At 41.0% G+C, this 288,358-nt stretch overlaps 4 protein-coding genes and 1 long non-coding RNA gene across 8 annotated transcripts in view; 2 read left to right on the top strand and 3 right to left on the bottom strand.

Moving 5' to 3' along the window:
• Positions 1-11,980, bottom strand: part of ERCC8 (ERCC excision repair 8, CSA ubiquitin ligase complex subunit) — a 29,683-nt gene extending 17,703 nt beyond the window's left edge. Inside the window, exons 1-6 of one of the 3 annotated variants that reach the window (XM_075411216.1) lie at positions 11,860-11,980; positions 9,700-9,795; positions 9,458-9,559; positions 4,845-4,968; positions 2,745-2,826; positions 2,037-2,105 (exon numbers count right to left, since the gene is read on the bottom strand). In XM_075411216.1, coding sequence (XP_075267331.1) covers positions 2,037-2,105; positions 2,745-2,826; positions 4,845-4,968; positions 9,458-9,559; positions 9,700-9,795; positions 11,860-11,936 — 550 coding nt within the window. In that variant the 5' untranslated portion in view covers positions 11,937-11,980. The other 2 variants (XM_075411217.1, XM_075411218.1) reach the window with 2 other exon arrangements.
• An 84-nt stretch (positions 11,981-12,064) lies between these two features.
• On the top strand, positions 12,065-81,191 carry NDUFAF2 (NADH:ubiquinone oxidoreductase complex assembly factor 2). Its single transcript, XM_075411231.1, has 4 exons — positions 12,065-12,225; positions 57,380-57,469; positions 66,166-66,206; positions 80,634-81,191. Exons 1-4 carry the CDS (start codon positions 12,099-12,101, stop codon positions 80,889-80,891), a joined length of 516 nt encoding a protein of 171 aa, XP_075267346.1. The 5' UTR covers positions 12,065-12,098; the 3' UTR covers positions 80,892-81,191.
• Positions 81,192-83,268: 2,077 nt separating this feature from the next.
• Positions 83,269-84,084, bottom strand: SMIM15 (small integral membrane protein 15). The gene is made up of 2 exons (XM_075411230.1): positions 83,884-84,084; positions 83,269-83,520 (listed from the first exon to the last, which is right to left on the bottom strand). The coding sequence occupies exon 2, from the start codon at positions 83,491-83,493 to the stop codon at positions 83,269-83,271; it is 225 nt and encodes a 74-aa protein (XP_075267345.1). The 5' UTR covers positions 83,494-83,520; positions 83,884-84,084.
• A 49,021-nt stretch (positions 84,085-133,105) lies between these two features.
• Positions 133,106-160,142, bottom strand: LOC142358913 (uncharacterized). Its single transcript, XR_012761944.1, has 3 exons — positions 159,996-160,142; positions 133,618-133,675; positions 133,106-133,450 (listed from the first exon to the last, which is right to left on the bottom strand). It is a non-coding gene; the product is annotated as an uncharacterized LOC142358913 (long non-coding RNA).
• Positions 160,143-160,742: 600 nt separating this feature from the next.
• On the top strand, positions 160,743-271,403 carry ZSWIM6 (zinc finger SWIM-type containing 6). 2 transcript variants are annotated; one of them, XM_075411560.1, is made up of 14 exons: positions 160,743-161,247; positions 221,960-222,316; positions 231,639-231,787; positions 232,309-232,459; positions 246,736-246,915; positions 248,494-248,670; positions 248,950-249,096; positions 252,102-252,248; positions 254,371-254,631; positions 257,838-257,973; positions 262,882-263,039; positions 263,532-263,695; positions 268,104-268,185; positions 270,528-271,403. In XM_075411560.1, exons 1-14 carry the CDS (start codon positions 160,743-160,745, stop codon positions 271,388-271,390), a joined length of 3,477 nt encoding a protein of 1,158 aa, XP_075267675.1. In that variant the 3' UTR covers positions 271,391-271,403. The 2 variants fall into 2 exon arrangements, with proteins under 2 accessions (XP_075267675.1, XP_075267676.1); XM_075411561.1 differs by lacking the exon at positions 246,736-246,915.
• The last annotated feature ends 16,955 nt before the right edge of the window (positions 271,404-288,358 follow it).

The raw sequence follows: 288,358 nt of genomic DNA, 5'->3' as shown, positions 1-288,358 counted from the left end.
TTAGTTCTATAGCATCAACTAATTCAGAACAATAATCTAAGTTGTAACATGAATTTGAATTTTGTGGAAATATGCATTTTGGGCTAGAGGTTATTTCTCTTTCTTCCTCTTGCTCCAGTGGGATTGCAGTGATCTGAAAGTGATAGATTAAGCATTACATGTGTATAACTTTGGTAACGAACATGGTTTTACTCATGCAATACACAGTCACAGCTACTGACTTAAGTACTGTTATTAAATTTTGTGTTAGCACTGGGGTTCTCACATGCAGAAGGAACTTTCCATTTGTTTTTCTTCAAATCCTTTCAAAATGTTTAATACAAAGTATATTTACCTTATGCACTTAAGATTAAACCTTTATTCAGGTCATGCTCAAATACTCTTGTCCTGAAAATGGGGTATTTTTTCCCCTAATTAGTCTGAAATATTAAGATATTGATAAATGTCTTCTTAGGAATGTCATACCCAGTGTGGCTTAGTGGCAAGTAATACATATAGGCACACACACTTCAAAACTCGGAAAGTTGTAAAAATGTTAAAGAAATACAGACAATAGGAAGTACAAGGTGTCCTAAGCGGAAAGACTGCAATTGCATTTCATGTAATAATAGAAACACATTGCTGAAACATAAACTAAGTTATACATTTTTGCTAATGCAGTTCAGAGCTACGTGAACCACTTTGTTTCTGGTACATCTTCCAGTAGCTGGTTTTCCATTACCTGAAGTAATCAAAGGGCTGTGACGCCCAGGATAATGGAGAAAAACTCCATAATACAGGTACTGCAGGATACACTGTGAAGGCTCAGGGTAGACATAGTTATTTGGATTTCTTTGGTAAACTACAGCCAAGCGTTTAGCTCCATTTCAGCTGCTAGAGTTCGCCTACGTGCAAAATATTCATACCTATTTTCAAGACACTACTGAGTAAAAATTATCAGATTATGTTTAGTGGAGGACATAATCTGCTTCCACATGTTCCTCTGATATTGCACTTGAGGTAACTGTCCCAGGCTGTGTACAAAGACACAATAAGCTTGTGCCTGGAAAGCACTAACTCTTGTTAAAATCAAGAGGCCCAGCTGAAACCAAACTGATCCTCTAGAGAACTATTTTTGTGCCTGCGCTCTCTGGGGCTCTCAGTTCTACAAATAGAACGTTGAGACGCCCATAGTGGTTGACCGAGTTCAGAAGGGCTTACAGGCTTAGGCTCTGCATCACACTAAAGCACCTAGGCTGCTTTCAGACTTGCACTGGCTAGTGAAGAAACAGAGCCATGTTTGCACTTCAGTGTGTCTGAGTTCACATTTCTCTACAGTTTCTAGATCAGACCTGGCTCTTGCCCTGCTGGTTTGAAGCATGAAGATTCACCTTGTAATCGTCTTTACTTGAGTATGTGTGTAAGTAGTCCTACACCAAAAAGTAAACATTAGAAGAGACATTGAGGACAAATTCTCACCAAGTGCAAAAAGTAATGGATTATGCAACAATAATTTCCTATATTTATTGAAATAGGTAAATGCAAAGGATTAGATACCGTCCTTCTACAGCAAGCAGCATCTTGCCTGTTATACAGAAACTTCTGAACAAATCCACCCAAGCACCTCCACAGAATATTTTCTTAAAAATAGTGAAGGTTTTTTTGTATTGGTGTTAGGTTTTCTTGTTTGGTTTGGGGTTGGGTGTTTTTGTTTGTTTGTTTTTTAAAAAAGCAGCACCCCATATTGAATTTCCATGAACACAAAAACAATGCCTATACTTAACCATGTAATAAACAGTAGTTAGTATTGATTGGGTCATGAAAACGCCCAAACTTCTGTAATAACTGTTCATTAATTAATACTTGTATTCTCCAATTCATTAGCACTAGACTAACACCCAGAAGAATCTTCTGCCACTGTGTAAGTTTCACAACTGACAATAAATAAATTAATCATGTCACTTACAAAGAATACATTGTATACAGCGTTTCTTTACAGGACTTGTTTTACTCAAAGTAGTTATTGTTTAACATTTATGTTTCAGATTAAAAAGTACCCTGCAGAATGTGAGAACAGGATCCAGACTTCAAGTCACAGAGCTGTACTTTGGGGCTTTTGGTACCAACTGCAACAAAAGAAACAAAAGACAGCTAAAAAAATCCCCAGCATTTGAGAGAACAACAACAACAACAATCTTAGCAATGACAAAGAAAAAGAAGAAAAATGTTAGCTGCATAACAGTTCATTTAGTCAGCGCAATGAATTCTATTAATAGATTAGCATTTTCAGTCAAAGTAAATTTACTACATAAAAACCAGAATTTAGAAACTGGGGGTAAACGGGACAGTACTTACGAAACTTCAACATTAAAAATATCTCCTTTAAAATATTTTTTTTTGCTAAACATGCTTACGTTGTGTACATGTAAGCAACACACAGCTCCCCCCTATTTACACAATTTACTATGTTCAGGTCTAATAACCTTCAAATGGTAACTTCTGTAATGAAAGGTAATCTAATTAGGGCTAGTAATTTTTATCTAGAAGAAGAATTGATAGATGCATTATTTCAGAAAAACAAATGTTATATTCTCATTGACATCACCAAGCTAACTGATCATATTTTATTTTACCAATGACCTTATGTCTTATGAAGACTGAAATTATGTGAAAATAAGACAGGGGAGGGCAAAAAACCCTACCGAATATTACTTGTTACTATAAACCCAAAATACATAGGACATTTCTTAAAACCACACACATACCTGCTATTAAACAATGCTTTGTAGCAACTGGAGACATGTGGTGGCTATAGACTGTTCCCTCAAAGTGAAATACATCTGCAGGCTGATAATAAGAATAATAAATTAATCGTAGTGCAAGTATGTTATCAGAACGTAAACCCTCATTATTATTTTCCAAGTAGCCACTGCAAATGAGGCTAATACAAATATTACTATTTACGTACTAACAATAACTCTCCTGCTTAGAAACCAGCTCAGACAAACATCGCAAAGTAAGTCCATTTCCAACACTAGAACAACTATGCCAGAGCTCTGAGGTGACCCAAAAGACAGAAGAAGAAAATTGGCTAGTCAGAAGCATGAATGGAAATTATTAAAAAATTATCAAAAATGCAAAAAGCTAGCAAGAAAAAACAGCAAACAAGAAGTTCTAATATAGAAACAGAAGTCAACAGGAAAGAGGTACTCAGACTAAACCTAAAATGTCCTTGTCATTCACAAACATCACATACTATCTTCAATTCCCCATAAAAACCCCAAACCACACAAAGTTATTAGCTCCCTTGTGAGTGTCAACCATTAATGAAATATAATATTGGCTTTAATAATCACAGAATGGTAGGGGTTGGAAGGGACCTCTGTGGGTCATTTAGTCCAACCTCCCTGCCGAAGCAGGGTCACCTACAGCAGGCTGCACAGGACCTTGTCCAGGCAGGTCTTGAATATCTCCAGAGAAGCAGACTCCACAACCTCCCTGGGCAGCCTGTTCCAGTGCTCCGTCACCCTCAGAGTGAAGAAGTTCTTCCTGATGTTCAGATGGAACTTCCTATGCTTCAGTTTGTGCCTGTTGCCCCTTGTCCTTTCGCTGGCCCCATCCTCTTGATACCCACCCTTTTATAGACATTTATAAGATCCCCTCTGAGCCTTCTCTTCCTCAGACTAAACAAGCCCAGCTCCTTCAGCCTTTCTGCGTGGGAGAGGTGCTCCAGTCCCCTCATCATCCTCGTAGCCCTCCACTAGACTATGTCCAGTAACTCCTCAGCTTTCTTGAGTTGGGGAGCCCAGAACTGGACACTTACTTTCAGGTACCATTGCTTTTCTTGTCTCATTCTAAAATATTGTATATAAAAAAAAAATCCTTTAAAACTAAGTTGTCTGTGCTTACAAATACACCCTTTGGTGGCAGAACAGGTCAGTCAATAATATTCATATGAACACCCTGTCTTTTAAGTGATGGTCACAGGTTTCACCTGGAAAGTGAATTGAACTTTGCATTTATGAGAAGATTTAGTAACTTCACACACAGCTTCACATCTCAAAAAAAAAAAAAAAAAAAAAAAAGAGGTCAAAATGTATTCTCTATTGTGTCCCTAGGATGACATACCTCTTAATTTTTAAAAATTCTTTCACTATGCATGAAACAACATCCAAATAGCATCAGTGTAAATCCATTTATATATTCATATTGGAAACAGGATAAACTGCAGTCATGCATTCACGTTTCAACAAATAGATGTGAGGACTGGTGAGTTAAAGCAACCTAAAATCCTACAGAACATGTTTACTTCAATAACACTAAGGCAATGCTAACCAATGTAACTAATGGTTCCTCTATTTCTCCATCAGCTTTTAGAAATGGTGTCTACAGTGCTTACAACAGCGGAATTCTGGACCTAATGACCCTGAATGCCAAGACCACCACTCCTTCAAAAGCAGTATTTAGGCCTTGGTTACTATAAATTATCATCCCTGCTGCATACTACCATTACACTCAACAATCCCCAAGACTGAACTTCAGACTGGTCATCGGTGGACAAGCTTACATAGCATAAATTCAACCAGCAGTATTCTTGTTCACAGCAAAAGCAGGAAGTAATTGTCCCACAGGTTCCAAGCTCTTGCACAGTTTAGACATTCCAGTTTTCAGAAACAGACAGGTGCACACCAAGGTAAGCGTGAATGCCAGGACCATATCACCCTACTGCTGCACCCACAGTTCTAACAATTGGCTGGGTTTCATCCTCTCAGATGCTTGGTCCTGTAAGCGCTGGGAGACCTACGCATGCGGAATGAGTAACATGCATACAAAGAAGCCTAGCAGCTGCAGAATTTCTCTCTTACCTGTAAAGTATTTGTATCCCATATTTTCAAGGTTTTATCAAATGAGCTGGATGTGAACATGCCAGTGTCGTAAGGATACCACTGGACTGTCTCCACACTGTATCTGTGTACATCAGGATGGCTCCTAAAATCAAGGAAAATATTCCAATTGGTTAGACTCCTGATAATCATCTTATAATCGTCCTGATACTTGATGACAATCTGAAAACATAGTTTAAACTTTTTTTATTCTATTTATACTGAAGTTTTCAAGAAGAACTAGTTGTTTTGGTGCCTCAATTTTCATCCAACCAATGCTGATTACTTTGAAGAGCCCTCATTTCAAGAAACTACAGATCATTTACCTTTTCAAAATATGGTATCTGTAGCATATCTCAAGACACTCTGTCTGAGGCACAAAAGGCAATCATGTCTTTTGAAATTCTTAAATTCTAATGTTTAAAGATCTAATTTTTAAAGTGAGGGCCTAACACTACAAAACTTTTATGCTTGTGGAATCCCACTGTCTTAGAAATGGATCCACTGAAAAATACAATCACATATACAGTTCAAAAAATTAATGATCATTAACTAATAATTACAGCTACACAGTTATTGGAAATTCATGTATACTGAAGTCACCAGGCAGCAGCAGACTGAGTTACTACCAGCTAATTATTTTTGCACGCAGAAATGAAAGAGGAAGAACAATATGAAACGTTCAACTCAACTATGCATAGTAACAGAATGTAATATAATTAATATACATTAACTGTGGTGGGAAGAAGAGACACTAGACCCAATCTTGACAGCTCCAGGACATGACTCAGCTGACCAGGTTCTGAACAACATGGGTTGTTTCACATACCTGCTAGCACACTCATATCTGAGCTGGATCCATGTGGATCCAGCTTCAGTGCCCAAACCCATGCTCCCAGAAGTACCATGCTGTTGTAGGTCAACCCTAGGCAGCTAAGCACCACCACAGCTGCTCATGCACTCCCCCCCTGCAGTGGGATGAGGGAGAGAATCCAAATGGCAAATGTGAGAAAACTTGTGGGTCAAGATAAAGACATTTTAATAAGGAAACAAAACAAAACCACTCACAAAAAAAAAAAAGTGACGCAAAAGCAATCCGTTATCACAGGCTGAACTATGCCCATCCAGGTCCTGAGCAATGGCAACCCCTGGAAAATCGCCCTCCAGTTTTATTGCTGCACATGACACTGTATGGTATGGAGTATCAGCATCACTTTGGTCAGTTTGGCTCAGGTGTCTCAGCTGTGTTCCCTCCCAGACTTTTGTCCACCACCAACCTACTTGGTGAGGGGGCAGAGTGAGGAGCGGAGAATGCCTTGACACTATGCAAGCACTGTTCAGCAACAGCAAAAACATCAGTCTGTTACCAAGACTGGTCACAAATCCAAAACATAGCACCATGCAAGCTACTATGAAGAAAATTAACTCCATCCCAGTCAGACACAGTACGCATGGGAAAATAGTCCAGCTGACTCCATCTGCAGCTAGCGAAGGGCTCACAGATTTCTTCACTTCAGCTCATATCTTTGCATTGTTCTCTCAAGTCCTGGCCTCCAAAGCAATGACTATTGCAGGGTTACCATTGTGTAAACACAGATGCAGATGATCTGTATAGATCTGGCACTACACCTAAGCTAACAAACCTTCCTGCTTGCTTGGGTTGCTAGAAAGCACAGAAGACATCTCCAAATAGAGTTAGCTGGAAGTCAGCACTGACAATACTAAGCAAGAGCTATTGAGCAACTGTGGAGCTTAGTCTAATAAGTCCTCCATTGCTTATCTCTGAGGCACACCCTAGAACGGCCTGTTACTTTGCCAGGGTGCTAAAAAAATCAACAGATACTTTGCATTACTTCTACAGGGGGTTCAAGCTAAATATCTTCAGTACCTGCAGTGCCAGGAAATCAAGCTGACTCGGCGTGAACTTACTCCTACGGAGGCATTTGTATGCACTGTGCAGAAAAATCCTAACTGATGGAACTAATTGTCCCAGAACAATAAATGTAAGTGCACAACACTGTACCGTGTTTCCGCAGTGCACTAGGGCAATCAAGTCTCCCATAACCCAGAGGGCTGAGGAATGAACTAAAAAACTCTTTGAGTAGCTCTGCAGGAACTACTTTTGATCTGGGTAGGCTTCGTAGCAGCCACATCCCATTCAGCCTGGCTTCATGTCTCGGGGCTGTATGTTATTCCCAGTTGATTCTATCTGCAGAATTTCCCCCTATTACCCAGAATATCCCAACGTTTTCTACCAAAGAAAAAGACAGAATTCTATCGATAGTAAGGTCACTGCCACCCATTCTTCCTAGCAAGGATTTAAGTAGAGGCAACTGTCTTACACACAAGCATCAACTATACATAATCTAGAAGGTGGTACTGTTCGGTTACTCTTAATGCCAGTTTTTGCCACAGGACAGCATGGATCATATGACAGCATGTAAAGCTCTGTGTGCTGACTCCTGACTGACAAGGAGAGTTCTCATTTTTTTGCAATATCGGCCCTACATTCTACATGAGGAACACTGAGTAAATCACAGTCTACCATCAGGAATTATAACCTCTGATCTTCTAACGTACTGGACCCTCAGCAGGCCCAGTTCAGTCTATTCAGAACTAGCTTCAAAGGGTCTCTACCAAGAGCCTATTCTTTAAGTACCTTCGAGACCCAGCGTTGCTTTGTGCCCTACAAACTTGGAACACAGGCAAACTTTTTGCTACATGTCATTACCATCTGCTTCAAAGATAACAGCGAGGTGGGAACTGTCTCTTAATTACAAATTCATTTATGATGCCAGGAACTCTGCATGAATAATATTCCAGTATCTGAAGCTGTACCTGTAGCTAATTAGCTACAATAAATATTTAAAACATACTAGGAACCTACATGAATACTGGGAATAAACAATTGAGGCAAAAAACCTACTTTGGTTACTTTAAGCAATAATAATAAAGCCTATCATTCAGAACATTGTGACACACAAAATCAGGTTCTGCTATGATGATTTATGCCTCTACTCAACTGATAAGAAATTGAAGACGCATCTATGCAAATTAACACCTACTCAAGAAACAGACTACCAACTAAGTTCATAAAATGAATTTTCAAGCATGGAATATTTCTACTGACCTAACTGAAGTTAATGATAGTATGATTTTACCACAGATTTGCCAGTTTTTATGCTGTGTCTTCTCAGTGTATATTTCTTCAGCTTGCTATATCCGTTTCAGAATTAATTTCAGTTTTGAGATTTGGGGATGTATAGTCATTACTTACTCTTAACCACAATTTTAATTAATTTTGTTCATGAAGTCCCAGCCATCAACACTTGCGAAATGCAGCTAGCTTGCAGCAGATTCTGTTCTTACCCATTTGTTTTTACGCATGTTCTATTACCCTTTTTCTTCCTTATGGTCCACGATACAATTTAGGCCTTTTACTGTTACAAATCTGTCCTGTTCTTGTTGATCTTACTCATGAAACTCTTAGACTTCAAATAATTTGAAGACTGGGGAAAAAAATAAGGTGAAAATGTAGCTACTAATCTTTTACACAGTAGGACATATCCTACCGTAAGTCTCAGATAAAGTCCTAACCTACTAGATAATCTTGCTGTCTAAACACAGGGGAAAAACAGCTTTTGCTGTAAGACTTAAGGCCCGTAACAGACAAACTCATACTGCCTGCAGGACAGCCTGACAAATCAACAAAGGCTTTGAGTCTTTATACAGATTACACACAGTACGGTAGTACCCTGTTCTTCAGAAAAATACACCCTTTTTTTGTCAGCAACACCTCTGTCTTCATTTAAACATGTTCTTAAGAAGTTCTGTACTAATTATTTCTGTACCTAGTGAACACCTGGTGAACTTAGAATAGCTATGAGTAAAGCTGGGAGCAGGGAAAGGGGAAATCAGAACAACAACTTCAAATCTATATTGGAGTTTTTTCTATTAGAAGAAAAGGGTTATGCAAAGCTAATTTTCCTTTTGATTAAACACATCTTTATTCAAAGATACATATATTATACACATCTAGGGTATACAAGGAATATTTCCACAACAGTGCCAAAATTACTTTCTTATGGTTACTGGCATAGAGTCATAAAATTTCAACATGAAACAATAAGAAAACTCACAGGTGAGGAACTGTGACCTGGAAGGGGGTTGGGATTTTTTAGATTGGAGTACTAACTCTGAATTTTTGTGGGGTCTACAGCAATGCAAACCTCTCTAGTTTCCATATGAGTACAATTAATACTCTCCATTTTAACTTTTGAAATCGCCAAAGATCTGCTTAAACATCAGAGAGCCATTGTACACATATTGTAACTGTTAAGAGTAGACAAGTCAAGAAAAACCAATTAGCTCCTGCTACTTAGTAAATCACATAAATTCTCACAAAGTTTCCTGCTGTTTTTTTTTTTCCCTTCACATGCCAAAAATCATAATGCATCATGATAGCCTTAAAAGATTTCTGGCACTATTTTCTACAGTCTTTTTATCCTAGAAATACGAACACATTAATCTGCAAGTTTAGTGCTAGTGACACAAGAGATATCCCCATCACTTTTAACAGAATTTTGAGTACTTACCTTCCCACAGAACAAAGTGCTTTACATGTGTAACTTGGTTTTCTGCTCAAGTTTTCAAGGTCATAAAGTACAATAACACCATCTGATCCACCGGATAACATGCTGAAATTGTTAATAAAGCACACAAGTTACAGTACTCATGATCTCAATGTAACTGAGTGTTCATCAAGCAAATAAATCCAGAGTACCAAAATACAGTGAAGTACACACATACACTTTTACCAACTAAAGTATATACTTACTATCTTCCCTCAACAGGCTCAATATCAAGGGTGTTGATACCACTCCCATGTATTCTTTCCACATCTCTATCTTTATTTAATTCCAAACTTAGAACCCTTAAAACAACAACAAAAATGAAAAACAGATATTAACAACAAGAACAACAGAATTGTAGAATGATACTATGTAGCTCTCAACAGCTAAACCCATGGCTTTGCGCTTCCTGAATGCATTTAATCCATCCACATTATTTTTTGCAAAACTAGACTTTTAGACACGATATAAGGCTGGAAGTAAGTCCCGTGAAGTTGGCAAAGAAAAACGTTTTATTCTTTATGTTGGTTGGAAGGTTAGGAGAGAAATAGATATGTAAAATAGGCTCAAAGAAATAGCAAAACTGCATTTGGGGTCAACATACGAAACAAAAAACAGAATGCAATTTGAAAACACTGAGCAAAAGAAACATTAAGCAGCAGATGTTTCTTTCACAACAAATACTAGTGACTTTGAAGCCTTCCAGCCTTCCAAGCTTCATCCTGCTTGGAACTACGGACACCTAGTGGACAGATTCATTTAGTTTAACAAATTACAGTATTTCCTCTAAGGAAACAACGTCTGTGTGTTACATTTTCTGTAGCATTAAATAAAAACTATGCTATCCGCACGATCAAGCTTCCAACACAGACTTTTCTGAGCGGCAATTAGTATCTTGTACTACTTATTAGTAGCCTGTATCTTTAAATGTGGTAATACCACATATTCAAAAAAAGAAACAGATTCTGCTTCCTTAAACCATACTACCTGATATGAAATTAGCCTTACCAGATGATCAGAACTTCCTACAGCAATATTTTGCCAAAAACACTAGCAGCAAAAACGTAACTAAGCAGATAACTGAAAAGCTGTAAGGCAGAGTGCCCCTCCCCCACCATCTTCAGCTTGAGTGGCAAAAATCTTGATGTGAGAAGATCAGGCTGCTACAGGCAGACCCCCAGCAGTATGTCTGTAGGCACGGTTCAAAAGCAGCAAGTCTACAAGATACCTAACTTCAAACTTCTGAGCTGATGACTGAATTTTAATCAAGCAATAAATCCCCCTCAGGAAGTGTTTCAAAACATCTGACTTTAAAATGCAGTTATAAATACCATGAAGACTATAGACTACTTCTTTTTAAAGTCGAAATTAAAATGTTTAGGAAGGGACGTGTTAGATAGACAGCTGTCTAAGCAATGTAAATTCTGCCCACCTTGTTTCCGTTCTTAACACTGAAAGCTACAGGAGTGCTGAGGGCACAGAAAGGGTGTAACTGTGTTGTCAAAACGCACACAGAAAGGACCTTCCTGAGCTGTCAAAACTCATGTAAATTTTAAACAGATTCTTTTTAGAATGGTACAGCCCCAGAAGCTGTAAATCGCCAACACAAATCCTGCCTGCTGATGGAGCTGTGTTAGCGACTGAACTAAGATTGGCTTTATTGGCTTTATCTCGAACTACATCTGCAAAACTGATCCTTTGACAATGAATATTATCAAATTACAACCTTTAGCAGGAATATTAATAGGCCTCTCTACGCAGCCACCACTTCCCACAGAAGCTGCTGGGAAGTTAACAAAACCCCCACATCTGGTTCTTCTGCAACCCGCCAACCGGCCAAGCTCGGAAAGAGGGAGGGCGAACCGACGCGGGCACACAAGCGCCACGCAGATCTTGTTTCTTCACACAGCAGAGCACAGCGCACAGCCGCACGCAAATGGAGAAAAACAGCGAAACCGCTAAGGTGGGGAGGGCAGCGGTACCCAAGCACGGTTCATTGCCCTGCGCCTACTCAGCCTACCGACACACCGCCATTCGGCCCGCCCCGGGGCTGCTAACCCACAAAAAACCACCCCACGGCGGACTGGGCGACAGGGGCGGCAGACAGGCGGCAGCCTCGGCCGGCGCGCCCAGGCCGGCCCGGGGGCTCCCGGCGCCCCCGCAGCACACAGCGGGGCGGCGGCAGGGCAGAGCTCGGCCCTGGGAGCGGCAGCGAGAGCGACCCCGGGCCCTACCTCAGGCCGGCCCAGCCGGGGCCAGGTGAGGGCTCCGCGGCAGGGCGGGGCCCGAGGCGGCCACTCCGGGGCTTCCCCGCGCAGCGCAGCGCAGCCCCGCCCCGGTCCCGGCTCCCCACCGCTCCCCGCTACCTCCGGGTGGACTCGGCCCGGCGCAGCCGCACTGGATCCTCGATCCCGGCCTGACGAGCCGAAATGAACCCCAACATGGCGGGACGGCGAAGCAACCCTGCGCCGCGCCGCCATCTTGGGCCAGGCGTGCCCGGGATTGGCTCGCGGAAGGCGGGCCTCCACCAGTGGCGAGAGGCTTTGCTGGCATGCCAGCCGCCGATGGGCGGGGCCGGGCGGCGGCGTCTGTGGCGCGAGGCGGGATGAGCCGGGCTCGGCAGGCGCTGCGCGCCCTGCGCGCGCGGCTGTTCGGTCCCGGGAAGGAGCTGGTGGGCACCGACCAGTTCGGCAACAAGTACTACCGGGTGCCCCGGCACCAGAGCCGCGCAGGTAGGCGCGGGGGGGCGGGGCCCGGGGGTGCGCCCCGGGGCGAGCGGCAGCGGAGGGACGGGAGGGATGCACCGAGGGTGGGCCCGCCCCGCCCGGCTCGGAGAACGCGTTCCGCCTCTCGCCGTGCGGGGAGCGACCCGAAGCCAGCCGCCAAACGGCGCGGGAGCGCAGGCCTCGCCCCGTGGTGGTCCGCAGCGAGGAAACCGGCTCGTCCTGGCGCTTCGGAGCACTCCCGAGTGTGTTTTTAGATGAGTTCCTGCCCGTGTGCGCGCTGCGCTCCTGAGGAGAAATAGCCCGGGTGCTGTTATAGGCTGTCCTCGCGTCATTCTCCGCAGATGTCGTGCTTGCGGCGCGGAGCTGCGTGTGGTTTGCTGAAGGCAGCTTCCCTGAAGGTGCCCAAGTGCACACGCTGTAATGTTTCACCGTCCTTTCTCCTCCCCCCGCACACGCGTCTGTATCTGCTTGCTGTGCTCCCTGTGTTTTGTATGACCGCGTCAGCCGGAGCACCCCCAGGCTGTGGAGACTTTATAGTTCCTGTTCTTCAAAGTAGGAGGAGAAACAGAAAGCCTGAGGCTGTACGGTCACTTAAGTCAGTACCCTTCCTAAAAGGAAAGGAGGGAAGGGGTCCACACCTTCCCTTCAGAAACATCCGCTGCCTTCTGGAGTTACTTTGTCTTCAGAGCAGTTCCTTTTGACCTGTTTTGCTGCACCACTTCATGAACAACTAGCAGGGATTTAAGGCCGGTCTGCTCGAACAAGTGTCTGGGAAGGTGATGTGGACACCCTTTGGTCAGCGGCATGTTTTTCCTCTGGGTTAATATGACAGTGTAACACTTCTAGGCTTTCTGTGTCCTGCTCTCAGCTTTTGGTCTTCTCACTGTTGGGATTCGTGGTGACTGTGAGGGACGTACAAAAGGCTGTGTCTTCTAGCGTACAGGAAGCAGTAAAAACTACAGTCGAATTTCTTGTATGTGATTATTGCAGTGTCAGTCCTTATTTGCCAGTAAAAATGACTTGTTTTATCACCAATACCAATACTGGCAATCTTTTTCATAGAATCATAGAGTGGTTTGGGTTGGAAGGGAGCTTAAAGATCATCTCATTCTAGCCTCCCTGCCATGGGCAGGGACACCTTCCACCAGACCAGGGTGCTCAAAGCCCCATCCAACCTGGCCTTGAATGCTGCTGGGGAGGGGGCATCCACAGCTTCTCTGGGCAGCCTGTGCCAGTGCCTCACCAACCCCACAGTAAAGAATTTCTCCCTTATATCTAATCTAAATCTACCCTCTTCTAGTTTAGAGCCATTACCCCTTGTCCTATCACTACATGCGCTTGTAAAAAGTCCCTCTCCAGCTTTCCTGCAGGCCCTCTTCAGGTATGGGAAGGCTGCTATGAATTTATGCTGGCATGCCTTTCACAGTGAAAGCCCTCTGCTGAAACTTTTAAGACTGATCTCTGTATTTGGAACATAATTACACAGTAGCTGTAGTGTCAGTAATAGGGCAGGGAAGGTTGGGATATAGCTGTTACATTCAGCAGGTACTCAGTGTGTGTTGAACTGAAACTGAAATAGTTGTATCTAAGAACACATTGTTGTAGCCTTTATGTTTCCCAGGTTTTCTTCAGATGAACTGTGGGAATACTGAGTGTAATACTTCAGATGTGAAGTTGTGCTGATTTTGCTTTGAGCAGGGAGGGATGGCTTTCAAATGCTCTGCAGTTGCAACTCTGGTTGATGGTAGTGAGAACAGCACTTTTATAAATCTTAAGGCTCTTACACATGAATTATGGTTTAGTGATACAGATGACACAATGCGGGTCTAATGAATTATCAGTACTCCTCTGTTATTAGATTTTCCTCTCTTTCTGCCACTTGTCTTACTTTCTTGGTCTTGATCTGTTGAAAGTTCTGCACCACCGGCTTGTGCTGATGCAGTGTTTTACTGCCACCAAAAGGGAGAGATCTCTTCCCTCTTATTTTCTTTCTCACTACTGCTAACTTTTCACTATCATTTATTTGACTTTCCTACAGAAAACTGTAATAGAAAAATGGCTTGAAATTACTCAATGAAGAGTAAATTGTAAGCTAGAACTGGCACAGGAGTGAGAATGAAGAGGTTGAACTGTAAGATAGCAAGAAGTTGTATAAGATATCTTGAAATAGAATCAAGAGCTAGAACTTTTACAGAGTCTCTTCTACTTCCTAACCATATTCATCTCAGTTTTCCTCTCTTTCTAGTGGTTTGCTATTAAGCTTTTTATTTCCTCCGATATGGCCCAGTCAAATGCATATTATCTGGAAAAAATCATGTATTTTAAAAAGATATGAAAGGGCAGAATAAGAAAAAAATATCTGACAGAGGACTGATGTTTTATTCACTCTTCCCATGCTTCTCTTCAGTCTGTGGAATGAAAGTAAGGGGTGGGTAATTATAAGTTTGCTTTACGAACTGAAATTTGAGATACTAAAGCATATTACCACAGCTTCCATAAATGTGGTCATTCACAGTCAGTTAATTCTCCCTTACTGTCTTTTTAGGTGACTAGAGAACAGAAGAGTGCATATGAAAAATACTGCTACCAGAATTCTGTGTGAAAATACTACTTTTGAAAATTCTGTTTTCTGTTTAGTTTACTGACGTATATGTGACACTGTGTGCTAGCTGTTGCTTTAGATGATCTAAATAAACCTGAGCCCCTCAGCATAGCAGAATGAAAGAGCTCTGAATGAAGTAAGCAAGACTTCCCCACAGGAAAAAGAAATTGATGGTGAAACTTTTTCATGAAAGAGTTCAGACTTTCCTTTTTGTTCTGTTGATTTGTGCTGTGTTATATTGATTGATGGAACTCACTGTTACAGTCAGACAGACTTGACCAGGAGATGTGGGGTGTAACAGTCATTAAAGAAGGAGGCAAATAGGTAGAATGAGAACAGCTTAGTTCAGGAAAACAGTCTCCAGTAAATTCAGGAAACAAGAGAGAGCCTGTGAGTGTCTAAACAGAAGAAGTGAAAAGGTGTGTAGGACAGTTCATACTTGTACCTCCTCGAACTGTTAAAAGCACAAATACAAATTACCCTAATGGGGATGAAGGCTAAGAAATATAGCAATAAAATAACCTGGCTAAATCATGAGGTTTTAGGGACCTCAAAAGAAAAAAACCCTCCATGAATCAGGTTAACTGGCCCGGGTTCTAGAAAAATAGAGGAACAAATAGTAACTCATAAGTATATTACAAGATAGTGAGTGAAAACTGATGTGAAGTTATTGGTTTGACAAGACAGATGCTTATCAAATTTGTTTTCTCAGTCGACAATATTTTGATGTTTTTTAGATCTTTCTGTGTGCAAAATTTAAGACTGTGGATTATGAATTTGCTATGTCGGTGCATAGCAGGTTGGAAACTGTTCTTGGAGTAGTCAGAAATGTTACCTGTCAGCTGGAGGGGAGTATTTAGAGGGATCTACCAGCTGTCTGTTGATGTCCAGAACTACTCAAAGTTTTTATTAGTGATATGGGTGAAGAACAAGAATATACTAAATTCACAGGCCAAACTGTGCAGGAGAAAACTGTGAGTAGCTGTGAGTATCTTATGGCAGGTCAACTGTTGTACTATTTGACTAGGGTATCAGATGAGATCAGGCCTTGCTTATTTCTAAACAAAGAGAGTACAATTCAGTGGTTAAAGGGTTTTGAGAACATGCATCTACATAACCGAATGCATTTTCTGTAGTACAGCGTGTATTGTATTAGTAGTTACAAATTTTATTTCTGTTAAACTAGATACCAATTTTCTCCCTCCGTTTCCACCTTACAGACTGTTACCAGCTTGCAAAACAGACTTCTTCATGAGTGTTATTATTCTTTTAAGAAATAGTATTCCATGAACCTGGCCAGCCTCTTGTGGCAGTCCCTTGTGACTTTGGGTTACTTGGGTGGGAGAGAGTCTATATCCGCTCGATTTCTCCACCCCCTGGTGACTCGTTTCCACTGTAACTTGTGCTTTTACTTCTGTGGATGGCGATCCTTGTGGTGTCAGCAGAGCAATGATGCCAGGTTTGTTCCAGAGCAGGAAAGTATGCCAGTCCTCCTTCAGGTTTGTATTATCTTGTGGCTGAGGATAAGTCAGTTCATTCTATTGCTGCCAGTCCACTTGCTGGGGAAATGATTTGTCCGGGGCTCGGCTGGGATAGGGTTAATTTTCACAGGAAGCTGGTTGGGCTGACCCAAACCAGACAGTCAAATGGGATATTTGATACTATGTGACGCCATGCTTGGTGTTTAAGTGGGGAGCTGACTGTAACATGGTGATTTTGCTACTTGAGAGCAAGCTGAGCATCGGATGGTGAGAACATTGTGTGCTGTATATTCTTTTTATCAGTATTATTGTTATTTTCTTCTCCCTTGCCATTCCGTTAAACTGTTTTTATCTCAACCGACGAGTTTTGCTTTTTCCTACTGATTCTGCCCCCCATCCCACCAGGGATGGGGGAGGAGTGAGAGAATGACCGCATGGTTCTTTATTGCCAACTGTGGCTAAACCACGACAGTCCCTTTTGGCACCCAATGTGGAGCATGAGACGACGGCAATTTTGTATTAGGCATGCTATAGCTATAGTAGTTATTAAGTGGCAAGCTCCTGGGTGGGTCACGGCACTGGTTGGCTGCACTGCTTATCTCTTTGTTTTGCTGGGCTTGGGAACATGTTAATACAAATAATGGCTTTGTGCTTTGCCCTGGCATTGACATCCTTGCTGTACTGCGGGAGCTATCCTGTGGAGAGGCTGAGGGAATATATCTCCCTCTCCCTATCCGGGATTTGTGTGGATGGTTTTATTATGCAGGCTCCTGAGGTCCTTGCTCACCTTTACGTGAGCGGTTTAATACTACTAATTAATACTTCTGGCATATTATGAGTTTTGTGGAAAATGGTCCCATCCTGGTGTAAGAGAAAACAGCTTTTGGGTGAGGTGATACTGAAATGTGCCCTGGAGTGGCCAGCCCCTGGGTGGTAGGGTGTGTGGAAGGATTTGGGCAGGTTCCTGGGATGGTTATCACCTCCCATAGCCTGGAATTTTACAGCTGAACAGGCAAACAACCCTGTCAAACTGACATGCCACATGATAGAAGGGTGACTTGCTCACCCTAATGAGAACCAGCAGCTTCCAGTGTTGTACTGGGGCCTGGCCTATGCCTGTCAAGCCACAGTTCAGTACTCTGAGGACTGTGGCTGAGGCAGGGACCCAAACTGCACCTGAGGACAATATGGTTGAGGTAGGGACCCAGACAACAACAACTATAACAATTGACCCAGTTTGACCCAGTAGTGAAAAGGAAACAGTGGGAGAACAACGGGTCCTCATCGTTGATTAGTAAGAGAGGAGGGAGAAAGGGAAAAATTTAATCAAGAAGCTGGCCTTTTGAGAAGGGAATTGGAGGAAGAATTGAGAGAGCTCAAACAGGAAGCAGAAACTATCTGGTCTGTGACCTTATCAGAACTTTGACACATGTGAAAAGATTACAGCTGCCAGCCAGGTGAGCAGATTGCTGCCTGGCTGTTCTGATACTGGGATAACAGTATCGACAATCAACAGCTGGAAGGTAAAGAAGCCCAACAGCTGAGATCCCTTGCTAGAAAACACGAAATTCAGAGAGGACTTGGCAAAGAAGCTGCAATTTGCTGTCTCTGGAATCACAGAATCACAGAATGGTAGGGGTTGGAAGGGACCTCTGTGGGTCACCCAGTCCAACCCTCCTGCCGAAGCAGGGTCACCTACAGCAGGCTGCAGAGGACCTTGTCCAGGCGGGTCTTGAATATCTCCAGAGAAGGAGACTCCACAACCTCCCTGGGCAGCCTGTTCCAGGGCTCCGTCACCCTCAGAGGGAAGTTGTTCTTCCTCATGTTCAGAGGGAACTTCCTGTGCTTCAGTTTGTGCCCATTGCCCCTTGTCCTGTCGCTGGGCGCTACTGAAAAGAGCTTGGCCCCATCCTCCTGACACCTACCCTTCAGATATTTATAAGCATTTAGTAGGTCCCCTCGCAGCCTTCTCTTTTTCAGGCTGAACAAGCCCAGCTCCCTCAGCCTTTCCTCGTAGCAGAGATGTTCCAGTCCCCTCATCATCCTTGTAGCCCTCCGCTGGACTCTCTCCAGGAGACGGACAGGTACCCATTCAAGGAAGATGTTCTGAATTCCCCAGGAAGGTTGACTACCACAGATGAAGGCATCCAGTAGCTGAGAGAATTAGTGGTGCTGGAAGTTATCTACAATGATCTTGATGATGATGAGGTCTCCAAAGAGCCAGAGGATGTCCTGTGCACATGGGTCATGTGGAGGCAGGTGATTCAAGGTGCCCCAGCGTCATACTGTAACAGCTTGGCAGCAATGTATTGCCTGGATATGGATGCATCAGCTGTGGCAAGAGTGTCTTCTTGGCTTTGAGGAAAATCTCTGTACCTCCTCATCCCTATGGGACAGCATCTTGGGTGTCACACTTGTCCTAAGAAATCGGTCCTCTCCTGTGCTGATCAGAGGCAAAGGGAGCCCCAAGCACATGTCATGTTGCACGCTCTGGTTCTTCCTGCATGACCAGGGGGAGGACACGAGGAAGTGGGATGGTGAACACACCTTTAAGCTGGAAGCCCATGTACGTGAACTGAGAGGGGAGGCGGTTGTTAAGAAGGGGCAACCCAAGAAGGCTGTCAGCATAGTTGCTGTTGAGACACAAGAAGTCGATCAGCAATCTCCCAGACACAGAAGATCTGAGATCACCTCCCTTGATCTTGATGAGGGGACTTCTGGTCTGGCACTGCAAGAGTCAGACAGTGAATACTCTGACCAGGAACAAGAATAGAGGGTCCCAGCCTTCGGCCGGGAGGAGGAAAGGGGTGACCGGGTACACTGGACTGTGTGGATTTGATGGTCTGGCTCATCAGACCCTCACAGTATAAGGCTTTGGTAGGCACAGGTGCACAGTGTACACGGGTGCCAGCAGGGTGTAGGGGCACAGAACCCATCCGGATCTCTGGAGTGACAGGGGGATGCTGGGAATTGCCTGTACTGGAGGCTCTGGTGAGCTTGACGGGGGACAAGTGGGAGAAGCACCCCATTGTGACCACCCAGAAGCCCCTTGTATCCTTGGCATCACTTGCCTCAGGAGAGGGTACTTCAGGGACCCGAAGGGGTACTGATGGGCTTTTGGTGTAGCCACTGTGAACACAGAGAAGATCGAACAACTATGTACCCTGCTTGGCCTCTTGGAAGATCCCTTCATTGTGGGATTGCTGTGGGTTAAAGAATAGCAGGTGCCAACTGCTGCCAGGATGGTGCACCGGCAGCAATATCGCACAAACCGAGACTCCTTCGCCCCAATTCGTGAGTTGATTCGTCAGCTGGAGAGCCAAGGAGTCATCAGCAAGACTCACTGAGCATTTAATAGCCACATACGGCCTTCACATTGCCTTGACACCTAATATCATGTTTATTTCTTAAATGTTTTAAAAGTGAGGATTTATTCTTTAAAAAAGGCAAGTTGTGCACACAGAAACTTCTTTGAGATCTGAATCAACAAGTGGTAAACAGAGGCAGCACAGGATTCACTACAAAACTACGCTTGCTTTGAATCACATCACTACTGTAGACATAGTCTCATGTATATCCTAAAATCTGAGACGTGCAGGTGAAACTGAGACCACCATTACCTGTTTGTAGTCACAGGAAAGTTGTTTTGCATTCCTGATTTTGTCTGTGAATAATTAGGTTGTTAGAAGAAGGGCTAGCAACTGGAGTGTTTTTCGTTGTGGTGTAGGGAATCATTGCAGAGGTTTAAACGATGGTATCAGCTGTCAGCAACATGCAAAGATGCTGATTTTAAAAGGTATTTTGTCGAATTTTAAAGAGGTCTCATGAGTAATGGCAAAAAGATACGAGCTTGCAAAGGTATTTTAGTTCTGCTGGGTGAATGTAGAAAGGAGTGGCAGTTTGGAGGGGAAGGGAAGGAAAATGTAAAACTGAGCTGTTTGGTTGCATTAATTCTCTTGACAAAGTGAACACTGAAACATTGAAAGTCCCTGGATTGTCAGAATAGATTGTAAGAATAAGAAGTTAGTAGATTCAGTGAAGAAAGTAATTGCTAGAAATAGAGAAGGATTTAAGAATTTAAGTGTCAAGACAGAGGGAAAGACCCTGAAAAAGGAACCGCTCTGCCCACAGGAATATAAAAGAATTCAGAATTAGTTACTTTTCTGAAAATACAAACCTTCAGCCAGGGTGGGACTGAAGATACATTGTGTGATGTTTATCAGAGACTTCTATTTTCAAGTGGGAAGAAACTGTCGTCTCCAAAGTGCTTCAGCACTATGGTGAGGCAGACTCATTTGGAAGAAAGGATGACTCTGTACTTAATAACATTCTGCAAGTGCTATTTTTTACAAGATTACCTTAAAGTGATTGCAGTGATTAAATAGTACGACTGCACTGTGGTTGTCATGAGAGGTCATCCAGCATAACTCGTTAACTGTGAGATGACTCTTCAGTTGCCAGTCCTGAAACTGGATGGGATAGATGATGGGAATAGACAGCTGGGTAGCGTTGCAGAGAATTCTAAGGAATATTGGTGAACATAAAAAAAAAAAAAAAAGTTTTGCAAGCTAGTTTTTCAACTGTTGGTGGAAAGCTAATAAACTGATTTTAGTGCTACATGTTTAAGATACTAAGGCAACACAGAATTTGAATTTTGATTAAGGAGCATGAAACCAAATTTTATGACTGAATTATTTCAGATATGTAAATAAGGGTATTGAGAAAGTGGTTTTTTTCATAGGTGGAGTTTTTATCCACATACATACACTGGCATTCGGTAATAGCTGGCAGGTACAGACAGGTTTGTCCAGCTGGTGGCAACGTTGTTTCGGAAACAGTGCAGTCCATACTGTCAGCTTGCTGAATATTGCTCTCGGGTGAGGCTACGTAACGGAGAAACCTAGCTGTAAAATAATTGTGTGTATATCTGTTTGTACAGAAATAAAGCTTGCATTGCAGACGGCCAGCTTCTAGGACAGTAATTCTGGAATGACAAAACAGCTTTTCGGTCTGGGTGATGCATTATGCAGCAAAGCAATTACACTGAGAGGAGCTCACTGCAGATCGTAAAAGCATTAATATATGAAAAACAGCATTTGGGTGCAGTGATATGTTTTTCCTTCAGCTGCGAGAAGTGAACTGACAACAGGCCTGGTATGTTAATCTTGCTGACTTGAAAACCAGGAGTAGCAATAAGTAGTCATCTGGACAGGCAGTAACTTGCATGTTGTCTGCTAATGGCCAGGTTTGATTTTCAGCGTGTGTATTGATAGTAAACTGAGATGCTCATCTTATTGAATTTTGGCTGCCAGTCTTAAGTCTTATATGCTGTACATATGTGAAGTATTGTGGTTTTGGTTTGAGAACCTATTTTGATTCTTTCAGTAGAGGTGTGTGTGGAGGTGTGACAATTTGCGGGTTTTTTGATGTCTGTTTGATGGCCAAAAATCAGATAGTGAAAAATATGTATTTTTAATTTCCTTGTGTTAATAGCTTTCTTTTTACTGTATACAGAGAAAGGAACAGTAAAGTGGTGAACAGATACGTGTTGTTAATAGCTGGAAAAATCTTACTTGATTTTGTTAATCCTGCTGACTTAAACAACTGCTACCTGCAGGGTTCAGAATAGCAACCTTTTTGGTAGTTGTTACGAACATTTCATTAGACATGTCTTTACTAAGAGTTAAAATAACTGTAGGGTACCTATGCTGTCATGCTGAAGTTGCTTGCACTCTGTTTTCCTGTATGTATATTAAGAAGTGACGTGACTCACCACTACACCATTCCATTGTAAGTTAGTGAAGGTGAGACTGTTGTGGATTCCTGGTGGCTGTCACAGAAATAGAGCTGCTGAAACTGTCAGCAGTCTTGCCCATATTTTGTCCTTGGAACATCATCACCAGAACTATGAGCGCTGCAAACGTGATCATTATATTTATCAGGATTGTCAGCATATTTTCATACCCGCTTTATGGCTACGTTCTATGACTTTTAATTTCATTATCCTGAAATACAAGGAGAATTCGATTTATTTTTCTGGTTCAAAAGGAGGGGAAAAAAATCAGTGATTAATATATGTAAGAACGAATCACCTACTCCTATGAAGCTTTAGGATTTATACTGGAAAACCAAACAACAGAATTACTATATAAAAGAGACTTGAAGTGTGCCTGTGACTGCTACAGGAAACATTTTCTAATAAGTCTGTATAATTAATTTCAGCTCATTATATGAATTTGGATTAGCAGTATTATAAATAATGCCCAAGTGCTTTGTTAATCGTGATTGTCATATGAAAGTTTTCAATGTCCACGTTTACTGGTACCTTCTTTAGTATATCTTTTTAGAAATTATTTGTTTCTGTAAAATAAGACTAGAAAGAAAATTAAAGCATTTAAATAAAAGTGGAGGGGTTACATTTTTATTTTAAAAAATAAGATAGAAGTGTAAAGAGCTGAACAAAAGAGTGCAGCTGAGAAACCCTGGTAAAAGAGGTTAAATAGAAGGAGCTGAGGAAGGTTGGCATGCTACCCTGTGGGCCACTGTAACCTTTTCAGTTTCTCTTGAAGAACGGAGAAGGTGGTGAGGAATTAGGTTTGACTTCTTCTTTGTATAATAAGTTTTTTATGTTCTTTATAGATCTTTAAAATACCAAAAAAAGTTTGTGCCAGAAGAGGCTTGGTAGTTTTAAGGTCAGATTTACAGAGATAATAACTGCTTTGCTTTGAGGAGAGGGAAGAATCAGTTTTGTGCTCTGCCTCTGGGTATGGGAGTTGCATGGAAAGGAGGAGCACTTAAAAATGAGCGTGACAGGTTGAGGATATGGAAATGGTGAAATAGGAAGGTAAAATCTTAGTTTCTAGGTATCCACTATTTGTGGCCATGTGCATGTGAAACACAAGGTGTTATCATTTCACCCTTCTTGAAGTGAAGTACTAATTTGACTGGCCTTCTCTGTCTAGATGATCTGGAGGCACCATCAAGGGGAACTGCAATCAGTATGAAATTTGCTTCTGATCAGAAGAGGCCGAAGAAAGGATGCATTCTGGCAGACTTCTGCAGGCAGTAGTCAGTGCTGTAGGAATTGAAATTGTTACAAGCATTGGAACTAATGAAGCATGTGGACTAGTTGATGTTTGTACCTGTGAGAGGGGGATATTGAACTCAGGGATGAGGAAAAGTTTGTCCACAGAACTGCAACCAGAAAGGTAGAATGTAAAGTGTGTTGGGTTTGGGTGGCAAGGTGTTGGTGGCTGTGAGAAGATGCCAGAAGCTTCCCCCATATGATGCAGAGACAATGCCAGCCAGCTCCAAGACGGACCCACTGCTGGCTAAGGCTGAGCCCATCAGTGATGGTGGTAGTGCCTCTGGGATAACATATGTAAGAAGGGGAAAAAAAACCCCTGTGAAACAGAAGCCAGAAGAGAGGAGTGAGAATATGTGACAGAAACAACTCTGCAGACACCAAGGTCAGTGAAGAAGGAGGTGGAGGAGGTGCTCCAGGTGCTGGAGCAGAGATTCCCCTGTAGCCTGTGAAGCAGGCTGTGACCCTGCAGCCCATGGAGGACCCCATGCTGGAGCAGGTGGAGGAACCCAAAGGAGGATGTCATCCTGTGGAGAGCCCATGCTGGAGCAGGCTCCTGGTAGGACCTGAGGCCCATGGAGAGAGGAGCCCATGCTGGAGGAGGTTTGTTGGCAGGACTTGTGACCCTGTTGGGGACCCACGCTGGAGCAGTCTGTCCCTGAAGGACTGCACCCCGTGGAAGGGACCCACACTGGAGCAGTTCATGGACAACTGTCTTCTGTGGGAGGGACCCCACGCTGGAGCAGGGGCAGAGTGTGAGGAGGAAGGAGCAGCAGAGACAGTGTGCAATGAACTGACTGCAGCCCCCATTCCCCGTCCTCCTGTGCTGCTCAGAGAGAGGAAGTAGGGGAAATCAGGAGTGAAGTTGAGCCCAGGAAGAAGGGAGGGAATTGAGAAGGTGTTTTACCACTTGGTTTTATTTCTCGTTACCCTACTCTGATTTGATTGGCGATAAACTAATTTTCCCAAGTCAGGTTTTGCCCATGACGGTAACTGATGACCGATCTCTCCCTGTCCTTATCTTAACCCAGGAGCCTTTCGTTCTGTTGTCTCTCCCCTGTCCAGTTGAGGAGGGGAGTGATAAAGCAACTTTGCTGGGCATCTGGCATCCAGCCAGGGTCAACCCACCACAGGAAGATATATAGCACAATGCAGCGGGATGACCACTGCAATGCCCAAGGAGTACCCTCAAGATACTAGCCACAGCAGAGTTTAATCTGGCAGAACTAATGTCCTTCAAAGGGGGTCACTTCCAGTCACTGATATCCAGTGAGAAAGTGAAAATGAATGTCCGGGACAGTGGCATCACAGCCATAAATGTTATTGTTGTTAGAGAGAATGGGGGAGCATCATTATAGAAGAGTCCATTGCTTGCAAGTTATCAGTATCTGTACAGGGGTGTTGTTTGGAATCATATTGGAAGAAAATGCCTGTTTGGCAAATAGTTGCTTATACATCTAGTAGGTTGTCTGCATTGGCTGGAGTTTTGTTTTAGTCTTGCTGCAGAACTTCCTGTAATGCAGAGTTTACAAACACCATAGTTTTCCAAGCAACTTAGACTTCCCACACCATTAATAATAACTATATATTCCCGTAAGTCATTTCTTTGTGTCATTTTAAGAAGAAGACAAAAAGTTCCAGTATGTAAATTGAGGCTTTTCTTCCAGTGCTGTAGAGTAATTGTTTCTTTTCTGCTGGGGAATCTTAAATTAAGGTGAACTAACAAGGCATCTTAGAATGGCAGAATACTACCAGTGTTTCCCAGACTCACAATCCTGCCCCCTCCTTTTTCAAGCCTTGTCTGTATACAGTATTCATATTTTTTCTCTTTTATGCTTGGTGTGTAGCAGTGACTCATTAATACGGTCAAGAATGCTCAAATTTAACGGTTGTAACAGGAAGATACTATGTAGTGAAAAAATGAATATAAATTAATTGAGCTCAGTTGCTCCTTTATATTTTGTTGAATAGAAAATTAAATGTATCTCCCACCCGCATTTGGTCAGAAATATGTATCATGTTGTGCTGTCTGAATCAGGATGCACCACCCCAAAGGCTGTTGGCAGCCAAGGTGAGGTTCTGCCTGAAGCAGGGGAGGAATTCATTCAGGAGCATAGTTCATATTTGATGAGTATAAAGGTTAATCACATAAGTTGATAATGAAATTTACTACTGCACTTTTCAGTGAGCTGAATTGTTGGTATTGTTTCTCTGAATGTATGGAGCAGAAGAGAAGAACTGAACATCTTTTTAATTCAGCATCATCAGTACAATAAATTGGCTTTCAGAGAAGACTTCCTTTTGTAGCCTGCTGGCTACTTCTGCAGGCTAGGTGATTAGGAATTGAGCAGGGGCGGAAATAAAGTTCCCAGTCATACAGAGTGTCAGAAATCTGTGCCTTCCAGTAGGATTGAACACGGTTATCTCAAGCAGATGCATCCAGCAACAAGGTACTAAAGCAACACTTGTTTTGCTCCTTTGACAAAACTGATCACAAAACATTTAATTTTTTTTTTAATAAATAGCAAGAAATTTGGAAGGCACAGCTTACAGTAGCAGTGTGTGTGGAGAAAAACGTGTAATTTAAAAAGGCTTTGCGATTTGTAAGAGCTTCAAGGATAGATGTTGAAGATAGGCCACATTTGTTGTAGTCCTTGTGAACGTGTCATGCCATGGTTCTGTTTGCTTGGTCTCTGGATCACTACTTCATTTTAGGTTGTCTTGTATCAGGTGTTTTGTCATTGGGGGTCCTGTGCTCTTACTCAAGGTGGTCCTTGCTACTACTTTTTGAGACAAGTACAGGGGCAGGGCACAGTGAGTCCAGTGTTAGCTTAGGTTGTTTGTATCTAGCAGCTTTTCTGGTTCATTCTGTGTTGAAAGAAATGAGCAAAAAAAATAAATTTAGTGACAAAGCGATTCATGCTATATGAGAGCTGTGAAGGGTTCAGGCCAAGCAAGAGAAGACTCAGAGTTGCTTATTACCCGGACACTGTCCAAAGATTGTGTCAAAATTATGGGTGAAAAAAATGTTACGGTTGTCTGTTTAGCTCTCAAATCTTGCCTACTTCTACTGGAGAAGTGGTGACTTTTTCTAATACACTAGCTAGAAATTGAGATGTTGAATGCTGATTGGTATAGCCATGACAATATTGAAACAACTAAATATTATTTTAAATTTCAGATGAACTGATCTTCTAGAAGCTTTAAAAAAGTTTGTCCCTCTCTAATTGTGGGACTATGACTCTTTCGGTTAGTGATATGACTATCATAAGCACATGTAACATATCTTTTTCTATTTTTAGTCTGTCAAGAGATGTTAGTTTGCAAATGATGACTTGATTATGGCCAGACATGTCTGTTATGCTCTTTTACTACATCAGACTTTTAAAAAACAGACTTTGAGTTTTTTTCCTCAAGAAATGAGAATAAACTGGTTCTGTTGAAGTCAATGACAGAATGTCTGTTGTCTTCCAGAATTTCACCTCTTTTGACCATTCTTGCAAAATACCTACTGAGAGAGTTCTGTATGTGAATGTCTATTAAAAATAATTTATATGGTACATGTTGGAGTTGAAACTGGTTTAAAAACACAAGCTGCATATACTTGATCTAAGCAATATGCTGACAGCACTGGACTCTAAAATTGCCAAAAAAAGAAGACTGTTCATGGTTCCATTTTGTGCAAAACTACTTCGCTATAGTAAAATTAACGTCCAGGTTTATTTCCATCATAAAGTAAATATCTGAGCTGAGAGTTAGTAGAAGCTAGTATTTTTGTCAAAAAAAGGCAGAGCAGTCATTTTCCTTCATCTGACTGCTCATGTCTACCTTCTAGTGCTGGCCTTTCCTTTCCCTCTTTCTCATAAGAAGTGTTTGTGCAGCCTTATGATGGGTCTGTTATCTGTCTAACCTAGTGCACTTCCTTTTTTCAGCAAGAGTAGTTACCTGGTGTGCTTCATGGCACAAGCTGTGTAAGGGAGAAGAAGCACTGAGGGATAAGAACAAGGCAGGTCTGCTACGTTCAGTGGCTCTTCTAACTTGAAATTCTAGTTGAACTGCTAATCCAGGTTCACCGTTCAGTAATTATAATAATTCCAGAGAATCAAGGGCTGTACTGTTTATTTTTGCCTAACTGTAAATAACCAGTGGTGATTTGCAAATTACTGGAATTTCCTTTTTCTTAGCTCATATTTGTAAAATTTTGCCCTGTTATAATACGAAGCAAAATTCTGAATTAAATCTAGTGTAAGTATTATAAACAAATGCGTAGTTTTAGAAATAGTTGTGGTTATTCTCTTATCTGTCTGGGATAATTTTTTTTTTTAACTCAGTGTAATAGTTTTGTATCTTTGTAAAAATTTCTAACGATGACATGGAGATGTTTGTCTCTGCTATGTAAACATACTTGATACTGTTGTATGGATATTTCCTGATTTTAAAACAAATAAAAGTTTGCTTAGCCCATTCCTGATTTGCGAACCAAGAATACAATATCCACAAGCAAAGCATGGCATTGCTTCAGTGTGATGCACCAAAATTTCCTAGGTTGTTCTTGAAATAATAATTTAGTGAGAAAATGACAGGTCGTTTATGAAATCATCTGTTTTTGTGAAGTTTCTGTCATCTGGGATCGAAAAGACATGATGTGTAAGCAGTTTCTGAGCCAGAGCTGGAAAATAGGCAGCTCCTGCATTTGGGTCTGACCCAGGTATATAATAGTATGGGATAAAGTCCAGAAAACTGGAGCCAGGGTCTCTTGTGAACCTGAAGGTGAAGTGTGGTTGACTCAGTTGATTCACGCAAGTTTGCTGTTGCTGAAATGGAGAGATCTTGTTCTTTCATTACTGTCTCTCCCTCAAGCTGGCAGTGGCACTCATGAGACCTTTTGCTGCTCCAGTTTGACTCAAAGTAGTAGAAAAAAGTGAGCAAGTGGTCCCATGAGCTATGACCCTGGTATGAAGGAGGAATGTGGAACCTGGGAGCTAGAAATGGTTGCGAGGTTGGTGAATATGGGCAAGGGAACCCAAGAGACTTGGCAGGGGAACACATCCCACCTTCTGTAACCTTCCATATTTTTCTAGGGTTACCTATGACATTCTGATTATTGTTAGAACAAAACATGGATCTCTTAAAAGGGAATAAAATGGTAGTATTTCCTGAAATACAAAGTTTAGTGTGATTTGTTGTTATGATTGCAGATTTTTGGCAGGTATGTTAGACATTTTTCCAGTCTTGGAAGAAGCCATTTAACCCTGTCACCAGAAAAGAAGATTGCCAAATTGAGGATTTTAACAGACTTTCCACTGACAGAAACATTCTATAACCTCTACTAATATATGACATGCCGTCAGCTGGAACAAAGGTCTGTATGATCTGTGCATATCCTGTACCATCGTAAAGTAATGCTTCTGAGGAGCTCCTTGTCAGTGCCAGCCAGGGCTTTCCTCTGCAAGGGGGAAGGAGGTACGAAGGCCTAATTTCTTTGGAGGTCATATTAATTTTTAGACTTTTGCAGCAGCCACAGTATTCCCAAGTGTCACCGACTCTGTCCTCCGAAACAGGAATATAGGATAGGACTGTAAAAGAGAAATAAGTGACACTCTCCTGAGTGACAGCTGTGCGCTGGCTGGCTGTTCTTTATGAATTGTGACTCTGTTTGTATGTCGCTAAGCATCTATTAAGCTTATGTGTAATAACCTTTTGTATGAAGACTAGTCATCAGAGTAACTTGTAGTAATGCCTTTGTAAATTATTAAAATACATAAGAAATCAGGACTTTTAGTGTGAGGTACTGTCTCATGACCTAAAAAAGACTCCGTGTTGAGTTTTAGCTCATGGTTGCATACCTATAAAAATTTTTAGTTTACGATGGGGGTCACCTTACCACAACCAGTGTAATTTTGGGTGAGGGATGGAGAAGGGCAAAACACCCATGTTGTACTTCCCAAGGGAAAATGGAGATGTGTAAGATGCTATTGTGTTGGATGTCCACTTCTAAAGAATGATCTGAGTTTTTGACCTGGACTCCTGCTGCTATGAAAATCTTGCTGCGATGGATCCTGGACTTTACCATGAAGAACAGTAGGAAGACACAGCTGAACTTTCCTGAATTTCCCACCTTGCCACCCTCTCAGAGAAGGAGAAGAATGAATCGGATGGTGAGTGGAGGTGGAAACTGGTCATCAGGGGTTTGTGTTAGTTATTCCTTGCGAGAATTTATGCATCTGCTCTGATGGAAAAACTGTTATGTTGAATGCTTCTTTTGGCTCAGAATGTTTCTAAAGTCTGCTGCAGCTTGAAAAAGTTGATTTGAATTGTCCTCACTTAAAAGTTTGGAATAACAAGAATCTTATTTATTAACTGATTGTTTCAGACTGCTTACCAACATCCATATACTTTACTTACTATGCAAGATGAACACATTTAGTAATCTGGCTTGGGGCAAATTTTTACAGCTTGGTTGCTGCTCTTTAAAAGGGGGTGTAATACAGTCGGTGGTACAAAGCTACATTACCTCTGGTAGTCAAGAAGAACTGGTGATTAAAATACATCAACTTGCAGACTGTGGGCTCTTTTGAGCCAAAAGGAATTGTGTTTTCTTCCTCAAGTGTTCTTGGATCCCCATAGATCTATTACCCTGGGTGCAGCGTTCATGAAGGAAAACTTTCTGTAGTAGAAAGGTATGGCCTAACATGAAGCAGGATTACAACTATCTAAATGTAAATGGGGAATTAAGTGGAAATAAATTGTATGAGCCAGAAGAGAAGAAAGTGATAATCTATGATAGTTGCATAGTGGAATCCGATGTGATGCTTTGTTCTGTTCAGATGTATAAAGTGCAAATGCAGGCCCTCTTTATAGATGGGCAAGGGAAGGAAATAAATTTTACCTGCTTTTCTTTAAAAATAATTTTGTTTGTATTTCTTCTGTTGAAACGCATGTCCTGAGACCAGGTATGGCTTCAGTGGCTGGCTTCATGGCTGGCTAGGTGGAATAAATGTATTAAACAGTCTAGATAAAATTTTGTTAGGCATTACTTAATGCTAAAATTACAGCTACCAGGTCATACGTTCTGCATATTGATCAGGTGTGGATTTATATAGGCTGCTAAGTGGATTATAGGGATCTTTACTCTTACACTGACATTGCTTAGTGTAATGCAATAGGAGCGATGATTCCTGGTCATTGTTTCTGGCAGCATCCTTTAGTGTATCTTGCTCCCTGAAGTGTTTCAGAAGAAAAATTAGGAAATTTCAAATATTTAATTTCCTCCTTACTGCAGTTTCAGTATGTGTATATACCTGTTTTCTTTCTCCTAAATTCTGCCAAATAAATCTGAAAAAGAAGCACCTCTTTCTGAAACTGGAAGAATACAAAAGGATTATGTTAGGAGAAGAATGAAGTTTGGTTGCTGCGTGGTGAAATGTGTTTATATACAGTTATTTCAAATTACTGACCTTATAGTAGGAAAACACCTTGCTACAGAACAGCTTCAGAATTTGCTTTACTACTGGGCGAAGAGCAAGAGCCATTTCTGTAGTTTTACGTTATCTTGCTGGCTGTGACAGCACTGTTTCTCCCATCCATGTAGTTTAAATTTATTTACAGGTATTACTCATTTTATATGTAAGTGTATTATGCTTATGAGCCACAAACCATTGTCTTGCACCTCTGAGTACCTGCTTGGTCATTGAGACAGAAGGGATAGTCTTTATCCAAAGTGTTTAAAGTTGGGGCATAAGAAAAGGTATTCTGGATAAAAATGGATAGTAATCATCATCCTCATTAGCAAAAATGTAACCCACCTGCAGCTTGACTAACTGAAGTTTTTGTTTTATACTTCATGGCAAAATAGAAGGTAAAGGAAAGTTTTTAAATTAGTTGTAGATATTCATGGAATTCTATTGTCTAGCCAAGGATGGGGGCAAAGAAGTTTGGGTTGGTTGATACAGATCTGTGTGTGATAGAAGTCCACCTGCCTCAGGCTATAGAAAGACAGAGGAGAAGGGGACAGTTTGCAGAGGAGTTTCAAAACGAATTAGCTTGTAGCCAAAGTGAAAAATAGAGATCTTGTGGAGGGTCGAAAGAGAGGATAGAAGTGCTCCCAGTTTCTCACTAGAAAAGCAATCTTTGCAGCAGTATTATAAATTCATGAGTAGGGTAGGATGCACATGCCAAGTCAAGAGAAAATTATATCATGGTAATTGAGCCTGGATGACAGATTTAGCAGTATGGAAAATCAGGAAAGTTTTACGGGAAACATCTTATGCAGAAAGAACCTGTATGTTGGAGAGATATCCTGAGTATAGAGACAAGAGAGCTCCCATTCTAAAACAATACCAGAAAGAAAGGAGAAAAGTGATGTCATTCTTCATCATGATTGTGTGGAAAGGAAGGAGAGTTAGATCTGGTTTAGACATGCTGGTTTTAGTATAAAGATCAGGCATCTGTCTGAAGGTCTCAGAGAGAAATAGATCTTAAGGTAGAAGGAATTGTTGAAATTCATAGCAGAATTTGGTTTTGCATATCAGGTGAGTGAACTCTGATAGTAAACTCAAAACAACTATTGAGAGTGCTTAGCAGTAATTTGCATTGGAAACAATCAGTGCGAGAGATTGGCATTGTTGGCATTGGTGTTGGCATGTTATGGCATCCTGTACTACAAACATTTGTCTGAAGGGTGTTTGTGTTGCAAAGAGTGCAGTGTCTCCTGAGGTGAAATACAGAAATAAAAAAATGGATTAAGGACAGCCAGTGCCATGAGGCAATAGCCTTAAGTATTGCAAGGTAATTATTAGTTACATATTTCTGAGAGCAGCTGTTAGAACAACTGCTGCAAATCCTGTAGCACACTGGAGCTTTTGAGCTTGTCTTGCAGTTCAAAATGCTGACACATCAGAAAAAGCTGGAAGCCAATGAAGTAGTGCAAGAGAGAAAATGTAACTGTAGCAAGAATGATTATGGTGGGGTTTTTTTTGAAGGCAGTATTGTTGACAGACTATATAAAAGAGGTATCATGAAAGACCATGCAAATAAACATTGGGCATAAGGTGAGAGAGGACAAAGACTTGGATCAAATCAGATATTTTCCTTTATAGTGGATGTAGTTAGAAAGAAACAGATTTAGAGAGACTGAAAAGGCAGAAAAAGCACTTCTTAGTGGGAGCTTAAATGTTGGAAGGTGATTGGTATTCAGGGTTTAGCCTATTTATAACTGCTGTTTGAAGCAATAAATTAATTTAGAGGAGGAGAAGAGAACAAAATGGTATATGCATTTGAGATGTAGGACACTCTTACCCTGCAGAGTGGGGTTTTTTTTTATTCCACCAAATATGGAATGTGAATTTTTTTCTCATTAATAATGCACTGTGCATTAATGCTTATTGTTTCTTCAGCTTTTAGTTTGAAGTATTGCATAAATGTATAATGTGATACAATAATGTCAGTTAAATCTCTGCGACATCCAGTTCATTGTTTTTGGGATGGTGCACCTGCTTCTTAGAAGGGAGTAGCTTTCATCTTAATTTGAATTATATTTGAAATACTGGTCCAGTTAGCAGAAAATGAGAAGTTCCATCTGTTCAGCTGTCATGCAGAATAAGGTTTTATCTCTGAAGCACATGATCATATCTAGAATTGACAGCATAATCTGTTGATTTTTTTTTAATTTTGTCCCATTTCCCAGGTGTTTCTTGGTACACTTTTGATTAAAAAGAAGTAATTCTGTACTTTAAACCCACCTGTCTCAAATGATGAGATTTTTTTTTTCTGTCATGTCTGTGGTGCTGCAGTGGCCAGGCAAGTTATGATATTTATAGAGCGTTCACTAGACTTCCCACCTACTTCCCCCTCACACCCTCAAGCTGTGAAGAATATAGCAACCACTGTGCTTAATTTTAATAACAACTCACAAGCAGCAATAACATTTTACCCCTTTATGAATACCCTTCTCATCTGTAGTTGGCATACCACTGAATTAGATACATGTGCTTCTTTTTCTCAGGGTAGCCTCCCAAGGAATGTTCTGTGGCTTGCCTTCTGTCATGCTGAAGAAGCTCATAGATGACAAAGCTGATATTTCTGTGAATTTAGAAAATTTTGCATTCTCAGATCAATGTTTATGGTTTGCTGAATATTGCTTTATCGTGAATCTTATTTCCCAAGAGTTACTGGCAGACTGGAACTTTACCTTACGTTACTGTAGTTAAAGTTCACGCAGCAGGTTAAATCATAATATCAGTATTTAATATTTTTTAAATGTTAGCATTTTAAAATGATGATGTTACCTTGAAATCTTGCGTAATAGAAGACCTTGTAACTACTAGATGAAATTGAAACTGTTTATAGGCGGTAATTTCTAGGCAAGAGTTGATAGTCTGCATGAGTAAGATGGCAAGCACTTGGACTGAAATTAGCATAATGGACTTCTGATGCATTTTGTGAGGAAGTGGGTATACAGAGATTCTGAAGTGTTTCTGTAACGTGTTGAGCCATTTCAGCTGTTTTCTCTGAAATTCTGTGAGATAAAGTTCATGAATGCATTGACTCTGTTTTTGAGCCTGTGGCAAGATACGTATATGAATACCCTGTAGTCCAGCTAGATGAACAAAACTTGGGGGGGGGAAAGGGTACTAAAATGAAGAATGAGCTGAGTGAAAAATGGTGACATTTCTAATTGGGAAAAGATAAAGCACAGGAGACTCGGCCAAAATACAAAGAGGAACCTGAAGCTGACTCAGAAGAAAAGATGCTATTGGGTGCATCTGAAGATTGGCATAAATGTGGATGAGTAGTAAATTGCTGAAGACAAATGAGAACTAAAGCACAGTAATTCTCTGTAAAAGAACCTGCAACTTTTGATAAAATGGAAGAGAGAATGCAAAATACATTTAAAATACACAGTAGAAACTGAATGTTAGAATGCTGGGATGTTTTTTTAAGTATGAGAAACATTAAAGATCTACAAATAGTATGTCTGCATCTGACAAGCAACAAAATACTGGAGTAAAAGGAAAGTAACTGGTAGTTTCCTCTGTATCAGTATTGAGAAGTATTTAGATAGTACACCTAAAAGATGCTTAGTAGGTGCGAAAGAAAGTCAAATAAGAAAAAGATGTTAGGAGGCACCTTGTCTGATGGTTGTATGGGTTATGTTGAATTAGTCTCACATTTCAGTTATAACTCTGTATCATATATGGGGCACCCTGATGTGAAATGTTTGTATAACTGCTCTTTCCATGTCGAGCTTCCAAAAAAGAAGGTGGGTGTCCCATCCTTCCTGCTTTTGCTGTTCCCAGTGTGTGGAGAGCCTTGGATGGAAGAATCCATGCAAGGTAGTCCAACATTCCTGTTTTCCTTTTCAGTACTCTCCTTTCTATACTTCTTCATCAGGGCAGTACTCGGAGCCTGCTATATGTGATGCAGATTAGAAGAATCGGTGTGCATTGTTGACTGCCAAATTCTATGGGACTCATGCACTCCAGGAAGGCAAGTTGGTGTAGAGGCGATGCACTGTCATTTGAAGCAACTGTGAAATAGTTTTCTGTTGGTGGTGATATGTTGTTTGTTTGTGTTTTTTTTCCTCCATTAAGAGAAAATACAAGAATAAGAGAAAGGTATTTGGGCTAATCTTTGAAGTAGCAAGTGAAAGAAAGACAGGTTTATGAAACAACCATTGAAACTAGAAGGAATTAGGAATGCAGTTGTAAATATTAATGTGCACAGTAGGTTAGGATTTGATGGCAGATACCTGAAAATTAAGTTTAGTGCTTGTCTTCTTCCTGTTACATCAAAGCTATGCAGAGTTCTCTTGTTGTGCACACAGCCTATTTAGGTTTTTTTAATGATTGTAAGTCTCGTTGTTGATAGTGCCATTGATGGAAAATATTTGAAAATTAGACTTAAAGTGTAGTATCACAGAAAAATTATATGTGCCCGATTATGCATTAATTAGCATGACCTCACTGAAGGTGAGGTTTTGAAAGCTATCATAAATAATGGTATTGGATATCACTGAGCAACATGAATGTTTACATTGTTTTGCGAAGGCTGAAACAGATCTGGGGTGCAAGCTTTTCCAGAAACATGCACACAAGTTGATATTATACTGAGAACTATTTTTGAGAGACTGGAGATTAACCATGTTTTCTTTGAAAAGATAAACCTTGTGTATATTGGGTGATGCAGTGTTATTATAGATGACATTGTCAAAGCAATGCTTACAGAATTCTAGAAATGTTTTGGTCTTTTCCAAAATGATATAATAATAATGGTATTTTTTCTGGATAAGATGAACATTTCCATTCACTTTTTAATTTCATTAGGGCTTTGCTTCGTTAATATGACAGTTTTTCTCTGTGGATCCAGCAGCTGATGGAAGCACTCTGATTCTGTTTCTTCCGCCGCCATGGGCAACAGAAAAGGAATCACAGAATCACAGAATGGTAGGGGTTGGAAGGGACCTCTGTGGGTCATCTAGTCCAACCCTCCTGCCGAAGCAGGGTCACCTACAGCAGGCTGCACAGGACCTTGTCCAGGCGGGTCTTGAATATCTCCAGAGAAGGAGACTCCACAACCTCCCTGGGCAGCCTGTTCCAGTGCTCCGTCACCCTCAGAGGGAAGAAGTTCTTCCTCATGTTCAGATGGAACTTCCTGTGCCTCAGTTTATGCCTGTTGAAAGAAATAAAAGCAGAAGCGAGATGAAAACGCAAGCACATAAGAACCAAGCTGTCTCCAAAGATAGTTTTCAAGCTGTAATGTTGTTTCTTTTATCTGTTCTTGCTAGTGTCCAAGTGCTTTTGCGCAAGCTCTTCGTGAGAGCATTCAAGAACAAAGATAACCCACTGGACAACTTGCTGCTGTTGCAGTGTTAAGCCGTTCTCTATCACTCCTGTGTTTCCTTGTTCACATGCCATAAATGATGGAGACCATGTAGGAACTTTGAAAGTTAATGCTCCCAGAGAGGGGCATATCTTTTATGCCATATGGTGAATTAATGGACAGTCCTGCAAAAAATGTAGTTTTAACCACTGTGTATTTTCTGGTTTGAAAACTATTTATTATTTGCATTGCAAGGCTTGGTTAAACTTTGTGTCAATTTTTAAGAAGACATTTTTAGAGTTCTGCAAGTGTAACTCTTAGAGTTTGTTGTGTTACAAAACACCTTTGATGAGAAAATAATTGACAAAACAAAGAGCAGAATCAAGCCCTTTTGTTTATTTTTATTACTCAGTTTGGCTTTGTCCACTTCGAATACTGTTAATAATTATGCTGTATTTTAAAGCAAAAATCAGCTTCATAAGGTGGTAGTGCTACCAACCTTTCTAAGTAAAACCTTGTTAGATGTCTTGCCGTTTACAAACTTCTCCAGTTGCCTTAGGAAGAAGATGAGGAAAATGAAGTCTTCATGAACTTATGCGCACATGTGTGCAGGAAGTGTTACTAAATTAAAAGCAAAGCTAAATCAACAGTTTAATATTATTGGCTATTGAGTAGAAAAGCCAAGGAAAATGTTGTGGTGAGGTTTTAGCCATGACCATTAAAAGAGATGAGCCAGACAAGGTTTGTAGATAGAAGGCAATATTTTTATTAAAACAACCAATTATATTTTCATAAAAAATAAACAGATGGACTGTTGAGCCCAGAAACATATCTTCAGTTGTTAGTCGGATGTCAAGTATTTCAGTCGCAAATATGTGAGTTTAGGGGCACTGCAAGGAGGCCAGTGCAATCTGCGAGTGATGTGCCTTAATGCCATAGAAATTAACGTTTTTTGTTTATTTGTAATACTTGTGACACCTTGCCAAAATGTAAGCTTAGTGTCATCCTAGGCTTATCTGACTTGTGACATTACTACTTGATGCATTTTTTTATATCCACAGATGACTGACTTCCTACTAATACAACTTTTTACATAACATAAAATTCTAAAACTGTTTCGCTCAGCATTAGGGCTCTTTACAAGTGCATAAGCTTACAGTTCTTGTTAAACATACATATGTAAGTGATATGCTAATGACCTTCAAGATTATATTGGAAGGAAAAAAGAAATCACACTTGTTTAGTAGCTGTAACTATGGTGCCAGAAGATGGCACTGAAGAAATACATAGCACATCTTAGATTTTGTGGGATCGCATTTGTTGGATTTGTACTACAGTGAGTTTTCTTTTGAGCAGCTCTGTGTTGCTTATTAACACTGTTTTCATTTTCTTGCCCAAGTTTTAAAGTACTTTGATGTTTTCAGTTTTGGTTGGAAGCCTGGAAGTTGGCATGTTGGAGGCCACACAGAAATTGGAAAATTCTGCACTTTCATGTGTTAGATGGCAGTTTAATCAGCTCCCTTTGGAAGTGCTTCAACACTCTGTACTTGAATAAAGCATCATGGCCTAGTACTTGAAAGACATGGATAAAATGGAAGTAATTGCTTTAGAGAAATAGAGGTGAGGTTTTGAAGTAACGTGAGACAAAGCTAAACCCTAAAACTGAACAGGAACAAGTGCCTAATGATGGTATATTAATGTGGTTAGGATGGATTCTTGGTGCCTGTCCTTCACATGTATTACCATGAGCTCTGTCAGTAGTACTCTGGCTATTTTGAGAAATAGAACCAGATTTTCTTGTTATGCCTCCCTTACTTTCTGGAAGGCTCCACAAATAAATGTAACCAAATAAAGCAATGTTCAAGCAGCTGTTATAATGAAAGCTGTTATAATACATTCAGCTACTGTAATACAGGCTTGCCATCTGCCTTAGCAGAATCTGTAGCTATACTTGGGTGCTGAAACTTTTGACTGGAAAGAGTGTGTATGTTACAGAACATCTGCTTCACTATATATAATTACTGGCACTAGAGAAGAGATTAGTGTGTACTTCTGTTTTGCTGTTAAAGCTAATAAATATATGACCGTGAGAAACTGAAATGAAGTCCCAGCATTGTTTGATCAGGGATATTGTGACTCAGGGAAGCAAAACCAGAGATCTGTTGAAATAATGTTTTGAGCTAAGTTGGTGTGTGTTGTTTTTGTTTTGTTTTGTTTTGTTTTTTTTGTCATGCTTAGCAGGGAACTTGCAGTCTAATAATAGCAAGTTTATAAGGGTCAGTTTAATAAGCATGTTTTAAAAGGGAGCACAGTAGTTTTCTCTGAGTGAATTGCCCCTCTGACCCGCTTATTTGCCGGAGCAGATTTCCCCTAACTAGCATAAGTTCCCTCCACAGCTGCATGCCAGCATTCTTTCCTTAGGCCTACTTTTGAGACAAACCGGATTTTCCAGATAGAGTAGTTCTCTTGTGTGGTTTTTTTTTTTTTTTTTAATAAATCAGTCATATTTAAGGTTAAGAAACCAGTCAGGGAAATTGCATAGATCCGTCCCGTTTTGAAAGTTTGGAAATACGATGAACTCTCAGGTCATTCCAGTTCACACCAAAGAGAATGCAGTGCTGGCAACGAAGAGGGGGTGTGAGGGACTTGACCAAAGAAATGCTGTAGTGTCATATTAAGATTGATGAAACCTCAGTACGGTGAAAGTCTTCGGTAAGGGAATTATTCTGTAGCTGCTCATTTTTAGGTTTATTTCTGCATTCTGAGAATTAACTGCAGGTTTGGTGTATAAAAAAGGAATATGGCCCATTGATTTATTCTGTAAACGGAAAGAAAGTCTTGTGTTTTAGAATATGGTATTTGTACTGAAACATCCAAAATCATTCTGTTCAGTGTTAGTAAAGCACATTCACTAAGCCCCCCACCCACCCCATCGTACTTGTTCCCCAGAGAGGAGAAAACAATTAGAAAATCAGGCAGTTCTTAACTACATGAATAAATTGTCTATATCAGTGAACTTATCTTTGTAAATGGTATTTTTATATATGGCAAGGAGATGAGAAGAATATGTAATAAACAGACCATTTAGTTTTCGTGCAAATAGGAAAGAGTGGTACTGTTTTACGTATTTCATGTTAGTGGCTACAAAAGAGAGAAACAAGATACTTGAGCTGCTATCATATACCTGATAGGCAGTGTGTGCTTTCCAAGCTACAGTAAGAAACACTAATTGAGTCAGAAATTGTATTTTGTTTTACTGCATTCAGAGAACAGAAAACTGTTCAAAACTGTACGAAGTTTCAGTTTTAGTCATTTACCTATATATTTTCTTTTTTCCATCCACATTTAATGTAAGTCAAGATTTAGAGGAAACAAACTGTCACTATGAACCAAACTTGCTGTCCTTGAATATTGCACCATTTTGACACTGTGGGACATTCTTTAAGTTTTATTGCGGCAAATTTCTGGCGTTTTAACATTGCAAAATAACTGTAAAATGAATAGCAGGTTCAAATAACTGGTTTGAGAGCATTTAGAATGTATTGAAGGCCTTTCTATTTTATTCTACCACTTAATGGAATAGAAAATGTAATTTAATTTTTCATGTAAAGAAGAACCAGGTCATTTCTCATGGGTTATTATTTAACCCTTTCAATGTTAGAGATAATGAAGGGGGAAATGACTTGTCTCAAGCTGGTAGGCACTATATCTGGGCTAGCTCTATTTTAGTACAGCTCGAATTCTAACATGAGAAAATTGCAGAAATTTACAATTCAAAGTGTGTTTCATCAGGGAGAAATCCACAGATTGTTTTGACACTCAGTTAGAAATTCAGCGTGAAGATGGACGTCTCATGAAATTTGCAGCTGCTGATTGAATTTATATTTCCATAAAGACCATCAACAGTAGCATCCTGCAGGGGAAGTGGGGGGAAAAATGACAAAAATTGTGAGGCTAGCATTTTTTCCTCAGCCTTATAGTAGCAAATTACTTGTAATAAGGTCCTACACTGGCCAGGATTAAAGAAAAATATAGGCACCCAGAAGGGAGTGATTTATCAGTTTAATTGATTTGAACTAAAAATGTCTGAGTTTGATATTTAAATATATGTATAGTCATCTGTATAGTATGTAAAATGCAACTGCAAATCAGAAGTGTCCTTAAAGTAAAAAATAAGACTCTTACTGGTAATTACAGGTTTATCATACAGGTAATTTGATTTTATAATAAATTCCCAAGATAGAAAATGAATTATTTTGAAATGTGCAAAAGTAGGTCGTCTTTATTAGGGGTGAAAATCTCATCTCATCTCTGGCAGTGCTCACTCTCATTCGTTCACACACACAGACTTGGAGAGGATGTGTAAGATCTGCATTTCGTTTTCTGAGTAACAAGTCTTATTACATTGATCATTTAAAAAACAAACATGCATTCACAAAAACAAGTCCATGTTGTCAAAACAATTAGTAAGAAATGTCATTGACACAAACGGTATAATAAAATTGAACAGATGTATCTTTTGTTTAGAAGGTTTTGTATATTACTGTCTGTTTATGTTTTCATGGAAGGAACGGGGCGGGGGAGCGTTAAGTATTTTTGCAGTATCTTCTTGGTTGATAGAAGCAGAATCATTGTTACCACCCTAGAGAGATTCTGACTCCCTTAACACATTTGTTTCAAAATACCTGTGCATTTTAAGACTGTGGGAAGGTTCAACATGTAGGTGTTTTCTTTCATCTCAGTGTTACAGATCTGTGCGTGCAACTCCCAGTGCACAGCAATGCAGCTGTACCCCCTGAGTCGTATTCAGAAGCATTTTCCTCATAGTTAGTAGTCTGCCCTATGCTGCAGTTCGATCATGTTTTGCAAGCTAAGGCAGGTCAAGAAAAATAAATTCTGAGCTCAGTAGACACCTAAGCGTTCCAGAAAGTGTTAAGGGAGTTCTCCGTGGCTGGACAGCGCAGAGCTGTGCTTCAGTATGGTGAGACTCAAGTCTTGTGTAGTCTTGAGATCAGTAAGGCTTCTTAGTATATGGAGACATGCGTGATATCTTTTAAAAACATGGGGATCACATATGTTAGCTGCTCAAACCAGAAAGAAAAGAGTTAGAATACTAATGAGATTAATCGAATAACTTTGCAATAAGAAGAATGTCTATGAACGTTGTTATTTCTGAGAGTTTACATTTTAGAGATTAACCTGGTAAATTGTAGTAAAGTGACTGTGTTTAATTTTACTTCTAAAAATTAAAATACAGTTTAGGAACCTGCAAGTCTTTGACATACCTGGAAACCAAATTATTTGATTGTGGAGTTTATGAGTATCACAGCTTGTTCTTTCAGTGGTTGTAAACTCTGTATCAAACACTTGTATTATGGTCATTAGAAGCTACTCAAGTCTAAAGGTTGCTTTTATTTGAAGCCATGCAAGTCTAAAGGTTGCAGTCCAAAGGCAGTCTATCTTTTTTCTTTCAATGGCATGAGAGTAAATGCTTTCACATAGAAACCTGTACATGTACTTACTGGCTACAATAGTTGCACTTGATGCTTTAGCTTCTGGTAACAGCAAAGTACTCTAAAATCAATGGACACACAACTGAGTAAATACTTATGATTAGGTACTTGTATACCCTGAAAGCATGTAGACCTCAGTATTTGCTGTTTAGTCTAAAATTTGCTTAGTTAAGCTGGAACTGTGGAAGTAGGAAGCACGAAGAACTGTTGAGTGGGGACTGCATGTTGCTTTTTGCATGTTCATGTTTTTCTGACTTGCAAAGTGACCTCAGAAACTCTTGAGTAGATAAATAGATTAATGAATTGACTCAGGTCTAAAAAGCTTTGACTTTCAGGTATTCCTTGGTCGCTGCTGTTCCAATTTATGCTGTTCCTGTTCAGGATAGCTTTGAAAGCAGATCAGACATTGCTGCAGTACCTTGGCTATGTGAAGTTTTTTTATTTTCTTCACCACGTACACCTCTCTGAGCTCACCAAAACCACGTAAAATGTATTTTTATTTCCCAGAATCAGTGTTATTGGCAGATACTTTAAATCACTGGTCAACTTAAAGAAACAAACTTTGGAAGCAGAGGTTTAAAAGTAACCTAACAATGTAAAGTAAGAGTTAAATCGGGTAAAAATTTGCAGTTGTTGAATGAGAAATGTTTCCATGTTGCTAATATTAATCCACTAAATTGTTGTGCTTTCTAGTAAGTAATGTTTAAATTAGGTTTTAAATAGTACCAGTTACCTTTGAAATACTTGTTTTTCTTAGAACTCTAACCAAGTAAAGATTTTTTTTTAAATTTCTATAGGTGATGAAATATGACATATTGCAAACTTTAAATATTAAAAGCTATTGAAGCACATACTAACGTGATCAAAGATGGTAATTAAGCTCCTAGAAGCATTAGTATAGCATTCTTTTAGTTATTTTGAAGAGTATATCACTAATTATGTTTGCAATGTGTTTTCTATTTTTCACTTCAATACCTTTTTAATAAATATTGAATAATACATGTAACATATGTATATAATAAAGATATGTGAAAAAACATACCAGAAATTTATTGTAAATATAAGCAAATTTGAAAATAAATCAAAATGCAATGACTGATGAACATAAAAAAAAATCTTACTGCACTCGTATGTCAAGTGTCAAACTAGTGAGTCAGAAATATGTTTAGAAAGTTGTTTCTAAACTAGTGTACATCCTTTGTTAGGTATCTTATTTAAAGCATCCCACTTTCAGCCCTCATACATTTTAAACAAATTAGGATACAAGGGTAAAATGGCGAGGAGATTTTTGGCCTGTTAACTGTCTACCCAGCTTCTTCTTAAAGATCCTGAGGGTCAAATGCTATTATAGTAATTAATATAAATCACAAAGAGTGGGGCATTGCCTCTGTTTTTTAGAACTGACACATTTGAATTCAAGATGTATACCCCTACCACAATGTCATAGATATGGAGTTGTCTTTGAGCCCTGTTCAGTAATGCGTTTTCTTTCCTATAGTGAAAGTAAGACACTATTTACTTATGGAGTGAGGTATTCAAGTTCAGTTAGTTTATCTGAGTAAAAAATTAAACTTTCAAGTTGGAAAGAAGTGATGATAACATACTTTTATTTGAACTCACTGCTGCAATATGTATGTGATACATAATCCTGGTACTTTGAAGCACAGGAAATTTTTGTGATAGCATTTCAGCCATCAGTTCAATGTACATGCTGCTTTCCCAGGTCAGGCAATGTCCACGTTCTTCGTTTTGTTCCAATACCAATTTTTGTTTCATCTCAAATGTAATTCTTTAGAATTGGTTAAAGCTCAATCCAAGTGAAAGATCTGCTTTTGCAAATAGAAACTTCAGTATTGTTTTATATAAAACATGAGTATAGTGTCTGGGTGCAAAAGAGGCTTGCAACATCCTGCTCTGCTGCCCTTCAAAGCTGTGGTTGTGTCCCCAGCTAGGAAGCAGTGTCCATGTACCCACACTCAGACACTGTGGAGCAGCATCATTGGTCATGTCCGTGTCTACACCTTCATAGCCCTTCAGGTTGCTTTGTCCAAGAGTTGGGGGAAAGGAGTCCCTGTTGCCGCTTTACCTGGTTGTGTCGATCCTGGCTGCCCCATCTCACAAGATGTATCTTTACCATGAGGTTGTTCATGAAAGTACAAAACTTCCTGCTAGACCCGGTTGTGTGATGAAATGGAAAATGTTTTCTCTTTTGGCAACCCTGGCTGACTCTACCATTATCTACATTGATTTCAGGTTTTGTTAGATATTTTATCTCCTTGAAGCTGTGCAGTGTTTCTCTTGACTCTAGTACTCTACGCTTAGAGGACATCCCTGCCAGCCATTTGGTGTTCAGGGTGATGCTGTGGTTGCTTGTCCTGTGGCATTAAAATTGCTTCTTCTTCTCCCAAGGAAGAGCGCTTGCTCTTTCCTGAGATCCCTGTCAGGCCTTCTTTTGTCTAGTGGGCTGTACCTCCAAATCCACACTAACCTGTTCCCTTTATCTACCTTCCTTGGAAAACGATGTTTTGGTGGTCATCACCCCAGCTAAAGATGTCAGTGAAATGCAAGACAGACTGCCAGGATTCCATGGGTGGTGTTCTGTGAAGACCACATGTTTAGGCCCTGTTTTCTGATAGTCCCCCCTCCATCCTCCCTCCCTCCTTGCGCTTTCACAGCAGTATTTCTTGTTTTCTTCCCAAAGCCGTGGTTTAACCCATCCAGCATTTCACCTGCTGGATGAACTGAGAGGCTTTTTTGAATAGAATATACACATTCAGCACATCTCCCGAGTTGACTGTGACATTTGCAGAGGGAGTCGGGAGTTCAGTCTCGTTCTAGTCAGGTTTCCAACCACACCACCAACTTCAGAGCCACATTGGCACATTTAGAGGGGGACCACCTCCACCTGCTGTCTGATATTAGGACTTCTGTTCAGTTCTTGCTCAGATCTGAACCTTGAACTTTTGTATAATTTCTTTATAGGTGAGAACGAGCAACTTAACTACAGTAGGAGTTTATTTGTTGTGTTGTATTGATGTATCTGCATCCTACTTTTTTGTCTGCATCTGTATTTGTCAGACTTCTGTTAATGAGAGGAATAGGTGGGGTAGTATATCTACACCTTCTCTTTTGTTCTTAAAATACTCTGTCTTGGAGTATACGAATAGTGCAAGTGCAGCTTCAAAGGATAATTTGTAATATATGTGATAAAATGAGTAGTGTGTAAATAGTAGGATAAAGAATCATTTTTAATGCTGTTTAAAAGAAACGTCTGTAGGATATGCATATATGTGAAATGCATAATGTATCTCACCGGACAAGTTACTTTAGCTAACCTTTCTTTCCTTCAGAAGCTGCACTCTTAGGTTGACTGTGGCTGAAATACATGAGTGTTGTCCCCTATGCTCTGCAATGAAAAGCAAAGACAACAAAATAGCAGTACTAGTATTGTTTAATCCTTGAAGTGCTATGCACAGTATTATCTGTAATTGTGTTCAGACCCTGTGTAAGTCTGGATTTTCTTTGTAAATCTCAAATGCTTAATCCTTTTGTAAAATGTATTAAAACTTACTAAAAAACAGAAATAGCATTATCTCCTTGAAAATGTACGTGCAGTTAGCTGTAATAATTCCATTTATTGTGGAAAAAAAAAGGAGATGGTAAATGAGCATTTGCAAATGATTTATAATTGAAATATAATTAATCATCCAAAGCAGACTGTAACACTGCTGTATTGGGTCTTATTGCTTAATTGATGTTCACCACAACTGTAACTTTCTTTTCATTTCATTTACAATTCATACCCTTGCTGTCATTTGCCCATTTCTCTTCCCTGCATGACTGCCTTTTTGTTTATCTTCCTGCATTATATTTTTATTTATAGAGTACAAGTTACTGTATACTTCCTGTCTGCTTTCTAAATTCCCTTTAAACATGTTAAATCCTCTTTTTCAGCCATTTTTCATACATTTACAGAAAATATTCAGTATTTAATTCCTGGATTTATTCACATTTTGACAGTAATTGGTATAAAACTGTTTCTTGAATCTGATAGACCAAAACAAATCAAAAGAACAGTTGGAAGAAAGCTTACACATGCCAGAGTACCGAGCATCCATCAGCTCTCCAAGGAAGTGGCATTTGTACTAGTATCATTTACAATTTTGTGGCAAAAAGAATGTAATGCTGCCTATTTCTAGTAAGCTTGTTGCAGATTCATTTATGAAACAGTGGTTCCTGGTAAAGGTGTAGTATCTCCTGCTTCATGCTGCTTTGATGAGGTGGAAGGCACAAGGCTTTCCAGTGAGCAGGGAACTGGTGTTGGTGCATCCTGCTGCCAGAGGAAGAGAGCACAGGGACTGGAATGGCAGTGGGCATTCGGCAGAGGGTTTTTAAATCCCTGTCCACTGAAGGAATTTGCTTCTTGGACAATCTGCAGTAAAAGGTGTTTTTACTTGGGTTAACCGCCACAGTCTCCGATACAGTAGGCTTTCAAAACATAAGGTTTGTGCGAATGTGTTTAAAAGCCATGGGCTCTGATCCTTCAGGAATTTACAGGTTCAGCGTTTTCAGATTGCTAAATTTGTCACTCCTAAGAAGAAAATACAGAACACAGAATGCCTTGTTTTATGTATATATGATACAGATGTGGGTGAATACATGTTGACAGCTCAGCAACTCATAATTGTTCACAGCATTCTAGTTTTATTGGAAGAAACTATTTCATCTTAGAGAAACACTGTTATAGTATCCCTTCACACTAGCTTGAATGCCCTACAATGACTAAAGATTAAAAAAAAAAGAAAAATGACAAATTGCATACAGAGAAGAGGGAGAAATTGACCTCCGGAAATGAGAATGAGTATGTTTAAATTCATTTTGTCCTTACATGTAGATAACATGAATCTATGTGGTTTAACTAGAGGACAGTTTTCCTTAATCCTTAGTGGGTGAGATCTGAAATGAGTGTCAAAGCAGACTTCTTCCCTAGTGGGCTTTCAGGCTGAATTCGCAAGGGTACTTTCAGTAAGTTCACTATTACCTCCCATTGCTTTTACTGTAAATAATACTACTAATAAGATAATGCGTGTCTAATTGTTAGAGGAGTGTGCAGAATAAAACCTTAATAAGGTGTAGTTTTGCACTATAATCACCTAAATTTAGGATTTGCAGTTGTAGCTTCTGCCATTTGTCTTGCTCTGACTGCACAGTAGTTTTATCAGATAGAAAGTTATGAAGCAATCATTTCTTGCTGAGAATTGAGCCATGTTTTCAGGATACCTCTTAAGTTTTTGAGGAAATGCATAGAGTATTATGTCACACAAGTATTTTGGTACTTTATAAAAGATCAAATAAAATACCAGTTCATTTTTAAAATACAAAAAAAAAAAAGGACCTAATTTATCACTGGTTAATGGTTGTGTCTTTTTTTCGTGCTTTCCCTTGTCTTTGGCCTCATTAGCAGAAGTGTTGCAAGTATTAGTTTTCTGAGACTGGTTCATAGCTTTTTAACACTAGAGTCAGAGTTCCAGTAACAATTATCAGTTTGACAGAGAGCATTTACTTGTATAGAAACTCTGAAACCATCCTCTTAATTATTAGCTGGTTTATAATCAGGTGTGAATAAAAACAACTTTGAGATGTTTAAAGTTCTACTTGTCCAGAGACTTACTAGGACAGATCTTGGCAGTATGTATAGCTCTTTACCTTTTCTTTAAGAATTACATACTTGGAATAATTATAATAATCACTTTCTTTGGTCTTCGTGACTGTAAAATATTTCTCAATATGTATGAGGCCTCGTGAATTAGTGTATACACATCGTTTGCTAATCTTCCTGTGAAATAATATGGAATAGCTGTACCAAGTATTTAGTACAGTTATTCGGACTTCAGATTGTGCCTCCCTGTTCTCTTTCTACTGGGCTTAAAATACACATTTTTAATTTTTCTGCAGGATTGGCTTCCTACTCCTAGTGTGGCGTGGAGTGTCATGTTCTGTTTGCGTATTGTAAATGTCTTGAGGTTTGTCTGCCTACCCAATAACCACATCTACAGTGAATCTGAGCCTTCTTTTACTCACTGTCTTTGGCTAGAGCTAAGGGTTTGTGGACTTTTATGAAGAGCACTGAGGGGGCTTTACTATTTGTTTGCTTATTTGGCTGTACAGAAGATACTGTAGACTATTTGGATCCAGACAATTCTGTGATATCCTTGTATTCTATTACATATAAGGCTAGATTTAATCTTGCTGCTTGGAAGGAATTTGTCTTATCTCAAAGTGAATATCCTCATTTGTTTTATAATCTCTTTAGCCCTAAACTCTCTGACAAAATACTGTGTTTATCCAAGAGGTTGTATATTTCTTACTGCTAATTAACTACCATTCCTTAAGAATAGTGTCACTTTTTCTTTTCTTTCCTTTTTTTTTTTCTTCCTTCAGCAGCACAGGTTATCGGAGACAACAAACAGTATGTTTTGATCCTTGCCCATGACCTAGCTTTCTAAGGTATTGGCGTAGTATCTGTAATGGTACGCATATCCTCAGGAACAGTGATGGCGTCTGCATCCTCAAGAAAATGACAGAGGAGATGATTTCTAAATTAAAAGCATTTGTCAGGATTCTAGACAAATAGACATGGATCATGTAGACAATAAACAAACTCAACCCAGCAGTCAATGTCAGCAATAGCAGTATTTTAATCAAATGACTCCTGTTACACCAGATGCAGTGAACTAATACCTCCAATGTGAGTTTAAGTGCATCTATAGGAACTGGTGCCACATCTTTGGATTGTCAACTCAGACCCCACAAGATGGCTTTTATAGATTTATATTGAAAAAACATCTTCTGGCTTACTAAAAACTTAGAGCCCCCTCAGCCCAAAGACTGTATTTCGGGGGCGTCTTGAGTCGAGTTAACAATTGCTATGCAGAAGGATTTCAAAGTAATATTCAGCAAGAATGGAAAGAGTGTATCAGAGTTAGTCTGTGAAATCTAACGTGGAGTTAGACTGCCACAGTGGTGGTAAGCAATGCTTTTCTTCTTCAACTTGCAAGTGTTTCAATCAGATGTTTTACTAAACTAGTCTTCACATCTGGCTGTATACCAAAAATGTTATTTTCTACCAGTCTCTAAATGGTTGTGTTATGTTCTTGATGCATTTATATATATGTGTATGTGCACATATATGTATTTTTAAACTATTCATCTCTGAGGTGATTCCATTCAGAGATGGGTGATACTGGCACATATGGTGCATGGTTTACACAGAATGTTTTGCAAACTTGCTAAAGTTTCTCTCTGAGTGATCTGAACAGTGCCTCTTTTTTTGTACAAAGATTTTATACTTTGTTTTTCTGGCTGTGGCTTAATGCCATCAAACTCAGTAGAAAACTCGTTGACTTCTGTGCATGTGTGTTTTGGCTTTATTTATCATGAAAATATCAGATTGTTCTTTGCAGATTCCTCACTGCCAAGACTAAAGTAAAAACTGACATCTTCCATGAACGATTGCTAGAATATTCTCTGGACTTTTTGATGATGGTTGTAAAACAGAAGTATATTATTTAAATAAAACATTTATTGTAAGGTTTTTTGAAAACTTGAGCTTTCCATAGCAAAAGTTGTTTTAATTTAGAAAAAAATATTGGTTTCTACTTAAGCAAACAGTTAAGAGATTTAAATACTGTTGGTATCCACATAGAAATTGTTAAAAACTTGGCAGTTGCAGCAATCAGACAGAAATACAGTTTGTAATTTAAAGAGACCAGTTTGAAAGAGAAAGAGGGACATGCATGTGTTAGTGTTTTGAATGTCTTAACTCTTCATTAATTAATTTAAAATTACTTCTGGGAGACTGTTCCTGCTAACTTTTGCTTAAAGTTTGAATTGGGAAACATTCTGAAGATCACGTTAAAGGACTTGGTTCTAAAATGTGCTAAGCTCTTTCTGTAAAGGTAACCTTATGAACAGTGATATGGTACTATATGGTTGGTCTTAGTAAACTGGATCGAGGGAGCAGTGTAGTGAGAAAACACCTCCTGATTTCAGTGAGGTCTGCTGTTATAGATCACCTTAGGAAAATGGATAATGAAATAGTTACTAGCAATGCACATTGTATAGTTGGTTTACCTCTCCTGGTGTTTTCTTCTGTTACTGGTTGCATCATTTTTAGAATATTTATTCCATCACCAGTTTCAGAATTTACAGTCTGATGTATCAATAAACCTTACAACCTAGGTATGTGTGTAATTTTTTTTTCTCTTCAGAGACAGCTTCCAGACAAATTTTCATAGTAATTGTTTGTCAACCTTGACGGATATGTGCAGGGCAGAATCCTAGACTAGGGAGGTATCAGTCTTCAGAAAAATAGACATACAACTAGGAGAGTGGAAGGATATGCGGACATTTAAAAAACAAGACAACTCAAAGGCTGCATTCTTTTATTTTTTTAAGTCGTTATTCACATTTTAATTATAGTAAATGTATTTTTAGACTCAGAGTTCTGTTTTTTAATTTCTTCCCCACTCCCATTCCACCGTAGTCCTTCCTGGCTGATTGTGTAGGTATTTTTCCAAAGTCTCATTCGTCTATGCCATGTCTTTACTATCAGCACTTTGGCTGAGTAACTTTCATTTGAATATTGCTGTTATCTGTATTATGCATGTTATGTTACTGTATTTTTTTTCTTCTGAAAGCATATTTGGGCAATGGGTCATAGAAAAGAAGTATGTGTATATATGTATGTATATACATTCAATATATCAGTGACTGGATAGATGCAATGGAGTGGTTAAGCAAAAATGTAGTTAGTATGGACTAACCACACACACACACACATAGGCCTTTTGATTTAGAAGGGGGAAAAAATTCTGCTAATTGTGTCAAACTGGAGAATTTTAGTATGCATAACTGTTTTAAAGTGTGACACAGAATTGAGTTGCAGCCTGTACATGCTATATGTCTGACAGCTGTTATAAAATTGGATTGTCTTTGCAGAGGGCTGAGGGATAAGCTTGTTCTGTGTTCTACAAAATACAGAATCTATCTGTCCGAACAAACAAAGAAGCTAACAGTGTCAAATTATTATTCTGGTTAGCAGACAAAAGATACAAATTGGTTTGTGGAATCAGAATGAATCCATATAGGCCTGATTACCCTGCAATATTGCTTGTCTTGGATTGGGTTAAATAGGGCAGGATTCAGTTGTTGCCTGTCTGGATGGTGCTGTTCGAAGTCTTTCTTGTTTACAGAAAATAGGCAAAGTTTCTTTATCTAACAGGATAAGGTGTTTACTTTCCTTACAGTCATACAAGACTACTGCAAGAACAATATTGAGCAGTTTTTCCTATTATGTGTGTGTGTAAATAGTTTTCCTGCACTAAGAAAATAATTATTTTCTCAGAAATAAAGAATGTGGCTCTGGATTCAAGAAATATATGGTCTTCCTTCTGGACATAGGTTTATTTGCCAAGTACATACACATTGTGGTAGGTCAACTGCTAGTTAGTAAGTAGTTGGTTAGTAAGCCTGGTTTGCAAAAATTCATTGTTTAGCTATGCTTAGAACAAGAGTAGAATCTAGATGGCATTGAGAGTCACAATTGTTAAGTTGACATCCTGGATTAAAATTTGGGACAAAATCAGGCTAACAATATTAGAAGCTCGTGTTGGTCACGTTTACAAGAGTGAGAACTTCTCCAGAGGACCAACAGTCCATCCTAGAGAAGCTTTTGAAGATGATTTGTATACAAATCCCTTTCCCTAAGAAACTGACAGTGGATCCTATCAAGATGGGAAAAGTCCTTGTCAGTGGAAATTTCAGAGGAGAAGCAAAGTCTTATGGGACAGCATCAAATGTGCTACTATTATGTTAATACCCATTTCTGACAAAAGATACGATGTTGGGACATGTCTCTGGCAAAGTTAGAACTCTCTCCTCATCTAAATTCCATGTTAACATTTGACATCTTCTCTGGTGACTTCATGACAATTAAAACAAAAAGCTTACTCTCCTGCGAGAGACCCAGACGTGTAAGTCTGATCTTATCTGTGTTTAAACTACTTAGACTATGGGGTTTTTTTTAAGGTACATGGACTAGAGGTTGCAGTAAATGTATACGCTGTGAGGGCTAGTGTTTCCAGCTGTGGCTGAAATGTGGAAGGCTGTCAAACTCAGAGATAAGGTAGGAGAAATTATCAAAGCTCTGTATTTACTGTGACTAGACTTCCTGGGATGTAAGTAAACTTGCTCAAAACTATCTTGGCTATCTTCAGCTTGTGTTGGAACATGAGCCTATGCTTAATTGTTTTGTACCACGTCAAATCCATTGTTAGTGGGATACAAATAATATTTGATGAATTGTGTTGGCAAAATCTCTTAGCCAAGTGAATTAAACATGGCAAACTGGTTCCACATGATTTGGCATTTGTTGTAAATGCTGCAGAAAATCAGAGTAAGATGGGAACAATTATTTTGGTACCCAGTGCGGGATAGTAGGAACAGCAATTGGTACAAAATAACAAATACTACTGAGACAGTGTGGCTATGGTGCTGGCATTGTCAAAGGATGATTTTTGACTCTGAGTACTTGGTACTTAGAGCTTTTTTGGACTTGCTTATTCATCACTTACCAAGTTTAATGCTGCTTGATGCTGCATCACGCTGAAACTGGAGATCACTGATCCTGGTTCTTTTGAGGTTAATGGAAATCAGAACTGTAGAACAAAGCAGCCCATGGCCTTACTTGCTGCTCTTAAAAGTTGAAATGGGTTTCTAATAGGATTTTATAAAGCATAAAGAGTTTTAGATTACTTGAAGTGTATAAATTATTGGAGGAAATATAATTACATGCATAAGTGATAGATATTCGGTGCAAATATTAAACTTTTTGTATTTTATTTTAGACTGCTGTATTGATTTATTGCATGAAGAAATATAATGAACTATTGAAAGTTATTAATTTGTCACCCACCAAAATTTAATTAACTTCATAGAAATCTAAATTTTGAAAAAATAAAATCAGAATTCTTTGGGACAAAAGTTGACATCTTTCTGAAGTTTAAGTTTATTATTGCAGTAATACTGGAATTCTGACCATAAGGTCATAACAGAGTCCCTCAGCTAAAAATCTGTGCAAAGGAGGGATCTAGGCTTTTACAAATCAATGTTCACGTTTAAAAGGATTGTTCTTCTCTTTCTTTACAGCAAACTTTTTTCCCCTTCTCCTCCAATGATATGAGAACTTCATGTCTTGTTGTGAAGGTGATGGGCTGCGACTATAGAGAAATAATCCACTCTTTGTTGCCTCAAGAGAATTAGTTCTTTCTCTGCTTTGTGTGAAGAACTCTTGATAGTTCACTTGCTTTGCTAACTGAAGTACTGTTTCGTATTTAGCAAAAACCACACTTTGTTGAGGTGTTCTCAGACAAGAGGAAAGAAATGGGGGACCTGTTCTGTTGAGCTTTGTAAGATACTGCTGAAAAAATTTTTAGAAACCTTTGTTTGCAGTAGGTAATGTTTATGTTGTGGTACTGATGATGAAGTAATGTACTGTTAGTAAATGAAGTACAATATAATCTCTTCAAAGTACATAGCGCTTCAGTAAATAGGTATGTTTTGAAAGTGCTTGTTTCATCATAAGCTCTACAGCAATGCTGTGCAACTGAAATTTAGCCCGTTTGTCTTACATTAACAAAGGCTGCATATTCAGTCTGTGCATTTTAAAAAACCTCAATCTTTTCTCTAAGTAAGAAATAAAGTATTTCTTCCATGGACTTCTACCATGCAGACAGTGCAAGTCAGCAAGCTGAAGGAGTCCTGGTAGTGGGTTCTCATGAACATCTGAGATTCATTCAGTTTGGATGGGAATTTTGAATTCTTGCTCTAACGTAGTAGCTCCATGCATGCACGTGTGTTGGAGGGTGATCATTTTCATCTGCTGACTGCAAAACATACTGATATTTTATAGCTGACGGGCTCTTGCTCAGTTCAGGTACCAAAAACATCCAGTTTCCTGTTGATGGCCCATTTCTCCTCTTATTCATCATGAGTGCCATAGTTTGTTATAGCTGTACACATTAGACAAACTTGTTTGGAGGTTAACAGAGAAATCTTTTTCAAATAACAATTTTATAAACAGTGAAAATCAGTCTAGGGCTGCTGGAGATCTTAAAAATAGTGTGTATACGTATTGTTTAAAGAAATTGATATGGAAAGAATAATAATTTGGTTGTAAAACAACACAAGTTTGAGATTATTCATTATTTAATTTTGTTTTTATCTGAAAGGTTCTTCAGTGGATTTTTCTTAATGCAAATATGGATATATCAGACTTAGTGACTGCACTGGCAACAACTATGAGGTTTTGTCTGTAGAAGAGGGGCTCTTCCTTAGAAGAAATGAAAAAAATTAAAATATTCATTTTATACTATCTGTGCATAGCTACAGTTAACTATGTTTTTGTTGTGGAAATATGATTTAGTCTCTAGGCTTCATAGTCCATAGACAGGGCTGTAGAAATTTAGAAAATAAGTCATTAGGTCGTTTGCTACCCGTTCACATTTCACTTACTGTTTCCCTTGCTGGCTTTGGCTACCCCTTCCTCATGCCTCCAGGCTGCCTAACATCTGTTAAACACTTTTGTTTTCAGGCTTTTATACAAATTCACTTCAGTCATCACACATTGATTTTCAGATAGACTGGGACAGAAAGGCTTAGAGAAAATATGTACAGTAAGAAAGTATATATAAATTTAAAATGTGTAAATACCGAATCAGTTGCTGGCAGATCTGTCCATTACTTAGAATTCTTTGCCGTTTTGCCTGCTTGTAACTTCTGCAAAGCTGCAAATCTTGGCTACTTCAGTGCTTTGTGTAAATGATGTTATATCTGAGTATTCCATGTGAGTATTCTATACATCTGTTAAATTCTTTCTGAAGCAGTCTGCTTTTTGTTTTATGAGTTATTGGCTGTTACTCTTTGGATGTCGTGTTTTATGTAATCTCAGCTTGAAGTATTAATGGTTCTTCTGTGTTTCTAAGATGTAATGGTCACATGAAAATGAGGTTCATTTTAAAGTTAAAACTGTAAATAGTGGTTCTTACCTTATTCTTCTTATATGCAATTGCTTCATATGTATCCACTTACAAGTGAAGTTTCTTGAGTTGTAGTAGCAAAGACCACAGTATTTGTTTGAAAATGTGGGAAAGAATTAATCAATATAACACAAAATGGGCAATATCTTTAGTATGAAAAAACACTTCTCTAAACTTCAAAGAGTTTTAATTACATCTAAAGAGGCCTCAGTGTGATCTGCAATAGAAAAATCTATGTAAATTATTTGTCAGTGGTGGTCTGCCAAAAGAAACCTAGAGGACAAAGGCGAATCAAGCAGTTGAAGCTGACTAGCGTTGTGTGTGCATCACAAATGCAGAGAGGCTTAAAAGCTACCAGCACTACTGTGTGATGATTCTTCAAAATAATATCTTTGGGAAATAGTTTTCCGAGTTTTGCTCTACAATGTGATCATAGAATCATAGAAAGTTTTGGGTCGGAAGGGACCCCTAGAGGTCATCTAGTCCAACCCCCCCGCAGCGAGCAGGGACACCACTAACTAGATCAGGTTGCTCAGAGCCCTGTCCAGCCTGGTCTTGAATGTTTCCAGGGATGGGGCCTCCACTACCTCTCTGGGCAACCCATTCCAGTGTTTCACCACCCTCATTGTAAAGAATTTCTTCCTTATATCCAGCCTAAACCTACCCTGTTTTAGTTTAAAACCATTACCCCTCGTCCTGTCACTGCTGTCTCTACTAAACAGGTTGTCCCCATCTTTCCTATAGGCTCCCTTTAAGTACTGAAAGGCTGCAATCAGGTCTCCCCGCAGCCTTCTCTTCTCCAGGCTGAACAAGCCCAACTCTCTCAGCCTGTCCTCATAGGAGAGGTGCTCCAGCCCTCGGATCATTTTTGTAGCCCTCCTTTGGACCCGCTCCAACAGTTCCATGTCCACTTCTTCATTACTTTTCTATGTGTCAGTTTATTCAGACTGTTCAGCCAGTGTAGGACTCAAATTATGGACAGTTTTTTAAAAGGTGCTGTGCTAACTGTAAAATCTAGTGACTTTCCAACAATGGAGAAGAATGTTAATTCTGAGACTTATATGGGATCAGACCTAATTAGATAGGCCTTCAGCTTTTCTGCATATCTTCTATGTGGGAAGAAAGTAATTCTGTATTTTTGTTTTGCTTTGTAGATAAAGAGTTTGTGGAATGGAATTATCTATGGTATTGTTGAAAGGAAATTATTTTAAAGCAAGTATATGAAGTATAATATCATCGGCATACAGGAACTGTGCACTTGTAAAACAAATAAGTGATATATGTTTCAACAGTGATTAAACAGATCTAATCTTGGAGATGAAAGTATGCTACACTATTTTCTTTGCCTGATGGCATATCTGAAACAGTTAAAATGTTGTATTGCTTAAAAATAAAAAGAAATATTATAAAGCTAAAGACAGTACTTAGAAAGGGAATTGCAGTTTCTATACAAGTTCTTATTTTACTGTATTAAATGCTTAATAATGAGCACTAGTATGCAGTTTAGCTATTAACCAGGGATGGGTGAATTGTAACTCCTGACTGCTATCAGTTTTAAAACAACTTCATTTGAAATACTTATTGAAAGCATACTAAAGGAGTGAACTGCATTAATCACATCATTATGAAAGAAAATATTTCATGCATATATTTCTTTGTGTTTCCTCAAAATGTCAAATTTCTCCGTATCAGCCTACCAGAAAGCGAAAAAGCTGGGGGAAGAAGCCTGGGGAGTATTGTTAGGTTTTTTTCCCTGTGAGGGATGGGGAACTTGCACATCTTTCCAGTATCTGCTAATTTAAAAAGCAGATTAAAATACTCTTTCTCTGTACAGTAGAATGATATGTGACAGTCGGTCTGCTGTGTGCTGCATCACCGGTTGAACCTTAATTCTGCCTCTTTGGCAGTAGTAGGAAATGTGGGTGGGTGTAGGTCCAGACTTTCCACACTGGCTCCACTTTCAATATACTGAATTTTCCCTGTCAGAGAGGGACCTACTGTTTTTTGGCTCTTTTAACACAGAAGATGCTCAGTTCGCAAGCATATGTGTAAAGGCTTACATGCACAGAGCAGTTGCCAGTGACTGGAGATGGTGTGGCCTGACGGCTTTGCGAAGCTAATTAGAGAGTTTTCAGTGCTGGCTTTTGACTTGGGAACAGCGTCGAGTTTCTGATCCCTCACCAGCAATGGTGAGGAAGATATCCGGGTGAAGGAAAAAATAGCTGATAGAAAACTGATTGACAGTTCTTCAGAGAAGCATTCTCAAAGGGAGGGATACACTAAGATGGATAAATTCACTTGAAATATGGTTGTCATTAAAAATCCAAGTCAACTATAGAGCATGCAAGCTTTTTTTAAAGTTCCTGAAACACATAGCATTTCAAATTGACATCTAGATGGTAATAATTTTCTCAGTATTTCAGTCCGTCATTTTTGTCCTGTAGACGTCATTGCACTTGTGTGAATAAGAACAGTTCTTTCAAAACAAGCAATTTAAATATTAAATAGAAATACTTTTAACCAACTTTTTCTTTTTTCTTTTTTTTTATTTATTTTTGCTATAGGGCAGAATATACCAGAAAGAAGATTTGTAGAAGCAATAAATTGTCAAGCATATCAGTATGAAATGGGTGACTTTCCAACGGAATGGGAAGGTAAATCCTGAATATTTTGTTTTTATTTCAAGATAATTTCACCATTGAATGTAGGTTCAGTAATTTTAATGGAAAGCCTGGGCTATGTGAATAGGTTGTCTGTTATCTTTCATTTTGAGTAATGCAGGCTTTTGTTTAACTGCGTAGTTATTGTGAATTCTTAAAGTAACCTGTTTACAAATAGCATAAATTACGTTTAGGAAATAAGTACTTTAAAAAAATGTAAATAGAGCCTGTATGACTTGCTCCTATTAAATGTGAAAATATTTGTGCCTGAGGGGGATTTGATAGAATAATCAAAACTAGATGTGTTAAACTTTGTAATTTATACCCTCAGTAGAGTGTTAATTTGTAGGTCAGCTGAATTATTGGTGGCAGAGTGATGGGGCTTTTTTTTTTATGATGGTATTTGTTTTCCTAGACTCTTCCTTGCACAGTCTTGCAGGGAATTGGAGAACCTATTAACAATTAATTAACCATTTTTTCTGACTGCTACAGATGAAAATTTTGTCTGAAAATTTGGAACATAGAAAGAAATTCAGGGATGGTAGAGAAGTTCCTTAGGATTAGCTGAGCTGCCCTTGGAGAATGAGAGAAAGCAGAGAAGGGAGTGTGTGTTGGTCCTCTAGGCTATAGGAGCTCGAGCCATGTGTGGGGTGAGATGTGGCTTAAAATCCAGGATTCTATAGCATAAGCAAGGAACTCATGAAATAGTAGTTATAGCCTGCCTGTCATTCAGTATGCTTTTTGGGGAGAAGAATATCTAGGCAACTCCCAGAACGTAGTAGGTTTAAAGTAAATGAACTTAAGTTTTAAGCAGTGTGTAGTTAAACTGTGGAATTCTTTGTCATTGAATATTCTGCTTGCTGGAAGTTTGCATGAGTTCAAAAAGTGATTTAAAGAACCCATGGAAGAAAAATCCTTCTCATACACAGACATTACTGTTGTTTAATTTGTCAGTGAGCTGCAAATTAATGGAAGCTACAGTGTGTTTTGAGGAAATACCGCAATATATTTGCTTTACCTCATTCTCTTTCCTTTGCACTCACCTCTGATGATACTGAGCTAAAAGAAAAACTTGTTCGCGTTATATCCCTTCATGGAGTTGGTAGAGAAATATCAATGTTCCCATCCTGCATTTTATCGTTGTCATTACACTGATTCCTCTGATATTTTTTTTTTTTTGTGATCAGCTAAGGCTAATATTAACAGCTAAAAGTTCTTGGAAGTGTTTCAGCCCTATTAGCAGCATTTGCCAACTGTGGCAAAAGCACACTATGAACAGCTTCTGTCTTCTACTGCCGCAGTACCCACAGTTGGCTGGCAAGTCTTAATCTTGGTTCTTCGTCAGTCCGAGATAGCCATCTCCTGAAGGAGATCAGAAGCCTGGCAGGCTTGTCCTTATGAAGTCATCTGGTGCTTGAATGAATATCTACCTAATCCAACTTCCTCAAGGTCTACTTCCTCATCCAAAAGTTCTCCAGCCGCTGCTGGCCATCTTAGGTCTGTGTGACTGTCCTGCAATCACTCTGCACTGCAAACACTGGGAAGTACATATAAAGCCTCAGGTAACTCTGCTCTGCTGTGAATGAATTCTCATCTAAGACCTGCTGATACCTTGTAAGAGTCAAAAAATACAATCCAGTAGTCTCTGTCTGCAAGTGGCTGGAATTAACAGGAAACTACATGGACAGTCAGACTGTTGCGGATGGGTGTGGGCAAATCACCTTTTGACAAAGGGCCTTAGACTGGTTCAGCCGACTTGCTGCATGAACCTGTTCGTTAGGACTGCTGGAATTGGTGTAGCACTAGTAAGCCTGCAGTGTATCTTTTGTCAGCAAACTTCACAAACCCGTGTGACTTGACAGTGTGGTGTGGGGGGGGTAGAGCTGTTGGAAGGGATGCTTTTGGCAAGCAGCAGCACAGGGTCCTTGGAGTCAAGGGTCAGGTACCCTGCAGTATAGACTTGCCTAAAAAGATGCAGCTGACAAGCCTGAGATGCACTTTTGCAAGTCAAGGCATTTTATTCAGGTTTGTTTTAAAGAAGAAAAGACAATTGGCCAGTCCCATTTTTATGAGCTGTGTTTACACTTTTAACGCTTAACTTCCTCATCTTTTTTCTCTTTGTGATTTTGCCAGCACCAAATAGAAAGAATTCACAGAGAAAAGAAAAATTTACAGTATGCACATAGGTAACAGTCTTTTCCTCATAAGTACTGGCTTTCTCTAGAAACAGAAAGAAAACATATATTCATCTTTTTTTTCCCATAGGCATTTCTAGAGCAGAAGGGATGTGTAGTGCATGTTTCTGACAGACAAAGTATGGGAATTCCACAAAAAAGGCTAACCTGTACTTTTTTGTCCAGTGCCAATTTAAAGATTACAAACAAACAGTTTTGTGAAAGTATAACATAATTTTAAAAAGCCCAAACTGGTACTTCTGCTGTGGCTATAGAGGCTATTCAGAGAACTGCTGTGCCTTTGCTATGTATAGAGGTGTGAACTGGGGACGTGGGATGCTCTGAAGTTCGGTTCATCACTAATTCTTTTCTGCCACCTGTGAAATGAAAAATTCCCAGTGAGTAAGAAATGGGAAAGAATGGAAAAAGTGAAGAGTTCAGATAATACCATAGATGCCAGTTATCTGAGTAGGAACAGTTTAATACAAGTTTTTAGAGACGCTTTGCTGAAAGGCTCGTTACAATTTTGTCCCTATTTTTGCCTTTTAAGATTGGTCTAGAAATTTACCAGACCCACAAGACCTGTGCTGAGCTTTCACTCTGTACCTTCTGCCCAGACTCTTGAAAATTTCCCGGTGCATTCTTTCTGTGGATGTTCGCTTTACAGTTTGTACTATTGTGGATGCTGAACATTCCAGCAAATAATCCGAGACTTTGCAGAAGAATTTCTGAAATACTTGCTTTTTTCTCTGAACAGTAGAAGATAAATATAAGGTTAGAAGGCTGTATAATATTTCTTACTTCTCTTTTCACTTTACTCTTTTAAGTTTTTTTGATTTTTAGTATTCTAAATCCTGTCTGCTGGGCACATGCTTACATCTCCAGGGGCCTTCTCTCCAAATCCTGTGTATGCACTTCGACATTTGCGGCCTCTCCACTGGAGTTCTGGCTGGTTCAGCAGCAGCAGTCTCCTTGCCGTCTTCTCAGGCTTTTTGCTTTAAGGACAGTGCTAAATTTTCTGTTGCCTTATTTCCTCTCCTTTTCCTTGGGATCTGCAGAGCTGGTTTCGCCTGTCCTGTCTTTGTTCTGCCAGAACTCATTTTTTTCACCTGTGGATAATCTTTAATGGCCACCTGATTTAGAAGCAGTCATTCCAGCACCCTTTCCCTCCCCGTGTTTCCCTACATCACACTGTGTGACTAGAAAAGAAAACTCTGGTGACTGAAAGGAATAAAAGTACTGTCCCTGGAAGCACTTAAGGACATGAGTTGTCTGAGGAGAACTTGCACAAAGCCAGAGACAAGGGGTTGTGTAAGGAGTGGGAGCAGGCTGTAGTGAAATTTGAAGAGGGTCTGAGTTAAATCTCATTGTGTATCTAAGGTGTTCAGCCTGGACAGCTGGTAAACTAAGGTGCTGATTTTGGCACTGTGTTTATCAAGTTATAAACATGTAACAAGGTAACTGAGACCAAGTAGAAAGCTATAAAGCAAGCAGCTACACTGATCGTCCGGATTACAGACGCAATCTGTGCAAGTTGTTTTTCAGACTACAGAGAGAATGTTTGTGTCTTAGTCCTGAGGGTTTACTGAATACAGGGCCGAGGGCTTACTCTTGAAGTGTTTGCCTGGAATTTCTCTCCTGAAGATGTTAGTTTTAAGTGTTCCACAGAACTAAATTTTGTAAGTTCTCAGACCTGTGATTTTTATAATAGTTCAGAATATCCATTAAGGCTTTTGTAAAACTGAAACATGCTCAATGTTAAAAGAATAGAATTATAACTTCTTGTGTTCTCCTTAGTCTTAGTGTCAGCTATTTGTGCACAGAAAATTAAGTCTATTTTAATTTTAAAAACCAATGGTGTGTTTACTTTTGTAAGGTAGTTTTGAATTTAGAACCATTATCCGTGTGCACAATACAAATATTACCTGTTTTTGTTTAGATGAAGTCTCTTGTATTTTACTACAAAGTGCAAGTCGTACTTTTTTCCCCAGGCAAAATGGATGCACACAACAGATAACCTTTCTGCAATGTTATTTCTGAATGTTCACCTGCTGTAGAATGTGTAATTTACCTCCTCGGGACATGTCAATAGTACTCCTGAGAGGAGATCAGTAATTTTACATACCTATAGAGATTCATGAGATCGCATGCTTCATGCAGCATTTTATTGCCCATCTACTCCTAGTTTTTTTTGGGTTTTGTTTGTTGTTTTTTTTTCTTTCCTGGTAGCATTTAGTGATTAATGGGAGTCTTAATTTGCATGCTCACTTTTACACTCATTACAGTGCAGTTATGTGCCAGTAGGAGTCTTAAAGTTCAATGAAAATCTCATGCATACTAATGAGAATGCAAATGAGTGCTGATGAAAGAATGCGAGGGTGTCAAGGTAGGAAATGTCCAGCTATCTTGCAAAATTCCTTTTAGACAAAAGTGGCATCGCAATGAGTACAGAATGCAAGCAGTGCCATCCAGATAAAATTAGAAGCAGCAGTATAATTAATTTGAAATGAAGGCAATGATTCATTTTGCTAAACCTTTGGGGGGCAAGGAAGTATGTTTTGGTTGCACTCGGTACATAGATGTTACTTTCTCTACCTTACCAGGTTTAAAACACCTTGGTTGACAATGGCGAGGGCATTTTGTTTTGTTGCTATAGAGAACAGGAGTGTTCATGTGGAAACCTTTTCACTGGACACTTTTTAATGAAGTGTATGCATGTGTGCACACTGTGTTCAAATAACATGTAATAAAGCACCTCCCTGCCTTGTCTCCATCAACAAATATTTAACTGTGGTATGAATCTGTTCAGTCATTTAAACCTGCATTGACTGAAAGTTTAGTGGAGGGTGCAAGGAAAGGTGGAGAGCTTTTCCGTTGCTAAGTGGTATACACTGACTGTATTTGACAAAGAGAACTCAAAATGTATTAATTTCAAGATACCATTTACTTGGATTTTGTTAAAATTAGTGCTAATTCAGTAGTAAATCGCTGGTTATATTTTTGGATACATTCATTCTTCCTTTAATTGTTACCAGGAATTTCTCTTATGCCAGAGTTACAAGGCGTTGGTGTTTTTCTGAATATTATGTTGGATGTTCGAAATATTGTTGATACCTCAGAAAAAATTGAAAGGCTTTGTAAATTTTCTGTCTGAAAGAGAACCACCTGAAAACTGGTGGGAATTAAATATATTAGGGTCCTTCCATTCTTCTCCCCTAAGAAGTCAGGTGAATTATTAGAAAAACGTATTGCTTTTGAAAGACTGTTAAAACTATTAGATGGTAAAGTACAATATACTAAAATATACTCAGTTCAGATTATGTTTTCTTTACTTTTAACCTTGTAATATATATTGACCTGTTCTTCTTATAGAGTATTTCAGAAATGGATTTACACGGAGGGACTATTATATATTAAAGCTAACTAACTTCATCTTATGGCTGTAAAGATATTTTAGTAAATTTTGTTACTGTATTTCTCCCTCAACTACATCACAGTGAAGGAATCTTTCACTAAATAATGATTTTCTAGTGAAGCTCATTAGAAATGTTGAAATGAGTTTACCTGTAGTGATTTGGAAAAAGATATCAAGGCTTTGTGTCAGAAAGTCTTATTTAGGGTTAAACTGAAAAAAAATCGTAGTCGTGACACTTATTAGAAAGAAGGAAGGTTGATAGCTCCTACAAAACCATGCATTCAAATGCTTGTTATAGCTGGAAGGAAAAATAGCATAATGTTGTAACTGTGTCCATTGTTTGTGTATTTAATTAGATATGGTCTTATAATGGGAAGTTTGGTATGAGAAATCTTCCTAAATTAAAGATTGTTTTGTTGTGTTTGAGTGTTGGTACTAATTGAGATCTATTAATGAATGAAAACATGTTGCATAACGCTCCTTGCTTCAGAGCTTCTGTTCATGAGGCACGTGTCATTGTGTTACCCTTCACTGTTCTGTCTATGGCTTGTTAAACGGAGGCAGATAATTAAATGATAAAATATTTTAATAGAAGTATTCCATTCATCTGAAAATCATTAATCAAGTAACTGCCTAAAAGTCCCATCTGCTATTGAAAGAAAAATCTATTGTAATCGTTATATTTCAGCAGTAGTTTCTAACTTCAATTTAGTTTTTGTAGGATTTTGCTTTTTAATAATTTTTCTTTAAGAATTACTAATTGTAATCAGTTCAAGTTAAAATGCAGCTGGTGTTTTAAGAAAATACTGGCAATTTCAAAAAATTGCAGTTATTTTTAGGTGCCGAGAGCTGTGGAGTTGAAACCAGTGGTACTGTACGTCCATGTGACAGAAGCAAGGCATGGCAAGGCAGAAGATGATACTTTTTTGAAAGTAATGCATTAAATTTTGAAGGTTTTAAAATTTAATTTTTTATGAAACATTTTAAACTACTACATTTCCTTTTTTCTCCAGTTGTATCTTTTATCAGTTAGTGTTTAGTGTACAAACTTTGCTAGACCTGATACCTCTACCACTTTCTTGCTTTTCTGGGTGATGTTGGAACTGTTGTTCAGTGCAGACAAAGATGACTTCTGTCAGGAGGAAAGGCCTGTGTGCTGTGATTTTCTCTAACAGCTTCATTGGTCCTTTCACAAAGAGTTGCCTGCAAGGCTGCCAGCTGAGAAGTGCCAGTCTCAGTCATGCCAGTTTAGTCTCTGATCTTGCCAGATTTTGCATTTGGAAATCCTGGTAAAATTTAAATGTTTGAAAGTGCTACAGGTACATGCAAAATGTTTTCTAGCCTACAGATTCAATAGAAAGTCATTTAGTTTTATTTCGGTTTACCTTAATGGGCTGTTTTTCTTTCCACTAACATAAAACTTTTGCAGAAAGGATGATGTTGACTATTCAGTGCTCAGTCACTTCTCCACAATGGCAAATTTGGGTCTGATCTTTGTTAGGACCAAAAGACCTCTGAGAAGAGCTGACAGAGACTGCTTTTAAGAAAAGATGTTTCAGAATGGTATTTAAAAGAATACATCTTCAGAAAGTGTCATCGGATAGACAAGAACCAGAAGTAATACCTTGCTCTGTATCATTACAGGTATTTTACCATTAACCTTGAGTTAAGGCTGTTGGCCATTCCAGCGTGGCTAAATTCCAAGCTATGTAATGCCATTTTGCCTCCCTTAATTCCATTCTTAAGTTAATTGGAAGCTATTCCGCCTAAAACCAGTTTCATAATGACAGTATGACTCTCTGCAGCTTTTAGTGTTTTGAACTTGCTATCTGACTCATTCCCCAGTTCCCCTCAAAATACAGCACAGATGGTATTAAAAAATTCAAATATGGGGCAGTTCCTTCTTAAAGCATTTCTGAAACTTTATAGACAGCTACAGGTCAGACCAGGAATTTGACTGGATGATAATGAAAATGTAACTTTTGCTCTACAATTTTCAAGCACAGCAACAGAAGTCTTAATTGTCCAAACAAACATACAAAAGAGCATTTTGCTGTGTATCGGCACTTGGAACTGGCTTTCCTTATGTTTGTCCTTCTGTTCATTACTGGCCACTTGCATTCTGCTACTCATTCATTTGAAATATATGAGCAGGAAAGACAAATGTCTACAAAATACGCAACTCAGTACCTATAAATTGTGTGGATTGAAAAAGCATGGGAAAATGCTAGGGTAGTGATGCTTTTAAAGAGAGATGGATATTGCCTTGTCCACAGTCAGGTAACTTGTCTAAATACTGCCTGTAGTAGTTGGAGCTGTCTCTAATAATTCGATGACTGAATGCAGCAAGATCCGGCAGAGCACCGCTTCTCCGTCTGCAGTAGGGTCCCTTTGGGTTGCCGCCTCCAGTCAGCCCCACGCCAATCATCAGTCTGTTGACCTGGATTCGTCATGGAAAACCCAAGCCACAGGACAGTTGTTGTTGCCACCGCTTCCGTTCCTCTGATGTCTTTTCCTGCATTAATTGAGTGAGGTGGAGAGAGCCTTCTCTCGGTAGGACATGGTGCAGTCAGTTTTGGGGCTGTATCTTGCATCCCTGTAAAGGAATTCTAGTTGCCACTAACATAAATAGGTTTTTGGCTTTAACAATACCTGGGGCATATACAGGAATCCTTTTTCTATGGAGTGGTGTGAGGCTCTTCGTACTTTTCAGCAGTCATGTTGTCATTTTCTCGGGGCAAAGCTGAGCTCTGTGTAGCAAGCTCAACAACAGGCCTGGGCTGCGAGCCCTGATTTTTAAGCCCTGTTTCAGCAACCAGGGTGATACGTAAATTCTGCCCAAACTCTCCCCTAACAGAGGTGTTTTGTTTGTTTTTTTTTCTCCTCCCTCCCTTCTGTGAAGACGGAGAGTATTGACATGGAAAATGACATCTTGGGTCTTTGTATTTTGGAAAATGATATGGCTTGCCAGGTTGTGAAAATTCTATTGTAACTTTTCGTATAAACATTTGCTTTCTCTTCCAAACTAATCGTAATTTTGAGTTTCAGTACGCTTTGTTGTCTTTGAAATAATCCATTTGATTTTTTTTTTCCTTTTGCAGCATGGATAAGAAAAAAAAGAAATGATCCACCCACCATTGAGGTGAGAGAGATGAAGTGCGTTTAAATTTTCACTTGTTGTAACTAAACTACAGTGATTAATTTATAGTGGACTCATCTGTCCAGTAATTTGTCACCTCTGGGGTAGTATTTAGTGTGTTGCTTGCGTAATTGATGAAATTATACACAGACTAGATATCTAACACTTAGGAAAAAGAAAAAAATGAAAATATAAACTCCAATGTTCTTCTATCCATGCGAATTCTTTAAGATCATCTAAGTAGATTCTTTAAGATAATCATGGCCATTCAAGAGTTTCTTTAGTTAAATGAATTCTGCAATTACTGCTATGAATTTTAAAAATAGGTCCTTTATGTGTTAGTGCAAGTTTTTTTTTCATGGTAGTTGACATTAAAGTGCAGGTTTCAAATCCAGTTGCCAATGTATTCATCAGTACAGGAAAACAAATTGCACTAACATTTTACAGTGCTAATGAGATGGGGGAGTTGCAGCCATGACTTCTTCCAGAAGTGGTTTCTAATGGAATGAAGTGGGGAAATATCCCCACGGTCTCTCATGCTGATGAGTCTGTAAAGAGTGGAGCGAGTTTGACTGTTGATCTGCGTATACAGACACACACACATGCTCTAATTGCCCTGGGTTTGTATTACAAGTTGCTGAGCACCAGCTAGGAATGAGTGAGTAGATGAGGCATGGTTTACTACAGAAGATTCAAACTGACACCCAGAGAGGCAGATGCTTCACTGGCATCAGTAGGAGGAACTGTGTCAAAGTCAGTGAAGCTATGTTGGCATACTGTAGCCAAAGATTTGGTCACTGAGATCTTCAGTAATAAAGTGCTTTGTGGAAAGTTTTCCTGCATGACTGTGTGTTAAGATGACTTGGGGAAGCTTGTCAGTTCATGTTTACGAGCCGTAACTCATGGAAATGACCTCCCGCACAACTTACAGCTTTTCAGCTAATTCTCTCTGCCTCTGTTTCACACTTGCCACTGAGGTTGTAGACATAATAAGGGATATAATACACCCGTGAATGGAAGAAGTTTAAGGTAAATTTGTCCTCAAAGCTTTTTAGGATGTAAAGAAAATTAACACACTGTTCTTTGCATTAACATTCGGGGAAGTATTAAGTGTAAATTTTTAAATTTTTTTTTTACCCACCTCTCTCCGCATCCTAGTTACTTGTGCAGAAGTGATACTACAGCAGTTGTTCTGTCTAAGCTTATCTCCTTTTAAGTAGCTCTGGCACATACTAACTGCATACTTACAATTTTAATTGTTGAAATTACTGCCTCGTTTGACACTTGAAGATGGGGGGTGTTGCATGGCTTTTGTCCTATCATTTCCATGAGTCAGACTGCCATGATAGTTGTGCTAAGACAAACCTCCTTCAGAGAACGCAGGCAGCCTTGGGTTTGGAATTGGTGCAATAAAGCTCCTCCTGGTGGCATTGGTTACGTTTCGAAATGGGGAACAGGGAGTCTCCACGGGTGAGAGAACTATGGATCAATAGTGTTCTAAATATTTTACCTTCCAGAAAAAGCAATTTATGGAGAAGGCACAATTATTGGGAGTAATGATGCATTCAGAGCTACAGGACTGCTTATACTCTCAGTTTCCTGAGGTAATAGATCTGAAAAATAATATAGCAGCTAGGTGCTTTACCTGCAGAGCTGTGCAGACTTTATCAGAGCAGAAGTGATATACCAGGAATTTGAAAAGCTGTTGTCTTTTCTTTCAAGTAATCTCTAAATTGTTTTTCCCTGTATAAGAGAAGGTAGTTCAAATATATGTATGTTAAAAATTCTTGCTAGTATTTTGAAAATAATGCTGCAGTCACATTAAATATGTGATAGTGCAGCATTTTTTTTTTCTGTATTAGTGTAGGGTGATATGTAAGATCTACTCTTCTCCTGATTTGAAACTATTATTCCACAAAACTTTATACCACAATATCATTATAATATAATTATACCAGTGAAGTACATGTAGAATACAGTTTTATCGCTATTTGTAGGACTGATTTGCTGTAGTGTTTTAGCTACATAAACTTTACTGGCTGCTGTTGTGTATTATATTCCCTTTTTGACAGTAATGCTGATACAGTAAACTGCTGTTTGACAGCTGTGGAACAAGGAAATATTTGTGACCGTATTTCATGTTGAAACCCTGTGTAACAAATCTCCTTGTTCTTTCACTTGTTTCTCATGAGACTAGACTATTTCTGAAAAAGGACACAAAGCCCACAAATTTTTGCATTTTTGCTTTAGTGACATTTTACTGTCAACATCATATTATAACACCACAAAACAGCATTATAGTTTCTAAAGCATAAGGTTATGGAGCTGTGCCTGTGTTCCTAGCTTTGTGCTCTGTAATACCACTTTTTTTTGATGGTTTTCCTTTTTTTCCTGTCTTTTGCCCATCAGCTATTTTTTTTCTTTCTAATATCAAATGACTTATGTTAAACTTTATTAAAATTTCTGTTCCCCTTCTATGCTCTGTTTGCCTACTCTCCCCCCTTAGCATTTTAGGTTTGGGGGTTTTTTGTATTTGTCAGACTAGTCTTACTCGGCTCTTAGCTGTGAATGATAGAGGTTGCCGAACTGCTGAGGCAGAGGTCTCATGATGACCTCTATGATCAAACTTTTACTGAAAATAGTGCAGAGATATGGCTTCACAAATCAGATCTTATGGATTTTACTGATAGCACTGATGACTACGTTTTGGGAACCAATGGTTTGGTGAATACTATAGGCCAGCAAAATGTCATTCATAATCGTCATGTCGTGTCTGTCACTTCAGTGAGAATGATTGCGAGTTGTACTTGCTTGGACTGGTCAAGGTAGCTAAGTGATGACACCAGCGAAGTCTGTTGACAGTGTTCTTAAGACTTGATAATGTTTTGGGTTCAGGCCATTCTTTCTTCCACAAACATCTAACTGATCTTTTTTTGTTTCCATTATAAAGCTTTCATTTTCCCACAGAAGAAATTGCTTTACATCTCTTTTTCTTTAGACTATCTTTTTTTTACGGTAGAATACTCCAGTGACTCATTAAGACAACTTATTCAGTGTTAGGTGTTTCATACACTTAACGGATTCTTTCCTCCCTGCACCCCTACCACTCTTTCCCTGTTTTTGGAGGAAGTCACTTAGAATTCTATGTACTGGGCTAGTCACAACCCAAGAATGCTGCTCACTGCATTGGTTATTTCTAATCTGACCAGTTACGTAAGGCATGTTAGTGGTTGGAAGCCTTGGGTTTTAAAAGCCGTCCACGAGGATACTGGAGACAGTTGGTTTCCTTTTGATTTTATTACTGCTTGAAATATGCCAGGTCTCATTCTCAGCTCAATTATGGTGAGGGTGACAACTGCAAATGAATGCAGATCGAGTTGTTTCTTATCTTGCGCTTAAACATATTCTGTTCCTGTGGTAATCAGGGAGTCCATCTTGATAGAGAATTTTGGATCATATCTGCACCCAGTGTAAGCATGCATGTGTGCATACACATACATACACACATACTGCTTTATAACAGGTGAGAATCTGAGCTTTTATGCATATATTTTTGCATTACATTAATATAGCTTCTGTGATCTGTCCCTTTATGTACATTGAGTATGGTCAAATATGGTTGGCTGAGGAAAATTTGTTGTTACCTTTATCCTTGTGCCGCTGTAAATTGTATTTTAACCAATTTAACAAGTGATGAATAATTAAGTAATTATTAAATTTCTTTGTTATGTATATAGGAAACTAGATGTATGTAGCATGTTTTTGGGGAAATAGGAAATGTGTCCTTGTCTACAGAGCTTACAGTTTGAAATTAATGAAAATGTTTTAAATGCTACAAATATCAAAATATTTTTCACGAAATGCTATTTTGTGGAAGCAGATTTAATAATTTATCGCTTTATGTGCAAATTAGTTTACCTGCTAAGCATTAATGTTGTTGGTACTTCTTAATAAAAGTTGTCTTGGGATATAGCAATTGTTTTATAGGAGTGATGTTCCATCTATACAAATTATTTCTTTAAGAGGCTATGCCCTTCCATTCTTCGAGCCGTAGTCTGCTTTCAGGATGGCTCATCAACTAGGTTGTAAGGTAAATGTAAATATGCTCTCTTGCATACACTCCTACCTCCCAGTTTTCCTTATGGCTGCAGATTTCACTCCCAATTTAAAACATGGTGTCTTTGTATTTTGGATTTTTCACATCTCAGTTGCAAAGGAAAGAAAAAATGCTCTTGGGAGGCAGGGGGAAAATCTTTCTCTTTAGGACTCCTTTTTTTGGGCTTATGTTGCTATCCCATCACCAAAGTGGAACTCGCTAATTTAAAAGATGTTAATGTAACACCTGTAGGACCACCATGGGTATGTCTCACTCTTTTTATGCACCTTCGTGAATTTCAAGTGAAGTTCTGCTGGTAAGAACTTCTCAAGACTTCTCAGCACTTGGTTGATAGGCAACTTTGCATGGCATTCACAAGCTTTGCTGCATTCCACATCTCCTGTTTTCATTCTGAGTCATGTTCCCTTTAAAAAAAAAAAAGCTTTATTTAAAATTTGAGATAGCATTATGTGAACGTATTGAAAATACTAAGGAAAGAAATTGTTATTTTATGTTATTGCAGTTCCTAATTGAGATAGTGGCTGGATGCATAAGATACTTGCAAGCTTTAGGTATGGTGCCTGTTTCAATACAGTGTCTACCTCTCTGTCTGTCTCTCATCTTTACATGGTCAGTGTGTATGTAACAACCAGGTTTTACTCCACACAGATAATGGGATCACATCAGAATTGTTTTAGGTATCTTGTGTCTGAGACACCTGGAGTCTTCAGCTTCTAAACCTGGAAGAAACTAGGCAGCATATTTTTAAGGATGTAGCAGACCCTAAAAATATCAGGCATATAGTGAGTTTTTAAGCTTTTCTGTGCCAAACTTTCATTTGATTTCAGTAGTGTTTCTGATTTCAGAGGCCATCAGATTTGTAGGGGCTTTTAAAGAATCCTGCTGTCTGTAACATGAGGTACCTGAATGTACTTGGAAATCTAACCCTTATTTTTTCCCATAACAGACCTTGTAGCTACGCAGTACTTCTGACAGTGTCCTGAAGTTCAAGAGTTTCTGAGTACTTGGCATAGTTTATGGACTTGTCTGTAGAATGGAGGTAGAAATCAAGTTACGGGCTGTCTTGGGGTGCCAGAAAATGCATGAGGAAAAACCAGAGAAGGTTCTCATGGCAATGCCTAGAGAAACTGCTATGGAGAGAAATGTGGTTTGTCTCTGAACCTGCCAATGTGATATTGTGCAGTTGCCACGTGTACCTATAGTAGCGCGACTCTTCAAACACAGACCTTTGTGCTAGAAGTCACTTCGCTATTAAGCGAGGTGCTCCTTCCTCTCCAGCGCACACAGGACTGCATAGCTACAAGTATTCTCAGTCTGAAGTGAAACCTGACAGTTGTTTTGTATGCATGGGTATGTATGTTAATATTTCACGGGAAGTAAAGCAGAGTTGTGTGTTCCTTTAATTAGTGTCAAGAGCCTGAAAATAGTTTGAAATGGAAAGCCACAGTAAATGACTGCTTTTCTCATTCATTATGTACTTGTTATACAGTAACAAAACTCAGTGGCTTCTGAATTGCACAGTTGGATATAAGGTGAAATGTTAAAAAAAAGAAACTTTTTGTGACAGCTCCTGTCTTCTTTCAAACTATTTCTAGCATTTCCATAATTATCTGTTTTGACAACCTCCTTGTCAGGGGAGGAAAAATGTACTTCAGTGAGTTGTAATAAGCATCACATTTCAATGATTTTTTTTCTCCCTCCTCCTCCCCCCGAATAATTACATTGAAATTACATTCTATTTGGTTGCCACAATGCATACCCACTTTTATCATTTATTTGATCATAAGTACTATTTATGTGAGAAAAATGGTATGATCAAAACGAGCTTTAGTCATGGAGATTAGTTTACACAGAATTCACCATCATTTAACTAGAATGGGATGCAGTTTAGGAAAATTCTTTTTTTGACAGTGTTAGGATTCCGCATTACAGTTTTGCTTCTATCTTCTTTCACATGCTTCGGTTGAGAAGTTTTAAAATGAGAACTCTGATGTGGAGATTGTACATTCTTGCATAGAGAATAGGGCTTAGCAAATGAGTATTTTACTCCCGAAGCTACTAAAAGCTTCAGAATATGATTTACAGTTCTGGGAAATGGTATTCAAAAAAGCACGGGGATAAACAGCTCTCTGAGCAAAATATATTTCACCATTGTTGCCCAGGATCACAACCAGGATTGAAAATTTGCGACATTCAAATTACTTGACTTCCACTAAATAGCATTTTGCATAATAATTTGTGCATAATTCCAGGGAGGATTATTACATGGTGTGATGGGGCAGTAAAATTTGACAGTATAAAAGGCTGAGCTACAAAGGTCTAAATAGAAGGGAGTGGTCAGAGAAGTCAGTAGAAAAAAAAAAAATTAAAAAATTGAGAGCTTGAAGAAGCCATAATCTTTTAGAGTTTTTCCGTGCTATTCGCTTTCTCCGCAGTTTTGAAACATAGCTGCTTGTCAGCCTCCACAGCAGGGTATGATGGCACCAATTTGTCCCTTACTTCCAGTTTGTCTGTGCTGCAGATCCCAAGGCTGCAGGGGAGAGAGCTGCTGATGCTCTGCTACTCCTCTCCATGTGGGAGGGAGTGCATGGAGCATTGGCTCTGTCTCCTAATTCACTGTCAGCACAGCTGAACGGGGGTGGAGGGAGAAGTAACATGTACCAGGAAAAGGGCTGGTACAGATGACATCGTATGTAGAGTAAGGGGAAAGCAAAGACCAAACCAGGACTGAGTCACAGCTACAGTTCCTTGTTTGCTCTGTGGGCATCAAGGCTATACATTGCCCTTTATTCAGGGCAGAGTGCAGTGGTGCCAGGCTAGTTTGTGATTTTTGCTGCTTCTACACAGTTTCATATCTGATCTTGAAAGTATATGTAGTTCTTGACAAAAATCTTTGCAGTATTATAAAAAGAATTGAGGCACAAACCCCTTCTGACGCCATGTGTTCCTGACATGCTTTGTGTTCCGGTGTCCGTGCCTTTTCTCTTCCTTTTGCCTCTCATTACGTGTTCTTGCCGAACACATGCGTGCTACACTGTGGTGTCCTAGAGACTGTGTCAGCTCATGCCAGAGATTCTGTAGCTCAGAAGTAGTGATATAGTAATTTAGTAATAGTTAACATTGCTTCTCTGTAGGTTTGATTTAAACAAGAATTGCTGTGAGTTAGAATTAGAATTTAACTGATTTATCTTGGTAGTAAATGTGGTATTAGCACTGCATTTAAAACTAAATATCGGGCTGTCACCAAAGCATATATTTGTAATCAATATATTGGTTTAACACATATTAATTGTGGAGTGCTTTAAAACTTAATTGCAATTTTTGTGCTGTTACTGATTGATTCCGAAGAATTAATGCACCTCTCATTTACAGGATTAGGAATCCAATACACACAAACAGCCTTTAGCTAGATGATGCTAAGGAGTTACCTTTCCCTTACACCGGAGTGGGAATCAGTTTCCTGTTTCAGAAACCTGTGGAACCATTAGAGCTCCGTTTCTGTATCTGCTTATGTTTAAGGGGTTCTTGCAGGTTGCAAGCAATCTAAAACAGCAGCTATGTTAGTTTACTAATTTGTTTGGATAGTTTGCCTGATTTATGTTCGAAGGTCAAAAAAAGCTGTTCTGCAAAGCCTAGACAATGAGAGATGCCATGAATTGTTATGTATCCAACAAAGATCATGTAGACCAGTTTACTTTTGAATTATGCAGGGTGCATCCCTCTAAAAAATCACATGGAGTGCACAGAACACAGTCCATATTTTAAGACTGCAACTTAACAGAGATTTGCTCAAAAACTAAACCTGAATAAAGCAAATCTTACACTGGTTTGACTAATGTTGAATGTTGATTGACCAAGGATATTTAGTACGTATTTTCTTTACACAATTAGCAGTCAGTTGGCTCAGTGTTTGGTTTAAATAAGTATTTCAGCAAAGCCAGATATGCCTTTCTAATTCCAACTGCTCTTCTGGTTTTTTGCCATGCACTGACACAGCCCTTCATTTGCCACATTATTTCTTACTCCCAGCCTGCCACTGCTGAGCTCATGCTCAGTTGCTGAGTTAACAGGACCTGCCCTGGATCAGAACATTTGGTTCTTCCCAGTGACGAGGTCCTCTCTCTGCCTCCTACTCTTGAAATGTGATGTAATATCCAGTTATTTATTCTTGCCTATTTAACTTGTTGAACTGGAAGACGGAGTTTAGTTAACCAGTTTGACGATATTGTAAAAACAGGTGAATTGGCTTAACTTCACAGAATCACAGAACGGTAGGGGTTGGAAAGGGCCTCTGGAGGTCATCTAGTCCAACTCCTCTGCTAGCAGGTTCACCTAGAGCAGACTGACAGAATCACAGAAAAACTTCTAGTACTTTGCTGGACTTTCAGTTAATTTGTCAGTGAAGAAATAATTCTAACATGTTAAATTGTCTCGTAACAATCAACTTTTTTAACACTGTTCCAAAACAGATTTTTTCCTTTCCATTTGTCATTTTAAAAATTTTTGCCAACTTTTATGTATGAATTTTTAACAGGCAGAGTTCAAATTTCAAGTTCATTCATGATTAAACAGAAAATATTCAAACCAGACACCAAAATGCAAGTATTCTATGAATATATAGTGTCTGTACAGTTCAAACAAAGAACATTAATCTGTCCAGATGTTTCTCAGTTCTGGCATCAGATAATAGTTGGCTAACTCTATTCAAATCAAGAGAAACAGGAGTATTTCAACATACGTAATTAACTTAGGAAGCTGGAGTAGTTTCTAAGACAATGTAAAGAAGCTGTTTTTAATTTAATCAAAATACAAACCCATCTAAAATGAAATGTGACGTCTTGCTCAAAATTACTAATACATGAAACCATTGTATTCATAGGTTTGGGAATACTGATTTTAGAAAATCGTCTGGAAAGAACAAAACCAAGACAAGTACCAGTCTGTTAAAACAGCCTTTAAACAATCCCTCTTGGGCATTGTCACACTGGTCCTGTGTGTCTAGCCACCTGCATCCCTAGAGCTACTTGTTCACAGCTGTGGGTTGCCCTTTGCCTTCAGGAGGTTGAAAATGCTCCATGACAGGCAACTGGTGTTGTAACTGATGGCTGGCTTGGGGACTGAGAAGGAAGGAGCATGGAAGTGAGAGGAAGGGGAGGAGGCATTCCAGTGATTGTGGGGATCGGGAGGTGCCGCAGGGTAGAAAGGGTGAAGCACAGGTAGTTGCCTGTGGAGAAGACTGGCAAGAAGTGTTCAGCAAAGGGTGGTCACTACTGAGCAAGACACCAGCTGAAGCAGGTCTAAGCTTGCTAAGATCTGGATCCCTCAGCACAGGAAAGACATGGACCTGTTGGAGCAGGTCCAGAGGAGGGCCACAAAAATGATCCAAGTGCTGGAGCACCTCTCCTGTGAGGAAAGTGTGAGACTTGGGGCTGTTCAGCCTGGAAAAGAGAAGGCTCCAGGGAGACCTGATTGTAGCCTTTCAGTGCTTAAAGGGGGCCTACAGGAGAGCTGGAGAGGGACTTTTTATCAGCAAGGGTGTGATAGCAGAAGGGATAATGTCTTCAAACAGAAAGAGGCACATTTAGATTAGATATAAGAAAACCCTTCTTTACTGTGAGGATGGTGAGGCACTGGCACGGGCTGCCCAGAGAAGCTGTGGCTGCCCCCTCCCTGGCAGCATTCAAGGCCAGGCTGGATGGGGCTTTGAGCACTCTGGTCTGGTGGAAGGTGTCTCTGCCCATGGCTGACGGGTGGAACTGGATGATCTGTGAGGTTCCTTCCAAACCAAACCTTTCAATGATTCTATGAAGTCTAGAGAAACCTCTTTTGTATTTAAGATGTTTTCCTACCAGGAGGAACTAATTTTATTTATTCTGTAAGGCTGCTAGATTATTCAGAATAGGAAAAGCAGTGACAGTATGAGCTCCTTTAAGAGTGAAAGACCACTCCATTCCAAACCTTCAGCCTGCAAAGCAGGTCTTCCAGTAGAGCCTGGCAGGCACTGAAAGTCCTTTGACTAGAGACAAACTTGTGGATTTTTTTTCCTTGTGTGGGGTAGAGGTGCATATGGTTTCCAGGCAACAGAGGACGCTTGGTGATACTTCTAAGCTGCCAGAGTTAAGTGAGAGCTTTAAACAAAAATGTTGTTTGCAGGAAAAGTGTAAATTTCATGAGTGGCATGAAATACAGCCTGATCCCTTTTGCAGCAACACACTTGGAAGACTGCACAAGCCTTGGACTGCATTTCCCCCACGAGCAGGCCGTCTTTCATTCTTTGTTCATGCAGCTGTTACCACTACTAAGATGTCAGAATATGTAGAAATGGTCAGTTTCTGGAGGAAAAGCAGCTGCCTGAAACTCCACATGGGATCACTTTGGCATTTCCTTAATAATAATGCTAGATTCTTCAATAAAACCTTAAAGATCACTTTCTTAAACCCTGCCTTTCTGAGGAGGGAAGGTGTGTAGCTCCAATCGTTGGAAGGATTAAAAACCTCATAGAGTTTACAGTAATTGCCAAAGCTGGATAAGTAGTTGCCTGCAGTGAGTAAAATGCCTTCTTTTACATTCCACCTAAAACTGAACTGTAGAACATGTAGTTGGACCTAGTTCTCACCACATCGTATGTACCTTGTTCCAAATGCTGGAAGCTGATGCATTTCAAGGTGAACATCTACATGTATGGATTTTAACTGGTATAAAACATGGCTGGATGTCTTCGGGCATTTTTCGTCTTTTAGCTTTGCAGCATTATCCAAATCCTTAGATTTCTCTAATAAGAAAAGTTATTTTGGACATTTCTGATACCTCTTAGATGCCATGTGCCTCTGGAGAACTGCAGGTTCAAAGGACTTAAATAATTTATTTGTATAAAGAGAGTGTTGGAAGAACAAGCTAACCCTCAGAAAACTGCAGTTACCTGGTAGATACTGTGATCTCTGTGTTGGGTAGAATGATTTTGTATTTCCACTAAAGGTCAGAGCACATTACATGTTCACATTCTCGTATTTCACCAGAAAACTTAAATGGTGTGTTTTGAAGGGCAGTTTATAGTGAAGCTAGCCATTTTATAAAATATTTCAATTCGTCTTGGAGGAGGAGAGAAGATAAATGTTCCAAATCTGCAAAAGTAATTTAACAAAAAAAAACAACAAAACATTTATCTGCCGGTCACGTTTTACAGTATATCAAACAGTGAAGGGCTGGGCGGCAATGGAGCCTCAAAGTCACACGAAGTGGCTGTGTGCAGGTGAGTTGGAAGAGCCTGTGGCACTGTGCAGATTTACAGACTACTTGTCATGGGTGCAAGAGCCCTGCAGATGTCGGCTTCTCTACCGCTGTTCAGCAGGGCATAGGAAGCCCTGCAGAGCCAGGAGGTTGTCTGGGTAGGAACCTTACCAACCAACACTCACTGTATTTAATTGTACTGAGCCGTGCAGATAAACTGAAGCCAGATTTGGAAGATTGCGTAGTGTAAAGATTATGCACATTTCTAGTGTGTTTAAGGAGAATTCCTTCTATAAGTATCTATGCAATAGTTGCATTTTGAACCAAGTTGATTATTCAAATTTGGAACCACTTGCATTTTTTATTTAAATGCCTGTAATGGCAGGGAGACTTTGGTCTCATAACAACTTCAAACTGCAGTGGCTACGGTAATTTTACCAACAGTATTTAGAAATACAATCACGATGGATTTTTTTTTTAAAAAAAGTATATGTTCTAGTGAGAACTGAGAATGGAGTGTTTGCTGGTGATAGAATTAGAAACAGGAAGGACTCAGTGCCTGTGAGAGAATTCCACAAAACAGACTTGCCGGTATCAAAGGGCAGGATGTTCATGCTTATTTGACCCAATTTTTCTAACATGCCCATTGACACAAGATTCCTGATTCACATTTTCTTCAGTTTGGGCACAGGAACCCTGATTTCAGTGTACATTTTAGTGGCATGGATTTAATGCACAAAATGGATGCATACAGATACTTTAAGCTTGAAAAATTTTTGTCCTGGTGTGGATTGTGTAGAAGATTCTGAGCAAGTCACTGCAGTATTTTTTTTTCTGTGTTTGCTAATGAGGATCATTCTTCATGCTTTTATCAAGATCAGTGTGGTTGTTTTACTAGATCACAACTATACTTTGGCCAGTGAAAGCTGATTAGAAAAGCCTTGCTAGAGTCTGAAAACCAGATGACAATGATACATCAACATTTAAAATGGACTTGGAGCATTTGTTACAGCTGCTATTACCTGACTAAGATAACTTTGTTAAAGTAATCACGGGAAAAGGTTTGATGTTAGTGAGTACCTGTTCACAGTAAGTGAGTTACATTTGTATTTTAATAAATAATTTCATGCTGTTTTAGCAGAGACTATAATGCCATCTTCAGATCTCACAAGAGGTATCTGACTGTCTTTCTTAGTAGCGGGGTAATACAAGCACCATAGGAATAATCCCCTTGAAATCAGTAAGGTCATGGTAGATTTACACAGGCACGTGGTAAACAAGGACGGAATTGAGAGGTGTTATAATGAGGTTTTGCTATACTGACTGTTGAAAATTCGACCTTGTTACACTTGGCAATGTTTTTATTTGAGTATGGGAGAATTTTCTTCCTCCCTGCTTTCAGTTTGCAAAGTCCTTTGTGTGCTGCTTATGTATTTTCATGCTATATAGCTATGTGGAGTGTTCTGCCTCTGCTCTGTGCATCTGCAAATTTAAGTATAGAGGCGATTAAGAACTCAAAAAAAGGTATTAGTTTTCATGATATCTCTAAGTTAAGGTTTTCTTTAAACACTGCCTTTTTAAATGTTCTTAAATATTCACGTAATTGGTATGTCAGCTCTTGACAGTATCACATGTATTTTAATCCCATTCCTGAAATAATGCCATGGGCTTGTACTCCAAGAGAAATGTACTGGTCTAGTTTCGCCTTAGCTCTTCCGTATACTTGTAAACCAGAGAAAGCTGTTCAGCCTTTTTCCTTCTGTATCCCAGTCTAAATGTGGCCATTAGCAGCTTCCTCATTACATGGTGTTGATTACAGTTAAGTTGTATTTGGGTTCAAAGTGTTATAAAAATTCATATCCCTTTTTTTGCTTTTATATCTAATGCTCTTCACTGTCTGCCCTAACAAAAGCACAGAGAAGTCTTATTAGCAGAAATTGCAAATCACCCTTCTAATAGGAAACACATGCTAGCAGATAAAAACCACACTTCAGTATTGTTCATGGCTTTTTTCTTTGTGTTTACTTTGGGAGTTCTTTGTGTTTTCCTCTGAACAACATGGCAAGGTCTGCTAACAGCTGTTTTTCTATTGTACCTGCGGACAAGCCAGTAATTGCACTTGCTTCAGTTGATAGCCTCAGCATCTCAGTGGAAGCAGCCAAGTCCCAGTCGAGGTCATCTTTGTTAGTGAATTTCCAGCTTTAACCTGTACCCAACCACGTTTCAGCACAGAGCTTCACGGAGTTGAATCAGCAAGTTGTACGAGCCTTCTCTGAACACACGTCCTGGGTGGGGTTTTTGGCCTCGCAGTACGATCATGCATCAGACAGTTGCTTCAGTTTATTGGGGTGGAGGTAAACCTCAAAAACCGGATCACTTTTTGAATTTTTTACCTGTGCAGAAGCAGTAGGTGTGATTTTACACCCTTTTATGAGGGCAGTGCATTTATTTCCGCTAACAGACCTTGCAGACGATGGAGTTAATGCGCGGCTCGCCTAGGCCGCGTTGCGCTTGGCATCCTCACCGTGGTACCCGGCTGCCCTTCGCCGGCCAGGCAGTCACACCCCGAGTGTGGATGCGTGGGACTCCCTGGCTTCCTGGGCCGTGGTGGTCCTTGGCCTCACTGAGACATCTGCCGAGTCTCTGGGGCAGGGTTGCCCTGTGATTTTCATCCCCCCCTCCCCACCCCTGTGTTTCTTCTTCCCAGTTGCTGGTACCATCTCAGTACTTTCAGTTCTGTCCTAGATTTTTTTCGGTTGTTACTACTACTTTATTTATTAATCTTGCATGGCTTCGGCCTATGTACTAGCAGAGTCAGGGTTGCCCATCTGTGTCTCCCAGAACTGCACCCTGGGGCACAGACAACTGGGGCCATAGGCGTGGTGAGGTACAAGAAGAAATGCCAAGGGACAAATAGCTATATAGTAGCAAGTCCTACATAGGAAACAATGTAAAAGGTAGCCTTATTTTTAATGGATATTCACATTTGTTGATGATTGTTACTTAATTTCTTTTCCTTTTTGATTCAACATGGTGTGTTGCATTTACTTCTGATTTATCTAATTATCTTTCTACTCTGTTGACAGGAGATTCTTCAGAATGAAAATTATAGAGAAGAAATGAAACAGAAAATCAAAGATGCATCCGAAAAGGACAAGCTGCTTCAGGCCAAGGAATACAAGGAAGGACTTGTTGCTGAACCAGTTCGCACTCATGTTAAAGGCCACGCGTCAGCCCCTTACTATGGAAAGAGCGAGCCGTCGCAGGACCCGACAAGCACTGCGAGTACCTTCCAGCCGGGCTCCTGGATGCCGCCAGGCAGTGGCAGTAGTCATAACAAATAAACAATTGTAATGTACAGATACTGCTAATGGATAAATACTTTAAGAGACAACATAAACAGCTGTTATATATAAGTGAGCATGCAATAAAGTAATATTAAAGCAGTTTCATTTATTTTTGCAGAACTGCTCAAATAAGCTTAATCGTGACAAACTACTGTAAAAGATTTGGGTCTGGTGAAAAACAGGGTGTGTTGCTACCTTTGTTTTTGACAGTTGCTGTTCATCAGTTACTCGTGAAATCCTAGGTAGAAGTTTTTCTAGCTAACTTGATTTTATTAAATAATTCTAAATTGTTTTTGCCTTGAAGACTCATTTATTTTTAAAATTCTTTTTTGATGTAATAAATTTTAGTTAATCAGTACACTTAAAACGCATGCCTAGGTTTGGGAAAATTTAAGATAGTTCTTCAGAACGTTTGTTGACTCCCTTGGCAGTGCCAGTGTGCTCTCCTCTGGCAAGTGGATGGAAAAGTTGATTTTGTTAACAGAAATCACTGTGACACTACACTGACTATGCACTGTATTAGAGACATTCTGGTAACTTAAAATTTAAGAAAAGAATTAACATATGTGATTAAAGTTTGATTTGCAGCCAGCAGTAAACATATAAAATCAGGCTGAGTTAAACTACATCTAACCACTATGACAGAGGTTAAAAGCACTTGGTAAAGCTGCTGTAAAATAATACAGGGTTTGGGATTTAAAAAAAAAAAAATTTAGTTTTTAACGCTGGTGTGTGTGGGGGGACTTCCCTAAATGACTAGATCTATTTTGCCATAGCGATGTCTGAGAACTTAAAAGTCAAAATAAAGACCACACAATTTTTTCAAAAAAGTATCAAATTTATTTATGCAGCGCATCCTTTATCACTTCTGCTCCATGTGTTTTAAGCTATGTAGGTATCAAAGGTGGAACACATACACATTTGACACTTGAGACAAAACAGTGGAGACAATCCTATGTATTTATAAAATGCCAAAATGTCATATTCTAGTAATGTTTGCTTTGACCAACAAAATTGGAAGAGGATTAACAATACTTCACATTTACTTTGTCATTTCAGTTAGACTCCCCCCTTCTAATCCCCCTTGGTGTCAGCCGACTCTGTAAGTCTCCTCATTTGAACAATGGCATTATATTAAGGTTTTAAACATGATGAAGGACTAGTTGCTAGAAAGCACAGCTCTGTGCTGCTGTTTAGAAATACAGCGAGTCTACAACCTGATGACTGCCACAAGCTCTTCAGACTACTAATAAAAATTGGGCTTTGAGAAATGAATCACTTCTGTTAGAAAAACATGAATTGTGATTAAGTTTAAATAATTTTGGCATATTTACAACACAAACCCCACTTGGACTTTTTCCAGTATGCCAGTATTTTGCAACCTGGAAGGCAAGCAGAGTTTCAAGGGCCATGAGCACAAAGATCCCCAAGGTCAGACAGTCCTGCATTGAAGGCAGCCAGAAGGTTAGCACACAGTAAGAGCCGCAGTCACCAGCGGGGACATCGTCCTCCTGACCTCTGCCATGGCTGCCTGCTGCCAGGCTCTCGGACACGGCCTGCTGGGCTGCATGGGCCTTTGGTCTCACCCCACTTATGGCTATTCTTTGAGGCATAAAAAATTTCTGAAGGCAGAAACGGATTAGTTACAGGTGGAGCATTCAGGTGATTGTTAGGGAAAGCCAGACAATGCAGTAGTGTATTTTGTAGAACACGAGTGGTTTCAGACACATGAAGAGGGTAAGAACAAGCAGTCAGGTTCCTGGAGTTTGAGATGAATTTAGGCTGTTCGTGGCTGGTAGTTGAGGAAACAGGAAAAGCCAAGTTAGGTTCTTTCTGCAGACAAGCCCCACCATCGAAGACACTACAGCCGCCCCGCAGCTGAATGAGCCGCAGGGCCGTATGCAGCGTCCCGAAAGGAGATGAGCGCGGTACGCTGCTACCTCGCTCCGAAGCTGCCTTATCTCTGCTGCAGGTATACCGAAACTAGCCCTTCTGTAATCCAGTTTACCGTTCACGTTTGCCCCATAATTAGACAATTTTAAGTCACTTGTTAAGTCATTGCTTAGCTAAGGAAAAAAAAATCCTACCTCCAGAGCCACCCAACAGACTAGTTTTTTAATCTAACATGCGAATTTAGAAAAGCAACCTGCCCTAGAACACAAGTAGTACATTAATTATTGTAACAAGTGCCACTTGGGTAAATTAACACAAATCATCTCCAGAGAAAAAATACATTGAAGGGATTGAATTTCATACTTCAAGAAATAACTGGATCAAGTATCAAAGGACAGTTACAACGCAAAATGTACAAGTGTTTCATTAAAAAAAGTGGATTCTTTACACAAGAAAGGCCTCCCCCCCCCCCCCCCCCCCCTTAATCCTTCTTTGCTCGTTTGGCTTTTGCAATATTCTCTTGGCGCTTTTGTTTCTTCTTTTGCTCTCGCTCCCTGGCCTCAATCATTTTTGCAAGCTTCCATGAAAGCGCTGCGCTAATTACGAACAACGGTGTAAGGGCCAAGATGACCGTGGTAAGAAAGCCGTACGGGTCCTTCGCAGCCCACTCCACGATGTACTCGGCCCAAGCCTTAATATCGAGCATTTTTTCTGTTTCTCCACCGGGAAAACCCTACGGAGTAATAAGAAAACAATCTCAGGGTGTTCCGAGAAATAACAGCGCGCGTACACAGGAATCACCGTTTTAACGCCAGTCGTCATCTGCCATCGCGAGAAAGCGAGAGCGTTTTTGCCGGAGGCAGCGCACAACACGGGGAAGGCAGCGTAACGCGAACCGCGCGCCAGCCCCACCGCCGGGCCCCGCCGGGGCAGCACGCCGGGCGGCAAAGCTGCCCGGGGGCGGAGGGCGCAAGGTCCAGGCCGGCTCGGGGGGGCCGGGGCCGCTCGGCCGGAGCCGGGCAGCCGCCCCCCGCACACCCCACGGCGGAGACTCCGCCCGGTCCCACCCGCCTCGGCCCCTGACGGCCGCCCTCACCTGCGGCGGCGGGGCCCAGCGCCGCGGCGGGCACCTTCCGGGGCTGTCTGGGCGGCGGAAGGGCGGCGGCGCCGAGGTCCCTGCGGAGAGAGGAGACGGGCCGGGGGCCGTGAGGGGAAGGCGCCCGGCTCCGCGCTGGCGCTGCCCCTGAGCAGGGGCGCCGGCCTGCCCAGCGGAAACAGGAATCAGCCGCCCGCCTCGCCCCGCCCACGTCGAGCCGGGCGCGGAGGAAGACGGGTCCACGCGCCCGTGGGGCGGGGCTTACCGCGGAAGTGGCGAGCGCCTCGTGTGGCTGCTGGCGGGGCCGCGGCCGGTGGGGAGCGGCGGAGCTGGCGGGGGCCGCGGCGCTGGCGGGGCCGCGGCGCTGGCGGGTGAGGCCGTGCGCGGGGAGCGAGCGCTGGCGAGGGACCCGGCTGGCTTTTCCACGCTGTGAGGGGCTTCTTGATGTCCAGTCTGAACCTCCCCTGGCACAGCTTTGAACCGTTCTCACGCATCCTATCGCTGGATCCCAGGGAGAAGAGCTCAGCACCTCCCTCCTCTCCACGTCCCCCCCTCAGGAAGCTGCAGGGAGCAACGAGGTCGCCCCTCGGCCTCCTTCTCTCCAAACTAGACAAGCCCAGAGTCTTCAGCCGCTCCTCACAGGACATGCCTTCCAGCCCTCTCCCCAGCTTTGTTGCCCTCCTCTGGGTGCATTCCAGATCCTGCACATCCTTCTTAAACAGTGGGGCCCAGCACTGCCCCCAGCACGGCAGGTGAGGCCGCACCAGCGCTGAACGCAGCGGGACGGTCACCTCTCCTGACCGGCCGGTTGTGCTGTGCTTGATGCACCCGAGGCCACGATTTGCCCTCCGGGCTGCCAGGGCACACGGCTGACTCCTGTGGAGCCTGCTGCCAGCCAGCACCCCCAGGACCCTCTCTGCAGGGCTGCTCTCCAGCTTCTCCCAGTTTACACTTGTGCCCGGCGTTACTCTGTCCTCAGTGCAGAATCTGACATTTCTTCTTGTTAAATTTCGTCCCGTTAATTATTTCCCCGTGCTCCATCTGTCTAGATCCCTCTGCAAGGCACCTTGTCCCTCAGGACAGTCAACAGCCTTCTCCCGGTTTGGTATCATCAGCAAACTCGCTAGCGGTGAATTCAACTCCTGCATCCAGGTTGTCGATAATTTGGACAGAGCTGGCCCTAGAACTGAGCCCCAAGGAACAGGGCTGGTGAGCGGCCGCCACCCAGACGTAGCCCCTTTCACTACAACCCTTGGAGCCCTGCCGCCCAGCTGGTTCTTCGCACAGTGCACCGTGTGCCTGCTCATCCCACGGCTGGACAACTTGTCCAGAAGGATGCTGTGAGGGACAGTATCAAAAGCCTCACTAAAATCCAGAGAAGCTCCATCCACCACCTCGCTTTATTCACTAGACAGGTGACCTTATCATAGAAGGATATCAAAGTAGTTCAGCAGGACTTTCTCTCTGTGAACCCACATTGACTGTGCCTGACAATTGCGTTGTTCTTTGAACTTCTTTCAACAGAACCCAGTATAATCGTGTCCATAATTTTTCCAGGAACGGAGGTTAGACTAACAGGTCTGCAGTCTCCTGGGTCTTCCCTCACGCCCTTCTGGTAGATTGGAATAACACTGGCAAGCAGGGACACTGGCTAGTGGGAACATGGTTGGCAGGCACCTCCCCAGACTCCTGAGACCGTTGGTAGGTATCTGTATATGTATCTCTGTACATGTGATACTCAGCCATTTACATGAGCATTTATGCTCTTAGAGAGGTTATAGGTCCCTGTTTGGTCTGTGATTTGTAAATGTTGGCAGAATATAACAGCCTAAATTTGTTGGAGCTTAGATATTCGTTCTGTGGTGTTGTATCTGTTGGTTCATTATAAAATGTTTTTGCATGCTATGTGGATAAGTTAAAAGTAGATGGGCTGTTACATAAGTGTAGCCTATTTCTGGTAAAATTGCATATCAGCCTAGACGGGACACAGTTACATTTCTGATGTGTGGATGTCGAATTCAGGTACTTATGCCAAAATAAGCGCTGAATTAGTCAACAGCTATATACAAGCTGATTAATATCACCATCTTTAGACCTGCTGCAAAATTAATCTCCAGTTCCAGTCTTTCACAAAATAGTAATAGCCTTAATCTGTCTGTCTTTTTAGGTTTTCTCTGCCATATGGATTTAAAAAGGAAAGTGCTTGATTCACTGTGGCAGGGAAGAAACAAAAAGTAGGGATTTTTAATAAACTTCAGTAAGAAAACAGATCTTATGTAATTACCATTTCTGGTGACCTTCTTATCTTGATAGCTTCTGAAGTTGTTGGCCAGTTATATTGGCAAAGTAGTAGAGGTCTCGTGCATAATAGTTCTGCTCCTTTCAGATTTGAGACAGTAGGCAGCTAGGTAGAGAAGAGAAGCCCAGGCTACAACCTTGGCTGAAAGCTGCAGTGCATCTGTGTTAGGAATGAAGAGATGTTGTAGGATTATTACTCGATGGGAAGGCTTCATTTGGGGCTTGCATTCTACCAAAATCAGAATACTTCAACCACAAAGCCACAGGGTACTTGTTTTGATTTTCTGAGTTACTCAGTTGTTGTACTTTAAGTAGTCAAAGAGCAAACAGAAATTCCAGAATTCACTACTTGAACAAAGAGGCACGATCCTTAGCACAGGATCAGAATACTTTAAAAGACCACATAAAGCGTATGTTTATGTTAATTATAATTTTGGCAGTTAACTGCTACTTCGTAAATCTGCGCTTTCTTTTACATCTCATCTCGAATTCCTTTAAATGACTCTGTTCTGGGATTTAGAGCTATGTATATGCCTGTGTGTATTTTAAGGCAGACACTCTTTAATTTTGTATCTGTCAGTTGCAAGTGGATGAGTAAGAGAATTAGAGGGCTTAGGAAAGAGCGGGAGAGGATCCACTGATGAAAGATCACATTGTTTGAAGTGTGAAAGTCACAATTCGTACTAAATGTCATAACGATTTACCTAGATGTCATTCCAGGTATCTAGGCTAGGAAGGAACTTTACTTAGGATGGAGTTAAGCTTTTTGGCAACGACGTAACCTCAATGGCAGCAGCGGCAGAAGCAGCATCAAAATATAATACAGTATGAATTTATAAACCATCAACTTTGATAAAATTAAATCACTAGTTAGTTTTTATGTGTAGATATAACAACATATTTATGCACAACATTAAAAGTTCTGTTTCAATGGAATTTCATGAGAGCATGCTGGAGGGGACAAGCATTACCGTCCATTGTCACACTTTTAAAGAGGGAGTGGGCAGAGGAATGGAAACAGCGGTCCAGAAATCCAGCACTAATAAAGTAAGATACAATGCAGAGAAGTCTCCTGAGAATGTAATACAGGGATGGAAAATGGGAGAGTTACTTGCATGAGAGCAAAGCCTTTCTCATGCCGACAGTGACTGAAGAGTCTATGAGTGTCTGAGTGTGAGTGGTGAAGACAAGCTTTGAGTAAACGTATTCATTTCACTCACATCTGTTGACATGTATTAGTGGTCCAGAATCATTCCACATAAGGAAGCTGCTAAATATTTCATGCAGTGTAATCTCTAACTACCCTTTTATAATTTGTGAATCCTGAGGATAAACTAGTTCCTTGAAGCTACTTTTTTTCTATGTACAGCATGAATTCTCCAGTAATGTTTATGTATCTTATTAACATCCTGGGCATGTTGTACCCCACCTGCTGACTATCCCTGTTTCTAGAAGAGCTAGGTGGAATTCTTGTGCCATTGCACAATGGTTGTTTTTTGAACAGTTTTGAAAAGTAATTGGACTATTGTTTTTTTCTCCAGCCTGTAAGGTCTCTAAGCTGAGAAAGCTTTATTGGCACTTTTTTGACAGTGTATGATATATCCACAGTATGTGCCATCCAGTAAACATTCTAGTTTTTATAGCTTTACTTGAGCCAACAAAACATCTTTGTACCACTGGGGATTAAGGATTATTTTTCTGCTACAAATCTTTGTTTAAAAACATTGGTCTTTTATCTTTAAGTGGATCTGCAGTATATCTTTATTCTGTAAATTGCATGAAAAACCCCATATATTTGTAGTTTGGCTACCATTCAATACAGCTAGGTCTGAGTACCTGAGACGAAAGCAGTCAAAATAATGAGTAGTACTGCTGCTCTACTTAATTCACGTCAAACCATCCTTACAAATTGTTTTGCTGCTATATACTTTCAAGGACAGAGTGTGTGTTGGTACAGTGCCTGACCCATCAGCCGAGTAACATGCTGCACACTTCTGTATCTTAAAAAAGTCATAGAAGTATGCATATCAAATATTCAGTTAAAGAACGATCAAACATTTCTGTGCTCTAGGTGGACTCATTTATGCAATAGCATAGTTTTTACAATGTTTTTTTCCTTGTGAGGAATCATATAATTGAAGCACTAGAGTGTGTCAGGGCTTACTCCGTCCTTCATTTGTTCCTATTTTAAGTCTTCTTACAGTTCAAAAAGGGAAAAGAATTATCAAAGATACAAATGGAAGTTGTTAAAGAGATCTTTTCTTCTCCTAGATCATTACTGTATTCTGAATGGTCACGGGTGATACGGGTATTAACTGGCTTGTGGATTTTCTTGGGTTATGTTAAAGGGAAGGAGAGAAAAAAAATCATCATCATTACAGCTTCATAAATTCTTGGAGGTTTTCCCAGAGCTAGCTTAGCATAGCAGTTCAGGTAAGAAACTGAAAATCATGGGATCATGTGCCAGCTGTGACACTAGGCCTGGGCTGACTCTGAAAATTCTAGGCATCTCCCCAGAAGTCTGCTCCCCCGGGAACAGTGGAGAGGGGCGGTGGAGAAAGACGGGTGCCTCTGAGCAGTGGTTTGGGCTCGTCGTGGTGCGGGTAGCTCCGGAGCCGCCCGTTCCCTCTCGCCGACTGCAGAGGGCACTGAGGACTGAGGACAGTGTTCCCGGCTGACACACCTCACTTAAATGCCAGATTGAAGTGCAAGGGACCCAAACAAACAGCGTATCCTTCGGTGAACCAAATCTGTGTCCTTATGGGTATGTAGGTGGTAATATTTATTCACTGTCTTGAATAAGGGACACAGTGCCAGCATGACTATTAGTTTAACTTTTAGGGTTCAGATTTTCCTTGATCTTGTAGAAGCTTGAGTTTAACAACCAATTTATGTCTATTATAAAGCTGTATGCAAGTAATGGTTTTAAACACAACCTTTAAACACAATTCAGGGTGTATGGGTTGGTGCAGCTCTGATACTTCTATTTGTGGTCTTACCCTATTTTCCATTACTAAAACTTAACTAGAAGTTGGTATTTGTGGTGGGTAACTAGACGCATCCCCAAAACTGTGCACAAGCAGGTTCATTTTGTGGCTTCTTTAGCAGAGAAGCCAAAACTGAGGTGACTGTTTGACAATGAGGTCTTAAATGACATTCTTTTTAGAACTTAACTGATGTACACTCCAAAGTTAGAAACTTACTAGGCATGTTCTGAGAAGAACTAGAGAACCAGAACCATACTTCTGTCTAATGCATCACATTTCCTAGAAGAGCTGAGCATAACTATTGTTTTTATAGTTTCTTTCCAAGAGCTATGGGAGGTAATGATACTGCTTCACTAAGTGTTCCAGCTGTTTCACCACGGCACACTGTCACTAATTGGAACCGAACAAATGTCCCAGGATAGTTCCTGCAAGAACCTCTTTAGCTGAATCACTGTGCTCTGCACATGGTGTAAGAATGAGGTCCTGATACTTGCAGTAATAATAATTGTACTGTATAGTGTTTCAGTGCTCTGAATTGTTCATCACATAGTTGGGGAATATGTAGTGTCCTTGCTAAATTCTAGTTCAAGTAACACATTTTCCTAAACAAAAGTTCCTTTTCGTAGCTCTTGCGATTTTGATTTCCTTCTTACAGGGTACCACAAGGATTCCTGGTAAACCAGGGTAAAAGTTTCCAGTTCATTCTTACCAAAGCAGAATGACCAAGCATGAAGGAACATTGCCAAGACTAGGACATCTGAACATCAGCCAGTCTTGATGCTGATTTTGTCATCTGAAACACCTCAACTTCAGGACCACGTGTTTAAATGATACCATATGTTCAAAAGACAATCAGAAAAGATACATGCTACACTGCTATGGAACTCTTACTTATTTCTTTCTTCCTGAAATTATAGGAAATAATGCTCCTAGAAATGCCCTCACAGCAGTGATATCTCACTGACATAAATTTACCTTTATCATAACAACAGTGGTCAGTTTTGCAAAACATATAAATATATGTTCTTGAATTCACATTGTTAATGACAAGTATATCAGTCTGGGTAACTGTCAGCTTGCCTGTCTTTGCCAATGCCAGGTCCACTCGTAAGTTTCAAACATATGGAGTATACACTTGGAGCAGGCTTCACTTAGGAAACACAACCAACTGAAGTTGTGTAACTTTGTCATTGAATACAGTAGCATACATCTGATTTGTTTAGAAGCAGCTTGGTAGCGTAGCTTGCAAAACTCAGACACTTGATGTCAGGCAACTGAAAATTGCCATTGGGATGTTTCATCCCAGCAAGAAAATCATGTGCTTTTTCCTTAACCGTGTCTCCATTCCAAGGCATGCCACAGCAGTAGGTTTGAACGCTCACCTGACTGTCCTTTCTCTTGGTAGAGGAAAGCCATTATAGAAGTGTCCTGGTTTCAGCTGGGATAGAGTTCATTTTCTTCCCAGTAGCTGTTGTGTTTTGGATTTAGTATGAGAAGAATGCTGATAATACATTGATGTTTTCAGGTGTTGCTATGAAATCAAGGACTTTTTCCAGTTTCTTACATTCCATTAATGAGCAGGTGTGAGAGAGCTGGGAGGGAGCACAGCCAGGCAGGCAGCACAAGCTGGCCGGTGGAAATATCCCTTACCGTGGACGGCATGCTCCATTTGTGAATGGGGGGGTTGGCTGGGGGGGCAGGAATCCCGTTTCCCTGCATTCGATCTTTTCCATGAGTTTGAAACCCCTTTTCTGAGTGAAAACTCACTCTGAGTGAGTTCTGCGAAATCCATGAGCTCCGTGTTTGCTGCTCAAGGACTGGCTGCACAATTGGTCATCAGCTGGTGAGAAAAATTGCCTTGTATCTAGCTTGTTTTGCATATTATTATTTATTTTTGATGTTGATGATGTTATTGTTGTTATTATTATTGTTATTATTATTATTATCATTGTTGTCTTATTAAGCTGTCTTTATCTCAACCCACAAGTTTTACTTTTTGTCCATTCTCCTTCCCATCCCACTGGGGTGGGGGGAGGAGCAAGTGAGTGGCTGCGGGATCCCAGTTGCTGCCTGCAGGGTTAAATCTGCAGCATGAAGAGATTAGATGTGTTTTTAAAGGTGGAAATATTGCTTCCTGTATGCATGCTTTTTGAGAGCTCTACCCACAGAATTAGCATAGGAATTTATTCTGTACCCTCCAAAGGTTCATGGTCGTGCTTGGCTGGAAGTAGCATGGGCAGGCCACTCTGTAAGGGAGGGCCAGCCAGGGGTCAAGGCAGGCAGGACGGTGGCCTCACTGACAGGGGTACAGTCCTACAGTAGCTGTGTTCAAAGAGCAGAGCAGGCCTTGTGATGGTAGCAAGGTTCAGCCAACAGTTCAGATCACCAGGCAAGACTATAATGATGAGACTGGTCCAAGATCAAGCCAGAAAGTCAGGTGAGCAGATCAGGATCAGAGTCAAGAGTCAGGAACGTAGAAGACCAAGGACATTCCACAGGCATTCCTGCAACAAAATTCAGGCAGAGACTGAGAGCAGGAGCCCAAGGTTGAAAGCAGCTCTAGAGTGAAGGTGGACAAGACCTCATTTCCCATAGCTTTTTTTCACACCACTCCCTCTTTCTACACAGCCCTCTGACTCAAGGTCACAGAGCTGCATGAAGCCAGTGCTGAGCTTGAGCCATAGGCAGCTAAATCATGGAATCATAGAATATCTCAGGTTGGAAGGGGCCCATAGGATCATCAAGTCCAACTCCTTGCTTCTCACAGGACTACCTAAAACTAAACCATATGACTAAAAGCATCATCCAGATGCTCCTTGAACTCTCACAGGTTTGGTGGCGTGACCACTGCCCTGGAGAGTCTGTTCCAGTGATCGACCACCCTGTCAGTGAAGAACCTTTTCCTAATGCCCAGTTTGAACTGCCCCCAAGGCATCTTCATTCCATCTTCTTGTGTCCTATCGCTGGTCACCAGAGAGAGGAGACCAGCACGTCGCCCTCCGCTGCCCCCCATGAGGAAGCTGTAGGCTGTGATGAGGTCACCCCCCAGCCTTCTCTTCTCCAAGCTGAACAAGCCACGTGACCTAAGCCACTCCTTGAGTCTTGCCCTCGAGGTTTTTCACCATCTTGGTCACCTTGCTCTGGACACACTCTAATAGTCTGATGTCCTTCTTATATTGAGGTGCCCAAGACTGCATGCAGTACTTGAGGTGGGGCCACAATCGCTGGAGAAGGGGTGCACTTGGGGCCCTAGCAAATCTTGATACACGAACTGCATGTTTATTTAGTCTGAGTTGGCTTGCTTTACTGTCCAGAAAAAAAATAATATCAACACATGGAATTTTGGGCACAGTAAGGTGAATGGTTCTGCCTATAGCTGGTACAAGTTAAGAAGCTGGCTCCCAGTGTTACTTGCCAAAACTTTTATGTGAGGGGCCACCATCCAACCTGACCTGTGTTTGCAGTTGCTCTCTAACAGTTCTGCCAAAGTTATCTGGTTTAATAGCATCTAATAAAAACATGTTCAAGATAAACTGTGTTTAAGGTGTGTTCAGGATAAACTGAGTCATTTAACAGAACTGGGTTAGGGAGCAGTTACATATACACTAATGCTGGTAGGCCTTTAGGGGAAGCAACCTCTTGATTCAAATTGACTGTGGCTAGAACAGGATGTCTAAAATGTACTTACATACTTCATGCTCTAAAAAACCTAGTTTTGGAAATTGAAACTGGAAGGTATCTTCTGAGTGGATTAGTCTTATTACTAGATGTTGTGGGAAACTGTATATTCCAACTCTTCATAAACTGGTCAAATTCAGCCTCTAAACTATTTTTTCTTGTTGGAGGGTTTGTGCAGAATTTCTTCATTCTGAAGGTTTGTAGCATTTAAATTTCTGATCGAATTTTATTTATGGCCAGCTTATAAACTTTTTTTTTTTTTTATGTCAGCATTGTCCTCTAGTTTCACAGAATCACAAAAAGATTGAGGTTGGGACGGACCTCAAGATCATCTATTCCAACTTGAACAAGGGTCACCTAAAGGAAGATGCTCAAGACCATGTCTAGTAGGGTTTTGAGTAGCTTCAAAGGTGGAGAATCCACAACATGTTTGGGCAACGTGTTCCAGTGTTTGGCCACCCTCACAGTAAGAAAATGTTTTCTTACATTGAAAGGTAATTTCCTAGTTCATGCTTATTGCCTCTGGCTCTTTCTTTGGGCACCAGTGTGAAGAGTGTGGCTCCATCTTCTCTGTGCCCCCTCTCCTCCCCCACAACCAGGCATTTGTACAGGTTGAGAAGATCCCTCTGAGCCTTCTCCTCTCCATGTTGAACAGTCCCAGCTCTTTCATCCTTTCTTCGTATGACAGATGCTCCGGGGTCTTACATCTTCATTGACATCTGCTGGACTTGCTCTGGTCTCCTTGTTTCTCTCGTATGGAGGAGCCTAGAACTGGACACAACACTCTGGATATCCAACTTTGTCTTCAACACATTACTTTTTATGCCAGGCTTATTGATAAAGAACAAACAAAACAGATTCTCAAGATGAATCAATTCTACTAGAAAACTTCTCCCTTCTATTTTCAACAATAACTGGTGTAATCTACCAGTTCTTTGCCTTCAATAAACCCTATTTTGTAAGCAGTTCTTTTTGGCTTACAGTATTTCTTTTGTTTAAAAAAATAACCTTTTTTCTCAAAAACTGTTTTGGGTAGTATGTAGCTTTCCTAAATTTGTTCTTCATATCTTTCATTAAAAAATGCTGTAAATAATTAAAAGGTACATATAAAAAGAACAGAAAAATTGTGAATGATTATTGGAAAATTTTAAAGAAGATTTTACTAGATGTCCCAGAATCAAAAAGTAGATGACACAGTATAAAAAAAAACCCATTTAGAGCATTAAATTGAAGCAGTGTCTCAGAAATAATAGATATCAAGAAAGGGAAAAATAAACATTACTTTGTATTTTAAAGCAGAAGGTAGGAATCACAGAAAGGTGGCAAGAGAGGAGGACACGCTTCTAGATGGAAAAGTTAAGGATAACTAGGAGCTTTTGGTTATATTCTTTTCTAATAAAAGAATTGGTTCAGGAACAGTTGAAATGCTCAGTAAATATTTATGATTTACTTCTGGAGAAGAGTCTTGTTTATGACTTAATATGTACGTGCTCTTAGTTATATAAGGATAGGTGAGGTTTACACATCTCAGAAGAGCCTTTTTCCAGCAAAAGAATGATTTTATAAAGAAGCAGTTCAAAGATATCTCATAGCCAGCATCAAACAGGAGGTACAATAGGTGGTCACGGGGGATTTCTTATGTTACGTATTTAGTGAATATTCTATCGAATTGAAGGTCCACGGAATGTGGAAAGAGGGACAGGTCACTTGGGAAGAATACAGGAATGTGGTCAGAGCATGCAGGGATGCGACGAGGAAGGCCAAGGCCCACCTGGAACTGAATCTGGCAAGGGATGTCAAAAACAACAAGAAGGGCTTCTTCAACTACATCAGCAGCAAAAGGAAGGCTAGGGACAATGTGGGGCTGCTGATGAATGAGGCGGATGTCCTGATGACGGAGGATGCAGAGAAGGCAGAGCTACTGAATGCCTTCTTTGCTTCAGTCTTCAGTGCCAAGGCAGGCCCTCAGGAATCCCAGGCCCTGGAGGTAAGGGAGGAAGCCCACAGAGAGGATGACTTTCCCTTGGTCGAGGAGGACTGTGTGAGGGATCGCTTAAGTGATCTGGACGTCCACAAATCCACGGGCCCCAATGGAATACATCCACGAGTGCTGAGGGAGCTGGCGGATGTCATTGCCGAGCCACTCTCCATCACCTTTGAGAGGTCCTGGAGGACAGGAGAGGTGCCCGAGGACTGGGGAAAGGCCAATGTCACTCCAATCTTCAAAAAGGGCAAGAAGGAGGACCCAGGGAACTACAGGCCGGTCAGCCTCACCTCCATCCCGGGAAAGGTGATGGAGCAGCTTATCCTGGAGGTCATCATCAAGCAAGTGGAGGAAAAGGAGGTTATCAGGAGTAGTCAGCATGGATTCACCAAGAGGAAATCATGCTTGACCGATCTGATAGCTTTCTATGATGGCATGACTGGCTGGGTAGATGAAGGGAGAGCCGTGGATGTTGTCTACCTCGACTTTAGCAAGGCCTTCGACACGGTCTCCCATGATATCCTCCTAGGGAAGCTGAGGAAGTGTGGGCTGGATGAGTGGTCAGTGAGGTGGATTGAGAACTGGCTGAATGGCAGAACTCAGAGGGTTGTCATCAGCGGTGCTGAGTCTAGTTGGAGGCCAGTAACTAGTGGTGTCCCCTAGGGGTCAGTACTGGGCCCAGTCTTGTTCAACTCTTTCATCAATGACCTGGATGAAGAGTTAGAGTGTACCCTCAGCAAGTTTGCTGATGACACCAAACTGGGAGGTGTGGTGGATACACTAGCAGGCTGTGCTGCCATTCAGCGTGACCTGGATAGGCTGGAGAGTTGGGCAGAGAAGAACCTGATGAGGTTCAACAAGGGCAAGTTCAGGGTCCTGTACCTGGGGAAGAACAACCCCATGCACCAGTACAGGCTTGGGGCTGACCTGCTGGAGAGCAGCTCTGCGGAGAGGGACCTGGATGTCCTGGTGAATGACAAGTTGACCATGAGCCAGCAGTGTGCCCTGGCTGCCAAGAAAGCTAATAGGATCCCGGGGTGCATTAAGAAGAGTGTGGCCAGCAGGTCGAGGGAGGTTCTCCTTCCCCTCTACACTGCCCTGGTGAGGCCTCATCTGGAGTACTGTGTCCAGTTCTGGGCTCCCCAGTTCAAGAAGGATGAGGAGCTACTGGAGAGAGTCCAGTGGAGGGCTACGAGGATGATGAGGGGACTGGACCATCTCTCCTAGAGCAAAGGCTGAGGGAGTTGGGCTCGTTCAGCCTGAAGAAGAGAAGGCTGCGAGGGGACCTTATAAATGCTTATAAATATCTGAAGGGTGGGTGTCAGGAGGATGGGGCCAAACTTTTCAGTGGTGCCCAGCGACAGGACAAGGGGCAACGGGCACAAACTGAAGCACAGGAAGTTCCGTCTGAACATGAGGAAGAACTTCTTCCCTCTGAGGGTGACGGAGCACTGGAACAGGCTGCCCAGGGAGGTTGTGGAGTCTCGTTCTCCAGAGACATTCAACAACCGCCTGGACAAATTCCTGTGCAGCCTGCTGTAGGTGACCGTGCTTCGGCAGGAGGGTTGGACTGGGTGACCCACAGAGGTCCCTTCCAATCTCTACCATTCTGTGATTCTGTGATTCTGTGAAACCAGTGCTTCTAGTGACAATGATGCCAGTTGATTGTGGCACCTGAAGAAAATTTTTCTCTCCTGTACTTAGGGTTTTTTAACAATAAGAAAATGTAATTTTATTGCTATTGCTTGTGAAACAGTCTTAGTCAGTAGTATTTTACATTGCATAACGATCCTCCAAATTAAGGGACAGGATGTTTTTGCTATTCTGTTTTTTTTTTATTTCCCAACAATACTATCTTTCATGTAGCATGGACGATGAGGTAGGTGTTCATGCTCCCTTCCACATCTCTGCAAGGTGTTTGGTCTGTTATTTCATGCATTATATAATGTTTGCTGGAGAAAGCCAATGGCTTTGGTGTCCTTTTTGAATGGAAGTGTTTCATAATGTGGTTGAAGACTATGATTCAGCTTAACCTTTATATCGTGTGGATATTGAATTACCTACTCTCCCTTACATTTTAAGACTCCTTCAACCTAATACAACACAATGTTCTCGATTCTGAGACTTGCCAGTAAACTGTGATTAACCAAGAAACACCTGCATAACTAGGACTGTTTCTTCCAATCAAAGTTTTTTGTAATTTCTCTCCTTGAATTCTATGTGTTTTCCTCCAGTTTGCTTCTGGAAAGGGAAGCCTCTTCCTCTCTGCTCCCATCAGGCATACATTACAGGAGGCAATGTGTTTTCTCCAAGGAAAGCTTTCACTTCATCAAAAATACCAAGGACATATTCCAAAAACAGAGGGCATACTTTTTCCTGCTCTGATTCAAAAACAGTTTTCACATTAGTCACAGTCCTTTTCAAGGCTGTGAGAGGCGGGGCCCCTCATTTTGATTCTTCAAACATTTTGAACTAAACAAGTATGTTTATACTCAGCCCTGAAGTTTAACTCCTCCGTGCTTGTTGTGTTTAATTGCTCAAACATTTCCACTGGAAATTTTGCTCTCTCCGTTTAAAATGGAGAACAGAAAGACATGTGACTTCTTGTGATCCCTACAAACTGTCCAAATAATTACATTGCCCACTCCAGAAGAGGAAAGAACACCCCTCAGATTCCTGTGTTAGATGAAGGATATTCATGAATCCTGGACCAGATTTGCCTTGCTGATGTTGGAACTGAATTTCCCCCTGACTTGATTGGAAGGAGAATCAAACTCACAGAAATGACAGTGAGAAGCAAGATGCAAATTTTATACCCACAATACCATTGCTTACGTCAGTCTAGGAGAGGCAGGTAGTGAATTGTTTGGTGTTTTGGAGGCTGCTGCTTGATTTAACACCACTGGAGAATCTGCAGGAAAAAAAAAAGTTGAAGGCAGAGGAGAAGGCTGTTTGAATTGTTTAGAGATTATTATGCTTATGCTGAATTTGCGTGTTGGTAAGTGCTTTACAAAATGCCTCTCAGGGAGCTAATGAATTGAAACAGATGCACATAACCAAGACAGGTAAAACGCGTAGGAGGACTTCTTCCTTGCACTATACTTTCATGAAAAAGCACAGAATAATTGTGTCTCAATCCTCTTTATCAGGGATTCAAATTAGACCTCTTGATGCTGGCAGTGGCTGACTTTGGAGGAGTTATTGTCAGACATTCTTTGTTCTCTTTAACATCCTGGTAGTGCCAGAGAAGTATAGAACAGCTTTAGTCTAACAGGATTGGGCTGCCGCAGTGGTAGGTTTGTTGCTTCTTTCATGGGAAATGCCTGTATTAACTTACAAACACTCCCATAAATCACAGCTGGAAAAAACTGCGTAAGTTACATTTCTTCCCTTTGCTGCCATGTAGTAGCAGTTGGGGCCTTACTGGCTATTTGCCCTTTGGAGAGAAATCAGTAATGTGATGTCTGGATATCCTCCAAGTACAACTTCTGCATTTACACTGTGCACATCCTTCGTGAGAGGTGCTAGTAAGCCACACCCAAACAATTCTTTTTTCGCAGGAATCTTCAGTCCCCATCCCAGTCAGTTCCCTAGAAACAACTTTTAACAAGACTATGATTTTTAGCAATTCTAGGTTGTGCAAAAGTTTCCCACAGAGAACCTGCATTAGAAATAAACACTATGTGACCCATTTCGCTACATGTCTGTCTCTTATGCTGTGTTTAGCATCTTTAACCCTAAGTTGAGAATGCATTAAAACAAGTGTTGAACACAATATAGTAAATGCAAATGTAATAATGTAGTGATTTCATGAAATGTTGTAAGTTTGATGCTCAAAAATAATATTTTCTTCTCTGTCCTTCGGTTCTTTGAAATGTTGGCCAATTCACTAATGTGGTCAGTAAATACAGAAAAGAACATGAGATTCTGACATTTACCTTCTGCGTTAGAGTGCATCACTTTGTTCACCATTTCTGAAATGTTCTCTGGTAGGCAGGTGGCACTTTGATCTTGGTTACACTATTTGGTGTTCAATCCCGAAATTTCTTGGACTGTAAATTAGCCAGGAGTTCTCCCATGGCCCACTTCTCTGCTAACAGTAATTCTATAGTGAAAATGGCATACAGTGGTGTGTGCTGATGTACTGTTAAAGATCTAATTTTGATAATGCATAAAGCAGGAAATTTCAAACTTATTTGCAGAGAGGTTTCTACTGTCTCTTTTCCCTTTTACAACCTGATAGGACATTGAATTGCATAATCCCAAAACTTCAGATACCAAGACGTAATACGATGCAGTCAAAACTGAACTGCACTGTTGTCTGCAATGAGACACACAGATATATAAATTTATGCATATAAATATATGTATATGTACATATATAATTGTACGCATACATATATGTATAAACACATGCAGAGTAGTGTTCTATCGTACTGTATTTGGGGATATGTATTGTGCAATCATGCAATATAAAGGAACACTTCACAGTAATGTCTATCGCTGCTATCTTTAAAGGCACTTGGTATTATGCTGTGTGAACACCAGAGGGATTAGATTTAATGTCTGTACAGAAAGTGGTAAAATAAGATGGAACTTAATTGTATAAATGCAGTTCTCAGTTACACCAAAGATTCTTCAAGATGGGCCTAATCACATTTATGCCTGCTTTAATGTCCTTGTATATTGTCTGAGTGATATGAAGGGGCCATAATGTGGTTACGTCTGTCTGTGTAGTTAGTATTCTTGCACTTACGTTAAAGGTTTTTATTGTTTTGACTTTGGTTTGGAGGGAGATTTACACATAATTATTACTTGTTTGGTTAACAGTTAAATACAATGCCTTAAATAACCTCATGGGCTGCTGAAACTAGATATAGCTCAGACCACTTCTGTTTTCAAACCATTTCAGTATTATTTTAACATTATTGTATTAATCTTTTTCAGTTATGATTTGTGGTGTTTAAGAATGTTATTCTTATTGACCAGAATTACTTCAACCGTTGCATTTTACTTTTTCTCATAAAAAAATAAAGTACAACGTAGTGGAATGCTTTCTTTTTACAGTCCACACTTTATTTATTGATTTGATTTCTGCAGCACCAATTTGATTTCTTAGTGTATAAGGATATGTTAGTGTCTCTTTAAATCACTTGTGAACCTTTTAATAGCACCCTCTGTGTTTATAGAAGCTGCCAGAAACCAGTCAGAGCAGCAGCATGCCCCTAGCTATATCTTGCATGTTTGTGTATTATTTAGTAAGTGCGGTTGTTTGGGACTCAATTATACTGCGTGGTTTCTTCATACAGTTTTTGTTGTGGAACAAGCGAAAGACATGTATAATGACCCACAACTCTAAGTACCGTTCAGCATTTAGCATGCTGAAAGCCTACAAGGTTTCAGTACGTACTTCAGTTCATCAGAATTTCCTGCTGTGAATGCTCCTATTTACATATTCTCCCACAAAATATAAAGACACTCTAGGGACCAATGTTATGAAACCCCACCTACATTTTTCTTCATATTTCCAGCCCTTCGATCTCTCACGCCTCATCCTCTCTGAATGCCTGCAAGATAACAGGGACTATGTAGCATGCCTGGAATGTTTCTAAATCCAGGAACCGGTGGACCAAAGAGGGAATCAGATTCCAGAGCCTAGGGCCTCGCACGGAGAGTATTCTCTTATTCCTAAACTCCCAAATAGTTTGGAAAGCCTTGGATTTGGGGCTCTGCTTTTAGGTCACAGCTATCTGACATAAATGTAGTGATAACGTACAAGAAATGTAAAGAAGAAAATAAAGAGTATGTAGTTCCTTTGTCTAGTATTGGTTAGCAGCTGTAATTCTGAAGGCTAGAAGATTTTTCTCTTCAGACAGAACTACATCTTCACAGGGAATACATATTTGATATGACAATGTATTTTGCTTATTAAATGCAGCTAATTAAACCCAGTGGTAAGCTATTTAAAGAAGAGAATTCCAAATGAAATAGAACAGGAGTCATTGTAAAAATGTGAAGTGTCCATCTCAGGGACACTGTGGCATTTTCTATTATTTGCCTGAGATTTACTCTTTCTAGAACACATAATGCAGTGGTAAGAGCCAAGTGTTTGCCCTGTACTTTGGTCCAATACTGCAAATGTGTGCAGAGACTGTGGAATATACAGGGTTTTTTGTGGACTTGGTTGTAGTATCACATTTTTTACACCTGTTTCCCCTTTCCCAAGAGAAATAGTTAGAACCTAGAATTTCCAGTTTTTCATAGAAGTTTTGCAAAACAAAAAATTACATGGGTTCAGGGCAAATAAACTTCTACCACTCTCATTTTCAGCTCTTCCAAGCAAATGGATAGTGCTATCAATCAGCAATATCGTGGAGGTCATAGAATTCTGCTCAAGCAGGAGTCCACAGCATCTTTTTCTTTTGTACAGCAGAAGGCTGAGGAACAATCACTCGCATTTTGTTGCAATGCCAGGAAACCTGTGCCCTGAGACATCAACTCCGTTCACTCATGTACACTGTGCACGGCGTTAAGCATTTTGTCTGCATGGACTTTTCTCTCAGGCTGCTGACACTGTGTCCCTCCAGCTAAGGATGGGCTCCCTTCCAGAAAAAGACAACTGTTCCATCCCTAATGGTCTCCCATGCCATGCCATCCTGTTCCATCCCATCTCCATCCTGGATCAGATCCCATTCCTGCAAGGTTTTACACAAGCCTCTTCCTCTGCTCCATGCACTGGATTTTTTCTTCTCTGCTTCTAATTCAGCTGTGTCTCTAACAAGTATTGGTGGAAGGATTCATCCTGCCTACCTGCTACAACTGTGCCCTAACACCTCATTACAGCTCCTAGAAAGAAGTGCGGATTTAAGGTTGAAAATTATCTGACCCAACCCAGACATTCAGTTTGGGATAAGATGAACTGTAACCCTGGAACTACCTTGCTGTTTCTGCAGTAACGTTAAAGGGACTTCATAGGAGTAGGTCATCCATAAACATCTACTTACAGTTCAGTTAATCCCAAACGTATGTGCCACTCCTCTCCTCCTTCTCCTGGTGTACCATAACACCCCGCCCACCCAGAAATTACGTGACTCCTCCTTGTCACTCCCGAAGCACATGTGGGTGCTTCAGGCGCACAAACTCTTCGAACTGGACACCTTGAAAATCTAGTATAGCAGCCTCACAGCAAAGAGAATGGCATTCAGAAGACATTTTTCCTCCACTGTAAAATGAATTTGCACTGTATAGTTTTCACGAATAGACTAAGCTTGCTTTTCACACTACATAAATGTTTAGCAAAAAAGATTCATTGCCTTCAGAAATAGACATTTTTATGTTTCTATGTTTTGTGTTTCAGTTCAGATTTTCATATTTTCTCTGCCTGCCACTTTCCAGAATGACACTGTGCTTATCAGATTGTATCATGAGCTACTTGGTATTGCCTAAACAGCTTTGAAAGCAATTTATAAACCAGAAAGTAACATCCAGGAGAACCTTTATAAATACACAAAAGGATCTTTGCATTACATCTGGAAATTAAAAGCGTTTGTATTGAGATCATATGCAGAAACTAGGTAAGCAATTTTTAACATGCATACTTGGTTAACCTGTTTATCTATAGGAAAAAATACTAATAAAGAAAGAAAAGTTTATTATATAAAAATAAATATCTTAGTTATCTTCTAAGAAAAAAGTTTTATTAATAGCAACATTCTGTGTATAAATCTATATGGATTTGAGTTATTGCACATCACATAAAGGACAATAGTCTGTTCTCTCAAGTTAGTGCTGTCCCACATAGCAATCAAATGAAGTAGAGAACACTGCAGCATCCTGGCAATAGAATCTCCTTGGAGTCATATGATGAGGAGGTAGGATTTTGTGCTTTCATGCATATCTATGAAGCAAAGCACATGGAAAGACCTTTACTGGCTAAAGGAACATCAGGGTGCCTGTCAAATTGCTTTTCTTATGATTCTGTCTCTAGGAGCACGACTCCTTCCCGAGTCCCACCACCATTATCCAAGCCCCTCTCAGGCCTCCGGGCACCCTGCCGGGTGTGCATGCTGTTGCAAGCTACGGAAGAGAATTGCAGAAGTGCTGAATGACCCATAGCTGCAAACTGGTATGCACAGGGCAATCTTGCTTTGTCTTGCCCTCACTCCTCCCATGTTTATTTCACAGAAAGTGTGTGTGCATCATTCGTGAAATTCTGTATGTTAGCGGTAAGCACTGTAGAAGTCAAATGGCACAAATTAATAGATTAACTGGCAATGTTTTTCAGAATGTCTCTGAGAGTCTCATTTGTACCTTCTCACTCAGTCCCTTGTCCAAAATCAAGGAAACACATAGACCCAGAGCCTGTACATTGGAGCTTGTATGCCCCACATGAAGGAAGTGTTTCTGTACATAATGTAGTGGTTTTTGAGTATTTCTGCAGGTGCTTAACTCATCTTCTTTTTGGAAGTCAGCAACTTCCCTCAGAATATCCTTGAGGTAGCCCAGGGAGCTGTTGGCATAAGTAATTCTTGTGCCCGGTGTACGTAATTCTTATATAAAAAAATCACGTATTTCCTTTAGGCTTTAAGAACAACTGTTTTAATTTTCACTTCGTTTGGTACTTGCATGGATAAATATCTAAAATGTCGTGGACGTTTCCTGGGGATGGATACCCTTGAATTGCATGGGATGGTTCTCACCTTTGGTAGTAAACTGTGATCAATTTTTGTTCTATTGTGCCATGTATTTACCTATTCATAAGAAAAAAAAAAGGAATCTGACTTTTTTCCTGTTATCCTACACCAGACTAAAATTAGCTCTTTGTTGTATCCATTATACTTGATTGCAGTCCTCTTGCCTAACATGGAAGTAAAAAGTTAAGAAGTAAGCATATGAGAACCTGACAATACTCGTATCTCTCTATGAATGCTAAAACTTTTCTATTTAGCTATTTTTGGACATGCAAGATGTTTACTTTAAAAAATCTGGTCCCAATTTTCTGTTGAGCACGAGTAAAGATTTGTAAGGAGAACTCCACTTTAGTGATTAAAATACAAGCAGATGTGTTTATAAGAAGAAACAACCCATCTATATGTACTTTTAAAATCAAGCAATGGTGACTAACCACATGATTCAGTGCACTTAGAAGTCAGTGGAAGGACTTCTATTAATTTCAGTGGCTGTGGGCCTCCATTTTGGGACCTCATCTGGTTTAAGCTCAGCTGTATTAATAGATATAGATGTCTTCCTGTGTTCACAAGTATAATACTTCAGTATTTTAAAGAAAATAAAGCAATACAAATGGACATTCTCTCCTGCATTAAATGAAGTTCTGTTAATATTTACTTTGAATGGCTGTTTGCTTAGTTCAGCTAATGTGGACCATAGTCTACTTTGTCCACAAAATGACATCTCCAAGTGCTGAGTAAATGGCTAAGCAATTATAAAATTAGTTGTTCGAAATCTAGCCAAAGGGATGATGCTAGTTTCTGCAGACTGTGTGTGTATTCCAGGTATTAAGTAGTTTCTATTTCATTGCTGAAGTGTAACAGACCAGTTGCAAATGGAAGTGTTGCAAGACTTTTTCCTTCTATTTTTAAGAGAAGTGTTGAATTGTGTGGTTTTTTATAGCTTTTTTTTAAAGTCATATTGAACAGGAAGGACTAAAAAATACCTCGTTGATCTTGTTTATACTGTTTATACAGTACTTTCCATGCACAAAAATATAATTTTGAATCCAGCAGTGAGCACACAAAGAAAGCAACCTGTTAGGGTTTTTTTCTTTTTTGTCCATGTTTATTTTATATCATACTGCACTTCTATTTATAGAGTAATGTTTCACAGCACAAGCTGGCCTGGTTTTGTGTAGCTTCCTCACCTATAGAAAGTTGGTTCTCCTGTGCTCACAGTCCTACTAATTTATTCATTTAATTTCTCAGCTTTCTTTTCGATGAGGAATAATTCTAGATATGTGTGGCTGATGCAGGCTGCTTTCAGGTAATGAAGGTCATTCTTACTGAATGCACTATACTCAGTACATAAACAATTGCTGTGATTTCAGATTAGATGGTCCTAATGATGCCCTAGTGTGGTTGCACATCGCATTATCGATATTCAGAATAATGTATTAATCTTTAATAATATCCATGTATCATTGTTTATATATAAAGCATGAATTTGGAGATATTGGTATGTGGTAGTAGGGCCCATATTTTGTCCATATTATCAGGTTATAGAACGTTTATGGGGGTATAATCACATAGCACTGGCTTTCAATTATTGGTGGTAGTTTGTGCTTGTCAATAAATCTGCTTCTAAAATAGTTGCATTAAGAAGCAAAATTAATACAACTGATTTGGTTATTGCTATTGCTGTTATCACTGAGTTGCATAATGAGGCTACCTGCTCATGTGGAAGATAAAAGCTAAGTTCCTGTAGAATTTTTTATAATCAGTTGCTGATGAATGTATCTTGGTGCTTCTTGTGCTCTTCTACAGGTAGTCTTTCAGTCTGAAACGTATGGCAAAAAAAAATCCACCATACTTTCAGCACCTTTTAGCTCCAAATATGATTTTGTGTTTAACACCTACCCTCCTGTTCTCAAATCCATGCTAACTGACATATCTATCTCTGTGAGTGCTATCATGGTGAAATACTGGATGGTCTATAACTACAACAACTCCTGAGTTAACTCAGGAGCAAGGAATAACCTTTTATGGGTAAGCCTGAAAATCCTGAGCCTCAGTATGCTGCAACCGCATACGGACAACGGGTGAAATCTTGGCTTCTCTACACACAAGTGGCAAAGATCCCACTGCCGCCTTCAGTACAGCCAGGATTTCACTAATTGAGTATTTGAAGTAGTAATCCCTCTAAAAGGCTGGCTATTGTGGAGTGGCATTGGCAGACCAGCAGCTATCCTACTGCAAGCCCTTTCCTCACAGCTGATGAATTGGAAGCAGCACCTCCTGTCAGGCTCTGATAAGAGGCACTGATTGAGGAGTGCTGTTTCAGGGTACAAGGAGCAGCAGCACAGATGGAGTGAAACTAAAAGCGATAGGCCTGGTTTCAATATACAGGCCTGGTTAAAAGTACTATACAGTGGACAAATTTCAATTAAACTTGAATTGAAACTAATACATGTGTTCAACAGCAAGGAGATAGGTGGGACTGACTCCATGATCTTAGAGGTCTTTTCCAACTTAAATGATTCTATGAGCAAAGAGGAACACAGTGGGCAGGATTGAGGAAAAATCATGGGCATAAGAACATTATAGTTACGATTTGTATTTATATGGAGTTGCTCTTAGTCTTTGTACTTCCTCATTCTTATTCCCGTTAGTGTAGTCTTGCTATAATCTGACACTGTCTCTATTTTACACATGGTGAGACTGAAACAATGGAGTGCTAAGGAGAAGACATATGGGTTCAAAGCTAGCCTTGAAATGTGGCTGCCTCAGAGGGATTCCTTACTCCTCCTTACTGCCTCTACGATCCCCTGTGCCCGTCGGGTGCTTGTGAGGCCACAAAGGAGGATGACTCAGGGAGCTAATCCAGAAGGTATGCAAGCCCCCACAAGTGAGTATTTCTGCCAGTTTAGCCCCTGGCTCTGTGAGGTCAGACCTATCCCAAGAAAAGCAAAAGCAGCTAGTGGGAGAATCAGGTGGGAGCAGGGCAGCTCTTTTACCAGCAGCTAGCTGGCCGATCAGTTTTGGCATGACATGAAACCTCACTCTTCGTTATTCAGAACTTGGCTTCGGATATTTATGACTTCATCCAGAGAATATCCCATCTGACTGCAAAGAGAGCTGCAGGTGTCCAGGACTTTTGAAAATACAGACTCACTGTCTAAGGCAAAGCATCTGGAATTAGAAGCTGCTTTTGAATATTTGAGCCTTTGTGATTCACGCGGTTAAGAAACAAGCCAGTGGCTCAGTCTGAAATAGATCTCCTGCCTCCTGCCTCTCAGCCACGCTCCCTGTGCAGTAATGCTCGTGTTAGACCCTGCCATCTCCCACATACTTTGTGACTCATTCTGTCCCCAAAATTATTTGCACCTGGTGTTTTATGAACGGTGTAGTGATTAAAAATATGGCCTTCAGAAGTATTTAATTAAACCACAATAATTTTCTTATCATAAATCTCCCAAGCTTTTATCCTTTGTATGTTCCCAAGTATCTATTCTTCCACGATATTTTGCCCTTGACTCTATTCAGCAGCAGTTAGGCTCACATGCACACATACGGGGAGGACGTAACGTCCATCTCCCTTACCTCTGGTTCCTACTTGGTATGCCCAGCGTAGTCTTCTTTGTTGCCGTTAAATCCATTTTTAAAATTCCTTCCTCCCATGAAGCGCTCCTCTTGTGCTCTCAGCAAAAACACGTCACTGATTTTTTTCATTTCTGTACTGTTCTGTGTTGCTAAGTCAGAGAACACTATCTTTAGAGCTGGCACTATTCTGTGTGCTTTACTTGAACAGCAAAGGCACCTATAGCCCTCATTAATATTAGTACTGCCATCGCTCCCCTGAAATCCTTAAACTCTTATTCCCTTTTACAGCATAATTGATTCCCTGTGTACGGGTTTTGTATATCTTCTGGCACAAAATTCGGAAAAGCTGAGTTTGTGAATGTGATGTGCATATCCCAGAAACTAAAAGATGGAGGTAAGGTGACTAGCTAGCCAGGTAGAAATTTCTCCAATAGAATAGCCACTTAGGATTGCTAAATAAAGGCATAATATTTACAAAGAAACATGCCTGCATAGTGGAAATATTATGAGTGTTGCGGGCCTTAAAATGAACACTGTGCTTATGTTTGTTTCACTCCTTCCCCTCCAAACATGTTTGGAGATTGTAGCTGGAGGAGAAGCACAAGGTCAATTCTGACATTTTCCATAGAAGAAGGCCTGAGAGCCACTGACCACTGCAGAATAATTCCCTTTGCTTGCTATTCTGCTGTCCGGTAAATCTTGCTTCTTTGCTTACATTGGCTTCATGTCCCTGTATCCTGGGCATTTGGATTGTCTTCTGTGAAGGAAGATTTGTGGACTTCAGCTCACTGTGGCCGAAGAAGGATCTGCACTTGGATTTCCCACTCCAGGCAAGTGCCCTAAGCGTTAGGTTGGATAGGTAAGTTACCTGTGCCACCAGGAACAGAATCTGAAAAGGATAACAAACGCAATTGTGTTTTGTAAAGGATCTCATTCTGTTAGCTTCAGTTAGGTGTGCTTGGAGAACATTTACTGGGCTGGGTTTACGTGTCACTCTCCAAGTTTCTGGGTCCTGTGGTGCTTGTGCAGTGCTTGCCTGGCCTGGGGGGAGCAGTAACAAATCAGAGAGTACTTATGGGACTCTCAAGCCCAAAGGCTGTGAACCTAATCTATAAAATGGCCACTGCGTGGATGAAGGGTGGCAATACAGATAGGGACTTAAAATGCCTCAGGCATGCCTTAATCTGATTCTTATTCTCAAATCCATTGCTAGATCTCACTAAAGCGGCACGAGGTAGCAGGCAGAGGAGATGGGAGTAGAATCCAGGGTATTCTCTGGACCAAACTCTTCTGCTCAGAGCCCCGCTTCAGCAAAACTTGTGTGTGTAGGTCTGACTACTTAAGTTCTCTCAGTGACTTCAGCAGCCTGTTTCGCTAACATAGGGCTTTGCTGCATTGTATTAGTCTCAAATTTAATTTTCTTCCTCTAAGACTTTTACCGTTTCTGATTTTGGTTCCCAGGGGCATTACAGAAAAACAAAAACATCAGTAGGTCCAGGCTGTCCACTGAGCTGATCCAAAGAGAGGTGAACTCCAGGTACCACCCAAATGGGACACAATTTATTCCCAGCGTTTCAACCCTTAGCTCTTCAAAGAGAAGAGTGCAAAGAAATTTTTGGAAAGAAGTATTTGTCTTTCCTGCAAATTCTCAGTTATAAAGTATGACATTATATGATTTTGTTAAAAATAACTGATTCATTTTCAGCTGGAGTACATGAATAACTAGCCTCAGGTGGAAAGCTTTTGGAGTGACATTTCACATACTAGAGTGCCATACTTTTACTAATGTGCTAATAAACCTTTGTTAGGTGATCTAAAAATAGCTTTGGGGATAAGGATTGGTTTTAAATGAAGTTTTAGAGACAAGTTATGTATATCTGGGATTATATTATAATTACAGAACAACGTATTTTTTAAAGTGAAATCAAATTTTGTGCTCTGGTATCTTCTGTAGCTGAGGCCAGTGAATTCAGCTCCTTTCTGTCAGTCACAGGTGATGAGGGTTTCATTCTGTTCATGATTTTGTGGACCAAAACTAGTGTATTGACAGCTCTGGGGTGCCTTGACTCCTACCACCAAGAAATCGTTCCTTTCTGGGAAAGTGCTTGATCTGAACCCTGCAGAAGAAGCTGCAAATGGAGATGAAATCAGTTTTGCAGATGACAGCTTAGCTGGCAGCCCATCTTTATTCTAAGAGAGTTGTAGTTCCCCCAATTTTACTGTGGTTTTGAGTTTTGTTTTATTTTTAATTGTGTGGAAAATACACAATACACTGTAGTGATGAGCAAAGAATGGCAAATTCCTAGACAATTTCACTAGTCCTGGTAATGGCAAACATCAGAACTACCAAGAAATGCTGAAACAGAAGAGCCACCACATGCTCTTTCCCTTGTGTTTCTTGGGTTGTTAGCTGTGTGTCCATGTCACTAGGACAAAGGCATTCTTTATTTTATATGTTTAAAATGAATTATTATGATATGTATTATGTGATTTTTCTGGTCTTGGGGCAGTGATTAACATGTGATAAGCTCTCCTGAGAGCAAAAACATTAAGCTGTTAACAAGTTGCAAACTAGAGTTTACAGTAAACTATTGGATGTCTGCCATAAAGTGTTTAAGAGTGGCTAAGCAAAATCCTGCCAATTAAAGCTACTGTAGCTTTGCCACTAACTGCAGTAGGTCAAGGTTTCATGCATCGGGGAGGGCTACTGCGAAGAATTTTGAGCAAAATCCAATATTAGCAACCTAGTTTTCTCTCGTTCAGAAACTTAACTGAAAAGGGAACTTAGTAATGTCTTCATGAGAAGTGTTTACAAATCTTGTGACAAGAAGCAAGGTGAGAAAAATCTATTGCTCATCATCTCCTCGCTAGAGGACAAGACTGGCCACTGCCCTGCATTCCAGCCAAGTTACTTGTTTTGGAGAATGTAACTCCTCTGACTTTTCCCACTGCCTGGAAAGTATCTAACAAACAAACTTCAGTAGAAGGCTTCTGAGATACTACATGCTTTCAGAAGCCAACCAGTAGTCAACCAGATGTGTGCAACCAGCATGCTATGGAGCACATGGGACACAGATGCCAAGCAGCAGAACTGACTATTTGGCTTTGACTTCCTTATTTTTGCCTTCAGAATTATTCTTTATTCTCATTTAGTTTTAGTGATTTTATATTTTTAATGCCTTTGGCCATTTAAATAAAATTGGGTCAGAATCTTCTCTATAATACCGGTTTTCTGCAGCAATAGAAAAAGAAATATCTGCAGCAAGGGTTGACAAATGTTGTCCTTTACGTAGCAGCCACTGCCTATGAAATGAAAGAGCAGTTGCCTAGTGCATTTCCTAACACACTAGCATCTCTTGGTCAGCAGTCACTGTCACTTGTTGACCAGATATACAGAACGGCTCCTGATAATGACTGGATGTTGAGACAGGCCAATCTTCTCATCTTTACATGCAGCCACTTCAGTAGCTCATGGTAGACCCCTGTGTTCTGAAAATTCTTTTGAAATTGAAAACTAAAGTGCATTCAGAAAGCTGCAGTAGTAGGCTTTGCATTCAGGCTAGCCAGGCCCAGAAAAAAATGCCCAAATGATCCTGTCATATGGATGTGTTCTGGTGAAAGGATGGAAATTGTATTTGCAGAAGCACATCTGTTCTCATGGCATGCGCAACTCAAAGCTAAATTGCCAAGACCTTCCTCTCTGGATCCTGGGGAAGTATTGGTAGAAATGTGAACCTCTAAAGAAAGCAGGATTTCTGTCATTTCAATGAATTGTTAGAAATTCACTTTGCTGATCAGATAGTTTTGCAGGTGGCAGTTAGAGATCACGTAGTACTTTTCTACAGGAGCAGATCCTCGATGTTTTACACAGCTTTCTCTGTCCCAGTGAACAGTGGGGACCAGGGGGAATCTTGACAACATGTCTAAATACCTGACAGGAGGGTATGAAGAAGAGGGTGACGCACTCTTCTCAGTGGTGCCCGGTGGCAGGACAAGAGGCAGTGGGCACATACTGAAACACATGAAATTCCATCTGAACACGAGAACACTTTTTGCTGTTAAACACTGGAACAGGTTGCTCAGAAAGGTTGTGGAGTTTGTCTATGAAGATACTCAAAACCCAACTGGACATGGTCCTGGGCAACCTGCTGTAGCAGGCCCATTTGAACAGAAGGCACGGATCAGTTGATCTCAGGAGGTACCTTCCTGCCTTTAATGATTCTAACAGTGGCAGACACTGAGGGTAGACTGTTTTCAAGTGCATAATTTCGAAAAAAAAGCCAAAAGAAATAGCAGGGTATATTTCATTTCACCAGCACTGACACATACTGGCCGCTGTAAAATTTAGGGCAATTTCACCACAACTGAAATCCATGTTATTGTGAATTCTGTACCTTGGTGGCAGTGTTAGTCTGGAATCACGGTAGCATGGCTTAAGGGGTTTTCTGTTTGGCTGGGTTTTAGTAAGCAAGATCTTAAATTATTTCTCATGTTAACAAAACTAAGATACATTACTTTTTATCCTTTAAGTGGGTGAATGACTATTACTATGCCACCAAAACAATGCTACTAAAAGCAGTTCAAAAGAGATAGGACAAAGTTCAAGAGGGGAATCACATCCTGAAACTAAAATGAAGGAATATTCTTCCTTGTGGAGGGAAATTCCATGCAAGTGCAGAATCATATTGAAAAAGCTACACTCCGAAGACACGTTGTCAAGGCAAGTAACATGATTGTTTGATGCTTACCAAGAGCGCAGCAGGAAAGGGGGATCTGCTTTCACACTGTGAATGGCTGTTAGTGAAGAAAAAATTGACTAGTGTTTAATACTTAAGAGACTAGTATGTAATACTGAAGTTTTCACGTCAGCACAAGTATGAAACATCCAGTGTAAGCTGACAGCATGTAATTCAGAGACAGACTTCAGGACAAAATGATAGTCTCACTGCTTAAGCGTGTGTTTTCTCCTTCATTTTTCCTGTGCCCTTAGTGTTTTTAGATATCCATGGATGCTAGATAGAAACATTACTATCCTTTCGAGTGTCATGCTAACATTTACTCTAGGTATCATTTATCTAATAGACAAAAACGATTTTAGGGGACATTCCAGTGTATTATTTCAATGAAAAATCTCACATCTGAATAGCCAATCTGCCGGTTTAGAAAATGACTACTCTGATAAATGCACTGCAGTGTTTACAAAAATATGTTTTATTTCTCTCTCACCCACATTTAATCTCTATATTAGACTGTAATGTTGCAGAGTCTAAGAAGACTTTCCTGGCAAGAATTTGGAGCAATTAGGCTTTGGCATACATTTCTCATGCAGATAATCTAAAATTTTCCATAGTTAAACCTTTGCAGTACCTATGAGCATTACTGTTTTGCTTACAGACTTATTTTATATTTATTTTTTTCCTCCTCCTCCCTCTCTTGTGCTCTTCTCTTGGAGGTACACCATATTCCAGAGAAACAATGTTATTATTGCCCTAGAGATTCATCTATGCATTGTAAATCAGTTTTAATGACATTTAAAATGTTCACAGTATTTTTTGATAAGTCAAATTTTCTGATAATTCTTTTGATGGCATGTGGTCAATGTATGCTTGTTGTTACCAATAAGAGACTAATTCCTCCCTGTTGTATTAACATACATTTCTGGTATATGTATTGCATACGTATCAAGTATAGATTAGTTATTTTTGTGTCTGTGCAGCTTTGATATCAAGGAGATGCTGGTAAATAGGTTGGGGAATATGTCTGACACTGTTTTGCTGCATGAGGTGACCTTTTACTTCTAGTTTACTTTTTAATTGATTGGAGATTTGTAAAAAAAATGTTCCATGCTAATGTGGCTCTATTCAGCACGCTTGCTCTGCTGTTACAAAGCCAGCCAATGAGCAAAGAGAGCACAGGCTAATAAATAATTATTAATCCCCAAATTATGTTGGATCATACATGTCTAAGATACCAAAACAAGTAAAGCAGGATCTCTTTATGTCATTCCTCTTTAAAAGGGTTGTTGCTATATTTGCAAAAACAAAGCTGGCAAACAAATGCAAGTTAATTTCAATTTTTCTGGTATTACAGTCAATGAGGAATTAAAAATAAATGCGCTAGTAATACGATTCATGCTGTAATAATAATAAAATGAAGAAAGGACCTAAGGCTAACGAATGACAAATGGAACTTTAGCATTGATGTCAAAGATGATCCTCTTGCCATCTTTGCTTTTTTAAATCTAAGTTTATTTAGAAAATTGGACAACATATGGCCCGGATTTTGGCTCCATTACAGACTTGTCCATTTACAACACCAGCGGCCAATATAACGGCAATTTAGAAATATTGTTGGGACAGAGTCACCATAGACTGAGTCTTGGATATCTTCTTCTTCAGGGACTAGTAGAAGCTGAGGTGGAGAAGGCAGAGCAGTCTCAGGAGCATGGGCCATGAACAACCCATGGGCAGCTGTGCAAAATGATCATGCAGAGGTTGGTCCCTGGCGTTGTGGGGAGCATCCTAGAAGGGCAGGCCATGTGTCTGTCTCAACTCACACGGTGTAACAACATGCACATCGGCCTTTCCTCAGGAACAGCTGAACTTCTGTTGTACCTCCTCAGTATAATACTTATTTGTCAGGTATTACAGCTCTCTCCTAGAATGCAATGGAAAAATTCTCACTGGCTTTGGTAGGCTTTGGGACAGTCTATGATTAGCTGATGATCATCTTCAGAAGATCACCATGAACATATGAATCTAATTTTCTGGTTTAGAACTGTGATCTTCCAGCTGTGCTGCAATTATAAAGCCCTATCAATTAAAAAACCCAAAACATTTCTTTATACAAAAAACAGCAGCTGATGCAAACTATCAAGTAGGGGTTTTTTAATCACTACATAAATAGAAGTTCTGTAGAAGTTCTCTTCTTCACTTAATGCATGCCAAACTTCATCAAAGTCATTGGGAGTTTGGGACAGAAGGAATGTTGTCTTGTGACATGCTCTGTCTGATGTGCTTCAGATGCAAACCCCCCCACTGGACGCTGTTGCAATAACATGCCTGTAAGGAAAAGCAAAACAGCACTTGCTCGCCTTTTGGGATTACTTTTGTAAATTGGCCCTGAAAGATGTTTCAGACATTATAGCTGGAAGACTCAACTGCATGACTGAAGTCTACATACTTTGGGCCCTTAAGGGCATCATATAAGACTAGTCAGAGTTATACTGTTAGCACATGCTCCAACCACATGCACACATGCTGCATGGTTTTAACATTACGGCTATGACAAATTTTGAACTTTGCTGTACTTGTATGTTCAGGGCAATGGCACAGAACAGTCTGAGCTATTCAAAATTCTGCTGCACACTTCCTTCTTCTCAGTGCTGTAACACAGAAAAAAAAAATCTTTTGACTAATTGGAACCTATGAGGTTTTTTCATTTTCTGAGGGGGGTTTTTTTAAGCATCTAAGCATTAGGCCTGATCTTGCTGCTTACACTGCCTTGGAGTTAAATCCTGTTCATCCTGTATTTGTGTGTTTCCACACATTCCACCAATTTCAGCAGCATGACATTTACCTAAATATGCAGTAAGGAAGATCAGAATCAAAATATGTAGAACCGAAAATAATAGAATAGAATAGAATGGAATGGAATGCAATGCAATGCGATGTAATGCAATGCAATATTTCAGTTGGAAGGGACCTACAATGATCATCTAGTCCAACTGCCTGACCAATTCAGCACTGACCAGGAGTTAAAGCACCTTATTAAGGGCATTGTCCAAATGCCTCTTAAACACTGACAGGCTTGGGGCATCGACCACCTCTCCAGGAAGCCTGTTGCAGTGTTTGACCACCCTCTCGGTACAGAAATGCCTCCTGATGTCCAGTCTGAACCTCCCCTGGCACAGCTTTGAACCATTCTCACACTTCTTATGGCTGGATCCCAGGGAGAAGAGCTCAGCACCTCCCTCCTCTCCACGTCCCCCCCTCAGGAAGCTGCAGGGAGCAACGAGGTCGCCCCTCGGCCTCCTTCTCTCCAAACTAGACAAGCCCAGAGTCTTCAGCCGCTCCTCACAGGACATGCCTTCCAGCCCTCTCCCCAGCTTTGTTGCCCTCCTCTGGGTGCATTCCAGATCCTGCACATCCTTCTTAAACAGTGGGGCCCAGCACTGCCCCCAGCACGGCAGGTGAGGCCGCACCAGCGCTGAACGCAGCGGGACGGTCACCTCTCCTGACCGGCCGGTTGTGCTGTGCTTGATGCACCCCAGGCCACGGTTTGCCCTCCGGGCTGCCAGGGCACATGGCTGACTCCTGTGGACCCTGCTGCCAGCCAGCACCCCCAGGACCCTCTCTGCAGGGCTGCTCTCCAGCTTCTCCCAGTTTACACTTGTGCCCGGCGTTACTCTGTCCTCAGTGCAGAATCTGACATTTCTTCTTGTTAAATTTCGTCCCGTTAATTATTTCCCCGTGCTCCATCTGTCTAGATCCCTCTGCAAGGCACCTTGTCCCTCAGGACAGTCAACAGCCTTCTCCCGGTTTGGTATCATCAGCAAACTCGCTAGCGGTGAATTCAACTCCTGCATCCAGGTTGTCGATAATTTGGACAGAGCTGGCCCTAGAACTGAGCCCCAAGGAACAGGGCTGGTGAGCGGCCGCCACCCAGACGTAGCCCCTTTCACTACAACCCTTGGAGCCCTGCCGCCCAGCTGGTTCTTCGCACAGTGCACCGTGTGCCTGCTCATCCCACGGCTGGACAACTTGTCCAGAAGGATGCTGTGAGGGACAGTATCAAAAGCCTCACTAAAATCCAGAGAAGCTCCATCCACCACCTCGCTTTATTCACTAGACAGGTGACCTTATCATAGAAGGATATCAAAGTAGTTCAGCAGGACTTTCTCTCTGTGAACCCACATTGACTGTGCCTGACAATTGCGTTGTTCTTTGAACTTCTTTCAACAGAACCCAGTATAATCGTGTCCATAATTTTTCCAGGAACGGAGGTTAGACTAACAGGTCTGCAGTCTCCTGGGTCTTCCCTCACGCCCTTCTGGTAGATTGGAATAACACTGGCAAGCAGGGACATTGACTAGCTACCATTCAGCTGAGACCTCCCCAAGCTCCCAAGACCTTTAGTAGATGACTGAGAGGGATCCTGCTGTAACATCCACTAGCTTCTTCAGTACTCTGGGATGAATCTCATAAGACCCCGTGGACTTGTGAACATTCAGCTGATGCAGTTGGTCCCTCACAATTGTAGTGTCCACAAATGGAAAATCACTGTTCCCAAACTCGTGTTTCACCAACTCAGAGGACCAGGCAGCCCAGGGTCCGTTAGTATTACTAAAAATGAGGCTAAAAATGTATTACATGCCTCTGCTTTTTCTTCATCCCTATTTGTCAGATGACCATCTTCAGCATGTATTGGCCTAATGGTGTTTTTTAACCTCCTCTTGCTATTAACATACTTTAAAAATCCCTTCTTGTTTTCTGAAAGAATACTGGCCAGTTTCAACTCTAATTGAACTTTGGCCTTTTGTGTCTTCTCCCTGCATATCTGAAGCACAGCTCTGTAATCTTCCTGCAAAGCTTGACCTTGCTTCCAGAGATCATACTACTTCTTTTTGCTCTTGAGGTCCACGAGGAGTTGCCTGTTCAGCCAAGATGGTCTTCTGCCTCATTTGCTAGACTTATGATGCAATGGGATTGCCTGCTCCTGTGCTTCTAAAAGATGGTTCTTAGAGACTGACCAGCACTCATGGACTCCTAAGACCTCAAAAGAAGATTCCCAGCATACTTTGCTAAGTAGCTCCCTGAATAACTTAAAGTTTGCGCTCCTGAAGTCCAGGCTAGCAGCTCTGCTGTCCTTTTTTCTCATTACACTGAAAATTTTAAACTCCACCATTTCATGATCACTGTGACAAAGACAGCCACCTACTATCACGTCTCCCACAGGTCCTCCTGTATTCACAAATACCAGAATATAATACCAGAATAAGAATAATTGAAATAGCTCCATCTTGGAATATGTAGAAGCAAAGTATTGTCCTGGCAGGCCAACAAAAGGTCCCGAGTTAGTTGCAATAGTTTTAGTAGTTGCTCTGTTCTCTAAGTGATCACAAAATGTCATGCTATTTGACTTTACAGATAGTTAAAGCTAAGAATAATGGCAGCAAATAGAGATGGGAAAGGTGTGTGTGCTGAAGGGAACAGCAAGAAACCCCCCCCTTGAAAAACATCGTCCTTCATTTTATGCAGGAAGAATCACACATACCTAGGAAATGTGGACAAAGTTTAGAAAAATCATAACCAACAGAGAGGATGGAGGTGAGCACCAAAGAACATGGTGGAGGTAGGAACACGGGCTGTGAAGCGGCTGTTGCTTTGCCACACCTTCTTTTTGATTTGGAGGCTTCTTATCAGTTGGATCTTCTTCAAAAGGTCACAGGTCACCTATGCTCTCTACTTTCTGCAGTAAGGCTCAGCTCAGTGGTTCCCCAGAAAGGCATTTTCTGTGTTCTCATCAGTGGAACTTTTTCACCTGAGTAGGAATAAGCAAGAGCCTTGACCTGGGCTCAGTTCAGTGACTGGGCCCTCTCATCCACATACCAAGTCACAGCATAGAAATTTGCTCACATTGAGACTATGATTCTGCTTCTGGCTCTGTCACTGGGGTCTTGGGTAAGTTGGGACTAGTTATCTTGTCTTTGTACCTTCCTTTCTCAGTCTGTCTGAGCAGGGTGTGGGGAAGCACAGAGGTGAGCTCTAATGATAAAAAATACTAGGTTAAGTGTGAAGCCCTGAAATTATTGTTATTTGAGCTTTTATTATTATTACTCCTATGCAGCAAAATCATTGAGTTCTGACACTACTGATCATGGATTGATTGTGTGCACACACACATTTCATACCAATATTTGTTCATAAACATCTAAAAATTGCTTTTTCAATCAACTTTAATTGCAAATTTGAGACCTTTTTTCATTAATGCTTCTTCTGAACAGTCATCGAAAGCATTTCCACAATATCTTAAAGTGTCTACTGTGAGTTTTTTGATAAAAACAGAGTGTATGTGCACATTTTCAATGTACAAACCCAAGTGTGATTGTTACTTCAAATCACTGCAATTTGAAAAGGTTATTTCCTGGTTCAGTGCAGTGTACTTTTTTTTTTTTTTTGTCCTTTAAATGAAACTTCTATCAACATTGCAATTTCCTATCAGTAAATAGAGGACAAAAACTAAATGCAGATAGGCTTCTAATGTATATAAACACAGATCAGATGTGTAGCATATATGACATCAGAAACAACACATAATCAGCCAGCCTTTTTTTTTTTTTGAAGAAAGCAAGGCAATGCCTTTCTTTGTTTTTCGTCTCTACAGCAAACATGCTATTGGATGTTTTTTTACTGTATGCCTCTCTGGTGCATGTATCTGTGTATATATATATGGATTTATATTGATATATATGGTAGGTATGGTAGGTTAGAACTGTCTCCCAAGCATGTCACCTGTTTAGAAATTATTTTTGCCTTAAAATAGCATGGATAGTGAGGAGTTCCCGCTGGAGCATTCCAAAAGGAAACCTGATTTTTCATCTTGGGAGAAATGGCTGCTACTTCTAAACTACCATTTTCATTTTTCTACAGCAGAAATGCACATTTTCCCCAACCATAAAATTTTCTCATAATAGAAATGAGCCAATCCCCAAGGGTGTGGTTATCAAAAGATAATCTCATCCCAGTCTGATTAGAGGCATAAGGCTCATGCCTCAAAATGCTCCAGGGTGTGATTATCTTATGATAACCATACCCTGTATCATGTCTTATTGATTAACTAATAAAGCTTCAGCATTATTATTCAGAGGAGGAACTAAGATATCAGCAAGAGATTGGATTCTGGAATGGGAAAGATTCTTTGAAGCTCTCCAAATAACCTCTGTTGTTCTGATTATAGCATCTCTGAAATCATGGGGTCACCAGATACCAGTTTTTGTTTCTTATTGGTGATTATATCAATGGTATATTAAAACTGAACCGTGCACAGATATATACTTATGTAGAGACACATTTACAGTAAACTGTTCCCTTTGTATTTGTATTGGCGATTTAGGTTACACAGCAGAACAGAATTACGTTCTCTGGAGAGGATTCTGTAGTCCAGACACTAATTGTGCACTTCATTTGGGGCAGCTCAAAGTTTTGTGCATGGTTATGGTGTGGAGGGATCTGTGGTCTGCCAGGGGATCGCTCCCTCCGTGCCCACACACTGTATACAAAAAGGGATGATAAAGACAGCCCTTTGGCTCCTGAGTCTCCCAGTCTGAGTCATCCAAAGCTACAGGCTCAGTACAACTGTTTGTCCCTGAAACCTCCTATCCTACACAGTAGCACAAAGAGGCCTTAAACCAGTGCTGGAGCTTTAAGTGCAAAGCCACCTCCCTCTCTCTGCAGAGTAGCTTGTTCCGTATAAAAAAACTACTTAATGATGTGGGACTTGCTTGAACAGGCAATCTGAAGGCTAATGTCACAGCCAGCAGATTCTGATCTCCTCTGCATCAGTCAAAAGCTGGAATTATTTCACTGACTTCACTGGAGCAAAACCAGGTTAATAGATACATCTAAGAAGAGAATATGGCTGGTGTATGCAAAAAGAACCTCACTAGGAATTCCCTTGCAGTGCAGCTTCTACGTGCTGATGGCAAAGGATTCCATATGCCCTCTCTGATAAGAGTCAGGTGCTTTTTTGGAAAGAAAAGGAAATATTTATATCTGTATTGCAATCTCATCTTTACACGGATATCTAAAGCGCTGAAACATTTGATCAAACCTCTCATGTAGTGGTATGTAGCTTACACCTGACAAGGAGTCATTATGCAGCATTGCAATCCACGCCACAGTAATCCACTATAATGAATTCTTTGGCAAGTTTGCTGTGTCTTTTGTGTTGCCGTCCGCTCCGTTAATGGAGAATGTTAATTTCTGTAGCTAGCTGGAGCTAGCTGGAGATTTGTCATCCTGCCCTTTCATGCCGTGTGGCAAAAATATCTTGCTGTTCCTATCGCCAGCACAGCTCTCTTTTGGCTAGTCACTGAGGGAGTGTGGGTATAGATTGGGCTCTGGAAACCATTGGCATATGCATCATTGTGTTACCTACAGCATCCAGAAACAGGTTCACATGACTAGCAGCCAAAAATATTGTTTTCCTTCAGCATTCTCACAGATGGTTCCACCACTGCGGCAGTACTGTCATTTTGAACTGGGAGTTGCTAAAATCTCTGGAAAAGACAAGATGTTAAGACTGTAACCTGTCTCTATTCAAAATTTCTTTCAGAAGATGAGTGACGTTATCCGAGGGCATGCACCCATACGAGGAAGGATAAATCACCCTGTGGAGTGTCTGTCTCTCATCGTTAACAGCAGGGAAAGGGTCAAGATGACTGGTTTGGATGGGCTGTCTAGTTTTTATACAGCCAGGTGAGACGAGGGGATTTCCGTGTTTATTATAACAAAGTCTTAACTGGAACTTGGGTTATTAATATATAATCTTCACTGTTGCACCTCCTTTTGTGATTTGTGTGGTAAATGCTGCTTTGCCAGGCTGCACACTGCGGAGCTCTGTGCAGGAGAGCTGCCTGTCTTCTGCACTTACGATTTAGTGCCAGATGCCAGGCTTGCTCTGAAGGACGGTGGTCCTGAAGAGGAACATAGAGTTCCTGCTAAAGAAATATCCTGGTAAGGAAATCTCCCCATTCAATGGTACCTTTCTGTTGCATTGTTAATTACTATGAATAGAGTTCATCATGAATCACAATATGCATTCTTCTTGTCTTGAAAGGTTATAGCCCAGGTGACAGAAAGGGAAGAGGCAGGGCAGATTTAGAAGACTTGGAAGCAACATGCACCCATAAAGTGGTCTTTTTTTAAAATGTCAAGATACTTTATCACTCTCTTTCAACTCCCTATGAAAATTACAACTCTGTTTTCCTATGATGTCCATAAAGTATTTTTGCAGAAGTGTTTCTGGTTTTGTCCATACTTCTGCAGTGGAAAATATCATGTTCTCTAAGTATAAGCCTATCTACCATGAGCTTAATTGTGTTCCAAGAACTTTTTTTTTTTCTTTCAGAGAGAAAAACCCCAAATGGTCATCCTGGCTATCAGAAATAAAGTCATTATCTTTCAGTTTTCTGAAACAGCCTAGAATAAACAGCACACCCATGCTCCTCATTCTACACCACATTCTCTACTCATGTTAAGCAAAAGACCAGTAGCTGAAGTATATATACTAAGCCTCCTTCAGTAAGATGGGCAAGGAACATCACTTGCGCTTGAAGAAGAGCTTTGTAATAGTCCCAAAGCCCTTTTGAAATTTAAGAACTGATCATCTGTTTCAAACAGAATTACTTTACATGCAGAAAATATTTAGTTGAATATAAATTCTCTACTCCCTTAATATCTGAGGCATATAATTATGAATTAAAAAATGTCTTGGGGCACTCCTTGTCAAATTCAAGCTTACATTCAATAGCTGGGCTGTTTTTTTCCAAGCTGGTCACAGATACACAAGCCAACAGCAGATGCTCTGAGAGTGTCAATTTGCCTTTTTTTCTCTACATACAACTTCTCTCCCTCTGCTCTTCCTTAATTGCCCTGGCCCTCACTGTGGGTTCCTGTGCGGTACTGGCTGCAGCGAGGCCCCCTGGGTGTGAGCAGTGAGGAGCTCAGAACCCTGTGCAGCCTGCGGAGAGCTTCAGGTAGCTGCAAGAGATTCCTGATCTTACAGGCCCCTTTGTTGCCAGTGCAGGATATCAGCAACCAAAAATGTCATCTCAGTGAGACAAGGATAACACATCTGAATCCTCATGATGCCCTAAAACAAGACATTCCACATTATCACCAGCTGAAATGTGTGTGTGTGTCTACAATCTTCAGAAACTGGTAATACCTAATTTTAAACTTCAAATTTCCCTGGCTTCTTGACCCATTTCCCCCAAAACTTAACAATATTTTAAGTACCTTGGAAAAGCAGAACATATAAACAGATTTTAATTTTCTGCATAATAATTTTTAAAAGTTAAGTATTCAGTGAAATAATTATGTAAAATAGAGACATAAAAGATTTTATATCTGGAAAATACTAATCGAAGAATCTATATATAGTTTGTTGCCCACTTAAATGTAAAACTATGCAGTTAATCATGAGGGATGATTTATTGTTTGTTTGCTAATTTGTTTAGGTTTTTTGTTGGCATTATCCTAGGCAAAGTATTGGCTTTGGTACATGGCTACAGTTACAGAAGCACTTCTGTAATGAAGGGTTGAACGTCAGTATCCTTACTACTCCCAGATGGTGCCATATTCCACAGATAGTTTCACTGATTCAGTAGGAAAACTTGCACAATAAAATATTCTTCAATATCAGAAAAGAAATGAAAGCCTGGTCCTGCACCATTTGGGACATAGTTTTGTCCACTGGAAGCTGGAGAGCATTTTTTAAAAATATATGTGTTATTTTCATCCCCACAACAGGAAATGCAACAACGTAAACCAACACTTACAGAGGCAACCCATGGAGTTAAGCATGAAGCCTAAAAGTAGTAATGCAAGAGAAATGATACTTTAAATGCTGTGCAGTGCTATTTTAAGCAGAGGTTTTTGGCAGATATTAATTTTTTTGTAAAGACCACGAAAGTGTTGTTATTGTTGGATAAAAATAACAGCTGCAAGGGAGGCTGAAATTCTTTCTGAGATAACAAAGAACAAAGGAAAGACTTTGCATCAGGATTTGTGTCAGCTTTAACAGCTAAATTGTGCTCTCAGCTCAGTGGGCAGGACTGGTAGTGAAGGCATTGTGTGATCACATTAGGCCATACCCAAGGGGAGAATTTGGCCCAAATGGATGACCAAATCCAGGGCTTAGGGCCAGCAGCCAGTGAATGAATTGTCCTTTCACTGCAGCCCTCCGGAAAGTGAAGAGGCTCATCTCTAAGTCTGCATGCTTGGACAGAGAAGGGGGCAAAAGGATGGATTTCAGCCATGTCAGTCCTCCTCCCTGGCTAACAGTGCAGCCCAGCAGACCCCAGTGCTAGCTCAAATGAGGAAGGAGTACACTGAAGCACGAGACTACCTACACTTCTCCTGAAGAAGTGGAATACACCTGAATGCCATTTGTAGAGTGCAGATTGTTCATGCTGCTGTGCAGAAAATGAGTAATATCCCTAACTGAAGTCTTTTGTTTTCAGGTCTAGGACCAAACAAACCATAATACAGTCCCTAGTACCCTAAGCCAGAAATGAGCCTTTGTGTATGATGTGTATCAGTCTGGAATGTTTATTCTGTGCAAACCAAAGAACAACAGGATAAAGCAGAGTTTGCTCATTCCTAAATAAGTTAGTACATGTGCCCCGAAGAGGTTCTCATCTTGCAGACTTTGCTCTGCTGGCTCTTTGGTCTATGGCTTCAGAAAGTTATATGCTTTTCTAGGTCTTTAACACCCCTTTTTAACAGATAGGGCTGGCTCTGCACATTTTGACAGCGCAATGTGGAATGAAAAATGCAGATGTGAAAGTTCTAAGAATGTGTTTTTTTAATTACTGGAATATTTGTTTCATTTCACTGCAAAGACAAAAGGCAGAAGGGACTAGCAATGTGGAAGTCCCTCAGAGGCTGAGGCTACGACACAATACATCATATTCTACGCCCAAACAGTGGCCCTGGGTCACACTATCACAAAGGAAGTGGCCGATCAAGCACCACCTTTACGGGGTGATAGGCTGGGACAGAAGGATGCAACTACCACCAGGCACAGTGAGTGCCAGCAGCCACTCACAGGTCACCAAAGTCCTCAAGATCAAACTTATTTGGGACCTAGACAAATGCTTGGGCCTGGGCATTATGATTCTCTTGAAAACATGTTATCTCATTTTGGAACCTACTAACATAATTTGCTTCCAGTTTCTGTGGATGTACTATAGGTTTGCATGGTTCAAAAACTTTTCTCCATTTGGGAATGAAGGACAGAACAGAATAACTTTGTGCTGGACCCCTCCCCACTCTGTGGGTGACTTACAAGTTATAGTTCAAGCACAACCTCATGTTTTCCTGACTTTTGCCTTGAGCTGGGCAATATGGACCCCTGCGAGATATAAATCCATACATGTTAATAAATAAATAAATAAATCACAGACAGATGTTACTGCTGAGCAATGTACACCTAGAGACAGGGTAAAGGGAATTAGGAGATGTGCAAATGTTTGTTTGAAAATGAGAGAAATATTTGTGGCCTTTTTGTGTGCTACTTACAACTATTTGCATGTTTTCTGATTAATTCAAAGACTGAAAATACATCTAGACCTGAAGAAAATAAACCCTTGCACCAGGGCTGTAAAAAACACATGAGCCTCTCATGAGCCACTAGCATCTCACTCCCACCCTTCCAGTCTAAGCCACCAATGCCACCAGGCCATGGAGGACAGGAGGCAAGCAGGTAGGGCTAATGAGGTACGGTAATGAGCTACAGTTTCTCCCCACCATGCCACAAGTATGGGGTAGTGGAAAGAAGCCAGGCTTGTCCTAACACCTTTCCTCTCTAAATCTAAATTGCCCTGTTTCAGCAATGATCTCCTGTGAGGGAGTCCTCCAGGGTCCATTGCACACAGCAGTATGGCTTGTTTTGAATTCTGTATACTTTTGGCCCTTGTTTTTAATGTAGCACCTGCCCTATCAATGTTGTAAAACAGGACTCTTTTTTCTTTTCTTTAGGCAGGGGTGGACTGAGCATCACGTGTGCTGCAGATTGGAAATTGTCATGGCACCGTCTGAGGCAACCTAGAAAGATATGTCCTATCGCTAGCTAAAAAAATATGAACAGCCTCTCTGTTTCTCTTTCTGTGAGGCCCTTCAGTGTCTTTGGTCTATAGCCAAAGAGAGACTTGGACATCACAATGCTGAAGGTCATAGTTCATGAGTTGTAGGCACCCAATGGCATTTCTAACATCCAAATCTGATCCATGGGTATGCTGGAAATTTGGCACCTTGGAGTGAGATTTGTGGAAGACAGCTGAGTGGGAAGCTTCCAGAGATGGGCAACAGCACTGCCAAGAAGAGAAGTATATGTTTTAAGTTGTATCCTTTGCTGAGAATTGACAGTCTTACCCTGAGCAACAAAAGATGCCGTTTTCGAATCACTCTGCTGAGTGTTCCCCTTTCTCTGAAGGAGTAGAGAACTTCATGACTGGCTTTGAGAAAGCCCATGTTGCCCTGGCGCTCTGGACACTGCTGCAAGACTCTGCAGAATTCCAGCTTGTCTCCATCAAGCCCTTCTCTTCCATGGCATTTGCAGAGGCTTGACTAAGCCAGGCTGCAGATGTGCAGTGTGTACTGCCTGACAAGCCGTCCGTTACTGCCCTTTTTCTTGTACTCCCCTCTGTGCCTGCTTATTGTCTCTTTTTTATATTAAAACTGTAAGGCCTTTAGGGAAGGATATATCATTTTTCCCTATGTTTTGCTTTTTGGTCTTTGCATGACATTAGTTTATTGTGGTTCTAGACCACGAAAGAAACGCAGACCTTACTTTATGTGTGTTCTTGCATCTATTCAGGGAATGGATGCAGTGTCACCTGATGTGTAACCAGGAGAGCAGAAATTAGGACTATTGACGGTGAGCTTTTTACAAACAGTTTCTTGGTAAGGAATGACTTGCTGACTACCATCACAGATAAGTAATTTGGAAACCTGGAATAGTAGGTAAGTTCAAACTTACTATACACATGTTTGTATGTGGCCAGCCACCTTTAAATCTGAGCAATTCTTTGTTGTCTGCTTAAACAGCAGGGAGTGGAAGACAGAAACCTTTAAGAGTCTTCCCCTGGGATGTCATGGGTTCTATGATACCTGCAATAGACTTTGATTAAAAGGCTACCACAGCACAGGATGAGAATGGTGCATTAGTTGCCTTATGTGGTAACAAAACTGCTGCTAATCAACAGGCAGATCTATAATAGCTGGTTTGACCTGTTTCACTGCTAAATAAATATTTGGCTTCAGATAATAGTTAACATTAAAACAAGAAAAAATCAACAACATTAACTTTGTAGAAGAACAGCTGGGGGATGGTGTCCAAAGGACACTCATGCCCATGTTTATTTTTATCTTTATTGCATTGAATTAATCTCACCCGATTCTTGCCGTCTGAAGGCTAGACACTCAGTTGTCTAGACTCCCTCTCTCGTCCGTGGTGAAGCTGCTAGATGGGATGAATCACCTGCCAGAGGTGCTGTCTTTAGATATCTGTCTCACATGACATTAATGTGTCTCTGAAGTGTCTGTTTCTCTCCTTTGTCTATAGGTGGAGGCTTATGACTACTCTGGCTAAAATCCTGAATTTTAAATACACACAGTTGAGTAAGAGCACCCCCACCCTTCTGTGTGCACACTCCTCACCTTTCCATCTGCTCTTCTTCGCTGGAAATGGAGAAGCTTTTAAAGTCAGGAATTGTATTCCATGCTAAAGCGATGGGGTAGCACTACGCTACCCTTCACTTGCCAGCTCATTGTAATCACCAAGTCTGGGCAGGGAAGCGGAGTCCTGGGCTGAAGTGACACCCCATCTCCGACGAGAATCAGTGGAGAGTGCCAGGGCTCCGAGCTGTGCTGGGTGAACCAGCAGCCCTTGGTCTCGCAGGGCTCTGTCTGGGATTGGCAGAGGTTCTGCAGGTTACTTGTGGATGTTGGGCCAGATGTATACATATGTGCCACAAAACCTGAATGGACTAGAGGAACACGTGTCAGATTTGCCTAGCGAGTAAGAAATAGATTCCCACATGTAAATACTGAGACAGACATGGAATAGACATGTTTTTCATAGGAAGGAGAGACTGGCAGAATGGAAGCTACATTCTCTCCTGGTGAGCTCCTCCTTTACCCCGAGTAATTCCATCTGCAGCAAAATCCTAACTTGGGTCCCTTGTAGGAGGTGTGGAAAGAAATGAGGCTGTGGCTGCCTCTTGCTTCTGCCAGTAAAGCAAGAGTCATTCAAGTCATCCATTCTTGTGTTCCATGCAATAACAATCAGTTGTGGGCAAGATGAGATGATTGCCAAATTTCAATTTTCTTGCAAAAAATTTAATAAACAGTTTTGTGAAGCTCATATAGAGCTAGCCAGCTTAACCAGCTGCCAAATCCTTCTCAGGAAAGAAAGCAGATAAAAAACAAATACATTATCACTCCACCTTAGCTAGCCCACACCACAAACTTCTTTCCCTCCACTTGTCTGCCATTCAGACATTTCGACAGGCTGTCATTATCAGCCACCCGCTGCCCCAGCTTTGCCCCAATTTTTTTAAGCCCTACAGCACTGTCATTTGATGTGTCTGGCGAGAGAATTAAAGTAGATGAAGACTGAGGATACCACTCCCTTAGGTAATGATGTATTCTGATTCCCTCCAGCTATCTTCCTGACAACCTAGTCCTCCTCATCCTGGCCTTCCTCCCCTCTTCCACAGACTGAAGAATAATTAAAACTCCTCTACATAAGGCATGGCTTCATTCAGCATTCAGTTTAGACTCTGTTAAAAAATGCTTGTGACAGATGGGGTATATTCTGTGCCATAGCAATAAGTTAGTTGGCATGCAATAGCCAGCAGGAAAAGCAGACAAAAATACCTGGCATGCAAAGGCCAGGAAGAAAAGGAGACAAAAACACTGAAGTGTTATATACTTTTGAAACACAACCTTAAATAATGCCTCATAAATTTAAACAACAAATGGTAGACCTTGAAATTATTATGCAGGTACTATCCTGAATACATTCGGCAGAGATAAAAGCACTGAAGTATATCTCTTGATCCATGAAGTATGCAAGATACCTTAGGATGAGATGGGATGTACAGTTATTTTGGAAATTCATCAGTACTGGAACTCATGAGAGCTGCATCTTGGAGGTCAGCATGAGTGGGTCAAATTTCCTTGCTCCAAACTGTATTGGAACACAAATGGGAGATCTTTAATTGAGCAAAATATAGTCACCTCATGTCGCCTAATAAGGGACCTTTGGGAAGAAAGTTTCTAGAATAAGCAGTTTAAATACCACCAGGTTGTCAAAATGCGCATCTGGGCTGACCCTGGAAATCTTCATTTTCAGAACTTGTTCTTCCTATCAGCAGTAGCACTGCTTGTCTCTAGTATAATTAGTCACATGTTTAGATGCAGCATTTGGCACTAGGAAGCTTCCTTCCTATCTTAAAAATGCAGGCAAGGAAATCAAAAGCTGTGTCCAAAAAATCCTACAAAACTAATTTTTAACCCACATCCTGTCATTCTGACAAAATGATACTCTCTCAAAAAAGGAAATCTCACATGACTTCTGATATTATCACAGCCTTGGAATGTGTGCACAGCCTTACTTGCAGAGGTACTGGTACTTTTCTTAATTGTATTAAATAGTTGATGGATCACATGCTATTGTAACAAGAAAAACAGGTTTGATAGAACAAATATGCCAGTGAATAGAATGTATAGTCATAATTATTTTTTGAGAGATAAAACAGGCAAGCATGAGATGTAGGGCCAGAATAAGACTGAATGTGCCATGGTTTCCTTAATTATGTGGACATAGTTTCATGTTCTTCAAAGGTGGTACAAAGAATACCCACTGTTTTCCAGGTGATTGTTTTCCGAGCAGTTTTTCTTTGCTGCATATTGGGCAAGGCAACACTCATGGCTCTAACACAGGCTGCAAAGGGAGCCCTGGCTGCGTTGAGCAGGGAACCCTGCAATGTGCATTTGTTCCATTCCGCAAACTCCTCATCACTTTCAGTGGAACCTGAATTGTCCATTTCATATCAGGAGAGGGAGATTATCTGTGAAACTGAGAAATTCTTTTGAGAATAGTAACCAATAGAGCTGTCTTGCCTGGGCAATGAGAGGTACCAACTTGGTGAGCAAGTTTAAAAGAGGCAGGAGAATGGCAACTTCTCCAGTAAAGGGGAAGTTCTCATCATGACCAGACTGGGTGAGTGAGCACAAATACGGGGGAGCAGGAAGACTTGTGCTGCCCAGATGTACTGAGGATCCCAAAAACGATTGATTATTTTTCCCACAGCTCTTAGCTATTTTAGTTTCTTACCTATAAGTGAAATTGGTGACTGCATAGTAAAAAGTCTGTTCGTGAAGGCTGTAAATGCTCTACCTATCACATAGTCCGGAGAGAGCTGAACTGGGAACTGGAACAGCTATGCCATTGACTGCATAATCGCCAGAGAGGGGACCTGCACCTGAGGAAGATCCATAAAGGCACATGAAGCCTTAGACACAGTGTGGTGCAACTCCAGCTAAGCTGGCCTGAAAGCAAATACGACCTAAAAGGTGGATCCAATATATCAGTCCTGTGACTACTCACAGAGAAGAACTCAATCAGGGCTATAACAAGAGCTCTTGTGGGTAGGGGACTGTGGCTGAGGGTATCAGATGGTCCCAAACGTAAGCCAGTACAAGTATTGTGGGTTTTCTTTTTGGTTTCATGACCTTCATAAATTAATGTTTCAGGAGGTGTGGTTTAGATATCAGAGGTCATACATCAGCAACTATACACTTGATTAAAATTTATTAGCATGTAGAATACTATTGCTGTTTCACCACATAGTTTAATGAACTGTCAGATACTGTTTTTTTCCTGTTTGGTTGGTGCTGGTAGCCATAACTTTGGGTTTACCTGGTGAAGGCACTGGAGGGATCCAGCAGGATGGTGTCTCAGTAGAAGCATTGTTATTACAAAGTGTGAGGTATCCACTCTGCACACAGAGTTGTATCTGTAACTAGCCAGTTACAATAGAAAAGATAGAATAGACTGTTCCTGATCAAGAGGTCTTGCTTTAGTGGCTAATCAGAAAGTCTTTCTGCCAAACCCATGAAGAGGAGAACATATTTACCCTCTTTTCAGAGGAGATGGAAGGTGGCTTCCAAGAATGGGATCTGTTCCGTATTGGCTGAGGAAGAAGGTCTGAGCTCGTGGATATGCCTCCTAAAGACAGTCATGCTGAGCTGGCTGGACTAACAAACTCAACTTCATTCATGTGTGGACTTCGCTTTGGTATTTCCTGGTCAATATCTGACCTTCTTGCCTGACACTCAGAGGAGGTTTCATGGGAACAGCTCTGCTGAAGGTATAGATTTTAATATGTAAGCCTTGCTTGCATCTGTAACTAATAAAGGAAGAGAAGTCACTTTGCAACCTATGCACTTTACACTTTGTTGCCTGTTATTCATGGAGAGACCTGGGATAACAAATGACGCACGGAGCAGAGCCACCCTAACCATTCGGAAGAACATTCACAGCATGAAAAGCAGAGGGACTGTGTCAGATCATGGGAAGAGAGAACAGCGTCGCTCCTCAACACTGCTTTTGTAAAAAAACCTGTTAGACATGGGTGGCCTTGATCCTTTTGTTTTTTCTTCAGGGAAACAAGATACAGCAAAGCATACTGCCTACCAGTGATTGCTAACTATGCCAAGTGATGGATAAAAGAAACAGACACAAGAGGATATTTTTAAAGAAGAAAAATTTAAAAAGATATCAAGTGTGGTATATTCATGTGAGTGCATTGATCTTCAGTTTGTCCTTTATAACAGGAATACCACATCTAATTAAGTCTGAATGCATTTTTAACACATTTCTAGTTTTCTAAGCAAGTCAAAGATTTAACATGGCACTCTGATGACAACCTGAGAATATGACTTTTCAGTAAGTTGTAGTACTTTTGCTTAACTTTCCTTAGATGTGTTTGAATGTATAGTGCATGAAGTAAGAGTAGTGTTGGGATTGAGACAACACATACTAAATGTCAGAAAATTCTCCAACTTCAGGGTGCAATATTAATTTGTCAGTGTGCATCTTGTATGTTTTACAGGAGCAAGCTAATAAGCAACTGCCCCAGGCTTTCATTAGGACTGCGTGTACCATATGGCAAGAACACCTTCACGTTCCTAGGCGTATAGTCAGCCACCTGAACCATTCTGCTTATCTTAGCGAGGGTGTCAGAGAACATTTGAGATCAAATGGTTTCTAGACCTGTCTGCTTGATGTTACCTCTCTTTCACCCCTTCTTTGCTCCCCACCCACCTCTCTGGTTATGGTTTGACTGCTAGGGTTCTTCTCATTGCTCCTTCCCCAGGTGCTCCATCAGCTGCCAGAGCTCTTCAGGCTCCCTCCCTTGCCCACGTATCTGCTCTAGTCCTTTCCCCAGTTTCTGTGACAATCTCACAGCTCCTGTGGGCTCCCCTGTTCCCACTTTTAAGTTTCATTGCCAAATCCAACAAAAAAAAAAAAAGTGAGAATTGAGAAATGGAATAAAACACAAAACTCTGGGCAGAGTTGTGAATGCTTTGATGCTGATTGTGCAGAGGATCTCAGCACGAGCCCAACTGCGTAAGCTGCCTTCGGCAGTGTGGCTGGGAGTGTGTGCATCGGCTGATCCCGACTCTGGCTGCATCCAAGGCTGTGTTTATTTTCACTACAGAGATATTATTCCTCCTCTTAGTCTCTTTTTTTCATCTATCTTACACAGTGAAGTAGCAGAAGCACTTTAAGCCTTGTAACAGAACAGTGTCAAGAGAGTAACAGAGATTAATGTTGGCTGGAGTGAGGGTGAACCAGTGACAAGAGAGAGCATTGAAAGTTCACTATTTGTGATAGATATGTTTTTTTCAATACCTGAGAGGCATTTGGAGAGGTAGAATGTTAGGTCTTTATTGATGCAGCTCTAGAGGGATGTAAAACAGTGCACTCAAACAAGTAAAATGCTGCTGAAAATAATTTTGAAAACATTGTAGGGGGAAATATTGAATCATCATTCAAGGTCTCTTTTCTGTCATATGAACATTGCTGCCATTATCGGTGGCATTAAGTTTGTATCAGCCAACATGACTTACAGGGCCATAAACCTTGGGGTTAAAATTAGATGGAAGTCTTTCTAGAGATGCCACCTCAACTGCAGTTATTTTTCTGGGAGCATTACCCACCTTCAGCTGTAGCCCCAAACCTGCTGTGATCGCTACAAAACTCAGCAATGACCAAGTCACAGTAGAAGAACTGAAGTATTCTGTGTAGCTCCATTCACCTCTCTTCCTAATTCTTCTGCTCTTTGCCCAATAACAGAGGGGATCTGATGACCATCTTATTTTTAGGTAGGACATCTTCCCATCTCTGCATAAGAAATTAGTAGTCCTAGTAGTTTCTTTACCTCTGTTGTCACAATTATAAGTGCTGTGTGGTGAAAGCTGTGAATTCAACCTGTGCAGCTGAGATGAATGCGTAGCGTGGAAATGGAGAGAGCTGGTGCTTTCAGTCATGATGTAGTCAGCTGCTTGTTGACTTCCAGTGCTCTCACATAGCCAGTGATGTAGGGACCTCAGCAAACGGATGGCACCAAGTAATTCAGTGTCATGCTCTTGGGTCAGCAAGATCCATTCTAAGGCAAGCACAGGGATAAACACATGTCACACAGGTAATGGAAAATTTTAATCCAGGTGAGGAGTCCTCTCTCCGTTCCCCTTCTGCTTACTCATGCACTGTAATTTTCTTGGGCAATTACTGTGCAAATATAAACCAGTGCTGCAACACGTATGACACCTGATATTTGTATTTGTGCAAAGAAACTTGACACTGGGAAGAAAATGCAACTGTTTATTCTAATGGGCTTGCAAGAGCCCAGAAAGTGCAACAGTAGGGTTTAAATTCCCTGTAAGAAACAGGACAAGGACGCTGAAACTTGTTCTCCGCTGACTGATGGCAGTGCGTGCTGGGATGCAGCCAGACACTGTGCACCCTGCAGGCCCTGGCAGACCCCCAGAGAGCGTGAACTGAGATCGCTGGTTTGCCACTGCAGATACGTGCTTTCTGCTTCTCCAGAATGAACCGTTGGTGTACTTGGTGTCCAGAAGTCCCTGGTCCCTGCACACCTCGCTCTGCCTCCCACCATGCCTGCGGCAAAGCAGAACTCCAGAAGGGTAACATTAATGAGATGGGGTGAGAAATGTAGTAATAAAATATTTCTGTTTGGGGCAATAGCGTATGTATTTGTTTCTCCTATACACCAAACAGATCAATCTCATTTGTTCATTTATTACCGTGACTGCACAGCTGGGTGGATGTTGGTGATGTTAAAGCTTGAAAGAAGGAGCATATAACTGGTTTTTAACATATGTATATGTATATAGGCAAGAAAGACAAAAGGCACTGAGACACCCTAGCACTGTAAGGTATTGAGTAACCTACATGGCTTGATATCCACATTCTTTCCACATCCAAAGGCGAAGCTGGCCAGGAATCCAGCGCAAACCAACCACCACCTGTTTATTAAACAGGAACATTTTTAGCGACAATAGGTCACAGGAAGGATGCCAAAAGTTCTTCCAAGACTAGCCTGTGCACCAGTTCAACACCAGGTTTATGCATAACTACATTTTGCAGCTTTTTTATTTATTTTATTTTATTTATAAAATTCCAATTTCCTTACCAATAAATCTGGTGATGAGCAGGAAAAAAAAGGGAATTATTCAGTCATCCCTTTGCTCCTGTCAGGAGAAAAAATAAAAGTCAAAATCCAAATAATTATATCTATTGTCCTTTGGAACTTTTCTCAGCGCTCCACATGATCCTCCCAAGTCAAGAACTATTCTCCCTCTCTCAAAAAACTTTAAGAAGCTTTTCTGTGCGTAAAATATCATGAAACTGATTAATGGTTCACAGGTGGAAATTGTTTGGTGATTTAGACCAGATCTTGCTGCTGAAATGTTTGTAAGCTGACACACCAAAACTGAATCTCTGTATGTTAAGATGATTCATACCAGAACATCTGTATTTAAACAGTGTATTTATTAAAGGAGTTTTTAGGCTAGGTCTCATGTTTCAGTGATGCAGAGATAAGCAAACAATTTTTTTTCCCTCTTAAAACAGAGTATATTATCTTTTCTAATTATTTTGCAATGTTGTTGGAAGATGGTGCTTATGGTACGTAAAACAAGCATAGCTGATCCTAAAAGGGTGCTACTGCTTAGTAGTATAAAGGCCTGCAGTGCAGGCTAAGCAGGAAGTACTGAAATTGGGAAGAATTTAAGTTCTGGGATGATTTAACTTGTTTTTGTTGTTTTTAACTACTAAAGAAACACTTTTATTTTCTCTACAGCGCTAGTTTTATATTTTTTTTTTTTCTTTGGGGAGTGTTCTACAAATCTCTAACCAAAAGGAAAGATACTTTTGTTGCCTAAAGATGATTGTCTTGCACCAGTTTGCCTATCTTTTAATATCTAGAGACCAAAGTAAAGGTGAGAAGACCAGGCTGGGGCACTGGCTACATTCTGCAGCCCTTATCTCAAGCCAAACTCCAAGCCACCATGTCGTTATAGTGTTTTGTAGTATAACAGAAACTGTGGGTCAAAATCAAATATGAACGTCACAGACTGCACAAATAAATACCAAAATGCCAGCTCCTGTCCTATCCTGCAGGCATTCTACATTCATGACACGGTGTAACCGCTTTCAGTGACAGGAAGGCGAGGCGGGAAACCAAAGGGAAAACAATATGAGCAGGGTTTGCACAGCAGACAGGAGCCTTCTCACCTGCTTAGTTGCCATCAGCTGGCACAATTACGTAGCATCTGTTACAACTTCAGTCACTGTATTTACAGGTTCAGTTACAATTTGTTTGCATTACTCACAATGTTCCAAACCCTCAGTTGGCCCTGCCAGCAGATTAATATTTTCTGCAAAATTCTCAGTAAATACGTGCAACATTTTTTGAGCTTTCAACGAAGTTTGAGTGAAGTAAGGCTGAAATCACACTGTTCTGCAGGCTCCTTTTTACAGAATCCTTCGGACGGCTATGTTCCGTGCTGAGAAGCGTGGGGGGCAGGCGCCAGTGCTGAGGGACCTGTGTAACAGGAGGCTGCCCAGGAGCAGTGTCGGTTCCACCTCAGTCAGCTGGTGTGTGAGATCCAGACCGTCTTTGCCTCCACTGGATGGCTTGTGCAAATTCACACTGTCCCAAGCGTTTCTGCTTGTGCTTTGCTTTCCTGGCATGCTTGCTTCTCCTCGGTGCCCACCCTGCTGCCGGACCAGGGGCAGGTTACACTGCAGTCGGCACTTCTCCCTCTACACCATGTTTAGCCTTTTTACACTTGTTGGGCAAAGTCCTTGACTAGTGCTTGGGCTGTCCCCTCTTCTTTCAGCTAAAACTGAATGGATTCTTTAAATATTAATCATGTGGGTTTTCAAGTTCCAAAAAGGACACCAAAATTATGTTAAACTTGCCTTGCTGCTGTTCCTAAATGTACTGCTCTGTCCCATCTCTGCCTGGCTTGAATAGTGAGAGCAGACCAGCTTCTTTTGCAGGTTCTCACTGACGAGCACATCATCACTCTTCTTTCCAGAACAGCAGCACTTTTTTCATCATTACGATTGTCAGATTCACTTTCCTAACATAAAAAATAACAATAAACCTGAAATGTGTCTATGAAGCTCAGTTTGTTCCTCCATTGTCTCATCAGAGAACTGGGACACTGTTTAGTCCATGATATCAAACGTAAGGAAATACAGTAATTGATCTGATGCTTTTAATGATCACCTGGTTTCATTAAATTTTATTCTCCATTTGTCACGTCGAAGTCATAGATATTTTCCACACTTTTACATATTTATTGGGTCTTAAGACTATCATTTTATTATGATAAATGACAGATACTGATGAAATAGAAATGTGGAACTTCTGCATGGTATAAAACCAGAAGTGGTACACAATACCGGCAGTGAGATATTGCATATTTATTTAATGCATTTTTGTTTTGATTCTGATAACATCTCATAAGAATCAGGGCTAATGCAGTTCACATGAAATTTTCCACAAATTGTCTTGAGGTAAGTATGGAGTAATTGGGTGTTGAAAAAATCTACTGTAGAAACAGCTCTAGACAAGTACAGTCTGTATTACTCAGGAAGTGGTAACATGTAAATACTGAAAGTGCATCTTTGAAATATAATGATACATAAATTCCTAGTCTAGGCATCATCAGCACAAGGACATTTATTGGCGTGGGTGGAAACATTTTGGAGATAAGGAGCTTGTTTCTTTCTCTCTTTGTTTTGTTAGAGCCAAATATGGCACTACAAATGCGATGGGGAGCCGGTCTCGGCTTGGAGAATTCCAGAAAGCCCTCAGCCTTGTCAATGGCCTGTCAATGTTTTTGTCCTGTTGAGTCTGTCTGGAAAACAACAACTTTGTCTATGAAAAAAACTCATAATGTCTTTTATCTCTATATTGGCAGCAGGTAATTCCTTCTACGTTTTAAAGAAAACGTGTAAAATCACGCTTCGCTGTAACAGGAGAAAAGAGAAGCGGGATGACCCTGCAGCGACCGGTGCAGCAGAGGCACGGGGGGCAGGCGGGGGTCGGCCCCTCTCCTGCAGCCCAGCGCGGGCAGCTCTTCGCTTTTTCTCTCGAGTGGAGTATCTCTAGCAGGAAAGCAAGAAGGACAGCGCGTGGGTCCACGTTTGGGACGCTGGCCGGGGAGGTGGGAAAACCCTTTTGTTCCTGGTGCATCCAATGACCGGTGCGGGGGGCATCCCCTTCCTTCTCGTCTCGCAAAATCCACCCCAGCCCAGGGATGCCATTCACATTTCTGTGGTGTTGTTGCTGTTGTCAAAACTGTGACATTCCCGGGAAACATTCGGTTTTAACCAGCTGTCATTTTTAGATGGAAAAAAGCATTCCTCAGAAATGTTTCCACCTGCTGTGCTGAACATGTCCTCACTCCGGTGTGCAGCCCAGTCGTTTTGGAAGGGCTGTCTGCAGCAGTCATTATTTGTGAGATCCTCGCCTTGGCCTGGTACCCCACTAATTTAACTGGGGAAAATAGTGGCATAAAACCGAGGGAGCTGTTGTGAATTATTTGAGCGCTTCAAGCTGCCATTCACTTAAAAATCAGACCCTACAAACCCAAAGCTACTACAGACATCAAGCAGTTGTTAAAAAAATTTGGCATTTTGTCTTCAAAATTCTCAGAATTAGTAATGCTGACGACACACCTGCCAGCTTTACAGGAAGAAGAAACTTCCAACACCTGCCTATGGACATTTTTACAGAGACAAAAAATGTTTATTCAGTTTCTTTTTTTTAAATTCTATGTAAGCATGCAACAAATGAATATCATAATTTAAAATATTGCTGTCTTTGTAACAACGCAGAGCACAGCCTGCTGATGCCTTGACAGAAGCATATCCAGCCAGGAGAGGACTGCCAATGAAAAACAGAGGACAGGAGAAGTGTCCATCTCCATTAGATGCCAGCTTGTCGGGAATCCCTTCTCCCACCGGAGCAGCACTAGGGCTGAGGGGAGCACCGCCGCTTGCAAGCCAGCTCAAAGCTGGGTGCTTTGGATGAGCAGGCTGACCCCCTGCCTCCCCTGCCAAGCACAGCACTGCTCCAGAAAGGTGCCCCTGGGGGGCAAGGAGGGCTGGCAGGGTAGGAAAGGCAATTCAGCCTACTTTAAGAGCCTCTTGATAGAATTGCTTGGTAATTACAGAAAATACGTTTTGATTCAGTGTTTACATTGTAACTGGATTCATTGAGGAAAAGCATTTTGGATTTGGTTTGACAAGGTTTGAATTGCAAAACAAGCTTTGCAACTATATTAATCAAGTCAGCTTGCTAAGAGAATGACAGCCTGTTTTGCCACAGTGGGACTATTTTGTTGGTAGACTGAAGTGCCAAAATAAGCAGAAATGATGCGCTTGTTCTCTAGGGGCAAGTGTAGGCCAGTGTGTTTTCTGTTCACCCTTTGAAGGCCTACCCACAAAATGAGATAGGTGTAAGCACTGTCAGAAGCTCCCTGCAGCTGAGAGGACAGCATGGGAACGCTCTGTGTGTGGCTCTGTGGAGCAGCCAGCCATTCTCCCCATCTGCAGCCCACCTGCATGGGAAAGCTCAGCTTGGACACCACATCTGTAGGTTGGCGATGTGGCTCCTTCATTTACTGCCTTCTCAGAGGCTGACCAGCGAGCCTGAGTCTCCACAACCCCATAGCCTGTGATCCACGACCAAAACGGAAACACGTCTAGAGCAGCAATGCTTGCTTAGGGCTCAGCGGTGCTGCCCAGCCCTGCAGAAGACCCCTGACTGCTGCGTGCTGCTCGCCTTCCCAGTGCCCCATGCTGGGGCCAAGGAATTGCTCTGGCAGCCATTTCACTCCTGTCCTAAGGGCTCTGTGCATCTTCCTCCATCGCGTGCTTGGCAATGCACCCATCGGTGCCCACGACGTGACCGGTCTGTTCCTGTGGTAGGAGGGTACGCAGTACTTTCTCTTCTGACTGCATTATAATGGAAAGCTGAGGAGCTGGAGCCTGTGAGTGCCCCAACAGGAGGTAACGGGGCCCATCTCCACTAAAAAAAAATCAGATAACGCTGCCCTAACAATATAATAAGCCCTTATGTAGGCATTGTTGATGTGAATGTTCACAGACAAGAAAACATCTTTGCCAGTGTCATGTCCTGAACCCCTAATTAAAGGAGTAGTCCTGTTAATTTCTTAAGATTACTTGCCTAAATAAGTACCACTCCTGTGAAGAAAGTAGAGTATTATTTAGCCCTAAACAAATTAAGCTATGCTAAGCAGATTGACAGGTGAGGAGACCATTAAAAGATGAAAAGGGATCAAAGTCTGTTTTATTTTGAATGTTTGTTTGATTATTCTTTACATGGGTACAGAGTGGAAGACATTCGCATTTTGTTTTTATCAAAAGTAATCCAACCGTCTCCTACCCTTCATTTCAGGACGGTAAATAAGCCAACGTCTGGAAATGTCTTCAATTTGCCAGTTCCTCTCCGAGAGTGGTTGCTGTACGTCCCGGGACACCCTGCCTCTGGAAGGCTTGTGTCCCCACGCACCCCAGCCTGCTTGGCTCTCTCAAGCTCCTCCTGCGGCACAGACACATCTGAGATCATCTGGAAAGCTTCTCCTGCTGAACCCGACAGCCTTCTGTCAGGTATCCGTGCTGCTTCAGGCTACGCTGGATAACCAGCAGCTAGAAAACAAAACCTGCTTCAGAAGCGCTAGGTGCGTTGGTGGCAGTGTAAAATAAAAATCAGAGGGGGAGCATGATCATTTCTATCCGAATCATGGTTGCAGTTCCTCGTAACTTTCTGCTTAAAGGCATGTCTAAAAAAAGTTCAGGAAATATTTTTTTTTGCAGAATCAGCTACAGGGCCTCAGCGCTGGGGTAGAAATCAAGAAGTTAGCTCTCAGCGCAATGGCGGAGTGCCTCTGCATGTCACTATGAATTCTGGGTTTTCTTTAGCTGAATGTCAAGTCTTTGAAAACTGGCTTTACGTATGGCCATTGCTGATTGTTCATATAAGCATTTCCCGACAACTGCTAAAAGATCTGCACCCTGCTTTTTACCTTGTTTATCTGCACTCTGGTGTTTAGATCTCTCAAGCCAAACAGGTCCTACATCCAGATATCTTTGCCAAAAATCAAGCCTTAGAGAAAAAACAGTGGTTTTTTTTTTTTCCCTTCCTGAAATGTTGTCTTTCAGTTCAGTAACGAGCAGGGATGTTACTAGCTGGTGTACGTTACCTTTCCTTTGCCGTCACTGACTGCTCACAGGCTGTCACCTTCTACCAGAGTCCCAGGGTATCATATTTTGAAAGCTGGAGTGTTTTTTGATGAAAGGGGTTTTAGAAATATATTTAATAGTTTATTCCAATTCAGTGAGAAATAGTGTATCTGATCACTTGTTTCATTAAGGTGTGAGCCTCAGAACCAACTTCGTCAACGATACAGTACAAGAATATAAACTTTGGTTTCTAAAGAAGCAGATAGACCAAGTCTAAATTGATGGGAACAAAAGAGACATTCATCTAATTTTCTTTCTGCACAATTACTTTCTGTAATTGTTGGGGCTTTCTTTCATGCATTTTCTCTGATAGTGAATACTGTCAAGGATGTGGTGATAGAGAGTGAGGAACTCTTCCACAGCATATACTAGTGGTACTTTTTTACATATACTAGGCATATTGTTTACTCACTGTAGGTTTTTAGATTAAAACACAAATTTGGGTATTAACAGCAATACAAGTAAAAAGCCCTTCAAGGTAACTAAAAGACTCCTTTTTAACTATAGCTTTATTATAGCAGGTTTATTAAAATAATTCTCAGCAAAATTAATTTCCTTCCAAGAAACAGAACACTGAATTAAAAGAAAAGTAATTCTGAATCATGTGCTAAGATACCCAGCAGTGGTTAAATTTAATCAGTAAGCATTGCATCTAATGAGTCCAGTTGCGGAGCTACCCAATTAATGTATCCTTGTTATGGTGGACTTAGTCTGAATTAAATGCATACTACCAAGAAGGAACTAGCTATTTAATCAGCTCTGTTAAGACACTATTTTTATAACCTGTTACTGCCTAAAGCTGTCAAAAATGTATCTGTCAGTAAAGACAGGAACTTGATATCGAAGACTGAGACATCTGTTTTACTACAAGTATACCAACAGCAGGTAATTTCTCTTAAACAATTATGAGGTTAATTTTCTTCGGTATTGGTTTATCCTTACTCATTTTTTTAAAAACAAAAAAAAATGAAAGAATGGAATAAATGCTCCAGTGAGCGACTCTAACAAAGTCTGAGGAAAACTTATTAACTTAACATTGCTGAATGTGTTACGTAGCAAAGCAGGTTGGAAAACGGAGTGAGAGAAACAGAAAATTTAAAAATGCTCTAAGCTTTAAATAAAACATAAAAACATTTTGTGTGTATGTGTGTGTGTGGAGGACCATTACACATTAAGTCGCTGTTTGATATGTGGCATATAATTACAGGAAGTTTGTAGAAGGTGCCATGATACCTGTCAATTATCAGCAGGCAGAAAATGCAGATAACATACATAATTCATCAGCATACTGCCCTTTGTTGTTAAGCCGACTGATTTAGTTCCATAACATAACTGCTTATTCAAAACAAGACATTTAAATTCAAATGAATACTGTTACCTCTTCAGAATGTGTTCAGTTATTATACTGATTCAGATGTATATATATACGCGTTGCTAAATGTTAGCAAGGAAGACTACAAGTACACAAATTTATATGTGCACACAAATCTGCTGTATTATGAGGAAGAAAAAAGATGTTATCCATATCAGTCAGCCCTTATATTCTTGCATGTGAGAATCTGTTAGCCAGATTTTTCTGACTTTCAACAGAAAACAAGAATTAAAATTATTTTAATGTGCTTATTACGGTTGCTATTTATTCTGCTAGTCTCACACAAATTATTTTCATAATTGTAAATATACTTTAAAATTGATTTAAAGAACAGTGTAGTGGTCAATTCTGCTTGATTTCTCCTGCTATAGCCTTTAATTGTACCTGTCTGACGTCAGATGGATCTTAATAAAAAAGCCATCTCTCTAGATAAGGGCTAGCAGTAAGTACTGATCAGATATTGCGTGGAGGATTTTCATGCTTTTTTCTGAGTAGGAGTGCCCTCACTTAAAATAAAAAAAAAGGAAAAAAACAACATCTACCAACATTAAAAAAACACCCTAATAGAAATACAGAGGTTCTGGAAATTTTTAGTATCCATTGCTTGGGTATGAAGAGACAGAAAACAGTTCAATATTCGGATGGAAACAGATCTGAGGTACAATAGAAATTTGTGTACAGTACAAAAAACATACAGAAGAAAAAAAATGAACTGCTTTTATTTACTATTTCAGAATACAAGAAGGAGAAACCAAAAGTATATCAAACAGAAAGCTCATCAAGGGAAATGCCTTCTACATTAAAAAAAGAAAGGCTTTTGCAGTTGGAGTTCACTCCCACAAGGTGAGTGGGAGCAAAAAGTTCTTTTGCGTAAGCAGGATTTCTACAAAGTTTGAACTTTTATGAGTGATGAGTGCATTCACACCCACATATAAAGGAAGCCACGAATGTTCTCATTGTGCGCGAAGGTCCATGCTACTGCACCAATGCTGCCACAATCTGATGGGTGCATTTCCCTTACGAGGAGGTTATCTGCATTTGCCTGTGCTGGATCTGATTCTGGACAGGTACACGGACTGGGCACCTAGAGTACACTCCACCTTGTGTTGTTACTCTGTAAGCATCAAAACCTTCCAAGAGGCAAATCCTTTTTATTCAGAATATGATTTTCCTAGGAATAACAAAATCTAGTAAACCAGATGGCATGTAGAGATACATGACGTGGAACGGTTCTGAGAAGGCGAAAGAAGGTAGAAAACTGGGAAGGGGATCTGCCCTCTCCTCCTGGGTTGCAGTTAACCAAAGACCCTCACTGGCAGCTTGACCTTGACCTGTAACCCTTTCCAGGCTTCTGTATTTCCACTACTGGCCTGAATGAGGCCTTGAACAAGAACAAAATCCCTCACAGCTGAAGGGGAAATCCTACCAATTCAGCTTAGTAAAACATTTCGCATTAAGTTTTTAGAAGACTGTTGATGAGCCTAGCAAAACAATAAGCAACTGATTACATCCCAGTTTATACAGTTTGAAAAAAGGCAGGATAGGCTTCAAAACCAGCTCTGTGGGAGGAGCTCCGACTGACTGCCTTCCCCACCTCTGAAGACTCCCCCAGAGCCCAGGTACTTTCCTCCCCAGCTGCCAAGGCATTTATCCTCGCTGTGCGGGTTCTGGAGCCAACTGATATCTCAGTGGCTGGGGCACCCTTTGGCTAGACCCAAGGAGAAGCTGCAGGTACTGCAACTCATTTTGTGTTTTATCATCCAAACTCATCTCTGACATAAGATGCTGTTTATTTGTTCTAGCAAATGCAAAACTGCATATCCATAATTAAGATCAGGTTTTGGATATGGCACTTTGGTTAGCTGCAAATAAATTCAAATCAATTTGTCAGCATGTAAAACAATTCAAAGTGTTGCCATATTTGTGTCCAACACACAACATACATTATTTTTCTATCCATAGTAACATTGCAAAAAGTAAGCAGCATATTTTGAAGCACATGCAGAATAAAGAGTCACTTCTGCTAAGTAGGTAAAGCTGTACTCAAACATATGTGCTGCATAAACAAAATATTTATTGTACTCACAAATTATCTGTATACCCTACATGTAAAAATGACTGTACTACTGATTATTTCCCCTGAGTACACATAAAATAGTGCCAAAGGGCAGAACATTACCAGATAAGTTCAACCACACCTCAGGCTTCCTGCAGGCTCACTGAGATGATGATCTCCATATATTTATTTGTCTTTGTTGCACTTTCTCTCACCCCTGGAGATTACTTCACCACACATGGCCACTATGTGGGAACAAGATGGCAGGAAGCTGAGAAACCATAGAAACACAGAATGCTTTGGGTTGGAAGGGACCTTATAGATCATCTAATAAGAACCGAAAAGCAGCCGCATTTTGGGACAGGCAGAGGACGTTGTCCCTCCATAGTAAGATGGAGTCACCCATATATGCAGACAGTGGTCAAACAGCAGTGAGGGCAAAGACACCGCGAGGCCAAGAAAAGGAAGGAAAAGAGAAGCTTAGGGAAGTCCTTGTTCAAGTTTTGCCACCACCCTATAGAAAAGGACACTTCAGCTGCACTTGACGGTGTTTTATTTACTTAGGGTCAGCTGGGTAATTTTAATTATGCTTCTGTTTGCATCTCCAAAAGCCTCATGAAGAGTGAATATGTTGCTTTTGCATGTACTAGGCTCTGTTGGTTGATGCAGCTACAGCTACTGTCCAAAGCAACTAACCCCGGATCCCATGACTGTAGTAGAACCTGATACATATTGCCAAACTACCTCTCCCAGTTTGGGACTGTAAACACCTAGTTTCTTTAGATTGGTGGTTCATCACTCGTTCTGGTTTATACATTTTAAAGAAAATTTGACAATGGAGGAAAAAGCAAAAGTACTTCCCCTGCCCTCCCACCACCACCACCACCACCATAACTGGAGGGTTTAGGACTTAGTACTAGCTAGACATAAAGTATGTAGCACGGTATCAGAGAAAGTGGATGATGCAGAGTAAACACAAAACAACGAACCCTAGAGATGTACAAGACGACCTTTGGATAGCAGGAAAAAAGTTCACCTCCTAAAATCCAGCACTCTGTCACTTATCAGTGCTTCTACTCATGCATACCAGGAAAAGTCACTTTTAAGTCCAGATGGATGTAAAGTCTTTGCAAGACGTAAAGACAGTCAGACCAGTGGTTTCTGAGGAACAAGCTGGAATAAAAGTTTATTCTTTTTCTTGCTGACCTGTTAAAGGATGGGTTTTGAGCATGGACAGAAACTTCTGTCATTCACTGTAAGTGTCTCCACCGGGTAGCACTCATGAAGTACGCCTCAGCCAGGACTGAATGTGATTTACAGAAAAGGTGGTGTTTACAGCTATGCCCGGTTGTTACTAAAAGAAAAAGCACAATTGCATATAGATTTTGAAGTAATAGGGCAAATTTGATGCTTTATGGGACAACTAGTTCTTTACAAGCAAAACTGCATAACGTACTCTAGTCATACAAAAATAATGATTTGTTCTGTGTGGTCAGTTAAATCAAGAACTGTAAATAAAGACGACACATTTTCTTCAAACACAAAGTGATAGGCACTTTATTTACAGTATCACATTCTGGAATAGGTCAGAGACCATGTTTTCTATGAAACACTTTACAAATTCTTACCATATTCGTGTTATAAATAGTTGATATCCGTGCAATCTCATACTCTTTACAAGTTCAAATTGATACCAGATGTCAAGTAATGTTCATATGGCTTGAAGATGAACATAAAAATCAAAACTAAAACACATTAAAGTGACAAACCTAAGTAACTGCTCTAGCATACTGCGTATGTACAATATGGTCAGCGTAAAGTTATGACTAGCTTCTAGCAGAGCTAAATTCACAGGCTTTGCTGAGGGCGTGTTGGCTTTTGGGTCCCCCAGCAAAGTTGCTGTCAGGGACTATGGCAGTCTGTGTTCAAATTTCATTTTTGATAAAATACAGGACACAATCCCAGTTACTCAGATGCAGGACAAAGGACTTCAATTCTCCTACACAGTGGTCCACTGGCAGTTGAGTAAGAGGTATTAAGATAGCAAGAAACAAACATACTAGGCACTTACCATTTTTTCAGATTAGTTAAAGTAGCAGCTGCTTTTTATTAAAGCGTTTTCAGATGCAGAACCTCAAATGGCATAAATTATCAAATTCATTGACGTTGACTGGAAATATGATAATTTACACCAGATGAGAACCTGAACTATCATTGGAGATACAGCCTCACTACAGGAATCTTAAATGAGAAATGCTTCCTAGTGGATATAGCAAAAAGTCTGGAAAATAATTTGATCTGATTGTGTCAGTCAGCCCACACATTAAAAGCAAGGTGTGATACTCTGGGGAATGCCTGGCAGTTTATGGATATGATTTCATTGTAATTTAAAGTGCAGATTAGACTCACCGTTTTGTAGCAGAAACAAGATTATATCTATGGACCTGAAACAACCTACAAGAGTACCTCAGTCAGGAATACGTTCAGTCTGGAAGAGCAATTAGATTGCTGCTACGAACAAGTGACTGTTATCACAGTACCTTGACATAAGCCTGGTGTGTATTCCAGGAAAATCTCGTTAGAAGTCTAAAAGACTTGGGCTCTTTCAGAAGAGAAACCTCCTTCAGTGCAAAGACAGAAAGCAAAACTGTGGAAAGGAGGATGGAGAAGGTTTTGCCTTCTTTCCCCATAGCCACAGATCAAAATTTGCTTCTTCAGATGCCCATGAGAAAGGGGGAAATGATGGTCAAGCGTTGTCATGCTTAGACCAGCAAATGCTGTGCTGCTTTGCAAGATCTCCCCTTGTGACCTTGTTGCAACACAAACGACAGCATAAGACACGAGACTTTGGTAGGAAAAGGCAAAATCGCTGTGGAGGTGTGAGGTACCGGCCCAATGTCTTATGACAGTTATACTTTGGAGCCTCTTGCCTCAGTGAGAGTTACCAGGCAGAGTCTTTACCATGCAGGGGACACGCACAGATCCAGAGTTAAAGATGACTCTGAAAAGCACTCAATCTAAACTGGAGTTCCCAAGGCATGGAAACATGGGACCATGCACCCAACGACATAAGGCCTACTTAGAAATGTGATGCTTTGTTTACCTGTAGATTTCCAGAGTAGCCTAAGTATAATCAAACAGCTATCTGATGCTGTCACGGTTTAACCCAGCAGCTGGCAACTATGCACTAGGCAGCCACTCACTCCTCTCCTTCGGCCCCAGCGGGTTGGAGCGGAGAAATGGACAAAAGGAAAAACTCATGTGTTGAGATAAAGACAGTTTAATAAGGCAACAAAGGAAAAACTAATATCAGTAATGGTAATAACAATAATAATTCTGAATATGCAAAACAAACTATATACAAAATTATTTTGCTTACCACTGACAACCGATCCACAGCCAATCCCCAAGCAGCGATCATGGAACGTCAAACTCATGAATTTTCATGAATTTCTCAAAAGTCCGAAAAAAACCTGAACTCCCAGAAAAGTTTGAACTCCAGGAGAAGAGGGGATTTGAACTCACAGACACAAGAAGAGCTGATAGTCCCCCACCCCTGGTCCAGCCCCCATTCACAAGCTGAGCATGCCATCTACAGTATGGAGTATTTCCACAGGCCAGCTGGGGCTGCCTGCCTGGCTGCGCTCCCTCCCAGCTCCTGCCCACCTGCTCACTGGCTGAATGTAAGAAACTGGAAAAAGTCCTTGTTTTCATGGTAAAGACTGAATACATCCGTGTTATCAACATTCTTCTCATACTAAATCCAGCAGCTACTGACAGGAAAATGAACTCTATCCCAGGCGAAACCAGGACAGATGCAAAGATGGATGAGGAAGGAGCAACCCATCATACATACTCCTCAATGAGTGGTGACCAGTGAAACTACAAAGAACATGCAAGGCAGTCTGTTGAGAATGTAAAAGAGAAAAACCACCCCTAAAAGAGAATGAAGAATCTTGTCAGTAGTAAAATACTGTTCAGGAGGTCAGTGAGAAACTGGCTTCATCTGAATAGAGGATAAGTCCTGGAGCTACTGATACCAAAGGCAGCAACTAGCGCAGCTCCCTCCTGGTCAGTGCTGCAATGACACAGACACTGCTGTGCCTCTTCCTTCTCTTGATTTCTTGACGTCATGCAATTTATTAGCTCCTTCAACACGGGACAGGAAAGCACAGTGTCCTTTGTGATTTTTTTTTTTTTTTTAAACACATCCCTTCCTCATGAATATTAAAGTAATTTAAGGAGTTGGGAGACTTGTATAGGATATTAAGGCAAACTTTGCACCAAAAGGCTTTTAAGAAGGATTGCTATCAGGTATAAGGTTTCAGCTTCAGGAAGCTTAACAGAAAAATTCAGATCATCAGTCACAAAATAAAATGAGTGGCAACAGAGATACAAATATCCAGTTCTTGTTAGGAACTACTTGCAATGCTGATCTCATTCAAAGTATGCTCCCCAACTTATTTTAAATTTCTTATGCAATTATATTCTGTTTTCAAGTTTTTGTCACTGCACAAAGGTCCCTTTTGTAGAAGTTCATATTCAGGTTGAGTTCAGAGAGGCTTCATAGCCACCAGAGACAAAACACTGTCCTTCTGCCAATGTGGTTTTGCCTCAAGCTGCAAGAAGGCTGAAGTAGTCATTGTAAGGGTTATTTGCATTTTTTATTACTTGCAGAAAGGAAGTTTTCAGCCAAGTAAGGATATCATTTTAGTTTTCTACACACAAAAAGGGAACTGGTTTGATGTAAATAATGATAAGCTAATGTTACGAATTATTTCTACACTTTTTACCTGAAGGACTGGGTCACTTTACAAATTAGAGCCCAAATACAAATTGCAAGTTTTGGACAAGCTAAAAAATCAAGTGCCAATATGGACATACCCTTGGTGCGTTTAAAATCATACAGGCATACAAGAGTTAATACACAAGCCAAAACTGCTAATCCAAAACGGTATTCTACCTTCTGCGTATGAGCACAAGCACATAAGCACAGAATCACCAGACACACTGTTAATTCACAAGACTGTTGCTCAGAAAGTGGAACTAACAAGAAACAGGAGTCCTAAAATTCCACGTATGGCTGCCTATCATCTGCATACATCTTTAGAATAGGCTTTTATGCAATCTGTATCTCTTGCCACACTATACCATTTACAGACCATCGTGCCCTTTCTTAAACTGCTGCAGGTGCACTGAAGCTTCAGTACAATTGTTAGCACCCATAGACAAAAAACTGGATCATGAAGTAAGCCCACAGAACTGAAGGAAGAACAAAAACCACCTTAGTCCGCATCAGAGGTAAGGCTAGAACATCCACGGTGACCATCCGGGCTGATCTGTTTTGTCCTAGAAGTCCCTGACTTTTCCTGAAATACTGCTGAGTTCAGCTAGAATACATATTTTAAGACAGATATCTCTTGAAGTTAAAAACTACAAGAGATACAAACCCAATTATAATTTTCATTAAACTGTTCCAGTGATTAACTGCTCAATATTTAGGGGAAATTGTATCACTGGGTTCCAGACTGATTTTTTTCAGTTTCAACACCCAGCAATCGGATCCTGTTATGTCTCTGTCAGCTAAATGGAAAAGCCAGGTATGAAGTTCCAGTTTCACTGCAGATACTTCTGGAGTGAAGTCAATACAGTTTTCTGTTTGATAAACCAAACAGAAAATCTTCCTTGTATCACACCACATGAATCAATGATTTTTCTGGCTCTTCTCTCAACCTTTTCTGTCTACCAACAGTCTTCTTGAATTCTAAACTGGACAAAGCAAATTACAGCAAAAGTTGTTACAATGCCAAACATAGAACTAGTATTGTCTTTGCAGTCCCTAGAGATTTCTCTTTGTATAGCCAAGAATTACATGAGGCATTTTGACCAAAACACCATACTTAAGCATTCATTCATTGTTACCTTCCTTGACAAATCTCTCTGCACCTCTTCATTCCTGCACCAAATCCCCAAATAAAAACTCATTAACAGAAGAAAAATTCCAACCAGCATTTTCAGTTCTTCTTAGGTCCAGCAAAACACAAATCTCTGAAGATGAAAAAGGCAACAGCAGCATTAACTTTGCGTAACGTGACCGACGATTAGACTATAAGAATCATCTGCAGACATGGTTTTATTCCCTTATTTGTTACAGCTGTACCAATAGACTTGTTCAGAAACGATCTGAGAGCTCTAGATCTAGAGCTGTAACTCTTGACGCTAGTGAAGCTAGGAAAGACAAAGAAGAATGAGTGCACAGAAAGATTAAGACATAGTTTTTTGTTAAGCCCCACTATTTTTAAGGCTGCCTTGCATAAGCTGGGCCAGTTAGAGAGCTAAAAGATCATCTGTCATGGGGATTGTCTTCATAGGGGAAAAACACAGTCTGCAAACGTGATGATGGTTAGATGATAGTGTAGTCTTGAACGACAGCAAATATATATACACATGTGAAAAGGCTACGCAAGGCAGAGAAAGGGTAACAGCAGCAGTGATGCATCTATGGCATAAGCCATATTTAAAAACACTGGCTCAAGGTTCAACAGTAGAGTAAATCTATAGCATGGGGATGTTCTAGCACTAGTCTGACATGTCAAAATAGTTTCACAAGCATGTAATGTAACTGGATGCTTTAGAAATGATCAGAGCCATGATGTACTAGAAAACCCAAGAAAACAAATTGCAGGCTTAGACTCCCCTAAAACAAAAGGCTAGGGAATTTATTTTGAGAGCACCTTGCTCAACTGACCTTCAATGGCCTCAGGTTTGGGTGTCTTCTCTGTTCTTGAGCTCTGGTATTTGGTAGGCAGAGCAAATGTACAGGTAAAAAGGACAGTCGGCTTTCACTCTTCACAGATGCATCACTTAAAAGTTAACCACACAACACTTGTCTTCTTGCACCCAACTTATTAAATAAAGTCATCCGGACTGCATCAATGACTTGTCTTTGTTGCTTATTACACCCCCAATCTTTTGGGTCTGAGTGTCATTAATAATTTTGTACAACATTTGATGTCATTTAAAACAAACATCAAACGACACAGGGTCGAAAGCAATTCTGAAAATAAACCTAATATTAATATACTTGCTCAGTTGGAATTTTCCATTTAATATTTTGTTTTTGGCCGTCAGTTAACCAATATTCTATTAATTAACAGGTCATATTGATTACATTAGCATGACATGTAAAAAGCATCACCCAGTGGTAAGTCAAAATGTTTGGAAGAAGTCTAAGTATTACATAAATACTATTGTTATGTAAACATTATATTTTTTTATCAAGTGTGTTATTTAATAAAACTGCAGTGAGATCATCTGTTTCTCATATGCCCGTATTGACCAACATTAGTTCTACTGATTTCCTTTAATAGCTTACATATTAGTTATACATCTTTTGCCTACATGGATGCTAGCCAATAATCATCTGGATTTTACTACTCAGCCGTTTTACTGCCAGTACTTTTAACTTTGTCAGATCCTCTGGATTGTCTTTCCCAGTTTCAAATTTATTGAAAACAAACAGTAGCAATACAGATAGCCATTTGGTCAGTTTGAATATAAACACTGAATTAAAGTTATCTGAATGTGTTACTTTAAACCTAGCTTTGATGGCTAACATACTCCTGAGTTGCTGCTGGAATGGGAAGTGTTTTCTCACCTTGAGAAATGATAGAAGTTTGGGGTTTACCCTTATGCTTCAAACATCGAAAAAATATTTAATTATTCAGTCTTTTGTGTTTTACTAGCAACATTTCCATCATTTCTGTAGATCCATATGATTCTTCGGATCAACATAACCCTCCCTAAATATACCACCTCTAGCCATGAGGGCAGCAAGGGACATGAATGATGCTGTGCTCTTTGCAGACGTAATTGCCGTTTACAGCACTGACTCATGGGAAGCAGTAACTCTACATAACATATTCCATCTGAGTGGCTGGTAAGTTATCCCAAGATGGTATGTTGAGGCAATAAAGAGCAGACACTGTTCTGAGCATCTGTTGAAAGGGCAGAGTCAGCTTAAAATCTAGCCAACTTTCAAAAGTTAGTTAAAAGCAGTTCTGTATTTTCCTACACTTCTCCTAAATGACTTCTAAAGTTTTCTTACAGAAATATGCTTTTCCTGCTATGTGACAGATGCATACACGAGAAGAAACTCACTTAAATAAAAACAGTGAAGTTAACCACAGATAAAGGTGCAGATAGAGTAACCAGGGAATCATTACTTGCACCAGCTGGTACGACTCAGTAAGCAAGGTGCAGTTATGTTGACTCTGCTTCTTTCAGAAAGAAGTGACCTGTGGAGACACATGAAGCAGCAAGCTATTATTCAATCCACCTTCATTCTGTCAGATCACAACTTCCTGCATAAAAGATTTCTGCAAGAACATCACAACATGCAACAACAAAAAAATATTTATTACACAAAGTTTTTCAGCAGTTTGTACCTGGGACAGCAGCAGACTAACTCAAATCTAGAATTTCCTTCTATATTGCCTTCCTTATTCCAATTCACCCCACACCTTTTTTCTGTTTATGCAGACAGTAGAACCTTTACCTTGCCTAGGAATTTTCATTATTTTTCCAAGAAAACTTGGAAAAAATATTTTAACTATCTTTGCACTACAGTCGAGCGTAAAAGGCTAGTAGTAGTTGTATTTTTTAAGTGTACTTCACACAAAACAATGATTGTTATGGGGCTAGTCACCGCTGGCTATTAGTATTTATACCATTATGCTTTCGCTCAGCAAGGTAAGATCCATAAAAATGATATCACAAATACTCTTGCTGAGCTCAGCGTAAGCCAAAGTAGTAAATGTTGTGTAATGTTAACTTTGCAGATGCTGAAGTTTATTCTCATCTGGACCGTAACCTGAAACTTGATTTTTCAGTTCTCAAGCTACTTTCAGGCAGTTGTCTTCTGCATGCTAATTTCAGTCTCCTGTTGGCAGATCCTTACACAGTATGTCATGAATGTTGCCATGGTTATACTCCGCAGTTAGTAAACAGTATGAAATAAACCCACATTCAACGGCAATAGTGCAGCTTAGACCAATCCCCAGGAACCTTTAAAGTGGTTCCTCTTCATTTATACGTTTCAAAATCTGAGTAAGCAGAGCTTGCAGTTTCAGTTCCAACTTGCCAGTATAGAGGACACCATCCCTTTCAAGAAGTGCTCAAACTTAGCAAGCGATTTTTCACTCCTAGGACCATCACCACAAACAAGGCAAGAGATTCTGAGCAAAGGGAAAAAGGTTGCCTTCTTCTCCTTAGCAGATGTGGTGACTGCGACTCATGAGCACCAGATGTAGGTTGTCACCACAGCATCAATTATTGCAAGAGGAAACTGCAACTTTTGCAAGGCCCAGAGCTATTTTAGGAGGATTTTCCTGATGCTAGAATCAGTCCGGGGTGGATCCAAATTCCCTGGCAGTAAATGCCATTTAGAGGGTGGAGTTGGAAAGGGACTGGGTTTATACATTCATCCTTCAAATCTTACTCGCATTAGTTCTGGCCTTCTCTTCCTCAGTTCTTCCACTCCTAACGCATATCCTAGTGATTTCTTACTTTCCTTTTAAAGAAAAGATCTCTAGCTTTCCTACTGAACTTCAAAAGCAGTCATTCAACTGCAGCCAGTAAACTTTTGTTTAAAAAAAAAAATAGCAAAGCCTCTATGTTTTCAGAGATAAATTGAAAGATCAGAGTAGTGTGCAAACCAACTCAGTATGGGTTGTCCAAGTGTGCATATGGAGAGCTTTGGTGCCTGCGCTGCTGCCCGGAGCAGTGAAAACTGTGCTCAGGCATTGCTGCTGCTGCTGCTCAGAACCACCTGAAACCACAGAAGAACATGCTGATTTTTTGTGCTGTCTGTAACAAAGCTCTGAGACGCACATATTAAAAGCACTAATGGGAAAGCAGTTCCCAGACAGAGTACTGAAGACATTCTTCCATCTGCTCAGATTGAACCTTCACTACAACTGGACAAACTCAGGGGCTCCACAAAGACCTGTCCCCGTCCAGAGGCTCAATTTTTTTGGAACCACTAAAAATATATATTTTACGTGAAGACAGAGGAACAGAATTCTACCCCTCCTGCTCGTAGATCACAACATCTGCAGGATAACTGATGGTGACATCTGCCTAAGCTCACAGCCACAGTATCTCCTGGAGCATTTGAACCACACCACACACAGTGCCTGTATCTATTCCTTCTGAAGGAACCTCAGTACAGCCCAGCAAAGGACAGTGTCTAGGAATAAGACAGCTGTCCCGTGGGTCTTACCTAATTTATTGAAGCAAAGAAGCATGGATATGTATTAAGTACCAAGGGGTCCCTTCCTTTTCAGAAGTAAAACTGACGAATTCTTGCAACTCCTAATACCTCCCTGGAAGACGTTCAAAGCACTAACTTTCCGGAAATATAAGAGTATTCTGTGCCACTATTATTCCAAGTGGTGAAGTGCAACAGAAGCATATGTCTCAGCTCATCTTAACCCCTGGAGCATAAAAGAGAAAAACGAAGAATTCTCTCCCTTTCTATTCAAAGCAACTTCAAAAGTTAGATGTTGTTATTCAGAGCAGCTTCAAAAGTTTGATGTTGTTTAGTGACAGACCAGTAGGAGAAAAAAAATTAAATCCTTGCTCCAAGAAAGTGATTCTGGTGAAACCGTTGAAGCTACTGAAGTAGAATCACAGAATCGTACAGGTTGGAAGGGACCTCTGTGGATCATCTAGTCCAACTCCCCTGCCTAAACAGGGCTACCTAGAGCAGGCTGCGCTAGACCTTGTCCAGGCAAATTTTTAATATCTCCAGAGAAGCAGACTCCACAGCCCCTCTGGGCATCCTGTTCCAGTGTTCAGCTGGATCTTCCTATGCTTCAGTTTGTGTCCGTTACCCCTTGTCCTGTCGCTGGGCACCACTGAAAAGAGTCTGGCCCCATCCTCCTGACACCCACCTTTAAGATGTTTCGGTAACAAAATTTTACTGCACAGCTCTAACCTTAGCTTGTCTCTATCTTCTGAATTTGATTGCAAAGTTCAGCTTGAGATATTATCTCCGGTACAATTTTCAAGACTGCAGGACAGAACAAATAGGAAGTAGGAAGGTAAGTGGATGGAAAGTTTACAGGGCATTAGTCGAGACAGAGTAGTACAGTGTACAATGAACTGGCAGCCCCAAAGTATGGTCAAAGAGAAAGAAGGGATAGAAACAGGCAAATAGACAATGAAAATACTTACAGTTGGGGTACAAAATAAAGGTGAAAGTATATCAACATCACCCAAGATATACGTCGGTAAGCTGTGTTTAACTTTGAAGGCTGACTGCTCCAAATGGATGGAGTATTCCATAGCTCAGCCACTTGGCGTTGCAGCGATAACATGATACAGTAAGTACACATCAGTCTAATTAGCACTTGGGCTACAAAAGTTCAAATATCTTCTGAAGCCCTGGGACAAATGCCCGAGTTTTACTTAGTTAAACCTAACCTGCAAAAGTACTTAAATGGCACGTTGCTTAGGGTACAAGGAGTTGACACCACATACTGCTATACCGATACAACCAGAAGATTAAACTGGGGGGGGAGGCCGGGCGGGGTGTGGAAGTGAAAACAACTTCCCAAAATGTTATACCCTTGCCTAATATACCTAATATTAGGTCTTTGTTAACTATTCCTCAGTGCATAGCCCTCTTTGACCAAACGATGCTTAACTAGATGGCACAGCGTAATTTTGCTGTCATACAGAATCTCAGTCTCTCATTTCATAAGGTGTCTGAGTTACACAGACACCCTTGTATTCAGAGCACTACCTTATAAGTTTGCCTCTGATACAACCTAAGAAAAGAGTCATCTGTAAATCCCGACCGGGTGTTTCAGTCACAGCAAGGCTAGAGGCAGGTTTGCAATATTGTTCAAATGCTTGCACACTAAGAATTTAAGTACCAGTAGGAATCAAATTTTACATAGACTGTTAAGAAAAATCTGTTAAAGTCCAGCTCAGTTTCCCCAGCTTGCTAAACACAGTCACTGGTGACCAAGTTAGGGGACGCAACACTGTACCCAAGCTTTCTGAAAGAATGCCAGTTGTTAAACAGGAACCATTTAAGTGTCGCTTAGCTGTCTCTGCCTTTTCTCTGCCTCCATACTTTCTGTGGGTGCTCAGTTATAATTTATAAAGGCAGAGAAGTTCACAGAAGACTGGCAAATATCCGAAGCGATTGCTGGCCAGTCAGCTATACCTTCCCCTTCCTTGCACTGCTGTCTTGGCTGTGCTGGTGAAGGTAAGGAGGCACCAGCACAGCAAGGGTCCTACTAAAACCCTCCGCATCTCTACAGCGTGCAGGCAGGAGCTTCAATTTCTGGCATATTTAAGCTGTTCCCTTGTAAGTACAGGTCTCTTACCATCACAAATGAATCTGGAGTCAGAATTCCTGAAATTGGAGAAAGAGGATTTTGGGGGTTTTGTTGGTTGGGTGTTCTTTTGTTTTGTTTTCTTTAAAGCCATTCTACCAGCGCTTAGCATTCTGGAAAAAAAACACTTCTGAGAACTTTAGTATATGTCGTTTCTCTTTCTTTGCCCCATGTGAAAATCTGAGTAAGCAATGCCTCTTGTTCCTGACATTAGCGGATTGAGGTTTGCATGCCCTTCTTCATGCAGAGTTTCTGCCCAAGAATTATTACGTTGTCTGCCACAGAAAGGTAGTTCTTGGGTCTAATGCAAGGAAGTCTAAGGTCAGCTGCAGTTTAAAGGGAGGAAGCCCAAGAAGATAAAAAGCAGGTTTGTTAGTGCAGGATGCTTATCCACAAGAAGGCAGTCCAACAACGTTTCCTTTTAGACCACCAGTCCACTTTCTGTACAGTATACATGCTGAGGTGTTCCTACACCTGCTGTAGACCGATCAGTGGCATTTTGCACCTGATTAACTTCTGAAGTGGCCTATCACATTTTTGGTGGAGGATGCCTGACCAGAAGAGGATAAAGCTTTGAGGAAACTTTTTGCTTTTATTTCAATATTAGAAAAATATAACCCTTTAAAATAAAGTTTACAAAAGCCTGTGAGAGGAATAACAGTGTTTTTACTTTCAATGTTAGTGAATTCTGCAGCTCAAATCTACAGAAGGTCACAATATACCCAGAGGGATGTTAAAAACTAGATTACTCTCTGAGACAGGATTTTCTGTTTTGACTTTTTGCAAGTGTTGAGTAAGTTAAAACTGCAAAGAAAGGCGAAACACTCCTATTCCTCTATTCCAAGACTTTGAAATTCTGAACCGTCTAAATCAGTCCAACATGTTTAATTTTAAGAAGCCACTTGCATATTATCATATTACTTGTAACAGTGATGCTTTTATCACTAATAACTTAGTAGTGAGCTAAACTGCCCAACAGATATCCCAACACAAGGCTCCTTATAAGGAAGAAATAATTCATTCCCAGGGTCTATTCTCAATAAATGTAAACTGAATGTGCTCATTCCTTGAGGAAATACAGAGCAGCATTAATTCACACAGCTCTGGGACTATGGCACACACGATGCCCTCCCCTTCAGTCCATCTCAGAACGACTTCATACGTCAAGTATCAAGCCACAAAAAAGGCAGAGGACACAGAAATGAATGCCAAGAGGATTTAGCTCAAATTAAGATGTTTGTCTCTTTTCATTATTCTAGAATGCTGGTAAAGCACACTTAGTATTTTAAGTACCTTTTCCTAAATGCTTTTAAATTCTAGACTCTGACTACAGTCTTGGAATCATCATGGAATTTAACTAGAATAAAAAGCTGCACTTTGAAATGGCTCATTCAGTGCTGCTGGCTTATTTTCACTTTAACAGAGAGACGCTAAAGAGCTGGCAATATTTATCCTACAGCATTTGATTTAAAAGACTAGTAAAAGGCAAATGTTCTTTTTTTAACTGCTTAAATCAAAAATAGTGTCTGAGCATACCAAGGGAAACTATTTTAAGATAACAGTGCAAACCCAAAGACATCGACCAACTACACTGTTTTCTTCATTGACCAATCTTAGGATGGTAACTTTGCTGACACTTATCACTACTGTCTGTTTTTCCTGTATTTGAATTTCCAGAGTCACTACACTGCACAGCGCAGTGATATGCAGTACTGTTACCTACAGCAGTGTTTTTCAAGCTTTCAGGTGATAAACGTTAGAATACATTTCGTATCTGTAAACCTACAGCTTTCTTCTAAGAACTGAAGTGCCTAGTTATCTAACAAGGCTTAAAAAACAGGATAAAAGACTTGGTTTAGCACTGTAAATTCAGCTGTTTCAGTAGGCCCATCAGTCTTGTATTTGATTCTTTTAGTGCTGTCACCTCAAGTAATTTTGCTTGCATTTTTTTTTTAACTCTAGCTCTGAGAACCCTCCAGCCTCCTTCCCAAGTTTCCTCCTCTTCATCTCTGACCCCCGACCCTTCCAGCATTTAGAAGTATTTTATGCAGTGCGCGAATCTAGATTCTTGTTCAATGCAGGAATGCTGAGTTTCATCTGTCCAGATAAGAAGTAACCACCAGGGTGACTTGTGTTGGCCAGCACTAGGCTGCCTGCCATCCATTTTTCTACATTTAGAACATTGTTTGCTTCATACAAAGAGAACTGTGCAGCTGCATGTGATCTTTCTTTTAAATTAGCACAACTGGTAGAATGCTCAATCCCTGTAAGTTTTACTGGAACAGGGAAAAATGACTGAAGTGGCCGAACGGTTTTAAAGATTATTAAGAAGGAATTTCACCGAGTGGTGGCCAAGGGTGTTTTTCCAAGCAGCTCACAGAACAGCCTTTGATTACATGCAGGAGGTTAACCAAGTTAAGTTTTTCAGCCATTCCTTCCTCTCTGCGTAGCTCTGGAATACAGACCTCCCAAAACCGTTAGGCAGAAAAAGAGGAAATGGAACGCTCAGCTCAGCAAGGTCCTTTCACAAGAAGAACATCCACTAGACATTAAAATACAGTTCAGGTATGCCTTTAACACATTTTAATTTCTTCCCTGGAGTTAACACATCTTCCCACTTGCTCTCAGAAAGTTAAACAAACTCGGGGGCAAAACTGGCAGGACAAAGGAACTTCAGCCTCAGACGATCATTTGCAAGCTACACCAGCACAGGGGGAGCCCGAGGAGAAGCAGACCTGGCGCTCAGGGCAGAAAGTCAAGAGCAAAGATGCCATAACCTCTTCATGTGCTCCCTAGCCCAGCAATAAAAAAGCTTCACCAGCATCCTGTGTAGCTATTAATATTCATAGACTTAATGGGAAGTAGCTATTCCCACTGAGTGGTAGATGGATGAAAGAGGTGGACCCATGGGCTTTTCCACTGGCTTTCTCTGGGATTTCTTAAGTGAATTTAATAATTTCTGCCCAGATCTGAAAAGACAGAAGAACAACTAATTTGAAATAACCAACACATGGGCTACTTCTGCTTATTATGGATGTTTTGTTGTTCATTGGCATTCCTCTCACTCTTCTTATTTCTCAGTTTTTACTGCAAAGCTTCATTACCATGATGGGAAGAATTCTTCCGGTGGCATTAGTGTGTTACTTTTATTGCAGCAGGTGGCTAAGACCTGGTGAAGAACAGCTCAGTTTAGAAGAGCATTTTTACTGACTTGCTAAACGCTTGTTTAAAATGGAAATAGCGCTTGAACAACATAGAAGAAAAATTGCTTCGAGGTGCGAACAATTATCAACAACGAGTAAGCGATAAAAAATTAAAACTAAACTTTAATTAACTAAATTTAATTAAAATTAAACATAATTTTCCTCTGCTCCCATACAGATGTAATCATGAGTTCTCTTTTTTTTTTTTCACCTGCTACATATTCTGTTTCTGTGCTCTCAGAAATACTCGAATCAATACTGTATCAACAGCAAAAGAAAGTACCACGTCCTCGTCTCCGGCCTGTAGCACTCAGGCTTCCCAACACCTGGAAAGTTTAGCTGGAGTTAAATTTATAAATCCAGCAGATCGCTTGTGAAATATGTGTCTGAAATGAAGAAGAAGCCAGCTAATACCCCAGCCAGGTGTCTGCGGACCGACGAAACCAGCACCTCGAGAGTAACTGCTCTGTGGTCCACACCCCGCACGCAGCACATGCATCACTTTGCACTCATTGCTGACCCAGAGGGTGGCTCCCACGATCCCAGAAAAAAAGCAACCTGTAGCATATACGACAAATAAACTGCACAGAGCGTAGTCTGGGCCCTGTCTATAGTCCGTGGTCTAAATTCTTGCTGAAAAGAAGCTGGTGATTTTCTTAGTACGAGCCACCGCCAGCAGAAAAAGTAAGGTTCTACACCTAGACGCCAAGCAAATATTCCGAGGAACCTGAAACGGGCGCTCCCGTCGCAGAGAGACCGAGCACGCACACAAAAGGCGCCAATTCTCGCACATTCCAAGCCACCCTCAGGTTTCCGCCGGCCTGCCTTTCAAAGCCAAAGCCACCGGGCCTGGCGCAGCCCAACCAACCCCCCACCCGCTCCCGGCGGCAGGCGCAGCCGTCTCCGCAGCTCTCCGGCCCCGCCGCTCGGTAACACCGGCTGTCGCTCCGGCCCGCCCTTCTGGCGGAAACAAGCAGCAGTTCGGAGCAAGCCCGCTGCCGCCTCTGCTTCTCGGGTCTCCGGCCGGGCGCCCGCCGCGTCCCTCCGGGCACACCTGGCCTCCGAGCCGCGGCCCAGCGAGCCCCGGTCCCCCCCCCTCAGGCCCCAGCCGCCCGCCGCGCTGCTTCCCACCCACGGCGCTTCACCCCGAATGCCCCCCCCAACACCACGTCGGGACCGGCTCACCGCGGGTCCGTGGCGCCCAGCCCTTCGCCTCGGGCTGCCGGAGCGGCTCCGGACCCGGACCAGCTGCGGAGCCCGGCCCCGGCTACCGTACTCCCTCTAGTAGAGGGGAAAGAGTTGGGGCGCGCCTCGCTGAGGTGCCTCAAGGGCTTGTTGTGGGCGCGCGTGGGGGCACCCACCCGGGCTCCTGCCCCAAAGGGGCGAAGCCCGTTTTAGCCCGCCTCTGGGGCCGGAGCCCAGGCTTTTTTGTCCCCCGCAGGCGAGAAGCACCCGCCGACAGCCATTACCGTATTTCCCTGCTGCGAAGCGCTCTCCGCTTCGCTTCCGCTCCCTTCGCCCCGCCCGCCGGCTTTTCCCAAGCGGAGGTGAGCAGGGTTGAGGCCGCGGCGGCCCCGCCCCCGCATTCCAGTCCCTATATGGCGACGGAGAGGGGCGCCGCCGGCCACGCCCCCTTTTCCCACCGCGCGTGACATCAGCGCGGGGGTCGGGGAGGGAGCGCGCGCCGCTGCCGCCACCCTTTCCCCGCCCCCCCGCCGCGCGCGGAACGCGCCTTCCTCGGGCAGCTTTATTTACGTTTGTAGCGCCGGTTTGCATAAGGCCCCGCCCCCAACCGTTGGCGAGGCGTCCGGCACCGCCCCCCGCCGCCATATAAGGGCAGGGGGAGGCGTGTCCCGGCGGCCGTTCGCTGCGTTCCAGGAGCCGTTTATAGCGTACGGCCACTTCCGCCCGCTGCTTAGAAGCGGCGCGATCATGGCGGAGCGCGGTCAGCTCCCTCCCCCCGCCAAGCGCCTCTGCTGCAGACCCGGCTATGGCTCGGGGTGCAGGCCGGGACTGCGGGCGGGCGGCGCCGGGCCCGGCGGCGGGGCTCTCTGCGCCGGACCCTCCTCCGCAGCCGCCGCCTCCGCCCTGGGGCTGCTGCCGCTCGGCAAGACCCAGAGCCCTGAGTCCCTGCTGGACATCGCAGCTCGCAAGGTGGCGGAGAAGTGGCCCTTCCAGCGGGTGGAGGAGCGGTTCGAGCGGATCCCGGAGCCGGTGCAGCGCAGGATCGTCTACTGGTCCTTCCCCCGCAGCGAGAGGGAGATCTGCATGTACTCCTCCTTCAACACCGGCGCCGACGACCCCGCCGCCGCCCCCGGGGGGGCCGTCACGGCGACCGGCGGGGCCGCGGACGCCGCCGCCGACGAGAACCGCCTGCCCTTCCGCAGGGGCATCGCTCTGCTCGAAGGCGGCTGCGTCGATAACGTCCTGCAAGTCGGTGAGTCACCGGCCGGGGCCGCGCTCCGGAGCCGGGCCGCCGCCGCCGCCTCCCCCGCCGCGGGTCTCCCCCAGGCCTGTCAGCCGCCTGCCGCCCTCCCTCCGCGGCCCCGGCGGCCGGAGCCCTTCCCGGTGGCGGGGAGCTGCCCTCCCCGGGGCCCGGCCAGGCCGAGCCCTCCGCTCCGCGGCCGTAATGCGGCCCGGGCAACTTCCTCCGCCGGTCTCTTCCCCCCGGCTCCCGGGACGCGGAGTTACTCCCCCGCTCCCTGACACGGAGACGGCCCCCGCCTGTCCCTTTAACTCTCCCCCCCCGCCTCTCCCCGTGCCCGCTCCCGGTAATCCAGCCCGTGTAATCCCGTTTGGCTCTGCCCCCCCCCCCCCTTCCCAGCGCCCACCCCCGGTAATCCGGGTCATCGCCTTACCCCGAGCCACAATAGCGAGGAGATGCCGCCCCCCCCATCCCGGGGGGACCGCCGGTGGAAATGAATCAGCAGAAGGGCGGGGGGGGAGGGGGAGAGGGGGGATGCGCCGCCGTCCAAAATAAAGACATAAAAGCGGTGCGAGACCCCGGCGGCGGGCGTGCGGGGCGAAGGGGGGGGGGGATATCCGCGAACAAAGGCATTTCTAGGGCAGCGGCGGCGAGTCGGAGGGAGGGGGCGCGATCCGCCCCGCCTGGGGGAGGACATGGGGGGGCGGGGGGGAAGCGCTGCCCTTCCTCCCCCTGGAACAATATCCCCCCCCCTTCCCCCCCCCCCAGCCCCGCCGCCTGCCGCTGCTCTTCACCCGCTGCGGGTGCCCCTGGTTAACTCCTCTTTGCCTGTCTTTAAAGGGATGCAGAGGTGGGTAACCCCCCACTTTTTTTTGGGGGGGGGGTGCTGTCTGCGGGGGGCGCCCCCCGCAGACAGCACCCCCGCCCCCCCCCCCCCCCCAGTGAGTGATGATGTTTGTACGACCCGGCCACTTTGTTCTCATTTTCATGTTATGTCCTTTTTTTCTCTTTTTTTCCTCCTCCAGTTTTCTGTCGCTTCCCCTCCTCCCCCGAAAAGGGGAAGCCAGACAAAAGAGGCTGCTGCTCGCCTTTTGTTAGCGGCGGCGGCTCGGGGGGGGGGGGGGGGACGGGGGGGACGGGACGGGCACACGACACGACGCAGGGATTTCCACCCCCTCACCCCCCCACAAAACACCCCCCCCCCAGCTCCTCGGCCCTGCTGGCTGCGGGTTGGGCTTGGCGGGCAGCTTGCGAACGTGCCATCAGTTTTGTTTTGTTTTTTCTTCGTTCTTCCCGAAGGGAGCCGTGTCCCTGCTGCTAGGCTCAGTGCCCTTCCCTGCTGCCTCGGGGGAAGTTCATTTTTTTTGTTTGATCTAATTAACTTTCTTATAAGTTTCGTCTTTTGGCTTTCTCTTTCCAAAGGTCTGAGGCACATCTGCGGTTCCTCAGGAGTGGCAAAACCAGCAGCAGGGCTTTTTTTAGTTTGGTGGCAGGGCCGAGATTACTACCCTCCCCCCCCCCCCCCCCCCACTTTGGTTGCGCTTGATTCTGTTTGCAAGCGATGAGGAATGACAGGAGTGCACATAGGGAGGGTTTCTTGGCTGATTACATTTAAGCCAGGAATTCACTGTGAAAATAAAGCCAAGGGGCGATAAATAAAAGATGCAATCTTCTCTAGGAGACAGACACCCAGCGTGGGCTTTGCTTCAGTTGCTTTCAGCAGTGGAATAGGCCTCACTGAGTAGTTGTGAAAGAAAAAAAGTAACTTTTTCTATGGCTTCATAAGGGGAGGGGCATTGAGTAATGTTGGCAAGGGTCAATGTGAAGAAAGAAAATATGCATAAATACAACTGAAGTGTTGACTGCTGCTTCTGGAGCCCTTAAACGCATTCCAAACAAATGGTATACCTGCTGCTGAAAATACGTTTGCTTTGGGGTGTGTGTTGTTTTTTCCTCCCCCCCCCCATGTGAGCCTCCTTTGGAAGCCTGCGCAAAAATAGTAGTGGAAACTGGTGATATGAAACGTGCCAGTTGTTCTGACAGAGGCCTTTCGCTTGCCTGGCGAGGGAGTCCTGGAGCACTTGGGTAGGCTGGTTCCTGCTGTAGGAAAAGTTCTTGTGTAATTTGGGTAGGTAGCTGTGTCATTAGGGCTGGCTCTTGCTGGCAGGATGTTCGTTGTGAAGCAGAAAGGTGCAACTGTGAAAGCCAATTCAACTGCAGTGAGTTATATGGGGTGGGGAATGGAACTGGTTCCATACAATACGGCTGAATACGTAGTATTGAGGAAAACTTAATGTTGAGTTTATGTAAGTGCATGTTTGGTGACCATATAAATGTGAACTTATGTTCTTTGCAGTATGAGTAATGGAAACTCTGTAAATGTTTACTATTGTACTATGGAAAAGTGCAGTTACTGGACAAAGTGCATTTTATTACATATCAGTTCCAACAGCCTCACTTGTAACCCTGAGTGTTACTATAAACAGGGAATGCAGGATTTGATTTCTGAAGGAGACACATAAATCTCAGTTTGGTGGTAGTTAAATGGAAACATTTGCTTCTGAATTTTGCATTTTTTTCAGTCTAGCCCTGAATAAACATTCAGACAGTTTTATCATGGCAACTCATTTCAAGTGAGAGAATCTAAAAAAAACCCTCGTGTCTATGCTCTACTAAAAATCTTTGTGTGATCCTGCTTTGTACCCCCCCTTCACCTCGTGTGTGATGAAAAGAAGATCCTAAATAAAAGGAAGATGACACATTAGTGGTAAGCACAAATAATGTTCTTCGTAATCAAGCAGTAAAGTTGTCTGCTAGCCTATTATGAAGTTGAATGATACTGTCCTAGCATAATAATTAGCATGACTTAATTTTGATAGATTTTTGCTCCAAAGAAGTTGGCTTCAAAATTCTGTTTGTCTGATTTATTGATGTCTTTATAGCTTTTTGATATGCTTCAATCAGACATGAAGGATTTTCTTTTTTTGTGTATATAAAAATAATTACAGAATGCAGGCTTCTAGAGCAAAGCCGTTCAACTGCATAAAAGAGAGCTTTTCTAACTAACATGTTTTTCATTTATTTCAAACCAAGTATTTTTAGTAAAAATTACAGTCTAAACATGAAAGCACTTTGTGAGTAAATACAACAATCTGGAAGGAAAATTAGAAATTGACTGTGTGTCATTTGGCCAAATTTGTGTAGATGCCAGGAGCGAGCAGACAGTTTTAGACGGTGAAGTGTATATTTGGTTTCTGAGGTTAGTCCTGAATTAGTATACAGTACTGTATTGTCGTCACAGCTGTGGCTGTCAAGGTTAGGAGGAGGTGTGATCCCTCAATAGCACGGTTGACCTGCTGAGAGCCCTTAATGCAGCTAGTCTAGAAGTAAAAAAAAAAAACCCCAACCTGGTGCCTCTGCTGGTATGACTCTTCTTGCTTAGTGAAAGACGGAGACTGCCTTCGCTGTGGGGCTGTAAAGCCCGGCTCTGCTGCTGTAGCTGCATCCACATTAGAAGTACTTGAAGTGTTTTTTTGATATGTCATAGAAGTACTGCTAGAGTATCCTAGTCTGTCTGTAATTTGAGGTCAGCTTGTCTTTGCTGCATAGGCCCTGCTTGCACATACAGGTCTTCCTTTCGGGCGTTACAGCCCTTTCCACGGTAGCATGAGGCTCTGCAATCACGGTAGCTGTGCCTCATAGGTATGAATGGCAAGGGGAGTGAGTTGGAGGGAAGAGACTCCTAAGGAGGGAAAATAATGCGAAGAATTAATTGACCGGCACTTACTGCAGCTTTAGAATTTAATGTTGGTATCATGAGCTAGAAAACTGCTGTGTCTGTGGAAGAGGGTTCAGCCAAGCAGCAGCATCGTTAGTGGGGAGCTGCAGAGTCATTTTTCCGAAGCCACTCGGTGATATGTGATCGGAGGGATGCAACCAAAATACATTTTAGAGAAAAACAAAGTAAAACTTACCACGTCTAGGATAACGGATTGGAGTTCCCTGGATGTTTCTTTCCTAGATTCTGATATGAAGTTAAAGACTTGCGATTTTTTTTCCAATGTTCTGTTAATGAGAAGTATTTATCTTCTGACTCAGAGGTGCCTTTACCATTTATTCTTACAGCTGATTTCCCCCCCAATTCCTTTTTTTTTTTTTAATTTTTAATACGAGCTAAAAGTTGGTGATTGCTTTCAAAACCAGAAGTCTTTTTTTCACTGGGAAGAAGAGGAAGCTTTACAAGACCATGCTGCTACATTACAGTTCTGATGGAATGTGATACCTATACGTATTGTAATCGGCAAACTTCACATCTTTTTAATGGATGGTGGTTCTAGTTAATTTCTTTTGTAGTCATCGTTGCTCAAAATAATGTGAAGTTGTAAAGCAAGAAAAACAAATGTAATTTCTTTGAGGTTTTAGTTGTTTGAGTGCCGACAGTATAGCGTGAAACACCTTTCTGTTGATAAAACCACACCGGGTATTTTATTAGCGAAGCTGGCACAAATGTGTTTGTGCTGTGAGTTGAAATGCATCTTCTAGCAGACATGATGAATTGAATTGTTGCTGCAACTTGTAGGAGACATGGATTTGGTAAAAAATGCTTACCTAATGCAAGCAATACTAAATTACGTGACAGAAACAAAGGCTATCATTTGTGGAGATGCAAGCACTGTGTTTTGCATTGACTTCTTGGTGCACTGTGATACCAAATTGTCCTGTTATGTGTAGTGACCTTTTCCCCAGGGGAAAAAAGTTGTGTTAAACTTTGCCTGTTTGAGGAGTAGAAGTTGGTCAGCTGACACGTGGAAGCAACAAGCATGGTTTCTTCCACAGTCAGGCTGATGTTGGGGTTTGGTTAAGAATGTATGACTAAAATAAGTAATGCAGAATTTGTTAATATGATATTGTGGTAGGGCAGTAAACAAATGGCATCTGACTTTTGGCTGGACTTTCTTTGACTTAGTTCCAAGACTACTAGAATCTTGTGAAAATACCTTTAGTGATTCGAGTTGCAGTTTGCTTTAGGAAATAATGACCAATATTTCAAAGTTCCAGAGCAGAAACTAGTAAACTAATTTTAAAATATTTATTCCTGAGAGACATCTGAATGCATTCCAGTTTCCTTGTTATATTTGGAATGCAATGCATTAATTAGGGAGCGCGCAAGCTATTTTCAGTGTGTATGCATGTGTGCTCTGATGTACTATCCTTGACCTTGAATAATTTCTTTGGAAACCCCCCAAAAAAAAGGGGGGGGGGAGAAGGAAAGAAGCTTTCTTTCAAGACCAGATTACTAAATGTGGAAAACTTTATAAATCAGCTCCTGCCTTTTTTCAGTCTTTCTAAAAATATATAGTCTGGATTTCAAGAGAAAGTAAGCACTTTAGAGTGATTCCAAGATGTGAAAATAAAACTTTTTACCATCTTTCTATGTAATTATGATTAGTAGGATATATGTAGTAGGACAGTGTGAATACTGCTCTAGAACTTAATTGTTTTATAAGGAGAAAATGAATTGTAAATCCTTTCCCATCACAGTTTTTAAAACACAGAATCTTCTTTTACAGAGAAGTTTTATATGGGGTAGACCTAGCAATATCTTTTATTGTTTCTTTTAGGTCAGTTTTTGTGTTTCTCATGTTTCATTTTTCTGCTAACTTCAAGGCTTTCCTCACTTCCCAGCAAAAAAAATTTCGTTTTCAAAGCCTGCTTTCAATTTAAGAAAGTGATTCCATCTCTGTAGATGGTCAGATGTTTTGGTATGTAGCAATTCTTGAACTTGAGCAAGTTGTCATGCCAGCACCTGATGCCTGCACGTGCTTTTACTCTCCCTGTACTCTTAAGTTTCAGAGACTAACAATTAGTTAAAAGCAAAATCTGTGTTTAAGGGTAACCTGGAACTGTTTAAAAGTCAGCATTGGACAGACTGGTTTCCTTAAAAATCGGTAGTTAGTTGCTGCATTTTGCCATAACATTTGCTTTTTTTAATGGACTTGTTAAAATTGAACCCTTACATAAGACTCTGGTAAAGTTAAAAATTTAAAAAAAAACCTACTTAGAGTGAAAAGTATATTTTCACATTGAGCAGTTTTTACTGGTGAAGTATGAAGTATATTAGGTGGCACACTATAAGATTTGTCTGCATGCGTTCAATTTTAATGTTACCTGCTCTCTGGGTAATCTAGTTGTTTTGCCAGGACAAATCCTGAAGTTTTGTAGCAGCGTTGCAAAATAAGAGTGCAAAATTGTGGTCGTACAGGAATGCAGCTGGAATCTCTTAACTTGCTTTCTCTTTAGCTGGTTTTCTTTGGGGATTAGGTGGGAGAATTTACTGCATCTTAAGAACAGAAAGAAGGACCACACTATTTTAACTGACAAAAGCTATCCTAATTTATGAATATGCTGTCTGTGACAGGAACTAATTTGAGATTTCAAAAAGCTTTCATGTGCAACAAGGGTACAGATTTAATGTGAATTCTGATTGCCTGGAATGCAGTCAGCCTGACAGCATGTGAATACTTGAGTACTATCCAATAACTGCACTTGTTCTGGGAGATCTGTCTTGTTGAACTTTCAGCTTTTCCTCTTGGTTTACTATCTAAGGCTACCTGTGTAAAACCCTTCTCTCAGCTGGGTATGTATGCAGCCCTTGAAATGGCTTCATAACCTTGTGTGACCTGGATCGCTGGAGATCTCGGCTGATAGTGTGCGTTGGTTTGCAGTCCCCTTCTAGCTGCTTGCCGATTACCGTGATTTATGTGATGCCCTTGTGGTGCATTATCGTGCTGTCCTCTGATGAAGTAGCAATATGCATCCAGTCTTTGTTGCCTTGGCCCTGCTATTGAAGACTAAGACGTCTAGAAAACTTGTGATGTAAGTTACTATCTTACAATAGTTTATTCTGACTTGATTCTGCAGAGCAGGGGAGTGTAGCCTTCTAATAGTGACTACAGTGTAGAGAATTCCTTTGTGCTTAAGTCAGAACTGATAAAAGGCCTGCTGTAGGAGCTGAGTGGTCATACAGAAGACTTTTTCTGGTTTGACACAATTCAGTATAGACTGAAGTCTGTCCGCATGTGGGGTTTCTACCTGAGCTCTGTTAAACCCTTCTAAAAAATTTGAAACAAAGTGTGAAAGAGTGGAATCTTTAACTGCGTTTAAAGTGTGTCTTAAAGTAGCTGTGATTTGCACCATCGCATGCTGTAAAAGGGAGGGCTTAATCTTTTTTTTTTTTTAATTTTTTTACTCTAACCCTCTACTCCATGTTGCAAGGCAGTGCATTTGACAGTCTTGAAATACCTGGAAATTTTTGCTTTGGAAATGCGTGGGCCATGGCTGAGAAGGTCTGACGTTAATTGGAAGGAAGCAGTAAAACCTGTCACTAAGTTTAAATTCACACTGGTAGAGCTGGCTGATCAGATAAGTCGGAAGCTCATTTACTGAATTAATGTGCTAAAAATTCAGGTGACTTACCTTTTGTCCTGCTTTATTTAACAGTCTGCTTGTTTACATAAGTCATCTTTCATTGTTAATTGGTGTCAGACCTTTAATACATTATGGGATTGTCTGAAAAATAAGTGGGAGAAAATGGCGTGGTATGAAGAAGTTTCACAGAAGCACACGTTAATATATATCTCTATTGTGTCTGATTTTTTTTTTTTGGCCAAAAGTTAATTGTATTCAAATGATCATTTTAAAGGCTGGGAAAATCAAATGTTGTATAGCTGTATGACTTCTAAGAAATGAGACACTTTGTTGTACACATGCCAAGTTTAACTGCTAACTGGTTACTGACAGCCGGTAGTAGTGCAAATACAGTGCAGGAACTGTGTAGGAATTGTGCAGCTGACTACAATGTTTAATTTATACTAACTAAAGAAATAAAGAACATTTGACCACTGAGGCCCTTAAAATTGGATAAACTGTTTTATAAAGTGTGAGACAAATTTATAGTCTGTAATAGAGTAGAGGATCAAGTTTGCATGTATTCTAGTTATTTTCGTATTTTTAAACTTGTGTTAAAAGCAGTGTTTTGGGTTAAAGGCTTTTACCAGCACTGGCACTCTCGGACATGTTTCCTTATGCTTAAAGTTTGACACTTTCTGATTTTATGCTAGTGGCCTGCCTTCTCTCTGCATAGCAGTGTTCAGCTGTGTTTGAAGGCACAGTGGCGGCATGAACTTCCTTCAGCAAATAGGCTGCTAGCTTACGCTTGTCAAGAGCAGCTGGTGGGCTTTATTAGTAGTATTTATTTTCTACATTCAGCTTTGATTTTTTGACTGACCTGAAGTTGACAGAACACCAGTCCATGCTCGGTGATATGGACAGTATAAACAAATGCGAGTAGCGTGGTCTTCAGGGTTTCGTATGCTTGGTTGTTGGTCATTTTTGCCACTTAACTGCAGCTTTGACTATGAAAGGATGGCAGGTATGATGTCTGTGTTAAGAATTCGTTAACAAATACATCTACAGATAATATTCTGGAAAATGTGAGCAAATCAGCGAAGTTGAGTGGAGAACCTTACAGTAAGCTATTGATTACTTGCACAGCAGTTGCCTCAGTGATGCACTTATTTTCCTTCTCCTGTTTGTGGAATACAGTGCACCGCTTTGAGAGGGTGAAAAGTAGTCTTAGTAAAACACTTGTTTGCATATTTACAAAGCTGGCCTCAGTGACTACATTAAGCATGGCTTGTGCTTCAAGACAATTCTGCTGAGTCTGCTGATTTTAAAAGTTCTAGAACAGGGAAAAATCAATAGCCTAAATTAATTGTTTAATTTATTAGCTAAAGAAAGAAAGCCTGTATTCTGAAGTTTTGTGTTATGACCAGTGACAACTGGCTGTGCTGCTGCTGTTGTACATGCAAAATGAGTCTCAGTTCCTCCATTGATTTAGATTGTAAACTAAAACCTTGCAAGCTGACTACAATTAGTGTGTTGGGGATAAAATATCAAGTCCATTATATTCTTCATCTGTGTACGGATTTAGCGTAGCTATATTACACAGAAGCATGAAACTTCAATTTTGCGGCTTCTAGAGCAGAGGGATAAGGATGATGTAAAGTGTGTAGCTGTTTTTCAGCTCTCTGTTATTGCGAGCAATGATATGTGAGATTCATCATGTAGGTTTCCTGGTCAAATCTAAATGCATGAATTAATAGAGGTGACTTCAGCTAAATGTGCTACTAGTAATGCATGAATGGTAGGCAGTGACTAGGAATGGGACCTGATGTAGCAGACGCTGTGGCAGTCTGATGGGATAGGGAAGCTGAGAATAACTTGATTAGTGCTACTTAAAAATCTTAGAAGCAGCGTAGCACTTAGTTTTACTAACAGTTTTCAGCGATGAAACTTTACATTGTCATGTAACCTGGCAATAATTTACAGGCTTGATTTCTAGGTAGTCATGTAGATGATAAATTTAAGTGGCTGGTGGCAGGAGTGAAGGAGTGTTTAGGAGTAAACCAGTTTGACTCATTGAATAAGGTGTACTTGAAAAGAGCAGTATTAAAATGCTGAGTTGAACTTTGTAGGTGAGAGGCTAGGAAGAGAAGTGGGGAAGTGGTGGTGCCTGAGCTAAGGTAGAGGTCAAAGACCACAGCAGATCCTGGAAGAGGTGTATTTAAGGAGGATGTAGTCTGAATGACTACTCCCTCTATATGATCTACTTTCAGTGGGTATTAGCGAAGTCAAGGAAGCTGGTAGATGCTTTCCTACAAAATGAAAAAAAGCCTTCAAAATGGGAAGTGGGCTGGTGAACTAACTTAGGTGTCGTGTAGCTTTTGAGACTGTAAAATAAGTTTAAAGTTATGAAGTGGGGGTTCTGTCATTCTTTTTTCAACCTTATGCCCCAGTTCCAATTTTGAGTAAGATGTATGTGATGCACAAAGGAAATGCTCCGTTTTCCAGAAAGTACGGACTTTCTGTTCATTTAAAGAGTGTTTGTTGGATTGTACTTTATCAGAAGCTATTTCTGTTAAGTCATGGTGGAGGCTCCACCATTAGTGGTAAAACCAAATCACTGACTTCATTTTGTACAACAGTTTGAAACATTTATTTATAGAGGTTAAATGTGCATTGGTAAGACCATAGAATACAATTGAGTTTCATTTACTATAAGTCAAATTGTGGTTTAATGCTTCTCAACAAGGCAATAGATTAATTTTAAAGCACTGTATATTGCAAAAAGGAAACACATTTTCTTATATTTTTTCCCCACAGTAGTGAGTATTTGTCGTACCCCAGACTTGCGAACAACAGAGATACTTCCCCCACCTCCCCCAAGGATATATATTGTGCTGACCTGGGAATAAGGATGGGAGGTGCAGTGAGGAAAGACAGGAATCTGGTGAGGAGTGATGCACAGCTTTATTAGGCACTTATTTGGACAAAAGTAGGAAGTAAGAAGGGGGAAGGAGGAAGAGAACTGTCTGTGTTCCTACAGTGGTGATTGGAAGGACTGGAGAAGCTTTTCCTGTGGATAACAGGCCATGTGGAAGGCAAGCCTGATGTTGGTGGGGGTAGAAGATAAATGGTGTAGGTTGGAAACTCATAACAAATGCGAGCATTGTACGCTAAGTAGCCAAGAGATCCAAAGTTTTGTTGGGTTTAAAAGGAAGGACTTGTATATGCATGAGAGGACAAGGAAGGGTGCTGATGTGGTCAGAAGAATGAATGCTCCCAGCATGTAGACTAAGCTCGAAAGGAGCAAGATGGCAGTAAGATCAAAGCTCCTGCTTCCTGGTTACTCAAAGTGTGAAATGATAGCACATGAAATGTTAGGCTGGGTGAATGGAGAGAGATGTGAATCATGGACATGCACTGTAGTGAATCCTGCCTGTTATGAGGTCCATCTTCCCCTCCCTCCTTGAATAACAAAAGGAAGTTAAGAAGTAGCGATAAAGTGTTGAGAAACATCTGCTGAAAGGAGGAAGCAGAGGAGGATGACTGTGCAATGAGACACACTAAGCTGTGATTTTAGGAAGTAAAAGGAGAACCACAAAAGCCAATAAAGGTCAGAAGTTCTGGGAGAGCAGTCACTGATTTATAGAAGTGCTGAAAGATGAAGGAATCCAAATCCTGAAACACATCTAGAAAAGATCTCCACTGGGGATCTTGGTGAGAGCCATCCCAGTGTGGTGCACTGCGCTGGAACCAGTAAAGGCCCAATGGCAGAACCACATTCCAGGCAAGGGCCTTGGCGTACTCAGTGACTTGGCCGTGGGAGCAAGAAGATGGTGATGTGGGACGGGTGATGTGATACAACCCAAGCACCTCAGGCAGAAGTTAATGGGTGAATGAGGTGGGAGAGTCAGCAGTGTAAGAGTGCAAAAAGAGGCCTGCATATTGGCCTAGCAGAACGTAGCTTAGTTGGTAGGCACTGGGGGTTATCTGTGGCTGTGTTTTGGGCCAGGCAGCCTGGGAGGGATAGTATTGCGTTCAACCTTGGAGAGGAAATGAATGTCCTGAGCCTGGGGGTGGGGTGGTGTGGTGTGAGCGGAATGAGACAAAGTTGGAGGAGATACACCTGTATTGCGGCTGATGCTGGTTTGAAGTGCCAGAAGTAGAGTGAGAAGGGTATGTTTACAGGGTGGGCTGGAGGTGGGACTGCTGCAGAGGTAGCCTGCAGTTTAATCTTCCATCAGTGTGTGGGTGCAAGTAGTGTAAGTTGCCAGCAGCATGTTCAGCACGGGCTGGAGGACCTTTGACGAGCTCATCCCCTGCCGAGCTTGGTGCCCTCGCACCCTGCTCTCGGCGCCGAGGAGCTCCTCTTCCATGGCAAAAGCACTGCTGGGCCTTTGGTCGGTTTGCTTTCCCGCAGGAATGAATGTATTTGTGAGCAGGGGGCTGCTGGGAGGTGTGTTAGCGGCGCGGTGTCTGGTGTGGTGGTTACAGCTCGTTAGCCCTGACATGGGCGTGCTGCTGCAGTGATACGCGGCCGTCGTCAGCGTGAGCTGTGCTTGTCGGCTGTTCAGAGGTTCTTGTACCAGCCTACGAAACCTGGGCTGCATCGTAAAGGTGGTGTGCTGATCAAAGGCTGAGCCTAGTAGTCTGTGGTCTTTGTAAATACAGGTTTAAAGCTAAAATACAAGCCTTTCTAAGCCGAGTAACCGTAGGTTGTCTGACAAAGATTATAAATGACAAAAGCCATAAACCTTTACTCTGTGAGAAGTTGAAACTGTATTTCCAGTTACAATTTAGCAGTGTTATCACTGTTGCCCCTCCCTTTTTCTAGGGAGTGGGCACATTCCTGGCTGGCCGAGCTTGCTGCCCTAGGAAAGCTGCTGATGCAGCGGCGCAGCGTGGCGGTGTGCGCCGGAGCCCTTCTCCGAGGGCCCATACCAACAGGCTTGCTTCCTCTTCTCACTCAGTGAACTCCTCCAAGGACAGACTGTGAAACAGGCCTATCAAAATAAATGTTTCCTATTGTGAAATATTCTAGTCATGAATATGGTAAATGAAATAAATGACTCATTTGCTGTGCCGTGACTCATTTACTGCTCTGTGCCTCATTGTGTAACTCTTAGAACAGAAAATGCACATTGCTATGCTTATGAACTTGTATTTTGGAAAGGTTTTTTGATTGTCATTTGCAAACTTCACCCACTGTGAAGACCTCGATGTGTTATTCACCATGAACGTACGTGGTTGCTTTAGGCTGACTTAAGTGCAGGCTGGTGTCAAAGGGACGCTGCAGTTCTCCCAGCTTCCAGCTAGTGTCAGGGCTTGTGGAGCTGCGTGGTGAGCCAGAGAACTGGCCTGCTTGTGAATTCAGATCTTGCTGGGTGAGTTTTACCTGGTTTATTGGCTAAGAAAATGCTACTGTTGGTTCAAGGGAGAGGAGACTGTCGGAGGGGATGCTGAGAAGGGCAGAGCTCCTTTCTGTGAGTTACGCTTACACCATCTTAAAGGGATCGTGAAGCCCTGACTGCTGCCTGGGGAAAGGAGGTGGATGCTGTGCTTAGGAATTCACTTGTGGCAAAAGGCAGCCTGTATGTTCCAGAAACAGCAGCACAGGCCTTTCGTGAGCCCAGGGTGTGTATTGGGCCTGTATGAGTGAGCAGTCTTCCACATCTCTTCATCCAGAGTGTTTTTCTGTGTTGCAAAACCATGGCCAAGTGATGAGTACGCCTCCCACACTCCACCAGTGGTTAAAAGAAAGCCAGACAAATATTTACTTTAAGAATACAGGAAAGGGGAAGGAAGAACCTAACTATTTACTCCAGTTGAATGTGGTCATGTGTCTATCTGTATCGCAGTTGCAAAAGGAGTTTTTTTGCCTTCAAAGTTCATACCTTTCCTCTCCTATTGAGATGGTGCTGAGCTTCAGCATACTTATGTATAACACAGACTTTTGAGGCAATTTTTCTGCTTGTTATGCAGTTGTTTGGTGACAAAATAATGTGTTCTCTGTTACAAATTTTCATTCATAGCTGTTGACTTCAGTTGCTAAAGTAAGTGTTCACAGCTTTTTGTCTGGTTAGGCCTGCTGAGCCACCATAGCTTAGAATGAGCTGGAGTCTCTTCTTTGCTTCTTGGACTTTGACCTGTTGCCACTCAGCAGTCTCACTGGAGACATGGTGGTATAGCAGAGACCTCGATTGTCTTGCATGTTTTTTATTACTGGTAGTAATGCCTGAGAAGGAAATGATGGAGCATAACTTGAAGAACTCAAGCTGAGTTTGTAGGGCTGGCACGTAAGGTGAAAAACACTTATTGCTTGTAAACTGAACACTTTCAGTATGGACTTCACTGAGAGTCTAAAATGGCTTTGTGGGGTTCCAGTGTCATTACTGCTTCCCCAAGTAGAACAGCAATTGAGCAGAATGTTCGTGCTTTTGTGTAACTTGCTTAGTGTGGAAGCTAAATGACAGACAGCTGCTCCGGTAAGTGAGGCATATTTACTGAAATGATCTGTTTTCAGGACTCAAAGCTGATGTGTGATCTGTTCCAGATGGACCCAACTAACACAGAACTAAGTGTGCCCATAACTGGTGGAGGGAAGACATGTATTGGAAGCCCTGCTGCACACTTCACAGTGCACATGAGTCTGTTTTCAGGGCAGAAATGACTTACCTTTACCATGAAGAGAGATTTCGTGGGGCTTTGTGGGCCTGTCTGAGAGGATGCTTCGGCTTTCTCAACTGCTTGCACTGGGGGAGATTAAAGCTTATTACTGTCTTGCTTTCAGCAGTAGCCCACTTCAGTGTGGAAGGATTGATCTGGGTTGCTCACTTCCTAGAGCCCTCCTGCAGCTCTGCCTAGATGAACGTGGCTGTCAGGCTCTGCAAGGCATGCTTGAGCAAGAGGCTGGGTCCTTGCCTCTTCTGGTTGTCTCCAGCTGGAAGGCAGTCTGCATGACCTCCAAGCCCAACTGAAGTGTCTAGTTCCTTCCTAACCTCTGCTGGTGGTGTTTATTGTACGTGTTTGTCCAGGCTCCTAAACTACATATTTCTTATTTGAGGAAGGTGGAGTTACTTAGTCCTGTATCTTTGCTGCTCCATTGCTGCACTGCTAACAGTCTTACAAAATTAGACGGCTCCTTTCTGTCAGGTTGTGCTTTAGGCTGATCACAGTTGTTTGAAGTGATGCTTTCGTAAGATGACCATGATTTCTGCAAGCCAGGCTTGTTAAAAGAAGCACTATCTTGAACTCTTCTCCGCTGAGGAGAATGAATAGCAGTCAGATACATCAGTCCTTCAATTTTTGTACCAATTAGTGTGGTTTCATGACTGTCTTCATTTTAACCCCTCCACCTCAATCCTTGCTTCCTCATTGCTATTTTGAAGACAAATACAATCAGGGGAAACTGCCTGTTGAGAACAGGGTATTGAGGTATACAGCGATGTTGCTCGAATGAAGCTGACAAATAGGAAAAAGAACAATCCCCATGAGTAACACAAGAGGTTCTTTAAAAACAGTCAGATGAAACAGAAGTGTTCAATTTTAAAGCTTGGGTAAGAAGCGTAAGAAGTATTGTCCCAGGAAGGATGAGGGCTTATGGGACTTGAGTGGGGGCAGAGGAGCAGTGCTTGTAGGCGTCCTTCGTCTTCATGAAATTCTTAAGTTATTTCTTCTGCTGTGGGTGGATGTGTGTACTTTAATTAAATATATTTGCATAAATCTGAGATTGTGACACAGTTTCAGGTTACTCTAGAAAAAGTATTTTAAGTCACATTTTATTTGTAACTGAGTATGTTTTGTCTTTAATCTGGGGAAAACTTTTTTGCCTCAGTGAAAAACGTTATTTTATTGGAATGGTACTTAAAAGAGGGTTAAAAACCTGGGATTTTTATGCACTGCAGTTGAGTGAGCCTCCTCAAACCTGCCAAACGTAAAATTTACTGGGATTGATAGTTATTAATGGAACAGACAGCTCAGAGTGGATGTTCTCATCACAGCTCTGGGGTTTAGAGAAAAAACAGTCTACCGCCAAAACCCAAAAGAACATACCTTGCTCTTTGCATACTGATTTGCTCACAAGTTCAGAATTTTGCAAAACTGGTTCAGGAATCCTGACTTGCACTTGCCACCCTTGCCAGAGCCCTCCAGAAGCGTTATGTAAATACCTCCACATCAGCTGGAGGTGAGAAAGCTGCCTGTGGGTGCATGGCCAGAAGCTGCTGCACATCAGCTGCTTGCTCTAATTTCCTCTCTTCAGACCTTTATCTTGCACCTTCCTGAAAGACAGCTGACTGCTTTCCACCAAGGGGTAAAGTCCTGTGGATTACTTTCCAGTCACTGTTGGAAGACTGTCCACAGGGCAATTTCTGTGGAGCAATGAATGTGCCAGCAGCTGTCTGTGCCTTTACATAGTTTTTGTTGCTGCAGTAGGTGTGAAGTTATACAAGGGTGTTTGACCTAGTAGAGAATTCTAAGACAACTCTTAGATTTTAAATGTTGAAGATATGAGGAAGGGGTCATATTGGGTGCAGAAATGTTTAGTTTAGTGAAACTAAAATTGTTTGTGTAGTTTTATCCACTTCAGTTGCGAATGCCTGGTAAATTGAGAAATTGAAAGTAGTGTTTCAGTTTTAGAAATACTGGCACCCTTAAAAGAAGGAAAGATTTGTATGGAATGATGAATTATGGTGAATATAGAGGTCCACAGTGTGCTTCTCATTAAGCCTCGTGATGGTTTAAGTTCATTTCCTTCTCCTTATCCCTGTCCCATGTAGAGAAGCAAAGACAAAAGCAAACCTGAACCCTGTACTGTTTGTTGTGAAGAGACAGTTGAGATTTAAACCATGAATTTGTAAGCAGAATGTGACATTGACCTCATTAGATGCAATGGATGTGAACCTTTTGAAGTCCTTCAACTCTTAATTGCTAAAATCTTGAAGTACATTCCTGATGATTACAAAGTTTTTAATATATTTTTGCATTCTAAATGCAATTTGGCACATCTTGATTCAGCCTGCTTTAATTTGATGCATACAGAGAGTGAAGAGAACACAAAGGAGAAACCTCAGCTGAAGGCTGGAATAGCTTCACTCAGCCTGGTCACTTAGGAAAATATGTATTTGCTCAGAAGACGGGATAAAGTATCTGTGCTGTATCTTGGTTGTCGTTTGAAGTTTATACCTGAAATAAAATATGAAACTGGGAGCTGTACCATGATTGCCAGGTTATTTTAGGGAGAAAAACATAGCAGATGAACGGAATCAGTGGCTTTCAACCAGTTCACTGAAAGTTATGAAATTCTTGAGCATTCCTGGAAAGGTAATACAACTTTTTTCTACTGTGGACAATGGTCAGAGTTGATACACGTCTACTTTGTTATATTTATGTTGGCCAGCCTAGTGTTTCACTAGGAGCAGGAAAAGAACCTGTAGGAAAACCTTCATTAACCCTGTGTGCCGATGATGACTGCTGCCCTGTTGCTAATGCTCCTGCATTTCACATTAGCAGTTAGCAGGGCAGTAGCCTGTTTTTGGCACTCTGAGGTTAATTACATTTATCATGCTGTTTACACAGGCTAATTTTGAAGGCTCATGCCAAATAGGTACAAGAGGGATGGGGAAGAATCTGAGTATGTTGAAATGCTTATGTGTTTTAGAGACCTACTTCCATTGTAAACACAGAAACTACTTGCGAGCTTTCATTTTATGCCAATGATAACAGGTTTTCCATACGTACGCAGCTGTTTATTATGTGAACAGCTGACAAAAGCTCAGGCTTTCAGGGGTAAGGTGAGCTGGCCTCTGGTTAGAACAAAGACCTTTAGTAGAGGGGGAAGGGCTTTTTTCCTCCAGAAGAACAAGTGCAAAGGCAGCTGGCAGCATAACTGTAAATCGGAAACATGTCTGGAAACTCAGTTCCCCTAATTGTGGTGTTACTGAAGTGCAAGGATTTATTTTTATCATATTGTCTTTAAGGATGTTAATATTTAGCAAATAAAACTATTCTTTTGTCTGCTGCTTTTGAATTGTAAAATGCACAGAGAATAATTTTGTTAAAATAGAGGGAAGGAAGCGCTTGCACAAGTGGTGTGATTTGTCTTGTGGTGAGGAATGGGGGGGTCCCTTGGGTTAACCTAGAGTAAATAAATAAACCCTGTTGGTCTGGGAGCTCTTGGGTTTTCCTGAATTCAGCGTTATGTGGGAGTGTTATGGAAATACTCATTCAAAATAAGCAACCCCTGATGTTTGTAAACACGTATCTTGATGTGCTTGCTTTTGTAATGTGCCTTCCACAGCCATCATACCTCTTATTTTGCATATGTGTTACTACTTAGATAACTTTAAAGGAATGCTGCTCATCTCCCCCTTAGTTTTTCTTTATTTTTCTTTTCTAAGCCATTATCACAAAGCCTTGATCCAGTTCTGTGACTGCTTTAACTCTGCAGTTGTTTATTTATTCTGCCGTTTAACCCTACAACTTGGCCAGCAGTGCTCAGAGAGAACTTTTTAAGGAGAAGTGCATGCTCCGCTGTGAAGGGTAGTTGCTGCTAACATGTGTGACTGGGATGGAGGAGGACTGTGCTGGCAGAAATCAAATCAGGTTCTCCAGGCACAAAGAAGAGGAACTTGAGTGCAACAGCACGATAACAAGAAAGCAGCCCAACTGCACTGTAAAGGCTAAATGACATAGAAAGTACGCTCTTGCACAAATGGAGCAAGGCAGTGTTGCGCAGTTCAGCTTGTTCATTTGCTGCGAGTAAATTGCTTTGCCTTGAAGAGCAAAATAAAAAAAGGTTTTATTACAGCCTTCATAATTGGCAAACAGATGTTTTTGTACTTCGGTTTATAAACTGTTATAAATCTACCAGTCTAAAGCCAACAACAGAGACTACTTTCCTCTTTACTTTCAAAAGCATTTCTAATATGATGTGCTACCTCTTTTAAAAGGTGTGCTGTTGAACACTTTGGGAGGCTTCCTGGAGAACAGAGGTTTAAACCTAGCTGAGTCATGTGATCCCCCAAAAAATAACATTTCCATGTCTAACATTTCATTGGGAGCTTGAACGGACACTGAATATTCAAAATGAAAATATTTAGGTAATTAGAATAAGTTATTGTACTGTATTAGTAGAAGTGCATTTTTTTATCTTGTTCAGTTCTGTGCCAGTCATAAAATCTTAAAAATATTGTGGTTTTAAATTCCATGTCTTGCATCCAGTAGGCACTGTGCTTAATTACAGCAGACTTGAGTGCTTAGGCTGCTTTTACAGAGGGTAGGATGCGGTGTGTTCAATGAACAATAGAAAAAAAGGTGGCTGTAACCATTTTTTAAATTGTTTTCGAAGTTCTTTACGCTGTTCTTAAATCTCTCTGCTTTGCAATTCAACTATGTTGTCTGTAAAGAGCAAGAGATTGTCAGATTTCAGGATTCTTTTCTTAAAGGGCATAGTGCATATTTGAGAACTGTTAAGAACAGTTCACTGACTTATGTATAGGATTATCAAAACACAGCATGCTCAAGACTAAATGATATAGCAAATTATACTACTCAAAATGTCCTTCTGTATTAGAGACAAGGCTGAGCAGACTCTGACATGGAAAGATCATGGATGGCAATCAGCCTGTTTGCCCCACCAAGCCAAAATGACCTGTCTCTGTTATAGACTTGACACGCTTTTTTTTAAAAAAAAGTCTCACTTGTGGTAAGCTCTTTGTCGGCTGTTGAAGGCACCTTCTGTATTATGTAGAGCAGCATTACTGGACCTCAAGATGTCATTTTGTATCAAGATACTCCCTTTCCTGCTCTGCTGCCCCCCTCTCAAATTTTTGTTTTGTACTGTGTTCCTCACCTGTTGCAAATGAAAAGTAAGGTGAAGTCTCTTGTCCATGACCCTCATTGATGTAGCTTTTTCTTATCTCAAGTACTTTGAACACTTGGTTGTGTTTTATTGTAGTTTGAGACAAAGATCAGTTCTTTTTCTTGCTGTACTTATTATGGGTTGTGTTTTTGAAACTTTGTGTGAAAAGACTTAAATTTTTTTCAAGAGGCATCTGCAGTTCTTGAATTGTGGTTCAGCCTGTAAAGAGCTGTATGCAAGAAGGCTAACTAAAAGTGATGGTTTAGTTTTTGCTTTGTTTTAGAACTTGACTGCCTGTGTAGAAAGATGTGACTGGGTTATACTACGACGTGTGTCTGTGTGGTATGGCACTGGACGTTCCTGGTGCTACCATAGCTGTGACTACATCCGCAGTTGAAGAACGTGTGCGCTCTTCCGGTGTTGACGGGCCTTAAATTGAGTTTGCATGAATTACATGTGCTGCGAGGCTCATACTGGTAATGTGGAACCTACTGAAAACTGGTCAAGTGATTGCAGAACTTGAACCTAATTTTCACGAAAACTAGAAATGGTGTGAGTCAGATTTGTGATGTATGTTATACCTAAGTCTGTAGACAAGTGTATAGCTCAACAGCAGTTACGCAGTTGATAAGTTGGTACATGTTTGTTGGCACTAAAATGCTTTTAAAAAGAAACACAATAAAAACAGGTCCTTATTGGTTTCTTTCAAGAAATAACTTCTCTATGAAGAATGAGATTTAACAAGGCATTCTTAAACAAAAACAACACTGCCTCTTTTCTTCTGGGCTTTTCAGATCTCTCGGCAGGCATTAACCACTTTTGTGTGTTTGCTGGCAGCTGTATTTAAGCTTTAGAATTTTTGGACAGTTATCAGTACAGCTTAGGCCTATTGTTTCCTTGGGTTGTGTGGTGTTCTTTGGTTTTTGTTTTTGTTGTTTTTTTTTCCTAAGTGACTAGCTGAGAATTGAAACTCTTTAGTCTGGATTTTTGCAGAGTTAATCCAGGGAGAAAACTACTTCTGTTTTTGGGATCTTTGACCTCACAGTGAAGACTGAAGAATATTAATGGGCATGCTTATCAAACTGATAGGGGGATAAATGCAAGCTCTTTAGGAATCAACTATTTTATCTGACTCCTTCCCAAGATTTATGTCTAGTTTAACAACATGGTCTGGAAGACTGGTAAGAAAGTTGCTCTCACAGTAAAAATAGTGTTCCTTATGTTCAGTTGCAACCTCCTGTGTTTTACTTTGTCCTGTCACAGAGCACCACTCGTAAAAGCCTGGTTCAGTCGTCTTTATACTCTCCCTTCAGATATTTGTACAAATTGATGGAATCCCCCTGAGCCTGGTCATCTTCAGAGAACACTCCCAGCTCTCGCAGCCTTTGCTCCCACGTGAGGTGCTTCAGTCCCTGTGTCACCTTTGTGGTTCTTCACTGGATTCTCTCCAGTAAGTCCATATCCGTCTTGTACTGGGGAGCCCAGCGCTGGACACAGCACTCCAGGTGTGGCCTCAGCCATGCTGGGCAGAGCAGGAGGATCACCTCCCTTGACCTGCTGGCAACACTCCTCGTCCTGCAGCCCTGGATGCCACTAACTGCCATTGGTGCAAGAGCTCCTGTTGAATTTGATGTCCACAAAGACCCCCAGCTTCTCTGTAAAGCTGCTTTCCATTTGGGTGGCCAACAGCACAATACATAGCACAATGTGAATACCTGGACACATAAACAAAATTTCTTTTACAGGCTGTTGATGGAAGAGTGTTACATTTTCTGTACAGAAGTACAGATACAGCTTGCATTACTGCAGAGCTGAATGTCAGTGACCAGAGGCTTGCATAGCAGGTAATGCATGAGGACTCGATTTATTCTTAAGCACAAGAGGCTTCATGCAAAGAAGTTCTGACCAAGACAGTGGATTGTGGATCTGAGCCTGCAGTAGCTGCCTTTCTGTTGCCCATGGGATGCACTGTCACATTGGTGTTTAGACCTTGTTTAGTAAGCTCAGTGATACTGTGCAGGTGTGGTTTAGCTAATAGCAAATGATTGCTGGGGCTGAAGAATCTTGCATTCAGTCCCACTGTACTTTTAGGAAACATTTTGGGTCCTTATTTCAAGCACAGCATGCATTACTCTGGGTGTATGGGTAGTTTTTTGAAAAAAAAATAAAATCTTCATTTACTCAGCCTTTGCTTGGAAAGGGGGATAACTGTTGGAGCATTAAGAAAAGCTATGTAAAATGGCTAGCCGTGTTCTTAATCCAGGGTGCAGATACCATGGTGATAACTGTAAATGGTGGTCATATGTTGAACTTCTAAAAAATTTCTGCTCTGTTTAGAAGTGGAAGTTCCACTCACTTTCTTCGAACAGTAGTTCTTGGTGGAGTAGAACTCAGTGGAAATAACTTGCCTTTTTCAGTCTGCAAGTTCAGAGTAGTTAGTGGTGATTCTGTCTGAAAGTGGAATACAAATGACTTGCTTATGACTATCCTTCCAAGCTTGTTAATGAATGAGTGCTTGCACTTGTTTGAGGTTGGGATTTTCTTTGTTGTTGTATTGATAATTTTCCTAATGTCAGTGAAGAGTTTAAGCATTTTGTTAGCTGAAAAATAATTAGAAGCTTCAATCAAAAGACAGCAATTTAACTTTTTCTGGTTTCAGAGTTTCAGACTACCCTTAACCCCAAACAGCAGTGAAATGAAAGCACTTTCTTAAAAAGCAATTCTAACTCCTCATTTGCCCTGCCTGTGTAATTGGAACAGTTTCATTCTTAACTCTGGGAGGGAATAGTTTTCAAGCTTGAATTTGCAACACCAGCATTAACACCGATCTGTTAGTGGGATTGGAATTGATGCTGCTTTTGCTTGGGAGGAACTACAGTATTACTTCATGAATTGTCTGTTTTCTTCTCTCAGCATATTGCTCCCTCACCAGTGTTAGTTTCCTACAGTCGTTTCTATGGTTTGCTGGAGTTTCTGCTTAATAGAAGTTGGTTGGAGATGATGTGCTGCTGCTTTGGTTCCCACAGACAGGTCTCTTCGGGCATGAGGGTACTAATGTACAGTTTACCTGGATTGCCCCTTTTTCCCCCCTTTTCCAGTTCCCCCAGATTATCTTAAATACAACAAAGCATGGGTAAAGGAGAATTGAGGATAGCTCTTGGTGAAATTTTGGTTATTGTGTTTTCTGTTCTGCATACAATAGAAAACTGCTGCAGTTTTTAGTAAGTGCTTTTAATAGGAGGTCATCAGAGAGCTCCACAGTACTTTAACCTTCTGGCTTTATTACTAGCCTCAGCTGAAATGGAGACAGTGGTGTAGGTGGAGAAGGCTATCTGTCAGGATCTGTTCTTTGCCCTTTCTTCCCTGTCCTGATCTCCCTTCCACCAACAAATGTCAAGATAGCACTTGCTGACTCTTCCAGAATGTAAATAAATCTTACGATGAATCTCCTACAACTAGATGATACTTAAAACAAAAATTATAGTTGCCAAAGACATCTGAGTGGCTACTTTCTGGTCAAATGGCAATGAATGTTTTAATGTAGAGCAGAGAATGCTGTGAAAGTGAAGTAGTTTTCAAGGGGATGGTTATTTGCTCTTAATAAGCATTATATTTTTGTAATTTCAGTTTATTGCAGTTACAGAAAGTGACAGGCAAGAAAAACAGCTGAAAAATTACATTTAAGAAGTGAAATTGTTTAATGTTCTTTTAACAGCAATTTTTTTCCTGAAAGTGGTCTCTGTTTCCACAGTCTTGTATGACTTTTCTGTGTGTAGTGAGACTTAGAAAATAAGCATTTTCATGCAGGTGAAGAGGTAACTAAATAGCAAGTGTATACTGATCACTCTTTTTGCATTCGCTAAAGAGAAGTTGTGTTTTCTGTTTGCAGTTCAACTCGGAAGTTAGCTTTTCAAATGGAGTGGTAGACAACTGATCCGTGCTCCCCTCTGCTCTCCCTTCCCTGCTGTTTGAGCAGTCACTTGTATTTGCAGAAGATAAGCAGTGCAGGAGGGATGAAAAAAAAAAGAAAGTATTACTACATTTTAACACAGCTTTATTTCCTAAAGCTTGCATATAAGGTCTGCGATTGTTTTTGTTGTCATTATAATAAACAACTTTAAGGTCTCTTTTAGATTACAGTTGAGAGATACAGGTAGGCTGTGGTTTAGATCGAAGGCTAGTGTATGGATGGAAGACTGGAAAGTAGGTGATAAAACAGATGTAGATACAGAAACCGCCTTGCAGTCAGAGTTTTAGCCCTCACTCTGAGGAAAATTTGAAGTCCAGTAATGATACAGCTTTATAGATGTTTGCAGATCATTCCTCTGAAATAAAACAAGAAGAAGGAAACAAAATGTTCTGGGAACAGGTAAGCAATGAGTCTTTGACTTTTAACTGCAGTTTATTTGCTTGACCCCATCTTAGTAGAATTCTAATATATTGTTTCCTTTGGAAATTCTCATGTTCCAAAATGGTCATCTTTTGGGGGAATTCAGGCCAAATTTCTTACTCTTTCTCCCCCGTCCACCCCCCAGCCCCCCAGTGGTGAAGATCTGCTTATGTCATTGAACATTTGGTGGAACACCTCAGGCATTTTCAGCCATTACCTCTGGATGTGTAAGGGTGGAGTCATAGCCACAACCTAATTGTCACATACCCGCTTCTTGTTCGGTGTATTCATTTAGGTGGACCTAAGCTGACTTGGAATCTGTAAAGCTGTAGCCTTGCTACATACTCTTGAGGACATCTCTCAGCAGATGGAGATAACCAGACAGGAAAAGGTCATGGTAGAGATTATATGGCTGACTCAGAGTGTTTTGTTTAGAATACATAGCAGGAATACTACTGTTGCTTTTAAGAGGATGTTAAAAAAGATTATAAGTAATAGAAAAAGACATGGAGTTGACATTGAATGTAATACAGAAGACTTCATAGTAATTTAAAATAAGTTAATATATTGTGTAATGGATCACTGAAGATTAGTAACTAGGTAGAAACTTAAAATGCGTAGGATCATGCCAGATGCGAGAAAGTATCTGAAGTACAGCCAGAGCACTCGTAGTTATTACATTAGTGACAAGTGAGCTTTGCTTATTCACGTTCCCTCCATGCCATGAACATATTTAGCGAAGTATTCATTTCACCAATCTCATCAGCACTAAAATTTTGCCTTGCATCTTGTTTAAATTATTTTAATCTAGTCATTCAAATTGGTGAGAAAATGTCTGAGTAAAGGGGGCAAGAGTAAATTATGTTGTTCCAAGTAAGTCTTAATTAGGTAAAATTCAGAGTTTTACAAGTCTGCAGTGAAGTCGCATAATAATGGAATTTAGGGATTGAAGAGCATGTTAACAAGTTTGATTTTAAATACCTAACCAAATGAGGCAAATGAATGCTTTCAGTCCAAAAAGCAAAGTTATTTGGGCCTAAACAACTTGGTTTGGCAAGGCTGTTGGTGCAAATATGTGGGTGGGGTTTTTGTTTTGGTTTGAGTTTTGTTTTTTTTTTTCCTGACAGGGAATTTGCCAAGTAATAAAACTCATTTTGGCTCCTTCTGTTCGGGTCGTCTGCATCTGCAGGTCACTGTCATTGGACACCAGTGCAACTGAGACTACATTGGTGTATTTGGGATCTGCTCTAAAAGTTCTGCAGACTTTATTCAGTTTTCTGATGTGTATTGTCAAGGTGACACTGATGGAAGAGCTCTCATCAGCAGAGGATGTAAGCAGGCAAACCACAGTCTGCTGGCTCTGACTGTTTGTGCTTCAGATCTTTTTCTCAGCAATTAAGAGTGGCAGGTTGGGCTAACCTCTGTCTTTCCTAAAATTTTTGAAACACAGAATAGAGCTCTGTGAGATTCAGGCTTTGGTGGGCAGATGTGCTTCCATTTTGCCAGAGCAGAGACCCTGTCTTTTTTTCAGTGTCTTTAGGTTAAGAAGTTGTTATTTTGCCCAGAGATTAGACCATGTCTGATAAGGCAACTCGGAGGAAGCTGTATTACCTGCACAGTTCTCTCATTCTATGCAGGGCTGGAGGAGCAACGGGAGAAACTGGCTTGCCTAGCCCATTACATCTGACAGAAAGGGAAGGGACACTTTTTGTTCTGGCCAGCACCATCCTGGAGGGAGAAGAGAATATAATTTATAGAATTATTTTCTAGCTTAGAAATAGATATTGTTGCAATCAAATATGTAACAGCAGTTCATTAACGCTTTGGTTTTAGCTGAAAACACATTCATGTCTTCACCTTCTATAGTAGTTGCTAAGGGTGTCCCTTCCATCAAAAGCCAGCTTCCTTGGAATGTGAGCCATGGAGTGAATTCTCCATAGAACTTTTGGCATAGCTTTGGCTTACATGGTATAATTTATGCCCTTGCATGGTGACTAAATATGGTGTTAGGTTTTCAGATAAAATCTGAGGTAACCACCACCACCTAATTAAAAGACTTGCAAGGCTGTTCTTTGTAAAGATAACTTTTAAAGGTTGCATTCCCTGAAGTAACAGCAATCAAATAAAAGGGTCTGAAGTAGAGAATTTTGTTCATGACAGTCCTTGAGAAGTTCAGTGTAAATGTTGTTTGTATTTCATTGTTGCTAAATTCTTTGCATTAAAACTTCGGAGACATTTCTCCAACAAGGTTGGCCGTTCTGAGGAAACAGGTACTCCCTGGTGACTCCTCTTCCCAGGAGATCTTTGGAGAACATGACTTACAGCAGGGCTGGTTTGGTTTCTACACTTCAACTTTGCAGAGCTGGCTTCTGTCGTTTTACCTGTTGGGAACTTTCCAGGAGGCTACTGAGAGGTTAGGTGAGAGGTTAGGTGGCTGTGTATCTGCTTTGACCTTCACCATCATCTTCTCAAAGAGACTGCCCTTTGACAAAGGCAGTCTGGATCGAACTCCCTGGGACCACAGTGCTGTTGACTGTCCTTCCTGTTTTTTACATCCTGTCCTTAACTTCAGGATAAATTCCTCTAATGCATGAGGATACAAATGAACCCTGTTGTCTGCACACCTTCCTTCCCGCCCCCCCTCCAAACATTTTGTAAATAGAATTCGAGCCTGGAGGCTTGATAACTGTGAATGTTACTGCTGCAGGCAGTGTTGTTGCTATGATGTTTAAACATCCTGCAAGTTTGGCACTTGACTAGTGTCTCAATTTTTTTTTTTCTGTAACAGCAGCTTTTTTGGATAGTAAATATGATATTACCCACTTTTTTGGCATTTGTTGAGGTAGCTTTGAGTCACTAATGCCTCTTAATTTTGCCATATACCAGTTACACTGCAATGTTTCAATGCACTTGGCAATCCTGTTTGTTCATTTTATTTTATGTTTTATCTCAGCAATACCACAGTTTTAACAGCTGACTCTTCCATGTTGGTGCAAGGCAGGAGTGTTTCCATATTTTTGTCCATTGAAATGCCGGTAAGAAGTGGGGATTCCTCAGAAGAGTCTGTTTTAGAACAGATAATTGGCTTGCAGCTTAAGAGCCATGTTTATATTAAGTATCTGAAGTTCCTTCTTTGTATGATGATTCCTGTCTGATAGACAATTGTAAGGACTACTGCTGAGCATGTTGATATACTGCCATTGTAGTTTTATGTTTTGTTTGAATCCTGTGCTGGTGACACTCCTTCAGTTGCTAAAGTTGCAATTCTGATTAGCTGATAATGCTTCCTTGCAGATTATTGCGTTTCATTACAAATGCTGTATTGTAGGCAGAAAATACAAGAAACTCTGTAGTTTGAACTAGAACAGCTCTCTAAGGACTGGAAGATACCGTAATATCTCCAGTATGGAGCATAAGCAGGGTTCGTGCCTGTTCTTGCAGGGGCTTGACATTTCAATGAAACAGGTTTTACCCTTGCTAGAGGTTTGCAAAACTGTGCTGAAAGAATAACTGGCAGTATGTACCCTGAACCATGTCATAACGAAACAGAGGCTGGAACTTAGTGTGTTTTACTTGAAACTGCATAGGACACAGTTCTGTGTGTTCAAGGTGCTTGTGAAAGTTTGACTGCTTCAGGAGTGTTTATGCTCTGGTGGCTTGTCAGCTGAAGTGGTAGTGAGGATAAAAAAAGTTCAGGGACTGATGTTTTGGTGTCAGATCAGCAGCTTAACTGACCCATAGGTTCTGGGATTTTTACAATTTGAAAGTGTGGTGGGGAGAGAACAAATGTTACTGGTGCATGTGTTTTTTTGCCTACTGTCTTTGTGTGTTGCTGTTGCATTTTTGGTTCAGCCAGTTTTGCTTTGAAACTACATTTTAAACTAGTAAAAACCTATTAAAATAATTCCTAACATAGGTGAAGTGTTCGCAAGTAGATTTTTACGAAGTGCTGTAGCCTGTGGGCGAACTCAGTGCATGCTTAACTATGATTTAGGCTGTGGTTTCACATACATTTATTGCAATGTCAGTATGAGCTGGAGTTGCTCTCAGCTGCTTCTTTCTGACTTTGTCTTACTCCCTTACTTGTACCACCAGAAGTGGGGTGTTTGTTTTATGTGTGGCCTAGTGTGGTGGTGTGGGTCAGGGAACTAACCCAGTGAAAGACGTTTTATGTAAAATTCTTTTGTCTCCTAGCTGGATCCATGCCTTGATTCAGTTCAGGACCTAAGAAGTACCACAGCAAGGACTTTTGGTGAAATTTGAGAGGAGAGAGAGAGAACGAGTGTCAGTGGCTGGTGCAGTCTTCTCCAGCTTCTGCTGTTTACGTAATGCTGAAAGTAACACTGATGAGGTCATGCCTGTAGGTATGTTAGCCTGAGGTGCTATGGATTTCCCAATCCTAATCATAAACTATTAATGGAATACTTTATTACCTTATTTCTTCTAATCTGTGCTTATGCTAAGGCAGCAAATCTCTGTCCAAGGAGAAGGGAGTCCCCTTTTTATCTGACTCATCTAGTTTATCCTTGCCAGCTCTTAAATTAAATTACATTAGACCTGGCTGCTGAAGAAGTTTTTCCAAAAACCGAGATGGAAGGAGCAAACAAGAACTGTCCCTTGCTACCCGTAACTAAGAGGAGGAAGAAAAACACCTGACAGCAAAGTGTCCCTTTCCCTGAGGTGGCTCTTTCAAGGATTTGGTTTATCTGATATAGTTCTGCATGTAAAAAAGATGATGTAACAGCCTGACTGAGCTAGCTTCTTCCTACTGCTGTCTTTGCTGATTGAAAAAAAAAAAGGAATGTCTGCTGCCTTGAGTCCTGAAATATATCCAGGCTGGCTGAGGAAATGGAAGGAGAGTTGCTCCCTCTGCAGCATCTGTTGTTGCTTAGGCCTTTGCTGTAGAGGTAATTAAATAGCCTGATGCTCAAGGCTTCATTGATACGCTGTATTGCAAAGTAGTAACAGCTGTTGAAATCGCTTCCTGTCTGTGTATCTGATGATCCGTTGCGGTACGAACTGTAAAGGTAGGCAAGAGACAAGTTCAGGTCACTTGAATCTCCCTTTTTTAGGACTCTTATGAATGAAATATGGGTTTATATTGATGACAAAGAATGAGATCTTTTGAAAGTACAGAGCTCACAGGAAAAAACTATGTCTTGCTCTGGATAAGGAATGCAAGAGTCCAGTTTGTTCCTAAACAGGACTTGTGAAACGTTGCCAGCTTTAAAAAGGGTGCAGTTTAGTACTGGAGTTTATCTTTAAAAATAGTTGCAAGGCTAGTAATTTATATTTAACTACAATAAAAATAAATTTACTTACTCTTTATAAGAGGCATCTTAGTGTTTTCTCTTGAAATGGAAATTTTAACTGTATGGTCAGTATGCTGAATTGCCCTTTTGCTTTTCTTCACTTCCTTGTTCATGTGCTAGCGAAGTTTTTCCTCCCTGGCTTTTCGCTTTCATACTATGAATGTGTAGAAGCTTTTTATAATCTTACTTATCCACCTTACAAAGAGTGAATGATTTGTTTAGGGTTTATAAAGTCATTGTCTTTGGCTGATTTGGTAGAGGATAGGTCTGTAGATGACTGAAGGATTTCTTCAGAGTTTCTGTATACTTCCACTCACTACTTCCCTGTCACGTCTGCCCTTACCTGCCTGTGCTCTGCTGCACAGTGCTTATTATTTTGTCCTGTTTTTGCTAGATCCTGTGTGAACTCATGTTACCAGTCAGTTCTAGCTCTGAAAAGTTTATTCTTCAGTTATGATGCAAAAGGGTGTAGCAAAAAAAATGGGAAGGGGAAGAGTGAATGAGAACAAAGACGTGAACATGTGGTTTCACGGGCTAGATAATTACAGTGTTGCATAATTGTCAACTGAAGTGTTCAAAAATCATCATTAGCTTCTGAAATCAAAAGGCTTAAATAGTAAAAAATCCTAGGAGATAATTTTGAATTTTCATAGTTACTTGCCTCTTGTAATGCCTTAGGGGTTTGGAGTTTTCAAACTGTCCTCTGCAGCTAAAAAGAGAAGCTTAAACACAATCCAAAGGCCAAAAAGCAGATACGAATAAAACTGTTTTAGGTGAGAAAAGCCCAATGGCAAGTAGAAAACCCTGAGAAATTAAAAAATGGGATTATTCTAGGAAGGCTTTTGAAGATAGCAGTAACTGCCCATGCTAGTATTGAGGTATTTAGCTTTTTCAAATGGTTAGCTAGTACTGAAACACAAACCTGGTGATAACAGAGTGCTGCTAGGATTGTAATGGGCTGTAGACCATCAGTCATTTTCCTGTTTTCAAATCTGTGAGAGGAGCCAGAAATGGCACATAATGTGGTTGGCTTCTGTTCTGATGACTTTTAGTCTTTTGAAGACTACTGAGATAATTGTGATGGTGATATGGTAAAAAATACTCACGGACATCGTTGTTGATGAGAGAACTGCCTGGAATCGCCCCGAGGAAGTCTTACAAACATGGCGGAAAGTTAAGTCTAAATTTAAAGTAGTTGTTAACTTCTATTTTGTAACACTGGTGTCTAAAAAGGAGATATAATAAATGTTTCTCCATGTGTCTTTTACGAGGAAAGGTTATTTAGGGGCATTACTGGAATGGAAGAAGTGGGAGGCTTATGGGGAGCTAATTTTAATAGTCCACGGAAGTACTACAAATGAACACCTAAAACTAGGAAGGTGGAAGCTCAGAAACTGAAATCCCTCTAATGCTGCTGTCAGTTACAGTAGTGTCATGTCCAGTGCGAGTGGAACATTTTAGTCAGTTTGTGGAATTGTCATTGTTAGGAGTATTTCAGGGAGATTAATGTCTTTATAAATCTGTGAGTTGTACGCTGTAATGGTAGAATAGATCAGATGTAGCAACAGATCCTTTCCAACTCAATTATCTATTAAATGTAAAAGAAATACAGAGCTTGCATGTTTGAAGCAGAGACCGAATTTGTAAATGTCAAGAAAACTGAAAGTTATTACCCCCACAGCAAGTGTTAAGCGATCCCCTAGTGTGCTTAAGTTTTTTGTGTTGCTGTGTATGCTGATAAAACTCTTGCCTTAAAATATGTATGTTGTGGTGGTTATAGTAGCTGTGGGGAACTCTTATTCAAATAAGCGCCCTGGTACTTTGAAGGCATTGAACTGATTCATTCTGTGCATTTAGGTACTGGTGTCAGTTGTGTGTTCAGACAAAATGCTTTTACGTGTTGTAGTTAGCTTTTCAATTTGTCCAGCTTGCCACCACAAGGCAGTGTGTACAAGATTTATAAAAGTTAGCATAAGAGGAGTTGTAGAAGTGTTAGGTATTTATTAATATTTGAAACACTTGAAGTGATCAGTTAAAATTGTATGTGTCACATGTGTTGCAGTCTTACAACATTGTGAAGCTTCAGCTCTGGAAAGTCTTGACAACTGGAGCTTCTACCCTGACAAACGGTGGTGGTTACAGGAGACTGGAAAAGGCACTTTCCTTGAAACCGTGCTTTAGACTGCATAGATGTCACGAAGGGAGCGTGAGGGAAGAGACATCCTTTGCCTTCTCCTGCTCTACCTGCTCATTCAATTTAGGAGCACAGGTTGATAGGATGATCTCTCTTTCAAATTAAAATGTAGCGTGAAAAAAAAATACGGTTCAGAAGTCAAAACTTTTGTTTTGCTTTAACTGTCCCTGAGCAATGTCCTGTTCTGAGGAATGATGCTGGGTGAGATGTCTGTCTGTCTTTTTTTGTTTCGTTTTCTTTTTAAAGTAGGGAACTTTAAAAATCAGTACTTGTTTTTATGATGAATAACATGAACATCCATTTTAGGAAGTTTAATTTGTCATTTAAAAAAAGGCAACTGTAACTTGTGAGTCTTTGCCAACACTGGACTTGCCCCTCTTCAGGAAGTAAGTAGATGGTTGGTTTCTTCAGACTTCGGTCATCTGGCGTGGTTACAGGAATATGATTACTTGTGTTGTAAATGGTAGTGGGGATCTGGAAACAGCCGGTTGAAACTAAACATCTGTAAAATGCTTTCCTGCTTGTTGTAAAGAATGTTCTGTGACTGAGTTGCGCATTGCCAGAAATCCGCCCTCTAGCTGAATTAAAAATTATGTCTAGTTTTGCCATGACATCTCTGATTCAGCTTTGCGATATCTGTAATGCTGTGGTACTGAGGTGATGCTGACAGTGGAAACTGAAGAATTTCATACAAATGTTTCTTAGGGTGATCACTACTTTAAAATGGGTGCCTTTGCTGGGTGAGGCAGCATGTACTGGGTAGATGGGCAAAAGCTCCATGTTCTAGAAAAGTTTTTGTATGGCATGTGCTCAGAAAAGAAGAGCTGAGCTAGAACACAGGGTTCTGTGAGAGAACGTTAAAAAATGGCAGACTGTGAGTATACTTTTCCTGGGAATTTGTTGCATGCTGTTGGTGATGCACTTGACAGCGTTAAACTGGTTTGAGCTCTTGTGTTTGACTTAACTCTTAAAAACTGCTTCGGAAAAAGAGGCTCGGGGGTAGCGAAGCTTTCTCTGAATCTGGTTACTGCTCTTGGCGGTAGCTGCAGAACGACCGGTGTGCGCTTGGAGGGGGAGAGTTGAGCAGCGGCGGCTCCATGGCTGTGACGGGGCTGCAGCCTGGGCGCAGCAGGCCAGGAACGCGTGGTCGTCCTGGGAGGCGGTGCGGTGGCGGAAGGCGTTTGCTGCGGAGCGGGAACCGCGCGCGCGAAAGCAGCCGGGCAGCGTGAACGAAACGCAGAGACGCGGGTGACGCGACCTGGGGAAGCTCCCTCCGTGCCCCTCGGGCTCGTATGGGCCGCGGGGGACGGCGCGCACGGCGGGCGCAGCAGGCTGTCAGCGCAGCTGTGTCACCCCAGCCGCCTCCCCGGCCCGCGGCCCGCTCCTCCGGGCGCCGGCTCTCGGCTGGGGGGGCCGGGGCGAAGGAGGGGTTAAAGGCGGGCGGGGCCGAGGCGTGACGCCGGCGGTGCGGTGGGGAGGAAGCGCATTGCGAAGCGCTGAGCTCAGTCGCCTGGCTGCCGGCCAGGCCGCGGCTTTCTTCGCTACAGCTGAGGGCTTTCTAAGCTTCCCGCCGCTGGCGGCTGCTGGGGAATGCCGCCGCCGGCTGACGTCAGCGCGGGCGGCCCAGCTGAGGGACGGGCGGGCTGCCGTCGGCGCGCCGCGGGGTGGCGGCGGGGCGGCCGCTGGGCCTGGGCCTGTGTCCGTGCCCGCGCCCCCCGCCCCGGCCTTTCGCCTTGGGCGCCGCGGAGGAGCCGGCCGGGAGGGTGCGGAGAGCCGCCGCAGGCCTTCGCGGAGCGCAGGTCGGGGGCCGCGGGAGGAGGCGGCCCCTGCCCTGCCCGGCCCCCCGGGCGGCGGTGAGGACGCTGCGGTGCCCGCGCTGACCCTTGTTTTTCCTTAAGTGAGGGGGAAACTTCTGTGGAGAAGTGTTTTGAGGGTGGCGGGGTGTTACGCTTACTCTTGAAAACGAGTAAAACCAGGCTGTTGTGGAGTCGGCTGCCTTCCGGGTGATGTACTCTTCAGCTCTGCAGTCGCGTTCAGTGTGAGTCTGCCGTTCCGGACCATCATGAAACAAACAGAAGCGACAGCGTCTTAAAATACGCGGGCAGCGGAAGAGTGACAGGAAGCGTGTTTCGCTGTCAGCCTTACTGGTAACATAGGTAAATGGAACATTACTCAAATGTTTCTTTTTCAAAGGATTTTGGGAGAATTGTTGATTGCAGAGGCTTCTGGGCTGCCCGGATACCTGCTGAGGAGGTCCGGGCAGCTTCTTTGAGGGTGCTCCCTTGCCTTTTTTTAACTAGTTTTTATGAGGGCTGCCTTTCCTCCTATAACAGTCTTATTGCGTCTAATCTTCACTAATAAATCTGCAAAGCTTCTGGGGCAGTGTTTCTCATCACAAGTCCCTGGTCAGTGTGCGCTTGTCACTGAGCTTTGTATAAAGCAGTCTAATCCTGCCATAAATTAGAGATACAGGTTGCAGAACTCCTTTTGGAGTTCAAATATAAATAACACAATGCAACCAATTTGCTAATAGTTCTGTGAAGGAGAAGGAAGATGGAAAATAAAACCTGAAGAGAAGCACATTTCTTTCTGCTCTCCTGCTTCCTGTCCTGTGAATGATACGCAGATGTAGGTGGCATCAGTATAGCTACCCACTCCTAATAATAAAGACCACAAGTGAGAGAACAGTCAGCAGACTGGAGGTAACAAATTCTGAAACAGTTAAAAAGAAAAAGTTGTTTGTGCAAGGCAGGACTAGTTCATGAAATTCATTGTCAGATGGTATTGGGGTCAAGTCCAAAGTGGTGCCAAAAAAGGCCGGATGTACTAGTATGGAAAACACCTTTTAAAATTTGTTTGAGACTTAACCTAGTCAGTGGTTGGGGCTTTAGGAGTCAGAAGAAGTGAATTTCTTCGGTACTGCTGAGGTGCTGCCTCTGGGTGAGTCACTCTGCTTGTGTGTGTTGCTTTCTCCACTGTCCTTTTCCTGTCTTGTCTGTAGGAGATATTATTAAAATTCATGACTGCTGATGGGCAGTGCATACCACAGCGGTGCCTCAAGTTCTGTCTGGGGCATCCGGGCAGTAGCAATACAGTAGTGTGACAACGAGGAAGCCTCTGGGTTGCCTCGGTGAATCAGACTAGTTTTACACCTCTCGTTCCAGTGAGCGCAGTCTGGGATTTCCTCTTGAGCTGTAAAATGACTAAGTCTAGTTAAATGCAACATAGACCATATAAAACAGGAGTTTGGAGCTTTCAAGCTTCCTAAATATTGCTGTGTATTGAATAGAAACTGCGTGTACTAGGTTTCAGCCATGAGAGACTCATTGAAGTTCTGCATTTCTGTGAAGAATGGGCACCACATAAAGCTTCACATATTGCTTGCTTTGGAAATTCACTGTCAGAGGTTTAATTAGATGCAAGGAGATGGATTAAACTTCAAGGTCATGGATTATGCTAAAGTGGCTACGTAAGCTTGCATTTTTTTCTTTTTTTATTAAATCTATGAATTAACATGGCAGAAGCAATCTCTGTTGTGTAGTTGGTTTTTCACTGATGTTATGGTAGATAGTGTTCCTCATATTTGCTGTTTCACTTCTTTTTTTTGAGCCTGATTTTCAAGGTGCAGTGCTCCTTGCTCTCCTGTACCTTGAAGTCCGTAATCATCGTGACTCATACTGAAAGAAACCTAGAAGCACTTTGGAGAGAGGGGGAGAGACAGGCTCTCACCCTGTAAACTGAAGGAAAATGTACCTGGTAATGTATCCATTAAGAAATCCTGTGTGGCATAGCATTTACTGTAATTTTGAAAAGAAGAGGTGTACAGCAGTGCTGCAGTACCAGTACCGAAATGGCATGTTGTTTTTTCCCTTTGTGCTCTGCTGGCTGATGGTCCTGTCTTATACAGGCCCTGTCCACCTGTACAGATGCAGTATTAGCAATTCGATTAGCAATGTCAGTCGAAGTGTGGAGGAACAAAACACCAAAATGCTTCTAAAAAAGCTAAAACAATGTAATAGCAACCCCTTTTCTATTATAGCTGTTGTGTCCCTCTGTTAATGGGAAGAGGGTAATAGTCAAAGAGATCAAACACCTAGTAAATGCCACGTGTATACTAGCTGTTTTCCCTGGGTGATCCTCTGTTAAGGGCCATGTTGGGTTTTTTTCTGTATCGGCTACTTGGGCAAAGGGGTACTTGGGCTAAGGGGTACTTGGGCTAAATTTGCATCCTTGTCTTGAGTTTTAATAACTAAAGAAGTTTGAAACACAACGTGTCCTTGCCTCACTTCTTTTCTAGAGGCATTAACTAAAAGGCAGCTTCACATACAGCTTCTACAGAAACTACTTTAGCAAGGACTGTGATTAAGACACCAATTTTTCTTCCCTTTACCCCACTAGGTCTATCTTTGGGGACTGCCCATCTGGTGAACTCCTGCAGCCAGAGAGCTGAGAGTAGAGCACTCTCACAGCTGATGGATAAATTACGAATAATAAATTAGGCAGCTATTTGATTAGGTAAGAAAGTAACGCTCAATAGAACTAGTGTCCTGAGTATTAAGAGTAGCCAAAAATTTGTTCTGAAGTGCAACAAAAGGTGTTTTTAGTGATTCTGAGTAGAACTCTGTGCAGAAAGTGAATGTGAAGGCTTATGAAGTGTCTCCCACTGCCACCACCACCCCCTCAGCCCCCTCCCCGTCATGTGCCATGGCAGAAAAATGGCTTTGTTTTGCAGCTGTTTCTTGATTTCCGTGGGGTGGGGATGGAAATGCCTCTAATTTTAAAAAGGCGGTTGTTTTTTGTGGTTGTGTTGTCGCTTTTTTTTTTGCTCTCTCCCTTCTGGTTTGGTGGATCAGGAGAATGAAAATCTCTCCTGCTTGACTCTGACCTTGATGGGATTTGGACACGGTAGGGGTGAGAAATAAACAACCTTTCTGTCCCTTTCCATTTTCTGCGTATCACTTCCATTTCCATCTCCCCTTCCCTAGACACTTGGCAGCTCTCGCTTAAAAGTCTGTCTGTCCTGCATCCCATATTGTCCCTATTGTCCCTACACCAGGATGTGAGCCATAGTGACAGTGTAATTTGCGTCCTTTGCCAGTAGATCCTGGGCAGCTGCAGGAGTCTCAGCTGAGCAGCAGCGAGGAGGCACTGGATGTCAGCGTCCCTGGGAACCCCACACCAAATGCAGCGCATGACTCGGAGCTCTTCTGCACAGTGTAGACTACGCTGCGGGTGGCTGGCTTGACCGTCGTAACAGTTATTTAAATTTTTCGCTTAGTGCTTCTAATAATAGTAAAATAACTGTATCCACAAGGGACTGTAGCTGAAGGAGTGAATGAAGCCTTTTCTTAAACTTCTGTTAAAATGTCTTTTCAGTCTCCGTAGAAAGCTTTTTTTTTTTCTTAACTTTGAACTCATGTCTCTCTTTGATTTGAAGCTTGATTTGAATCTTGTATCATTAATTTGAATTTTGGTTTGACAGTATTCCACTCTTTTACTTTATTCTGCAAAATAGAAGCTGCATTTTATTAACTTAAGGATGTAAATAGTGAAGCTCATTATGCTGAGTGTATCTTTTGTCTGCATACCAAAAGCAAGACACCAGTTGTTGTGGTTTGGATGTGGCCTGTGCTAGTGGGAGGCCTGGAGTTAGGAAGGGCTGCTCTGTTGGAATTTGGTTAAACAGATTTTGCATTCAGTTTGTTCTTAACTGCCTTCTGAATGCTCAAGTACTGATGATTATTTCCCGTGAAACATGGTGTAACCTTGTTGTAGCCTTGAAAACGTATTACAGAGCTCTTTTGTACTAGCTGACAAAGTCTTGTAACACAGTGTGATACTTGTGTCACGGAGATACTGTAATAGTGCATTGAGATACAGCGTCCACTGCCTTTCTCTAGTGCATTGGGATTTGTTGTATCTGTAGGAACACACTGAAACAGGACAGGCTTGGTTTTGTCCAATCTCATGAGATTTTGGAAACTTTCTCCTGAGGCTATTTCAGAGTATGCTCTTTGAAGTGACGTTTGCTGCACAGATTCTTGTAATTGACGTGAAAGCTGACTGAAATTAAAAATAACAAGGAAAAGGATTCACAGGTTTCGACATAGTTGCTCCTGCCTGGCTGGAATTACATGGTGTTTTTAACAAGTTTATTAAAAACTTACTAGCTGCAAAATTAATAATGTACAATATCTGGCTCTTCATGCTAATAAGTGTTTCATCACACTCCAAAACAGCAATTATTCTGTGTTTGGAAGTAACTGCTGTGGGTAACACTATACTAATACTCTTTCCTTTCCGTGCATTGATGTTTCAACAAATAACAATTACAGGAAAGTAACAAAGCAGCATTTTTATAAGCGGATTTATGCAGGTGGTTTTCTTTTCTTTGCTCACTGCTATTTTCCCTGTTTTGGCATAAAGCAGTGAGATACTCTTCACATCACTAGGTGAAAACATAAAGAAAATTTTGACTTCACTTGCCTGTGTAAGGATCAGTTTTCTGAAATTTTTTGCTGCCTTCAAAACAGCTGCTTTTATACAGCAATTTACAATTGTATTTACTATGAGCTAGTGCCTAGCAACATCTAGGAAGTGCTTTTGCTGTGGCAGATTACTTTGCCACAGAGGGTAAATGATCTAATTGATTTTTTTTTTTAGGCGAGCACTGTCTGCTGAAGGTACCATGAGGTGTCTGAGTTTGAGTCTTGTCCTGGCTGCAAGTGAATTGTTACATTTGGTAATAAATGTTTGAGCTGTCAGAGTCTGAAAGAGCAGAGAGGAGGTTCTTCTTTTTGGCTGAAAGGTTTGGACAATTCTTAAAAGTTTTCACAATGAACTTGGCTTGTTCTCCACAAATAGACATTTCCCATTGAATGGAGCACTAAAAGCCAGTCCCTGGTGAATTCTGGGCGATGCTTTCTGGCAAGCGGGGATGTTTCCCAGGGAGGTTACCATTGCAAGCATCTTGTGTGTGCGCTACCTGGGGCTCCTCCCGCTGCCCCACCTCTTTGAAACAACTGCGTTGGCACTGGCTTGGCAGGCAGCTGGAGCTATTGTTTGGCAATCACTGCCTAAAATTAGTCTCTTCAGCCAGCACGACCACCGTGTGACAGGGAACATCATCTGCGGTTTGTCTTCCTGCTTCCATCTATGGGGAGGGGGGAAACAAATGCCAAACAGCCAAATGCATTTCAGAGCTGGAGAAAGCACATGAGCTTTTACTCCTCAAACTGTACCTGTTTGGAATAATTTGAGTTCAGCGTGACTGGTTGTGCAAATGTTTTGTAGGCTTGTAATGTTTTCACAGAAATGCAATTCTTAGTTTAGCCAGTGCTAGTTGTGAAGGGTTGATGAAAACCACAGGGGCTTTCACAGGTGGGGAGTGGAAGGCCTGATGTTAGAAACCTAGTCCCAAATACTTTAAATGGTTTAAAAGCACATCGGCTTTTTTATTTCTTTTTAAAAGCCCTGACACTTACAAATAATTGTATTTGTGTTACAAATAGAGACATACTTTATTAAAATCAGGCCTAGCAGGATGAACAGTATTGTGTTAATGATTGCAAGTCAGTGCAATGCATGCTTGGAAGCTGTTGCTGTTAGTGGGGATTTCATATTGTGAGTATTGGAGCTTGTCTATGTGGAGGGGAGCGAGAAAGTTGTATATGATATGCCAGAAAGTATTTCTTCGGTAATTAAACGATATTTTTGTTTGACACCATTTCAACTACCTACGTAATTTGTGAGGTTTAATTAAGATATAGTCAGCTTGTGCTGACTTGGACATAAAATCAATGCCTAGTTTGCCTGAGGAAAAGGCTCTTTTTCCTTTTGGGTTCTGGCGGTGTCTCTTTCTTTTTCCTTTTTTTAAGAAAAAATCATTAGCAATTCAGAGAGCAGAAGCAAATAGCCATTTTTAAAATTCATGTCCTCAAATGTTAATTTGATGCTTTGAGGCATAAATGACCTTTCTAACCAGCCCAAACTTGTCAAACAAAGGAATGATAGAAACAAGGTGCTTTGTTCTAATACAACAGGCTGCTTTTCAGGGAGAATTTCAAAACAATTCTGCCTTCCTCTTCTCAACAACATTAAATTAAACTTTGGCCTGTTGTACATTTGAATTTAGATGTGTATGCATTGTTGGAGAGATGGTGATGGAATCGAGACAACCTCTGCAAATCGAACCATAGACTTCAGCTCCTGAAGCTCAGGGCAAGTGAATAATGCTTTCATCCTTAGCTACCCCAGCCGGTATTACTTAGCACTGGAAAAGCAGTTAGGTGTGGGTCAGAAGCTGAGGAGAGGATTAAAAGGGGATTTCTTCTTGTCACAAAACTGAAGAGTGGTGGGGAAAGGGAGAGAGGAGAGAAATAAAAGCAGCACTACCATCACTTATTGAAACCTTTCATGTAGGTGTTTAGATTGCTGTATACGCCTTGGAGGTCACATTTAAAAACTAAATATAAATCTATTTCTAGCTTCTAGGGATTTCACTGGGTCTGGAACTGTGTAAGTGTATGCTGTGCAAACACGGAAAACACTTAGTGCATTGGTGCCAACTCTCTGTGATTATCAGATTTACCAGATAAAAGAAACACATAAAAGGTCATGGTACAAGATATAAGGCAATGTAAAAGAGGAGTATGTCTTTGTACAAGGTAATGCATTTTTTTCCAACCTCTTGCCAAAAAAGTTAAGCTAAATTTGGTACTTCAATACCATTCTTCCCTTCCAGCTGTGCTTGTAGCATCAGAAATTAATCTCTTGCAGGAGTGACATGCTTCTGAAGCAAGCGTCACAGCAGCAAACTTTCTCTAGTTCCTAAGTAGAGTTTAAGAGCAGTAGTTTGGTGTTGCGGTCGTGTATTTTGTCTGTCTCTCTTACCTATGTTTTTTTGTTTTTGCTCACTCATTGGTCTGTATCTGAAAAAGGAATACCCGATTCTTGAATTTGTTCAAACTTCAGAAATTGAAAGATGTCCTTTAATTGTTCACTTTTTTTGTTACTTAACTGTTCAGAGATTGGCCTGGCATGTTCTGCTGTATAACCTGTATTGGCTTTGTTTACCTAAAGCACAATCCTGCGGTAAGTTTCCCAGCTAGATGGGAGGAGGCAAGCCCTGGTTGTTTTCAAATACTCAGCAGCTGAGCAGTACCATAAAATTTCAGGATTGTGTTATTACTCTTCATTAATATTTGGTGACTTCTATCTTTTATGTTAAGGTTTATTTTATCTTATGGATGAGAAACGCAGTATTTATGAAAATATTTGAGGAACGCTAATGTGGTTCCCTCAGCTTTTATTTTTAGAAGATCTTCTCAAAGCTCTCTTGTATGAAACAGGAAGAAGAGAAAATACTTTCTTCGTTTCTCTTTGGCGTAGTAGGTGGTTCATGCATGACTCTTAATGATGACTTTTCTGACTCTTCAGGATCCAGTCATGAAGGTATGTTAGTTTGATAGACTCCCTGGTTTCCATGTGCATTGCAGGATTTTCTCCCATAGTTGTGTGGTGTTGGGTATTTTGATTGCTAATGGATCAAATGTATATACATTGTGTTTTCTAAAATCTTCTTTGTTTGAATCCCTAGCAAGAGGAGACTGCTCTTATCGCCCGAAACCTTGTATAAAGCACTCGCATCAGCTCAGGCTAAATCTTGGCCTGATGCTGTACCTTGTGTCAGTCACTGTGGACCGGAACATATCATTTCATACAGGGACTGGGGTTATCTCTCTCCAGAGAGAGGAGAAAGAAAAGTAAAAACCCAATTATTGCTTCCAAAAATACTAAATTCTTCCAAAACATCAACACGTGAGCAAACCATAGGACATAAAATTCTGCTTCTGGATGAGAACAAAGAGACCATTCTTTTCTGCTATAGTGTCTGCAAAATCGGCCTGCAGAGCTGTTCTGAGCTGTGAAGCGCTTTGTCAGTCTGCAGTCTTCATTCAGATCTAGGAATGAGCTGTGACTGCAACGAGGAATGCATATGCATGTACCAAACTTGTACAGAGTTACTGGTGGAAAACTTGGGCCAGCAGCACATAGCTCAACATACTGACATAAGTACGAACAACGCTTGTTAATTACCCCCTAACTTATGAAGTTTGCAGTTGATTCTGGTAGTTGGTCCAAATTGCTGTCAGACTGCATTTTCTTGCACACAAACACATGTGCTTTTGCTTTAAAGTGGTACAACTATTTCAATTCTAGTTGTGCATAATTTAAGCAACTGCTAAATTCTTTTGTATTTAGGTATTTGAATACTGAAATGAGTAAGTGTCTGAATGGAGCTTTGGATGGAGCTTTAGGCAAGATTTTAGGCACAGCAGAACTTAACTAATTACAGAGGAGCTTTTTTATCAGTGGCTTTTATCCAGCCAAGGTTTATCTCCACTCGGAGGCCACAGCCTTTTGTTAAATATAGGAATTCCTCTATATGCTGTACACCTATAAGATAGCCACACAGTAAGCAGCTGGAAATATTTCTTCACCTGTTTGGCCTTGAGTGTGTTTTGTGCTGCCATGACAACTCAGTCACAAAGAGCCTTGGGTTTGTGGTTTCCAGGCCTGATTAATACAATGTACTGTAATTAGGAATAGGAAGAACCCCCACAGGCTCTTTTCCAATTTAAATATTCCCACTGCTCCCAAGACTTCCCCAGCTTTCATTGTGCATTGTTTCAGACTAGTCATAATTGAAATATTTATCTTGTTTAGTGTGGCCTAGACACTGGGAAGAGTCCTAGAAATTTGTCGGAGCTTTCAGCCTCTGGACAGCTTGTTTTTGGGGTCTCTTTGAGAGGGTTGTATGATTTACTGTGTACCCTAAGAACAGCTTGAGGTTCTAGTATTAATAGCATTTCTGCATCATACTTTTATACCACCAATGCTTATCAGGAAGAGAATTACAGATAGTACAAGCAAGACTACTGATTTTGCTCTTGACATGTTCTTCAGTCACTAACTTCGTTCCTGTGCCAGTGTAGATGAGAAATACGTTGGCAAAGAACATTAAAGCACTGAAATGGGAAAGAAAGCAAAACAGAAAGCTAAGTGTATTGAATTTTTCTAGGTACAATGGTAACTGGTTTGATAAAATAGCTTCACAGTCTTCCGTTTTTTAATGTGAATTGTAACTTAACCAAATGACATTACTTAAATTTTCTGACTACAGCTGCTGTAGAAATGTGTGCACAGCTACTGTTTTAGTAAACAAAGCCTAGTAGCCAGATGGCAGTAATATTTAAAATGTTGAGCGATGTGGCTTGGGAAGCATCCAACTGGAATATGCTGTGCTTTGTCTAGGTACCTTAGATTTAGTACTCGGTGGAAGACGTTAAATGTGTTACCATTGCAGTGGCTTGAAAGAACAAATAGACTATTATGTAGAATACAAATAATGCTTATTAAACTTGCAGTTGATTCTTTCTGATATATGATCCAAATTGCTGTCAGACTGCATTTACTTACACATAAACAGATGTGCTCCTGCTGTAAATCAGGATAACTATTCCAAACCTAGTTATGCGTATTTTAAACAACTGTTAAATACTTTGTTTCAAATAACTTCTGGTTTCGTGAAGTCTCAGTTTTTCTAATAGGTCCCTTCCTCACCCTTACTCATTTCATCCTCCTACTTGAAAGGTTCAAACTTGATACATTTGGCTAGCTGCTGTGTGACTGGGCAACTGCTGTGGAGGGAAGAAGGAAAATAGTTTTCTTATAGGGTTTGGATGCCAAGAGTACTCTGCTGCTTTTATGTTTTTTTAATCTGTTGAGTGATAGTTTACCATGGTGCATTAAAATAGTCAGCTTAGTGGGTTTGCCTAGTTTTCTAAAAGCAGGTTATAGACTAGGCTGGAAGATTCTTAGCATAAGTTAGCCACTGTCAAATTTATTTGGAGATAATGAATTGGATCCAGCTCTTGGTGACACAACTATGGGAAAATATGATCCTCGAGCTGTTAAGTGGCACAGTAACCTTTTCTAAGACATGAAGTAAGTGTCATCAGTAAATGGTGGCAGTCTTCTTTCCTTTTATTAAAAAATGGGGTAGGTCTTCCTGCAAGCCTGCCTGCCTCTTCTCCTCCCTCCTCCCCTTTTGATGTGGGAAAAGTCTGCACTGTGAAACAGTGGAAGCATGCAGGCCGGACACCCCCCCCCCCCCCCCCCCCATCCTGTCTAGACAGCCTCTTTCTTGTGCACTGCTCTTCCTTGGAGCAGTGTTACTCAGGTTGTGCTGCTCACTCCTCTGTGAGCAGCACTGTGGGCTCTTTTCCTCACATCCTTTGGAGTTCACCTTCTGCTGGCATTAGACATACTTCTCATCTGAGGGACCAGTTTACCTTGCAAGGTTTTTACCTGCAAGCTTCTACTTTTCAGACTGGTGCAAACAGGAAGCAGTTTTTGGCAGCTGCAGGCTGACTCTCCTATCTGGGGCTGGGAGAGGCCTGGTGTTGCTCAGGCATTCCTCCAGGATGGCAATCAGCCTGGCTGTAGCTTAGCCCACTCTGCCAGCACGCCATGCCTGCACTGCTTTTACTCAATATGATCCTGTGCAATCCATGATAAAGGATAAATAGATCCCCCCCACCAGTGCAGATGACTTCCTGTGGGTTATGAAGATAAATAATACTTAGGGCTCCAAGCATTTAGGAAACTGCTTCTGGTGTGTTGGAAGCATTTTCTCTGTCCATTGAAGTGGTAGTGGTGTAGGTCAGTGGTGTGCAGCGTACTTGGATGCTCCAAGTGTTGGAGTGAGTGTCTTCCTTACAGGAGGGCCTTTGGAGTCCTTGGGAAAACAAAGCAAAACAAACTTCATTAGGTCGTTGGCGACACAGGTACTTAGTGAGGTTAGTCATTTTCTTACTGTTTTTTATTTAAGGATAATGAAGAGACAGAATGGAATTTTCCTCTGCTTGCATGAAAGGGGTTTTCGTACTGGAGAACTCTAGGCCAGGAGCTCTGAATCCAAACAAATGTTGTTCTCTTTTTATTAAGGTACTTTTTCTTGCTTAACAGGTAGTTAAGCAAGAAAAAAATACTATTAAGTAGCTTTGTTTTCAGTAAGTTTTACTCCTTATTTCAATATTAACTCTGAAAGAATAACTACAAGTAGTATTTGTTTTGGGCTGGTCAGATTGTAGGACATCTTTCAAGTAATTATTTCTTGTCTTACTAACCCACCATTTTATTACACGAATAGATCCCACAAATGTCTTCAGAAACTATAAAAATGAGTTCGCATTAAAATTCTATGTCCAAATGTGGTAAACAATAAGGTTGCAGGGAGAGCTAGATTAAAACCAGAATCTCTGAAACTCACCTGAAATAGAAGTAATGCTCGTGGCTTTTCCAGTGTTCATTTATTTTGAAGACAGACCAAAGAGAAGATATCAAAGGTTGCTTCTTGTAATACCCTGGACAGCTGGACAATTTATTTTTTCTGTTTAACTTTTTCCAGAAATGAAGTATTATGCTGCTTTAGAAGGTGGTTTCTTCAGTTGTCTTTTGTATTTCATGTTCTAGAAAGTTTGGAATTTGCATTACCTTCTCATGCAAAAAGCAAACATCACCTTTGAAAATAAAATGTATGGACTGTGACATAGTCTTAAAAGAAAACATGTTTTTTTCTGGCCAGTTATCTCTCTAGTATATTTTAAAATCGTATTAAATTTTGAAAACCAGAATGTAACCATTCCATTTTCTACTTCAGATTTTTATGTAGATTAATTAAAAAATGTATTAGCCTTTTTTAGAAGAGCCTGGATTCTGCTTCATGATTTTGGTATTCAGATTGTTTCTCTTCATGTGTACTACAAGGGAGTTGTCTTTTTTAAATATGCTTGGGGTGGAAGAAATAGATTTTCTTAATTATTTTTTGTTTATTTGTTTTGTTCTGAATCTGGCATAATGCATTTGAGAAATGATTCTGCTCTCCCGCATGTACTTTGTAGATTTCAGTAGTTGTGACTGTCCTGCCTTACTGATAGGGTCACTGTTGCCTTGTCGTGAGTGGTATTGATGTTGTGTTCGAATGGCTTACTGTTTTAAACAGAAGAACTTTGTATATTCCCGTAACAGCACCAAAAAAAAAAAAAATCAGACTGCTGTTCTTGTTGCGTTATAGAGTATGTTAAGCAGATCCAAAATGCAGAAGATTAACTGTCAGTTTTCCTGTTGTTCTGACTGCGTGCGAACTCTGTGTGTGCGCATACTGTGTGTGTGGTGGGGGGAGGCGTTGGTCTTTCCTTCTGCAGTTCCTTCTGGCTACAGTCTGCTGAGCATCTGTAGTCCATACTCTGATCAGCGATGCATAGCAGGCAGCAACAAACCTCAGCCTGCTGATTTCTCTAAGCTGTCAGTCAATGTGGTGATGCTCTGCTTTACAAAATTTTCAGGGTAGTGTTTGGGTTGCACATCGGAGCAACCTACATGTGTATGTTGGGTGAGCAGAAAGACCCAGTCTGCTGGAGTCCTTTGGTCCTCGGGAATGACACTTGTCTACCACAGAAATAAGAGGGTTAGGAAAGCCTTGGGCATCCTTTCATATTGAAATGGGGGTGTTTGACTGTCACATGCTCATAGCAGAGAAGAGAAGGCTAGATTGAGGCTCTGTCTGGCCAGTAAGGGCTGTCTGTGCCACTTCTTGCGCATCTGTAGATCTAGTTGTAGTTTGGAACAAGGAGAACAGACCAGTTGAGATTTTGTTCCTAACAACCGAAAGCAGCCTGTGGGTGGTACTTCAGTATTGTCAGTATTGTTGTAACGCTCACATCTTCCTAATGTCAAAATGATCTGAAAACTAATTCTAAAGCAAATGTCTGCCTGCATAATCCTGAGTGTCTAGCTGAGATGAAGCTTGTTTTAGCTAAGTGTATTGGAATCTCCTTTGCCTGGCATTACATTTGCCCTCCAACAGAGATCAGATTATTGCTTGCCCCAAAGCAGGTCTAAAGTAGCGTTCCCCAGAGGGCATCACTTCAGTAATGCAGAGTAGGTTCATTACCTTTCCTTGGGCTGCATTGGAAGTATGTAATTCATGTCAAGATCAGAGCTGGGAACCATACGTGCCAGTGCTCACTGCCTTCTGGGACAAGATGGCAAATCATTATGTCACCTGGAATAACCATGTTCATAATCAGTTTCCTGAGTTAGGCATAGGGATGGATGGTGACATTGCCTTAGGAAGACATTTGACATAGCAGCGTATTGAAGTCTTTCCTGAAAGACATGAAATGTCTTACATGTGCTGGTCCAACATCTGGGCTCGAAACCCCTTGTTTCTCTAGTTTAAAACTTCGATTTCTTTCCTCTGAGGTTGTTAGGTATTGTGAACAAAATGATTAATAACTGTATGTAATAGGACTTAATATTACTGCCTCGAGTGTCCTCTAGTAGAAAGAATAAAATCTGTTGCAAAGGCCTCTGCTCTAATACAAGTCTGCAGTGGCAAGAGTAGTCTGGAGTAGGTTTCCCACTAGTTGTCAAGATACAATTCCCTTTCCACTTCCTTTCATATCAAAACAGTGTAAAACTATAGACTGGGCAGTGAGACCCAGGAAATAAACTGAATTTTATTAGTAGTTGCAGGCCAGAAGCCTGTCATGTTTGGTTATCTCACCCTGAGTCCTGGGGTTTTTTGGTCTGGAGTAGTCTACCAGTGGCTCATTGGGGGCTTTGTTACAAAGAACACAAGGGAGAAGGCCTAATAAAAAGTGCAATGTTTTTCAAAGGGAATAATGCTACTAAGGAATATGTAATATCAACAGACAGGCAATGAACAGCATATAATTCTGCACATTATGCAGTAGCATTAAATATACACATTAGTAAGGTAGCAGATGCTGTAGTTGTGAAATTGCCATGTAAAGTAGCAGTCTTTAGCAGCAGGGTGCTGCTTTATGTGAGACTCCTTCACATGTAATGAATAGCTAATTTCAGCTCTATAGTCCATGAGAGACTGAAGGGGATCAGGGAGGGGTAGAGTGTTCCAGCAACCAAAACCAGCAGGATGTGCTGAGATGCACTTTTAATGGAGCAGCACTTCTGAGCTCTTGGGGGTAAGTTCATAAAAAGGGATGCTCATCTGTTACTTTTTATTCAAACTGAGAAATTGTTGCTGCAAGTGGACAAGCAGGCCTGTGACGTGCACACTGCAGGGATCAGGTGGTCATTGGTTTGTGCTGCGTCTGAGGCGGTGGATGTCTTGGTTTTTACCTTTTTGGTATGCAGCCAATGGGTGAAATACAAACAAAAGCGTACATGAGAATTGGCACTGAAGAGGTGAGCAGTGTTTTCCCGCATCCCTCTTTCAGAGCGTGCGAGGACACTTGTTGATCCAATTAATGTATATCACAGATTGGAAGACTAAGCTAGCAACAGAATCTGGCATTCACATGTCTCATGGGCATTGTCGTGTGGGAGGTGAGAACTAAGAGTTCTCTTGCTGAGAAGCAGGGTTTTCTTGTTGAGTAAGCAGGGGCCAACAAGCTTTGGGAATTCCAAGTTCATTACTGGTATTATTCTGTGTTTTTAAAGTATTTTGAAAATAGGTGGTCTGATGTTAAAATGTTTATGTAGGAAAGTGATGCCCTTTAACCTTAAAACATCAGCATTGCTTGGTGGGACCAAGCTAGGTCTGTGAATTTGAACTTCTAAGACTTGCTTGGAGATTTTAAGAAGGGCGGGAGGTATCATATGGACATCTGTCACACTCCCATCCAGAGATTCAGACTGCAGAGAGGAAAGGCATATTTCTGAGGAAATGACTGATAATGTTTGCAGCTCCTGATATCTGTCTCGCTCCTTATCAGAGGAGGAAGCTTCCTGTTTGACTAAATAAACAGGAAAAACCAGATATAGGGAATAGTAATCCTTGCTACATGGTCTAATCTACCATGGTATAGTGAATGATCTGTTTAAACCATTTCTCAATAGGTAAAAACACCCTAATTCATAGCTGACCTTCTGGAAGCGTGGTGCTAGTTAAACAGTTCTTTTCCTTCCCATTTGACTGAGGAACGTATAGATGATTTTTTGGGATGGTGTCATTTTACTTTTTAAAGTGGACAACTCCAGCATAGTACCCAGTTGCTTCCTTCAACTTACTCTGCTGAGACAGCGCACAGTGGAAACTTGCAGAATGCGGTGGGGGTGTTGTTGCAGGGAACAAGATTGAGAGCATTCTTTCTAGATACTTTACATTGCTTTTGAGCTGTTTAAAGTACAAAGAAAATAAATCAATAATCTTCTATGTTAGGGGCCTGACTTTGAAGTATTTCAGTTTATTTTGATGAGACCTGGGATACTGACAGTGTTATAAGTTAAAGGCCCGTTTTTCAGTTTATGGTTCATCATTGTAACAGAGGGTATATACAGAATTTAACTGTGTTCTGTTTTTGCTTTTCTTGATGTGACATAGAAGAACTGCTTGTTTTGGGCAACACTGAAGATAAATTCATATGTAATCTTGTCTCTGTCTTGCTATTTAAGTGCACTGTGACAGCACAACTTTAGGCATGTGACAGTGGCATGATGTAATAGTCCAGTATGTTGCTGAATTTAGTCTTCATTTAATCTAAGCTATAAAACAATCTTTAACCATTAGTAATAATATCAACAACTGATTGTTGATGCATGATTCCTGTTCAGCTTTTCTGCCAGCACAGGGCACCCTCCGTCTTTGCTTGCATCTGTTCCAGAGTTCGTATGAACATCTGTTTTTTCTTCAAGAACTTGTAATGGTCTTACCTTTTTTTTTTACCCAATTATGTTTGTGTAGGTTATGATAAAAGTTAAGAGCATAGACAGAGAACCTTTTCTTATTGCAAAAGATAGACTTGTAGGCATGAGACATGCATTGAAAAGCAGATTTAGTACTACTGCAAGACCAATGTCTAGTTTGAGAAGTAAAATGGACAAACAACCTTGAGTTAGAAATTTAGTCAGCCGTGTACTTGGTCTTGTGGGTTGGGTATCATGTTCATCAGCAAGCCTAACCCTTGACTATATTAGTAGGCAACCAAAGCTAAACAAAACAGAACATTAACCACACTTCCACAAGTATGCCACCTACCATCTTATCATAAATGCTATTATTGTTGTATAGATACGTTATCAGAAACTGACACCCAAAAATAAGTGGCAGGAGAATACAGGGATCTGGAACAGAGAGAGTTACTTCATCATTGCTTGAAAGCAGCTTGTTGCTTGGCTCACTGATTGACAGACTTGCCCTCCTGAAGGCTTTTATTTTGTGCCTCCCCACAGCGCACTGTGGAAGTGCAATAAGTGATGGTGGTTTTGCAACTGTTTCCTTTTCCTCTGTCAAAAGGTACTTGTAAGGTGTTGCTTGGCTTCTCAGTGAAAGTTAGAAGCACACCCGGTAACACATAACATTTCTAGTTGGGGTCCACAGTCTAATAGCTTATATACTTTAAAACCTGGTATGGAGGCCGAACCACAGCATGCTGAATTCCAGTAACATGCTTAATAAATCTACATGACAGATTAGATTGTGTTTAGCTGTATAATTTGTCCTCCTTCCTTAGATTGTTTGTTTTCTTTAATTAGTCCTGGAGGTTTTGCTTCCTGGATTGTGTAGTTCTGTTTTTTCCTTTCCCCCCTGCCTTTCCACACAACACTACACACATAGTGAAAAGTTTGGAAAGTTTTGATTTTGTGGATGTGAGGCTTGGATTTAAAAAATGAAAAATCTTACGTTGCATTTTGTTGTTCAACCCTATGCATGTTAGTAGAGGCTTGAGTAACGTGTTATGTACTAACATACTATCTAGAATCTGATTAACAGTCAGAATAACTGTAGCTTGTTAAACTTCTGTGTGCTGCGGGTTAGAGGTAAATAAAAGTGATAGCTTGTGTCCATGTCCTTCCACTACATTCCTTAATGAGAAAACAGGGATTAGTGTAACAGTTACATCGTTAGATCACTATGCAAGCAGAAATACAAGTTACAGTACTAAAGACTACTAAAAACTAGAAAATATTAAGGCTTTTTTGTTATAGTTTCACGTTTCTTACAATCCTCTCTATCAATATTCCTAAGAATTTCTTGGCTCTGGCAGGGAAGAATGGTACGCCTTGCTCAGTCAAGGACGATTAGTGTGTGGCTTTAGAGAGGGGGGTGGTCTCCTAAATTACCTCTTCAAGAAGACTGTGTATTAATCTTAACTGCTTTGTTTGAGGATCAGCCGTGTGTTCTGAATGTAGTAGCATTGGCTTAGTCAGCAGAAGACCATACATCAGGCTCCCCCAACCACACACAGCTACCCTTATTTATTCTAAGTGCTTGCTGTGCATGCAGCTCCCAGAAATCAGAGATGCTGAGAAATTAGGGCCTGGGTACATACACATTAACAGATATTTGTGTTTTATAAATATAACAAGATACCTGAGCAACCAATACTCAAAATTGTTGGTGCTTTTGGAAATCGATTTTTCTTGCATGAAGCCTATTCATTCTGCAACCTGTGTCTGGGAAGAGATGGTGCACATCTATATGGAGGAGTAGTAGTGTGGCATGTCCTATCAGCCAGTTTTGACAATGGGGTGCACTGAGCGTGACTACTGTATATTGATTTGATTTCATTGATTAAAAATTGGAAAAGTGATTAGGATCTAGCCTAGCAACAGTATGGAGAATCTGAACCACAAGAATGTGGTTTCATACAATATGTCCACTTGTGTGGATGTAGGCTGTATTCCAGTGTTATCAGTGATATTCCGGTGTATAGGTGACCTTTATATGACCTTTTAACACTTTTATTGTTGTTACAATAGTTCCTTGGGATTCCAGTCTGCATTTGGGGCTCCACTGCAGTAGGCCATGGGCAACTAGAAAAAAGATGCTTTGCTCTGTTGGCTTTGGCTGTGCAATGGTGACTCACTTGTGATGTTGGTGGTTTTTTAGACTTTCATCCTGGAACTCTTTCAACAGTAAGGTTTTAGTGGCTTTTTCTCTGCTACATTGTCAGGAAATACTACATTGTAATTCATTATTTTTGCTGGAATCACTTGTAATGGTCTGGTGACCAGAGGAAGTTACTGAAAACATGTATCCTGTAAATTTTGCTGTCCAAAACAAACTGGGCCCCTCCCAAGTCTTAAGTAGTGACTGTTTCTACACTTAAAAATCTGTTCTTATCTTTTTACTCCCACTTTGATTATGGTTAAAACAGGAGTTGGTGAACATCCTGACTCTTGCAGTAATGCACAAACACTGTTAAAAAATTAAAGCAGTAGAAGTCTTTTGTAAATGCAAAGAATGAAGTCTTTGTGAACATTCAGTATACAGGTGGAAGAGTAGAATCATGGCCATAAAGAAAGGGTCTCCCATCCTTTCTGGGAGTTTTAAGACCATTTTTCATTTGGAACAAGTGCAGCATTGATCTCGTCTTTTTCTCCCCCTGTTAAACAAAAGAAAGTGATTTATTACACAGTAGTGGAAATGGGAGTGGCAGTTTCCTCTTTTAGGCCAAGTGTAGTGTTTCCTGGTGGAAGGTCAGTTTAGTTTCAAAATTATATTGGCTTGCACTATTGTGTAACTCAAACTTGAACTGTTTGAGTGCAATGTGAAATTACTCAAGGAGTTAAATGTTTTGTGTTGTCGGGATGACCTAAGTACTTTTTAGTGCAGGATGCCTGTATTTCAGACATCCTGTGCTGGGTTTTCCCAAACTGCAAGTATGGCTGTGGATATCCAGATGCACTCTTTTCAGAAAGTAGTAATTTTCTAATCTTTTAGAAATCTCTTCTCAGGTTAATTTCAGTGATTGCTGTTGTCTTCCTTTTAAGGATTTTATCCGCTTCCGATTAACGAATACAGTAGGAGTTTGATCAAGCCCTTATCAAGAGGATGAGAAAGCAGTTTTTCCTGATGATAAAGCAGTATCATGAGTCAAGCAGGATGAAATTTTTAAATTTTAAGGATGAAACTTCCTTTCATCCATCTTCTGATGAAGCTCTGTGTTGTTCTGTGGCCTATGTTAGCTGAATTCAGTTTGACTTTGAAAAGCCATGTAGACAACAGCTGCTAATCATGCTTTATTTGTAAAAAGCTGAGCAATGCTGGAGCCTGACAGGTGCTGTACAAATAAAGTCAAAGATAACCCCTACCTTAAGATGATAAAGTGAATCTGATACAAGTAAAGACTGTGTGGTAGCAGCAATAAAGAGTATGAAAAGAGCAGAGACGTGGTTGCATTGGTGGAGGGAAATTTCAAAACAACAACAAAAAAATGAATAGACTGGTTTCTTCCTCTCTTCCTCCCTTAAAAATGAGCAGGTCTTGCTGGAGGTTTTCTTCAGCCTCAGATGACATAATTTCTGTTGGTTCTTTTTGGTGGAGACAGATGATTCTCAGCTGAAGGTAAGCATTCACCTTTAGACATGTAATACAGAAAACTCCTTGTATCAAGAAGAATGTAAATAGTAACTTTAAAAAATAACCGTATTATATCTGTTTGACAGGCAAGGCATCTTGTAACTTGCTTAAAACAATTGGTAGTCTGTAATTACTTACTTTCATGAAAGTAAGAGCAGCCTATTTCTTGTTGTATTGCTTTAAGGATGTTTTAGTGAAAGCAGGAGGTTTAATCTGAGGTGATTTTGTTTTGTTGCTCTTCCTCATTTACAGTCATTGTCCCATTTGTAATATTTATATTTGTGCTGTAGCAAGTAAGCATAATTTTTTCCCTGCAAACGTGATGTGAAAACTAAGTAGCAGTAAAGGCTGAAATGGCATCATCTTGGGAGACAGATACCTTGGGCTATGGGATGAGTCTCTGCTGCCTGTGTTCTGCAGGAGGGATGCCAGCTTCTGCTTACCATAATAGAGCAAATTCCTCTTCAAAACCTAGCAACAAATGTCTTTGCACTGATCCACTGATCCTTTCCGCTGAAGACTGGTCATAATCAGTCCTTGTTCTTGGGCACCCTTGGTAGGTCCCCAGGATGACAGATCCTTGTAGACTGTTTGCAATCCTGCTGTCTCAATCTGTTCCCTTTGCAAAAAAGAAGGGCCTGTGAAGTTCACCAGCAGAGTGAAGGTTTGTTCATCAGAATTTAAATGTATATTAGTAATCTGTTTTAACCTCTTGTTTGCAGCCTTTGTTATGGCTGAATGTAATCTTGAGCCTGATGCTGGCCTACACTTTTTATTACAATTCATTTATGAACATTTTAGTGTAGATTAGCTGGATGGTCTGGGCAGCTTTGTTAGTTAACTAAGGCTCTTGTTATTTTGGAATAGCTCCACTTCTAGCAACTTTCTGGAGTATAAATCATCTCTTTTTTCTGTACCCTTCATTTTTAATTTACTTCCAGTTGCTTTTCAGCACCATTGTAGTTCTGATGACTCCTACTTCACACTTGTGCTGCAGCAAGCTGCTGTATGACAGATCCAGCCAGTTTTGCTCTGGTCAGATAGTCTATTAAGTCTCCTTCAAAAGTTTGAGGCTTACTATATTACATGCATTGTAAATCATAAAATGTTACTTTGCCCACATTCTGCAAAGCTTTTGATTTCTTTGGCATTCTTGATTTTTTTTTAGTAGCTGTCACATGATCTCTGTGGGGTATATTATTAAAAAAACTGTAATATTTAGAAGTCTTCTGTCTGCTGATGTCTCACAGTAAACTGTACTTTTCTACCAATTAACTTCGGGTTTTCCAGACTCACATTGAAATTTCTTCTTTACTTACTGGTGCTCTTACCATATGTTGCACTGATAGTGGAGCTGTTAAACTACTTAGCATAGAAGAGCAAAGTTTTTATTTTAAAATGATGTGCTTTAAAAAACAAACAAACAAAAAAACACCCAATAACAACCACCAAACAGGCTTGGGTTGTATGCCTGAGAGGGTGGCCTGCAGCCATGGATTGCTAGCCTTCTTGACCTAACGGGAGCTGGTCAGCAATTCACACTTTCAGTGAATGCTTGGCAATGTGTTAAGCCTTTAATTGAAGAGACTTTGCTTCTGCTCGGCTTCTGCTTTAGAAGCCATAAGCATCGTTTGCCACACTGTCCTAGATCACAAGTTGAGCATTGCTGTGCTAGAGGTAGTTCTGTGTTACCGCTGTCTGGAAGGTGTTTTTTTAACATCTCTTATTTACAACAAGGTTTTGCTGCTTTTGCTTTGCCCACAAAGGTAGTGCTACAGATGCCTAAAATGGGGTTAATTATATCCTTGTTAAATGAGTTGAAGTGCAGCGGACTTTCAGGCTTTGTAGAGATGTGATCCAAGGCTGTGAGCAGTGCTGATGAGTGTGTCGTTCTGTAGTTCGTATGGAGTTCCTATGGGGTGGGTTGCAAGTTGGTTAACCACAGGGATAGCAATGAAACCTTGAGGGACCCTTAAGGCCATGCTCATGGGGTGCATGTTCTGTTCAATGCCTCTGCTCTAGACGGCGTGAGCTGCCACAGTCTGCATCTGTCTTAAAACACTCCAGATCTTTTATGGCGGTTGGGCCGGGGAAGGGATTTTGCTGTGTCACTTTCTGTTTGAACAGCCTTTCCTTCTCTTTAGGGAAGAGTAGTCTGGATGGATGTATCCCATCCAGTCATCCATGACTCCCGTTTGGACCACAGTGAATGGTGGCTGCTTTTGAGCAGCACAGATGTGATCAAGCTTGGCTTGAGGGGTTAGTGGAGACCTGCCTAATGAATGTAATTAGTTGAACGGTTTGCTGATTTGAAGCTTTGGGCTGCTGAAGGCAGTCCCGGAAGGTTGGTCTGTTTGTTTGTTTTAAATGCAACTGTTGAATTCACAGTGGTGTGACAAAATAAGTTTTGCTGTTCAAATCACTAGTGCTGTCACTGTGATAGCGTGCACATTCTTGGACACGCACCAGCAGTAGTGAACTTTGAAGTTGTCATTGGAGTGTGTCTGCTCTCTCTTGCATGCAGAAGTCCTGAAATACCAAATCCTGACTATTGCCTTTATGAAGGGGAGTTGTGCAATCTGGCTGGGTGGCTGTGATGGGTGCGCTGTTAGTGTTTGGGTGCAGTGGTAATGCCAATTTTATTCTAGGTGGCAGTGCTCTTAGCACGTAAGTTCCTCTGTACTTGGTGCATCCATTACATACAGTAAATGTCTTATGTACTGCTCTTGTTAGTTAATCTTTTCTTTCCACTCCTCATTACCTTTGTACCAGCATATTTAAGGTACTATGTGTAAGTATTTTACATTTGAAATCAATATTTTGCTGTAATTTATAAATAGGCTGTTAACATTAGCTTCAGGCTGAGTGATGGCATGCAAAGTTTTGACTTCATAATAATTTCAAAGTGTGTTGTTGATCTGTTTTTTTTAGAGCATTCCAAAGTTCAGACAGAATTGAATGTAGGATACTACTTTGCCATCTTAAAGGAAAACCACTTCTTAACAGACAAAATTTGAAGGAGGTAATACTTTTGCTTGTCTTGGGGAAAAAAAATGCAACCACTGATCTAAGTTATGAAAAAGAGCCAATAGGTATAGCTGGAAACTACTTTCCATAAGTGTTTCTTCTTGTTTTTGTTTGGTAGGCAAGATGAAGCAGAGGTATTTCTCACTTTGCACAGTGATTATGTGTTTGCCAAGTAGTGTAGCAGGCTGAATAAATCTTACCTGGTAGGCCTGCAAGTTAACTTAAATGACTGTTAAAGATAGAGGGTATGTATGATTCTGATTACCAACGTAAAGTTATGTAGGGGGAGGTTACCCGCATAAGTCTTCATACTGAAGACTTCCCAGCTCCCAAAACAAGCTCTTCCCCTTATTTTTTTTTTTATTTTTTTTTGTCTATAACTAACCTCATATGCGGGTCTCTTCTGTGAGTGTTACATTTTCTTGACTGGAAGTGTGTATATGGTCCTTGTAAACTACTTGGAAGAAGGATTAGTGTATCAATATTAAGGAACACATCCGTTTCCCAAATACAGTTGGTAGCATATTTCCTAATTTTAGGATAGTTTGTGTGTGTAGTGGACAAGGTATGCATCCCATTCTCAAAGGTTTCATGGCAGAAAGCTATCCAAATGCACTGGTTTTTAAGCTTTGGAATATTTTTGTAGTCCAGTTCTGAAATTTTTATGTTTTCTGTAAAAGATAAACAATACCCAGTGGTCATGTATGTCTGCCTTTCAATCAAAGCTTTCAATTGCAAGTGTGAACTTAAAGTGATTTTTTTAACCACTGGAGTTCTTGACAGCACAGGTGTATTTTTAATATGTGCAATGCAGGTTTGTTTTTTTTAATGCATTTTGTTAAAGTACTATTATTCTATGCTCATAAGAGTAGCCTGCTATTTCTTAAGCTGGTAATGTGTTTGTTTTGATGTCATGTTATTAGTATTTTTGAAAAGGCAGCTAAAAAGTTTATTGAGAAAATTATTTTTTTTCAGATTAAGTTCACTCAGTAATAGCTTGCTGTATTGTTGACTGAATGACAAATGAATGCGGATCTCCTTGAATAAGAGTTTTATCTTTAATTTCTTTTTTCCCCCCTGTACCTACAGGAACATCTTGGGATTTTGAATTCTAAATTACTGAGAGAAAAGAAACTAACAGTCTACAATTTTAGATTGAACTCCTGTTTATAGTTAATTTAAAAGTTGTATTGTACTCGTTGTATTTTCTTGAACCACAGTACCGTATAATGTCAGCATAATTCCCACCATCTCTCCCCCAGCATTTTACATGCTTATTGTTCTGACAGTTTTTGTTCATTTTGGTCTGTATCTTTAAAATGCGTCCTTGGACTTGGATATATTGAGGAAGATGCGTTGTTGCACCGGGTGACAGTAGAAATGAATTAAGCTTGTGGGATGCCATTGATGCTTATTTAGTGCAGTAACTTTGCAGCTTATCCCTTTGGATTAGTGGAACTCACTATTTCATAATTTGTTTTTGACTTGAGTAACTAAAAGCCGATCTGCTGCTGCTTCTCTGCATGCTACTGTCATTTCTTCTTTTTAGTGTCTTACAGTTTGAAGTATCTTTTGTTTTATTCTGAAGTATTTATTTTTTATGACAAGCGTGTGTACTTGTGCTGGCAAATACTACATACAGTCCAAGAATGTCTTTCGTTCATAGATCGGACGCTGTCAAGCAGATTTTGGCAAAAATTGCTTCGTAAAAATTCACTGACTTCTCAATGCCTTCCTCCTGATGGCACTTTGACACAGTCCCTTTCCAAAAAATACAGCAGCTGAAAACACTGATTTTTTGGCTTGTAGATAGTTTTTGTGGTGTTTGAGGTGAGTGTTCAACAGAAGCAAAGTCACTTTGTAAAAGGGCTTCATTTGATACGTCGTCCAACTGCTTTTCTAGATGCATTTTTGCAGAATGCAAAGCCTCTATGCATTGAACATGTCAGCAGAGCTTGAATTACTGGTCATGTGCTGGTTTGAAAACAGTAAAACATTTTGAACTGCAGCAGCTGAAGGGAAAAAGTGAAACATGCCTACTCTATAAATAGTTTCTGTAGTGAACACACGCTTTTATGTCTGCAGCTCTTTTGGTGTCTTTAGATAATAATTAACAAGCTTTTCAATTTAAAAGTGGAACATTGGTGTTCTTGGGATTTTTTGGAATGGATAAATATTCCCACAAAGGTTTGTAACTTTGAGTAAAAGGATTTTTCCCTTTGAACGGAAATGCCTATTTGGAGTGAGGGCTTGCAACTGTTAGCTGGAGAGACTTTTTCTGCCCCTTTGAATCTGTTAGTGAAATGTTGCCATTGTTGAGTCCCTGTGCAGGTGATGACTTTTGCTGTCTTCCAGGAGCATGTAACATCTCTCATCTTGGCAGGCTAGAAGTTACTGCTGGTGACAGCTTTCTAGCAAGGCACAGTGCATCAATTTTTTACCTGCTACTAACTTTTCGTACTGTATTTGGATACTATTAGATGGTTAGGTTAAAAAAGATTAAGGCTATGTTTGTGGAAGGGGAGCAGCCCTCCCAGTTGAGTATTCTGCAGTGTTGAGGGCAGTGGAGACGGTGGAATTTGATGTCTGGTAGGTTAAATTGTAGCACCCCTGCCAGGGCTACTGAGCTGAAATTTCCTGAGTTTTCTTCTGGTGTATTGAAACCTTTTAAAAGGTCATATTTACTAACAACAACTTCTTTCATCAAAAACACAAACAGAAAAAGAGGAGAAAAATAGTGTTTCATAATTATGAAGCCTAGTACATCATTGCGGCATAGTTAATACAGAGCTTCTACGTTTTAGCCTGCAAGGGCAGTTGATGTTTTTATTTAAACCCTCTGTAATTTAAGAAGGGTGGGTTAGGTAGCTTGACTGTATTTAGTGCTGTCATTGTTTGAACCAAAATCCATGTTTATAAATGTTGCTGCTTGACATGAATTCTCAAAAAATCTCAGTGAAGAGGGAGAGGGGGGAGCAGTGAGCTGTGTTTGTGTCCGAACAGTATAGGGGCTTAAAGGCAGGTCTGCTGTTACCTGTAAATATTTCTGGAGACATTCATCTTTTCAGGAAGACTTTAACTTTTCTGAATGCTTGAATTATATACTGACAAATTAAAAGTGATGGCATTGTTGGAGTAGCTGGTTGGGCTTTGGTTTTTTTTGGAAATCAGTTTAATAGAAGACCTTTCATTTGACCTTTTTCTATTCTGAGAGTAGCAGGGAGTGGGATCAGGCCCTTTCAGTGTTCATCTTAGGCTTTTCCTCAGCTCATAGATGAGACACAATTTTATGTATGCTGCATAGGAAAGTGATACTAAAAAGAAAAATGTCCTGTGGGGTTTCTTTGGGACCACCAATTCAACTTTTACTTACTGGGAATTAACGTGAAATAAATAGAGCTGACTGAGTTTTAACAAAGCCTCGCTTTTGAAGAGAAGGCACGTACAGGAGCATGCTGTGACTACTTAAAAACCGAAGGGAAAGATAGAGGGAGGAGCTCCTGATGCGAGGGGCAATCCCACTCCCTTCCTCTGTGCAAGTTTTGAGTGGAGATGAGAGCAAAAACCATGCTCGCCTGGGCCTGTTCGTCCACCCCCCTTGCTCTCTGTGCACCTTATAACTTACTGTCTCTTCAGCCTTGACTCTTAACTACTGTAACTGGTAAACATCCTCTTGCAAAATCGAGGTTAGAGTGTGCATATGACCTTCTTCAGGGTAGAGTATCAGAGTACTGCAGCTGAATGCAGTCCGAACTGTGATGCTGATTGCACAGCCTGCTCTGAAATGTGCAGTGTAAACAAAAGGAGAAAATGAGATTTTTGTCTTTGTTTCCTCTCTTGAAGAGCTTTTATAAAACAATTGGAGATACAACATTTTGGACTATCTATATATATCTATCTATCTTTTTTCCACCCACCTAATTTTCATGTGACACTGCTTCCTACAATACACTTTTCCGCTGTTTCAAGAGTACTAAGTACTAAATCAGTTTTGGAGTGTGGTTTTATATTATTTCTGTTACAAATAGTTAATGTTTAATGACTTACTTGTCTTGTCCATCCCAGATGTTTTCTGTTCAAGTTTAGTACTGGTATAGCATATGAAATCTAGTTGTATTGTGCTGTGTCTGTGTCTGACTTCATGCTTGAGCCAAAAATCAACTTCATGCTTATGTATAATCGAAAAGAAACCCCCAAATTCTGCTATTCAGTGATAAAGTATTGAGAGCCAAACATGGACCTTCACGTTGGGCAAACAGAGGTGGGTTTAGGTCTGATCTTGAGTTTGATACCTTGGTTGAACAGCGTGCTCTGTCAACTACTGACATCTGAAGTGAACGTCTTTCTTACGGTATACCACAACTTAGAACAAGACAACCTAGCTCTGTTGCTTTGTGCTTTATTATGTTGACTGGAGAAGAAGGCCATAAAGCAGACTTCTCAAACTGTGTTTGTGTGTCTCATTCAGTATTATAAATCTGACATCCTGTGTATCGGTAACCATGGCAGTTTCCATCTCCAAAGAACTACACAAACACAGCTGTCCTGCTGGATCGCTTGGGTGAAGGTGAGCTTTAGCATGAGCTCAGTGATGGGAGACATGAAAGCACAGAGGTGAAGTGACTTGTGTCAGTGAGTTAGTGGCAGAGTTGAGACTAGGGCCTGGGTTGGTGCCACTAGAGTGCACTACTTCCCTCTTACTTGTGGAGAGAATGGTTAAATTTGCCGGTAGGTGCTGCAGGCTCCCTGGTGGGGGGTTTGGAAAATTGCTGCCAACTTGCTGAGTTACTGGGAGTTTCACCCTGGTCTTAATCGGATGCAGCTCTGCTTCTGCAGCTGTCATTTACCAAAGAAATGCTTTTCTTGGTATCAAACTTTTATGAATGTTGTCATGGAATGGCGAAGAAGGCTCGCAAACCAGCTTTTCACCTGCCTCTTGATTTTATTGGAGATGAAAAGGGTACGTACGAGATAAAGGGCTAATCATATTTGTAATTAAAACAAGTTCTTTTAAGATATGTCATTTCTCAAAATTAGATGGTGACTTTTACTTCATTAACAAAATGTTCTTGATAATGAGAAGCAGTATTTTACTTAGATTCTCTTTTTTTTCCTTGCACAGGTTTCCACTTGAGTGGCACAGTGACAGAGCCTGCAATGCAGTCGGAGCCAGAAACTGTTTGCAATGTAGCTATCAGCTTTGATCGTTGCAAGATTACCTCAGTGACCTGCAGCTGTGGAAACAAGGACATATTTTACTGTGCCCACGTTGTGGCACTCTCTTTATACCGGATCCGCAAGCCAGATCAGGTCAAACTGCATCTTCCCATTTCAGAGACACTCTTTCAAATGAACAGAGACCAACTACAAAAATTTGTACAGTATTTGATCACAGTGCATCACACAGAAGTTTTGCCAACTGCTCAGAAATTAGCAGATGAAATCCTTTCTCAGAATTCAGAAATCAATCAAGTCCATGGTGAGTTTGATACTTGTTCTTCGTTTTACCTCGTTTCCTCTTTGGTTTTGAGCTTTTCTGTGGCATTCAGGAGTGTGACCTGCTGTGGTCCCTTCCAACCTGAATTATGCTGTGATTCTATGGTGTTTACTAAAGAGGATTCTGTTACTGAACCTTTGCTTTAAGATGTTTGAAAGCAGTACTTTTTGGAAAAGAGAAAAGAATTCATAATCAATGAGCTTGGTGTCTCCAGCACTGTTAATAAGCAGCCTAGTCTGTTTCCGGCTTATATTTTCCAGCTGTGAAAAACTGAGTAGTGGTGGTATGTGTATAAGCCACATTGCTTAAAGGAACTATCTTACCAATGGCGTCTTTTTGTTATTTTGTTCTCTGTGAACTTATCATGTGACATTTTGATTGTGTAATTTTTGTTTTTTTCATTCATCGAATATACTTTTATTATCCTTCGAGATTTGGTTTCTGTATGAAGTCAGGAGAAATATACAACCTGTATTTCGATGCCTTTTTCCTGTCAGTGCTGCAGCAGCCTGCAGGATCAGCCGAGGTCTTGATCTTTCCTGCTCTTTCTGCTGTGCAGGATTTTAATGGCTCTGTTTCTTGTACTGAACATCTTATGTTTGTTAAAGGATGCTGAGTGTGACTTGAGGCTTCTGAGGTGACTTTCGTATGGACCCTGCTGAACTGAATGCAAGTAGTTGTGGGTTTGAGGTGATCCAACTAGTTGTTAGAGTCCAGTGTTCATGTGAAGTCACCTGATGCAAACATCCTCTAAGGTGACCAGAGCTGTAAGCATAAGGGCAGCTTAGAGGGGAAGAATAAGTTCTCTAAATACCTAAATATATCTTTTTTTGTTTGTTCATTGACAGGAACAGTTCTTGTGTGTTAGGTATTTAACAGAGATGACTGCTATTCCAAAGAATTTGCAATACGAACACAACCAAGCTGCTTAATATTAAAGAAAGAAAACCACATGTTCGTTAGATACGGTGTAGGCAGAAGAAAAGAAGGGAGTCTTTCCAATAACAGGACTCATCTGCAGCCTAGCCCCTCTCCTTAGGGTCCAGCAACCCTGGCAGGCCTAGGCAGGCAGAGCTGCAAGAAGGTGAATTTCAGGAGTAGTGTTCTTTTTTGCCTTTGTGGGCTATGGGGATATGGCCAGGGGAAAGGTAGGATCTCTAGCTGTTACGCAACATAATGAGAAGGTGGTTAGCAGAGCTGCCTGGTGCTGGTCGAAAGAAAGGGAAGCTAAAGCAGATGGAGAACATTAAGCAATAGAGGAAGATGATCAGATGCTGTAAGCTGAAAGCATGTATCGCATGAGAGTTGGTAATAGCCTGAACATGAGAAATTAAGGGGAAGGAAGAGTTATGGTGAGTATGAGAGTGGCACAGAAGACTTAAACAGTCAAGAGTGATTAGAAAAGGGGAAGGCAGGGGTGGGAAAGGAAGGATGGAGGATGGCTATATATGGCTGTATTAGCTATGCTATGGCTAGTGTAAGAGAAATGACAAACTGTTGCAGAGAGTGCTTAAACTTGATTAACAGTCTATAATTATACTAATCAGAGGCATGTTAGTCTTTGTTAGCTATTTTCTTATTGTCAAAATATCTCATTACTCGTTAGTATTTAATGTATTTTTAGAGAGATATTGGGTGTTTATATCGCAGACTAAACAGCAAAAAGAATAGGAAACAAAAAGCTAAGAGGATGATCAATTGTGAAATTTCACAATGAATTTGAGTAGGGTAGTTTAAAATTATTCACAAAACTAATATGTTTCTTACACATGTTTCAGTTTTCTAGTAAATGAGACTGCAGCACCTCTTTATTGACTGCTGGTATTTCTTAATAAAATACCAAAAACTGAAGTAGAAAATCCAGGCAGCATAAGAAAATAAACTGCTCTTACTAAAGAAAGCTGGGTTACAAAAGGGTATCTGTAATCTCTTACTTTTCCTGACAGACTCCCATAAAACCGTGGTCTTGATTTTTTTTTTTTTAAAGTGTTTACAATGTTAAAAATTTACAGTATTTTTTTAAGGAAAAATCAGTTTCCTCTTATGTAGAAAGCAAGCTGTCTTCTGGGATTCATACTGTAATTTTGTTACTTTGATCTTCAGTCAAATTCTTACATTACAAACAATGAAGTTAACCAAAAGAAATCTACAAAAAATAACCAAAATAAATCTATCTCTGGTTCTAGTAGCACAGGCTGATGAACTTAACATCACCATTCCCTCTGTCATATCTCCTGTGCAGCAGATGTTCAGTTTGTAATACAAAACTGTCTTGTAGACCTGTCTTGCTTTGAACAGTTTAACCTCTACTAAACTGCCATTTGATGAGGAAATACATTGAACACTGCGTGAAGGCACAGGTAAATAAGAGGAAAAACTTAACAAGAACATGCTTATAAAAGTAAGAGGAGACCTGACATAGAAACACTAGAAACAGCTTTGGTCAAAGGGAAGTCCTGAATCTGGAGCTGGGTGAGGAAATTCTTTTCAACGTTACCTGGATTTTTAATTTCAGGGATGCTTTATATAAAACCTTGATTTTTAATTTTTTTCTCTCATGTTGGCTGTACTAGTTCTAGTTTTCATTTATTTCCAGCAACAGGCAAAAAAAATCAGCTCTTGAATACTAGTTATTTGTACGTAAGAATGATCTGGGACTTTAAAGAGCTCTGACCACAACGGGTTTGTGACTTCCTTATGAGCTGGCTAGGGAGATGGAACAACTCGGTAGTACTTTCCTTTGACGAAAGGTGAATTGGATAATTGGTTGCTCAGAATTGTCTTACGCAGCATTCAGTGACTAGCTTTGGCCGCCTTCCTCGTGAAGGAGGTAACTAGGGGAACTAGTGAAGTGACTTACACTGGTACAGGTTTTGAAATGACAAATCCATTTGAGTTCCTCGGTGCATACAGTTGATGCAGTACCCTTTTTGCTTTGTGGCTGAGCCTTGGTGCAGGAAAAAATAAGGGGGTGCTGTTAGAAGTGCAGGAATGTGCTGTCTATTCACTGAATTCTTCAGGAGAACAGAGTGATTTATTGGGAATACTATTCTGTATTTGCTGTGCTGAAGGAAGGTTGTGCACATTTTTAGAGCACAAAAGCACCTCTTAGATTTGAGAAGATTTGTTGTGTTCTGGTTGTCTCTTGTGACACTGCTACTGCTCAGTACGTCTTCCTAATGATTTCAAAACTGGAGATCTGTGGGATGTAATCTTCTGTATTGAAGACAACTGTAGTTATTTGTACTGATACCCTGATGTCTCTGCTGCATAACTGTTGGCTTCACCTTGGGTTTCAGTTTGAGGATGCTCGCTCGGGAAGCTGGATGTAGATTTTGATCCTGCTTGGCTGAGGCTTTTTTCCTCCCTATTAATGGTTGCACCATTGTAGCAGAGGAAGATGGCAGGTGTGTAAGGCCAGGAAGAGAGCAGTTAGGGTGACGGATTGTCAGCCAGGTTTGTCATCTTGGATCTGTCTCTTTTTCTTAGGTATGAAACTTTCACTTAAATAAATTGGTTGGAAGGTCAAACTACATTCCTGAGATTTGGAGTGTAAATAAGAAAAGAACTGCAAGATGGGGGAGTGTGGGGAAGAAGGGTCTGTTTGTGTATTAGTCTTTTGTCAGCAGTGATTTGTTGTTATGTGCATAGTGAAAAAGGATCTGCCTTCTATTGATGTAAGGGCAGCCTAGCAGACCAATTTCATTTTTATCTTTTAACCTCTACTGTTTCTTTCCTGAGTGTTTAGTGCTGCTGTTGCAATCGCCGCTCTTAGAACTACGATATGGATTTCTCCAGACTTTATCCCATTCTCTGACTTGCAATACAAACCAGTATAAAACCATGTGCAGATGAAGTCATATTTCAGGGGGAACACCTAGGAGAAAGCGATTTAAGCACATTTGTCTGCTCAGAAGCAGAAGTACCTGGATAGTTGTTTCTGTATTTGTCCAGGCAAATTTAGGTACATCCTCTGCATTCATTAAGCTGTAACGTGTTAGGAGTGCTTGTAGAGGCATTCAAGAAGGAAAGACTCATGCAAAAAAAAATGCTTTGAAAGAAAATTTCAGAGTATCTAGCGTTGTTCCATTATACATTTAAGTTCCAAAAGGCCATCGAGAGATACAGATGAATATGTGTTAATATGAACTTAGTGTATTTAGCTGAAATGATGGGAGTTTTAGTGGAAAATTGTAGGGTAGAATAGGGCTGAACAAGAGAATATGATGTATTGCAACTCTACTAGAAAAGGTTACCTTTAATGTTAAAGAAGATACATTCTTAAAAAGGTGATGGAATCTTTCATATGGCCTTGCTTAAACTGGCAAAATTGATTGAGAGACTAGTTGCAAAAGAAGAATGTAGAAAATGGCAGCTGAGTTTCCTTTCAAGGATGAAAGTGAAGTGCTTCAGTGCTTGATGTGACAATTATTTAGTGAACCAGATCTGGGAAGTAAGTAACAACATGACTAGCCAAAATTGAGAAACCCAAGTAGAAGTAAAGTAGTAGTACAATGTACAATAAAATGAAAGACTGATAATTGCAAAAAGACATGAAAAAATAATTTATGAAATTCGTATTTTCAGGAAGGATTTTTTCAGATATATTAAACATTTAAATAAAACTTGTTATATAGAAAAAGTGAGATTTTGTTTTGAGACGTTGAAGGGAAAAATAAATGAAAATAATGCATGCTAGTCTGTACGGATAAGGAAGTTGTTTTATCTGCCACACACAAGTTGACTTAAACTTATGGCCATATTATGAGACCTGGATTTTAGCAGGAGAGATTAGATATTGTCAGCAGATAAGTTTATGCATCTTGCTGTGTGTGCAGATGGAAATGAAAGAATTTTTTGGAAGTTAGACTTGGGTTTTTATCAACTTTCCTCAGCAACTTGACATAGCCTGTCCTGTCTTCGTACTTTCTGTTAGCTCTGTCTACTAACCAGCAGTTGCTGTTTTTCTGTGATGCTGTGAGCTGCTGAATAGGTGTTATATTCCACCCAAGAGTTCTGAAATTAAGTAAGAGTTGAAGTGACTTATGTCTCAACTTGGAATCATTTGGGGAATCAAAGGCATAATAGTATTTTTGAATCATTAATTTCATGATCTCTGGTTTTTATATAATCATTGTTTAGAGTAAGTCTGAGTGCACTAAGTTTATAGAATCAATTCTGTTGTGAATTAGCATACAGCAGTATTGGTTTCTAGCTGGGACCATTCAATCTTTGCATAGTACTCAGTAAGTCATGCTTTTTATTAGTAATCATTTTTTCCGTATGTTTTTCTCCTTAATGCTGCTGTGGAATGACATTTAATAAAATTTTAATTGATCTACAGTTCATTTGTAGACGTAAATTAATATGATTCTTAGAAAATGAAGTTCAAAAAGTTTCAGTATAGCTATGAGTGAGTAATTTGGCATGGCTTCATTTGAGGTTAATACAACTCTTGTGATACTTCAAAAACAAGGGTAAGAGAAACAGTTTGCCGTAAAGACTACGTTCTGTTGTGTTAACCAAATTTCAGTGTTGATCTACACTGGAGTAGTTTGCAGTATAGGCAATTCTTAGCCTATTTTAGTCAATGCTACTTGCTTTACTTCTCCTTCCTTTTCAAGGTTAAGTTCTTCATATACAACACCAATTCTTGAATACTGTTGGTCATTTTGAAAGTAATTGCTCTTAAAATTGTTGCGTAAATGACCAAAGTGTTTTTTTTAAATGCTTCTGGTGCTTAGAACTTGGGTGTTGATTATATTTAACATGTAACCTGCTATGACCAGAAATATAAAAGGCTGTTACCCTGTTTTCAAATTTTATTTGGGTGTTCCGTGTTACAGACAAGTTGTGCACAATATTCCTACTTGATTGCTAAGATTGCAATTTAGTAATTTCAGTAAAAGAGCATGAGTAAGTATGGCTGTATCTATATACTGACTATAAAATTTTTTATTTATTTTATTTAACTGTAAGTACATGACTTAAAACCTATTTCAAAGACCAGTCATGACGGAAGTTGAAAAACCCAGAGGCTGGAGGGAGGGAGATTAGTATGTTAGTGTCTATAAACTGACACAGTTTAATTACAGGTTTTAATATTTTGTGTAATTATACAGTGCTTTTCACTTTCATAGTTTGCATGTGAACTAATTTATCCTCATGACACCCCTCTAAAGCATATAAGTAATACTTATCCCCAGTTTACGAATGGGGTTTGGTCCTGATATCAAACTGCGCTGCAGATGTTAAATTCAGGGCTGCCCATGTTCTGCTCCACAACCAAAATCTCTGTCTGCTGAAGCCTCATGGTGCCTGTTCCGGACTGCACTGTGTCCTGTGTGAAGCGGCTCTCGCTGGCTGAGCCTGAGCCTCCCTGCCAGCTACTGCTGCGGCTTTGTCTTGCAGCTCCTAGGGCTCTTGTCGCTTGCGCAGATAATTTCTTGTCTGCTCACCCAGTCCCATGTCTTCAGAAGAAGAGTTGGAGGTTTAGAAATCCTGTCTGTTGCCCAGGAGTGGTCTGTGTTTTGTCTAGTGTGTTTCCTCTCCTGCTCAATCGGTGTTCGCCTGGCTGTGAGTGAACGTGGTGGTCTTGAAAAGTGCTTGGTTGAGAGATGTGGAGATGGTGGTGTCTCAACCCCAAACCAAGCATGATGTGGGCAGTGGATGCAGAGGCTTGCCCAGCAGCACCAGTAGGATGCCTGGCAGCTGCCATGGTGGAAACGTGGTTTGTACTCATGCCTGATCGGACACGCCATCTCCATGCCTTGTTAGTCCATGGCTGGTGCTGAAGACTGCTAATGGTGTTGAAAGATCAGTGAATTAGCAGCTGGTGCTGGTTACATGTATACTGAAATTTCTTTATACTTCCCGATTAAAAATCTTGATCTTAATGTATAAGATCTTGTAAGGAAAAATGGCTCTGAGCCAGACACATCTGTAGTACTGTGCTGAGCAGCATCGTAGAGCTCAGACCCTCAGCCTGGTGTTTTCAGCTCTTACAGGCTGCTTCTAGCTCACTGGCACGAACGTAACCCTGGTGTAAGTGTAGCTATGCTGAGTCTGTGAGGAAGGTGTATTTGAGATCGTGCTGGGAGAAGAGGCCTTGGTGGGGGCAGCACTGCTGGCCCGGTGCAGTGGGCACCCTTGCTTCTGTAAAGGAACCCTGTTGTTTAAGAATCTGCAGTAGCTGTGTTGAAATTTAACCTTCCAGCACAAACTGACCGATGAGCTCTTGATAAGATGTAAACAGTTACAGAAGGAATCTTGTTTTTTCTCTAAACGGGGAATCTTAGCTGAGGAATCTTGGCTATTTTTAATTCATTTTAAAAGTAGCCATGCTGAGATTATTTGAAGATAAATCTCCATTGAGGTGAGGGATAAATATAAATGTATTTTACATACTGGTGCTTTTATATAGTTCCTTTTCACAGGTCTTTCTGAGCAATTAAATATTTAAACTATTTGCAAGGTGATACTGCAAAACTAGGTCTGTGCAACAGCTGTGCTGCTTGTTCTCATGTGGCTTGATTCCCGTTTTTATCTTGTTCTTTGCAACTGAAGACTTATCAGTATGCGTTTTGTTGAGCTGACTAAATTGAAACCCCCTGAAAACTAGCATACTGAAGATGGAAGCACTCAGAAGAGAAGGTTTTTCATTCCTTGTTTTTTGTACTGTTTTGGGTTTGATTCCTGTCTTCTGAGACTGTTATGGTTCCTGTGGAAGGCGGGAGAGTTCATTCACATCTTCAAAAGTACAATTTCTTACTGATCTAAATACATGTGTGTGTGTGTGTATTTATGCACACAGCAATGTAGCGGTCCCAGCTGTAGGCTCTGAAGTTGGGAGTCAGTTTAGGAAGTTGCTGAGCCGGAGGACTTTTTTCACTTCCTCAGCAACTAGTAGACAAGACATCCCTCTGACCCTTTAAATCTTCCAGTTGTATATTCATTGAATAAAGAATCCGGCATTCCCTGCAGCTGCTTAAAAGCTTCACGTATGTGGCAGAGCTGCAATTGTGAAATGAAGGCTTGAATCAATACAGTCAATATTTAATTCCTGTACATCTGAAGAGTTGTAACTGTCTTTGCTTTTCAAGTTCTCAGGACTTTTTTGAAAAAGCAAGTTTTTACAAATCTGATTATGTATTTTTCCTTCCCTGCCAGTACCCTTTTTTTTGGCTACAGAGGTAACGTGGGCTTGGATTTAAGTTATGGATTGTACAACGTGTTTTAGTTTCTATCATCTTCTCAAAATCTAAGAGACAGAGATTACACAGGTGCAACAAGCCCAGAATCAAAATGTCAAGTTAACTTGAGTCTTGGGCATGTTTAAAATACCTCACATCTGGTATGGTGATGCACTGCTGTGAGTTGTTTCCCTGACTGTAGAGAGCAGTGCTTTTCAGCCTGTTCAGTCTGAATACCTTCTAAAACATTTCCAGTGGCGATGCGGTTGTCTTCAGAAAAATACAGATTGCAAGATGGTGCAAGAACTTGTTTTAGTTCATTTTGTCAGCCTTTAGAAGAGGCCACCAGTGGAAAATCACTGATCTCAACTGCAAAATTTGTGTTAGAGAAGCCTGTAACCAAAGCATTTCCTGGTGTAAATCTAGTCACTTCAGTTCACACTAGGGTAATTCGGGTAGAGCTGATTTGAATTGACTTTGCTGATGACATTGCCTATGTAAAGCTGCTTCTTTGGAAGCACCACAGTCTTACACAGCTGTAGCTTTTATTTAGGATGGAAATGCCTTTAGTGCTTTAAGACTTTGGATTTGTGTGGGCTTTTTTTTTTCTTGCACTTTGTATAGCTTTGCAGAGCCATCACAGCTCAGAGGCACAGAGGAGATGATTTTCCTGATGTTCATCAATAGCAGTGCTCACTAGCAGTCAGTTAAACCTGAGCAAGATTGCTGAATGTACAGGAATTACACGGGTATTTTGAAGAGAGTAGTTTTAACATCACAGTTGTAGAAATACTATGCAAAGTCTAATTTTCCTTGTAAAAGCATTCTAGTATAGCTGCTGAGATAGGAGGAAAAAACCTCTCCTTGATTTTAGTGTTTTCTATAAAATAGTTTTTTTATTTAAATAACTTCTCATAGGCTGTAATTTCTCAGTGCTTATCACTACTGAGGAGAAATTTCAGTCTATTTTAAAGAATGTTTAGATTAAAGCCAAGACATCCGAACCAGAACAAAACACAAATCTGAAAAACTCTGTGGTAGTCCTCTCCCCTTGACCAACGAACCTCTCTTCTTTATGTAGAACATAATGATTTTTTTTTTTCTGTTTGCAGGTGCTCCTGACCCAACAGCGGGTGCTAGCATAGATGATGAAAACTGCTGGCATTTGGATGAGGAGCAGGTCCAAGAACAGGTTAAACTCTTTCTCTCCCAGGGCGGATACCATGGATCAGGGAAGCAGCTTAATTTACTTTTTGCAAAGGTGTGTTGAGTACTCAAAACCTTCCCTTTTTTCTCTCCCCTGTTCCCCAAGCCAGCCTGTACTTGTCTGTGTCTAACTCAGTCCTGTTGTTCGAAAACAAGACAAAGCCTTTGGAGCACGATGGTAACTTCAACAAGGAGCCGTACAGCAATGGACTGCGATCTGATGTGCGTTAAGATCCATTTAAGGATATGAAGTGGCATTTCAACTGTCTGCAGCATTGCTGTTCTCTTCCTTCCCACCCCTAAAATGTTGGAGAAACCTGTAGAAATTGGTCTTGCAGCAGTTTGCGTAACACACCTGTGGATTACTTGTGGAAGAAGTAGCTTTCAAGAATTGCAGTGGGATACTGAAACCAAAAATGGTTAAAATTGGGAAGGCAGACTATTTTTTCTATTTAAAAATTTCACATCACATATGTAAATTTCTTATTTAACAGAGGTGGAAAATTTAACACTGCAGCATATTGTTTATACTGTGATTTCTTTTTTCAAGTTTGTATTAAAAGACTTGTTTCCTAGGTGCGAGAGATGCTAAAGATGAGAGATTCCAATGGAGCTCGCATGTTGACCTTGATAACAGAACAGTTCATGGCTGACCCTCGTCTGGCACTTTGGAGACAACAAGGAACTTCAATGACTGACAAGTATAGGCAGCTCTGGGATGAACTGGGTAAATGCACAGGCTTCAGAAAAATTTCGAAGTTCATATGTATAATGAAGAAGCAATCACATGTTTGGGGTGGAGAGAAACTTTATTTTTGTACTAGGTAAAGGAGGTTAGTTTTCTGCAGTTTTGCTGTTCAGTTAAGGTTGGGTGAAACTAAATTTGTGATCTACAGTGTGAAACAATTGCAGTTGGAGGAGAGGAGCATGGTGTGAAACAAGTACAATTACAACAGGTTGTAAGTACCTGAGGATCTAAAAAGAATAAAGCACAAAGTAGAAATGTAGCTACGCGGCTGAGGGTAAGTGTATAAGCCACTAGTGCTAAACTGGAAAGGCTAAGGAAGAAATCTGTTCATAACTAGAGAGAGAAAGGGAAGATAATCATTAAGAGTGTGAGAAGATGGCAACAAAGGCAAGCTAAAACAACAGGCAGCTAAAACAATTAACACTGCTTTACAGGAAAGGTCAGTTGTGACCAGATACATGGCTTAGTTGTACAACAAAGAGGAACACAGGCTGAAATGGACAGGGAATATTTGAACTGGTAAGGTCTGAGGACAGTTGCTCTAAAGAGTTCCAGAAACTTGCTAATACACTTTTGAACTACTGCTTCAGAAGTTTTCAAAATACATAGGAATATGTGGTAGGGAGGCAAAATTCAAAACAACTTGAACATAAGTGTCACTGATATTTTAAAGGTGGGTAGGTGAGTGGAAAAGAGTATTGAGTAACCACAAGCATTCCTTTCCTACATATGAGGTACTGGAACAAACTACTATCCAGTTGATGTGTAAGTGTGTAGAAGATAAGTGACAAAACACAACCTGAATTACTTAAAATACAGTTGTAAATCTAAGTTGTTTCTTTAAAAGATAATTCACTGAGTGTATCAGTGACGGGATTAATGTGTGTATCTTAGCTGTAGGAAGATTTTTGGATGCTGTTTTGGAGGCTTTCTCAAAGCCAGGTGAAGACACACAGCCTAAATGGAATCTCTTTGTGGTCACTGCGTGTGCGTGTGCGCGCGTGTGTGCGTGTGTGTGTGTGATTCATGGAACCTGGGAGTCGTTACCTCTTCTCTCACTGAGTATGAAAAGACACTTCAAGTCTAGACTTAGAGTCTGTCCAGAGAAGTGTTATGGTTGATACTCTATGCTTGACTTACATGGTGTGGAACATGGCAATAAAGAAATATTAAATAACAAACAAACAAAAAACCTTACAGATGATGTCCTATGGGACAGTATGAAGAGAGCCAAAGACCATAAATGCTTTTAATATATTCTGAAGGTCCAAAATCAAGCTAAATGAGATTAAATCCAAGCAAGAATAACATGCTTCATTTAGAAAGGAAGCATCAGAAGCAAAACCGAAGTTTTCCACTGTTAAAGGTTACAGACAACGAAGATTGATTGCATGTTGACTGATGGGGCTAAGGCTGGGTATAACCTGTTTAGCATAAATGATGTTCACTCTAAATGAAGCATTTGGCTAATAAAGCACTAGCGATCTAGTTGAGATGATAGACTTGTGGTGGAAAGCCTTACTATCAGAGCAGGCAAAGCTCTGTTAGGGAGAGTGTTGATACAACTACTTGTTTTCAAGTGTAACAACCCTTTTAGTATGTCATTTTTATGATGCCTCGGCTTGTTGAGGAATAACAGGGCACATGCTTATCTGGACATATAGGCAGCAAAATTATATCCCACCAGTATTGAAAACTGGAGGGCCTCATGCTTCATTGCTTATGTGGGTTGACCTGGTAGGTGATGGGAGACGCAGAAATGTGTTCTCCATCAGTTATCTGTAGCAGTCTTACTACGTGCTGCCAATAAACGTAAAAGATTTTGTTAAATTTTCTTAGGGGCTCTTCTTGTTTCATCAGTTTCATATTAGTATCATTTTCTTGACAGCACCTGTCTGAAGGTAAAGGAGGTGGAATCACTGTGCCTGCAGCATTGAATAAGCAATGTTTTAGATGAATTGAATGGATTAGTTTAGCTCTGTTTAATCAGAATTATAGGTGCCACTCCCAAAAAGCTGCAGTGCAGCCTCCAGCCTCACCATTACCTCAACTGCTGTATTCGCAATCTGAGGCAGACCCTGTTGTTTGTCCTGAACTGCTCCGCTGCCTCGAACAGTATTAAAATATGTTGATCATGTACAGTGGCTTCAATTGCAAATACATTTTAATCACTTGAGGTATGCAGTAAGCTAAGGGTAGAACTGAACTTGGTTCTTCTACTCCCAGCTTGTCTTTGTTTCTAAACTGTCCATTTCTTTCCCGCACTAGTAGGACTCCTTCCACTGGTGTTTAGCAAGTTCCCTCAAAATTGCTGTGAATTGGATGAATCTTGCCAGCTTGACTCCTAAGTTGTGTGAAATTTACAATCTGCTGCCATGTTTTTGCTAGGATTTCACCTTGAGTTTCCCTCGGATTAAACACATCCCTTTTTCCAGGTGAAACATGCATCTCTACCAAAAAAGTGAATGTGTAAAAGTTGAATGAGATTTTAAGGGAGACCAGAGTTACAATAGCAAGCTGCAGAAGGAAGAGAAGGATGGCCCTGGCAATGTATGATCTGTGCCAGTAATGGCAGAGAACTTAAATGTTGTGTTTAAGGGGGTGATGTTCTAAAATAATGTTGGCTTCCTGTCTTGTCATGTTCTAGGATGTCAGGGACCTAAAATACCAATAAAGGGGGTGAGAAAGGTCTTTGCATACTTAACTTTTTGTATCATCTGTTCGGGGTAATCTGGGAGTGGCATATATGTATGTCTTTAAAAAAAATTTACCTATGATCTCATTTATTTCTCAGGTAGGTAGCAATTTAACATTGTAGTTATGGAGAATTTTAAGACATTATAAGTATGCAAATAAAGACTCTTCTTAATAAAGGCTTGCTTGCTTGCCCTGGTATGCTGCCTGCCAACTGCTAGGCATATGGCCACTTTGTTGGTTCCATCTTCGTGTACTTGAATGACTTCATCTTTGCTCCGTGACTAGGTCACTTGAGCCTTTCATTAGAACTCAACGGATGCTTCCTGCCTGGCATTGGCAAGGGCACTGGAAGGACACACTGGTCTCTGATCAGAGTTCTTGCTGAAGTTTACGGTAACTTGTTGACTTCAGTAGAAGTCGGATTGGATTTGAATGTTTGAAGGTGCTGATTTAAAAACCAAACAAATAAAACCCCCCAAAACCACCAACCCCCGTCCCCCCCAAACCCCACTGATACCCCACCCAAAACACACAGATACTTCACATCTAAGTGTGAACATGGCGATTTTCTAACACAAAGTCCTAATTCTGTAAGCAATTTACAATTCAAAAGCGTACATAAGTAGCCAGGTTTTTTTAAAGCCTTTAGATCAGGAGGAAAAACATAGTAATTATACTCAGCAGATTCCCCTGTTGTACATCAAAGAATCGGTTGAGCTAAATGCTCCTTACGGAACTCCAAAGGTGTAGTATTGGAAAGATCAAGATTATAGGTCATAGCTATAAGGCTTGCTCATACGTTTCTCATACTAGAAGAATTTAGATGCAGCTTCAGTAATGCAGTGGTGAACACTTCTAGCTTGCCACAGTAATACATGAATGCACTTCCCAGATTTAGAGCAGAGCTGGAATTCTTCATGTTGTTGTTTAAATGGTGTCTCAGTAGGTAAATTTCACATGCTGAGCTTTAGGTATTTAACTCTTGATGACCATGGTTGGAGACTTCAGTATGTCAGAATGGTTGATTATCTGAAGCCCCTTGGTTTGCCTTTTAATTAAATTGCATTTGTAAAATGAGGGGAAATGGAAATGCACAGTAAATGTCTGCTGATGCCTGTTGAGCTGTGATCTCTTATTTGATGAAAAGGTCAGTTAACCTTCTTCATAGTCTGGAGGGGAAAAAAATGGACCATGCAATCTTACTACAGTGGTAACTCATTAATATTAATCCATGAAAAATTAAGTATGAATTGCTTGTTCTCTACAGAAGTACAAAGATTTCCTTAACAAAAGGGGAAAATTTGACTTTGTACCCCAGCCCGGGGATCATGATGGCTTCAAGGCTCTGCTTTGGAATTAAATGTTGAGTACTGCCAGATGCCAAACATTGGGAAGAAGCTGAGTTTTGTCGGCAAATGGGATCTGCAAGTTAATTGGTGTTTTCTGCAGGCTTCTGGCTGTGAAATGGAATTGGAAGCCCTTTAGCCACATGGATAATACAGAACCTGAATACAAATGTCACATGTCACCATCAGGGCCCACTGTGAAACAATAGTGTTCCCACTTGAACACTACGCCATTACAGATCATTTAAATATGGGGATTACATTTAAACTAAAAGCCCTATTTGCCTTTTACTGCAATTTAAATGTCCTCTTAGCAAAAGCTAAGTGACAAATTAAATGAAAAAAGTGCCCACATTTTTAAAGCTGTAATGCAAAACAACCTTTTATTGCTTCTCATGTGCCACGAATGAATCATTATACTTGTCAACCCTAAACCAAGCCATAATTGGAGCAGCTACTGTTATCAAAGCAGGGCTTCTCTTGTGACAGCTTAATAAAGCTGAAACTGTTAAATTAAATCCCAGATGCTTAATCTGATGAAAGCAGTCAAGTAGAAGAATCTATGACAAGTATCTACTGCTCGGTGGAGTGATGGAGCCCAACATCTTGTCAACACGTAGATTACAGGATGAGATTTTTTTTTTGTGAACTACCATTTTCAGTATCTTTATATCCTCTTGCTTGCCTTCGTGGTGAAGAAACTTCACATAATTTGCATGTTTCAAAACAAACATTTCTAGCGTATTTCCTCCATTTTGATATTTAAGAACTGTTTAAGGGGGAAGAGAGCTGGGTTTTTTAAGTCAAGGATTAGTTTCTTGTTGAACAAAAATGTGATGGCTATGTGATGGGCAAGAGGGTGTGTCCAAAGAGCTCTTGTAAAGGCAAGGCAGTGGATAAAATTTGTGAATGTGTTCTGGTTTCATCATGCTGATGCTGGTCTCTGGTCCCCTTATTTTATGATGCTGAGGAGAACTTGAAAGGTATTTTGCACTTGCAGCTGGATAGTCTCCACATTGTAATGCATAAGCTTCTCCTGTCTCCCTCAACCACTTGTTGATATCTAAAGCTTTTAAGTGTAGGAACCTCCCATGATATAGCCATGAGCCTCATTCATGGAATAAAGCTTTCCGGGTGACATCGTTAGAATCCTTTTGTTGTGCACACTAAATAGGTTGTTGTCATGAAGGTATTTCCTGAGTAGAAGAACATGTCTTTGCCTGAGTAGTTCTAGTAGTCTTAGTAATTTTTCACTAGCATTTTGCCCTGTTGTGGGCCACTTTCTAAATGTTAGAACAGCTTGATGACCTACTTTGAATTAACATTTTCTGATATTTTGTCCACTTTCTGGATTAGTGTGATACATTTTTGTGTTAAAATTTGTAATTGAAATGTCATTTTTACAAGGTCATGTCATGTAGAGAAATAGTGCACTATATTTCCTGAAGGATCATGTGTAAATTTTTATTAATAACACTTGGCTCCTTATCTAAAACTTAATCCTAAATGTTGAGTTTAGGCAAGGAATCATTAATTAAGAGATATTTAATTACCATTTTGCTGTGAGCAAACAAATGATTGTTAAATAATGCTTTGTTGTTTTTTGTTTTTTTTTAATTTGGAAACCACTCTGAATTTTTCTAATAGAAGTTTATATTGATCTCTGGAAAATACAAAGATTTTTTTTTTTCTTTTTTTAATCTTAACTAAATGAAGCTGTTTTCCAGCTATATCTATGGCCGGCATTGATTCCCTTTGCAACTAGAGAGACAAACTTACATGAATGGGACATGCCAGGTGGTCTAAACAGATTATCTGTGCTTAGTACTGAAGTGGAAGGGAAAAAGGACAAAGCAGCTAGGGTTGTTGCCGGTGTGTCCCCTAGAGAAATTCCTTCCTGATGCCAGATTTGATGACTGCTGCAGAGCTGCCATGGTAAAGGATCACTGAAGTTAAGCATTCATTACAGTTTTTGTGCTCTAATACCATATTTCTGGATCTGTATATCTTGTGCAATTGCTTTTTCAGGATCAGCTATGAAGTAGAAGCATTCACTTTTCCCCATGTTTTACTGTATTTCAAAAATGGTACAGCAAGGCTCTAAATTTCATATTTGAGTGCTAAGCTTGTATCCATATTTTCATGATTTCTTTGAGTATCCCAGGTTCTAATGGCATCATGTTCTGCCTTAAAGCTAAGGAGAATACCAGTGCCCTGCACCTGTAGAAAATAAAGTTAATTTCAAATTTGGAAGTTTAGGTTAATCACTTGCACATAGTACATTTCTGGCCCTGAAGTGCAAGCTGTAGGAAGACCTATGTTTCAAAAAAGGTGGGATGCACCGTGCCTTGCACCATTTCCCTTGGTCTTCCATCGTGGGACTTCTAGGTAGAGTGATATCTTACACATATTTGTGTCTTCAAATGTATCTTATCCAGTCTTTGCTTAATTGATAATTCTTCTTTTACTTCCATTTTGTTTAATCTTAGCTACCACAGTGTGGTTGCCATACAGTTATAAAAAGCGTGTGCCTTTAGTTCACACACTTAAGGTTACATCTACTCTTTCACAGAATGAGCTGTTAATATGTCAGTTTATTTGAATGATTTGTGCTATTGGAGGCACTGAATTAACAGTACTTCTCAATTAGCATCACAAGACAATATTGCTGCTCTAAGGCCTGTGTTGTGGATGACAACTTAAAGTAATTGCTCTCATGACCCTGGAATGTCTTGGTTTTGGCTGTCACCTACATTTCCCCGGTGAATGAAGCCAGGCTGCAGTTCTGCAAAGATGGGTTCAGTCCATCTTCTTTGAGGATGATTTCCTTCCTCCGTCATTATTGGCATGTGCCATAATGGTATTTGAAATGAGGATATATGAGGCCAGAGTATGACAGTAAGTAGGAGCTGTTTTCAAAGAGGGTATTCTTTCTTGTGGCATTTGTCGAATTTGAGGAATAATGGTGAAAGTAATTAACTTTATAAGCATAGCTTGAGGGGTTTATTTTTAATGCCATACAGAAAGTTTGGGTTTCTGTTTAGTTCAGTATGGAAAGTACGTTTACAGCTGGAGCTGAATTTCTTGAAGTACCCGCATTAAAACAGTTTTTGAAGTTTTTGTTCCTAAGCTGTTAAACTGATTTACTTCTAAATGTCCTAAAAAATTGTTCTGTATTGAAGCTGGTACAAAACTCATTGCAGCCCTAACTTTGGAGTTGTGACTGTCAAGATTAAGGGCAGAGTTGTACTATCAGCCCAAGCTGGTACTTAGAATTATTTTTGTTCTTCTTCTCACTCTTTATTTTTGATACTTCAGTAACATTAAGCTGCCATTTAATTTTCCAGTACCACTTGTAGTAAATACCAGAGCTAGAGAGAAGTAATACATTTATGGAGAGGATTTACTGAATCTTCCCTGATTTCTGTGAGCTCTACTGTGGTCCAGCAATCTAGCCTTGTGCCATTTTCCAGTTTTCTGTCTTGAATGGATACTAGAAAAATAACTGAAAATTTGGAAAAGTAATTCAAAGTGAGACATGCAAGAATCTCGATCTGCTCCGGTCTGTCAAAGCAAGACAAAGGAAATCCTTCATAATAGATACATATGTAGACTAAAAAACGGATGAGGAAGACACTTCTGCCAAGCAAACAAAAGGTAGCTGAGAATTGTAGTTAGAGGTGAACAAATTTAACTAGAAAAGTAGAAATAGGCTTAGAATTTTGTCTTATGGTAGACAGGCAGTAGATCAGCTAACAAGGAGCTGTGCTGGATTTTTGTATTAGGATTCTTAATTGAAGTATGCTTTCTTAAAAAATTCAATAATCATTTTTAGACTGGAAGATGAAGGTAGCTCAGAAAATCTTAAGAGTAGGAAGAAATTCAGACTAGACAATCAGAATGCGTTCTTCTGGCCAGTTACAGTGGGCTATTTGCATCCTGTGAGCATAGTTGCGACAATCATACTTTTTTTCTGAACTTGCCACTATGCAAGGGAGTCTTTGCACTTGCTCCACTTTTTTGTTTTAAAAAGAGAGGTATTTTAATACCTTCCTTTTATGAATGTCTTGTTTTGTTTGATGAACTTATCAAGCTTTCCAGTTTTGAGTCTTCCTAAAAAAATTAGCTGAGGAATTAATTCATCTCAGTGATAAATTTAAATAGAGGTAGGTTAGTGTATTTATAGCTAGTAGTCACATTCACAATTTTCAGAAGATAAGTTAGTGTCTCTGAAAATGGACTGTGACTGCTGAGAGTGTGTTACCAGTTAAATTATTTGATAAGGTATCTGATCTCTGTTTTGGCCAGAAGCATACATTGTTCACCACTGAGCTGTAAATATTGGCAACTACTTAAAATTGTGAAGAATCATATAAAGATACTTATAAAGGAATATTTTTGTACTGGTTTTGCTAGTATTAGCAGTGCTTTTACTTCCAATTAGCTGTCTGTGGACAAGTGAATGAATAGTTTTGTGGTTATTAGGGAAGTTAATCAGTGAGATTAATTTGCAGGTGCTTTACACTTTGCTCTAGCTTTGTAGACTAATAGCCCATGCCTTACTACAGTGGTTAGGCTATAGGGTAGTATAGGTGCATAGAAATGGGTGTAATGGAGGTGGCAGATCATAAGTGCTCTTGGAGATTGTAGTCATAGGCTATGATACTGTAAACTGCACCTGTCAAACAATTTTCTGTTCTTATATGATACCCTTTGGTCAAATGGCAGAATGTCTGCAAAGATGCAGCAGTTTTTAAAACAAACTCAGAAAGGCATAACCCAGAACAACAGGCTCGTGCAAAATGACAGAAGTGCTTAGTTAGTTCCTTTTGTACTAAAAGTTGAAAATGCAGGAAGATAAGAGCAGGAGTTCTTGGATATTTGGCATACAGAGATTAGAGCATGTAGTTATGATACTTTAGAAGAGAATCTCAATATGTAAATACCAGTTTCCTTTCAGCCAAATACACGTGTGTCTTTAACTCTGGGATGCAGCAAGAGAGAAAGGGGAACTTAAGGAATTAGGCATTTTTTGTCCCTGGGTTACACCTCCACTCCCTCTAAGGTGCATTTGGAGTTTAGCGTGCAGAAGGGCAATGATTCCCTCTTGCCATCAGTGCTGCAGGTAATCTATTGCATTAATCAGCCAGCTAGTGTGAAATGCATGGGGAGTGATTATGCTATCATACACAATACAATCAGCATGAAGCACTTGTCAAGACTAATACATCAAACTTTAATTTAGTAATAGAATGAATTTGAGCAAAATGAAACACTCTTTTCTCCAAGAAATACAGCACCCATAGAAAGCCTTTTTTTTTTTTTTTTTCCTGAAGGATGCACAGAGAAACAAGAATGCATGAAGGAATTGTTTTTGTGAATAAAATTGTAACTTGGATCCAGCTGAATGCTGAGAGTACTTTTTCTTGGGATTCTCATCAAGGAGAGAACAGCACTGAAGTGCTTTGCTTCTTTTCACTATTGTGCATAAAAGCGACTCTTTAATTGTAGAGCATTCTCCAGTGGGACTTCTGATAGTGCTTTGTTCTAATAGAGATCTCTCATTGCCTGGAGGAGAGAGGTGGCTTTGCCAGTCATTCTAAAGGTGCTTGTCCTTCTCCTTGGGAGGCTATGAATACCATACACTACCTCCTTTGAGGTTTCCAAGTGACTGTCCCAGTGAAAGTGCATGTGTGTTTAAAATTTAAACAGATGTAAACCACTTAAAAATTCTTTGCTGACACTTCAAAGCGGTCATAGGTTCTGTTTCCTAGTGTTGTTTCTATTCTGGCCCTTCCGATGCTGGGAAATTTGTGCTTTTGCAATAGATTTGATTAGGCTTGTATGGGGCACAGTGGCAAGTGTGCAGCAAGTCCTGAAGCCGATCTGTCTGTTGCACAAAGGGGAAGATCTTCATTAGCTGGCTCCATTTTTCCTTGAAATGATCAAATGCTACTCACCAGGTAGCTTATGAGTTTTTATTTTTTTAAGAAAGAGATGCCCATTAATGGGAAGGGCAAAGAAATGTCATGGTAGTTGTGCATCTGTTTCTTGCATATTTGTATTTTGCAAATGAATGTATTGACCTTAAGCATATTAAATGTAAAATTCCAGGGCAAAGGCCAAGTCTTAGAAATTGATTACACAGGTATTGTAAATGAGGAAGTGCTGACCCAAGCTTAGCTACACAGCAGTCCTGACAAGATGGTATAGTATTTGTAGGAAAAGGAGATTTCGTGGGAAGACTATAATCAAACAGTCGAACAGAAGTGTATGCTGGATCTTCAGTCACGGTCAGTGTCCTAGCGCCCCACTAAAACTGATCATCACCTTCCCATTTACTGGGGCAAGAGTAAAATACAATGGTATTTTACAAGTAAGCAATACTTAATCTCTTGGGAGAGTCTGTGTACATTCCTTGCACTTTTTTTGGCTTCATGAATGCATGCATACACTGGACCTGTAATTATTACAACATCTACTTTTACAGTAACTGAATACTTCTTAATATTTTTCAGTTTGCATATTTAAATCATAATCAGTGTAAAGGCATGCTGTCCCTTTCTCCCCCATGAATTTCAAGGTATGGATGTTTACTGAAAAACAAACTGATGTTCACCAAAACGCATTATTGTTCACTTGTGTGTACAAGGAAGGCACACATTGTGTAAAGCAGTAATGTAACCGTGTTTTTTTTGTGGTGAGGCACACTAAAGATGAATGACAACCATGCATTTTCAGAGGGAGGGGTATCTCAACCAAAGGTCTGTTTTGGCAAAGCTGGCTTTTTCCATGTCGAGAAGATTAGTGTAGAACTGAAATAGGCAATTCTTCAGTGCAATATGACAGCTCTAATGTTCATTGCCTTGTGAAATTAATATCAGATTGTAATCGCAGCGTGTTTTATTTTCCAATTATCTTCTAAGGGAAAAAAATTTGTGTATTGGGTTGTGATCATTTTGCCACTGTGCTGTGAGAAGTTTTGTATTGGAAGGACATAGATCACAGTCAAGGAATCGAAACCATAACTTTACTTTCCTTTTAATAGCGTGTGGTTTGGGTGGTGGGAGGGGAAGATGTGTCAGCCTGCTGACAACGAGTCTGAAAAGATACCTGTTTCCTGGGGAAAGGGAGGTAGGAAGAAGAGAGCGAGCTGTGTTAGAGAAAAACAGAAGATGTAAATACGAACACCTTCGGTACTGTTTGGGGTCTTTTTCATTTAATGAGACATTTGTTCATATTGCAGGTGGCATTAGTGGCATTATTAAATCCAGTAGAGCAGGCAAACTTGAGAACGCCAGGAATGTATTTTGGAAAACTTCTTTTGAGTATATGCTGTTGCCAACAGCGGTTTACAGGCCAAAGTCACTGAAAATGGATTTGGATACCTTCCCCACAAATTACAAGTAGCTGCCCTTCATTTTTCTGTAAGCCTTATTTGCAGTAAGGGGCAAGCATGATGGGCAGTTTCCCCATATGGGGATCATTAGGCAGAAAATGGAGAATCTCTGGTCTGAGGCCAGTGTAAGCCTGCAGATTGGTGGTGATGTCTGAGGGCCAGCTTAGGGGGGCTTCCACTGAGCAGCATCAGAGTGAAACAGGAATAATATCCTCCAGCCTCCTTCCAGTTGGCATGTGGTAAAAATCTGGGCACAAGAGGACGTTTTGCTCAGACTTCTCAGTGCTAGGAGCGGGACAGGAACCAGTGAATTGAAAGCACTAGAATGGAGCAGATGTCAGGGGAGGGGGAAGGCACTTAGGGAGCAGGAGGAGAAGAAATATAAACACAGGCAAGCGTACACACACTAGGGCAGAAAAAAAATGAAAACACACAAAACCCCAACCAAAAAAATGTAGAAACCCAAATAGACTGAGGAGTCATTGGCATTATGCCGCCTCCTACCAGATGGTGGCCTTTGTAGCACTACAGGAGCTGAGCCTGGGTCTCTCTCTGTTCGCTTCTCCTGTGGTCGGGAGTTTTGTCTCTCACTCCTCTTCCTGCACGGAATCGGGCAGCCATGAAAGCTGGGCGAGATCTCAGTTGAGCGTGCAGCTGCCCTGAAGTCACTGGGAGCAGGGTGCAGTTGGTTTCTGTTGAAATTTTAAGCAGTTTGTGTGGGGTTTATTAGAAATACACTTGTCTTTGTGCTTCATCTGCATAAAAGTCGCCTGGGTTTCGGAGACAATCACTGCTAACAATGTAGTTATGCTTGACTTAGTTTCCCTCTTTAGACCACATAAGTTTTTAAAGGATTTTGGTGTTTTGGAGTATCTCTTCCCTCTCCTGCTTTTTAGATGCGCTGCACGCATAGTAGAGTTTCTGAAGACGGCGAGACGGTTTCTTTGCCTCTAGTGGTGTTTGAGACATGGAAAAAGAAAAGGCCGCTCATTTTGTAGGGGTGCATGGTATAATCAGTAGTGTGTGTTCCGCCTTGCTGGATTGTTGAAATACTTAACAAATGCGGTCAAAGTATTCCACTTTGCTGTTGCTTCAGTTTGAAAATACTGGGAATCTGGTTACAAAGTATTAAATGGCTGCTTTTTTTTGTACCATGCTGGAGTTTAGTGTCTCTTAATGCCCTCAAGTGATACTTGATTTTGAAAATAAATAAGAAAGCCCAAGTTAACTATCTCCAAGGCTTTCCAGTATGCCCCATTTTCTGTTTTGCAAGTTGCAAGAAATACAGTAATTCTGTCTTGGTCAGTGCTGAATGCATTGATGCTTATTAATAAAAACCAGTTGTAATATGACTCTGGAAAGTGAAGCATTGTCAATGAGTGTGTCTAAAGAAAGTCGTATGATTTGATTTAAAAAGAGGTTTTAAAAATAGTATTGCCTTTATTGACTCCCATGGCAAGTTTCAGACACTCAAAAAAACCCCAAAACACTTGCTGTACTGTATTTAACTACTGTGCAGTAATAATCTGCAGTAGTGTAGTGCCTCTCTGGTGTTCTGCAGAGTACCATATCATATTTTTTTGTGGTTTTCAGATTTCTTTGGTATTACTTCCCTGTTCCACATTGGTCTGAAAGGCAGGGGACTTGCAGCCTTAAGGATCAAGCTGTATTTCCACTGGCTCCTGTGCTGTGGCATACCAACATGCGGAGTTGCTTTAGGAATGAATGTAATGTGATGGCCTGTGCTCTGGATATCCCTTTTGCATTCTTACTTAGCGAAGGAGTGCTTGAATGTGAGAATTTTATTATTCTAGAAGAACCAGCTGCATTTTTAGCCTTTTTTTTTTCAGCCTGTCATGAAGATTGTGTAGTTTAAGCATATTTTCTAAATCTCTTGTAGTGTGTAAGGCAGGTTCTTAATGAGCAGATGAACTGTTGCTAAACAGTGCTTTCAGATGTCTTCATGCTTCTGTCAAAGTTCACGCTGATGAAGAAGACAGCTGATTAAGAATAAAATCTTTCCATTTGAAAATTGTTGCTAGAGACCCTGATGTATTTCTGCCTGCCCTGCTATATAGTCTCAGGGAGCAGGTTCCAAAGTGATGGTATGTGTGAAATATCAGTACAAATTAGCTTTCCCTGCGAGCTCCATAAACAGAAAATGTAGATCAAATTTTCTGGTGTAACCGAATTACTGGAGTAACTGTGTTAACAATATCCTATTCCTATTAGATGGCACAAAACCAGTGTTTCCTGGACCTCTGAGACCCAGATATGTTTGGGAGTGAGTTATGTGTTCAGCAGTACTTCTGCTGGGTTCTGAATGTGGAAGTATATGTTTACAAAATACGTGTCTTACTAATGCACTTCTTTGGTTACTGTAGCTGAAGCTGCAAGACACATAGTTCTTGTACCAGAAGCAAATGTTATTTTCTACAAACAAAAATTAGAATAAAAACTTCAGTAATTTTGTGCTGTAACTTTATGTGAATTCTTGTTTGCTTTTGACTGATGTTCCTGTCTAATGAGCCATACATTGTGAACTCTGGATTTTCTAATACTAAAGACCTCTTAATGCCTTTCAATTGGGAAGGTTGGCTTGGTACAGTCTTTCCACTGCTTCATATGGGCCATGCCAGATCCAAGAATCCTGCATCAGGAATTCAGTCTGCCTGGTGTTAGGCATAGCTGGGAAGCAACCAGTGTAGCATTTGAGGGGAGAAAAAGTGTTACACTATAGAGAAGTTTGCAATTAGTCATTGGCTGCTACATTTTTAATAGAAAACATAATTTAGCAATTTTTTTAAAATCAGGTGCTCTGTGGATGTGTATAGTCTTAAATCCCCACTGCAAGCTGGAGCAGAAGGCCAGTTGGCTAAAACAGCTGAAAAAATGGAACAGTGTGGATGTTTGTCCCTGGGAAGATGGAAACCATGGAAACGAGCTGCCCAATTTAACCAATGCTTTGCCTCAGGGTGCAAATGCTAACCAAGGTGAGCCTAAACAATATGCACTGACTGCCACATATAATATAACCTCTATCTTATATACTCTAGCCTTGCAGAATTCAGCACTCTTTCCTGGGAAAAGTAACTTTCTTGTTGAGGAATGACCAGCCAAAATTATTTTCACTAATACTATCCTTGCAGAAAGGATAAATAGGTGGTTTTTTTGTGCTGGGGCTGCAGTGTTTTCAAAGCAAGTATTTATGTTTAGTTAGGTCTTCTAACTTTTCACTTGGTGCTTCTAAATACATGTTGCATGAAAGTTTGGTGTCCTTGAAGTATGTCATGTATAAGCCTGTTGTTTCTTTGCTCGACTATAATTTTTTATTCCTTCTGGTGTTGGGGTTTTTATTTCATTTGCAGTTACAAAACCTTTGATACGTATTTAAAGAGAGATCTGTTGCAACTGCATTAAACTTGAGTGCGTGAGGAACTAAAGCAGCTACCTGTGGGATGTGCTCTGTATGTGCAGTCTGCATTGCCAGGTGTGTGGGGAGTGCAGAGGCAACACTGCTGTCTTGGAGGAGGTGTCTCTTCTTACTTGATATCATGCTTTCTAATCTAAAATGTGATTATCAAATCTGACAGAAGCCTTGTCCAGTCCATCCAAAGATGGCTACTTTGCTAATATCTGGGGAAGAAGCAGGATGTTTATTGGGGGGAAAAAATCCCTCATAATCCTCAAAACCCTCAGTGTTTTGATATGTTTCATATAATCCTGATAAAATTAAGTGCTTGGGAGGTGGCAGATTTGGGCTTAGATGGTTTTTTCCTTTTTTTTTTTTTTTTCTTGGAAGATTACCTCTGAAGGAATTAGACTTGGTTCTTTTTTAAATCTCACAGGTAGCCAGGGACAGAAGTTCGTTCAGCATATAACTACCTACAGAGGTGTTTTGCTTTCTGTATCTCGTGGTGTTCAGCCCAGCGTGGGCAGACTAGTGGTAGCTCTGACACAGCATCTCTGCGTGCATAGACATAGTGCCATGTTGATGTGTGACAGGGGGATTTTGCCACAGGAAAGAATTATATCAGTCCCATGGCCTCTGTACCTCACTTTCTTTACGGTATTTGTATATGTTTATGACACAAAAAAATCATACAAGACCTCAAAGTTAATGTCAGTTCTCAAAGAGAAAAACTAAAAATCTTTTGTGGGATGTTTATCCGTCCCTCATACTGGCAGCTCTGAGTCTGAGGAGGAGAGAAGCTGGGGATGTTGGCTAGCTGTGTGCCATATACTTTCTAGTTTGTTTTTAGGGGAGTTCTGTACGTGCTGTTGAATGTCCTTCATCTCTAGCTGTTCCTTCTGAAAAGTCCTGTTTAGCATCAGCCGTGCTGGTCTATCTCTCTCTGAATGCAAAGTGAATGGCACACACTTTGGGCTGCTGGGTAATAATAGGATATGAAATGTCATCTGCGGGCTGGTTGGTGCCGAGAGGGGACAAGGCAGGCTGCTGTCGGTTGGGGGGCTGGTGAATAGGCAGAAGACAAGAATGCTGTGAATGACTGATTCACATATGAATGAGAAAAAGCTGATGCAGCTTTCTGAACTTGTGAAAATGACAGATTCGTCGAACAGGCCGCATCGGACGGTGTTCACTCGAGCCATTGAGGCGTGCGATCTGCACTGGCAGGACAGCCACTTACAGCACATTATCAGCAGTGACCTATACACCAACTACTGTTACCATGACGACACTGAAAACTCGCTCTTTGACTCTCACGGCTGGCCCCTCTGGCATGGTAAGTGGCTAAACCGGAAAGACATTTCCATGACTTGCTGCTTTGTTCATTTTCTATGGCATTATTTTGGGGGGGATGGTGGGGAGATAAATGAGAAGCCTGGCAAAAAGAACAGAGGCTCCCTTGAAATGCTGGCTCAGAAGTAGTGCTTTAAGTCTCTCTTGCATAGTTTTAAAAACAAAAGAAAACAAACAATAAAGGGCTTTTGAGTAACCTAGCAAAACAGGCCATTGCAGACATGGAAGCATTGCTATTCCTCAATTATTTTCTCCATTTTAGAACATGTTCCTACAGCCTGTGCGAGGGTGGACGCGTTACGATCTCATGGATACCCACGAGAAGCACTGAGGCTAGCAATAGCTATTGTTAATACACTAAGAAGGCAGCAGCAGAAACAGCTGGAAATGTTCCGGGCTCAGAAGAAAGGTAAATGTGGGGAAGAGACAAGGGGAAAGGACATGCTGAGGTGACAGTAACACCGGATTGGAACTTTGCATGAGAAAATGGGTTTAGAAACTGAAGTGAAAGGCGTGACTTTCACTCTTTTGTCCAAATGATCATAGTGGTAATGTCGTATTCTGCGTGTCAGAGGTTTTCGGTAAGCTGGGTTGTGAGCTGCGCAAGGCAAGGTCTCTGTTCTGCCTTCTACAGTATGTCTGGCATGACGAGGCCTTTATCCCAATCAGGGGTTTTGGTTACACAGTGAAAATTATTCGCACTGTGTGATTTATAGGCTTTTTAAAAGAGCGTTGCATTCAGCGTGTCAGGTGTTGAAAATAGTTTTGTTTTTTTTTTCCTGACACATAATCTAGCTGAACTATCTATTTCTGAGATGTAAGCCTGAAGTCTACATTGAGCGTAACAGTGAAGCAAACCCTGCACTAAAGAAATTCATTAATTTTGGCAGTCCGTTCCAAGAAAGTCTCTTACAATGCTTAAAATTTTAGTGTTCCTGAGTAGAGGTGTATTGCTTTTTTTGGTTTTTGAAACGCTGGTTTTATAAAATATTCTGTGGTGTTCCTCTGAGCACTACCTCCGAGTTTTTTTTGTTTTTGAAGGAACGTTCTCCTTCAGATACAGTTTCTATGCCATGTGTTCCTTGCTACCCAAAATAATCATGCACTGAACTTTGTTGTTAGTTTGACAAGGCAGTGGAAGAATGGGATGGCTTTGTGGTTAAAGAATGCATGTGGAGAAACTAGAATTACTTTCTCAGCTGCTATGAGAATCCCTTAATTCAAATTTTATTTTAGATCTTCGTTGCTACTCTTAATTATGTCTGACCTCATGTATTGTAGGTAAAAATACAAGTGTGAAGTCATAAGTGTAAATTTTTCAAGCGTGTGCGCAGAGGTTTTTCTGGAAATGAGCATTTAGAAGACAAGGTAGACACCTGACTGAAAAAAGAACTAGCTGGCAGTTCCTATATGTTTCCATTTTATTCCCCCCCCCCCCCCCAGTACCCAAGGAAGAAGGTTTTTTTGAGCACTATCTTGGATCCTAGATTTGGATAAAACTTTAAAGCACTTTGTGTTATTACTTAAGAGAATTTGCTAAGTCTTTTTATCATGTAAAGTAGCTTTCCTTAAGTGTTCTGTTAAAACCTTTGCAGCTTTTCTAGCTTCTCAGACTAGGGGGGGACACGTAAGAATCGGGGGGCCTATGTCAATGTGTGTTTGTGTATGTGTGTACCTACCACTGGCAGGTACGAAGGGTCTGCTGCAAGTGTGCTTATCATAGTACTGCACCTTTTCATTCCCAGTTGCTAATGCAGTACCTAGACATTCAATACTTCTGTTAAGTTCCTTTCCCTGTGAGCAGTTTCTGTAGCTGTCAACTAATATTATGGTATTATAAATAAAAAATGGAGTGTACAAAATGCAACCCATCCTACCCTGACACAAGGAATTTTGTTGTTTCTGTGTTGCTTTTTTATTTTTTTCCTAGTATGTGTGGAATTTTTAAAATAATGCTCCTTTAATACTGTCAAATGTGCTGGTCTTCTGTATAAGCAGATGAATTCTGCAGCTACAGCCCAGCTTTAGATTTTGGTTCAGCGAACACCACGTGCTTCTACTTAGCTTTTATTCAAGTGGCTGATTTGATATCTGTGGAACCACTTGCATGATTTAGTTAAGTGTCTATATGACTGGAGGACTGAAACTTTTGGCGTGGCACAAGTGAAGCTTAGAAGTGGGCACAGTAGAACAAATAGAACACAGGAGTCAGAAGTCACTGATTAATCCTTTTTCGTAATATTACTTGCTTCTGCATGTTGTCTCTAGTACATGCTCTTTGTTAGGAAGACAATGATTTGTGTGTTTGTTTTTCATATTACCTATCAGTGGATTCTTTAAAAAAAAAAAAAAAACCAAAAAAACAAAAAAACAAAAAAACCTTCCTGCAGTGTGGCTGTATTTCATTTTGTAGCCCCACACATTTAAGTAGGCAACAGGCAGGATTTAAAAGCTCTGTGGTTACTCAGATGACACTTCGTGAGGCAGGTACAAGTGAGTGTGTACAGGCAGAGAAAAAGAGCATCCATAATGGCTTATATACAGAGTCTAAATGGTCACTCATAATGCGTCTGATTTCAGTCATGAAGGAGGAAGAAAGGAAAAAGAGGGAAGAAGTTGGGAGCTGGAGTCAAAGGGGAGCTGTTGCCATAAGACTTTTAGTAAAGAAAAGGGATTTGGGGAATCTCTGACATCTGTTACCACAAACACACTTCCTTCAGTTCTCTGTGCTGAACAATTTTTTGATGTTCTAACCTAGTGATGGGTGAGGGCTACAGAACAAAGTATCTGTGAAGGTATTTGTTGACTGAAATTTCAGAATGACCGAAAAATGCACTTGATCCACTTAAAGGACAATTTTTTTCTTGTATACCTCATTTAGACATGTTATTCTTTTTGTTTAAGTGAACTGTCATCCAGAGTGCAATATTTAGATGCAGGATAAGCTCATATTTTACTTATGAAATTGGAACATATTTTAGTATATTTTCACTTATCAGATTTAACTTAAAAGGTAAAAACAGTACTATGTCTTTTTGAATGAGGAAACTGTTGTGAATATTTTACAAAAAAAAAAAAAATCTTTGCTGTAGTTTTTCAGCAGACATTTTCAGGCAAGTTACTGGTATCAAGTAAGAAATTTCCAAACACACTGCAGCTGAAATTTTTGACCCGTAATACACTTTGCTAGTGCACAATGTTTGGCCTTCATTCTTTTTTTCCCTTTTAACATATTCACAAGGGGGAATGAATTTACCCTGAAAGCTACGATTTTCTTCTTCTAAGCAGAAGCCTCTGGAAATACTTTGAATTCTGTACTGAGCGCATTTTAATCAGTTTTAGTTTTATAATTGTTTTGAGGGGCGAACCTGTTCACTCTTTCCTTCCCTCCTTTCTCCATCTTTTCTGTCACAGAACTTCTCCACAGAGGAGTGACTTCGATAACGAATCTTGAAGGTTGGGTGGGACACCCTTTGGACCCTGTTGGCACCCTCTTCAGTAGCCTGATGGAAGCCTGCAGAGTGGATAATGAGAGCTTCCACGGATTCTCAGACTTCACGGGTAAGGCCAAGGAAAGGGAGCAATCTTGTATATGTGTTCATTTACTGGAGACATTTTTCTATCTTGCCTTTCTGAACCACCTTCAAAGTCAGTGTTTTTGTAGTGTAAGAACTCACACTTGCATTGGGAGAGAAAATATTTCAAGTAAAATATGAAACCACTTAAAAATTACTAGTTACTCATTCTTGAAGACAATTCTGTATTTCACACTTGAAATAAAACCGAATAAGACTTCATAGTAGCAGCCCTCTCTGCATACATTGCTCTGTCCTTTTTCTGAGAAATTGCAGCAAATCATAGGATCACAGAATTACTGAGGTTGGAAGACATCCCTGGAGATCTAGTCCATCTGCTCTGCTTGAAGCAGGGTGACCTAGAGCAGGTTGCCCAGGACTGTGTCCAGTTGTGTTTTGAATAACTCTGGACACTGTGCAACCTCTTTCAGGTTTCAACCACCCTCACAGTAAAAAAAGTGTTTTCTTGTGCTCAGTTTGTGCCCATTGCCTCTTGTCCTGTCACAGGATACCACTGAGAAGAGTCTGGCACTGTCGTCTTTACATTCTCCCATCAGATATTTTTACATTTTGGTAAAAGCCTCCTGAGCCTTCTCTTTTCCAGGCTAAATAATCCCACCTGTCTCACTCTTATTGTATGAGAGATCCTTCAGTCATCTTTGTGGCCCCACGCTGGATCTGGTCCAGCGTGTCCATTTACTGGGGAGCCCACAACTGGACACAGCATCCAGGTATGGTCTCACCAGTGCTGAGCAGAGGGGAAGCATCACCTCCCTCCACCTGCTGGCAACTCTCCTGCTAATGCAGCCCAGGATGTTACTGGACTTCTTAGCTGCAAGTGTACATAATACTTCAAATTGATGACAAAACACTTAAAATTGAGAATGTACATGGTCTATAAATAATACTAATTGGAAAGTAGTGTTGGAGTATTGATACATGATTTAGGATAGGATGTGTATGCCCATTTTAACTTCAGTATTTGCTTCTCAGTAGCTTAAATGATTAATTCCTTATTCTCAGTCTGTTTCCACCTCTGCGGTAGCTTCTTATGACCACCTGTGTGGACAGCCCTCTACCTGCAGCTCTCTTATACATGCATCCACAATCTTCTTGGGGTTTTCCTCAAAACTCTTTATATTCAATTAGATTTTCTTCAGTTAATTTCTCATCCCATACCTGCCAGTTCTGGAAAAAATTTTAATTAAAAGATATCAGAAATCAGATTCTCTGCAATTATTAAAAAAACCCAACACAACCCCATGAAATAAAAACAGTGTGTGTTGAAAAGTAACTTCCTCCTACACATGCATATGCAATCTATCAAATGCATTCAGCGTTCCCATTTGCTGCAACTGTCCAACTCCGCATGTCTGTCTATTTTAAGTTTTTGTTCCCAAATCAGACTGTAAACTGCTACAGGTTGGAATAATGGTTTATCGTGTGGTGTGTCTGTGAAGTGCCAAATGAATTTCTTTAAAGCAATTTAGGGCTTGGTCTGTGCAGAATTTACTTGTAATCTTTACTGAAAGTCAGAGTTCTAGTGTTAATAGTATACATTTTTTTGTCATAAACGCAACTATAACAAAAAAGCCTGAAAAGAGTGCTAGCAAACAGGATGCTTTGAAGTTGTGGAGTTTCCAGGCCTATTGTGTTTCATAGAATCATAGGATTTACACAATCCTGATAGCTTCAACAAAAATCTGTGCAGGTCTATGATCTGCTTTCCCTTTCTCTTACACATCAAGACTTAAGGAGATACCGAAATGGGTGGGGAAGGAAAATTGAAATGGATCTTCCATTTGTGGCCTCATTAATACAAAGCTGGAGAAGCTGCCTTTCTCTAAATTCTGCAGTTTAAAAAAGAAAAACTTGTATTTTTGCTTGAGTGGGTTATTTAAAACTTAACTGCTTTGTCTATTTCTGCCATGTGGAATTGGATGGGATATTTTAGGTTGGATCATTGGATTTTGAGATTGTGCCTAGTAACTTAAATCATTGAAAAAACTTAATACAAACAGAGGGAGTATGTGTATATGTGGCATTGTAGGCAGATTATGGGTTAGAATGATTTGCTGATGTGTTTTTCTTTCTGTTACCCTTTACAGAGAACGTGGTGCAATGCAAATCTTTGGAGTACCAGCACCTGCCTGCACACAAGTTCTTAGAAGAAGGGGAATCTTACTTAACGCTGGCCGTAGAAGTAGCACTGATAGGGCTGGGACAGCAACGAATAATGCCAGATGGGTTGTATGCACAAGAGAAGGTTTGCCGAAATGAGGAGCAGCTCATTTCTAAGCTACAGGAAATTGAATTGGATGATACTCTGGTGAAGATCTTTCGAAAACAAGCAGTCTTCCTATTAGAAGGTAGCCCAATATAGATGCTAAGTGCTTCTTTAATCTGTCTTCATTTACACAAGCACACAGAATTAGTATTCCAGTGGAAACTGCCTTCCATACTTCAGATGTTGTTTTGACATAGAACTCCAGCAAAATTTTGTTTCCAATATCTTATGAAAATCAAATGTACTTCAGATATCACATGACTGTAGAGATTAGGCGCCCATTGACCTATAAACCTTTTGTTTTAATTTTGATTACATTTTGTTCTTTATTTTGGTTGCTTGTCACAATCTCAGTATCCTGATTATACAACCCAGGCTCACAGCTAAATATTGTAGAGATCACTTATCATTATCAGTTCTCAGGTAGCAAAACTCAGTGTTCCTTGTAACCTGAAAAAGACTGGCAGCTTTCTAAATGTATGAAGATTTTTACCTTTGGTCCAAAGTGAAGAGCTCATATAATTAGCTTAGAATTGCTGTGACAGAAATGTACCATTTTATTTGTAGCAATTAGGAGAAGTCTTGCCTCTGAAATTTGTATCATACATGAAATATGTGGTCAAATATTGAGGCTTAAGGCCTCGTCTTGTGACTGAATTTTGACCAAGACAAATAATTAGTATTTGGGAATTAGCGGATGTGTTGCAATAAAATCTGTACAAGAGAAGTGCATACTTTTGCCTTAGCTTTTCAAAAAGCTGAACATGTAGTGCTGAATTCTCATGTTCAAAGAATAGTCTCATGGATTCTGAGGTTGTCTTTCTAGTTTTTGTTTTTCTAATGGAAGTAAAAGCTTTAGAGGAACCAATTAGCCAAAAGCATAATCCAAGTTTTGAGTGCTTACTCAAGGCATGGTAGGGAGTGTGGTGTTGCTCTAGGTAAGTTGTGAAGACTGTTACACAGCAGTCAGGTTTTACTTTCTTTCTGCAAGACATTTGTCTTTTAAAACTTCCTCTAACGGAAGAGGTGCAATATGTTGTTTAGGGTTCTCAGCTTTGAGTCACTGTTCTTGCCCACTTCCTTAAAGACTTTGGTACCATTTGGTGCCATGGTGCCATTTGAAATTGTAGAGAAGCCACACCATGGAGAGAGTTTCCATTATGGTGTAGCTGTACTGCTGCTTTACGGCCTTTGGACAAGAGAGCTGCTGGCTGGATCCAGCTGTTAACCACCATACAGGGATCCTATGGATTATAAAATCAATTTGCTGGATTAGTTACTGGTAAGGACACTTTCTGAGGAAAAGGCAGGATATCCCTGAAGTGCTCTCGGATAATTGTAGTTTACTACTTTGATCACTGAAATTCTTTCAGTGTTTTCTTAGAATAGTAAACAAGTGATCATATCTGCTAATATAACTAACTACAAAATTGCTGTGGTGGACAGCGTGTGAACAATGGTCTTGCGTGACTGTGCTGAGAGATCCTGCTTTCCTGCAATAGCTTCAGTTTTTACTCCAGCTTAGGCAGAAACTGCCAGCTCACATGGAGGAAAAACTGTGTGGTGATTTAAGTTGCTAATCATATCAATTGTGTTTTTATAGTTAAAGTCCTGTAGATACAATACAGAAAGCTTAATCCAATATTAAACTGATTTCTATGCTGTTAATGCAGATTAATGCATGCTGTATGTAGCTGCATGGGAAAGCAGAACGCAAGACTCTTGCAAGAACAGTTCTAATATTTTGCATGACTGCCAAGTTAATGGCAGAATATATTTTTGTATAAATGCTTTGTCCTGTATTCTTTGTGTCTTAACTGAGTTTCTGACTAGACCACCAGCTGACAAACACACATGAAATGGTTTCTTTCACTGAAGCAGTGCCAGCTAGTTTTCAGTGCCTTTCAACTTCATTTTAAATGATTGAGACACACTGTCACCTACTGAATCTTCATTGACAATTCCTTTGTAATCAGCCCCAGTCTTCAGAAATGCCCACCTATGGAGCACAGAATATTTTCATGCCTAGTGATTTTTATCTTTGCATGTTGTGCTAAGGCACCAGTCAGAAGAACACAATTGAAACAGCTTGGTGGTTTCTGCTTATCTGCGCTCCTTGTCTGCTTCAGTGTAGCATCGGCTGTGTTAGTTTGAACCGCTGCTGGAAGCGGTTTAAATGATACATATGACTCTTGAGCAAAGAAGTGTGCTCACAAAGTTGTTCGTCCATCCATCCAAGTGTTGTAGGTTGGAGGCTCAAGTAGAAGTAGTAATAACTTCTAGGACTGCTGTCTGTGCAATAGTAGTCCAAAAATACTTAACGTAAGATTCTTATTCTATATCTTGCAACATTTATTGCCTGAGCTTTTAGTTGCTGAAGTAAAAAAACCTGTTTGACACAATTTTCCTACTAAGAGGAATAACAGTTCCACGATAGTTCCACGATAAATGTGAAAATGGGATTCATATGCACAGTGAGCAGTCAGAACTCAGCAGGGCAATAGCTGCAGTTAACTTGATTGTTGTCAATCCTAATACTGCTGTTATGAAGTTGAATACAGTGGCTGCACTGAGTGTGAGCAAAATCCATTGCCCCAACAAGGGGGATAGTTTTCCCACAACAAATACAATTTTGAAGATCACATGGTTATAATGAACTAACAAAACCACCTTTGGTGCAAGATCTGACCTGGTCTTCTCTGGAGACCAAGTCCAGACCAAAGGATTATTTAAATGCCTAATGTCAGGTGAGGCATTAGATAGGGATCGAGTGCTGCTGTGGTGATTGGTCATGTAACTTCAATTAAAGATACAAACATTTCCACTGTAACCACTCTTTTTACTGGTGGATTTGTGATGAATCAGTCATGCACCAACAGGGTGGATAGGGATTCATGTGCACAATGTAACTACGTGGAGGCAAAGCTAGGATTATCACTGTCTACTTTTGCATATCATAGGCTTGCTGAATGAGCGCCATGGAGTACTGGAACCATTCTGTCTGTCATTTGTGTGCACACTGGTAGTGTGCTTAGTACTATGCAGCTTGCAATCTGTCTTGTGGTCTCAAAGAATATATGGTGTTTAATATACTTGCAAAACATTGTATACATGCGATATATGTGTAATGTATTTCACAGAAAACATCAATATAACTTTACCTTTTGTACGGGAAGCTCTATCTCTGAGTACCAATTCTCACTGAAGGTATAGTGAGTGTTCTTAAAGGTCCAGAAGTTGAGTTGTAGCAGTATGTAAAGATTGACATTCTCCTTCTTTTTCCCGCAGCTGGACCATATAGTGGTTTAGGCGAAGTCATCCATAGAGAGAGCGTTCCAATGCACACATTTGCCAAGTATCTCTTCACCTCTCTCCTACCTCATGATGCTGAATTGGCATACAAAACTGCACTGAGAGCCATGCGGTACGTGTTCACGAGTCGCCTAGAAAGAACAGAAGTGGTGGTTGGGAAAAGGGGAAAAAGCTTGGTAATCAAGACCTAGTCTTTTTTCATGAAAGAAGCGTTCTTCCCTTTAAGGAGAAATTATTTTGCTTCTGTCATCTGTGAAAGCAACTGGTGTCTGTAGTAACTACAGTGTAATCATTTTATAAACGTACAATTAGTGTCTATCTACAACTGTACAACAGCATTCCCTATTACAAACTCTTCTAGAATCCCACTCTTGGGGCACATAGTTTTGTGTTAAATGACGACAGTGTTAGCACATGTGTTCTCTCTCCCATGTGGTTGTGTGTATGTGATGGTATTGGCGTGGAAATGAGGTAGGAGGCATCTCGCCAGCAGTCTCAGGATAATCTGCTGCTTAGCCTGTTTGGTAGGACTGTTTGTTCCACTGGTCGTCTTTATAAATTAACTCTCAGCGATAGACTTGAAACCATATGGTGTCGTCTGAGCCCGTACTTTTATTTGTGTTTCATAATGAAGCAGGCTTGGCCACCTCTGGGTGAATGTTGGCATTTAAATGAGGTATGTAATACAACAACAAAATGTCTGACTTGCATCCCGTTTGTCTTCAGTAAGCAGGAAAAAGATGTTTCTCAGAGTGCTCAGTGTGTACTGGCTTTATCGCAAGGCAGGCCACACTGGTGTCAGTGGCTAAGAAAAGCCTTCTGAAGGATGTTTCAGGAGCCTGAATGATCAGTGATAAATCTGTTGTCCACATACAATGCAGGGTAGAAACTGGTCCTATCTAGATTGTCTGGTCAGTGTCAAGAGCCTTGGATGATGGCTGACAAAGAATTGCCACAACTGAATACTAAGAGCAATCAAGTCTCGGATTTTTAAAAAAAACAACCAAACAAAAAACCGAACAAAAAAGTATTGGATTTCCTGATCATTATCAAGAATGATTGCATGGTGATTGAAGGACACACTATCCACATAAGTATTGTTTAGCTTCATCAGACAGATTGTCTCCCTGTGGTTTGGAAGTGTGTGTTCTGGAGCTAGTTTCTCCAGAAAGCTAAATGGGGAGAAGATGTTGCAAAGGACTAAACAGGAGGGCATACATAAGAATAAAACATAGCTGCTATCGGGTCAGGCCAAAGGTCTGGTTAGCCTGGTTTTTTTTGCCTCCAAGAGTGTCTAGTAACGGACATTAAGGAAAGAGTGTAAGAAATATGAAGGAGTGACCTTGCATACTGCTGCTTCTGATAAGCATTTTAGGAAATAGATTGAGAAGACAAAAGTGCATTACTGATAAACTACTGAGAACATTCAGACGTATGATCAGGAAGCTGTCCGGGCCACCTAAGTACACCCCTCTTCTTTTATTGCAAGTTAAGTGCGTTAATAACCCTGGTCATATCAGATCAGCACGATAGTACAAAATGCAATGGGTGGGGGTTTTTCTTTGCTTGTTTTTTTCAGTTGAAGGGGATTTTTTTTAAAAGGTCAATTTTATAAAGTAGACTTGTGTCCTTATGTTTATTTTCAGTTATTAACTTAAAGCATTTCTCAGATTGTTTGTGTGCAGTTTTCCCCCTTAAGCTAAACTACTGAAACCATGCGAAAAGGCCGGAATAGACATCCCTCAACAGCTTTGCACAGTCTACTGAACGCTTCAGTGAACGTGATGGCAGCATGCCATTCCATTTGAACAAGGATTTGGGCTTTGTCCAGAAACCAGTCATCACTGAAACCTTTTTTTCTAGAAGTTTCCTTTCTCAACTTGAAAACCAAGACACGGAAAAGACCAAAGACACTGAAAGATTCAAATTATGAGATCTCCAGTTAGTCATAGGTAGTGCCAGCCATCTTTTGGTATAAAGCTGTCATCTCAGCCAACGATGTTGCTTTTCAGACAGACCAGTAAAAGAAAGAGTTGACTGTTTCCATCTGGTAAAATCTCAGGAGACATCAGCCTAGTCAGGGCAGTTCTGTACAGCACTTTTGACATCACTTTACACGGCAGATGAGTGTTCAGCCCCAGACAATACTCAGTCCTTGTGTATTTTGACATTTGGCACTCTTCAGAAATGTGGACTGCAGTCTTGAACTGTGGTGGTGGCAGTTTTAGACACTTTCTGTTCCATGCCTGTCTGCATTCCTCAGCACTTCAAATTCTCCTGAAGAAGGCTGGTTACTCTTCCCATTTGCACCAAATTGATAGTTCAGTATATAAAGGACTCCCAATACAAACCCAGTAAAAAAGTAACTTAATACTGCCTTGAGAGGGGAAGAAGAAAGCAAAGATGAAGAATGAATGTCTGTGTCATGGTTGTGAGGTTGAGCGGATCAGAAGAGAAAACTTGAGCATCTTTTCTTCCATGGTAGGGAGGAGGTGGCTGTGGCAAAGAAAAATCTCATGTGGAAATTAGTAAAGATGCTGCATAGAAATCTGTGCAGTTGCTCATGCTTTTAGAAGTGGAGTATATTTCTTTCTTCACTTCAACCTTTATTTAAGAAGTCTCTTTGCTCTTAGCTCTAGCTAGTTGCTCTCCAGCCATAAGAGTTTAGTGTCAGTCTACACACAAGTCCACATGGGTCAATGACCCATGATGGCAGCTCTGGAGTATTTTACCTGTCTGTATTCAAATTGATCTGTTACTGTTTCATTTTTTGAAGCCTGTTTTAGTGTGTGGAACACTCTGTATGAAATCAGTGGAAGCTGAGACCAGGAAGCCTTCCATACATACACCTCTGGTCTGCAAGGGTAGGGTTGTGCTGTCCTTGATGGTCACTTCTGTCTACAGCTCTCTGCTTTTAGCACTGAAACATATGGAGCGGAACCTTGGAGAAAGTGGGTCTGCAGTGACCTAGTTGACTGCTCACTTGGAATCTGAAGTTGAATGTTTGGCTTAGTTTGGCTGATCCCTTGTTAAGCCTGAATTTCACCCAGGCTTTGGGAGCCAGACTTTAATGGTGATGTTTAATCACAAGGTAGCTCTGCTAAAATCTAGCTAAATAGTTGATATTTGAAGGATGGGGGGTGGGTGGGTGAAGAATGCTACATCTTCTTGTGCTTGTTCTGATGTTCCCTAATCTTGCCAAAATTGCATGAAAGCCACCAGTTCACAGCAGCATTTCTTTTCAAGCAAAAGAATATAGAAGAAGCTGGCAATGAAATTCAAAGTGACAGAAGATTTCCCCAAAATAGCCTCTTTGTTTCATGCTCTTTGTCTACTTGCTGTTACTCATAACCTAATAATCCCTTTTTGCATGAAGTAGTTCGGATTTGTACTGTTTATTGAAACCATCTAACAATGCATCTCTTCCCCCCACCCTCTTTCTGTGCTGGAGAAAAATAAGCTGAAGAGTTATATGTATTTTATTTTTATGTGTATAAAGCTATATAAAGAGGTGTCTTAGTGGTACTAGGGAAGAAATTTGACTCTTGATACAAATCAAAAGGGAGGTCGTTTTTTTTTTTTTCATATTAGCATGCACTTACACATGTCTGAAAATGTTAATATAACCTGCTGATAGTTGTTTATGTGGTGTGTTGTACTTGTATGTGCCTGCTAGATACCCTCCTGTGTATTCAGAATTTCTTGCGGAATTCTTAAAGATATTTTCATATACTTCAGGAACCTACAGAAAACTGATGGAACTTAAAACTATCTTACTGTGAAAAAGACATGCACTCCAGTTACTTAAAGAACTTAGGTATTTATTTAAGTGCAAGAAGTTATAACTTATGTTTAAATGAGCCTATTCCATGAGAAATATTCTAGCACAGAAAATCACAATGCATTGGATTTTCAGTATTCAGTAGCTACAGTTTTATTGACAAGAGATCCAATTTCCTTTGTCCTCCCAGATGAGTTCCTGCTAGAAAATAACTTGCCTATGCAACCTGGTAGAAACAGAACTCAGATATTAACACTGACTGTGAAACTAAGCACCAGAAAGGCTTTTCTTCTGAACATTGTCTTATTAATATCATCTGATGTCTCATGAACCTTTCATGTCCTGAAACTATGCTCAATTGTATTGAATAAAAATGCCTATTTTTGTTCATGCCTACTTTTTGCAGTGGCATTTATATACCATCTGGTGTACGGGTTGTATCTAGTGTATTGTAAGGACCATCAGCTGAGTCTCTGTTGTGGGCCATCCCTTGTGTTGTAGTAGTCAGTAACAAACGCATTAATTTGAGTTTTCCAATTATGAACTCTCCTTGTTGGATAAGACTGTTGTAGATTGATGCATACGCAAAGAAATTTTTGCTTCAGGATTAGAAAATGGAGTCTGAAAAGTAACTTTAAAGGAAACTGTCACTGCTGTTTGGGACCCTAACATCAGATTATGGTACGCTATAAAATGTTGGTAGGGTAGAGTTGAAGAACTTTAAAAAGTAGTCCTAGTTGAACAGTAAAATGTCTGTTTTGGATAGAAATTCATGTCTGAATTCATTGCAAGGTCAAAATCCAAATGACTTGTTTAGTATCCCTCTCTCTTACTTTGAGCATTTGTAAGTGAAGAAAGTATGTTCCAAATGTTGAAAACCGTTTACATGTTCTCAGTACAGTGGAGAACTACTCCACTTTGCTTCCTGAGGGCTGTGGTTCAAAGACAAACAAGGCGGGGAGAAAAGCAGCAGCTCTATGCATGGTGCAGAAAGTCGCTGCTGCCTTGGCTAATGGGAGGCTTAATTGTCATGTGAATTTCTGTACGTGCCCACTGATGTAGACAAGTTTGGCAAATAGATGTTGGAAATTCCAAAGAAATGGTTTTCCAATCTTTTTTTTAATAACCAAAAAGGCACATTTCGTAAACAAGGTCAAGTGTTCTTGCAGCTTTAGTTTTGCTCGTGAATAACCTAATGTAATAATAATTTAATGAAACAGGATTTCTTCCTTATTTCAGGTTGCTAGTATTGGAATCTACAGCTCCTTCAGGAGACATGTCCCGCCCGCACCACATTGCATCAGTTGTTCCAAACCGGTATCCCCGCTGGTTCACCCTAAGTCACATCGAATCCCAGCAGTGTGAGTTGGCATCAACCATGCTAACAGCAGCCAAAGGTACATTGCTGTCAGTTATGTACTCAGTGAAATGTATGCTTTTCATTGCATGGAGTAAATAGATTATAAGACTTGTGTTTAGGAATCCAAATTGCAGTCTGACAGGAGCTTGAAATGGGTACAGCAAACCGAACTGGCTTAAACATGTCACTTAAGTTCCCAGCCAAGTACTTAAGCTAGCTAGATGATAGGCAGATGAGCTTGGTTTGAGGGTAGACTGTGAGACCCAGGAGTGGACAAATCACTTGTAAAATTCACAAACGAAGATGACTTTTGGCCATGTACTGCACCAACACCATCAGGCACTGGAGTATTTTGTGCTGTCTTGTATCTTTCATTCATATGTGATTTGATTATGGAAAGTTTCTAAAAACAAAGTGTCTAAAACTGTAACATCATACTATTGCAGAGCAATGGGAGGTTTGACTATAATGCATCTCTAGTTGTTTTGGGACCTTGTTCTGTTTTGGTGACTCTGTTTGCACTTTACAGGTGATGTTCGAAGGCTGGAAACAGTGTTAGAATCCATCCAGAAAAACATCCACTCTTCATCACACATTTTCAAACTTGCCCAGGATGCATTTAAAATAGCCACACTCATGGACAGCTTGCCAGACATCACTCTCCTGAAAGTTTCTCTGGAGCTGGGCCTTCAGGTATTTCACTCCATTATTATTACAGTAGAAAAAAGGAATATGACCCAGTGTTGTTGGATATAGCTTTTAAGCACTGAGCTTTTTTTGAGCACTCTGTCTGGAGTTTTTACATTTTGTTTCTTTGTACCAAGCTTAATGTACAGGCAGACCAAGGCTCTGGATAGCCCCTTTGTGCCATTCGGGTGGAAGCTGGGAGTGGCTGGCTATTCAGGGGTGAGAGAAGACCAGTGCAGTGGGTTCAGGAATATATGTAGGACTGGCTAGGAAGCAAAATTATTCTGCTTGCCAGAAATGCATGGTATTTTCTGCATGATCTTGAGGAGTTTCTTACCATTCTTTCGCTTCCTTTCCCCTAAATGAGACTTGGTAGGCACTTGTTGAATTACTAGAGAAAGACAAGGTCAACCATAATGATGTGTTTTGGAGGCACGCTGTGCTGACAGCAGCCCTCTCGCTTCCTTCATCAAAATCCTGTATTCCACGGGCTGTGGGATGGTCAGATCCATCAGACTCAGCTTGAGGTGTACAAGAACCTCAGATGAGTTTTCAGGCTCTTAGGAGACACTTTGCAAGTTAAAAAGAGGCAACTAAGTTTTAGGTATCTGGGGTAATATTGCCTGACACTGATGAATCCTGGAGTTCATTTCACTGTTCATTACACAGTTCATTTCAAGAAAATAAATCTCTTCATCCCTCTTCAGGGAGTTCTTAAAAAAAAAAAAATGCAAAAATCAGAAAACCATTCATTACTCTGCTTCAGTAAACAAAGCTCCAAAAGCTTCTGGGAAAAGGATATTATCCCGGTTGCTTCTCATGCCAAAGAAAGGAACTATCTGCCTATTCTAGACATTTAACAGCTAAAGTCTTAAACCAGAAAGCTGAGATTCTGTATACTTTGTTAGCCTTTCATATTTACAGGATTGCTGTGGAAGTCTGCTTCTTTAAGTCTCGGTATGTTTCTGCCTTAAATGTTTGTTTACTTGAGAGCAAGATTCTTATGATTGATCTGTGTGTCATCTCAAGCATTCACCAAGTGTCACTCAGTGGTAGCAGCACATATTGGATATAACTGTATTTGTGGATACCCCTTTGTGGTTGATGATGTTGTCAGAAAGTGTTCAGTGAGATCTAGTTAAAGAAATGCCATGAACCCATACTTACTCCTCAGTCCCAAGGTTTGGAACAAACTGATATTGAATTTGTCCACTGTTCTGTCCCAAGCTTATGAGGGTGTTTTAAGAATCTTAGAGGTAGTTTGCTTTCCAGAAGGAAGATGTGTAGCAGTTTTCTGGTAGTAACTCACAGCTGTGTAGACTTTTACAGTAACACTTTTCCTACAAAAACCTTTCATGTCAGCACTGTCTCTAGTGGCCTACAGATGCTTCCCCCTTGCCTGCCCCCCACCTTAATGGCAATTAGATTGTCTGTATTCGTTATCTAGTATCTGACTAGTTATGACATTTATGTGCCCTAGAAAGCTTTCTCCCCTGGTGGTAAACTAAACGGCAGTGTCCTCACAGGTAGACTATTTATTTTGCCTCAGCTACAGCAATGACAAGTTGGCCTGGCTGGGCGGGGGAGATGATACCAACAATTTCATAATTACGTCACTGGGATCTCTGTGACAGAAAAGCCTCTAATATTGTTCTAGGCTTGGGAGTAACGTATAGACTCCTGAGTTCTTTCTCCCTACTTACAATGGCAGCATGTGTTCTGTGACTCAGTAGAAGGAAAGCTTTTAAACGGGTGGTGGAAAGAGGCCGTCAGCGTGGCCAGATGGGCATGGAGCATCTCAGCTATATTCTGTCCTTCAGAACCTTGCTGGCACAGATGCTGTAAGATCTGCAGGTACAGGAGGGGCTTCTATTCCTATGTTTGCCTGTTGTATGCTACCTCAGTGCAAGTAAGTATTACTGCACACATGAAAATAGGTACTGCTGGCCGAACTGCTGAGCAAGTTAGTGCAGATGATCACTCTGGGTATTTGGCAAGTGGTGTCCTTTCCCCCCAGCCAGTGAATGAATGAGTAAAGAAGTGAAATTCCTTCCAGTGTGTACGATGAAGAGGTTTTGCATTGGTGTGTGAGCTAATTAATTGTTGGTTAGCCATTTCTTGTGGTGCTGAGATCTTCTGTTCCTCTATAAGAAATTATTACGAAGATCTGTCAAGATGAGGTCAAGGCTATTCTGTGTGGAAGAGAGCCTGGCTTTCAGATAAGCTATGTAATTCCCAGGGGTCTCTCATCATTTTCAGACTGTTGAGAAGCTCTCTTCAGTTGATAGTACAGATCTCGGATAGATCTTGGACAGATGTGGAACTCCTTTTTAGGAAAAGGTAGTTCAAGAATGTACTGAGCAGCAGTGAAATAGTTCTTTGAGTACATGTGCTACAATATAAATTAACTTCAGCTCCTCCTTGGTCAGGACATCAATACATGCTTTATTTGAAATCCTTGGGGTTTTTATCATCAGTAAAGGGCCCCTCTCTTGTTGTTCTCAGCTTGTCAGTTTAATTAAATGAAGGCACCTAATGCCAGAGTAGTTTGTCAAGAAACTTTTCCATGTCAAGAAACTAGATATGGTATTGTTTTTTGCTCTGAAGTTAGGACTGGCTACACTGGGACTGTTAATATGCCCACTGCAAGTGCTAAAGGCTCTTGTGACTGCTGATCCTTTTACAGACCGCCATGGTAAGGGAAGTCAAATCAGAGGACTGACTTTCAGAGAAGTTGTCATTCACACTGGTGTGTTTTTGGTTTTTTTGGGTTTTTTTTTTTTTTTCTTACCTCCTTCCCTCCCTCACCAGTAGCAGAATTCAGTCCATAACCCTGTATTTTCTGTTGGATTCACTCTACTTGGAGCAAGCTGAAAATTCATTGTGGGTATTGAAAGAGTGTTAGCCTTCAATTTGTGTGTGTGTCAATACAGGAAGTCACCTAGACCTCTTCCCTTTGGACAGAGTGGGACAGAGTTGCACTCCAAAGCATTTTGACTTGGGGCTGCCCATCTTTCTTCCATAAAGACTTCAAGCGAAGGCTCGTTCCATGATTCACCTGAGCTATGTTTTCATATTTTAAACTGTGTTGGGTTGCTCCTTACAGATCAGTCTGCTTTCTTTCAAAATGCTATTCTCCATTCTAGCACTTAGATAATTGTTTAGTTAAAATGATACCACAATGTCTGGGGCCAGCAAAGCTGGCCTTATCCTGTGACTTTGGATGATGTACAACCAGTCGCCTGGGTCTCAAGGTGGTAGTGTTTGGAGGCCAGCTTGGAACCACTTGTGGTTCCTTATAACTAGGCTTCTTAAAGATCATCTGTGTGTTTGTGCTCCTCAGCAGTCTTTCCATCTTTTTAATTATGCTGTTTACAGCATAAGACTAAAAGAGGTGGCAGGAGTAACAAATATGACAGAGGGCTACATGCCAGTTTGAAGTCACCTTAGGGGTAGGAGAAGATATGGGTTGAGAACCCTCTTACAAATGCTGCTGACTCCAGGCTGTTTTGTGAGTGCATTTCCTGAGTTTAGTACGTAAAGGTCATTGCTGAGAGCTCTGTGATTGACCTATTGTGCTCTTTATTTGATTGCTACAAATAGTAATACCATAGTATGTTCTGTATCTGTGGGGTCTGTCCAGGTAGCTGAAGCTTTACATCTATTTTCTATGCAGTGTTTGTTTTACTGAATAAATGTATTTTCCCATGTTTTGAGAAACAACGTAGGCAGTAAGTGCAGGTGATGTAAAATACGAGCACTGCAATCAAAGCTTAAAGTCCTTTTTGTAGGATTCTGAAGGATTTACGATGGAACTTCTTTGCAAGGACTACTTGTTCAGAGAGAGAAGTCATTGCTGTGGGCTTCCTGATAATACCTGGATATATCTGGAACTGTATATATACACAGAATAAACGGCCAGTGAAATCACAGTACACTAACTCCTGTCTGTATTGTTGAAATAAATGAAAAGAAACGCAGATGAGGGAAAAATTGAAGAGGTCACTTTGCCCAACAACAGTTGACACATTTCCACTTTGAAGACTACTGTGCATAGAGGAAGGAGACATGATATAATTTAATTTGAATAATTGGTAATTGATTGGGCTTTTTTGATTGTTTGGTGGGGCTTTTTTGTGGAGTGTTTTTTTTCTTCCCCACGAATAAAACAGTATCCCTCCTCTAGCCTTGGAGGATCTACAGTCAGAATTACTCTCTGCATGCTATTCTAAGAGCAATATTTTTCAAATCTTTTGACCTATCAGCTAAAAAAGAGGTAAACAGAGTGGAGAGAGCAGGAGGCAGCCATTTTGAACCTTTATTGTATTTGAGTAACTTAAAATCCATCATTGTTGGTATATTGCCTTGATTGGTAATAGGATTAATTTGTATTTTGTTTGTGTTGTTTTAATAGGTGATGCGGATGACGCTGTCAACACTGAATTGGCGACGGCGGGAAATGGTGAGGTGGTTGGTAACATGCGCAACGGAAGTAGGTATGTTCTGAGATGCTTCTTTTGTCAGCTAATCTTAGAGGGCTTGATCTTCCTTGTCAACACAGGTTCTGCAGATGTCTGCCACTTTCTGTTCACCTATAAAATTTCTTTGATGAGAAGTCATTAGGCAGTGATGAATGGTTTTCTAGGCACAGACCAAGTGAGACAATAGTTGAGTAATGCAGGGTGACTTTTCTGCAGGGTGGGGGTGTGCATAACCTATGGGAAAAACCTCAGATTTCCATGTGTTCCCTCCATGATGGGTGTGGGTTTGAGGCTGTGGTAAAGAAAAGGCTTGTGGTTATGGGCTGTTGTGCTGTGCTACAACTTTGCTTGCTCCAAAAGGCCAGGTGAGGCTCTGAAAGGCAAGTGAGAGCTATTTGTTCAGCTGTGGGAGGAGGAACCAGAAAACAGGTGAATGAAATGCTGGGGATGCCTTCTGTGTGGCAGGCAGGGTCTCATGAAGGAGTTCTCATTGTAAGGGTTATTTTAAGCTGCTGGGTAAACCCAAGCTTAGAGTGTAATGTGTCTTTGTTATGTGGCTATGATGTTATGCAAGCCTCTCATGTGCACTGTAATGCAAACTGGATACCAGTGTACCTGTTGTTAACCATGTAAGATGAAAAGGTGGGCACAGAACCAACCTTACACTTACAAGGACAGCAGTGGGTGAATAGTGCACTCAGCAGGACATTCTGTTCATTTCTGGGCTTTGCCATAGCTTTCCTGTGTGTCTTCATGAGGTTTCCCTTAGCTTCTGGATTCCAGTTTACCATCTGCAAGATGAGGATACAGAATCTGAAAGTGAAGATGAGTGCATTAAAGACTGGGTAGCTGTCAAAAAAAAACCCCAAAAAACCAGACCCAAAACCTGACAACCAGCAACTGTGATAGTGGGGACACAGAATTACTTACAGTAAGAAAGCAGTTTTGATTGTCACTAAAAGTATTTCTGGAAAGCATGCTTCCCTACTGTATTTGTTTCGTACATCAGAGTTGGATTATATTGGGTAGGTGCTTCTGGAGTTTCAGAACTTCAGAGGATTGCCACTGCTTATTCTCTGGGTTAGTTTATTCTTTGCTTTGTGCTTAACTGGGAAATTAATGTTGTCAGCAGCATGGGAAAATACAGCTTGCCTTTGTATGCCCTCAGCCAGAAGAGGTTTGTGTCTGCAAATTTTCATGCAATGCTCTTGTTTTATTGCTTTTATATCTTTGCTAAGATAATTATTGCTGAGGCTATCTTACACGTATTAGTGCCTGGGTATTATTTTGTGCAGTTACATATCGGCAAATAAAATGCTGGTTTTAGTACTGCTTTAAATTAGTTTACATATTCTAATAGAACTATCCCATAAAGAACCTATAATGTCATGCAGAGTACTCTAGAGACTTAATCAAGTTGGTAAAGCAAGGAATCTGTTTATTTAAATGAAGATCTGATATTCTCTGGCTATGCTGAATTGTTGCACAGGAGTGAAGGGGTGCATGGGAAGCATCAGAGTCCTACAGAGAAAATGAGGACCTCTGGGTGTGGTTTAGGTGGGCTCACAGATGTGCGTAAACTGCGTCTAGCAATAATGTGGCACTCTAGCTGGCTGTAAGGTTCAATTTGTGGAACACATTAGTCACCGTTTCCCCCTTCCCCTGCCGCGCACACACACACATATGCCAGGAATAAAGTGATACTAAGGAAAATGCCCATTTCAGATAATATCCAGTAGTTCAGATTGCTCAGAGTATTTCCCTGATAAGGACCTTGACGTTCAGGCACATAATGAATTTCATACAAGAGATATCTGTAGAGCTTGTTGGGAGGAGGTGGGGTTAGGATTTTTTTTCTCTTCTCTTTTTAAGGTGTGCTTAGTGTTTTCTGTTAAGGTGTGCCATGGTGTTCTATTAAGAAAGCCATTTAGCATATTTTCATATTCTTTGTGCATGAACTGTACCTTGAGATGCACAGTGAGAAAAGAAGTTAAAATTGCCTTGTAAAAGTGAGGGCTGCTTTTTAAGTGATGTGATGAGACCAAATGAGCCAGAACTTACCCAAACTGTCTTAAATAACAAGTAAAACAGCTCAGTTGTCACACCAGGAGATTAAAGTGTGTCTTGCAGGTTTTTCTTGTTATTCTCTGCATTTCAGTGATTGCTGCAGAGTTTGCACAGTAGCCTTTGTTTTAATGTCCTTTTCCAGCCATGCTGTCTGGTTTAGCCCTACTTGCTGAAGCATATCCCTTGGATGTACTGGCAACCTCTTAGACTTTGCAAATGTAATCTCTTCCTGAACATCTGTATTTGCTGGGTTTTGTCAGTTGTGGCTAATCCTTTCTTTCTCTCCCCAGGTGTTTATGCACTGGATAGTATCATGCAAAACTGGTTTACACTTTTCACTCCAACAGAAGCCACTAGTATTGTTGCTACAACGGTGATGTCCAACAGCACCATCGTCCGTCTGCACCTGGACTGCCATCAGCAGGAGAAGTTGGCCGGCAGTGCTAGGACGCTTGCTCTACAGTGTGCCATGAAGGATCCTCAAAACTGTGCCCTCTCTGCACTGACCTTATGTGAAAAGGATCACATAGCTTTTGAGACCGCTTACCAAATCGTTCTAGATGCTGCTACAACTGGCATGAGCTACTCGCAGCTTTTTACTATAGCACGGTACATGGAGCACCGTGGTTACCCCATGCGGGCCTACAAGCTGGCCACTTTGGCCATGACACATCTCAACCTGAGTTACAATCAGGACACACACCCTGCCATTAATGACGTTCTGTGGGCATGTGCGCTCAGCCACTCCCTTGGGAAAAATGAGCTAGCAGCTATAATACCTCTGGTGGTCAAAAGTGTCAAATGTGCAACAGTACTGTCAGACATTTTGCGTAGGTGTACTTTGACCACTCCTGGCATGGTGGGACTTCATGGAAGGAGGAACTCTGGTAAGCTTATGTCACTGGACAAAGCCCCTTTACGGCAACTCTTGGATGCCACAATTGGAGCCTACATTAATACAACTCATTCACGTCTCACTCACATCAGCCCACGACACTATAGTGAGTTTATAGAGTTCCTCAGTAAGGCCCGGGAGACCTTCTTAATGGCTCATGATGGTCACATCCAGTTTACACAGTTTATTGACAACCTAAAACAAATCTACAAAGGCAAAAAGAAACTGATGATGCTGGTTCGTGAGCGGTTTGGTTGACTAAAATGTGTGAATGGGGGGGTTGGGGGGTGGGAGGGGTGGTTTGTTTTTACTTGAGCCTGCCTTTGTATCCTTTTTAACTTAAAGAAACAGAGCCACACCGGTATTATATGTGTATAGTTATATTGAGTTTGCAGACTAAACTGTCATGTTGTGAAAGTTTGTGTGTTTAATTTTTTTTTTCCTTTTTTCTGTTTTGTATGAAAGAGGTTAAAAAAGGTTTGGTTTACACTGAGTATATGTTGTCAAGTGGCAAAAGCCCACATTGCTCTCCTGTTCTTTCTGTATACGTTCACAGCCTCAAAAACAAACATGTATTGCAATGGCTTTAAAAACCAAACAAAACACCTCCATCCTGTGATAAGTACCTCGAATGGATTCAGCTTTACTCCTTTGTAACTCATCCTTACATTTCAGCATACTTAAACAAACCAACAAGTGAAATACTAATAGTTAAAAGGCTGACCACGTGGCTTTGCAGTGCTGTTCATCCAGAAGCATGGCACACAATGCTTGTGCATGTGGAAACTTAGCGACTGTCAACATACATTCTCAGGGATTTATCAAAAAAATTAAAAAAAGAATGAGAGCATTTATTGTACTGTATATATATTATAGTATATGTCTGAATATTGAAAAATATAACATTAACTAATTTATAAAAAAAAATCTATGTAATGCAAAATACTTGAAGCTGCAGTAGCTTGGTTTTAAACAAAAAAGAAAACCTATCAGAAGGACTAAAGTGCGCCTTGCTTCAGGGTTGGCTCAGGTGGTGAACTATATGCTGGGCATCTATGCAGAGCCACCTTTTGAATTGCATGGTTGGACTGATACCTAATGGGGAAATTTTATATATATATATTTATACAACCCGTGTATACATCTATGTGTATACACACATACACACATGCTTGTAACAGGCACTATAGTAAAGAGGGACAACAAAAAATACACAGCCAGAGCAGCAAGCCTTAGCATTAAGAATACAGTATGCCAGAATCGGGGTTTGTGCCTCCTAGCCTAGAAGACTTAAAGAAGTATCCTTTTTGACACAAAACGCAAAATGTTTTCCAAAATGATTGACATGATACATTACGCCTTTGCAGTGAGCTAATAATAAGCTAACCTTTGTGCACAAATAACATATATATATATTATATATATATATTCTGCATAGGTATTTTGACTTTGTGCAGGACAGAAAGTTGTGTAGGTATGACTGTTCTACTTTTCAGTTTGTTTTTTTAATATATTTTATTTTCTCTAGAATTACTCAAACAAAAGCAGCCTTCTATCTTGCCTTGTCTTAATGCTTTAAAATAACCAAACTGGAGATCTAACTACCAAACTGTTCATTATATTATTAAATACCGACTTTGGTTACAATGTAGTGTCTTTACTTTAGCTGATGGTTCTGTATCCTTGTGCTTTTTAAAGCAGTTTTTATGTTTTGGTGCAAAAGTTGTCCAGTGTCTCTTGTTCCCTTCATTAGAGAACATGCTAGAGGTATGTTTGTAGGTATTTTTGTTTAGAAAAAACTATTTCATGCTCTCCATTTTATTTATTATAATAGGTAAAAAGGTTGTATTTCATCACCCATGTAAACATGCTCATGAAGTTGAAAGTAATTAAAATTTGATACACTGATATCAATTTATTTATGTAACTAAATCGCTGTTTTATAAACTTGTTAATGATCAACAATTTTTTTGTTTTGATTAAAATTAGTTTTTTGAAAGTTGATTCTGCCTTCTTTATGGTGTCTGTTACTGGCGTTGAATTATGTACAGGTAGTTCATAGATCTTAAATGCCCAGCTTGCAACTTCAGTGTGTTACCGTGGCAAGCAGTATGACCAACAAGCCCACAAAAGCAGTGGTTTGTTCCTCAAAATCTGCCGAGGAATGGCAGTGTTCACAGTTGCTGGTGGAAGACGACCTGGTGCATCGAAGGAGGGACCAAATGCTGCCAGTGACTGAAAATGCGGGGTCTGTACAGCCAGCAGTAAACCTTGGCCTGCTGCCGTGGTGGGATGCTAGAGTGTGTGGGGGTATGTTCCCATGCAGTGGATCATTTCGGTGACCGTGAGAGTTGAGATGTGCTGTGAATATACACAAGGACAGTTCTTGCTGGTTTTGGATTGACTTTTCCAAAGTATTTTGAGCCATGCAGCTCACTCCACACAGTATGGGGTTCTTGCTCACCAGCTGACAGCCAACATTTCTGCTTTTTTGGAGCCCTTGCTCTGTAGGAGTTGTGGGAGTATTTCAGCCATCAGTGAAGAATGGGGTACAGCATGCTTGAAAATTGAAGAGGATCTTTCTGCTTTAGCAACATCTTTATCATCTTAGCAAAGTTACATGGTGTCATATTGGACTACGTGATCTGAACACCTTCACTTTTTTTTTGAGTATCTTCAGCTGAAAAGAGAATTGGCATGCAGCAAGCAACTATCGGAGACGCCAATGTATCCATGAATTCTGACAGTGAGGCTTGTGTCACTGGAAGATGAAGGAGGAAGAGATCTGAATCCTTGTACAACTTGTTATGTAAAATATAAGCCTTTACCAAGCCTTGCTATAATAGCTGAATTCTCCTGACCTAACAGTTCTAACCTTCTGTAGCTTCTGTGACTTCTATCCCTTTCAAGTACTGAATCCTCATAACATTTTGGTTTTGTTACTTCGTCCTGGATGAATTTTCTGCTACAGACAGTAAGGAACAAGAGGGATGCTCTATTCTGTAATAGGGTTTGCATGGGTTTGGTTGTTTTGGGGTTTTTTTTGCCTCTTAGAAAGAATTAAGGATATTGTGGATTATGTAGATTGCAAAACTGAAGCATGTTTGAAGACCAGACTTTAAAATTAAATGGAATCCTGATGGTTGCGACCTGCTTTTGATGAGCACAAAGGCTTATTCTTCTTTCAGAACTGATGAAAGTTTATTTGGCTTGTTTTCGTGACTGAGCAAGATTTCTTCTGTATCTGCAGTTGTGCTGCATAGTAGCGTTAGCACCGTGTTAAAACCCCTCAAGGTCCAACAGTGGCTTGGCCAATCTCTCTAGCAAACATGCCTAGATAGGTACTGCTCTTGTTTCGTGGGGGTAGTAAGAACCCAAGAATGAGAGTGCACAAAAAAAGGTGCCTGAGGGCTGTCTTATTGAAAACTGATCAAATATTTCCATTATTTCTAAAATTACATATTGCAGTGAATTCTGAAGCACAAGGAAGCCTAGTCAAAATACAATGTCTCAGATTCCGTATCTTCTCTTCAGAGCCACATGTTTGAGATGCACAACTGAACATGACTGCTACCATTATCTCCAAGTACTTCAGTGCTTTTTAACACTCCTTTAAATGAGAACTTTTTTAAATTCACGGTTGCTATTCAGTAGTGAAGGGAACTGAACAGAATTCTATGTTGTAGGTTACCATTGAATCTTCGTTCTTGTGGTGAGTCGAGTGAAATCCTGAAAGGTGGTATTATTTCTGTATTACGAGACTGTCTTGCAGCTCAAGAAAACTGACTTTGCCTGTAAGTTTTTCAGATTTACTTTATCGATTCTGCCAGAACAGAAGCCAGAGAGATTTTCCTTACCCAAATTACATTACCTTCATTTAGCTTTTTAGTATTTCAATGCTTACTTCATTGCCACATCCATTTTTCCCATTAGAGAAAACTGCACAACTTTTCAGCATGAAAAAGGGCAGGAAAGGCACATACGGGAGACTTGGACTTTCACGTGCAACTGAAATCCAAGACAGCTTCTGTTGGAGTGCTTTGTGTCTTACTCTCAAAATCTTTGGTTTTTAATGCTGTGGATTGCATGTATATGGCAAGAAATTTATTATATTGAGAGAAATTGCAGGTAATATTCGGAGGCTAGAGCTGCACTGAGAGGACTGGAACTGTATTTCACTGTGGTTGTCTAGTAGAACAGATGGAGCTCTTCCAAGACAGTGCATCTGCTAATAGGTACAATCAGTGCTTTGGATGACCAGTCGACAGTTCTTGGAATACATATGAAATTCTGAAGGACTTTTTTACTATGAAAAAGTAAAATTGGCTTCCTAGTATTTTTAAGGGTAGAAGATATAAGTGGTTTGCATTAGTAAGCTTCTCTTCTATAGAGAACCCATATTCCATCATTTTCTTTGTATATCTATACAAAGTTTCCTGCTGCAAGCTTTCAGAAGTCTCTGTGAAAGTCACTTCTCAATAATGCTTTAGTGTTCTGTCAAATTAGTTTGAGCTACAATTTTCTTTCAGGCTTGTCTAGTAGCAATAAAGTTTTTCATTTAAGAGGGTATAAATAACGCAAGTGCATCAAAACTGGGGTGCTGCTAACATGGAGAGGAAATTTTGCTTTTGGAGTTGTGCCAATTTAGGTTTGTAGTTCCACAGAGTGTTTTTGCGCTAGACGTAAATCTATTTCACTGAGATGCCTTCAATGTGATTAAAACATGCACTTTTACTGAATAATCGCCCAGCCTTGCATTTCAGTTTTGGAAACTAAAGTTGTGAAAATTCATCTACTTTTAATGCAGGATATAATTTGGAAAAATAGCAACATAGCCAATACCTTTACAGAATTAGGAAGGATGATACCCTCAGGTATTATCTTGCTCTGCAGTTCTGGCTGAAGTGTTCATAGACAAACATTTTCCATCCTTTTAAGTGCTTGTCCTTTTGAAAGCATACATTTTGCAAGGATAGATGGGGAAGCAAGGAGCACAAGTCATAAAGTGTTATGTCCAGCCCTTGCCTCAGGACAGTGCAACAGGTAGTACAGTTTTAGGTGTATTACAGCATGTTACAAACTGCACTGAATATGAGATGAAAAGCTTTGTAAGATTCTTACTGGAGAGACAGCGTGGTGTTGGGGGTAGCTTTACTTGAGAGAAGAGGTTGCTGCGATTTGCCTCTCTTCTAGAAGCGAACACTCCATACCGCACATAGGAAGACAGGAGTGTTACCTTTAACAACTTGGGCTGTCAGCGTCAAGTAGCACCTAGCTGTCTGCTGAGATGTTTGTGATCCATCCTTACAGGTCGTATCAGTATCCCTAAAGTTAATACAGGTAGAGCGCTGTATGCTCTGAGAAAAAGAGCTAGCCTTACAAAGAAGATGACATCAGCTGCTGTATTTGCAGACGTCCACAAGGTCATATGATTGAAGATGTCTATCAACATGTATTGGCTACAAAACACAAATTATTTCTAAAACCAACCTTGACAGATTTCTATAGCCCTTGTTGTACACAGCAATTATGACTAGAAAGTACCACAATCAAGAACTGCCACAGCAGCCAGCCAGTGAGTAGTCTTTTACTGACTTTCATACCGACTGCATTTCATTGTTACAACTTTCCTTTTCTTCCTCTTTAGCCTTTGTCTTTTTACAGATGTAATTTCAAGAGCTTTATATTTGGAAAGATGGTTACCTGGAAGACTACGTGCTTGTGGTCTGATGATGTAAAATGAGCAATGGAGCTATTGCTGCATGGTGTTGGAAGTATCTGTTGAGTAGTGAATGAGAAGGGTGAGCTGTTCAGTCACACTTACTGTAGGGGCCGGTGAGCTGAGGCCTAAGGCGGCAGCCGCAGCCGGCTTCCAGAACCAACACTATCTGCCTTCCTACCACTGACCTTGGAGTTGCTTGTCTGACCACAGAGAAGTCTTAGTTCGGCGTCCTAGGAATCAAAGGCAAGTCCCTGTTCATAGAAGGATTCTGGAAAGTCGAAGAACGGACAAGGGTGATTAAGGACAGAGCTAAATATTCCTCTGGTGGAGCTGCTGGAATTACATCAAGGCTAATCTTGGCAGACACTTTTGGGAAGCCTGTTAGTTAGAAGAACAACAGTGGTGAGAGAAGTAGTGCCAAATTCTGCCCGGTCAGTGGGCAGGAAAAATCTTTTGGGGTTTGCAGCCTCCGATTCCCAATGACCTGAATCTCGTTAAACAGCACGACGACTGTTTGTAGTGCTCTCTTTACCGCCTAGCTTTTCCAGCGTGCAGGGAAATGAGTCACGCAGACTGCAACTCATCTCGTATCAGATGCGTTACCAGTGGTATCCCTGAAGCCCTCTGCCCCTCTGAAAACAAGAGGCCTGGGACAAAAGTTGGCCTAGCTTGGGCCATGTTGCCTGCATGTTAAGGAACCATTAGCAGCACAACCAAACCAATTCAGGAGGCTAAAGCTGCAAAAGGTAAAACTGCATGAAAAGCTTTCCTGGGGAGATCCTCTTTGTATAATGCTTAACAGCAGTTGTTCCCTTAAATGAGTGGAAATCATGGTTTCTGAAGAAAACATGATTTCGTTTGTGCCTCTAAATGACACTTTAAATATGTTTAATAGAGCAGTATGGTAACTAAAAATATCCTAAAATAACTACCAAAGTTGCAGACATGATTGTCCTGCTAACTGATTGCTAAAAGGAACCAACGTACTTGAAGGGGAATTTCTTCCCCTTCCTGAGAGTGTCAGGAGGCATTTTTGGACGGTGTTTTGTTTCCTGAGTATAAAAGCCTTTTTTCTCTGGGCACCTAATGGCTGAATTCCAGGTATGGTGTGGACACAGCCGTAACCACAGGAACACTCTGCCCCGTTACTCAGGATGTCTTTGCTCCACCACTGCTCGGCATCAATACAAATGTCTGACCCAATGTATAGTTTGTTCTCCAGCAAACTGCAATTTTTACATCCTTGAGGGGGCTGTCTCCACTCTTGTCTGCTGCGAGGTCTGAGGAGTTTTGGTTTTGAAAGCTGAGATTCTTCAACCATGCTCAAGAATCCAGGGTCTAAAATAAAAACCCTAAGCACTAGCCGGTTGTAAGCTTGCTTAGTTGCTACTTAGTCATTTGAGACTTTCATATACTATGTCTAAATCACATAACGGGCAACTGAGAAGCCTAATAGGCACATTGGGAAATTTTAGTGTGAGATGATACCTAAATACTGAAAAAGAGACTGCAGCATTGCCTTACAGAGAGTTGATTGTACAGGGAGACTGTACGCACAGGGTTTTCAAGCTGCTCTGAACCTGTCAATATTCTAAGGGAAGGTTATTCCATGTGAGAAAGATTAATTATTGCACTAACACAGTGGCTTTGGTTTCTCAGCCTGTATTTTCCCAACTGTCGCTGTATTCTCCATCTGGAACCATCCAAGACTTTTTCCATACCTCAGCAATTCTCTTCTTCCATTTCACCACTCACAAGGTGTATGCAGTGTGATACTGTGTTCTCCATGCTGGGCTGCACTGCTGTAACGTAGCAAATACAGTTTGGTTTTCTCTGGAAACCCTGAGCCTTACACTGGTCAGTTCCTGCCTCTCGGAGATAATTAGGGACTATATATGCTGTTCTCAGTTGGCTCATGAGGAAGCGATGCAATGCTATTCAGAGTTTGATGCTTTCATCCTTTGATGAAAGTTTGATGCTTTTGATTCCTTTTGTGAGTGTATTGACTTCCTCACAGAGGAAATGCAGGCCGTAAAAGCCAGAAGCTAGCAAGAAGTAATTTTTATTGTAAAAGGCAAAGATTTTCCAACATTTGTTCTTTCATAGGAGAGCAAAAAATCAGGAAAACAATAATTACCAACAAAAGTTTGGAGCACATCACGAAGCATGTACACTGCCAGGGCACAGGTTCTCCACTCCTAGAAACATCCAGGCAAATGAGAAAGGATGATGTGGTGTTTTAGTTGCCTGTTGTTTAGTACCCAGATGGTCTGTCTAGTTTTGGGATCCGTGGGGGCGATCAGATTGGATTCACTAAAATGGCACTGGCTCTGTGTAGCCCAGTGTGACAATGCTAGTTTAGCCACCTGTTTGTCGTGCTGAACTGAGAATGATGTGTTTCTGGCACACTTGCCACTTGGGCAATCTCCCTGTGCTATCTCGTTGCTCACTCCACACATCTAGGTTATCTGTTACCAGCAGCAATCCTGAGTCTCTGTTTCCTGCTGATGAGAAATTAAATGAAAGAGGTTTCTAGCATTTGGCCTGGTGCTGGAGAAGTGCAGCTGCACTGATAGGTCTGAGCAGAAGCCTGAGCTTTAGCAACTGCTGAGTTCAGGGCCTGAATTTGCCCATAGTTTTACACGGTTTTTGTCTTTGCCACTATTAAAGTGTGTGCTTACAGGTGAGCATGTTCAGTGGGGGCAAACGTAGACTGACCTCCTGGTGTGGGGACAAAGGGGGTGTCCAAGCCCGAAAATGGCTGATAACTGTGGGCCCAAGCTTGTCTTCAGGTGCTGCAGCTGGGTGAGACATTTGTGGACCAATGCACAGAACAGGATGGCTTGTTAGCTGATATCCATAGCTTCTGGCTTTCCAACCAGCGTGTGCATCCTGCGAGGACATGCTATGGCTGGGCCAGAGGACAGCAAGTGGGACAAAACAACCAGGCAATGTGTTTGTTTCTGGCCACAACTACACAGCTTGATAAACCATGGGCATAGGCAGCCCTGGAGAAACTGCTTGTGTTTGTCTTTCCCTAGTGCTGAATGCTTCTCAACTGGACAAACAATGGTGAGGATTAAGGCAGCACGATGAGCCCTGTGTAGGGCATGTGACTGAGAGAGATCACAGATCTCCCTTAGACCCTCCCCGTGTTGGGTCCCATCCCATCCGTGAGCCTGAGTGACTGCTGCCTCTGTGCCTGTGTTCGCAGTGAATGCTTTTTTGTGCAGCTCTTGGCTTTCTGTGGATGTTTCAACTTGCCAGCAGTTCTGGTGTTTTTCTGTATGTAAGCATTGTGAGAATTAAACTGCACAGTGTGGCAACACTGTGGATTTGTGATTAAATTCTGAAATGATAGAGTTTTGGAATTCTTCGGAAAAGAATATTCCTTGCCTCGTTCAGTGCGTCCTTGATGTCTGGCTTTTGCAAACAGTGGCTCTTTTCAGCTCGCTGCATTTGTTTCATGATCTGCCACATAACTGCAGAGCTCTCTCGTCGCTACAGAAAGTACATACAAGACACAGGTCTCTGAAAGCTGTAATTTCAAAAGACTAAAAACATCCGGCTTCCCTTTTTTCCACAAATTCTTATACTATGTGCTGGGCAAGTAGCGGCTGCCATGGCAGAACTCAGGTGTCCCTAACATGAAGACTAGCTCTAAGTCTGGAACAGTCTACTTGATCTGGGTCTCTGGATTAGCAAGATGCGGGAGCAGACAGCCGAGTTTCTGTGCATGAATAGTACCCCTGAGGTCAACGGTGTTTCTCCCTGCCTGAAAGTACCACACTCAAAAGAGGACTTGGAAGCGCAGTGGAGAGCACAACCTGCTGCTCTTTGGGCAGCTGGTGGGAGCCGTGCTGTCTGCACGAAGGACATTGTCCTTGGGGGCGTCTACCCAGAGCTGCTGGGGTGACTCCCCACCTGGATCCCTCACTCTAAAGCTTGGTCGACAGGTCCCAGCGGGAGCCCGTCCTGCTCTGCCTGGAGGGACCTGTGGGAGACACGGCGCTCCTCGGAGACTGGGGGATGGACCTGAGGGAGTACAGTGGGCAGGCTGGGGAGGGGACGGCCGGGCTTGCTTAAACAGAGAAGCTTTTTGTTTAATTTCCTTTGCTTCCCTTTTAGCAGCTTAAAGTGAAAAGCTGAACAGGAGTGAAAATTAAAACTTAAACATTGCTTCTTGGCAGCTCTGTTTCACTGGCTGGTGTTTTGCAAATATATCAAAGCTCTCTGCAGCCTAGCGTTTAAAAAAATTGTTATATTTACAGGTAGCCTTTGTAAGCACCTGCTAAAGGACGTTTCACGCTGCTCCTTGTTTACCAAATAGCTCATTATAGGCCTGCTGCAGAAACATGCAAAGGGAGGATGAGGGACACTCCCTCCCTAGGTGAAACTCCTGTGGCAGAAACGTTATAACCCTCAGGAGAAGTGGGTACAGTGCAAGAGCAGTTACTTTTAAGGTTTTAAAAACAAATTATAACTGGCTCCAACAGGAGAGCAGTGAAAGTAAAGAGCTGTGTCAGAGGCTGAAGACAAATTATTCTTTTGATTGATATAATTTTTGGCTACAGAACTGCACTAAAGACTAAGATCCTGCAACTGCTTGTATATGTGTGCATGCATGCAAGTCCTGGTATCGAAACAGATGAATTGTGTCTGTCTCTTCCAAGTGCCATATGTTTACAGCTGAGTTATAAAACACTTTAAAATAGGGGCTTATAATGGAAACACTGACACATCCTTAAATATGTTGATGCTAATAGGCACCTCCATAATAAATCCCACAGAGGTTTTAAAAGATATATCTGCTGTTCTGGAAGAGGATATACTAGCTTCTGCCCGAAGTGAAGCTTGTAATTTCTGTTCTTCAAACCATCTGAATCCTCAATGGTATCCAAGAAGCCCTGGATTAACACTGCAGATGGTGCCAGTATGTAGCAAAATAATGTGTTTGATATCTAAAAGCTTTTCCAATTGCAATATGGAATGACAGCTCTTTTCTGAACGTGTAATTTTACCTATGTCTGTGTGATAGAGTTCGTAAAGGCATTCTAGCTTCTTCCTTACATTTTATTTCCTGAAATAAATCCTGGTATGAAGCAACAGCTTTAGTTTTTGCTATACTGGCTGCAATCACCAAACTCCGGCTTTTGTTAAAATTCCCCCCAGGAGAAACCCACCTGCTTGTGATTAACTTCATTTGTAATTATTTTCTTCCAGATTTTAACCGGCTTCTGGCTTTCCTCTAGACAACAATAGACAGAAGCAGGCTGCAGCATTTGTTGTTAGCTGTAGCTGAAGCCTTTCACCCAAGCTCTTGTGAGCTCTTTCGGAGGGGATCCTTCCCTGTCCCTAGCGAGAGATGCCAGCTCGGGACCGGAGCAGCGCAGCTGTGCAGCACAGCCGTGCAGCATTGTGCTGCAGCTCGTGGGGATGAAGCTTGACGGCCATGCTCGATACGGCGCAGTGGATTGGTAAGCCTGAGCCTGGCGACACGGTTTGGACTCGAGCTGTGGTCCCGGGGATCGCATCCTTGCCGTGGAAAGCAACATGAGCTGGGAACAGGGACGTGAGACACACGAGTGCTGCTATTCTGATGGACATTGCTGGAGCCTTTTCTGGCACTTGCTTCCACGGTCTTCCCTTTCCCTTGCATGAGGTTTAGTGACAGCACATTTCTTCTGCGGTGGTGCTTTGTTGTTCTTGCCTTTCTTTGCTGTTCCCCACAGAACAAAATGTCCCCTGGCGTGGGGTCTCCCGCTGCGTGCCAGCAGCCCGCTGCAGCTGGAGAAAGGCCTTCTGCCCCAAGTGAACCATGTGGGATGAAACTATGTTGATCGCAGGGTGGAAAATTGTGCAGTATGTCTGAGGAGGCTCGGAGACAAGGCAGAGAGTGTTGCACGGTCAGGCCTCGGGGCCACACTTTCACAGGGAATTGGAAAGGGGGCCAGGTTGCTTTGGGGTGAAACACTCAACTGAGTGCTGACAGCACGATGTAGAAAAATCCCCATGACTGAGAAAATGAGGTGACTCGCACTGTCTGTGGGGTGAAGTCCTTGCTGTCTTCTGAACTGTGATGTGGCTGGGGGTTATTACAACTGAGCGCGGCAGGAACAGACAGTCTGACAGAAGCTTCTGCTGCCTTTCCCCTCTGCTGCAGGTGTGCAGCTCCTTTTGCATGTTGAGCGAATTCCTCCTGCAAACCTCCCAGAAGCTTCCTAATTTCCAGTGTGCACCAGAAGGCTCGGGGGAGGCAGGTGCCCTGTCAGTCAACAGGCGGAGTGGGGAACGAAGAAAAAAAACCCCTCGAGCCAGAGAGGTGAGCCGCAGGCTGGTACAGTGCAGCGCAGGGTGGGACGAGCGCAGGTGCCCTCAGCTCAGGACGGTGGCAGCTCTGTCCTTTAGACAAGCCAGGCAGGGGCTCAGCTGCAATATTTCCGGTTATGATTTCACATCTATATGCATGAGGAATTGTTTTGTGCGTACGTTAGGTGAAAGCACGCAGTCTGTGCAGCGCTCTATACACAGCCATCACAGAGGCACCAGCTTCCTGAACGTGTGCGGTTGGTGGATGTGCCTCTGATGTGGTTTCATCTGCAGAAGGGCACCAGGACATTTAATTCAATATCCTGAAGCTCCATGAGCTTATTTATCAGGATTTCCTTCCAAAGACTCAGTTTTCCCTCTGACCTGCCTTCCCTCTCCATCAGCGGCAGAAAGAGATGGCTCCCTCAGGTTAGGGTCCTGTTCTTAAGTAAAACATTACCTCAAGAGGGACCCACAGCATGTGACAAAAAGCAAAACCTGTGCAACAAGTTCAGTCTTTAAATAAGGCCATAATTCTGTGACTGGTGGGAGTTTACTTCAGTAAACTTGAGAACTGCAAACAGTGACAAGAAAACTGTTTGTGTTAGACTAAGCACAAATACAGCAGTGGCTATGTTACCTGAATAAATCACTCATTGCGGGCTGCTTTGTGGCATCTTATGATAATTAATAATTCCTGAACTGAAGCTGTCAGACAAGGGTGAATGTTTATGTTATGCTAGCATCTGAAGACCCCAGCATGGGCCTGTGTCTCCTGGCCTTGTCTGTGCCTCTAGTGTAGGAATAGAAATTGGCACAGACAGAATCCTTCCATTCAAATCTGTATGGCATTTCCCCAGTGTCTCCTTTCCTTCCCAAGCCTGACACCTTTCTGAGAAAGCAGAATGGCTGCTGCTGTGCAGTCTATTCTGACGAATCAACCTATGTCTCCACTGCTCGGGTAGTATTAGTGTGGTAGCATATGAACCTCAGATATAAATTGCAATAGCGTAATTTATGTAGTAACTGGATGGAAAATTAAGTTGTAAGTTGTTAATACTTGTGGGATTGTTTACTGTCTTCCACAGAGCAGAACAAAATTGGAGGGATCAGGAGCAGCAGGGTATTTAGCTTTCTGACACAGCTGGATAAAAACAGCTTTATCTGAATAGCATTGTTGTTAGCACTGGGTTTCTCATCTGTGCATTTTTGTTCCCCAGCAGTGGGACAGTGGATGAGTTGGATCCTAAATTTACTTGTCTCAAAGTACCACGTAAAATTAATAAGCATAGAGAAAAGAGTGCTTTCAGATCCTGAGAGAATTAAAGAGTGTCAGAGACAACATGGACTTAAATACGTAACGGGAAGTAAGTTGCATTCAGGGATTTCTATAATAAAGATAATGGAATCCTTAGATGCAAGAGGATCAATGAACTTTTGTTTTGATTTTAATTGCTCTGTAGAAACTGCTCTAATGATGGATATAGTTATAAAACATTGGTATCCCATCATGTTTACAGCATGACTTGGGTAACATTGATAAGAACCACCTGTGATGTGACCACATTCCCAGACTGTGGCCCTCTGAGTTCGTTGTTAAAACACAGTTTGGGAGTTTGGTTTAAGCATAGTCTGGGCTTGACAAAGCTGAGTGATGCTTTAGATGAAGTGTACAGTGTGACTAGTTGGTCTTCTAAATGGTTCCTGGTGGGATCAGAGCAAAATCAATTGCCTCAAATATGGCTTACTTAGCTGAGGCCATTTCTTCAGCTAATCTTGAACCAGTCTTTCCTCTCCTGTGTACCTTTCCAGAAAGACTAAGTTTAACCTCTTCTTCCTAAACTAAGTCAAGTTGCACGTTCCTGTCAGCTCATACCAGAACTGACTGTGGGAATTAACTGCTATTGAGCAGCCTGTTCTGAAAATTATGGTCATCAAATGCAGTGGTTTGCTTGGCAGGGACTTTTTAATTAGCAAAAAGTAAGCAGGTGTGTTGTTTTGTTTTTCCAGAGTAGCCCTCTGTAATCCACAAGACCCAGCAGAAGGCCACCAGCCAGGGCAGTGACCTGTTCACATTTAAGCTTTGGGAATTTCCCAGACTTGAGTGCCTACAGGTGCCTTCCCGGCATCAGAAAGTTTGTGACATACAGGAAAAGCACCTCGACGTGACTCCTAAAGAGAAAGGAGATTTTCCTTCAGCATAGGCTCTGTTGGCAGATTTCTTACAGGCAGAGCTGATTATTCAGTTCAGTACTAAATATGACATCGTGAACAAGAAACACAAGGGGAGCTGAGGAACCTTGTCGGCTGGTTAAAAATGTTTTAAAGTCTATTGTCCTGAAATATGAGTTGTCATTCCTTATTCATGAGTTTTCTGGTTAAAGTTATGTGTGGAAGAGACTGTTGCCAACAATTATCCTCACCTCTACTCCTTTCCAAAGCGCACTGTGAGGGTAGTGCTAGAAGTGTCTCCTCAGCAAGCAGAGGTGGGCTTTAGTGATACCTGCTGAACAAGGTAGTGACAGAATGGAGGATGCCCGTGGGTTGTTTCGTGCTTTTTTTGTGGAAGCATGTTCAGTTCTGTCCTGGTTTCAGCTGTGATAGAGTTAGTTTTCCTCCCAGTAGCTGCTGTGTTTTGGGTTTAGTACAAGAAGAATGTTGATACCATAGATGTTTTCAGTCATTTATATGAAACCAAGGACTTTTTCCAGTCTCCCATATTCAGCTAACGAGCAGGTGTGCAGGAGCTGGGAGGGAGCACAGCCAGGCAGGCAGCACAAGGTGGCCGGTGGAAATATCCCTTACCATGGATGGCATGCTCAGTTTGTGAATGGGGATTGGCAGGGGGGCATGAATCTTTCTTTCCCATTTCTGTGAGTTCAAATCCTCCCTTGGCAGGGAGGTTGAACTTTTCTGGGAGTTCGGTCTTTTTTGGGAATTTCACGAGTGCATTCTGGGTTCCACGGTCACTGCTCAGGGACAGACTGCAAATCGGTCATTGGGTGGTGAGAAAAACTGTATTGTATATAGTTGGTTTTGCATAGTCATTATTATCCTTATTAACAGTATTTTTACTAGTTGTAGTGTTAATAATTCCTGTGTTGTGTTATTAAACTGTCTTTTATCTCAACCCATGAGTTTTCCCTTTTGTCCATTTCTCCTCGACACCCCACTGGGTGGGACAGGGAGGTGTGAGTGAGCAGCTGTCTAGTGCCTAGCTGCCAGCTGCCGGGTTAAACTACAAGAAGTTCTTAGGTGATATTTTAAAGGTACCTGTTTTAAAACAGAGAAACATCAGCACGACATTTAGCTCATGGAAGTTTCCAGGATGGGACAGAAGGGTGTCTCTGTCACTCACAAGTGTTATGTCCACTCTGTACACAACTGAGCAGCCAAGGGTCTTGCAGGGAAAGGAGGTTGATTTCACCCAGGAGATTTCTCCCACACCATGAAGCTGACAAAGCCAGCTCTCAAGGCACCCAGGGGTGCATGGCTGGAATAACATGTAGGTGTACTTTGTTGAACTAATTCACAAATGATGTAAATTGTGCCCAGAAAGACCAAAGCCAGCACAGGCTGCTGAAAGTTATGTAAGGACTGGGGCAGTCTAACTGCCTTTATAACTCATTTTTGCATCACAGCCGCTGTTGAGTGCAAAAGAATGAATAATTCCTCCGTTTGACTCTGTTGACTTATGTGTCTCCTGTTATTCCAGACAGTCCTCCCCAAAATGCAGGCACCTTCTCTGCTGATGGTCTTTTAATGTGGAAAGTGAGAAAAAATATTTCATTTAGAGCTACCAACCAAACATAGGTAGTAACTTTTTGGGAAGTGTGACTGCAGCTTTTAAAGGCATATTTGCACTAACTTTAGTTAGCTTGGATAGCAAGAGTGAAGTCATACTCTTCATGACAGACTACTCAAAGTAGGCTTGCTACATGCTTACTTGGATTAATACTTTGGTGCCAAAGTTCAACAGAACAATGAATAATTATTTCCATATAATATTTCCATTATTTTGACATATTTCTGTACATTCCAGGGGGAAGAAAGAACCGTTAAGTTCACACTTACAGGAAAGGAGCTGAATAGAATGCATGCTTATGTGTAGCACTGAAAGAGAATGATCTTCATACATGAAATTTGAGAGATTCACAGCCATTTTGCAGGACACATTTGCAAAACCACACCAAACGCAACAGTTGCAGTCACTGGAGAGGTAGACAGGAATTTAGGGGGGGAAAAAGTCAGCAATGTGTGTTATTCATCATTTGTCATTTGCAGTTGAGGAAATGGAATGCCCTCTGACACATCTGAAGAAGTTCATGATTTATTGGAAGTGGTGAAAGAAGTATAAAGCCAAATAGTAGTATAAACCCCTGGGGAAGTTTTGCTACAGTCTTTTACATAGCATTAGAGCCACTGTAAATAGTTGGACTAAGACAAAAATCCAGGCAAACATTTGGCATGAAATGCTTGAGATATGAAACCATTCTTTGGAGTCAAGAGATTTTAGTCTTGTCCATCATCATCATACTAAGAACTGCTACCTTCATTTAAAAATCATTCAAACTCACTTAAACCAAAGACATGAAGATGAGACTTCACACTGCGCTCATCCTTTTTTTTTTTACTGGAGATGCGCAGATGATGAATGGCATTAAGGCACCTCAGGTTTGTGGACGTGTTGTCGCAGCAGGAGAGTCCTATTAAATAACAGTGATCATAATGGGCATTGTATGAGGTTTGCTTTTGACCTGGAAGAATATTACAATCATTTACTTTGAGTAGCCAGTACAAACAGAACCATTTCATAGAAAGTGGCCAGATGGAATAAAATACTCAGTGGCTTAAAAAAAAGTTATTGCATATATGAAGTAGTCATTATGGAAATGCAGTGGGCCAATTTGAGTAAACATTTTCTGAATATTACCTAGAAACTTCATTTCTGCATGCAAGCCTAAATGAGCGGCAGTGCAACTTCCTAAACTGGAAACCAGGAAATACTCCTGAGAGGCAGCATCGCTTCAACAAATGATATGTATGCAGCCATTCATGCCTGGACTTGATCCTACACAACCTGACATTTGTGGCATGAACACTCACTGGTTTCTTCCTGCTGATGCATTGGAGGTTACTTGCTTTGCTTTGCAGACCAGGAATTCCATGCATAACAGCATGGATGGAAACAAGAG

Source organism: Opisthocomus hoazin, chromosome Z (assembly GCF_030867145.1).
Source record: "Opisthocomus hoazin isolate bOpiHoa1 chromosome Z, bOpiHoa1.hap1, whole genome shotgun sequence".
In the NCBI taxonomy this organism is placed as follows: domain Eukaryota; kingdom Metazoa; phylum Chordata; class Aves; order Opisthocomiformes; family Opisthocomidae; genus Opisthocomus; species Opisthocomus hoazin.
This window is presented reverse-complemented; position numbering and strand designations above follow the sequence as displayed.

Bases quoted from the DNA above. Each gene is read 5' to 3' on its own strand.
- SMIM15 (XM_075411230.1), bottom strand. From the start codon at position 83,493: ATGCTCGATATTAAGGCTTGGGCCGAGTACATCGTGGAGTGGGCTGCG.
- NDUFAF2 (XM_075411231.1), top strand. From the start codon at position 12,099: ATGAGCCGGGCTCGGCAGGCGCTGCGCGCCCTGCGCGCGCGGCTGTTC. The intron at 12,226-57,379 runs GTAGGCGCGGGG...TTTTTGCTATAG, and splicing joins CCGGCACCAGAGCCGCGCAG to GGCAGAATATACCAGAAAGA. The intron at 66,207-80,633 runs GTGAGAGAGATG...CTCTGTTGACAG, and splicing joins ATGATCCACCCACCATTGAG to GAGATTCTTCAGAATGAAAA.
- ZSWIM6 (XM_075411560.1), top strand. From the start codon at position 160,743: ATGGCGGAGCGCGGTCAGCTCCCTCCCCCCGCCAAGCGCCTCTGCTGC. The intron at 161,248-221,959 runs GTGAGTCACCGG...TTCCTTGCACAG, and splicing joins CGATAACGTCCTGCAAGTCG to GTTTCCACTTGAGTGGCACA. The intron at 263,040-263,531 runs GTACATTGCTGT...TGCACTTTACAG, and splicing joins CATGCTAACAGCAGCCAAAG to GTGATGTTCGAAGGCTGGAA.